This window comes from Dasypus novemcinctus, chromosome 22 (assembly GCF_030445035.2).
Source record: "Dasypus novemcinctus isolate mDasNov1 chromosome 22, mDasNov1.1.hap2, whole genome shotgun sequence".
Classification (NCBI taxonomy): domain Eukaryota; kingdom Metazoa; phylum Chordata; class Mammalia; order Cingulata; family Dasypodidae; genus Dasypus; species Dasypus novemcinctus.
Window position 1 is genome coordinate 67,994,130 of NC_080694.1, and position 265,254 is coordinate 68,259,383.

General features: G+C 44.6%; 2 protein-coding genes and 6 pseudogenes across 3 annotated transcripts; 1 reads left to right on the top strand and 7 right to left on the bottom strand.

Moving 5' to 3' along the window:
- Window positions 1-28,794: 28,794 nt before the first annotated feature.
- On the bottom strand, window positions 28,795-43,730 carry LOC101428777 (protein RUFY3 pseudogene; annotated as a pseudogene).
- A 9,171-nt stretch (window positions 43,731-52,901) lies between these two features.
- On the bottom strand, window positions 52,902-57,350 carry LOC101424202 (saoe class I histocompatibility antigen, A alpha chain-like). Its single transcript, XM_058285454.2, has 7 exons — window positions 57,268-57,350; window positions 56,886-57,155; window positions 56,188-56,463; window positions 55,789-56,064; window positions 55,567-55,674; window positions 54,941-54,988; window positions 52,902-54,776 (listed from the first exon to the last, which is right to left on the bottom strand). Exons 1-7 carry the CDS (start codon window positions 57,329-57,331, stop codon window positions 54,772-54,774), a joined length of 1,047 nt encoding a protein of 348 aa, XP_058141437.1. The 5' UTR covers window positions 57,332-57,350; the 3' UTR covers window positions 52,902-54,771.
- Window positions 55,145-204,861, bottom strand: LOC101442654 (class I histocompatibility antigen, Gogo-C*0201 alpha chain-like; annotated as a pseudogene).
- Window positions 86,169-102,103, top strand: LOC131272984 (popy Class I histocompatibility antigen, A-1 alpha chain-like). 2 transcript variants are annotated; one of them, XM_058285452.2, is made up of 6 exons: window positions 86,169-86,269; window positions 86,378-86,647; window positions 86,914-87,189; window positions 87,310-87,585; window positions 87,693-87,800; window positions 101,379-102,103. In XM_058285452.2, exons 1-6 carry the CDS (start codon window positions 86,206-86,208, stop codon window positions 101,453-101,455), a joined length of 1,071 nt encoding a protein of 356 aa, XP_058141435.1. In that variant the 5' UTR covers window positions 86,169-86,205; the 3' UTR covers window positions 101,456-102,103. The 2 variants fall into 2 exon arrangements, with proteins under 2 accessions (XP_058141435.1, XP_058141436.1); XM_058285453.2 differs by lacking the exon at window positions 87,693-87,800.
- On the bottom strand, window positions 128,025-129,727 carry LOC101427905 (protein RUFY3 pseudogene; annotated as a pseudogene).
- LOC101417270 (tripartite motif-containing protein 26-like) lies at window positions 138,519-149,932 on the bottom strand (annotated as a pseudogene).
- A 10,939-nt stretch (window positions 204,862-215,800) lies between the features above and the next one.
- LOC101442532 (protein RUFY3 pseudogene) lies at window positions 215,801-244,100 on the bottom strand (annotated as a pseudogene).
- Window positions 244,101-247,639: 3,539 nt separating this feature from the next.
- On the bottom strand, window positions 247,640-257,921 carry LOC131275295 (protein RUFY3 pseudogene; annotated as a pseudogene).
- Window positions 257,922-265,254: the final 7,333 nt, after the last annotated feature.

Consider the following 265,254-nt stretch of genomic DNA (forward strand, 5'->3'; position numbering starts at 1 on the left):
CTTCAATGATATGTGGTCAGAGAGGTAGATACTGGATGATAAGCTTAAAGGAAAATGGGGGGTAGAGGAAGGATGGAAGCTGACACCTACCTGGGTGAAATCTATGATAAGCTGGAGGTAAGTATTTGTACAAGGAAGGGATTAAATGGGGGAATAGGGTTACCTTTGGGTGGCGCTTTATGGCCTTGAGGGGGGTTAGGGATGGGAGGATTGGTAATATTGCTCAAAAATTGGGGGGAGGGTGTGGCAACATATGAACATAGGAGATTGTCAGGTATTTGGTTGAGAGTATAATGCTGAGAAAACTTTTTCAAAAATATACTGAGGAAGGTTACCTGTTTAAGGTGCTTAAAAGGGATAATCCGATGCAGGACAGGCTCCTAGGGGTATGTTAATGCTCATTTTGCCAGAGTGGGTTATATCATTGGGTAGAGACCCATATAATGAGAGTGAAGGTATACCCACATCCTGGGTATGTGATGTTCTCAAATCATGAGTACTGATGTTCTCAAATAGAGGGAATTGTATCTCTTGAGAAAACTGGTGGCTCCCAGTGTATTAGGGCATAGAGCATGTCAAACCCTCAACATTGTCGCAAGTATCTCTGAACATGGCCTTTCAAGCAATGAAGATTGACTGTCACTGTGGGCCCTAGGGGAGGGGGAATGAGGTATTGAATAGATGGGACCATTATAACTGTGTGGGCAATAGAAGTGTTCCACAAGAGTATGCAAGGATGGATATAAGACATGTTAAATTACACCAAAAAATATATAGGGCCTGATAGGCTAAAATGTAAATCATAATGTAAAACATAAGATAACTAAAAATTTAGAAAATTGTATAGTCTAAAATATAAACCACAATGTATACCCAAATGTTACCTTATTTGAAAGCTATTGTCTCAATATCTGTACATCAGTTTCAGTAAATATAATATGAATATGTAAAAAGATTATTGCTGTGGAAGGGAAAAGGGTTTTATGTTGGATATGTGGGAATACTGTGTATTGTATATATGAATTACTGTTATCTAACACTTTCATGAAGATAACCTTAATAATTAGGAAAAAGAAAAAGAAAAAGATAGGACGTAGACACTGAGGAGAAGACAGAAGTATTTGCCTTACCAATTTGCATACAGGGCAACACTTATTGCAGTGATGGAAAGTAAAATATCAAAAACAAAGCTTTTGCATTTTTTAATTTTTTGATACCCCAAATTATTTTACCTTAATTTTTCTAAATTAATATGTATTCTATATCTAACCTTTAAATTCCTCACTATATTCCATTTTACTATTAATGGAACCTGGCAATATATTGGGCTTCACTTTTGAGGAAGTTTTGTATCACAGAGTGGTTCAACAATGGCAGGGGAGGAATACTGGTGTGGGATGTTATTGACTGTGGACACATGGTTGGCAGGGAGTCCCACAGGGCATATATCCAGGGTACATAAAAATGTTTTGATATTGTCGTAGTGGAAACAATTAAAAACAACAACTGAGGGAGGGTTGAGTTCCTAGCTGAAGGAGCTCTGTCTGTCACATTCCCTAAAGGAATAGCAACAATCCCCCAAGTCCAATGGCAAAGACCAAAAAAGAAGGAAGGTCCAACAATGAGCCCTTGATACTAATAACTATACTTGTAAGCCTGTGCACCTGAAATAAGAACAATGCCTAGAGTTGCAGGGTGCCTAAGAGTTACCTCCTGAGAGCCTCCATGTTGCTCAAATGTGGCCACTCTCGAAGCCAAACTCAGCATGTCAATGTGTTACCTTCCCCCCATTGTGGAACATGACTCCTGGGGATGAGCCTCCCTGGTGCCAAGGGATTACTACCAAGTACCAGCTGATGATGTAACTAGAAAATGACCTTGAATAAAAGGGTCAACTCGGACCAGCAGAATATCTGTCTACATATAATACCAGAAGTTAAAAATGCTTTTTGACCTGAAGAAAAGAGGGAATTGGAAAGGACAAGTGAGTTTATATGGCTATGAGTCTCCAAAAAGAGCTGGGAGGTTATCAGAAGGGTTGCCCTTATGCGCACCTGAGCAGCGTCCCAGAGACAGATAAAGTAGATACAACTCCAGGTATTGGTTCTCCCGAGAGCTACAGAAACCCACAGGTTCTATGGTCATGGCAGATGGAGTTCAGTGCCATCTCTGTTGGCCCTACTTTGGAGTTTGTCTTTCTGTGCTATGGAGCTGGACTTAGATGTGATCCTTGTCCACAAGTCTCTCCTTTTATTTTTACTGAAAGTGTAGTTGGTGCTGGGGTTTAATGTATACCCAGGGAACCTGAATCTCTGGACTGACCATGTGATAGCCACAACCTGAGTCTCAACAGACTTGCAACTCCTACACTCTGGTTTATTGGACTTACCCCACTCATCTAACATGGAGGTGAAGAAGGTCAACCACCACACCAGTGAGCCAAGACTGCCTGGAACTGAAAGCAGGAGATTTGCATCCAGCATCCATCTGTAATCTAAGCCCCCTCTTGATATAGATGTGGAGTGGACACAACCATTCTAAGGTGCACAGGATGGAGGAATAGAATATGGATTAGAGTGGACTTACTGATATTCTATTCATGAACTATTGTGATTAGTAATTGAAGAAAATGTGGCATTGGTGTGGAGAAAGTTGCCGTGGTGGCTGCTGGGGGTAGGGAGAGAGAAGAAGAGATGTGAGGTGGGGGCATTTTCACAACTTGGAGTTGTCCTGGGCGGTGCTGCTGGGACTGTTACTGGACATTGTATGTCCTCCCATGGACCACTGTGTGGAATATGGGAGAGTGTGGGCTATGATGTGGACCATTGACCATGAGGTACACTGGTGCTCAAAGATGTATTCACCAAATGCAATGAATGTCTCATGATGATGATGGAGATTGTTGTTATGGGGGGAGGGGTGGGATAAGGGGGGTGGAGGGTATATGGGGACCTCATATTTTTTTAATGTAATAGTAAAAAAATAAAGAAAAGAATTTTTAAAAAAAGATTTATTTATTTATTTCTCTCCTCTTCCCCTCCACCCCACTGTTGTCTGCTCTCTCTGTCCATTCGCTGTGTTCTTCTGTGACCACTTCTATCCTTATCAGCAGCACTGGGAATCTGTGTTTCTTTTTGTTGCGTCATCTCGTGTGTCAGCTCTCCGTATGTGTGGCGCCATTCCTGGGCAGGCTGCTCTTTCTTTCACGCTGGGTGGCTCTCCTTAAGGGGTGCACTCCTTGCATGTGGGGCTCCCCTACGTGGGGGACACCCCTGCATGGCAAGGCATTCCTTGCGTGCATCAGCACTGCACATGGGCCAGCTCCACATGGGTCAAGGAGGCCCGGGGTTTGAACCACGGACCTCCCATGTGGTAGGCAGATGCCCTATCCATTGGGCCGAGTCTGCTTCCCAAGAAAATAATTTTTAAATTAAAAAATAAATAAAAATAAAAACAAATAAATGTGGATTGATCTTGTGCACCTTGGAGTCCTGCTCACTGCACCCTAAGCCTGCCTACCCACATGGGTTGAGACGGTGGCCAGGGGCCAGTGATGGTAAGAGAGTTTGGAGAGAATGAGTGGATAACAGAAAAAAATGAATCCTACCTCCCTGTTTCCCCAAAGGCTCAAAGAAATACCAAGACCCAGACAACTTAATCAGAGAATACCAGGAGTTGGTGAGGAAACAAAGCTGGAGGCACTGGGGATCGCACCCAGGACATCGTGCATGCACTAGCTCTACTACTGAGCTCTGCCCCTCCCTGCATTATGCATAAAAGAATGATTTCATTTAAAGGGTCTGGAACATTGAAGTTTTGTGGGTCTCTTTTCTCCTGACACCTTTTGTAGACATAGTCCTGAAGTGAGGAACAGGAACTGAGAACACACTCAGCATGTGTGACAGGTGAGCAAACAGGATCACCTACAAAGTGCATCTGCCATGGCCTCAGGCCCACCATACAGGGAAGCTCTATGTGCCAGTTCCACCAAGGCCGGGCTCTGCTTCTGGACTGAGGAGCTCTTCATTCCCAGGCATTAGCGCTGAGATAAGGGAAGGATGCAGGTGATTTTCTGGGTCTCTCCGGGTGGAGGTAAGAAACAATCACACAGTCTGCAGGTCAGCAGGACTAGGATGGTCCCAGGAGCAGAAACATGTCATTCAGGTCACAGTCATCATCTCCTCCTCGGAAGCCTCTGGGTATGTCCCACTTAACCCAGTGGAGTTTCTCAGGCCGATTTTGTGAAGAAAAATAACTGCACAGAGCGCTTCATGTGTAAGAGGTCTTGGGTTCAGGTCCCAGAGCTTTCTTTTCTTTTTGGCTTTTACTAGCCCTGCCCTCACTCCTTTTCTCTCCTCTTTCCTGCTAACACATCCAGTGGATGCTTTTTGCATTATTCTGTTTCTATGCCCTGATGCTTCCTCCTCTTCCAGCCGATCAGCAGAAGGAAGACTGGAGGGAAGGAGAAGAGGAGTCTGCCAGGACCTGCCCCAAGTGAGAAGCCTGTGGCCAAGAATGGCTGTCCAAACTGAGATTCATTTAGGATCTCATAGAAGGGAAGGAGAAGAGGAGGCCATCATCTTGGGGTGACTGAATACGTGGCTGCTTGACAACTCAACCTGACCAAGCTCCTGTCCCCACGTTGTCTGCACACCTCCCTGCTTTCAGGAGGAACAGGGTTAAGGGGTCAGCACTGGACTGGCCAGACCCACCTCCTTGCACAAAAACCACCTTGCAGGTGTCTGGAATGGCAAATAATTGCCACTCAAGGTTCTCTGTGGTGTTAATAATCTTAGTGAAATCTGTCCTGTGGCCCATCTCAAGAACTCTAATCCCAAATCCTTTGTGGTCTACCAATTCTTCTTGCATCTCCAACAACACCGAGAGCGGCAGCTTAGTGGCCCAAAGTTGACCACTGACCTGGGGCATCCCTGGGCTGTGAGTTGGCCCAGGAGGACCGAGGTGGGATGGAGCACGTCTCCAGGCAAGGTGTGAGTCTGCCTCTCCTGCTTCTTGTGGGCTGTTTGTTTGTGTTTGTTTGTTTGTGTTTTTTTTTCATTTTTAAAAAATTTATTGAAGTATATCACTCATACATATACAAAAACAATAAGTGTATAGAAATAGTTGCAAACTTCCAAAACAAACATACATAGCATCATGCAGGACTCTTATAACTCACCCTACCACCAATCCCTTGCATTGTTGTTAAACATTTTAAACTAATGATTAAAGAGCATTGTCAAAATACTACCACTAACCAAAGTATTTTCCCCAATCCACCCTATTATTATTATTTTTACATCATTTATATATGAACATATATAAACAATAAGTGCTTAGTAAAAGTTGTGGACTTACAAAGCAAATATGCATAACATTATACAGGGGTCCCATACATCAACCCTCCACCAACACCTGACATTGCTGTAAGACATTTGTTACAGATTATGAATGGATATTGTCAAAATCTTACTACTAATTATAGTCTTTATCTTACATTTGGTGTATTTCCCCCCAACCCACCCTATTATTTTTAAATATATTTTTTATAACAGAAGTCGTAAACTTATAAAACAATCATGCACATTTGCAGAATTCCCAAACAACATTCATCTATCAACCCACCATACAGTGGTGGAAACATTTGTTACAGATAAGGTAATATCATCTGATTGTTACTACACCCATAGTGAACATTTGGCACACATTCTCCATACCGCCCCATTATCAACACAGTACATCCTTGGCATAGATGCAAGCATATTACATTTTTACCGCTAACCACAGTCCATAGGTCATTCCAGTTGTATTTTTCCATGGTTCTCCACATTCCTACCACCCTACAGTAGTGATGTACATTTTTTCTAGCTCACAAGACACTCTTGCATCTGTACCATCAACCACAATTCTCACTCGCCTATTGGTTTACTGTGTTGTTCAGTTCCTAGATTATTCTCTAGCATTTTGTCAATTGGCATTTACATCCCTAGACTACCATTTTCAGCCACATCCCCATTTATAAACTAGCTATAAATACTCACTATTTGTTACCATTCACTCCATACATTTCCACAATGTATATGTTACAATAAAGCTAGTTAAAACTTTTACATATATTAAACATCAGCAGTCCATCTCAGTCCTCCTCTTATCTCCTTTAAGAATCCACCAGGGCTTGAAGGTATTTTCCTACAATTTCTTCTAGAAGTTTTATTGTTCTTGTTTTAATATTTAGGTTTTTTATCCATCCTGAGCCAATTTTTGGGTAAAGTGTGAGATAAGGGCCCTCTTTCCTTATTTTGGCTATGGATATCTAGTTCTTTCAGCACAATTTGTAGACTGGACTGTTCTGCCTGAGCTGCGTGGGTTTGACAAGCTAGTCAAAAATCACTTGCCTGTTCATGTGAGGTCTGCTTCTGAACCACAAATTTGATTTCATTTGTCTATTTGTCTGTCTTTATGTCAGTACCATGCTGTTTTTACTACTATAGCTAGGTAATATAATTTAAAGCCTGGAGTTGAGAGTTCGCTTTTCCTTTTTAAGATGTTTCTGACTATTCAGGACCTCCTACCCCTTCAAATAAACTTGACAACTATGTTTTCAACTTTAAAAAAAATGCTGGTGGAATTCTCTTTGGGACCTCACCAAATCTGAACATCAATTTGAGTAGAATTGACATATCCATGACAACTAGTCTAATCTGTGAGCATGGAATGTTCCTCTAGCTATCTAGGCCCTTTTTGAATTCTTCTAACATTGAGTTGCTGTTCTCTAAACACAAGTGTCCTACATTGTTGGTTAAGTTCATTCCTAATTGAGTTTTATCTGCCATAATTTATTTTCACCATTCTTTTGACACTTTTGTTTATTTTTATTGATATAATCTTCATTTCTAGACTCTCTTCCAGGCCTTTCTCTCCTGTCTTGTCTTTTCAGGCTCTAGCACACCCTTTAGCATTTCCTGAAAATCTGGTCTCTTGGTTAGAAATTCTCTCAGTCTCTGCTTATTGTGAATATTCTAATCTTGCCCTCATTTTTGAAAGAAAATAAAATCTTGCCCCATATAAATGCTTGGTTTCTGCTGAGAAATCAGCACTTAATCTTATTGGGTATCCCTTATATGTTATCCATTGCTTTTCTCTTGTAATTCTCTTGGCATTTGACATTCTGATTAGTATGTGTCTCAGAACTGGGTCTGTTTGGATTTTTTTCAGATAGAAGTATGTTGTGCTTCTTGGACATGGAAATCTGTGTCCTTCAATAGGGTTGGGAAATTTTCTACCATTATTTCTTCAAATATTCCTTCTGCTCATTTTCCCTTCTCTTCTCCTTCTGGGACACCCATGACATGTATGTTTGCATGCCTATTGCTGTCTTTAAGTCACAGGATGGACAGAAGGGTATGCTTGAGGTTGAGTTTTTACTCCAAGAGCTAAGCCACTGGTATTGGAGAATTGAGAGAGAGCTGAAGTGGAGCCAGGTTACCCAAATGCTATTGGCTGAATGTAGAAGGGGAGCCCCTGTAGACTTTGGCCTTGAGCTTCTCAAATAATGGTGCACCATGCTCATACAGCAAGGCAAATGAAAGGAAGCCAGGTTGGAGAATATCATCTGTGTCAGCTTTAAGTGAGTTCTCAGGGAAATGCTTCCCTGGAGCTGGGTAAGCCTCAGACACTCCCTGTGAGGGTCCACATTTCAATCCTGTTCAGGCTTAGGGTCTCCCTTCTCACACTGCACTCCCCCATCACAACCACAACAGGTATTTTTACCTCTTAGATGTGGGTCTCTGAAGCCCAGCTTTCTTCAGGGACTTGTCCAAGGCTTGGCCTTAGCTCTTAGGGTAGGACTATGAGCCAGTAAACTACTAAAACATTATCCATTATAATGTCAGGAAGAATTACAACTATTTATGCAGGGCAAAATATTGAGTCATGTAAGGTTCACAGACCATTTTCAATAACAGTTTTTTGGAAATCTGTGTGCAGTCTGTGGTTATCACATTCTCAACCAAGAGATAAGCAACCATGAAGGGACTCAGCCCTCAATCTTCTGATCCAGAATCAGATGCCTTATCCACTAGGCCACACAACTGAACACTACTTTTAAGGTTGATGAATATTTCCATTTGCAAATTTGTACTTTTGCAAAACAAGAAAGATTTAACAGTATTCCAAAGAGAAAAAAGAAAAAGGAATACAATGACATCTGAAGACTCTAAAACAATTATTTTAAATTAATAAATGACTAGATGAGCAGAAATGACTTGATTCTTCATTGTAATCTCATTTTTTTCATTTTAAAAACAATTTATTGAAGTATATCATTCACACATAAAATACATAAACAATTAATGTATAGTAAAAGTACATAACATCATACAGGGCCCCCCTTCATCATCCTGATGTGGGCTATGGTTGGGAGGCTCTTTGTCTCTTCAGAGATAATCTTTACCTAAACTGTCTGTCCTGATTTGTGGGTGTGGGGTGGTAAGAGGCTGTAGTCCTGCCCTTGGTGACCATGGCAATGACTCCATTCCCAGGAAACAGTTTAACAATGCAAAGTCTATAAACTTTAAATATTCAGGGAAAATGCAAACCAAATGTGCTAAAAGCTTATCTAGAATGTATTAAGTCCATGCTAAAAGCTTGCCTAGGATGTGGAAGATATATGCTAATTCAAGCCTATTGAGAACTGAAACAAAAGGACCATTTGGTCTTTCCTCTCTGTATAAAAGGGACTCAAAAATCTTGTTCGGGGCTCGCGATTGAAATAGAAAGCTCCCGAACCTTGTAATAGGAAATGGCTTCATGAATATCACACCAAAAGCACGAGCAGCAAAAGAACAAATAGATAAATGGGACTACCTCAAAATTAAAGCCTTCTGCACCTCAAAGGTGTTTGTCAAGAAAGTAAAAAGGGAACCCACACAATGGGAGAAAATATTTGGCAACCATATATCTGATAAGAGACTTATAACTTGCATATATAAAGAACTCATATATCTCGAAAACAAAAAGATAAACAACCCATTTAAAAAATGGGAAAAAGATTTAAACAGACACTTCTCCAAAGAAGAAATACAAATGGCTAAAAAGCACATGAAAAAATGCTCCAAATCTTTAGCTATCAGGGAAATGCAAATCAAAACTACAATGAGATACCATCTTACTCCCATAAGATTGGCAGCCATGAAAAAAACAGTAGAATACAAATGCTGGAGAGGATGTGAAGAAAGGGGAACACTCATCCATTGCTGGTGGGAATGCAGAAGGATCCAACCATTCTGGAGGACAGTTTGGCAGTTTCTCAAAAAATTATCCATAGAGTTGCCATATGACCCAGCAATACCACTGCTGGGTATATACCCATCAGATCTGAAAACAAGGACACAAACCGATATATGTACACCAATGTTCATAGCAGCATTGTTCACCATCGCCAAAAGTTGGAATCAATCCAAAAGTCCATCAACAGATGAGTGGATCAATAAAATGTGGTATATACACACAATGGAATACTACTCAGCTGTAAGAACCAATACACTACAATCGCACGTGATAACATGGATGAACCTTGAGAATCTTATGTTAAGTGAAGCAACCCAGGCATTGAAGGACAAATACTATATGACCTCAATGATATGAAATAAGTTAACTGCCTCAGAGAGCTAGAGTCTGGAAAAGTGGCTTATTGGAAATCGGGGGGTGGAGGAAGGATGTGAGTTAATGTCTGTAGGGGTGGAATCTGTGATGAGCTGGGGGTAAGTATGAGCACAAAGAAGGGACAAAATGGGGGCAAGGGGATACCTTCGGGTGGGGTTTTCTGGGTCTGAGGGGGGCTGGGGATGGGAAGAGGGGTAATATGGTCCAAGAAATAGGTGGGAGGGAGGGGCAACATACAAACATGGGAGAGTGCCAGAAGTTTGTTGAGAACTAAATGTTGAGTAAAACGTATCAAAGTATAAATAGGAGGGTCATCTGGTTAGGACGCTCAGGGGGTATGGTCTGATGCGGGACGGACTCCGGAGGGAATAGCTGAAGGCTCATTTTGCCAAGGTGGGTTCTACCATTGGGTGGGGTGGACCCATATCCTGGGGAAGACTAATGCCGTCGAATAGAGAGAACTGTATCTCTCGTGAGAAAGGACGGCTCCCAGGGCATTAGATTGGCAGGCGTTGTGGGCCCTAAGGGGAGGGGAAAATGGACGTGCAATGGATAGAACAAAGGTAAACAAGGGGGCAAAAGAGGAGTTATGTGAGAGTACACGAGGATGAATATAAAACAGCTAATATTACACCAAAAACATATAGGGGACGACAGACTAATAATGAAAACCATAAGACAAAACATAGGATAACTAAAAAATTTAGAAAACTGTACAACCTAAAGTATGGACCACATAGTAAGCACAAATGTTACCTTGTTTGAAAACTATAGTTTCGGAATCTGTACATCAGTTTCAGGAAATATGATATGAATAAGTTAAAAGATTATTGCTGTGGAAGGGAAAAGGTTTTATGGTGGATCTGGGGAAATACTGTATATTGTATATATGAATTCTGGTGATCTAAGACTCTTCTGAAGCTGACATTATGTTGGGATTCACTTTACGGGAAGTTTTGGATCACAGAGTGGTTCAACAATGGCAGCGGAGGAATACTGATATGGGATGTTATTGACAGGATATATATGGTTGACAGGGAGTTATACAGGGCATATGCCCAGGGTATATGGTAATGTCTATATATACTCATAGTGGAAACAATTAAAAACAACAGCTGGGGGGGTACTGGGCTCCTGGCCGGGGGGTTACTGTTGTGGGCCCTGGGAGAGCAGCGGCAATCCTCCAGGTGCAACGGCAAGAACCAGGAAGGAAGGAGGGCCCAACAGTGGGCTCTTGATACTAATGGCTACACTTTTGAGCCTATGCACCTGCAATAAGAACAAGGCCTAGAGTAGCATTGTGCCTGGGGGTTTCCTCCTGACAGCCTTCATGTTACTCAAATGTGGCCACTCTCACAGCCAAACTCAGCGTGTAGATGTGATGCATTCCCCCCAGCATGGGACACGACACCCGGGGATGAGCCTCCCTGGCACCGAGGGATCACTACCACATACCAGCTGAAGAAGCAACCAGAAAATGACCTTGAATTAAAGATTCAATGCGGAACAGCAGAATATACCTGTCTACATATAATAACATGACTTCGGGAAGTGGTTAGACCTAATGTAAGGGGGAAATGGAAAGGAGAAATGAGATTATAAGGCTGTGAGTCTCTAAAAAAGAGTCTGCAGGTTGTCAGAAGGAATACCCCTATGTACAACTGAACAGAGTCTAAGAGACAGATAAGGTAGATACAACCCCAGGTATTGGTTCTTTTGAGGGATAAAGACACGCACGGGTTCTATGGTCATGGCAGAAGGGGTTCACTGCCATGACAGATGGCCCTTCTTTGGAGCTGGTGTTTCTGTGTGATGGAAATGGACTCAGAGGGGATCTCTTTTCACAAGACTTGCATGCTACTTTATTGGAACTGTAGTCGGTGCTGAGTTTAAGATATATGTAGGGGATTTGAATCTCTGGACTGATAATATGACACCCAGGCCCAGAGCCTCAACAGACTTCAGCTCCTACACTTTGACTTATTGGACTTACTCCACTCAGCTAACATGGAGTTGAAGAAGGTCAACCACCACAACATGGAGCCTAGAGTGTCTACAACTAGAAGCGGGAAGAGTGCATCCAGTACCCATGTGGAATCTAAGCCCTCACTTGACATAGGTGTGCAATGGACACAACCAATCCAATGTCCACAGAGGAAATGTGAAATGGGTGTGGGAACGGTAGCCATGGGGGCTGCTGGGTGTGGGGAACGGGAGGAAGAGATGAGATGTGGAGGCGTTTTCGGGACGTGGAGTTGTCCTGGATAGTGCTTCACGGACAATTACGGGACACTGTAGATCCCCCCAGGGCCCACTGGATGGAACGTGAGAGAGTCTGGGCTATGATGTGGACCATTGACTATGGGGTGCAGTGATGCTCAGAGATGAACTTACCAGGTGCAATGGATGTATCACGATGATGGGAGAGAGTGTTGCTGTGGGGGGAGTGGGGGGCGGGGGCGGTGGGGTTGAATGGGACATCATATATATTTTTTTAATGTAATTAAAAAATAATAATAATAAATAAATATTTAAAAAAAAAAAAAAAAGAAAGCTCCCGAGTCCAGCCGGCCATCAATAAACCATTTTTCCTTCTCAAAATCATTCCTGAGTTCTGGCCTCTCTATACACAAATAATTGAACCTCTCTCAAATTCTCCAACAATCCCACCACAAATGCCTTGCATTGTTGTGAAACATTTATTACAATTTACGAAAGGGCTTCATCAAAGTGTTACTACTAACAGTAGTCCACATTCACCAAATGTAAGATACAGGTATTCTCATTTAATTCACTGATAAGGAGTGCAAGTTTGGATGGAAAAACATGATCCAGGAACTAAAGTCTGCAAGGAAGGGCTGGAGGTGACAGCACACCTAGAGGGAAGGCCAGAAGTTTGTAACTCCGCACCTTTTGAGTCAGAGATAAGATGTTGCTTGCTTCAGGGAGAAAGACCTGTCAATGCAAGTAAGAGCTCCCCCTGTTGGAAAGCCTGTTTATTATAATTTATTCTCACAAGTTTTAACAACTTGATTCTCCACCAACAATTAAAAGAATCCTGTCATTTATGTATCTTTTAAAGATAAATAAAAAACATTAAAAAAAAAAAAAAGAATCCTTCAAAATGGAGGTGGGGGGTAGTGGATCCCAAACCTCTCTGGGAGGGTGGAGAGCTGCATACACATATGCAAATTATTAGTTCTGTTAACCATTTTCAGAATAATTTGCAGGTGTCATCTCTTTTTACTTCTAATAGTTCAGCATGTATTTCCTAAGGAAAAGGTTATTCTCTTGTAAATCACAGTCCAATTATCTAATTCATGTATACTATTAATACAATGCTATTACTTACTGTACAATCCATATGCAAATATCATCAATTATGACAAAAATGTCCTTCACAGCACCTTTTCTCCAACCCAAACCCACTCTAGGACCACATACTGTAGTTACTGTTTTGTTCCTGTACTCTTCTTTAATCAGGTATGGTTTCTGAACTTCTCTTTGTCTTTCAAAACATTAAAAGATTTTGAAGAGTTCAAGCCAGGTTTTGGGTAGAAAGTCCTTTGCATTTGATTTTATGTAATGTTTCCTCATTTTAAGATTCAGGTTACACACTCTTGGTAAGTATATTAGTGATGTCATGTTTTTAGTGCACCACAGAGGAAGCAAATGAAATTTTTCCTTCATCAGTAATATTAAATAAATGTAACAGTATCATTTCCTCCCATTCAATTAGTATGTAACCTAAGGGGAAATATTTGAGGCATTACAAATATTATATTCCTCATAAAAACACTTACTTCTAGTTTTAGGATTGATAAATCTAGCTGGAATAGTCATGACCTTGGTGGTGGCAAAATGGTGGTATTGTACATCTTTACCCTGAAAAATATGAGGCATTGCTCAGAAAAATTGAAGCATACCTACATGACTATATGGCAGGGAAGGGAAGCTCCCATAGTGGGTATTGGGTAGAGAGAGAGCCCTTAACTTGTCCACTGAAAAAAAGCTGGTGCAGGTGGGCTGGTTGGGGCTTGGAGGGAAGTGTGAGAAGGCAAAGATGTCAGTCAGCAAAATGCGGTCATACAGGAAGAGCATGTGGAGAAGTCTATGGGAATCTGCAGCTTCTCTTTAGCTATCACAACTATGTGGTCACAACCAAGCACCTGACTGTGAGTCTAAGGCTACTGTTGACCTTCATTCTCAACTAACCATTGATAAGACTGGCTGGAATGGAGCCAAGGACAAGCTGAAACCCTCTGGACACCCTACACCTGTGTCTGAACATGACAAACAATGAGAGTAATGTCTCCTAACTCTATTCCGTCTTCCAAACTCATTGATCTCTTCACTTGGTCAGCTCTTACCATAAACATTCAGGAAAGGGGATTTTGGAAAATACAGTTCCTAGCTTAATCAGGTTGCTGTAGCAAAAGCCAGCACAAATACATGAATGTCCTTTGAGGAAAGAAACTCTTGTTTCTATTTCAATTAGTCATTTGTGTCTACCTACTTCAACCTGTACAGGAAAGGAAAACTTAGTAAACTCACTAAAGAGTTTAAATTGATCTCCTTGTCATCCCTGGTCTGACCATGTAATTTGAAGATTTTTTAACTCCTGTTTTCTTCTATACCCCAAGTGCTAACATTTTGTTGAACTAGATAATTGTCCTATCACAGAATCATGACACTTCCAAAGGCCTCAGAATTCATGATCTCAATGAAAAATAAATATTTGTTCTTTTTAAATATTAATGAATCTTTCACAGGTTTTATTGGTTATATGCTATGCAAGAATCAAAGGTTCAAAGTTGGATCTTTCAAGCAAGAAGCGGGGATTTTACCCTTTCATCCTACCCATTTCCACTTGTCCTTGGAAGTGCAAACAAGCTTGTACTGATGCCCACTTCATGGTCCTTCCTTTTCTTCTGATCCTGCTATTTCTTGCTGAGCAGGTGCTAGAAACTTGTACTTCACTGCACTGGTGTTGGTGGTGACTCTTTTATGAGAATCCTCAACTGAAAAAGAAAATTCATTCAACATTTCCAGGGAGTGGCTGTTTTCTCTGAGATTTTTTCAACTGAAAAAATATTCACTGAATGTCTATGTTGAGCCTCATCTGAAATGATTAATGACAAACCTGAGTAGATGTTAATCATGGCATTATTCAATTAGCACATTTCTTTGGCATCTAATGTAAGGCCTGATGTAGGAGAAACCACTAAGTGAAGGTGTGAGTATGTACATAGGTTGATATTATGAGAAGAGGACCTCCCTTTCCATACCATACAATGGGGCACAATGACAGATGTGGTGCAAATGAGATCAAATGTAAATGATCTCTGCAAAATGGAGAAAATTATATAAAATATGTTTAACTGTAAACCATATTTCAAGTGAGAAGGTGGGAAATGGAGCTTCTCTGGGACTTCTAAGAAAGATCCAGGACCAGCATCATAACAAATATCCCAGTTCCCTGAATCCCAGGATTCAAGATAAGTCTAAGGCAGCATATTCCTTTGTTTTCTACAAATAAAATTGAGAGTCCAGTTTCCAAATCCCAGCTGTTCCCTTTTCAGGCCTCACTCTATCCACCCTGAAGCTATTTCTCCTTCACAGCTACCTAAGCTATTTGTCCCTTTAGATGCTACAATGGACACGGGAGTTCCTAGCGATGCCCCATGCATGACCTGGGGGCCACACATTGTCCTCCCTGTTCCCATCTCACTGACCAGGGTGATTGGGCACAATCACCTCTACTCCTTCCTCTCCCTGCTGGTCTACTGGCAGGAGGACCCCAAAGGGAATAGTGACGCCAGAGCTCTAGGTTTCAGGGACTCATTTCTGTGCCCTTTGGGAAGCTGGAAGCCTCCTCCCTCTGGGAGCCAGGACTTGTTGAACAGCAGCCACTGTTGAGTGGAGGGAAGCACAAACACCCCACAAGGTTGCGGGAGTGATAGTCAGCAAGGCCATTTTCCTTCTGTTGTGGAATTTAAGAGAAGTTCAATTAATTGAGTATAGAGAGGCCAGGACTCAGGAATGATTTTGAGAAGGAAAAAATGGTTTATTGACGGCCGGCCGGACTCGAGAGCTTTCAGTTTGAATCCCGAGCCCCGAACAAGATTTTCAAACGTCTTTTATACAGAGAGGAAAGGCCAAATGGTCCCTTTGTTTCAGTTCTCAATAGGCTTCAATTAGCACATATCTCTTCCACATCTTAGGTAAGCTTTTAGCAAGGACTCCAGACATTCTAGATAAGCCTTGGTTTTTGCATTTCCCCTAAATACTTAAAGTTTACAGCTCTTGCATTGTTAAACATTTCCTGGGACTGGAGCCTGTTTGCCATTTTCCCTAAGGGTAGGACTGCAGCCTCTTATCTTTCCACACTCACAAGTCAAACAGCTTAGTTATTTCTGAAGAGACAAAGAGCCTTCCACCCATAGCCCACATCATTCCCCCCTTTCTGCCAAAGATTAACTTGCTAAGCTTTGGCATAATTATTGTTGGAGCTATGAGGTGGATGGCTGTTTGTTGTTTTGATTGATTATTTATCAGTCTTTAGTACAGCATCCAGGACTGTTTTTAGAAGTTTAGAGCTTTTCATTCTGGACAGCAGAATCTTGGGCAGGGGCCTCCTGCAGTTATTCTGCTGCCACTGGCACTCATGTGGATTTCCAGTCAGGTTCCAGATCCATCTATTACTTTTATTTTACTCTTAAAGAGTTTACACCTTTAATTTAAAAGGGGTGCTGAAGGGAGACGATCTCTTTTCTGTAACTGCTTCCTGCTGGCCATGGGCTGTAGTCATTGCCTAATGAGGTGTAAAAACTCTTTAATTTATTCTAACTGGAGGAAGATGGATCTGGCATTCTGTACGAAGTTGGATGAAGTTTTCATATGGTTAATAAGATGTTCACTCTGAAAGAAACAAACTTAATTAAAAATTTGGAATACCCGTTTTTAAAAGAGGACACATTGGATTACAGAGATAGACAAGATTAGATGCCTATAAAGATGGCATTCCTTAAAAGCTGGTGGGAACAGCATATATATTCTTTTTTAAGTTATCCATCTTTAGAGAGAAATTGCAACAGACACTTAGCTTTGTCTGAAGACACATTCCAAGCTGTTCAATGATTGACACTCATTCGCTCTGTCAGATGCTCCTGGTGAACTGGCACTCCTTGGGCAACTGGCTTCACTCAGGATTAGAACACTAATTTGGAAATACTCTTAGTTTTCACCTGTGGGAGTGATCAGAACTACAGAATAAAGATTTTTACACCTTGGTTTTCATTGTACAATTTCTAGCAATTTTGACTTGTTCAATAGGTGACTCACCATCAGCAAGCAAGCCTCACTTTTGCTACACAGCAGAGTACAGCAGAATATAGAAGTTGACTGAGACTGGCTGAGACTGCCACCTTATTCTATAGACATGTTATTAACTGTTTAGAAAATGATTTTACCAGGAATTTAACATGTCTAATATACTTCTGCACTTGATCCAAAATAGAAAAGATAACATTACAATTATTAGGCATATATTTAGTACAGGATAAAAGTGCAGCACTTAATATTAACTAATGTATTACTTAATGCATAAGGATTCAGAGTTGCAATTATTAGTTTTGAGTTTCAGGTTTGTAATACTTCACATGTTATCTCTCCATGAGAGCAGGCCATAATGCCAATTGTGTTTAAGTTTTACTTACAGTCTCCTGGTATCATGGCTCCACTTAGCATGTTCTTCAACGCAGTGAGCAAGTTGCAGCATCCTTCCAGTATTCCAGAGATTTTCCAGTATTCTACTAGCCTGGTGCATAGTGCTCTCTGGCACCATGGAACAGTGCCAGTCTGGAGGCGAGATCCATTGTACACTTGGCTGTACCGAGTCATTATTGGCTGCAGGAGCTTGAAACTGCAATATAGTTTCCATCAACTTCAGGAGCAGAACCAGAGACTGATATAGCACATATTTTTAATTGAGGGGTCAGTGACCAGCCTAGCCAATAACTCACATGGAGAGGCCACCTGTAATGTATACAAGGCCTGGTTCGAATGCACAAGAGTTTGACAATGTTAAAGTTTATTCCTTGTTTTATATATATTTTAAACAACTTAACGCAATACATATATCAAATGACTATTTACTTACACAATTTTACTATGAAGATAACAGTAGGTACTTTACTTTAGTAATAGAGGAAAAATACTTTTCATTGTTAGAATGAAAACAGAATATTTCCAATAGAATCAAGACAACTTTTTATTACCATTTACTTAAATGTGTATTTTGCAGTGGGCTTCAGACAGGTTTATTATCATGAAGTTATTTCTGCTACCAATACCAATCTAAGTTTCTTTAGTTAACAATGACTTCTACAACTAGAATTATTTAAACATTTTCAGTTTGGAAGATGTTTTACAAACTCTTTATAATTGACTATAACCGCATTGACTAGACACCTCATGTTTAAATAAACTTACTAAATTACAATTACCAATGAAAGAAATTTACTCTTTAAGAGAGCATATCTACAATCTTTTTCCTTTAGCCTAATTTCACCAATGTGAACTTACAATTTTCATTACTCTAAAGATTTTGTACATATAATGTTAATTTAGTTTATAAATTAACTATGGGAGATTACACTCAAGTTAAATAAAATTGAAACCATAATAGTTTATGCAAGGAATGTTCTCTTTTTCCCTTACAGGAAGCTAAAAACTTCTTTAAGTTATCAAAATTATTAAATTAAAAGCATACTGACTACCAGGTTTTAAAACACATGCATACTGACTACCAGGTTTTAAAACACATTACACAATTACTTAATTTTTTTAAAATCATAACCCAGGAAAGATCTCTCCATAGTTTTTATGGACTTTCCTTTACTTACTGAAATTTGTTAATAGAGCCACTAATTACCTTTATTTCATTGGAAAGAAATCGTCTGGAAGAATTAAGGCTCACCAGATTGTGGAGAAGAAAATAATTTATTCTCAATCTTGCAAGAAGGGGTGCAGAGCCAGATATGGCTGGTGCCACGAACAAAGAAAAATGACACAATTTATACCCCTAAGCCTAGCATGCAAGCTCTTCCTGTTTTTCCATAGATTGGATACTTCAGAAGTTACAGCTTATCTGAGATTTAACTTTCCCACACAAAAGTTTGATTTAACTGCTTCTTCTATCACATTCCAACCATTTTAGTTTTTACCTGCTCCCCCCTTTTTCAAATAAGGAATAGAATTTAGTGCTGAAATGGCACCGACTTAGTTAGCTCCTTCTTGGGCATCCTTCCACTGCCCATAGGACTGGCCTAAACTGGTCTCCTCCACTGCTGTCCAACCCGGGAGTGGGAGACTGAGGCAGCAGGCCGCCAGGTTACATCAACATTTTTCTTATGTGAAAATTAACCTAATCTTTGTGTGTTTTTTTTTTTTTTTTTTTTTTTTGCAATTTATGGCTGACAAAGGTTTAAACTGGGAAATTACCAGGCAAACTGATTCTCAATTCCCTAGCCTAGTAGATAGGTTTAATCTGCCACACCTAGTCTTGCCTTAAAAGCTCTTGCAAAGAGGAGGCCCTTTCCCAATTGTTTCCATAATCAGATTTCTATGACTTTTTCATCCTGCTTAGTTCAATTTGGGCTTTAAGAATATTTATAAATATAACTGCATATTTAATTTTTAACAATTTGAATAGACCTCTTTTAAGAATTTTTATTTGTTAATTTGATATTATCCTGATGTATGAAGACATACATTGAGCTTTTTTTTAAAAATGGACAGACACAAAGAGTTAGACACAAACACAACTCATTGATATTACTTGTAATTTGCATTATTTTATATACTGTTTAACTTAATTAATTAGGGGTCCAGAAATACATATTACTTATATAACTGCATATTTAACCTCAACAATTTGAGCAAATAGGCAGACATGAATAGTTTGACACAACAACATGACTTTAGTTACTTTAAACTTTTCAAAGACTTTTGAAACTCTTCTTAATTTGCACTATGACCATGCAGTTTACCACAAGAATTTTCTTTCTTACTTAATGGATTGTAATAACCAAAATGTTCTCAATGCCTTAGCACCATTTTGTTTTAGAACTTTATATTTTACTTTGAAATTAGCAGAATTTTGGATAAGCAACAAGATTAATTTTATATATATTTACTGAGGCTATTTGAAGCCTCAGGGAGACAGACTGCTTTCTCTCATGAATTGCCACTCTTAGGAACACTGACCGTCAAGGCAGGAGACTTCTCCCCCTCCACCCCCCTTTTTGATTTTGGAGATAATAAAACTCCAGAGATAATAAAACTCCTTAGCACCATTTTGTTTTAGAACTTTATATTTTACTTTGAAATTAGCAGAATTTTGGATAAGCAACAAGATTAATTTTATATATATTTACTGAGGCTATTTGAAGCCTCAGGGAGACAGACTGCTTTCTCTCATGAATTGCCACTCTTAGGAACACTGACCGTCAAGGCAGGAGACTTCTCCCCCTCCACCCCCCTTTTTGATTTTGGAGATAATAAAACTCCAGAGATAATAAAACTCCTTAGCACCATTTTGTTTTAGAACTTTATATTTTACTTTGAAATTAGCAGAATTTTGGATAAGCAACAAGATTAATTTTATATATATTTACTGAGGCTATTTGAAGCCTCAGGGAGACAGACTGCTTTCTCTCATGAATTGCCACTCTTAGGAACACTGACTGTCAAGGCAGGAGACTTCTCCCCATCCACCCCCCTTTTTGATTTTGGAGATAATAAAACTCCAGTGGCCATTTAACCTTATTCTATCAGGCAGCAATTTATTTAGTTTACACTTGAATTCATGAGAGAAAGGGTTACTAATATCAGGAGAGGAGACAGTGATGTCCCAGCTCTTCTCAATTATGAAATAACCATAGGCAAAGGCAAAGGGGGTGAGGTTAGGCTTGAAGTAACCATAAACAAAGGAAAGGTTAGTGTAGAATTTACACTTAAATAATAGTTTCAGGCTAAATTCACCCAGCTATAATCTCAGTTATTGTCTTTCCACTGTTTTATAATATAAATGCATTTATAAATGATTTTAACTCTTAGTTACAGTTTTTATTAATTTTTTTAAAAACCTATTAATTTTATAACACCTTTAAATACCTTTCATTCAACTTATAACATATTAAATGAACTTAACCATTACTTTAATTTTCCTTTAAAGTAAAAGAATAAATCTCTTGCAGTTAGTTTGAAATAAAAGGCTACTTTTCAGGATTTGATTTCTAGAACATAAAATGTTCTTTTAAAAGAGGTAAGACTCTTCTTCAAACATTGAGGATATGATGAGGTTAAAGCACAAGAAGCTATTGATAAAAGATTTTCTTTATATATTGATCTTACTCAATTTAATCATAAAAATTTCCCTTCCACAAACCTTCTACACTTTCAGTATTCATTCAGGTTCTGTCCCACACTCTACTCTTTCCAATAATCAATCATTTTATCTTAGGACAAAATCATCTTCTGTTTCCTTAACAATAAAAACACACTCCATATATCCCACATACTGAGTTACCAGGCAAACTTCTTACAACATATAATTGCCATTAATACTAAACAAGTTTGTTAAAATAATGAACTTTTCTTCACTTTAAATACTTAGTAGCATGTAATACCAGAAACAGTTTTTTTGGAAGTAAGTTGGCAGGGGAGATTGGCTGCCGAATAAGTTTGTTATAAAATTGCCTTTTATTATTATTATTATCAATTCAGTTTTGTTAAATAATGACTTTCTGCAATTAGCCACTTAAATACCTTAAACAATGCTTTGTAAAACCTTTATATTTATACCCTTAAGACAAATTTTACCTTCACAGAACACATTCTCTTACTTAAGGTTACTACAATACCTTCTAAGAACCTGAGCAGAATGCAAACGTATTTTGGCTTTGACACCCTAAGGAGGGAACTTTACTGCATTTATTCTGATTCTGCTTTTCACCCCCTTCACTTCCCCCCCTTCCAGGCAGTCGGGTGCACAACAAACAGGAATGCAGCTTATGAATAGAAGGGTGGACTCACTGGAAAGGGGCAAGCCGCTCCCCCCTTTCCAGCTTTCAGCCAAAATGGGCAGACAGAACCTACTCAAATTTGGCAACTCTCCCAGGGACCCAGCCACCCTGACTGGGACATCCCCAACAAACTTGGGTGCGTGGCGTGGACACAGATGGCCTCCAAGCCCCGGCAAAGGGCCAGACCAGAGACAAGACAGCAGAGCATGCACAAACATCTAGACTCCGCAAACATCCAGACTCCTCAGCTTTTGCCCCAGAATCATTTCACCCCCTTGCCAATGGCAAGGGAGGGCTCCAGCTCAGCTGTAATTCCACTCTACATAAGGACACAACTCCAACACTAGCCTTGAGCTGACACAGACAGAAGCACAAAGGTCACTAATCTGACCCACAAGTTTATATATTTATTTTCACCATGGCTGCCCCCACAGCCATCACAAACCTCAGAACACTTAACATTTGGTATAAAGCAAATTCATTCACAAATTAGCACCATAACAAAAGATTTCAGCTAGACTTTTCCACTGTTTAAACTTTACACCCAGACCAAGCTCCACCAGAAAAGCCGATCCATTTTCCTGTAACCAAGTTTTGTTTTCCTTAATCTAGACCAATTTCCAGGACATTAGGACTTGAACCTATAAATAGCCCTTCCTATTAAAATCGAGACTCCACTCCTTTAGTGGATATAAGACCAGTACCAGATTCTAACATGCAGTTAGACAAACCCAAAACACCAGGGCTTTTCCCCGGTTTCCCCCCTTTTCCCAAGCCTAGAGAGAACAGCTTCCCCCCAGCCTTCTGGGGCTACTAGGGTTCTCTCGGGAGGTGATCAGCCTCCCCTTCCTAGCAATTAAAGCTAGGGCCTTCCAGACTGTGCTCACCCGGGGAGTCTTACCTTCTTCCATGTTTGGAGTTCTTTTTCGTTCCCAGAATCTTTCTCTTCAGACCTTCCATTGCCCCTCGATTTTGTTGGGAAGATTCTGGTGGAGCCCACATCTTTTCTGGATTAAATTTAATCCAGGGGCGCCCAGATTTGGGGTTCACCCGAGTCCTCCCGGCTTCCTCGGGGATTTGGAAGGGGCAGCAAAATGCTACCGTCTCTGACCTTCATTTTTATCCCTTCGTGGTTGCCAAAAATGTTGTGGAATTTAAGAGAAGTTCAATTAATTGAGTATAGAGAGGCCAGGACTCAGGAATGATTTTGAGAAGGAAAAAATGGTTTATTGACGGCCGGCCGGACTCGGGAGCTTTCAGTTTGAATCCCGAGCCCCGAACAAGATTTTCAAACGTCTTTTATACAGAGAGGAAAGGCCAAATGGTCCCTTTGTTTCAGTTCTCAATAGGCTTCAATTAGCATATATCTCTTCCACATCTTAGGTAAGCTTTTAGCAAGGACTCCAGACATTCTAGATAAGCCTTGGTTTTTGCATTTCCCCTAAATACTTAAAGTTTACAGCTCTTGCATTGTTAAACATTTCCTGGGACTGGAGCCTGTTTGCCATTTTCCCTAAGGGTAGGACTGCAGCCTCTTATCTTTCCACACTCACAAGTCAAACAGCTTAGTTATTTCTGAAGAGACACAAGTCAAACAGCTTAGTTATTTCTGAAGAGACAAAGAGCCTTCCACCCATAGCCCACATCACTTCCACCCCTTGTTGGCATACCAACTTATTCTGCCTACTGGAAGCACAGGATCACATAGTGGCTGCTGGTCTAAAATTAGTGTTGACTTCATCCTGTCCCACAGTTCCCCATTCTAGTATGGTGTCATCATCAAGAGGTCATTCTGTTGTGGAATTTAAGAGAAGTTCAATTATTTGAGTATAGAGAGGCCAGGACTCAGCAATGATTTTGAGAAGGAAAAATGGTTTATTGACGGCCGGTCGGACTCGGGAGCTTTCAGTTTGAATCCCGAGCCCTGAACAAGATTTTCAAACCTCTTTTATACAGAGAGGAAAGGCCAAATGGTCCCTTTGTTTCAGTTCTCAATAGGCTTCAATTAGCATATATCTTCCACATCTTAGGTAAGCTTTTAGCATGGACTCCAGACATTCTAGATAAGCCTTTAGCACATTTGGTTTTTGCATTTCCCCTAAATACTTAAAGTTTATAGCCCCCGCATTGTTAAACATTTCCTGGGACTGGAGCCGCTGCCAGTCCCCAAGGGCAGGACTGCAGCCCCCCACCGTTCCACACCCACAAGTCAAACAACTTAGTTATCTCTGAAGAGACAAAGAGCCCTCCACCCATAGCCCACATCAATTCCACTGCTCTATCTGCTGGTGACTTTTGCATGATGTGGTATGGGGTAGACCAGAGGATCTATCTGTCTTTTCTTATTCCAGAATCACAATGTCGTAATAGCTGTAAGTTTTGAAATTGGGAGGCAAGAGACTCTAATATCATTCTTCTTTATCAAGATAATTTTGGATATATGGGACCCCTTTTGATTCCATATAATATTTTCCCTTTTTTGTTTCCATTTTTATTATCTTTTTTAAAAAAGATACATAGATCACAAAAAATGTTACACTAAAAAATACAAGAGGTTCCCATATACCCCACTCCACACCCCATTTCCACTCTTCCCACATGGACAACTTCATTCATTAGTGTGGTATATTCATTGCATCATTTGATGAGTACACTTTGGAACATTGCTACACAGCATGGATTATAGTTTATGTTGTAGTTTATACTCTCCCCCAGTCCATTCAGTGGGTTATGACAGGCTATACAATGTCCTGCATCTATCCTTGCAATATCATTCAGGACAACTAGTGATCTATAATTCTATGTAATCTGTATATAAAAATATCCAGCAGACTTTCTAAAAAAGGAAAAATCACAGAGTTGGCTTTCCATTTCTACTTTTTAAAAAAACTCTGCTGGATATTTTTATATAGATTATGTAGAATTGTTGATCACTTTAAATAGTATTGTCATCTTAATATTACATCTCCAATCCATGTACAAGGCACGTATTTACATTTATTTAGTTGTTTTGTAGTTTTTACTGTACAAATCTTTCACTCACTTGTTAAATTTATTCCAAGATACTTTATTCTTCTAGATTTTATTATAAATGGAATTGTTTTCTTGATTTCTGGTTTTGGTTTTTCATTACTGGTATGTAGAAACAACTGATTTTTTGTGCTCATTTGGTTCCATTCAATTTTGCTCAACTTGTTAACTGGATCTACTTGTTTTCTTGAAGATTCTTTGGGATTTTCTATGTACATACATACATACATTTAAAATTGCTTATATGTTTACAGTTGTCATATTTTCTAAGTAGATTGAAAATTTTATTAATATATAATGCTGTATATTTTATATAATATATCCTTGTTTGTCTCTTGTACCAGGTTTTGATTTAAAGTCTATTTTATTCTGATGTTAGCATAGCCATTCCAGCTCTCTTTGGTTCCAATTTGAATAGAATATTTTTCATCATTTTACTTTCAGGCTATTTTTGTCTTTAGCTCTATGGTGAGTCTCATGTAACAAGCCTATAGTTGAACTATAACTTTTTATCCATTCAGCCAATTTCTCCCTTTTGATTGGAGAGTTTAATCCTTTAAAATCCTCAGGACTAGGAAGGAGCGATAGACTAGAGTAGCCTTACAGCTATTCTACTATAGACTTGTTATTCTAGCAACGGAAGAACTTTTATCATTGATGTGGAGGCAGTGGCCACTGGATGCTCTGAGGGGAAGGAGAGGGGGAAATAGGGGGCATTTTGGGGGCTTTTTAATTGTCTTGATCGACATTGCAATAACAGATACAGGCCATTATATACCTTGTCATAACTTACAAAATTGTGCAGGAGAGAGTGTAACCTACAATATAAACTGTAATCCACACTTAGTGGCTCCAAATGTGTTCATCAATTATAAAAAATGTACCACACTAATGAAGGGTGTTGTTAATGTGAGAAAATGTTGGACATTTTTTATGCAACATTTATATAACCTAAATGTATTTTTAAAAAATATTTATTTATTTATTTATTTATCTCCCCTTCCCCCACCCCCACCCCCACAACCCCGGTTGTCTGTTCTCTGTGTCTATTTGCTGTGTCTTCTTTGTCCACTTCTGTTGTTGTCAGCTGCACAGGAATCTGTGTTTCTTTTTTGTTGCGTCATCTTGTGCGTCAGCTCTACGTGTGTGCGGCGCCATCCCGGGGCAGCTGTAGAGGAACCAGCAGATAAAACGGGAGCTATCCACCCCATAAGAAGGGAGGAAGCAGCTGCAGAGGAACCCGTAGATAAGACGGGACCTTGCGCTCAGGTGGGGGCTGTTCCAAAGGTAGATATGCTCTTTTCAGCTAACCACAGTGTTCCGCTTTGGTGCCTGCTTATTTGCTCACTTACTAGTAACCTCCCCCGCTTCCTAACGGACTATATAAACACCCCTTGCCCTAGACTTGGGGCTGCTCTCTCCTCTGCGCAGGTAGAGGCAGATGCCCCGTGGCTAATAAAGGCTCTCTAATTGGCTTCCAATCCTGAGTTTGAGTGTGATCGATATCGGTGAGTTACAACAAAGAGAGTGTGTAAGCACAGCTGACCAGAATGAGTCAGGATCTAAATTAGTATTTTGAGGAGAGTCTCAGTTAACCTATTCCTGAAGGCAAATGGATTTTCATCAGGTTTCTGTACATCTCTAATTTTATCCTAATTAATTGCCTCAAGGGCAGCCCTCTTCATGCCTTCCACTATGTGGGTTAAGAAATGGGCTGTGCAAGCAAGGTCGGTGGAGCCCTCCATCCTCCGGTGGAAAAACTCCAGTGGTGGGAACTGCAGTGGGGCCTGCCAGTGTCTATTGGGGTCTGGGGTGTGCATGGAATCTGTGAAAGTGGTAGCTGCGACCCAAATGCAGTTTTTTCCTCGAGAGTAGTTGAGGAAGTAATGATAACGAAAGTGTCCTGATAGTGAGGTCACAGGAGTGAGTGGGGTGTTGGAATTCCTAGATGTCTGTGGCAGGGTTCTCAGAAAATATCCTAACCTGCTTTCTATTTGACTCAAACCTGAGACTGAGAAAGGAATGTACACTTTAGCTGTACCTTTGGCTCCTGCTACTACTCGAGGGGGAAGAGAGGTTGAGTCTGCATAGATCTAAGAGGGGGAGAAGGGCCAGGCTTTGCATAGAGGGGGGTAGCAGTGGGGGTAGTAGAAGGGCATAGTCCTCATGAATGAGTGTGAGGGGAGAGAAGGGGGGCAAAGGGTGGTGTGGTAGAAGATGGGGGGGTCGAAAGGCAGTGGTGATGGGGGAGTGGAATTGGGGATTGAAGGTGAGGATGGAGATGAGGGTGAAGGTACATAGGGAGGGGGTGCAGGGGGGACTTGGTCTGCTCATGGAAGTTGAGATGTTCAGAGGTTTTAGAGGAGGAGGAGGAAAGTTTCTGAGAGGGCTTTTGGTGTGAGAGAAGGATTTGAGAAGAGGAACTGGACTCGCAAAGGAAGGGGCAATTATGAAGAAAAAAAAGGTGCAATGGACACAACCAATCCAATATCCACATAGAAGAGGTGGCATTGGATTGGGAAAAGTGGACATGGTGGCTGATGGGTATGGGGAAAGGCAGGAAGAGATGAGAGGTGAAGGTGTCTTTGGGACATGGAGCTGCCCTGGATGGTGCTTCAGGGGCAATCATCGGACATTGTAAATCCTCACAGGGCCCACTGGATGGAATGGAGGAGAGTATGGGCCATGATGTGGACCATTGACCATGAGGTGCAGAGGTGCCCAGAGATGTACTTACCAAATGCAATGGATGTGTCATGATGATGGGAACGAGTGTTGCTGGGGGGGGGGGGGGGGGGAGAGGTGGGGTGGGGGGGTGGGGTTGAATGGGACCTCATATATATATTTTTAATGTAATATTATTACAAAGTCAATAAAAAATAAATTTTAAAAAAAGCCTGAATGTAAGGAATTTCAGACCATCTGCCATTGCATTTGATGAAATTCTCCAAGTCTCAGAGAATTTGGAAATTAAAAGTGTCATTAGCCATTGGCCTTCATTGTCAAGTTGGTATTGTGACCACAGAGAGGTCTAATAGTAAATGGGTTTTTTGGGTCTGATGTCTCCTTTCAGGTACAGCATTTTAAGGCTGTGAAGGAGACAACCCAGAGGCATGGTTTTTGGGGGCAAAATTGAATTCCCCATTTTAGGTGGTGTGGGTGAGGCTAAGGGTCTCTAGGACAGGGCGATTCTGAGTGAGACAGGCAAACCCGAAGCAGTGAGAAATCACCCAAGGAAACAGGAAACTACTCTTGGAGCCAGACGTCTCCCGAGCCAAGGTCTCTCTTCCCACGAGGATGCAGGGTTTTTGCCCATCGTGGTTCCCTGGGGACAGCAGTGAGGATCCTGACCCAACACTAGGTTTTTTCAGTGGGTTGTCCTGGACAACAGAAAAAGGAGTGTGCGTGTGAGAGAACAGGACCCTCTGTCCTTCGGTGGAAAAACCCTTGACTCACACAGCTGTGATTCTCTGTATGGTACTGGGTGGGCTCTCCTGGCAACAGCTGGATGAAAACTCCTCACCAATCCATCAGCCTCAATGTGACCCCAGACTTGAGTTTTTGGTGCCAAATGTTAGAGAAACGGCACTCACAGGGATGTGGAGCCTGATGATTGCAGGCAGGAAATTTATTGGGAAGCTCTCCCCACAGAGGGGATCTGAAGATTAGTCTTCAGCCTGTCCCCAGTGGCGTGATCCAGGTCTGAAGAGAGACTTCCCCCCACCCCTGGAGGGTGGGGGTATGACTTTACATAGCACATCAATAGGCGGGAAACTGAGTATAGACTGCGGCCAAATGGCCAGGAGGGCGTGGGCTAGAAGGCCCAGGAATGTGGGAGGGGTGGGTGTTGCCTGGGCCTGGAGGTGGAGGAGGCCCTTGTCTGCTCCACTATGTTTAATCATGAGAGGGGATAGGCTGCTCCTAGCCACTAGGCTGTGGCTCAGTCAGTTACGGTTGGAGGCTGCCTTCTTCGATTTAAGTCACAGGGAGTGGAGTCAGGGTCCATGAACGGTTAATCCTTGCAAACCTTGTAAGGGGGAACCTCTAACAAATGCTTTCTTGCTTCTCCCTGCGCTTGCCCTTCTGAAGTTCTGTCTTGCTTAGGGCCCTTCTGATTAGATTCTGATACATAGGAGCTTCCTCTTTAATTGCTCCATTTCTTCTTGCAAGGAAATAACCCTATTGCTTGCAACTGCAAGCTCCCCTATCAGTTTAGTGCTGGAGTTTTCTAAAGCATCCACTTTCACCTGAAGGTTGTTTATGGAGCATTTGGATGTCCATGGAGCTCCTCTACCTTGTTATTCTGGTCAGAGTTGCAGGAAACTGACCATCTCCTTCATGCATTCACTTCTTCTACCATCCTCAAGATACACTGAAACACCTGAAACTCCATCTGGAGTCCAAACCTTCTCCTTTCACACAGGTATTGGCATCAATGTCATTAAGGTGGACCAGCATTTATAGCTCCTTCTTCTTCCACCATGAGGGCGTTGGGCTCGTAGGATTCATGAGAAGTTCCTTTTCATTGATTACATTTCATACATTCTGAGAGTTTCTTTTCACTTGATCCTAATGAAGCCAGGCTCTTCCTCTGCCTCCTGGTGTCTTCAGTCCTGGGACACCTTAATACCCATTGTTTCCTCTGCAGCTCCTGGAACAAGCTTTCCTACAGTTCTAGTGCCCCAGAAGGGTTTGTTTTGTCCAAGAAAAGGTCTCTTGTCTTTCAGGCCATGTTCCAGTCCATATTCTGTCACCAGGAAGAACTGCTGGGAGGAGCGTGGTCAGATCAGATCCTCCCCAGATCCAGGGCTGGCTCAGGTGAGCTCTTGCTGCCCAGCTTGGCCCTTTGGTCAGGTAGATGTGTTCAGGAGCCATCAGGGAATCAAGATGTTGCTTCCGCTGCCCGCTGTAGCTATTCTCAGCTCTCCATGCCCGCAGTGGCATTGGGGGTCTCAGCCAGGCTTGGTCCTTCCTCCACCTCCTCGACCTGACTGGGGCTGGACAGGGGAGCAGAGGATATGGGTGTCAGCACCACCACCTTCCCCCTGGGCCACAGCCACCCAGGAGCCTCCCCTTTCCCTCCTCCTCCTCTTCAAAGCCCCTCCTGCTGCAGCCCACCCCCCAGAACTCTGGCCCCTGGGGGCAGCTCATTTGTATTTTTGTTGTTGAGTTTATGATCTCTTTATTTATTCATGATATTAGCCCTATGAGATGTGCAATTTCCAAATATTTCCTTACATTCTGTAGATTGTTTTTTAACTGATGCTAAACCCCTTTGATGCACAAAAGCTTTAAATTTGTCTGTTTTTTTTTGTTGTTGTTGTTGTTTCTCGTGCTTTGAGTGGAAAGTCTAAGAACCAATGCCTAACACAAAGCCCTGAAGATACTTCCCTGTTTTCTATGAGTTTTATAGTTTTTTTTCTTATATTTCTGTCTTTTGAGTAAATACTTATACATAGTGTGAGGTAGGGGTGGACCTTCATTCTCTGACATATAAATATCCAGTTTTCCCAGAACAATTTGATCAAGAGACTATTCTCTCCCAATTGAGTGGATATGGCAGCCTTGTCAAAAATTAATTGGGGAAGCGGATGTGGCTCAACTGATAGAGGGTCCATCTACCATATGGAGGGTTCAGGGTTCAATCCCCAGGTCCTCCTGACCCATGTGGTAAATTGGCCCACACACAGTGCTGCCACATGCAAGGAGTGACATGCACAAGGAGTGTGCCCTGCAAGGAGAGCTGCCCCACATGAAAAAGCCACAGACTGTCCAGTAGTGGCACCATGCACACAGAGACCTGACGCAGCAAGATGACACAACAAAAAAGAGACACAGTTCCCCAGTGCCACTGGATAATGCAAGCAGACACAGAAGAACATACAGCAAATGGACACAGAGAGTAGACAATGGAGGGCAAGGGGAGAGAAATAAATAAAATAAATCTTTAAAAAAAATTAATTGGCCATAGACAGGAAGGTTTCTTTCTGAATTCTCAATTCTGTTCCATTGGTCTATATGTCTGTTCTTGTGCAAGGATTGCACTGATTTGATAATTGTAGCTTTAGTAGTAAGTTTAAAATCAGGAAATGTGAGTCCTCCAATTTCATTCTTTTTTTTCAAGATGTTTTGGCTATTTGGGTCCTCTTATCCTTCCATATAAACTTGATGATTGGCTTTTCCATTTCTGCAAAGAAGACCATTAGAATTTTTATTGGGATTGTGTTGAAAGTGTAAATTGTTTTGGATAGAATTGTCATCTTAATAGTATTTGGTCTTGCAGTCATTAACAGGGAATATTCTTCCATTTATTTATATCTTCTTTGGTTTCTTTCAGTAATGTTTGTAGGTTTGTGTGTATGTTCAATTTCACTATGTACTTGGTTAAATTCATTTATGGATATTGGATTCTTTTACTTGCTATTGTAAATGAAATTTTTTCTTGATTTTCTTTTTATATTGTTCAGTGCTAGTGTATAGAAACTACAGATATTTTTTGTGTTGATCTTTAACCCTGCCACTTTGCTGAATTCATTTATTAGGTCTAACAGCTGTTGTAGATTTTTCAGTATTTTCTCTATATAGGATCTTGTCATCTACAAATAGGGAACATTTTGCATCTTCCTTTACAATTTAGAGGCCTTTTATTTCTTCCTCTTTTTTAATTGTTCCAGCTAGAACTTCCAGCACAATATTGAATAAGAATGGTGGCAGTGGTTGTTTTAATTTTCCAATGGGCTACCAATGCAAACTACCAGAAAAGTCTTGCCTTGTAAGACTTTTGCTTTTGGGGTAAAAGCTCACAGTTCCAAGGTCATGAAAAGTCCAACTCAAGGGGCCATAATGTTACCAGATTTTATTTAGGTTCTTTGACTATGCTGCAGAAATGAATTTCAAGAACACATTAAGTGAGTTTGGTCAGTAATTTATTTAGGTAGGAAGGGAAGAGAAATGGGAGAAAATAACAGATCAGGAGTCCCAGGTAGAGGGGAAGGGGCTGAAAAGTGATAAAGAGGGCTGATTTACAGGCTACAATTCTCATTATAGGTTAAAAATCCCCAGGTTTAGTTGCATGGTGATCCAAGGGGGCGAGAAGGCAGCCAGAGTCGGTGTACAGGGGCAAGTGAGTCGACTCAGGCCTGGCACCACTCTTTGAACTGTTAATTATCCCACCCCATTGGTAATGGAAGGGGAGGAGCTCCAGCTGTTCACCGTTCTGATTGCTTATTTCTCCCATCAATCTCCCAGGAGGGCCCAATGATAAAGTCCTTGGGGAATATCTAGGGCTTCTCCTGGCTTCCAGAGGATGTCTACTTCTGAGGCAGAACCTTGGGGAGGGTCTTCCAGCAGCCATTTTGGGGGTTATTGATATCATGTGAACTCTTTGCCAGGTTCCAGATCCATCTATTGTTTCCCTATCTTACTACCCTGCTTCATTATCCCTTCAGAGACTTTACACCTTTAATCTTAAAGGGTTGCTGAAGGGAGATGATCGTTCTTCTGTAGCTAGTTCCTGCTGATTCGGGGCAGTAGGCCCTACCTGACAAGGTGTAAAACACTCCTGCTATTCTTTCTTAGAGGAAGATGGATCTGGCATCCTGGGTGAAGCTGGATTAGGTCCTCATATGGCTAACAAGATGTTGATTCTGGAAGAAATAGACTTAATTGGAATTTTGAGGATATATGGTCCCACTAAGAGGATACTGGACCACAGAAGTAGAAAAGGCCAGGTGCCTGCAAAGGCTGCATTTACCCAAAGTTGGTGGGAAACAGTATTCTTCCTTGAGTTATTTTATGTTGTTGATTAACTCTGGAGAGAAATTGCAATAGACAATGGGGTTAGGTATAAATTGCCAATTTCAGTTCTTATGGTAGGAGAGAAGAATGGGAAGAGGCATTGCCCTTTTAGTTAAGTTAAAGGAGTTGAAAACAGACAAGGTCTGGTTAGCCTTCCCCCTAGAAATAGGCATTTGGGTTAGGATTAGAGGGAACAGCTGACTTTGACACAGACACTACTTAGCTTTTTCTCTTGAAGAGGTATTTCAGGCCATCCAATGACTGGCATTTCTACATCCTGCCAGGCACTTCTGATGAGCAGGCACTTTCTGGGGTAACTGGCTTCTCTTAGGATTTGTGCACTAAGCTGGACATTCCTTTAACTTTAATAGCTGTGGGAGTAATCAGAACTACAGAGTAAAGTTCTTTACATTTTGGCTCTAATTGAGCAATCCCAGGATAGCTGCCCTGGTCGGTTTATCCTGGGTATACTGTGGAACTTCAAGTACTGGTACAGGGGCTGTGATAAGGGGTAGGGGGGAAACCTGGGTTTGTGCTGCCATTTTAGCAGCTGCATCAGCTCAAGCATTTCCCTTTGCTATAGCACTGTTTGTCTTCTGATGCCCTGGACAATGCATAACTGCTATTTTTTGAGGTAACACTATGGCTTTTAGAAAGTCTAGGATTTTTTGCCTGTGCTTAATAGGTGACCTACTGTTAGTAAGTAAGCCTCATTCACTGTAAAGCAGAGTGAGCATGAAGGACAAGGAAAGCACACTTAGAATCTGTGTAAATATTAGCCCATTTCCAGGCTGCTAGCTTTAAACTTCAGGCAAGGGCAATCAGTTCTGCCTTCTGGGCTGAAGTTTCAGGGGGATGAACTTTGGTCTCTGTGGTTTCAAATTGAGAAACCACTGGATAACCTGCCTTTTTAATTCCTTCCTTAATAAAACTGCTTCCATCTATGGACCATTCAATGTTTGGGTTCACAAGAGGCTCTCTTTTAAATCTAGCTTAAGTAGTTTTCCTTAAGACTTTCAAGGCAGGAATGGAGAAGGGGCTTCTCAGGATCTGAATTTGGGTCCCTACCAGTAGTAGGGTGGCTGGGTGAGTGTCTGACACACACTTATTTGCACCTCTGTGGTGTCTAGTAATTGAGCCTGGTAGTTATTAACCAGCTACCTGTGAGCCACTGGTGGCCTCTGGCCTCAAGCACATCCTTCATCTGGTGTGGGGTAAAGACTGTCGGAGGTTGCTTCCAAGTTCATTTGGCAGCTTTTTTAATTAAAAGGGCTGTTGCCCCCACTGCTCTCTGTTAAGATGGCCACTCCTTTACCTTGTAGATAGGTTCATTGATTACTTAGAAAATAAAGTTCACAAGGACTTTTAACAAGTTCAGTGTCCCTCTGCACATGATCTAGAATAGAAAAGATATCACTATAATCAGGCATATATCTAGAGTAGGATATAGATACAGCACTTAATACTAATTAATGTACTACTCAATGCCTACGTTTCTCTTTGAGTTGCCATTAATAGATTTAAGTTCCAGATTTGCAATACCATGCATGTTACTTCTCCATGGGAGCAGGCCATAATGCCAATTATGTTTAACTTCTACTCACAGCACTCTGGTGATCATTGCTTCACTTGGTATGTTTTTTCAACACAGCCAGCAAGCTGCAGCAGTGTTAACCCTAGAGAGAAGCTAGGAAGGTAGGTTTCAGTATTCCACTGGCCTGGTGTATAGCACCCTTCAGCACTATAAAACAGTGCCAGTCTGGAGGCAATATCATTTGTACATTTGGCTCTATTGAGCCATTGTTGACTGCTGCAGGCATTTGAAACTGCAATGTAGTTTCCATTGACTTCAGGTGCACAACCAGAGACATAGTAGATAGCTTTGTTGTTTTAGGGGTCAGTGACCAATGTAGCCAATAACTCAAATGGAGAGGCAACCTGCAGTGTATTGTAGGCCTGGTTTGAATGCACAAGGGAGTTTGACAGTGCTGAAGTCTGTCTCTTGACTTTTATACACTTTCTAAACATTCCCAGTGCAAGGTGTTACTTATCAAATGAACTTAACTTTTTAGTACTTTACTTCTTACTTTTACATTTTTACCATGAAGATATTAATTAGCAGGTATTTTACTTTAGCAGTAGAGGAAAAACTACTTTTTCCATTTTTTTAAAATGAAAACTGAAGAATCTCAATGGAATCAACATAACTTTTCATTACCACCACTTGAAGATGCGCATTGAGGTGATTTCCAGAAAGGTTTCACTGCTATGAAGTTACTTTTTGCCATTATCAATTTAGGTTTCTAGTTAATAATGCCTTCTTAGAACTAGTCATTTAAATACTTCAGTTTGGAAGGTGCTCTTACAAACTCTTTAAAATTAACCAGAAACACATAGACTGGTTAATTTACCTTAGATTACAATTAACAAACAATGGAATTTACTTCATGCCTCTGAAAGAGGGCAGATCGAGAGCAGGGCAAGATGGAGTCTAAGTGACTGATGGTCTCTCCTGCAAAGAGGCAGCTGAGTGGGGTTGGAGTCTTGCTGGAGCAGGCTGTCTTGGGGGCTTGCAGGGTGGAGGGTGCATGGATGTCAATTTGAAGAGACAGTGATGGAGGTGTTACCTGCTAAAGGTAGAATTTCAGCTTACAAGTACAGAGGTCAGACTCTGTGGGCTGGTGGGAACCTTCTCCCCTGGGGCTGGCAGCCATGGTGTTCCATGAGAACTGTCGGTTGTGTGGTGGCATTCCTGGGCCCCATGGTCCCAGATGCGTGGTCCCCAGGCCTGTGTCCCCTGATCCCCCATAGCCCATGTTCCACAGACCTATGTACCCTGGGTTTGCAGTGTCCTGGACTTCCCTTTCCCGAGTCCAGTGCTCCCAGAGGTCCAGGATTGCCCTAGCCCTCCAGTTATGAACTGATTCAGTGAGTGGGAGGGATTCAGTGGGGGGTGCTCCCCTGGGTAATACGGGTTCAATTTTCTGGTGTTCCCCACCCTCCCCCCTTTTTTTTTTCCACTTGGAAGCGCATACTAGCTGACTTGGGGAGACACTGGGAAGAAAGGAGTGGTGAATCTGCTAAGAAAGCCCAATTTACCTAAATACCCTGGGATAGGAAACTTAGTCTGAGAGAAGGTGGAGTCAGAAAATCAACTAGCCCTCTCATAGCACACATAAAGGAGAGGGACTGTAGGAGGTGCTTTCTAAGCTTCCAATAGCATAATTGGGGTTCCTGGTGAGGTGTGGGTGCTCTCTCTCTGGAAATTAAGTGATTGTTTTCTGTGCCGAGCTGGTTCAATAAGTGCCCACTTGAATCTCCTACCAGACCTCTGAGGCAGCTTTTCTGCTGTCCTGGGAGAGAGAGAAGTGAGGAAGGGAGAAAGGGGGAATGTCAGACCCCTAAGCATTTTATTTAACTGCAAAGAGGATTTCTTGCTTGAAACTTTGTCTGGTATTCTGTTGGTTTGTGTTCTTGTTTTAACTTCCTCTTTGTCCCCCTAGGCCCCCCCTTTTTTTTTTCTTTTTTTCTTTTTTTCTTTTTCTTTTTCTTGCTTGCTTCCCTCCTCCCTTTTGTCCCCTTTTGTCCTTTTCTTTCTTTCTTTCTCTCCTTTTTAATTCTTTTTTATATTAGGTGTTGCAGGGAGCACTTCACATTTGCTGTATTTCCTCATCCTCCATTTCCTCTTTTCTGTGTATATTCATTTTGGCCACCAACATTATGCCCTTTCTTCTACATCTTTCTATCCTCCACCAATTTTTGTTTCTCTTACATTACACCTCTCTTTGTTTGCCCCCAATTTTTCTGACATTTTATTTCTAATACCTTTGTTCTGTTTCCTGTCTTACATTCACTCTATATAGTATTGTCCTTTCTTTTCTTTTTCCCTCTCTCCTGAACACCTTTTAATTCACACTATATTCTCCCCATATTCAGTTTACTGTCTCATTATACATACTCTACTTTCCTTACTGTTATAATGCTACATAACTTACATGAGTCTAATATCCATTCTCCTAGATCTCACATGGTTCCTCTGTTAATATTTAATATCACTACTATTATTCATTTTCTTTCCATACTCCTTTTGCTTTCTCTGGCCCTAGTATTTTCCTTCAAGTGAACTTAGGCAATACAAGGAAATAGAATAAAAAGAACAAAGTGACAAAGAGAATACTTAACATGCATGCAAAAACAAGTAATTAAACCCCAAACTAGACAAAGAAGCTAAGCAACTGATTAAACCTGTCGAGATAAAATGAGTACAAGATAGCAATAAAAAACTAAAAACCAAACCAATAATCAGGAAAACATGCCCTAATCTAAACTAAAAACCAGGAAGAGGAGCAGAACATCAAACAAGTAATTAAAGCTCTCAAAACATATATTAGGGATCAATTTGGTGAAGTGAAGGAAGAGATTAAGAATATGAAGAAAACACTTGGAGAGAATGCAGAAGAAATTGTGATCATACACAAAAAGATAATGGATATGATGGTGATGAACAGCACAATTTAAGAAATCAAAACTACACTCTCAGCAAATAAGAGCAGACTCAAAAAGGCAGAGAAGAGAATTACTGATGTGGAAGATAGTACATCTGAAATCAAACAGATAGAAGAACTGATTGATAAAAAGATAGAAAAAATCCAGCAGGAACTTAGGGACCTGAATGACAATGCAAAACATGAAAACATATGCATTATAGGCATCCCAGAAGGAGAAGACAAGGGAAAGGGGACAGAAGGTGTGTTGGAGGAAACAATGGCTGAAAACCTCCCAAACCTATTGAGGGAGATGGATGTACATGTCCAGGAAGCACAACACATCTGAAACAGCATAAATCCCAGCAGGCCTACCTCAAGATATATACTGGTCAAATTATCCAAAGCTCAAGACAAAGAGAAAATACTAAAAGCAGCAAGAGAAAAGAGAAGCATCATATACAAAGGAGGCTCCATAAGATTAAATGCTGATTTCTCATCTGAAACCATGGAGGCAAGAAGACAGTGGTATGACATAGTCAAGGTAATAAAAGAAAAAAAATTCCAACCAAGAATACTCTATTCAGCAAAGTTAACATTCAAAAATGATGGAGAGGGCGGCGGACTTGGCCCAGTGGTTAGGGCGTCCGTCTACCACATGGGAGGTCCATGGTTCAAACCCTGGGCCTCCTTGACCCGTGTGCAGCTGGCCCATGCACAGTGCTGATGTGCACAAGGAGTGCCCTGCCACGTAGGGGTGTCCCCCACATACGGGAGCCCCACGCGCAAGGAGTGTGCCCCATAAGGAGAGCCGCCCAGCATGAAAGAAAGTGCAGCCTGTCCAGGAATGGCACCGCAAACACGGAGAGTGGACACAAGATGACACAACAAGATTAAGCAACAAGAAGAAACACAGATTCCTGTGCCACTGATAACAACAGAAGCAGACAAAGAAAACACAGCAAATAGACACAGAACAGACAACCGGGGTGGGGGGGGGAAGGGTAGAGAAATAAATAAATAAATAAATCTTTAAAAAAAAATGATGGAGAGTTCAAAATATTCACAGACAAACAGAAACTAAGAGAATATGCCTAAAAGGACTCTGCCCTTCAAGTAATACTAAAGGGAGTTCTGCAGGAAGAAAGAAAAAAGCAAGAGAGACAGGGTTGGACTAGAGTGTAAGAGCAACTAAAAAGACAAAAACAGAAAAGGAAAATCAAACAAAATATGACAAACACAAATCCAAAGAAAATATGGCTAATATGACTAATTCCTTGAAAGTAATAACACTGAATGTCAATGGATTCAACTCACCTGTCAAGAGACTCAGACTGAAAGATTGCATAAGGAAATATGACCCATCTATAAGCTGTCTACAAGAAACTCATCTTAGACTCAGGGATTCAAGGAAGTTGAAAGTGAGTGGCTGGAAAACAATCTTACAAGTAAACAATACCAAAAACAGGCAGGAGGAGCTATATTAATATCAGACAAAATAGACTTTAAATGCAAAATGATTGTGACAGACAAATGGACACTACATATTAGTGAAAGGGATAATCTTTCAAGAAGAAAGAACAATCACAAATATTTATGCTCCTAAGAAGGGTGCCTCCAAATGCATGAGGCAAACACTGGAAAAACTAAGTGAAGGAATAGATGCCTCTATAATTATAGTGAGGAACTTTAATACACCACTATCAACTTTAGACAGAACATCTCAAAACAGAATCAATAAAGAAACAAAGACTTTGAACAATATATTAGAGGAGCTGGACCTAATAGACGTATACAGAACATGACACCCAAATACAGCACACTATACATTCTTCTCAAGTGCACAAGGGTCATTCTCCAAGATAGACCACACCTAGGCCACAGAAAATCCTCAGTGAATTCAAAAAGATAGAAATCATACAAAATAATTTCTCTGACCACAGTGGAATGAAGATGGAAATCTGCAAGGGCCTGAAACCCAGATTTGGCACCAAGATTTGGAAGTTAAGCAGCACACTCTTAGAAAAACAGTGGGTCAAGGAGAAAATCTCAAAAGAAATTAATACCTATCTTGAAACCAATGAAAATGATAACACAACATATCCCAACTTATGGGTTGCAGCAAAAGCAGTACTGAGAGGGAAATTTAAAGCCATAAATTCATACATCAAAAAATAGGAAAGAGCTAAAATTGAAGAACTAACTTCACACTTGGAGGAATTAGTAAAAAAAAAAAGAACAAAACACAACAAACTAACCCCAAAGGAAGAAGAAAGAAAAGAAATAACAAAGATCAGGACAGAACTAAATGAAATAGAAAATAAGAAAGCACTTGAAAAAATAGACAAAACTGAGAGCTGGTTCTTTGAGAAGATCAATAAAATTGACAAACCCTTAGCTAGACTAAGGGAAAAAAAGAGAGAAGATGCAAATACACAAAATAAGAAAGGAGATATCATTACTGACCCCACAGAAATAAAGATTATCATAAGAGGATACCTTGCAAAACTATATTCCAACAAGAAGGACAATTTAGAGGAAATGGACAAATTCCTAGAAACACATAAGCAGCCTACATTGACAAAAGATGAAATTGACAATCTCAACAAAACAATCACAAGTAAAGAGATAGAATCAGTCATTAAAACCCTCCCATCTAAGAAGAGCCCTGGGCCAGATGGCTTCACAGGTGAATTCTACCAAACATTCTGGAAAGAACTAACACCAATCTTGCTTAAACTCTCCCAAAAAATCAAAACAGAAGGAACATTGCCTAACTCGTTATATGATGCCAACATTACTCTAGTACCAAAGCCAAACAAAGACACCACAAGAAAGGAAAATTACAGACCAATCTCTCTAATGAACCTAGATGCAAAAATCCTCAAGAAAATACTTGCTAATAGTATTCAACAAAACATTAAGCAAATTATACACCATAACCAAGTGGGATTCATTGCTGGTATGCAAGAATGGTTCAACATAAGAAAATCAATTAATGTAATAAACCACATAAACAGATTGAAGGAGAAAAAATCACATGATCATATCTATAGCTGCAGAAAAAGCATTTGACAAAACACAGCACCCTTTCTTCACAAAAAACACTGCAAAAGATCAGAATAGAAGGATACTTTCTGAACATCATAAAGAGTACACATGAAAAACCCACAGCTTACATCATTTACAATGGTGAAATCCTAAATCTTTCCTTCTAAGATCAGGAACAAGACAAGGATGCCCATTATCACCCTTTCTATTTAACATAGTCTTAGAAGTACTGCTCAAGTGCTGAGGCAAGAACAAGACATAAAAGGCATCCAAATTGGAAAAGATGAAGTCAAAATTTCACTACTTGCAGATGATATGATCCTATACATAGAAAACCCTGAGGCGGCTACAACAAAGCTTCTAGAACTTATAAATGAGTTCAGTAAAGTCACAGGTTACAAGATCAATGCACAAAAATCGGTGGCATTTCTATACACCAATAACAAGCAATCTGAGGAGGAAATCAGGAATAAAATACCACTTACAATAGTAAATTAAAAAATCAAATACATAGGAATAAATTTAACTAAAGATGTAAAAGACTTATACACAGAAAACTACACAATTTTCAAGGAAATCAAAGACCTAAATAAATGGAAGAATATTCCCTGTTCATGGATAGGAAACTAAATATTATTAAGATGTCTATCCTACCAAAACTGATTTACAGATTCAATGCAATTCCAATAAAAATCAACACAGAATTCTTTAATGAACTAGAGAAACTATGAGATTTATTATCAAGCCTCAACACTGTTGCAAGTATCTCTGAACATGGCCCTTCCAGCAATGAAGATTGACTGTCACTGTGGGCCCTAAGGAGAGGGGGAAAGAGATATTGAATAGATGGAAGCAATGTAACTGTGTGGACAATAGATGTGTTCCACAAGATTACACAAGGATGGATATAAGACATGTTAAATTATACCAAAAATATATAGGAGCTGATAAGCTAAAATGTAAATCATAATGTAAAACATAAGATAACTAAAAATATAGAAAATTGTATATCTAAAATATAAGCCACAATGTAAACCCAAATGTTACCTTGTTTGAAAACTATTGTCTCAATATCTGTACATCAGTTTCAGGAAATGAAGTATGAATATGTAAAAAGATTATTGCTGGAAGGGAAAAGGGTTTTATGTTTGATATGTGGGAGTACTGTATATTGTATATATGAATTACTGTGATCTAAAACTTTTCTGAAGATAAGCATAATAATTAGGAAAAAAGAAAAAGATAGGATGTAGACACTGAGGAAAAGATGGAAGTAGTTGCCTTGCCAATTTGCATACAGGGCAACATTTATTGCAGTGATGGAAAGCAAACATCAAAAATAAAGCTTTTGTATTTTTTAACTTTTTGATACCCCAATTTATTTTTACCTTAATTTTTATGAATTAATATGTATTCTATATCTAACCTTTAAACTCACCACTATATTCCATTTTACTATTAATGGAACTTGGCAATATATTGGGCTTCACTTCTGAAGAAGTTTTGGATCATACAGAGGTTCAACAATGGCAGGGGAGGAATAGTGGTGTGGGATGTTATTGACAGGGGACACATGGTTGGCAGGCAATTCTCCAGGGCATATATCCAGGGTACATAAAAATGTTTGGATATTATCATAGTGGTTACAATTAAAAACAACAACTGAGGAAGTGCTGAGTTCCTAGCCAGGGGACCTCTATCAGAGTCCCCAAAGGAAGAGCAACAGCAAAGACCAAAAAAGAAGGAAGGTGCAACAATGAGCCCTTGATAGTAATGACTATGCTTGTGAGCCTGTGCACCTGAAATAAGAACAAGGCCTAGAGCTGCAGGGTGCCTAAGAGTTACCTCCTGAGAGCCTCTGTGTTGCTCAAATGTGACCAGTCTCAAAGCCAAACTCAGCATGTAAATGTGTTGCCTTCCCCCCAGCGTGGAACATGACTGCCAGGGATGAGCCTCGCTGGCACCAAGGGATTACTACCAAGTACCAGCTGATGATGGAACTAGAAAATGACCTTGAATAAAAAGGTCAACTCGGACCAGCAGAATACCTCAATCTACATATAATATAATCTACATATAATACCAGGAGTTAAAAATGCTTCTTGACCTGAACAAAAGGGGGAAATGGAAAGAACAAATGAGTTTATATGGCTATGAGTCTCCAAAAAGAGCCAGGAGGTTATCAGAGGGGTTGCCCTTATGCACACCTCAGCAGAATCCCAGAGACAGATAAAGTAGATACAACCCCAGGTATTGGTTCTTCTGAGGGCTACAGAGATCCACAGGTTCTATGGTCATGGCAGATGGAGTTCAGTGCCATGTCAGTTGGCCCTACTTTGGAGTTTTTGTTTCTGTGTGATGGAGCTGGATTCAGATGTGATCTTTGTCCACAAGTCTCTCCTGTTACTTTTACTGGAACTGTAGTTGTTGCTGGGGTTTAATGTATACCCAGAGGACCTGAATCTCTGGACTGACCATGTGATAGCCAGGCCCTGAGCCTCAAGAGACTTGCAACTCCTACACTCTGGTTTATTGGACTTACCCCACTCATCTAAGATGGAGGTGAAGAAGGTCAACCACCACACCAGGGAGCCAAGACTGCCTGCTACTGAAAGCAGGAGATTTGCATCCAGCATCCATGTGGAATCTAAGTCCCCTCTTGATATAGATGTGGAGTGGACACAATCATTCTAAGGTCCACAGGATGGAGGACTAGTGTATGGATTAGAGTGGACTTACTGATATTCTACTCATGAACTATTGTGATTAGTAATCAAAGAAAATGAGGCATTTGTGTGGAGAAAATAGTCATGGAGGCTGCTGGGGGTAGGGAGAGGGAAGAAGAGATGTGATGTGGGGGTGTTTTCAGGACTTGGAGTTGTCCTGGGTGGGGCTGCAGGGACAGTTACCAGACATTGTATGACCTCCCATGGTCCACAGGGTGGACTATGGGAGAGTGTATTCTATGAAGTGGACCATTGACCATGAGGTGCACTGGTGCACAGAGCTGTATTCACCAAATGCAATGAATGACTCATGATGATGGAGGAGGTTGTTGTTATGGGGGAAGGAGTGGGGGAGGAGGGTGGGGTGTATATGGGGACCTCATATTTTTTTTAATATAACTTTAAAAAAATTTTTAAAAAGAAAAAAAGAAAAAAGTATGTAATAGAAATAGTACATAAGAAGAGGGCCTGTAATTTTCTAACCAAACTTATGGTATATGTTTTAAAAATACTATTGAAAGTTTTAGATATCTTTGAAAAGATATCTAGAGTGAACTAAAACTTTGTTATTAATATTTAAATTTCTTAGTTACTTTTCAAAATGTCTGCAAATGGTGGACAACCTTTCCCTGTCTGATAAATTACTTTTTGTTCTGCTTTAATTAGGGCACATTTGCTGTTCAGAATTCCATCCTATATATACAGAACACTTCAGGTGGATCCCAATAAAATAAAACATTTTGTGATATATGTGCAAAAATAAATAAAGATGTATGGTCCAACATTGAGCCCTTGATACTGATTGCTTCGATTATCAGCCTGTGTCCCTGAAATATAAACTAGGTCTAGAGCGGCAGGGTGCTTAAGAGTTACCTCCTGAGAGCCTCCATGTTGCTCAAATGTGGCCACTCTCTAAGGAAAACTCAGCATGTAAATGTATTACCTTCCCCCCAGCATGGGACCTGACTCCCAGGGATGAGCCTCCCTGGTCGTGAGGGATTACTACCAAGCACTAGTTGATGATGTAAGTAGAAAAAATGTTGAATAAGAGGGTCAACTCAGACCAGCAGAATATCTCAGCCTACATGTAATATCAGGTGTTAAAAACTGCTTTTTGGCCTTGGATAAAAGGGGTAAATGGAAAGGACAAATGAGTTTATATGGCTATGAGTCTCCAAAAAAGAGTTGAGCTGTCATCAGAGGAGTAATGCTTATGTATGCCTCAGCAGGGTACCAGAGACAGCCAAGGTAGCTAGAAACTCAGGTATTGGTTGTCCTGAGTACTACAGAGACCCACAGGTTCTATGGTCTTGGCAGATGGCTCTGGAGTTCAGGGCCATGTCAGTTGGCCCTACTTTGGAATTTGTGTTCCTGAGTGTTACGGAGTTGGACTCAGATATGACCTTTCTACACATGCCTCTTCTGTTACTTTTACAGGAACTGTGGTTGGTGTTTGGGTTGGTGTATACTCAGGAGACCTGAATCTCTGGACTGTCCATGTGACAGCCATGTCCTAAGCCTCAGCAGACTTGCAACTCCTACCTTCTGGTTTATTGGACTTACCCTGGCCAGCTAACAGGGAAGTGAAGAAGATCAACCACCACACCAGGGAGCCAAGAGTGCCTACAGCTGCAAGCAGGAGAATTACATCCATCATCCATGTGGAATCTAAGCCCCCTTGTGATGTACAGGGGGACTGGACTTAACTATCCCAGGGTCCACAGGATGGAGGAATAGAATATGATTAGAGTAGATTTACTTGTGTTCTGCTTGGGAACTATTGTGATTAGTAAGGGAAGAAATTGTAATACTGATGTGGAGAAAGTGGCCACGGTGGCTGCTGATAGTAGGGAGAGGGAAGACTAGATATGATGTGGGTGCATTCTCAGGATTTGGAGTTGTCCTGGGTGGTGCTACAGGGACAAATGCTGGACATTGTTTGTTCTGCCATGGCCCACTGGGTGGAATGGGGGAGAGTGTAGACTACAATGTACACTGCTGTCCATGTGGTGCAGCACTGCTCCAAAATGTATTCACCAGGGGCAGTGAATGTGCCACGATGATGGAAGAGGTTGTTGATGTGGGAGGAGTGGGGTAGGGGGGTGGGGGGTATACAGGGACCTCATATTTTCTGAATATAAATTTTAAAAGAAAATAAAGAAGGAAAAAAATAAAAGAGGGCATATCTACATTTCTTTAACTTAATTTCATTAGATATGAACTTAGAGTTTTCATTTGCTAATTTGATATTATCATCCTGATGTATGAAGATATACACTGGCAAATAGGCAGACATGAATAGTTGACACAGAAGCAAAACTTAGTTACTTAAAAACTTTCATTCTTTTACAAAACAAGTTCAACTGTAAAACTACATTTGAAAGATTTTCCTGAAGGCTTTTTTTTTCTAATTTGCACTATGACCACATAGTTTTACACAAGAATTTTGTTCCTTGAATAATGGCTTTTAACCAAAATGTCCCCAATGCTTTCTTATAGTTTTCCTTTGCTTCAGAACTTTATATTTAACTTTGGCTATAGCAGACTTTCGATGAGCAAGACTAATTATATGTATATTCACTGAGGCTATCAAAACCTCAGGGAATCTGATTTCTCTCATGAATTGCCACTTTAGGAACCCTGACAGTCAAAGCAGGAGGCCTCCTTCACTTCCCAGCCCTCAGAGATAACAGGACTCCAGCAGCTGCTGGACTGGAACAGTGGGTGCTCAAACCTGAGGGTCAAGAATTCCACCAGGCAGTAACTTAGTCCACACTTGGAGTCATGAGAGAAAGCAGAGTCACTAATACCAGTAGGACAGGAGACACGGATACCTCACATTTGCTTTCCCCTGAGCCATAGGGGCAGAAGCTGTTATGAAATAGCCTTAAGGAAAGGCAAGTGATGAGGCTAGACTTGAAGTGACCATAACCAAAGGTAAGGTCAGTTTAGAATTTATACTTGCAATAGTAGTTTTATGCTAAATCTACCCAAATATAACTTCAGTTATTATCCTTCCGCTGTTTCATAAGATAAAGGCATCTATAAATGATCTTAACTCTTACATTTTCTAGTAAGTTTTTACTTTAAGGTGAATTGGGTACCTTAACTAAGCTACAAGAATTTTATCAGTAACAACTTTGATAAGTTTCTCTGCTTTTCTATCAATTAAATAAATTCTACTTGTGATTTATACATTAAACCTACTTGCAAGACAGTGTTGACATTTTAAAAACTCATTTATTTTTGCTGTTTAAAAAACATTTTTTTATTTTGTAATAATTTCAAACTTATAGGAAGTTGTAAAAAATAACACAAAGTTGATACATAGAATTCCAGCTCACTCCCCCCAGATAATTTTTCACATTTGTTATACTGTTCTCTATTGGTAGATCTATTGATCGATCATCTATTGAACTATATCTTTTCTAAGCATTTGGGAGTAGGTTAAAAACTCATTTTTAGGTTACCTTTCACTGTTATCCAATTTGTAACAGGTGAACCCCAAATCTGATTTCCTAGGCACATACAAACTGACAAAGTTAAACACAGATTTTAAAATTGAACACGTAGTTGACCATAGATTAAAACAGGAGAGAATTTTATATCTTTAGCATTTATAGGAACTCTGATCTTAACTGATGGTACATGAGGTTTTTATAATCTTGATTACTATTCCCACCTTTTATAGGCACAATTGAGGTTAAACTCAGAAGGCTGTTTCTAAAAGGGAGTTAGTTGGAGTTTGAGGTTTATTTTCTCATTTCTTTAAGGAGACATGGCATGAGGTTTCTGGGCCTCAGATCTACCTGTTCTCTTTTCTTACACTGGTTTAACTGGAATTCAGGGTCCTAGCTCTACTGTGGCCACGTGGACCAGCAGTAGGTAGAATTTCCTGATTCCTGAGAAGAGACTCCTGTGGGGAGTTTACTGGTGGGCTAGAGACCATGCCCATTATTCTAGGAAGAATGAAGAAGCACCTTTTTAGTTGACTTACCTGGCATCCCAGAACCCTAGTCTGACTAAAACATTCACCACGCCACATAATTTGAAGGTGATGCTCTGTCCCAGTATTCTGAGAATTTCAATTTTCAGAGCCTGCTGGCCGACCGGTGTCCCTGTGGGTGACCTAGGTCCTGGGTGGGGATCTGATGCTTCCTCCCATGATCAGATCAGTGCACCAAAGCCAAACTGGTGGGTGACTGAGCAGTGACCTTAAATCAAAGGCCCTGAGATGCCCATCTCTCAGGGGATATTCAGCTGCTGTCTGAGTGGAGGGGCTCAAGGAATGGGGGCCACTCAGTTTCCTGCTTTGAATCTCGGCACCCCTGACCATTTCAGCATCTGAAACTGGCTGTGCTGTTACCCAAACAGGAGTTCCTGAGTTAAATCTCAGGAAACATTTGGCTGCTCTCTGATTCCCACCACCCCAGGGAATAACAGAGGCCCTGCCATCGGGCATTTCCAGGGCTGCATTCTGGACTTGGAAGATGGGCTGAATAGATTTCAACCTGAAGCTGCCAAGCTGAATAGTGCTTCTTCCTCAATATTGCTCCTTCCTTTGAGAAGGGGCAAAAAACTTCTTCCTACTCTTACAGAAGTTCTTAAAGCCACCCTGGTTTTATGACTTTACTGTCTGATGGTTTCCCAGTTAAACCAGCCATCAAGAAGTCATTAAGTGGTTAGAGGTTAATTGTCCTAGCTGACAGCCTTGGGGCCCTGAGGCAATAGCTTCCTTGGTAGCAAAGGTATTTTCTCAGTTTCACAATTTTTAAGACTTAACAAAGCATCCTAACACAAACCTGCAAAGAGAAAATCAGTAGCAAGCAGTAAGAAGGTAAAACACGGATTCAGGTTAGATCATGGGTATCCTGTCCTGTGGCACCCTGGGGAAGGGAACCCCCATGGGATCCATTTTGGCTCTGCCTTCCCACTTCATCCCCCAGAAAGCTGGCTGTGGTTGGACAGGAAAGCTGCTTGCAAAGGTATGGACCTGCTGAGAGGCTTTCTGCCATTGCCACACTGCCCCTGAGGGGAGAGGGCTGGAGAAGGCAGCAAGGCAGGCCCAAGGGCAAAGACCCCAGCTACTAAAAGGGCTTGGAATAGAAGTTTTGCAGGGCCTGACACTATCCCGGGGAACCTCTGTCTTGGCAGGGCTGTGATTTAAGCCACTGCCCTATCACCCAGCCATCCTGGCTGGGGTCAGATCTCACAAGCCTGGGCCCACGGCATGGTCATGGAGAATTCCTGTGCCCTGGCCCCTTCTCTCCCAGAATTACATCCTTTGGGGGCTTGTAGGTGAACCCGTGTAAAATGGAGAACCAAAGGAAAGCATTAAAAGAGCTGTAGGCCATAGTTACACTCACCAAAAAATCTTGGTGGCCAGATATGTTACCAGATTTTTTTTTAGGTTCTTTGACTATGCTGCAGAAATGAATTTCAAGAACACATTGAGTTAGGCCAGGAATTTATTTAGGTAGGGAGGGAAGAGAAATGGGAAAAAATAACAGATCAGGGGTTCCAGGTAGAGAGGAAGGGGTTGAAAAGTGATAAAGAGGGCTGATTTACAGGCTACAACGTCCCATTATAGGTTATAAATCTCCAGGTTTACTTGTGTGGTGATCCAAGGTGGGGAGAAGACAGCCAGAGTCAGGGTCCAGAGGCAAGAGAGTGAACTCAGGCCTGGCACCACCCTTTGAACTGTTAGTTATCCCACCCCTTTGCTAATGGAAGGGGAGGAGTTCCAACTGTTCACCATTTTGGTTGCTTATTTCTCCCATCTATCTCCCAGTAGGGACAATGATAAAGTCCTTGGGGCTTCTCCTGGCTTCCAGAGGAAGTCTTCTGAGTGGCAGAACCTTGGAGAGGATGTTCCAGTAGCCAACTTGGGGGTTATTGATGTCGTGTGGACTCTCTCAGGTTCTGGATCCATCTATTGATTCCCTATCTTATTAGCCTGCTTCAATAAGAGGTACTTTCTCACCAAAGTCAGCTAATGTGGGTCCTGGTGTGTTGCCACATGGAAAAGCAAGATGGCGCCCATCCCTGCCTTCCCTTCCAGAATCTCATTTCCTGGAGCTCAGCTGTGAGCAACCAGGCACAGGGCTTGTCTCCTTCTAGGCCTCCTTTATCATTCTCCACTGTTCTGCTCTCTTCCCAAGTTCAGCTGTGCTCTCAGGCATCCAGCAGGCTCCTCTCCTCCTGAGCTGCTCCCTCGACCAGCCTCTTAGGGACTGGACCAGCCTCTTGGTGGCTTCGTGCTTAAGGAATCCTCACTCTCATGTTGCAGAACCAAATGGCTGCTCCCTTTATCCTCCATGTCTGCCCTTGCATCAGACCCAGCAAGAAGAAGTAGACCCAACACCAATCACATCCCCTGACATAATCCAGTCAAATGGGTCTCACTCCCACAGGATTGGGTTCATTTAGAACCTAATATTTATCTTTTTGGGATTCATAAAATGATTTCCACAGGAATGGTTAGTTTAAAACATAATATTTCTCATTTTGGGATTCATAAAATAACTTCAATCTGCCACAATTTGCACCCCTGTCTTGTGCCTAATCTTAGGAGAAAGTTTTCTATCTCTTGATATTGCATATGATGCTGGCTGTGAGTTTTTCATATTGTGCTCTTAAGCATGTTGAAGAAGTTTCCTTCTATTGCTAGTTCTGTGTACTTTCATTAAGAACAGATGTTGCTCAAGTGATTTGTCTTCTGCCTACCATATGGGAGGCATACAGTGAGCTAGTGCCCATGTAGTGAGCCATGTGCCCATGCAAGTGCCTGTGTGAGTGCCTGCACGGTGAGCCAGTGCCCATGAAAGTGAGTCACACAGTAAGATGATGACACAACAAAGGAGAGATGAAGGAGAGATTCAAGGCAAGGTGCAACAGAGACCAGGAACTGAGATGACACAAGTGACAGGGAACCTCTCTCCACATCAGAGGTCCACAAGATTGAATCCTTGAGAAGAAAAACAGGAAGAGAAGACAAAAAGAGAAATAGATACAGAAAATCACACAGAGAGTGGACACAGACAGCAAAAAACAGCAGGGAGGGGGAAAGGGAGGGAAAGGGGAGGGGGACAGGCATGGAGGGGTGGGAGGGGGGAGGAAAAAACAGCAAAAAAGAAGGGATGCTGGATTTTTAAATTGCCTTTTCTGCATTATTTGTGATGATCCTTGTTCTATTAATGTGACAAAATACTTTCATCAATTGATCCTTATTTTGAACCACCCTTGCATGGTAAGTGGCATTAGATGGTAACTGAGAATTCCAGAAAGAAGAGTTAACAACAGAAATTGTATACAGATAGATAGATGTACATACCACAGACAAACACACTTCCTGTCCATCAAAAAGACTTCTCGAAATTACTTCTAATTCAGTACTGACAACAATGAATTTTCTGTTTTTCTTTATCTAAAACAGGGGTTCTTAACACTTTTTTCCCACAGACTCCTTTGTCAATCAGGGGAAAACCATGGACCCCTTACTCAGTCCACACTATCCTGTGTATTATTTGATAAATATACCACACCTGCATCAATATGTCCCCACAAGAATAATTTTTTTTAAATTTGAGATCATAGACCCCTTTTTAAGAATGCCTCATCTAAAAGATCCTTTACAGTAAAATTTTAGGAATATTGATTTTCCAATCCATGAGCAAGGTCTATTTCTGATATCTTCAGGTCTGCTTTTATTTCCCTTTGCAAAGTGTTGTAAATTTCAGGGTAAAGGATTTTCATCCTTTTCATTAAATTTATTTCCAAATATTCTTTTCCAATTTTAAATAAAGATTTTTAAATATTAGAATAAGTTTTAGTTTACAAAAAAGTTGATGAGATAGTACAGGCATCTGCAGTTATCCTTCACCCAGTTTCCCCTGTAGCTAGTACTTAAACAAGCATTGTAATTTGTTACAACTAAGAAATAATGATTAGTTTATTATAATTGCTGAAGCTACAGGCTTTATTTGTATTTCACCAGTTTTTCCAGAAACGTCCTTTTGTTTTTCTGTTCCAGGATCCAACGCAAGATACCACATGGTGTTAGGTAAGGATTTTACAATATTTGTAAGTATTGATAAATATTTATAAGTGGAAGATTTTTAAAGTTTCATTTTCTGGTTGTCATCACTAGTGTATAGTAATAGAATTAATGTTTATATACTAACCTTCCATCCTGTGGCCTTGATAAATTCATTTCTTTATTCTGATAACTTTGTGGAGATATTTTTATGGTTTTCTCTCATATACAATCATGCTGGTTGCAAATAATGGCAGTTTTACTTCTTCCTTTACTATCTATAGGTCTTGCATTTCATTTCTTGCCTTCTTTCATTGCTTAGTATAGCAGTTTGATATGTTATGAATTCCACAATTAGACATTGGATTATGCTTGTAATCTCATCTGTACCTGGGCATGATTGAGTTATGATTAGGGTGTTGAGTCCCCACCCCACCACTCAGTCCCCGCCCTTGGCTAAAGGCACGTTTCCTCAGAACACTCTTTTTGGAGGATGAGATAGATTTCTTTTGTTCCTCCCTTACTCTGAGGCTATGAACCTTTGGATTCCTAGATTTCAGGGTGGTGGACTGACTCCTGCTTCACTCCCCACATGAACGAGGTTTGGTGTCAGCTCCTGTCTACTTCGGGGTGTGAGCCACAGAAATTAAAGGTACAAGTTTCAGATTTGACACATGATCAAGGGATGAAGATTATTTCTCTATATATGCCTTTCCATATGGATATTTTAGCCTAAATGATTATTCTCTTTTTCTTTAATACTAATTCATGATCTCATATTTTCCCATTATTTTTAGTTCTCTTCAGTGGAAGAGAAAGCCTTAAAAATGGGCCTACCATATTACTGAAAATGGAATCCCCTTAACTACCCATTAATTCCTGCCTGGTACTGGACACCAGGGTAGGTCCTGGAACACGGTCCATCTCCACCAACAGTATTTAGTGTAGTCAGGGGCTAGCACTGCACTGTGGACTGTTTACCAGCCACAGTGAGATCCAGATGGAAACTGAGCCTGAGAGCAATAAGGAGCCTCTACCTTATCGTGTCCCAGACTAGAGACATGCAAGCAATGGAGGAGCATTTACATCGTGTTCCTGGGTCTACTAAAAAACTTGTTGATCAGCTGCTCATGACCAACTTGGAGTAGCACAGTGTCTAACCCTGGGGGGTATATTAGACTCTTATAGAATTACATAAAAACTATAAGGGCTATGGATCCTCTGCACAGAAATATGTGGATGGACACAGAAATATAAAAGTTTTGTGAAATGCCAGTGCTCACATGATCCTCTGAAGTCTTAGAGATCTGGGTTTTTTAAATCCTACTAAGAGAAAAAGACAGTTCTTTTCAGAAATCACTTATCCATCCAGCAATGCCCCTCTTATTATTTGTGAAGATAAACTGACATAGATAAAAGGTGAAACCATAACAGACTATGAGGAAATGAGTTGAAAGATGTCATTTATTAGTCACCCACTTATCCAAACAAATCTGAGTGCAAATGATACACCGGATAAAGTTCCAGGCTGGTTCTGCCTCCGGGAATTGGCCTCTGTCCTCACTTTCCATCCTCCATGCCCATCCTGCAGCACCTGGACCTCTTCCCACACCAGGGAATTCCACACTTAAGAAGACTTGGTAGAGGCAGAGCCACTGCCCACCATGAAGAGGGAAGCTCACCTTCCCAACGTGCTGGAGCTGGACATGGAGGAGCCTTGGCCTCCTCATCAGATGACCACAGCAGACTCTGGCTAAGGATGGGCTGACCAAGAGATGCTGGACTGTGCAGAGTCCAGTGGGCAGGGGCTCATGACTGGGATGGGGTCATCCAGGCAGGAGCAGCATGTCTTACCTGAGACCCCGTGTCCAATGTTAGGCAAGTGCGTGGCCAAGACCCTTGCCCAGCAGCAGTGGACTTGGCTCCAAAAGGACCCAAACTAGGGTGGGTCACGGATTCTGTTTCTGGGTGTGTGGCCTCAAGTTCCTGTTTCTGTGGCTTTCCCCAAATAAAATGAGACCCAGGATCACGTGTATAAACTCTTTATATTGAATTTAGAAAAATCTAAAATCCATTGTTTGCACGAAGAAGTGAGCATGAAATCCATTAAGAAATGGAGTCCCATAGCAAGAAGTCAGAGCTTTAATTTATGGAGAACACTGATTCACTTTATAAATCCCCACCTGGCTATATCCCATCATGAGAAAGCGCATGCATTTCCCAACATCACTCTCATAACTAATGGTAGCTGTCTTTCTTTTCTTTTCCAGAAAGGACTCTTTTACATGGTTTAAGACCCCGTGGGATGCTATGCTCATCACTGGCAGAAAAAGCTTCACCGTCCAGCTGAGCCAGGATGGCCTCAGGGGCTTGTGATGAAACACTCCCACTTCTCCCCAGACCCTCCTTCTCAGGACAGGGGGCGAGAGCCCAGAAGGCACATTCCACCACCTCAGGAAGCTGGAGCACAGGCACGGGGCCTCCCTGGTCTGGGTTCTTGCTCTAAAGATGGACCTGAAATCGAGCAGCTCAGTACCCCCTTGTTATGAACTCAGAACCTCGCGCTCCACCCAGACCTTCTGGATCCTTGTGGGGTGTCAGGAGGTTCCTGCCTCAGAGAAGTTGGGGTTCCCTGGTCTATGTGACTTTCCGATGTGGTGGCAGAGCTGTGTGGTCACTCAAGTGTGGTTCGGGGGTCACTGAGGTCCACTCGGCCTCCTGCCCTTCCCAGAATGACAGGTTGTCCCTGGCCACTGCGATGCACTGCCCAGTTCCCTGACTGGGAAGACTTTCTGAGGCTTCCTCAAGGACACACCCTGATGACCTTCAAGCTGTCTTCAAAGGTCACAGCCTCAGTGAGGCCCGCACTGACCACCTGAGTTCACACAGCACCTTCCCTCTCACCAAGCCAGAGATTTGAGCTGTTTTTAGTTCACAAATGTTCCCCAGAAGCTAAAAAGTGGCATCCTGCACATTTCTCCACAAACACCAGGTGCAAGAGTGGTCAGTTAGGACCACCCCTCACCCAGTGCCTTTCCTAACACAGCTGTGGTCTCCTGGCAGCGATGGCACAACCTTCACTCAGGTGACACTGAGGCCACCAGGACTGTTCACAGAAGTGCTGCTCTCCCCGCTCCCCTTCACCCCCCGTGACTACGGCACAATTTCAACTCCCTCCAAGACAAGAGCAATCCAGGCTAAGACCCTATTGCCCACCTGTGGGTCTACACTAGGGTCTGCTCTACAAATCCATGGGCTTGGGCTGCAGCCAGCATTGGGGTCAGTGGAGCTGGGTAAGGGCAGAGAGGGAGGGCAGGCGGCAGAGAAGGACCAAACCACCAGGAGTTAAATAAAGTCAAAATGTCGATCCTCCTCAGGGTGAAGCCCACATGGATGGAGCACTGACTGGACACAGGTCTGTCCACCCTTGACTCCTCTCAACAACACTCAGCACAGCAGAAACATGGGTTCTGGAAGGTTCTCAGGGCATTTTACTTCCTCCTTCTTGTTTAAGAATCTTCCTCTTCCTCAATTGATTCCTCAATCCCATCTAATAGCAAGAATTTGTAAAAGCGAAATCATACCAGGTTCACATTTTCAAGGGAAGCAGGAAGGGGCAGCTCAGGGCACCATGAAGTAAGACGGGGCTGTGGACACTCCACACCCAGCTCTCCTGAGCAGGACGGTTGGTTGGGGCAAGGAACACAGGTCAGTGTGGGGGATGTGGGGGAAGGATGTGAGCTACCTCCCCATCCTCCAGTATACAGCAGGAATGCAGACACACAGATGCCAACTGAGGAAGGAAAGTCTTCACATTCCAAAGGAAGGAGGTCTTGAAGTCACACGAGGGGCGTGAACAGCTCTGGAATCTCTCCGTCCCCCACGAGGCAGCTTCATCACTCTACAGAAGAAAACAATCAAGAGCACATCCAGGTCACCTCTGTAAATGCTGACGTCATGACCAGCCCTCCACAGTCCTCATGTCCTTGTCCAAGGAATCCCCAGGACCCAGGTGTGTCCTCTCGGCCCAACCCCTCTCCCTTTCCAGGCCCCCCAGAGTCTCACCTCTAGAAGCCACAAGAGACTCATCAGAGCCCTGGGCACTGTTGCTGGCTGGAGAGGAACAAACACAGGGTCTGGTCAGAGCCACAGGGAGATGTGAGTCAAGGAGTGATGGGGTGAGCTGCCCCGTGGGCTCTGTCTATACTCCCCAAAGCCTCAGGTCAGCCTTGACCCTCCACACCACCTCCCCGTCCGTCCCCCACTTATAAGCAGCCTGAGCGTAGCTCCCTCCTTTTCCACCTGTGGGAAAACAACTAGTGAGAACAGGACACGAGGTCCTGGGAACTAGTCCAGGATCCAGGGAAAGTTCCAGAACTGTGACTGCAGACCCGGGGCAGGATCAGGAGACACGAGGTGGGGGATGTGTGGGGCTGGACCTTCTGCCCTCCTGGAGGTCTGTCCTCAGCAGCCCCTTCCCTCTGACTGCTGGGAACAGGGGCCTTCACGTCATCACAGGGGACATTGTCCTACTTCTCTCACAGGTTTATAAAGTAAGTGTAGTAACAGGCCCAGACAGGGTGGGCACGTGTGTGAGGAGGGGCTTCACGGTACCAGGAAGGGCAGGGCACACTGCTACCTGGGCTGGAAACCCCCCTGGACAAGAAACCTCAGACTCGCCCCTCCCCTACCTGAGCTCTTCCTTCTCCAGATCAGAACTCCGGCCACTACAGACACTCCAAGGATGACCAGGACAGCCACGATTCCCACGATGAGGATGGGGGGCTGGGAAGGCGGCTCTGAGAAGGGGGGAAGGTCAGGGGCCCTGACCCCAGGCTCAGCCCTGACCCTGCTGGAGGAGCTCAGAAGGGCTCCTGCTTCCCTAGAAGAGGCCCCGACCTCGTCCCACTTACCCCATCTCAGGGTGAGGGGCTCGGGCAGCCCCTCGTGCTGCACGTGGCATGTGTATCTCTCTTCCTCCCCAGAAGGCACCACCACAGCCGCCCACTTCTGGAAGGTTCCGTCCCCCGCAGGCCTGGTCTCCACAAACTCCATGTCCTGGGTCTGGTCCTCCCCGTCCCGCTGCCAGGTCAGCGTGATCTCCGCCGGGTAGAAGCCCAGGGCCCAGCACCTCAGGGTGACTCCACGGTCAGGGATGGGGTGGCGGGTCACGTGTGTCCTTGGGGGGTCTGAGGGAAGGTCAGAAACGTCAGGAACTTTCCATTTCTCTCCTGGTCATTCTAGCAGTGCTCATGTGACCACCAGGAATTGACAGGACATTTGGGGTTGGGGGCGCCCCGCCCCCCCTGTACCTGCGCGCAGCAGCGTCTCCTTCCCGCTTTGCAGGTGTCTCTGCAGGTCCTCCACGCACCTGCCCTCCAGGTAGGCTCTTTTGTGCTCTGCATCCCCCGCCTCCTCCCACTCTCGCCGGGTGATCTGCGCCGCCGTGTCCGCCGCCGTCCAGTAGCGCAGGTCCTCGTTGAGGGCGAGGTAGTCGGCGTCGTCGTAGGCGTGTTGAAAGTAGCTGCGGAGGAGGCGCCCGTCGGGGCCCAGGTAACAGGCATACATCCTCTGGAGGGTGTGAGACCCTGGCCCCGCCCCCGAGGTCAGTCCCGCCCACAGGCCCCGCCCACGAGTGTCCATCAAGGTGGGCTCCGCGGTTTGCTCAGCCCACTGGCCCTGCCCAGTTTTACCGCGCCCCGCCGTCAGTCTCGCCAGGTAGGCCTCGCCACCAATCCGCTCACCTGTCCCCCACCTGCCCGCCCTCTAGGTCCCGCACTCCTGCCGGCCTACCTGCTCGCCCACCTCCCGCCCCGCCCCCCCGGGCTGACTGCTCGGGGCCCGTCGGGTCTAAACTGAAAACGAAACCCAAGAAAAATCCCTCCCACGCACCCGGGTGGGGATCCCGGGTCTCGAGGTCTCGGGGTGCAGTGGGGACCCGAGACTCGGGGCGACTCCGGCCTGTCCTGGGGATCCCGGTCGTGCGCGGACCCCGGGCCCCGTGGCTCACCCGCCTCGCTCTGGTTGTAGTAGCCGCGCAGGGTCCGCAGGCGAGTGCGTAGACAATGCGCGTGGTCCTTTTCCACCCGCGTCTCCTGCTCCCAGTACTCGGGCCCCTCCTGCTCCACCCACGGCTCCCGCGGCTCCAACCTCGGACTCTCCGCATCGCTGTCGAACCGCGCGCCCTGCGTGTCGTCCACGCAGCCCACGGCGAGGTAGTGGGTGTCCCCGCGCTCGGGCCAGGACACGGCGGTGCCGAAATACCTGAGGGAGTGGGGGCCTGGGGGGGACAGGAAAGGGGGAGTTCGGCGTGGGGGAACGCGGCTTCCGGGGTCCTGACCCCCAGGTCCCCTCGACCCCTCCGGGGCAGCGCCCCCCGATCCCGCACTCACCCGCTTGGGTCTGGGTCAGGGCCAGGGCCCCCGAGAGCAGCAGGAGGAGGGTCCCCGGCGCCATGGACGGATCCCTGGGTCTTGCGGAACCTGAGTCGGGGGGGGGGGGGGGGGGAGGGGGGCGGGGCGGGCTCTGGATGGGCCGCGGGGACCGCGATTGGCTTCTCCGCAACCCGGCCCGTAAAGGGAGGCAACTCTGGGCCCGCGTCACGAGTGTCGGGGCAGAAGGGCCTGACTCGGGTTGGGAGAAGAAGTGAAACTGCGGGGACCGGGGACTCCCCCATCGGCCTCCCGCCCCACACGCCAGCCTCGGGGGGACCCTGAGAGCCGAGACCGGGTCCTGGACTGGCCCCACCCCTCCCCTGCACCGAGCGCTCTATCACCCCCTGTCAGTGGGGCCTGGTCCTGACTCTTAACAGCTTACAAACGAGTGAGGACCCCGAGGGGATGTGGGTGACCTCTACTGGTACTGATGATACTAGAAATTAAAACAATATAAAATATAGATTCCTACAGATGAATACTAATACCAAAACTCATTACACGTTGATAACTAATTCAAAAATTTTAAAGATGTAATAAAAAGAATGGATAAATTTGCTATTTGGTAAATCTTTCTAAGTCTCAATAGAGCACCCCTGGACTTTCATTTCACATTTAATCTGTTATTTGGGTTTGAACCAAAATTCAGCTTTGTATGTAGATGTTGGAAATGAGTATTTTTAATAGCCTTTTCAGGTGAGCATTGACGTTCATCTGCCATACTACACTGAAAGCACATGAGTGTAGTTTCTAAAGGTGAGTTGCAGTCAGTCTGAAATCTAAATGCTGAACATTTCATCTTGTGACATGGAAATCCTCAGGTCTGTCTTTGCACATTAAATGGATTTTGTACTAATGCATGAAGATTTTAGTAGCATATTGGCCCACTGAGTTATGTAGAACTTCCAGTGTTGACACATTTCTTTACATATTTCCAAAAGTCATACTTCTAAAGTGAACACAGATCCCACTGGAAAATGGGTGTATTGGAAAGCTGTGACGCTTAGGGTGATGGATACCAGTTTTCCAAAATTGTAATTTTCTCTTGAGAACTTACATTTTATCATTGGATCAAGCCACAGGGATAAAATACTTCAAATCATATTTCTGATAGAGGATTTCTGCACAGCATGCATAAAGAACCCTTAAAACTCAACAGTCCTCCCACGTGGTAGGCGAGAGATCAGTTGCTTGAGCCACATCTGCTTCCTCTAAGAAGTTCTTTAAATTATTCTCAGCACCCCTTCTCAGGTACCCCTTGGTATTCCCAAAGGGACTCACACAGCAAGTGCTGTAGGTGAAAAGGGCTGTAATTCAGCCAAGACATTGATGGAATTTCATCTTTGCCACCAGAAAGCCTGGGTCCAAGTTTAGGTTCCATCATTTTGGTTTTTGTTTTTGTTTGACTCCATCTATACAAAATGTAAATACAAATGAATTAGATGGAAACCGAGGGAAATGATGTGGCTCAAGTGTTTGGACTTCCGTCTACCATATGGGAGGATGTGGTTCGGTCCCTGGGAACTCCTGGTCAAGGTGTGCCCATGTGGTAAACCAGGTGAGCCACATAGGAAGATGACGATGCGACAAAAGAGAGATGAAGGGGAGACAAGGCAAGACCCAGCAGACCATGAACTGAGGTGGCACGGATGAATCCTGGAGGAGAAAACCAAGAAGAGAAGATAAAAAAAGAAATAGATACAGAAGGTCACACAGTGAGTGGACACAGAGAGCAAAACAGCAGGATCAGGGAAGCAGACTCTGCCCAATGGATAGGGCGTTTCCCTACCACATGGAAGGTCAGTGGGTCAAACCCCGGGCCTCCCTGACCTGTGTGGAACTGGCCCATGTACAGTGCTGATGAGCACAAGGAGTGGCGTGCCACTCAGGGGTGTCCCCCGTGTAGGGGAGCGCCACGAGCAAGGAGTGCACCCCATAGGGAAAGCTGCCCAGCACAAAAGAAAGTGCAGCCTGCCCAAGAATGGCACTGCACACACGGAGAGCTGACACAACAAGATGGCAACAAAAAGAAACACAGATTCCTGGTGCCGCTGATAAGGATAGAAGCAGTCACAGAAGAACACACAGCAAATGGACACAGAGAGCAAACAATGGGGGTGGGGGGAAAGAGAGAGAAATTTTTTTTAAAAATCTTTTTTTTAAAAAAAGAGTTAGGTTTTCTGTTTTTTGTTATTACTAAAGTAATTAAAACCCCCTAATATTTACTGAAGTGATGAATGCACAGCTTTGTGATTATGCCAAGTACCAGTGATTATACGCTTTGGAAAGATGGTTTTATTAATAGGTATCAGTAAAATTGATTTTTAAAATTTTGAAAAAAATCACTTAACAATTATAAAACAATACAATTTTTTAAATGGGCTAGTGTCTGCACAGACACCTCAAAAAGAAGATACACAGGTGGCAAATAAGCACCTAAGAACATGCTCAGCATCACTGTCATTAGGGAAGGTCAGATAAAACCACCATGAGGTGCCCCTGCATGCACCTGTTAGAATGGCTAAATTAAACTAACTAAAATAAACTGTGGGCTAGTTTCCTATTGCCAGTGGAAAAATTTTTACACCTTTGGTGGCTTTATTTTATTTATTTATTTCTCCCCATTTGTTGTTTGCACTTGCTGTCTGCTCTGTGTCTGTTCATTTTGTGCTTCTCTCTCTCTCTCTTTTTTAGGAGTGTATCAGTCAGTCAAAGTGTTGCTGATGCAAAATACCAGAAATTGGTTGTTTTTTTTTAAAGGGTACGTATTTAGGGTAGGAGCTTACAGATACCAGGACGTAAAGCATAAGTTACTTTCCTCACCAAAGTCTATTTGGAGCAAGATGGCTGCCAACGTCTGTAATGGTTCAGGCTTCCTGGGTTCCTATGTTCCTGGGGCTTGCTTTTCTTTGGGTTCAAGGTTCCTTTCTTTCTGGGGCTGACTTCTCTTTCCTCCACATGCTGACTTCCCGGGGCTCCAGCTAAAGTCTTCAGAATCAAACTCCAACTTCAAAACTCCAACATCAAAAATCCTCAACTCTGTTCTTCACCATGCCTTTATCTGTGCCACAATCACGCCATAATCATAAGTCTATCATGCCCAGGTACAGATCAGATTATAAACATAATCCAATATTTCTTTTTGGAATTCATCAATAATATCAAACTGCTACAAGGAGGCACTGGGAACTGAACTCAGGAAATGCCCAATGGCTTGAGCCACCTCAACTCCCCATTTGGTAGCTTTAAACAACAGATATTTATGTTCTCACAATTCTGGAGGCCAGAAATCCAAAATCAATGTTCCTGACTGGAACAGGTGTGGGCTAGGTGTGGCTCCTTCTGGAGGCTCGGGCAGAGAGAACCTGTGTCTTACCTCTTCCAGTTCTGGTGGCTGCCAGCTCTTCTTTGCCTCTGGCTGCATCACTCTAACCTCAAGTACAACATTGTCAGATCTCTGCTCCATCTTCTCATCACCTTCTCTGGGTGTAGTAAAATCTCCCACTTCCCTGTTCTGAGATCCATGTGACCACTCCTAGGGTCCATGGGAATAATCCTGACTAATCCCCCATGTCTGCATCAATTACATAAGCAAAGGCCCCTTTTGCCATATAAGATAATATTCACAGGTTCCAGGGATTAGGATGTAGAGGTCATTGGTGGGTTGGAAGGTGATTTTCAGTCTGTCACGAGTGGTGACACCTGCACTGGCAAGAAGAGGGAGCCCCGAGGAACCCGCACTCCCTGCTGGTAGGAAGGCCAAAGGGTGCAGCACCACGGAAGGCATTTGGCAGGTTCTGAAAAGCTAAGCATGGACTTAACGTACAACCCAGCAATGCCACTCCCAGGTATTTGCTCATCTAATTTAAAAACTTATATTTAGGTAAAAACCTCTAGAGAAATGTTCAAAGCAGCTTAATTAATATTTCCCCCAAACTTGAATCAACCATCTTGTCTTTCTACATGAGTGGATAAAACAGTGGGTGGTTGGGAAACCAGTATTGTTCAGTGCTTCAAGCACCTGCTTCCCATGTATGAGGTTCTGGGTTCAATTTTTTTCAGTAACTCAAAAAAAATTGGTGGTAATCCATCGATCCGTAGTACACAATACTACTCAGCCATCAGAAGGAATGAGCTGTTAATTCACGCAACAAGAAGGATGATTCCCAAATGCATGTTGCTAGTGAAGTAAGACACTCTGGGAAGGCTCCACGTTGTCTGGTTCCATCTGCATGAAATTCTGGAAAGGAAAGACTAGATACAGAAAGCAGATCCCTGGTTGCCATGACCTTGGGGAAGGGGAAAGGTTTTCAGGTGAAACACAAGGCATTTTAGGGCCCTGACCCTACTCCATAAGGTACTGTAGAGTAGATATATGACACTGTCATGTGTCTAAACCCATAAACCTTACAGCACAAAGGGTAAATCTTAAGTGTTCAAACTTTAAAAAACCTTCCCAGCAGACATGGAGTCCCAGGATGTCTGCAGACTAAGGCAGAAGGATCCAGCTGTACTACAGGTGCAGGGCAGGACCTCACTGAAGGAGGGGGAGGAGCTGCTGGACTGAGGACCTTTGGAGCTGGCTGGAAATTGCAAGAGTGAAGACAAAGGAGCTGTGCAAAAGCACTGACTGTAGTTGGCAAAGTTCTTTCTCATGAGGTAGGGGCTAACAATCGTGAAATCACTGTCCATGTGTATGAGGACTGAACAATAAGTAAATATTAAAATATCATAGGTGGAGAGAGCGAAATTTCTGGGAGGTTACAGATTTGCAAAGGGGAAAGCCAGATTGAAATATACGATATGGGATTAGAGTTGAAGACATGGAATACCTCATGTTTAGCATAATGTGGTTTAGTATAAATATTGACATGTGTGTATGTATATGTATTATAGATGTGTAACACATGCATTGATCTACACACTTATTTTCTAATTGTCTCTACTGAGAAGGCCTAGAAGCAACTACACCCCAATAGCAATGAGTAAACCCAGTGCTTAGACCACAGTTTCTAATACCATTACCTCAAAACTGAACCAAGCCTTTTTTGCAAGACTTCCCTTGCAGAAAAGGCTGAATCTAGGACAGGGGTAGGATATACATGAGATGATTCTGGAGCATACGGGAGTGTGAGAAAATGAGTATTGCCCAATACATAAAACCATGGGGCCATGTCAGAAAGACTCATGAGCCAACATAAGGACTCTCTACGACCAAAACTGGAACAATTTGAGCAACAAAATAAATAGCACAGAATTGGATTGTAGCCAAAAGTACAAAATTAATATCCACAAGTCTGTAAATGACTGGATAAATAATTAAAGATGGCAAGAATAGAGAAATCTCTCAAAGACAGGAATTCCCAATGATTTATGTAGATGCTCCCCCCTCACTGAGTTGAGCATAACTCCCCACCCCTTAAGTGTGGACTGCACAGAAGACCTCCTTCCAAAGAGGACAAGGGAAGGGGGGTGTGAAGGTGGAGGATCCTGGGAAATGCTGCCTTAGCCAGGGAACCAGCTCACACCACCAGTGACGACTCAGGGTCACGCCGCAACCTCTTCTTATGATATTGAGATACGGCATCTCTGTGACCTTTCCCTAAAAACTGACAGTCTCCGTCTAACCATGAGAAAAACATCAATCTAACTTGAATTGAGAGGAAATCTACCCATCCTGACCAAGACTCCTCAAAACTGTCAAAGTCATCAAAAACAGGAAAGTCTGAGAAACTGCCACAGCACGGGACAGAGAGATGACACAGGGAAAGCTAATGAAATCCACATGAACTTCAGGTGAGTTACTAATAATGCATCAGTACTGCCTCATTAGCAGAAACAAAGTGCCAGGAATGTAAGATGAAAACAATGTGGGAAGCAGGGCTGTCTGTGAGCTCTCTGAACACATTCATCATTTTTCTGTAAATATAAAACTATTCTAAGATTAAAGTTTATTAGAAAAAAAAAACAGCCCTCTGAAAAGCAATAGGGAGAAAATGAAAAAAACCTACTTTTTGGGGTTCCCAGGTACAGCTTTCAAGCGGGCTGGGTAGGGGCTCTGGGAAGAGATGGAGACCTCAAGGAGGCACAAGGGCTGCTGAGCGCCCTTGTCCTCTCCCACTCCCTGCTCCACCCGGAGTCTGACTCCAGTGGATTCCAGGGATGCTCAGAAGGGAAGTTCACCCCCTTTCCCATCAGGGCTGAGCCCCCAGGTCCCCCAGCTCTGCCCCACTCAAGCCCGACCCCTCCTCACGTCAGAATCCTAGAGAGCGCGGCGGCGCCCCCGCGTGGCCACCGGGCGGAGGACAGAGACCCGCGCCCCCCTTTGCTCTCAGGGGAGCCCTCCCCGGGGTCTTCTTCAGCTCCTGATCAGCTGAGCTGGTGCGACCCGGGCTGGGTGCGGGGAGGCGGCCTCGCAGCTGGAGGCCCCGGAGATGCGGGTCCTGGAGGGCGGAGGGCAGGACGCAGCCTGGGGGCTGGAGACCCTCGTGGACGGCGGGGAGGTGGGCGATAAGACCCGCCCAGGCTCTGCCCACGCACCCCACGAACCCGAGGGCTGACCCTCCCGCCTCCCCAGACCCTGGACCAGGCACCTGCCCACCACCCCCCACACCAAGGTGGACCTTCCCCCAGGCTGAGCACAGGAGCCCGGCGTCCCGGGTCGTTTCTCCTTCGGGGGGCCTTAGCTGTCCAGGTCCCCTCGGCCTCGCCCCCGCCAGCTCCTTGGGTCAAAACCGTATTCGAAATTTTCAATCATTTGTTGACAAGACTGTCCTTTCCCCACTAGATTAGCGGGAGCCGTTTTCATGAGCACGTGCACGTGTGTTTCTATTTATGCTCTTTATTATGTTCATTGACCTACCACTGCCCTGAGGCTGCTACTGGAGCTCATAGTAAGTTTTCAGATCTCCTCCGTGGACCCTCCACATTTCTTTTTAAAAACGTTTTAAGGCATTTAACTAATCTATATCACCTGTGTATCTTTCTGAACAGCAGAGGAACAACTGAGTTAGAAGCTGGAATCTGATGAGATAAAAGTGGCTGAACAGAACTTTTTAGGAGTAATGTTTCCATAACTGGTTGAGCTGCCTGTTCCTCTTATTTTATTTTTTTGAATTTGAAATAAGCATTTTAAAAAACTTTTTGGCTATTCAAAGTCCTTTGTGTTTCCATATAAATTTTACTATCAGCTTGTCAATTTCTTTTAAAAACCTGCCATGATTTTGATTGGAATTCTATTTAAACCATAACCCAATTTGGAGAGAACTAATACCTTAATAATGAATATTCCAATCCTTGACATGGTATTTCTCCACATTTATTTAGGTTTTTGTTACTTTCCCTCAGCAGTACTTGTAGATTTCAGTATAGAGATCTTGCACACATTCTTTAAATTGATACCTACTTTATGATTACAATGCTATTATGAGTTCAATTTCTAATTTTTGTTTCCCTAATTTTACAATGTGTATAGAAATAAAAATCACTTTTGTATATCATCCTTGAACCCTTTAATCTTTCTATACTCACTAGTCTAGGAATATTTTTACTGTAGGGTTTGCTATGTACACGATCCTGTCACCTGCAAAAGAGACACATTCTCTTCTGTTTAATAAACTGTATCTCTGTTCTTTCCTTTGCTTGACAGTATATTGTGTAATAATAGTGGCAAGATTGCAAATCCCTTCCTTGTTCTTGATCTTAGAATGTATTTAGTCTTTCACAGCAAAGTATGCTGATATCCGTAGATTTTTCATATGTGCCGTTTCTCACCTTGCAGAAGTTGCCTTCAATTCCCAGTTTATTGCGGAATTATATTACCAAAGGATGTTGGACTTTTATATGCTTTTTCTATGTGACGTTGATATTATTGTTATTCTACTTTATTCTGTTAAATAATAAATTAGATTAATTTTCATATATTCATCACAACTTGCATCAAGGATAAATCTTTCTTGGTCATGATGTATTATCATTTTTAAATTATTTTGGATTCAATTTGCCGGTCATTTGAAAAGGGTTCCTGAGAGACATTGGTATAACATTTTTGTATTACTAAGCGTTCTCTAAGGAAACAGATTTTTGTAAAGTTGTCTCATGTGACTCTAGGGATGGGCAAGTCCAAATTCTAAATTCAGAAGGGCAGGCTGCTAGCTGGGAACTCCAATGACGGTTTTCCATGAATTCCCCAGGAGAAGCTGGCTGAAGTGGAGATGGAAATTCTCTCTTTTACTGCTGAAACCATCACTTCTCCTTTTAAGGCCTTCAACTGGTTTGATGCGACATCTCTCATTGTTGAAGACAATCTCCTCAGTTTATTTTAGATGTCATCAGCCATAGATGCCATCAATGAATTGATGACTTAAATCCACGAAATGTCCTCACAGTAACAATCAGGCCAGTGCTTGCTTGACCAAACAAGTGGACACCACTGCCTGGCCCGGTTGACCCGTGAACTTAACCACCAGTTTTCTTTTGATGCCTTTCTCTGCCCCACCCCCCTAAGGCCTGTCACCCCACTCTCACTCCAGCCTCTCCCCAAGGCCCTGGCCTGATTCCACTCCAAGACAGGACTGGCAGGGTGAGGGGGTTATTATTTATTTTTACCCTATCTCATCCCAGAGGGAGTCTAAGTAAGAACAACAGCAAAAACCACACAGAAGTAGATTTTCAAAATTAAATCAGGGGCTTAATTGTGCTGAAGTGAAAATAAAGGCAGAAAAGCACAAAGCGAAACCAGGAATATATTTACCGCCCTCGTATGGCCTTAGGCTTCCACCCTCTTAGTCCAGGGGGTCCCTGAACTGGGTTCTGAGTTTCCTGGGAGCCAATTCAAAGAGGAGAGTTAGTGACAGGACCCAAAGCATACATGTTAGACAGTTTTCACAAGAAACCTGGTAAAGCCTTACTGACACTGGAGAGAGGGTTCTTTCCTGGAGGTCACCAAGAGAACCTCATGGTGGTACTGAAATGTCTCCTCAATGTTATCCCTTCCACAGGTACAACAGTACAGGCCTACCTCAGAGAAGAGGTGGGTTCAATTCCAGACCACAGCTCTAAAGCAAATGTCACAATAAAATGAGTGCATCCAGTACCCATATGGAATCTAAGCCCTCACTTGACATAGATGTGCAATGGACACAACCAATCCAATGTCCACAGAGAAAATGTGGAATGGGTGTGGGAACGGTAGCCATGGTGGCTGCTGGGTGTGGGGAACGGGAGGAAGAGATGAGATGTGGAGGCGTTTTCGGGACGTGGAGTTGTCTTGGATAGTGCTTCACGGACAATTACGGGACATTATAGATCCCCCCAGGGCCCACTGGATGGAACGTGAGAGAGTCTGGGCTATGATGTGGACCATTGACTATGGGGTGCAGTGATGCTCAGAGATGAACTTGCCAGGTGCAATGGATGTGTCATGATGATGGGAGAGAGTGTTGCTGTGGGGGGAGTGGAGGGCGGGGGCGGTGGGGTTGAATGGGACCTCATATTTTTCATAATGTAATTAAAAAAAATAATTAAAAAAAAAAATAAAGTAGAATTAACACCAAAAAAAAAAAAATGAGTCACCTGAACTTTTTGGTTTTGACTGCATATGAAACTTATGCTTACCCTATACTGTAGTCTACTAAGGGTATAATTAATAGCTCTGTGTCTAAAAAACAATGTTCATACCTTAATTTAAAATACTTTATTGGCAAAAAATACTAACCCTCCCCTGAGCCTTCTGTGAGTCATAAATCTTTTTCAGTTGGAGGGTCTTGTCTCAATGTTGACAGCTGCTGACTGATAGGTGGGTGACTGCTGAAGGGTGAGGTGACTGTGGCAATTTCTTAAAATGAGGAAGTTGGCCACATCTATTGACTCTTCCTTTCACTAAAGGTATCTCTGTAGCATGTGATGCTGTTTGATAGCACTTTACACAGAGTAGAACTTCTTTCAAAGTTGGATTTATTTTCTCTTACCTGCCACTGCTTTGTCTACTAAGTCTGTGTAATATTCTAAATCTTTGGTGTCATTTCAATAATGTTTGCAGCATGTTTTTAAAATTTATTAATGATTTTATTTCAAATTCACAAAATAAAAGAACAGAAAAAGGCAGCTCAACAAGTCACAGAAAAATAATTCCTAAAAAGTTCTTTTTCAGGCACTTTATCTCACCTAATTACAACAGCTCACTCAGGTGTTTCTCTAGTGTTCAGACAGACACACAGATGAACAGATTAGTTAAGTGACATAGTCAAGGTCTTCTTATTATTAAAGAAAAAAAATAAAAGTATTTAATCATAGGCATATCTCACAAAACCAAACCCCATATTCCTTTTATTACATTTAATAGAATTAATATGGTACCAACTTTGGTTTTGTAACAAAACATTACAATATTGTTAATTATAGCCCATAAATTACGTTAATTATATTTTCCCATATATACCCACATACTTAACACCCTGTTCTATAACATTCCTGTATTTATATTATTAACCACAATCCTCAACTACTTCCAAAATCATTCTTATAAATTCCCAATATTGTCTTCCATCTGTCCTCCAACTAACATGAATCTTCCTAGACTACTAGTTTCACCCACAAACACATCCATAAATCACCAGTGTAACATTCACTGTAATATGTTACCATCAAGTCCAACCATTTCTAATATTTATACTGGACCTTATTAAACAATCTACATACACCCAACATCTTCACTCTTTCTCACCCCACTTTCCATTTCCTACTAATCTGTACGTCAGAGTGCAAATCCATAATTCTAGTCATTATACTTGGCTAATATTAGTGAGACCATACAATATTTGTCCTTTTGTGAATGGCTTATTTCAATCAATATAATATCCTCAAGGTACCTTCATGTTTTCATTGCTTCCCCAGTTGATTTCTTCTTACAGCTGAGAAATATTCCATTGTATGAATACACCACTTGTGTTTTATCCATTTATCAGTTCAGGACACTTAGGTTGTTTCCATCCTTTAGCGATTGTGAATAAAGCTGCTATGAATATCGGAGTGCAAATAGCTGTTCATGTCCTTGCTTACATTCCTAGCGGTGGGATTGCTGGATTATACGAACGTTCTATATTTAGCTTCCTGAGAAACCACCAGATCATCTTCCACAGAGGTTGCACCATTTTACAGTCCCACCAACACTGAAGGAGTGTTGCCATTTCTCCACATCCTCTCCAGTGCTTGACATTTGCTGTTCTTTTAGGAGTGGCCATTCCCTATGGTAAGAGATGATATCTCATGGTGGTTTTGACCTACATTTCCCTAATAGCTAGTTTATGTGAACTTCTTTTCATGTGTCATTTGGCATTTTCTGTTTCCACTTTGGAAAAATGTCTGTTCAAATATTTTGTCCATTTTTTAATAGGCTGGTTGGTCATGTTGTCATTAAGGTGAACAATCTCTTTATATAACATGGAGAGAAATCCCTTATCAGATATATTGTATCCAAAGATTTTTTCCCATTGAGTTAGCTCCCTTTTCACTTTCTTGACAGAGTCTTTTGAAGAACAAAAGTATTTAATTTTGAAGCTGTTCCATTTATCTATTTTTTCTTTTGTTTCTTCTGCTTTGGGAGTAAGGTCCAAGAAACCACCACCAAGAACAGGATCTTGAAGATGTTTCCCTACATTTTCTTCTAAGAGTTTTATGGTTCTACTTTTTACACTTAGGTCCTTGATCTAATTTAAATTAATTTTGAATAAGCTGTGAGACAAGGGTCCTCTTTCTTTCTTTCTTTGGGATATGGATATCAAGTTATCCCAGCACCACTTTTGAACAGGCTATTTTGAACCAGCTGGGTGAGTTGACAGCCTTGTCAAAGATCACTTGACCATAGACGGGAGGGTCTGTTCTGAACTCTAGATTTAGTTCCATTGGTCAGTCTCTCTATCTTTATGCAGAACCATGCTGTTTTTACCCCTGTATCTAAATTATACGCTTTAAAGTCTGGAAGTGAGTGAACTCCAACTTTGTTCTTCTTAAAAAAAAAAATTGGCTATTAGGGGACTCTGACTCTTCTAGATAAATTTGATAATTGGCTTTTCAAATTCTACTAAGAAGGATATTTGAATTTTTATCAGGATTGAATTAAATCTGTAGATCAGTTTGGGTAGAATTGACATCCTAATGATAATTAGGTCTTCTAACCTAAGAACACGGAAATATTCTTGCATTTATTTAGATTGTCATTGGTTTCTTTTACCATTGTTTTATGGGTTTCTGAATACAGGTCCTTTATGTCCTTGACTAAATTTACTGGTATTTCCTATTGTAAATGGAATTTTTTTCTGACTTCCTCCTAAGGTTGTCCATTAGTAATGCATATAAATGCTATTGATTTTTTTTTGCATATTAATTGTGTATCCCATCACATTGCAGAAATTGTCTGTAAGTTCTATTAGGTTTGTTGTGGATTTGGGGGGATTTTCTAAGTATAGTATCATAACATCAGAAAATAATGAAATACTTGATTCTTCCTTTCCTATTTGGGTGCATTTTATTTTATTTTTCTTGCCTTATTACTCTAGCTAGAGCTGCTATCTCCATATTGAATACCAGGCATTCTTGTCTTGTTCCTGATCTTGGGGGGAAAGTTTTCATCTTTCACCATTGAGTACACTGTTAGCTGGAGGGATCCCAGGGGACGTGGCTCCACCTGGCTCTGCTGGAGTTCATTCTTAGGAGTCTTGAGATCCAGCCTCAGAGGACACAGCCAAGCCCATATTCCTGCAAAATGAAAAGCACCCTGGTCCTTGGGATTTCAGGCCATGGCTGCTTGAGCCTGCCTGCCTGAGGGCACCACCTTTGGGGTGGGGCTGAAGGCTCAGCTGGTACCTGGACTCTAGTCCTGGCCATGAGGCCGACTGAGCACCACAGGTTCAGGATGTGGCATGTCTGGACCATTTGCCTCTGGTTTTCAGGCTATGAAGTCATCCAGGAGAAAAATAAAAGTGAAGGGATTCCTGGTACTTGACCAGGGAGATAGTCTTGGGACAGGAAGATCTCCCTAGCTCCCCTCAGTTCCCATCAAAGCTCTCCCTGTAGGGAGACACGTGGCTGAGACAAGCCACACACTCTTCTGGTCAGCTTGTTGACATTAATCCCACCTTCCTTTGGTCTCACTTCCTCTCTAAAAATGACCATAATCAGCCCACTTTCCCCTGCCAAGGTTTTATAGGGTTAGGATGTTATTACCAGACATGGAAGGATTTTTTAGCTCCATATGGTTCTGAGAGCATAATGTGGCATCATTATGGAATCTCTGGATAAGACCACCCTCCTCATGGTAAGCTCATCCTGAGACCAGCTGCTTATACCATGGTGCTTTTTGGGGGAACCCTTGGAACTAGTTACTCCATATCTCCTTCTTGTTCCTTTTCTTTCTTTTTATTAGAACAGTTGTAGGTTTATAGAAAAACCAGACAGAAACCCCATACTCTGCCCCACCCCCGCATGCATCTTTCTGTGTTAATGGTCTGCAGTAGTGAGGTACATCTGGTGTCATTGATGAATCAGCATCTCTATAATGATATCACTAACTATAGTCCATAGTTTACAATAGAGTTCAATCTTTGTGGTCTACAGTTGTATTATTTTTATTTTGTTTTTAAGTTTTTTATCTTGGCAATATTTATATAGCATAAAATTTTCCGGGAAACGGACTTTGGCCCAGTGGTTAGGGCGTCCGTCTACCACATGGGAGGCCCGCGGTTCAAGCCCCGGGCCTCCTTGACCCGTGTGGAGCTGGCCCATGTGCAGTGTTGATGCGCGCAAGGAGTGCGGCGCCATGCAGGGTGTCCCCCGCGTAGGGGAGCCCCACGCGCAAGGAGTGCACCCATAAGGAGAGCCGCCCAGCGCGAAGGAGGGAGCAGCCTGCCGAGGAATGGCGCCGCCCACACTTCCCGTGCCGCTGACGACAACAGAAGTGGACAAAGAAACAAGAAACAAGACGCAGCAAAAAGACACAGAAAACAGACAACCGGGGGAGGGGGGGAATTAAATAAATAAAAATTTAAAAAAAATTAAAAAAAAATTTTCCATTTTATGCACTTTCAAATTGTGGTATTTATTACACCACAAGGTTGTGCTACCATTACTTCCACCCTTTACTAAAGCTCTTCCATCACTCATCACCTTAACTTATAGTAAATTTCTTGGAGCCCAGCGCTGTGAGCCCCTCCCTAACCATGTCTGTCCTTCTACCCCTCACAGGCTCAGATGGAAACCAAGAAGGAACAGGTGGAAGCAGCTGTTGAAAGGCTGCAGGTAGAGGTGGGGGACAGCAGTGCCTCCTGCTGACCAGGTTAAGGGAACTGGAGCAGGTTGAGCAGGAGCACAAGGACTAAGTCCAGAAGGCCCCTGAGGAAGTCACAGGCTTGGGGCCCTGGTCAGGGAGAAGTGTCGGCCGCCGGCACGTGAGCTCCTAAAAGTGAGCTACTCCCCGCCACAAGGGAAAAAAGAGGGAGGCGTAATGCCCTTTGGGGAGATGCTGAAGAGACGGAGGAGGGGCTGGGGATTATTTCTAATGGGGGGACTGAGGGATACCTGACTCCTTCAGCCCAGAGAGGAGACAAGGATGATGATGCAGTGACCACCCTGGTCACTGTGTCTTGTTAGACCACTGGACTGTCTTGGGACTGAGAAGGTCTGTCTAGCTGTGGGTTCCTGGCAAGTTTCTTAGATTCTGTAGGCAATGGAGTATGAAAAGTGCTGTTGCTAAGATTGTAAGAACTAATCCAGTTAAATGCTCAGTGTATTGTAGAGACTAGAAGAACTAATCCAGGTAAACACTCAGCATGTTGCAGAAATTATGAGAACTAATCCAGGTAAATGCTCAGCATGGTCCTGACACCCATGAAGACTGCAGGAGGTGGTGGCTGCTGTGGTATCACCAGCATCATCCTACCCAGTTAGTGGAGCTGGTTTATATCCTGAAGTCCAACTGATAACTCAAGGTCCAGTCCCTGATCTCACACACTCACCTGCTGGAGGCAGAACACTTCCCAGGACGAGGTGGAGACAGGAACCAGCACAGGGGAATGGGCAGCTCCAGGTAGTGAGGAAAGTCAAGGTGAAGGAGCTCCAGGAGCAGGTCCTCCAGCAGGGGGCGCTCTCTCAGGAGGAGCCTTTGAGCTGGTTCTTCAAGGAGGAAAGGATGTGCAGGACCAGGGAAGGGCACGTGGAACCAAGTTCTGCTCTTGTCCTCTTTTGTAGGATGTCAGAGCCACAGGAGCAGGGAGGCCTGTTCCCCAGTCCCACCTCCTTTAAACATGACATTTCCAGGGAAGGGGGCTCTCACTGTCCCCCTTGAGGATGATATGCAGAAAAGCATGGGCTCTCTGATATACCCACCATGTCATTCACTCACACAAACACCCAAGCCCACCACAGGGCTGTGCTCAAGGGTCAGATCACTAAAATAGATTTTTTGGTATTGGGGGACACACACTACTCCAAACATGATTATAAATAATAATCATGTTTTTAGGCCCGTCACGGAACAACTGTTTAATCTATGAAATTTTTAGTCTTGAAGCCAGTATCTAACACAATTTAAAATGTAAGATTCTAAGTGGAACCATCTTCTATAGAATACAATAAATCAGGAACCCAAGAGGACGAGAGATGCCTTCCACACATCTTTCCCAACCAGCTCTCCCTTTTCCTCCAGAACTTTCAAATGCTGTGTGGGAGGGCAGATCCAGGCCCTGGTAGGCTCTGGAATACAGGCGTTTTCCTTCCTCAGTTCTCAAGCATTAGCCATCTGCCCTGGGAGGGGAAGAGAACACTTGCCGTGTGCTGTGTGCCCTCCATGAGTGGAGGGGCTGAGCCAGGTACCACTGAGTCAGGAGGTGCCTCTCACCTGCTTGTCCAGGAGTCTGGAAGGGCCTTGGGGCTCCTGGGGGAACAGCCCCAGAGGATGAAGTGCTTGACAAGGTCACCAGCCAGTGGCTAGCAGGGGCCACACCGGGGGCTTTTTCACTGTAACGTGTATTTCCTTTCCTCTCCACTTTCATCTCCACTTGTCCCCTCCGCCTTGGAAAACACTGCACACAAGTTAGAAAGTTGGTTGAAGGCTGCTTTCTGTCCTGTGCCATACCGCCCTCTGGAGGCGAACAGAGGTAATGCCCACGTCCCCCCACATCCCCACTGGCCCCACTGCCCCTTCCCCTTAGGTCTAACTGAAAGCCTCCTGCCCTGGCAGCTGGGGAGAGAGGTGACACCATCTAATTTTCACCACAGGCCCAAGAGCTTCCTTTCCTGTGAGTTTAGCCTCACTCACTAGGAATTTGGACTTAACTGGCTACCAACTTGCCTGCAGAGGTGAAATGAAGACATTCATGAGTCCAGAGCCCATTTCTCTGACCTTGTCAAAAAGATCCACACCCTCCACAGGAAAACACTCACCTCCCAGAGATGATGGGTACGTTCTCAGGTACAGGGGAAGGGGCTGCAGCTCCCCCTTTCCCGTCAGCTGCCCTTCTGCTCTCCACCATCTCTGAGTTTTCCCTCCTCCCCACCTAGTAAGCTTTCCCTCAGGGACCTCCACTCCTGGGGCAGCCCCTCTGCTCCCCAAGGGCAGGCCCTGTGTGCAGACACTGACCCTGGAGGGGGTGCACCTCTCTCCCCTAGACCCCAGAAGGCTTCTCCATGTCCTTATGCTGCACCCAAGACCCACACCACTAGGGATCCCCATAGAGAACACATCACAGCTCTCTGTATTTCAGCTTCCCTCATGCAACTTGGTGCTCCACCTGCAAAGAGATTCAGGTAAAGAGCTGAGGTGTTGGGAGCTCCATTCCAGCCCATCAGGAACAAGAGCCCAGCTGCTTGGGTTCTCTGTTCTGGCTCTTGGTAGAGCTAAAGAGGCCACGTTATTGAAACTTTTGGCTCCACAACATCTTCACATATCAAGTGGGAGGAATCATAGCACCTACCCCATAGTAGCTCTACATATGGCCACATGCAGAGCTGAGAGCAGTACCTGGCACATAGTAAGTACTCAATAAATATTAGTTACTTGTATAGCTGTTACCATTCAAAAACATCCCTCAGGGAAGTGGATTTGGCTCTACTGATAGAGCATCCACCTACCACACAGGAGGTCCAGGGTTCAAACCCAGGGCCTCTGGACCCATGTGGTGAGCTGGCCCATGCATAATACTGATGCACACAAGGAGTACCATGCCACGTGGGGGTGTCCCCACCTGGGGAAGCCCCATGAACAAGGAGTGCACCCCACAAGGAGAGCTCCCCATGTGAAAAAAGCACAGCCTGCCCAGGAATGGCAATGCACACATTGAGAGCTGACGCAGCAAGATGATGCAACAAAAAGAGACACAGATTCCCAGTGCCACTGACAAGAATACGTCACTCTACATGGACAACTACTGGTTTCAATTTTTTGTGAATCCTGCCAGTTTTGTATACAAGTGTGTGGCTTTATTACGTTTACACAAGTAGAGTCTACAGCCTCACCCGGGACATGGTTAAATGACTTGTCTGGCCAGTTGTCCAGCTGGTCTGTGGCTGCTGGATGTGGTGTCCACAGGCCCCACCCCTGGCCTCAGTCCCAGGCCCTCCCACCATGCTCAGCACTTGCATCCCCACGGGCTCTGCTTCACTTACTGCGTGTTGAACTAGGGTGTAGATAGGCAGGGCTTTCCTGGGTGGGTGTGGAGCGGAACAAACCAACAGCCACTCCCACTGCATCTGCAAGTCCCCCATGTGTCCTTCTCTGTCCAGTTCCCTGAGGGATGTGGGCAGCACGTTTGGAGGTGCTGAGCGGAAAGGATTGCCCTGCAGGATCAAGGACAGAGGAGGTGGCTCTGGCCAACAGCCCCCTGTACGGGCTCTGGACCCCCATCACCCATTGCCCCTGGCCTGCCACCCTCGCCCACAACCCCGGGCTTTCTGGCAGTGGAAGTTGCATCAAGATGGATGAGGATGGTGGTGGTAAGTGGGGCAGGGAGCCTGAGGAGCTCTCATTAGAAGAGGAAAACTTTTAGACATCCAGTGAAGAAAAAAAGGAACTTGTTGATGACCTTGAGAGACTGAAGTACAAAATTGCAGAAGTGATGACATATTGGTTTACTAACTTCCGTAGATGAGAGTAGCACTGCTCAGAGGAGCAAGCAAATAGCTGTGGGAAGAAATTCCAGGTGCATACACAAAGGGGACCCAGTGTCCAGCAGAGAAGGGCCTGCTGCACTTCCCTGGAGCCGCAGCTGCTCCTTGAAACAGGAGAGGCTAAACAAGGCCCAGTGGGGACTCTGGGTGAAGTGACCGGTCTAGCGTGACATCCTCTGCCCTCTGGAGCTCCAGGAGTTTGCAGATCTCAGCCTGGCACAAGGCTTAGCAGTTCTCCAGAGCCTTCAATTTCCAAGGGAGCTTCAGAAAATTAAGCACATCCAGGAGGCCGTGGGGTCCCTGCTGCCTGTGCCACCCTATGTCCTGCAGTCCCCTGGTGTGTGCCCCATGCTGCGCTCCACTGTCCTGCTCCACCAGCCTCCAGCACAACAAGTGGGAGCACTCAGCCCCAGAGCACTCAGGCCCCAGAAGCAGACACCAGGGAGGCGGGAACCTGCCAGGGGCTGCTGCGGGATGTGCATGAAAGTGTCAAGAAGGAACCATTTAAATATGAGGTGCAGAGGTGCCCAAAGATGTACTTACCAAATCCAATGGATGTGTCATGATGATGGGAACGAGTGTTGTTGGGGGGGGAGAGGGGGGGTGGGGGGGTGGGGTTGAATGGGACCTCACATATATATTTTTAATGTAATATTATTACAAAGTCAATAAAAAAAATAAATAAATAAATAACAAAAAAAAAAAACCTAAAAAAAAAAAAAAGAAGGAACCATTTAAAGCCCAAGGGGACGAGTTCAGGACTTGGACACCTGTGTGTGGCCCCACAGTGGGTCTCACAGGGTCGCCTGAGCCCACGGCTGAAGGCTTCTGACCTCGTTCTTCACTATTCAAGTTTTAGACAAAATGAATGCTTTATTTTACCGGCCTAACCATTTGACCAAATTTCTTAATGTAATGAACAAGCTGCTTTCAGAGATTTAATCTCCCACTGTGAGGAAGAAAAGCTAGCTATGGATGGGAAGGTGATGTAAAGTACAAATACCTTTAGACCAAACAGCGGGGCACATAGGACTGCTGGGGACAGTTTAAAACTGAGGACCCTGACCAGGAGGTGGTCAGGCCGCTGCTCCCTGAGGACGGCCACGCAGGGGTCAGCTGGGGGGCTGAGGGCAAGTGCCCGGGGAGGTGGCCGTGGGCCTCCAGGAAGCCTTTTCCACGGGAGCTCATTTCCACCCCAGGACACACATGGACACGTGGGGCCGCTGGCCGTGAGGACCGTTCTGGGACGGGGGCTCTGCTCAGGGGTCTGTTTCCCACAGCACCTGCTGCCCCTGCCCCCTCGTAGACCACCTTGAGTTTGCACCTGGAGAAGCCATTAACTGCTCCTGTGGGAAAGGAAGTCAAAGAAGACCTCGGGCTGCACGGGCCTAAGTTCAGTTCTGAACAGCAGAGGGAATGTCCAGAACGACTCCTGAGCCTTGACCCGCTGCGGCCCTTTGCCAGCGGAGCTGACCTTGGCGTGGCTTTAAGTCACGCTGCTCGGCTGAAGGGTCTGCGCCTGGAGGTCTGCGTCACGGGTCTAATAGGCTTTTCTGGTGCATTCTCCAGGATTTTAGGCTTCATTATTGTGCTGGTGCCCTGAATCCCAGCCTTGGCTTTTGAGAAGGCGCCCGTCGGCTCCGGGGCCCCCTGTCTCTGTACACCAGCTCTGGGCTCTTTGCCGCGAGCAAAGAAATTGCCCCAGAGCTGCCGCCGCGATGCCCCTCCGCAGCCAGGACGCTGCGTCCCCACATAAGTACCTCATGCTCGGGAAAACGGTCTTCTCCCGCCCGACTCTGACCCCTGGTGTGACCCTGGAGCACAGGGCTCCTGTCATGGGCTTGGCCTCAGTGCTGTGCAGGGACAAGGGAGCAGGAAGGAAGCACCTGACCAAGTGCTCCTCTGCTCCATCACAGGTGGGGGAGTCACCACACAGCTGGTTCTCTAGGAGGCTGCAGACATGGGGCTGAGGCTCCAGGCACCTGCTGTCCCCAATTCCAGGCTCTGCAGCATCCACGGGAGGATGGGCCACCCTCAGGCAGGGGCCCAGAAGCCTCCTCAGGTCTGCTTGGCCATGCTGGGGGTGAACAGGTCCCTCCCGCGTGGGGCCTGGGCTGTCACCTGAGCACACACACCCCAAGGTCCATGCTCCCTGCATGAATGGTCGGTCCAGCTGTGGCCAGAGATAAAAATCAGAGTCGGGGAGCAGCAGTGAGCAGGGGCTGGGGGTGGAGAGCACGGCCTTTCTGAGGAGTAATTAGACTGACCATGGACCCCAGACAGGGGCTTCAGGTCACCTGTGTTTTGACCAGTTTATCTTGGTGCCAAAGTAAGTAAAAATGGGAGCTGTTTATAGATGCAGCAGCTCTAGTGCCTCAGGTACAGCAATGTCTGTTTTTCCAACTTGCAAATGCATACCTCTGTGTAAACCTGCACAGATGTGCTGGCAGAGAAGTTAGGTCAATGGCGAGCCAGAAGCCATGACTTGATTTCTCATTTTCTTAGAAAACATTTCTATTTACAGTCAATTTAGTCAACATGTATGTTACACACATAGCTTGATTTCCAGGATGTTTATTAAGTGAATATACTCCCACAACCTGTGTGAAGAAATATTCTCTATCTATTTTCTTATAAAGAGAAGACTTAGTAAAATTGAAGGGTTTTTGGCTGTAAAAGCTCTCTTGCAAATATTGTTTATGCCATGAAAATCAAATTATTGTTTAAAAAAAAAAAACAAGGAAAGAGAAACTTAGTGCCTAAGGGCAAGGTTTGGGCATGCCCAGGAGGCAGGGGTGAGGACTGGGCACTGCCTGGAGGAAAGCAGAGGGGAGACTCCACTAGTGGCCACTGGACGGTCCACAGATGTCTGATGGTGGTGTTGGCGGCGCAAACCTTCCTGTCTCCCCTCGAGTCCCTCGGTGCACTCTACGTTGCTCCTGGCCCTTGAGAGGGGCGCTCGTTCCTGGAGAGTTTGGTTCTGTCCACTCCTGGGCAGCATCCAAAGGAGGCCCCACCAGAGACGGCCAAGCTGCTGGACGTGAAGGGCAGCCATACCTCGAGGTGCCCCAGGAGAGAGGGGTGAGTACAAGGACTGGAGAGGGGTCAGAGTGGGCTATCTGGAGCTGAGAGAGTGACCCACTGGGCGGGATCTCAGGAACTAGAGCCCGGCAGGCAGTCTGTTGTCCAGCTGCTCTGTTCCCTGGAGGCCCAGCCTCCCATCCACATGTGGGCTGCTGGCCTTGCTCAGACCTTCCCTGCTGTCCCATCCTCAGGGCCTGCCTTTCTTGGACTTCAGTGTAGGGAGTTGACTCACTCACATTCCTCAGTTTTTGGCACACAAGGGTCGTTTGTCTTTATTTTTCTCTGCTCCATCAGCAATTCTTATTCCCAATCTTCCCGCCCCCATAGACAGGTACTCTTTAAAGTTTTTCATATGTCCTTGGACACAGGGACCCTCGACTATAGAAACAAGGCAGGATGTGTCCTTCTGGTTCTATTTTATTGTGGCCCAGTACCGTATTGTTAGACCCCATGTTGCGTATAGACTTCACCAGGGCTCCTCACTGCTGAGGAGGGTCCCACAGCACATGCCCACCACGTTCACACCTGCTCTCGGAATGGACACCTGCCTAGGACTGCAAGCAATGCTGCTCACACTCCTGTACGATCCTGTGCAAGAGCCTCTCTGAGCCACACCAGGAGTGCATGGGGGGCTTGCACCCTGAATTTCCTCAAGTATCACCAGATTGCTCCCAGGATAGCAGTGTCAGTTTACACTTCCACCAAAGAGGCGTGGAGATTCTAATATTGAACTTGCTCCTTTTAAAGATCTGATAACTGTAAAGTTTTATCTCAATATTCTTTTATTTTAGCTTTTTCTGATTACCTGTAAAGTTGAGCATCTCTTCTGAACTTTCCTATTTATTCCCTTTGCCCATTTTTAATTTCGTCTTTCTTTTGTTGGTTTGCAGAAATCTATTGTACATTCTAGATATTAATCCTTCTAGACTTGAAAATATCAAGTCATTAACTTTGGCTGTGATGCTCTTCATGAGAAAATTCTTGAATTTTGGTGACTAAATTTTATCAAATTTTTACCTGATGGTTTATGTTTTTAGGGTCTTTTTTAAAGGATTTTTTTTACCACCTTAAGATCATAAATATATTCATATGTGTGTGTAGTTTCCATTAGTTGTATAATTTTACCATTCACAAATTCTTTAACTCACCTAGTACACAGAAGAGCATCACTCTAATTTTCTCTATACCATGAGTCAGTTTTCCCACCTCCATCAACTTAGTAGTTCATCATATTCTCACTGATGGGAATCAAGGTGTCACTTCTAGTAGACCAAATTTCCATGAACACAGATGTTGTTTCTGAGGGTCACAACTGTGGCAGGGGAGGATCACTGGTGTGGGGTGTTGGCAGGGGGGAATGTGAGCGGAGGAGTACACCTGGCACGTGCCTCTATAGCACATGAATATATACAAGTGGTCATGATGCATTTTCTCAGTAGGTGTATATCCACACAATAATCAAAGAATGTTGGTTTCCCATCCTGGGGAGTCCTGCTACCTTCTCTAATAGAGTGGCAAGAATCCCCTGAGTACATTGGCATTGCCTAGTGAAGGAGGACAGAACATTACACCAGGCCCTTGAAATTGATAGTTGTACTTAGGAGCCTTTTCTTGGGAAATTGAAACTTAGCCTAGTATTATATACTGCCTAAGAGTTGCCTGCTGAAAGCCTCCTTATTGCTCAAATGTGACCTCTTTCTAAGCCCAACTCAGCATGTAAATGCACTATCTTACCCCAGCATGGGACATAACTCCTGAGGATGAACCTACTTGGCACCAAGGGAATATTACCAATCACCAACTAGTGATGCATCTGGAAAAAGACCTTGACCAAAAGGGGAAAATATTAAGTAGAAATTAGTTTTTATGGCTAAGAGATTTCAGAGCAAGTCCAGAGGTTATGCTCATGCATGTCTCAGCAGGATCTCATTGAGGCCACAGTACCTCCAACAGTCGGGCTCCTGAGAGCTCTAGAGACATCTAGACACTATAGGTGGGACAGACAATCTCAGGAATTTGGCACCCTGTCAGTGGGCCTTACTTTGGAATATATGTTCCTCAATGTAGCAGAGTTAGACTCATTTATACTTTCTCTATACATGGTTCTTCTTCCCCTTTTACCTGAACCTATAATTAGCACTATACCCAATAAATATATGTCCCAGAGATTTATATCTTTGGTCTTTTTTTTACCTCTCCCCTTCCCTCTCCCCCCCCCCCCCCCCCACCCACTTGTACAGGACAGATTGCAAACTATAGTGTAAATTATAATCCATGCTTAATGGCAATGCTCCAATGTGTGTTCATCAATTTTAGCAAATATGCCACAGTAATGACAGATGTTGTTAGTATGGGAAAATGGGGGAGGAAAGGGAGTGGGGCATATGGGAATCCCCTATTTTTTATGTGACATCTATGTAATCTAAAGCATTTTTTTAAAAAATAAAAAGTATTAATAAAATAAAAGCAAGTCTACTATAAAATTATCAAACTCAAACATATTCCACTTTTCCCCTTCAAACTCCAAGATCTTTCTTGAAATTCTTTGTTGAAGTAATAGGTCAGATTTATTTATGACCTTTAAAACTACTTTCCTTTTTTTCCCCAAATAACAGTTTCAGTTTCAAAGTGTCTATTTTCCATTGACACCATTTAAACATTGTATCAGGAGAAAATATTTTACAATGCTCCAATATCAAAACTGTGTCGAACAGGAGCAGCGTAGCTCAGTGATTGAGTGCTGGCTTGCGTAGAAGAGGTCCTGGGTTCATATAAGAGGTTCCTGGTATTGAAAATTGATACCTAAGTATTATATTAGTTCCATGCTATTTGTGATATTGAACAAAAGTGAGTTCTTTTCTCCCAGGGTGTCTTTAAAGACATTTCCTGAGACACCAGGGTTGCAAAGAGAGAAAGAGTTTATTTGGTTGTGCAAGCAAAGGATACCTGTGAAACTGCCTCCTTGATCTGCAGAAATTCTAATACTTTATAACCTCCTGCCAATAAACAATAGGTGTGGAACATGATGCAGGTTTCTTCCTGAATAAACATTAAGGGTCTGAACAAGCTGGGGGTGGTCCCCAAATGAGGGGAAGTTACAATGTTACAATTAATTTTCAGAGATCAAGTTTCTGAGATTGGGAAATCCAGAGTAGAGGTCAGTCACAAGGTTTTCCATATGGATATTAAAAAGGTTAGCATCCCAATAGTAAGCATTCACAAGTGTGAGCTCAATCTAGAATTACCGTCTCAACAGTGAGGATACACAAGTGTGAACTAAATCTAGAATTATATCACAAAACTAAACCTATGCAAGGGGGAGTTTAAGTCTGGACTGAGGGGGCTGGAGTTCAATTTGCCAAATTGCTCAGGTCAGTGGGGGGTGGGGGGTGGGGAGCATCTACCTAAATCATTGGGAATTCTGGTGTTTGAGAAATTTGTCTATTCCTGTCATCTTTAAATATTTATCCACTCATATACAGGCTTGTGGATATTAATTCTGTACTTTTGGCTATAATCCAATTCTGTGCTATTTATTTTGTTGCTCAAATTGTTCCAGTTTTGGTCATAGAGAGTCCTTCCAGGTAGCTCCTGAGTCCTTCTGACATGTCCAATGGTTTTATGTTTTGGGCAATACTCACTTTCTGGCACTCCCACATGCTCCAGACTCATCTTAAGTATTTTCTCCCCCAGCCCGATTCAGCCTTTAATAAAGGAGCCTTGGTTCAGTTATGAGACAATGGTATTAGAAACTGAGGTCTAGGCACTGGGTTTGCTCATTGCTATTGGGACATCATTGCTTCTAGGCCCTTGGCAGAGAGAACTAGGAAATATGCATGTATACCAGTGCATGTGTAACACATCTATCATACATATATATACACACATACATTAGTATTTATACTAAGCTGTATTACGATAAACATGAGTTGATTCCATGTCTACTACTCTATTCCCGTATCATGTTTCAATCTGCCTTTTCCCTTTGCAAATCTGTAATCTCCCAATTCTACTGTGAGAAATTTGGCTCTTTGCACCGACCATATATTAATATTTACTTATATTATAGTTCAGCCCTCATACACATGGACAGTTATTTCAGGATTGTTAGCCCCTACCTCATGAGAAAGAACTTTACCAAGTACAGTCAGTGCCTACGCATAGTTGCTTTTGTCTTCACTCGTACAGTTTCCAGCCATCTCTAAAGGTCCTCAGTCCAGCTCTCCTTCCCCCTCCTTCAGTGAGGTCCTGCCATGTACCTGTAATACAGCTGGATCCTTCTGCCACAGTCTTTAGCCATCCTGAACTGCTCGCCTGCTGGGAAGATTTTTTAAAGTTTGCACACTTAAGAGTCACTCTTTGTGCTGTAAGGCTTATGGGTTTAGACACATGGGTGGTGTCATGTATCCACCCTACAGTACCACACAGAGAGGGTCGGGGCCCTAAAATCGCTTGTGCTTCACCTAAACAACCCATGCCCTCCCCAAGGTCATGACAACCAGGGATCTGCTTTCAGTATCTATAGTCTTACCTTTCAAGAATTTCATGTAGATGGAACCAGACACCATGGAGCCTTCCCAGAGTGGCTTCCTTCACTAGCAATTTGCATTTCCAATTGATCCATGTACTTGGATGAATTAATAGCTCATTGCTTCTGATGACTGAGTAGTATTGTGTACTGTGGTTCAATGGATTACTACCAATTTTTTCACGAGGTACTTTTGATTGAACCCAGAACCTTGTACATGGGAAGAAGGTGCTCAAAGCACTGAGCAACACCAGTTCCCCAACCACCCGCTGTTTAATCCACTCACATGCAGAAGGACAAAGTGGTTGCTTCAAGTTTGGGGGAATTATTGATGAAGCTGCTTTGAACATTTCTGTGCAGGTTTTTACCTAAATATAAGTCTTTAAATTAGATGAGCAAACACCTGGGAGTGGCATTGCTGGGTTGTAATTTAAGATGGAGCAGAGAGCTGATGATGTTGGTCTTAAGGTTAGAGCGATGTGACCAGAAGCCAAGGAGAGCTGGCAGCCACCAGAAATGGAAGAGGAAAGATACAGATTCTCTGTGCTCGAGCCTCCAGAGGGAGCCAGGCCTGGCCGACACCTTGATTCCAACCAGGGATATGGATTTTGGATTTCTGGCCTCCAGAATTGCAAAAATATAAATTTCTGTTGTTTAAAGCCACAAAATGGGGAGCAGAGGTGGCTCAAGCCATTGGGCACTTCCCTCCTACATGGGAAATCCTGGGTTCAGTGCCTGGTGCCTCCTAAAAAAAAGAAAAAAAAGACAAGCACAAAATGAAAAAACACAGAAAGCAGCAGCAAGCAGAACACCAAACAGGGAGAAATAAATGAAAAAATAAAGCCACCAAAGGTGTGAAACTTTGTTCCACTGGTAATAGGAAATGAACCCACCAGTTTATTTCATTTTAGCCATTCTAACAGGTGTGTGCAAGGGCATCTCGTGATGGTTTTCATCTGCTCTTCCCTAATGACAGTGACGCTGAGCATGTTTTTATGTGCTTATCTACCACCTGTGTATCTTCTTTTCTAAGGTGTCTGTTTAGGCGTTAACCCAGTTTAAATATTGGGTTGTTTTCTTATTGTGTTTTTTTTTTTCAAAGTTTTTAAAATCAATTTTATGGATACATATTAATCAAACAATCTTTCCAAAGCATACAATCAATGGTACGTGGCATAATCACAGAGATGTGCCTTTATCACTTAAGTCAATATTAGGGTGTTTTCATTACTTTAATAAAAATAATAAGTGAAAAACAAAAAACCTACCCCTTCATGATCACCACACAATTTCTCTGTCCATTTCAAGTGAGACCTAGTATCTATTGGTTTCTTTTTTTTCTTTCTTTTTCCTCCCCTGCCCCCTGCCCTGCTCTTTTGGTCTCTGTGATCTTCTGTATCTATTTCTCTTTTTGTCTTCTCTTCTCATTTTCTCCTCTGGGATTCAACAGGACTCAATCCCAGGGACCTCCAATGTGGACAGAGGCTCCCTGTCACTTGTGACACCTCAGTTCCTGGTTGCTGCCGCGTCCCCCCTTCACCCTCCCCTTAGTTACTCTTTTGTTGCATCATCATCTTGCTGCATGGCTCACCTGGTTTACTGCACAGGCACACCTTTCCAGGAGGCCCCAGGGACTGAGCTGGTTCCTCCCATTTGGTACACGGAAGCCCAATCACTTGAGCCACATCCGTTTCCCTTGGTTTCCATCTAATTCATTTGTATTTATATTTTGTATAGATTGAGTCAAGCAAAAACAAAAACAAAAAATGACAATGATGGAACCTAAACTTGGACCCAGGCTTTCTGATGGCAAAGAAGAAATTGCTTCAGTGTCTTGGCTGAATTACAGCCATTTTCACCTACAGCACTTACTGTGTGAGTCCTTATAGTAATACCATGGTGTACTTGAGAAGGGTGCTGAGAATAATTAAGGAACTTCTTAGAGGAAGCAGAAGTGACTCAAGCAACTGAGCTCCTGCCTACCAAAAGGGAGGACTGTTGAAATTTAATAGTTCTTTATGTATTCTGGGAAGAAATCCTCTATCAGAAATGTGACTTGAAATATTTTATCTCTGTGGCTTGAGCCAATGATAAAATGTAAGCTCTCAAGAGAAAATTAGAATTTTGGAAATCTACTATCCATCACCCTAAGCTTGACAGCTTTCCAATACACACACATTTTCTGGTGGGATCTGTGTTCATTTTAGAAGTATGACTTTTGGAAATACGTAAAGAAATGTGTCAGCACAGATCTAATTAACTCAGTGGGCCAATATGCTACTTTAAAATCTTCATGCATTAGTACACAATCCATTTAATGTGCAAAGACAGACCTGAGGATTTCCATGTAACAAGATGAAATATTCAACAAGAAGATTTCAGACTGCAACTCTTTAGAAAGTACTCTCATGTGCTTTTAGTGTAGTATGGAAGATAAATGTCAATGCTCACCTGAAAAGGCTATTAAAAAATACTTCTCTATTTTCCAACATTTATTTCTGAGGCTGAATTTTTGTTCAAACCCAAATAACTGAATATGAAATGAAAGTCCCGGGCTGTTCTACTGAGACTGCTGAGAATTCTAAATTGATACAATCTTTTATTACATTATTTTCTTTTGGAATTACTTATCAACGTCCAATGAATTTTGGGGTGAGTATTAGTCTACAGGAATTAGTATTTTAAATTCCATTTTGATTTCTAGTATGGTCAGTAGCAGAAGAGGTCACCCACATCTCTGTGGGGTCCTCAGTAATCCATAAGCTGTGAAGTCAGGACCAGGCCTCATTGACAGGGGGTGACAGAGTGCTCGGTGCAGGGGAGGGATCGGGCCAGTCCAGGACTCGGTCTCGCTCTCAGGGTCTCGGCTCTCAGGTTCTCGCCCCGAGGCTGGCGTGTGGGGCGGGGAGGCCGAGGCGGGAGTCCCCGGTCCCCGCAGTTTCATTTTTGGTCTCTCAACAGGAATCAGGTCCTTCCGCCCCCCCTCCCCCGACGCTCGTGACGCGGGCCCAGGGCTGCCTCCCACTGCGGGCCCGGTTCTGGAGAAGCCAATCGCCGGCCCCGCGGCCCATCCAGAGCCCGCCCCGACCCGCCGGGACTCAGCTTCCTCCCGACCCCGGGATCCGGCCATGGCGCCGGGGACCCTCCTCCTGCTGCTCTCGGGGGCCCTGACCCTGACCCCGACCCGGGCGGGTGAGTGCGGGGTGGGGGGGCGCTGCCTGGAGTGGGTGAGGGGACCTGGGGGGGCAGGACCCCGGAAGCCGCGTCCTCCCCCGCCGACCCCGCCCCCTGTCCCCCCAGGCCCCCACTCCCTCAGGTATTTCAGCACCATCGTGTCCCGGCCCGAGCGCGGGGACCCCCACTACATGGTCGTGGGCTACGTGGACGACACGCAGGGCGCGCGGTTCGACAGCGACGCGAAGAGTCCGAGGTTGGAGCCGCGGGCGCCGTGGGTGGAGCAGGAGGGGCCCGAGTACTGGGAGCGGGAGACGCGGAGCGCAGAGCTCGGTGCGCAGAATGACCGGGTGAACCTGCGGACCCTCCGCGGCTACTACAACCAGAGCGCGGCCGGTGAGCCACGGGGCCCGGGGTCCGCGCACGACCGGGATCCCCAGGACGGGCCGGGGTCGCCCGAGTCTCGGTCCCCACTGCACCCCGAGGCCGCGGGACCCGGGACCCCCCCGCCTGGGAGGGACTTTCCTCGGTTTTGTTTTCAGTTTAGACCAATCAGCGCGGGGGCGGGGCGGGAAGTGGGCGGGGCTAAACGTGGAGCGGAGCCAAAGATGCTGGTCGTGGGCGGGGCCTGTGGGCGGGGCTGACCTCGGGGGCGGGGCCAGGGTCTCACACCCTACAGAGGATGTCTGGTTGCGACGTGGGCCCCGACGGGCGCCTCCTCGGCGGGTACTTTCAACACGCCTACGACGGCGTCGACTACATCGCCCTCAACGAGGACCTGCGCTCCTGGACGGCGGCGGACACGGCGGCGCAGATCACCCGGCGCAAGTGGGAGGAGGACGGGGATGCAGAGCGCTATAGAGCCTACCTGGAGAGCACGTGCAAGGAGCATCTGCAGAGACACCTGCAGAGTGGGAAGGAGACGTTGCTGCGCACAGGTAGAGGAGGCGGGGCTCCCCAACCCCAAATGTCCTGTCCATTCCTGGTGGTCGCATGAGCGCTGCTAGAATGGCCAGGAGAGAAATGGAAAGTTCCTCAAGTTTCTGACCTTCCCGCAGACCCCCCAAGAACCCACGTGACCCGCCACCCCATCCCTGACCGTGGGGTCACCCTGAGGTGCTGGGCCCTGGGCTTCTACCCCGCGGAGATCACGCTGACCTGGCAGCGGGACGGGGAGGACCAGACCCAGGACACGGAGTTTGTGGAGACCAGGCCTGCGGGGGACGGAACCTTCCAGAAGTGGGCGGCTGTGGTGGTGCCTTCTGGGGAGGAAGAGAGATACACATGCCACGTGCAGCACCAGGGGCTGCCCGAACCCCTCACCCTGAGATGGGGTAAGTGGACGAGTTGGGGGCCTCTTCTAGGGAAGCAGGAGCCCTTCTGAGCTCCTCCAGCAGGGTCAGGGTCAGGGTCAGGTTGCCTGACCTTTTCCCCTTCTCAGAGCCACCTTCCCAGCCCCCCATCCTCATCATGGGAGTCGTGGCTGCCCTGGTCATCCTTGGAGTGTCCGTGGTGGCTGCACTTCTGATCTGGAGGAGGAAGAGCTCAGGTAGGGAATTTTGTTGTCAATTTTGTTGATCTTCTCAAAAAACCAGCTCTTGGTCTTGTTTATTTTTTCAAGTGCTTTCTTATTTTCTATTTCATTTAGTTCTGCTCTTATCTTTGTTATTTCCTTCCTTCTTCTTCCTGTTGGGTTACTTTGTTGTTGTTTTTCTAATTCCTTCAAATGTGCAGTTAATTCTTCAATTTCTGCTCTTTCTTCTTTTTTGATATATGAATTTATGGCTATAAATTTCCCTCTCAGTACCGCTTTTGCTGCATCCCATAAATTTTGGTATGTTGTGTTATCATTATCATTTGTTTCAAGGTAGTCATTGATTTCTTTTGAGATTTCCTCTTTGACCCACTGTTTTTCTAAGAGTGTGCTGTTTAATTTCCAAATTGTCGTGTGAAGTCTGGGTCTCTGTCCCTTGCAAATTTCCAGCTTGACTCCACTGTGGTCAGAGATATTGTTTTGTATGATTTCGATCTTTCTGAATTCATTAAGCCTTTCTTTGTGGCCTAGCATATGGTCAATCTTGGAGAATGTTCCATGTGCATTTGAGAAAAATGTATATCCTGCTGTGTTTGGGTGTAATGATCTATATATGTCTATTAGATCCAGCTCTTCTAATATACTGTTCAAATGTTTTGTTTCTTTAGTGATTCTCTTTTGAGATGTTCTGTCCAGAGTTGATAGTGGTGTATTAAAATCCCCCACTATAATTGTAGATGCATCTATTCTTTCACTTAGTTTTTCCAGCGTTTGCCTCACATATTTAGAGGCGCCCTTGTTAGGAGCATAAATATTTATGATTGTTCGATCTTCTTGACAAATTGTCCCTTTCACTAAAATATAGTATCCTTCTTTGTCTCTCACAATTGTTTCGCATTTAAAGTCTATTTTGTCTGATATTAATATAGCTACTCCTGCCTTTTTTTGGTTGTTGTTTGCTTGTATGATTGTTTTCCAGCCATTCACTTTCAACCTCCATGAGTCTCTGGGTCTAAGATGTGTCTCTTGTAGGCAGCATATAGATGGGTCATATTTCCTTATCCAGTGTCCCAGTCTGAATCTTTTGATAGGTGAGTTTAATCCATTGACATTCAGTGTTATTATGTTTAGAGAGTTATTTATGGTAGCCATATTTTGGTTGGATTTGTGTTTGTTATATTTTGTTTGTATTATTTTATTTTCCCCTTCTATTTTTGTCTTTCTTGTTGCTTTTACACTCTCCTCCATCTCTGACTGTCCTGTTTTTTCCTTTCTTCCTGCAGAATTCCCTTAAGAATTTCTTGAAGGGGAGGTTTCTTGTTGATATACTCTTTCAGTTTCTGTTTATCTGTGAATATTTTGAACTCTCCATCATTTTTGAATGCTAGTTTAGCTGGATAGAGTATTCTTGGTTGGAAATTTTTTTCCTTTAGTACCTTGACTATATCATACCACTGCCTTCTTGCCTCCATCGTTTCAGATGAGAAATCAGCACTTAATCTTATGGAGTTTCCCTTGTATGTGATGGTTTTCTTTTCTCTTGCTGCTTTTAGAATTTTTTCTTTGTCTTGAGCGTTGGATAATTTGACAAGTATATGTCTTGGGGTGGGCCTGTTGGGGTTTATGACCAGTGGAGTGCGCTGTGCTCCTTGGATATGTACATCTGTCTCTTTCAGTAGATTTGGGAAGTTTTCATTCATTATTTCCTGCAACACTCCTTCTGACCCCTTTCCCTTCTCTTCTCCTTCTGGAATGCCTATAATACGTATGTTTGAGCGTTTTGCGTTATCATTCAGGTCCCTAAGTCCTATCTGGATTTTTTCTACCTTTTTATTGACCACTTCTACTATCTGTTTGATTTCCAATGCACTGTCTTCCACATCACTAATTCTCTGCTCTGCCTCTTCTAGTCTGCTGATATTTGCTGCAAGTGTATTTTTGATTTCTTGAATTGTGGTGTTCATTTCCATCATATCTGTTATTTTTTTGCGCATGTCTGCAATTTCCCCTCCAAGTGTTGTCTTCACGCTGTTAACCTCTTTCATTACTTCATCAAATTTGTCGGTGATAAATGTTCTGAGATCTTTCATTGCTTGTGCGAAGTCCTGCCCCCCTTCCTGATTTTCAGTTTGTTGATTGGATTCAGCCATGTTTTCCTGATTACTGGTTTGGTTTGTAGATTTTTGTTGCTGTCTTGTCAACATTTTTTCTTGACGGGTTTAATCAGTTCCTTAGCTTCTTTGTCTAGTCTTGGAGATTAATTAGCTGTTGTTTTTGCGTAAGTGTTATATCTTCTCTTTGTCACTTTGTTCTTCTTATTCCAATTTCTCATTGCTAGTTAAGCTCACTTTAAAGGAAAGTATTAGTGCTGGGGAAAGTCAATTGTGTAAGGAAGGAAAAAGTGTGAAGTAGTATTGGTGATATATGTTTACAAAGCAATAATATGAGTTCTGGGAGGATGGAGGTTAGATCATGTAAATTGTGTAGAGTTATAGTAGTAGGAAAGTACCTATAATGAGGTAGATGACTGAATATGGGAGGAATGTGGTACGTACTAAGAGGCTATTGTTTTCGTGAGAGAGGGAAAGAGAAAAGAAAGGTAATAGTTTCAGGGACGAATACCAGATGGAAAACTAAACAAAGGTATTAGAAATTAAGAGTTAGACACTTTGTGGATCAAAGAAAGGGAGATGGAATATAGGAGAGATAGCAGATGGTGGAGGATATCAAGTTGTAGGGGAAAGGGGATAGTGTAGATAGGCTAAATCTATTCACAGAGAAATGAGGCAGTGGAGGGTGAGGAAACCCAGCAAATGTGAGGTATTTCCTGTAGGACCTATTGTATTGTTAAGGTAAAATAGTATAAGAAGAATATTGGGGACAAGAAAGAGAGGATTGGAAAAAAAAAAAAAAAGAACAACAACAACAACAACAAGAAGGAAAAAAAAAAAAAAACAAACCAAAGAACAGAAATCCCGCCGCCAGGCTTGGCTGGGCTCAGCTGGGCTCCGGTCCCCCGCCCGCCGCCCGCCGCCCGCCGCCCGCCGCAGCTCGGCTGGGCTTGGCTTTCCCGCCTGCCGCCTGGCGCGGCGCAGCGCGGCTCGGCTCTCCCGCTCGCCGCCCGGCGCGGTGCGGCTGGGCTCGGCCGAGCTCAGCTGGGCTCCGCCCCTCCGCCTGCCGCGGCTCAACCGGGCTCGGCGCTACCCTGGCTGCCGCCCGCCGGGGCTCCGCGCGGTGCTAGCTGCCTCGGCTCCACCTACCCAAGGAGGGAATCCTCCACACGTAGCTGGGATCTCCATGTATATTTCACAGATGGATCCTCTCTGTTACCTTCCCTCCAAATCGATGTCCAGACACCTCCGGACCAGGAAAAATCCCGAAACAGCCGGTCCCAAAGAGTCTCCAACGCCTCCCAGCCAATTCCCCCCAGGAGCTAGTAACCGGGAAGTTCACTCAGCCGCCATCTTGCCTCCCCCTCCTGAAAAGTCCCAATTTATATCTTATAGACCAGTCCTTTCCATTACCTTCCCACCAAATCGATGTCCAGACACTTCCTGCCCTGAAAAAATCCTGAAAAAGCCTGGTCCCGGAGAACCTCCAGCGGTGCCCAGCTGCCTCTTCCCAGGAGAGACGGCAAGGCAAGCTCACTCAGCCACCATCTTGCCGGAAGTCCCCTATACAGAGTCTTTAGAAAGTATAAGGACAAGGGAACATGTCAATAGACTTCTCAACCTAGATGAAATGAACAGTTTCCTTGAAAAACACAAATTACAAAAGAAGAAACAAAATTTTGCTCATACCTGTATCAGTTGTAGAAATTGAATTAGTATTTGAAAACCTTCCCATAGAATAAACTCCAGGCCCAGAAAGCCTGATTGCTGAATTGTATCAAACACATAAAGGAGAAATAGTATCATTTCTATGCAAACCCTCTTGCATATTAAAGGAGGAACAATTCCTAATTCCTGTACCAGTCCAGTGTTACCCTCATTCAAAACCCAGGCAAAGACATCACAAGGAAAGAGAAGTACAGAATACTGTCCCTCATGATCCTGGGCATAAAATTCCAAGCAAAACATGAGGGAGCAAACCAAATGCAAAAATACATAGAGTATTGTAGATCATGCCAAATTGGACTAGCTGGGAATGCAAAGGTGGTTTAATATCTGCAACTCATCTCTGTTATCCAAATTAAATAGAATAAAGCACAAACACCATGTCACCAATACTGCAGATGCAGGAAAAACACTTGCCAAAATGCAATTCCTTCTCAAGACAAAATCTCTCAGCAAACTAGGAATAGAAAGCAGATTCCTCTAGTGGATCCAGGCATCAGTGAAAGTCTATGCTAACATCATACTCAGTGATGACAGGCTAAACCCTTTCTTCCTAAGATCAACCAGTTAGAGAGGTCCACTCACACCATTTTTTTAAACCTCATTCTAGACATCCTAAGGGTATTAGCTACCCAAAGAGGTGCTGATGCAAAAAGCAGAAATTGGTTGGATTTTATAAAAGGTTATTTATTTGGGGTAGAAGCTTACAGATACCAGGCCATAAAGCATAAATTACTTCCCTCACTGAAGTCTATTTGGAGTAAGTTGGCTGCCGACGTCTGCGATGGTTCAGGCTTCCTGGGTTCCTCCCTTCATGGGGATTGCTTTTCTTTGAGTTCAAGGTTCCTCTCTTCCTGGGTCTTGCTTCTCTTTCCTCTGTGAGCTTACTTGCCAGGGCTCCAGCTTAAGTCTTCAGGATCAAACTCCAACATCAGAAATCCTCAACTCTGTTCCTTGCCATGCCTTTTATTTGTAAGTCCCCACCTACCAAGGGTGGGGACTCAACACCCTAATCATGACTCAATCAAGCCCAGGTACAGATCAGATTACAAACATAATACAATATCTAATTTTGGAATTCATAACCATAGCAATCTGGTATACTAAACAATGCAAGAAGGCAAGAAATGAAATGCAAGACCTATAGAGAGTAAAGGAAGAAGTAAAACTGCCATTATTTGCAACCAGCATGATTGTATATGAGAGAAAACCACAAAAATATCTCCACAAATTATCAGAATAAAGAAATTAATTTATCAAGGCCACAAGATGGAAGGTTATTATATAAATATTAATGCTATTACTATACAATAATGATGACAACCATAAAATGAAATTTTAAATATCTTCCACTTTAAATATTTATCAACACATACAAATATTGTAAAATCTTTATCTAATACCATGTGGTATCTTGCATTAGATCCTGGAAGAGAAAAAGTAAACGACATTTGTGGAAAAACTGGTGAAATACAAATAGAGCCAGTAGTTTCAGCAATTAAAATAAACTAGTCATTATTTCTTAGTGGTAACAAATTACACTGCTTGTGTAAGTACTAACTACAGGGGAAACTGGGTGAAGGATAACTGCAGCTGCCTGTACTATCTCATCAACTTTTTTATAAACTAAAAATTATCTTAATATTTAAAAATCTTTATTTAAAATTGGAAAAGTATATTTAGAAATAAATTTAATGAAAAGGATGAAAATCCTTTAGCCTGACAATTACAATACATTGCAAAGGGAAATAAAAGCAGACTGAAAATATGAGGGATAGACCTTGCTCATGGATTGGAAAATCATTATTCCTAAAATTATACTGTAAAGGATCTTGTAGATAAGGGGTTCTTAAAAAGGGGTCCATGAGCTTGAATTAAAAAAAAAAAACATTATTCTTGTGGGGATGTGTTGGTGCAGCTGTGGTAAATTTATTAAATAATACACAGGATAGTATGGACTTGTAAGGGGTCCATGGTTTTCCCCTGACTGGCAAAGGGGTCTGTGGGAAAAAAATGGTTAAGAACCCCTGTTTTAGATCAACAAAAACAGAGAAGTCATTGTTGTCAGTACTGAATTAGAAGTAATTTTCAGGAAGTCTTTTGGATGGACAGGAAGTGTGTTTGTATGTGGTATGTACATCTATCTATCTGTATACAATTTCTGTTGTTAATTGTCCCTACTGGAATTCTGATTTACCACCTAATGCCACTTGCCATGCAAGGGTGGTTCAAAATAAGGATCAACTGATGAAAGTATTTTGTCACATTAATAGAACAATGATCATCACAAATAATGCAGAAAAAGCAATTGAAAAAAAATCCAGCATCCCTACTTTTTTTGTTGTTTTCTTTCCCTCCCCCTCCCTCTCCTGCCCCCCTCCCCTCCTGTTCTCCCTTCCCCTCCCCTTCCCACTCCCTGCTGTTTATTGCTGTCTGTGTCATCTTCTGTATCTTCTTCTCTTTCTGTCTTCTCTTCCTGTTTTTCTTCTCAAGGATTCACCAGGATTCGATACTGTGGACCTCTGGTGTGGAGAGAGGTTCCCTGTCACTTGTGTCACCTCAGTTCCTGGTCTCTGTTGCACCTTGCCTTGACTCTCCCCTTCATCTCTTCTTTGTTGTGTCATCATCTTACTGTGTGACTCACTTGTGCAGACACTGGCTGGCTGTGCAGGCACTCACACAGGCGCTTGCATGGGCACTAGCTCACTGCACAGGCACGCTCTTTTCTTTTCACCAGGAGGCCCAGAGATTGAACCTGGGTCCACCCATAAGGTAGGCAGAAGACAAATCACTTGAGCAACATCTGTTCTTAATGAAAGTACACAGAACTAGCAATAGAAGGAAACTTCTTCAACATGACTCACTGTCAGCATCGCATTCAATGTCAAGAGATAGAAAAATTTCCCCTAAGATTAGGCACAAGACAGGGATGCCCACTGTGGCAGTTTGAAATCATTTTATGAATCCCAAAAAGAGAAATATTAGGTTTTAAATGAGCCCATTCCTGTGGGTGTGAGACCCATTTGACTGGATTACATCAGGGGGCGTGATTCATGTTGAGTCTCCGCCCTCTGACTGGGTCTGATATAAAAGGAGATGTGGAGAATAAAGGGAGCAGGCACTTGATTCTGCAATGTGAGAGCGAGGATTCCTTAAGTACAAAGCCCCCAAGAGGCTGGTCCAGGGAGCAGCTCAGGAGGAATGGAGCTGCTGGGTGCCTGAGAGCAGAGCTCAACTTGGGAAGAGGGTGGAAGAGTGGAGAATGATAAAGAAGTCCTGGAAGGAGACAAGCTCTGTGCCTGGTCACTCACAGCTGGGCTCTAGGGGATGGGAGATTCTGGAGCAGAAGGAAGGGATCTCCGCAGAGATGGGCGCCATCTTGCTTCTCCACGTAACAACACACCAGGATCCACATTAGCTGACTTGGTGAGAAAGCACCTCTTATTGAAAGCAGGCTAGTAAGATAGGGAATCAATAGATGGATCTGGAACCTTGCAGAGAGTCCACAAGACATCAATGACCCCCAGGATGTCTGCTGAAAGACCCTCCCCAAGGTTTTGCCACTCAGAAGAAGACGTACTCTGGAAGCCAGGAGAAGCCCCAGATATTCCCCAAGGACTTTATCATTGGGCCCTCCTGGGAGATTGATGGGAGAAATAAGCAATCAAAATAGTGAACAGCTGGAGATCCTCACCTTCCATTAGCAAAGGGGTGGGATAATTAACAGTTCAAAGAGTGGTGCCAGCCCTGAGTTCACTCTCATGCCTCTGGACCCTGACTCTGGCTGTCTTCTCTGCCTCTTTGGATCACCATGCGAGGAAACCTAGGGGTTTATAACCTATAATGGGAAATTGTAGCCTGTAAATCAGCCCTCTTTATCACTTTTCAGCCCCTTCCTCTCTACCTGGAACTCTCTACCTGGAATCTGTTCTTTTCTCCCATTTCTCTGGTAACATATTTGGAAGTCAGCCAGGGCTTTTTGGTGAGTGAAACTATGGCCTACAACTCTTTTAATGCCTTCCTTTGGTTCTCCATTTTACACAGGTTCACCTAAAAGCCCCCAAAGGATGTAATTCTGGGACAGAGGGGCCAGGGCACAGGAATTCTCCACATCCATGCCGTGGGCCCAGGCTTGTGAGATCTGACCCCAGCCAGGATGGCCGGGTGATAGGGCAGTGGCTTAAATCACAGCCCTGCCAAGACGGGGGTTCCCCAGGAGAGCTCCAGGCCCTGCAAACTTCCATTTCAAGCCCTTTTAGCAGCTGGGCTCTTTGCCCTTGGGCCTGCCTGCTGCTGCCTTCTCCAACTCTCTCCCCTCAGGGGCAGTGTGGCAATGGCAGAAAGCCTGTGGGACTTGCCCCTCCCAGCAGGTCCACAACTTTGTAAGCAGCTTTCCTGTCCACCCACAGCCAGCTATCTGGGGGATGAAGTGGAAAGGCAGCAGGTGGAGCCACAGTGGATCCCATGGGAGTTCCCTGCCCCAGGGGCACCACAGGCCAGGATACCCCTGATGTAACCTGAATCCATGCTTTATCTTCCTACTTCTTGCTACTGAATTTCTATTTGCAGGTTTCTGTTAAGATGCTTTGTTAAGTCTTAAAAACTGTGAAACTGGGAAAATACCTTTGCTAGCAAGGAAGCTGTTGCCTCAGGGCCACAGGACAATTAACCTCTAACCACTTAATGACCTCTTGATGGCTGGTTTAACTGGGAAATCATCAGACAGTAAAGTCATAAAACCAGGATGGCTTTAAAAACTCTAAGAATAGGAAGAAGTTTCTTGCCCCTTCTCAAAGGAAGGAGCAATATTGAGGAAGGAGCAATATTTGAGGAAGAAGCACTATTCAGTCTGTCTTCAAGTCCAGAATGCAGCCCTGGGAATGCCTGATGGCAGGACCTCTGTGATTCCCTGTGGTGGTGGGAATCAGAGAACAGCCAAATTTTTCCTGAGATTTAACTCAGGAACTTCTCTTTGGGTAACAGCACAGCCAGTCTCAGATGCTGAAATGGTCAGGGGTGCCGAGATCCAGAGCAGGAAACTGAATGGCTCCCATTCCTTGACCCATCCACTCAGACAGCAGCCAAATATCCCCTGAGAGATGGACATCTCAGGGGCTTTGATTTCAGGCCACTGCTCAGTCTTCCACCAATTTGGCTTTGGTGCACTGATCTGATCACTGGAGGAAGCATGAGATATCCCCCAGGACCGAGGTCACCCAAAGGGATGCCTGTCAGCCAGCAGGGTCTGAAAATTGAAATTCTCAGAACACTGAGACAGAGCATCACCTCCAAATTATGTGGAGGGGTAATGTTTTAGTCAGACTAGGATTCTGGGATGCCAGGTAAGTCAACTAAGAAGGTGCTTCTTCATTCTTCCTAGAATAATGGGCATGGTCTCTAGCCCACCAGTAAACTCCCCACAGGAGTCTCTTCTCAGGAATCAGGAAATTCTACCTACTGCTGGTCCATGTGGCCACAGTAGAGCTGAGAGCAGCCTCTGTATAGGACCCTGAATTCCAGTTAAACCGGTGTAAGAAAAGAGAACAAATAGAACTGAGGCCCAGAAACCTCATGACATGTCTCCTTAAAGAAATGAGAAAATAAATCTCAAACTCCAACTAACTCCTTTTTAGAAACAGCCTTCTGAGTTTAACCTCAGTTGTGCCTATAAAAGGTGTGATTAGTAATCAAGATTATAAAAACCTCATGTGCCATCAGCTAAGATCAAAGAGTTCCTATAAATGCTAAAGATATAAAATTGTCTCCTGTTTTAATCTATGGTCAACTACGTGTTCAACTTTAAAATGTGTGTTCAACTTTGTCAGTTTGCTTGTGCCTAGGAAATCAGATTTGGGGTTCAACTGTTTCAAATTGCATAACAGTGAAAGGTAATCTAAAAATAAGTTTTTAAATGTCAATACTGTCTTGCAGTAGGTTTAATGTATAAATCATAAGTAGAATTTATTTAACTGGTAGAAAAGCAAAGAAACTTAACAAAGTTGTTACTGATAAAATTGTGTGGCTTAGTAAAGGTACCCAATTCACCTTAAAGGAAAAAATTACTAGAAAGTGTAGCTAAGAGTTAAGATCATTTATAGATGCCTTTATATTATAAAATAGCAGAAGGATAATAACTGAAGTCATATTTGGCTAGAATTAACATAAACCTACTATTGTAAGTGTAAATTCTAAACTGACCTTACCTATGGTTATGGTCACTTCAAGTCTAACCTCACCCCTTGCCTTTTCTTATGGGTATTTCATAACAGCTTCTGCCCCTATAACTCAGAGGAAAGCAAACTTGAGACATCCCTGTCTCCTGTTCTACTGGTATTAGTGACCCTGCTTTCTCTCATTGCTCGAAGTGTAGACTAAATTGCTGCCTAGTGGAACTGTTGACCCTTGGGATTGAATGTCCAGTCTTCCAGTACAGCAGCTGCTGGAGTCCTGTTTCTCTGAGGACTGGGAAGTGAAGGAGGCCTCCTGCATTGACTGTCAGGGTTCCTAAAAGTGGCAATTCATGAGATAAACCAGTTTCCCTGAGGTTTTGATAGCCTCAGTGAATATACATATAATTAGTCTTGCTCATCCAAAGTCTGCTATAGTCAAAGCTAAATATAAAGTTCTGAAGCAAAGGAAAATTGTAAGAAAGCATCGGGAACATTTTGGTTATAAGCCATTAATCAAGGAACAAAATTCTTGTGCAAAACTGCATGGCCATAGTACAAATTGGAGAAAAAAGCCTTCAGGGAGATCTTTCAAGTGTTGTTTTACAGTTGAACTTGTTTTGTAAAGGAATGAAAATTTTAAGTAACTGTGCTTCCGTGTCAAACTATTCATGTCTGCCTATTTGCTCAGTGTATATCTTCATACATTGGGATGATAATATCAAATTAACAAATGAAAACTCTAAGTCCATATTTAATGAAATTAAATTAAAGAAATGTAGATCTGCCCTCTTTCAAATGCATGAAGTAAATTCCATTGGTTCCTAATTGTAATCTAAGGTAAATTAACCAGTCTATGTGGTTGTGGTTAATTTTAAAGAGTTTGTAAGAGCACCTTCCAAACTGAAGCATTTAAATGGCTAGTTCTAAGAAACCATTATTAACTAGAAACCTAAATTGATATTAATGGCAAAAAGTAACTTCATAGTAGTGAAACCTTTCTGGAAGTCACCTCAATGTGCATTTTCAAGTGGTGGTAATGAAAAGTAACCTTGATTCCATTAGGATTCTTCAGATTTTATTTTAAAAAGTGTAAAAGGTAGTTTTCCTCATCTACTAAAGTAAAATAGCTGCTAATTAATGTCCTCATGGTAAAAATGTAAAAGTAAGAAGTATTAAAAAGTTAAGTTCACTTGATATGTAACACATTGCATTGGAAATGTTTAAAAAGTGTATAAAAGTCAAGAGACAGACTTCAGCACTGTCAAACCCTCTTGTGCATTCAAACCAGGCCTACAATACACTGCAGGTTGCCTCTCCATTTGAGTTATTGGTTACATTAGTCACTGACCCCTAAAACAATAATGATATCTACTACGTCTCTGGTTGGGCTCCTCAAGTCAATGGAAACTACATTGCAGTTTCAAGCTCCTGCAGCAGCCAACAATGGCTCAATATAGCCAAAGGTACAAATGAAATTGCCTCCAGTCTGGCACTGTTTCATAGTGCTAAAGGGCACTATGCACCAGGTCAGTGGAATACTGGAACCTACCTTCCTAGCTTCTCTCTATGGTCAACAGTGCTGCAGCTTGCTGGCTGTGTTGAAAAAACATAACAAGTGGAGCAATGATCACCAGAGTGCTATGAGTAGAAATTAAACATATTTCACATTATGGTCTGCTCCCATGAAGAAGTAATATGTAAGGTATTGCAAATCTGGAACTTAACTCTATTAATTGCAACTCAAAGAGAAACTGATGCATTGAGTAGTACATTAATAACTTTTAAGTGCTGTACCTATATCCTACTCTAGATATATGCCTGATATTATAGTGATATATTCTTTATTCTAGATCATGTGCAGAAGGACATTGAACTTGTTAAAAGTCCTTGTGAACTTTATTTTCTAAGTAATCAATGAATATATCTATAAGATAAAGAAATGGCCACCTTCCTGAGAGCAGTGGGGGCAACAGCCCTTTTAGTTAAAAAAAGCCACCAAACTAACTTGGGAGCAACCTCTCACAGTCTTTGCTCCACACCACATGAAGGATGTGCTTGAGGCCAGGGGCCACCAATGGCTCACAGGTAGCTGATTAATAACTACCAGGCTCCATTACTAGACACCCCAGAGGTACAGAAAAGTGTGTTTCAGACTCTCAACCCAACCACCCTCCTACCAGTAGAGAGCCCAAATTCAGATCCTGAAAAGCCCCTTCTCCACTCCTGCCTTGAAACTCTTAACCAAAACTACTCAAGCTAGATTTAAAAGAGAGCCTCTTGTGAAGCCAAACTTTGAATAGTTCACAGATGAAAGCAGTTTTATTAAGGAAGGAATTAAAAAGGCAGACTATGCAGGGCTCCTCAATTTGAAACCATAGAGGCCAAAGTTCATTCCCCTGGAACTTCAACCCAGAAGACAGAGCTGATTGCTCTCACCGGAAGTTTAGAGCCAACAGCCTGGAAATGGGCTAATATTTACACAGATTCTAAGTATTCTTTCCTTGTCCTTCATGCTCACTCTGCTGTATAGTGAATGAGGCTTGCTTACTAACAGTAGATCATCTATTAAGCACAGGCAAGAAATCCTAGACTTTCTAAAAGCCATAGTGTTACCTCAAGAAATAGCAGTTACGCATTGTCCAGGGCATCAGAAGACAGACAGTGCTATAGGAAAGGGAAATGCTTGAGTTGACATAGCTCCTAAAATGGCAGCACAAATCCATGTTTCCCCCTACCCCTTATTCCAGCACCTGTACCAGTACTTGAAGTTCCACAGTATACACAGGATAAACCGACCAGGACAGCTATCATGGGACTCACCCTGGAAGCTGATGGATAGCTTGTTAAAGATACTCAAGTCTACCTACCCAGAGTAGTGTAATGAAAAGTTCTTCTTGGACTTCACCAAGCCACTCCTCTACAGAGGATGCCCTAACCAGCTTAACCAAATGAGTTTTCGAACTTTGTCTTTTGAAAACTGAAGACAGTCAAAGAAATTACCAGGAGTTGCTCAATTAGAGCCAAACTGTTAAGAACTTTACTCTGTAGTTCTGATCACTCCCACAGCTATTAAAGTTAAAGGAATGTCCTGCTTAGTGTGCAAATCCTAAGAGAAGTCAGTTGCCCCAGAAAGTGCCTGCTCATCAGAAGTACCTGGCAGGATGTACAAATGCCAGTCATTGGATGGCCTGAAATACCTCTTCAAGAGAAAAAGCTAAGTAGTGTCTGTGTCAAAGTCAGCTGTTCCCTCAAACTCTAACCAAATGCCTATTGCTATGGGGGAAGGCAAACCAGACCTTGTCTGCTTTCAACTCCTTTAACTTAACTAAAAGGACAATGCCCCTTCCCATTCTTCTCTCTTACCATAAGAACTAAAATTGGCAATTTATACCTAACCCCATTGTCTACTGCAATTTCTCTCTAGAGTAACCAACAACATAAAATAACTCAAGGAAGAATACTGTTTCTCACCAACTTTGGGAAAATGCAGCCTGTGCAGGCACCTGACTACTTCAATTTCTGTGGTCCAATATCTTTTTAGTGGGACCATATAGCTTCACAATTCTAATTAAGTCTATTTCTTCTAGAATCAACATCTCGTTTGCCATATGAGGACCTCATCCAGCTTCACCCAGGATGCCAGATCCATCTTCCTCTGAGATAGAAGAACAAGAGGGTTTTACACCTTGTCCTGTAGGGCCTACTGCCCCTAACCAGCAGGAAGTAGCTACAGAAGAATAATCATCTCCCTTCAGCAACCCTTTAAGATTAAATGTATAAAGTCTCTGAAGGGATAAAGAAGCAGGCTGGTAAGATAGGGAATGAATACATGGATCTGGAACGTGGCAGAGAGTCCATGTGACACAAATAATCCCAAAAAGGGCTGCTGGAAACCCTCCCCAAGATTCTGCCACTCAGAAGAAGACTTCCTCTGGAAGCCAGGAGAAGCCCCAGATATTCCCCAAGGACTTTATCATTGGACCTTCCTGGAAGACTGATGGGAGAAATAAGCAATCGAAATGGAGAACATCTGGAGCTCCTCCCCTTCCATTTGCAAAAGGATGGGATAATTAACAGTTCAAAGAGTGGTGCCAGGCCTGAGTTGGCTCTCTTGCTCCTGTACACTGACTCTGGCTGCCTTCTCACCCCCTTGGATCACCATTCAAGTAAACCTGGAGATGGGAAATTGTAGCCTGTAAATCAGCACTCTTTATCACTTTTCAGCCCCTTTCTCTCTACCTGGGACTCCTCATCTGTTCTTTTCTCCCATTTCTCTTCCCTCCCTAACTAAATAAATTACTGACCGAACTCACTCAATGTGTTCTTGAAATACATTTATGCAGCATAGTAAAAGAACCTAAATAAAATGCGGTAACGTTATGGTCCCTTGAGTTGGACGGTCTTGGAACTGTGAGATTTTACCCCAAATAAATACCCTTTACATAAGCCAAGACTTTTCTGGTACTTTGCATCGGCAGCCCATTGGCAAATGAAATCAACCACTGCCACCACTCTTACTCAATATTGTGCTGGAACTTCTAGCTGGAGCAATTAGGCAAGAAGAAGCAATAAAAGGCCTCCAATTGTAAAGGAAGATGCAAAACGTTCCCTATTTGCAGATGACATGATCCTATACAGAGAAAATACTAAAAAATCTACCATAGCCATTAGATCTAATAAATGAATTCAGCAAAGTGGCAGGGTAAAAGATCAACACACAAAATATCTGTAGTCTCTATTCACTAGTACTGAGCAATATAAAGAGAAAATCAAGAAAAAATTCCATTTACAATAGCAAGTAAAAGAATCAAATATCTATAAATGAATTTACCCAGGTATGTAGTGAAATTGTAGACACAAAAAAATCTACAAAACATTGCTGAAAGAAACCAAAGAAGATATAAATAAACGGAAATATATTCCCTGTTAATAACTGGAAGACCAAATGCTGTTAAGATGACAATTCTATCCAAAACAATTTACACTTTCAACACAATCCCAATAAAAATTCTAATGGCCTTCTTTGCAGAAATGGAAAAGCCAATCATCAAGTTTATAAGGAAGGATAAGAAGACCCAAGTAGCCAAAACATCTTGAAAAAGAAGAATGACGTTGGAGGACTCACATTTCCTAATTTTAAACTTATTACAAAGCTACAGTTATCAAATCAGTGCAGTCCTAGTACAAGGACAGAAATATGGACCAATGGAACAGAATTGAGAGTTCAAAAATAAACCCTCCTGTGAAGAAGGTCAACCAGCACACCAGGGAGGCAAGAGTGCCTACAACTGAAAGTAAGAGAATTGCATCCAGCATCCATGTGGAATCTAAGCCCCCTCTTGACATAGATGTGGAATGGACACAACCAAGCCAAGGTCCACAGGAAGGAGGAATACAGTAAGGAATAGAGTGGACTTAATGATATTCTATTCATGAACTATTGTGATTAGTAATCAAAGAAAATGTGGCATTGGTGTGGAGAAAGTGGCCATGGTGGCTGCTGGGGGTAGGGAGTGGGAGGAAGAGATGTGATGTGGGGGTGTTTTCAGGACTGGGAGTTGTCCTGGGTGGTGCTGCAGGGACAGTTACCAGACATTGTATGTCCTCCCATGGCCCACTGGATGGAACATGGGAGAGGGTGGGCTATGATGTGGATCATTGACCATGAGGTACAGTGGTGCTCAGAGATGTATTCACCAAATACAGTGAATGTCTCATGATGATGGAGGAGGTTGTTGTTATGGGGGGAGGAGTAGGGTGAGGGGGACTGGGAGTATATGGGGACCTCAAATTTTTTGAATAAAAAAATAAAGACAAAAAATTAAACCCGCCTATCTATGGACAATTAATTTTTTTAAAGATTTATTTCATTTATTTCTCTCCCCTCCCCCCCATTGTCTGCTCTCTATGTCCATTTGCTGTGTGTTCTTCTGTGTCTACTGCATTATCCAGTGGCACTGGGAAACTGTGTCTCTTTTTTGTTGCATCATCTTGTCGCGTCAGCTCTCCCTGTACAAGGCACCTCTTGTAGTTAATCTGTGGTTTTTTCATGTGGGGCAGCTCTCCTTCTGGGGTACACTCCTTGTGCATGGGCCACCCCTACACAGGGGCACTCCTGCATGGCATGGCACTCCTTCAGTGTGGCAGCACTGCACCTGGGCCAGCTTACCACACAGGTTGAGGCCCTGGTGATGGAACCCTGGACCTTCCATATGGTAGATGGATGCTCTATCAATTGAGCCACATCCACTTCCCCAATTAATTTTTGACAAGGCTGCTGTGTCCACTCAATTGGGAGAGAATAGTCTCTTCATCAAATCGTTCTGGGTAAACTGGATATTTATATGTCAGAAAATGAAGGTCTATCCCTACCTTACACTATATATAAATATTAACTCAAAAGACCTAAATATAAGAAAAAAACTATAAAACTTGTGAAAGAAAACAGGGAATTATCTTTAGGGCTTTGTGTTAGGCATTGGTTTCTTAGACTTTCCACTCATGAGCAACAGAAGAGAAAAATAGACAAATTTAAAGCTTTTATGCATCAAAGGATTTAGCATCAATTAAAAGACAATCTACAGAATGGAAGGAAATATTTGGAAATTGCAAATCTCATAGGGCTAATATCATGATTAAATAAAGAGCTCCTAAGCTCAAAAACAAAAATATAAATGTGTTGCCCCAGGGTCCTGAGTTCCAGGTGGGGGCTGCAGCATGGGGCTGCAGCAGGAGGGGCTTTGAAGAGGAGGAGGAGGGAGAGGGGCTGTGCCTAGGTGGCTGCGGCCCCAGGGGAAGATGGCTGCACCAACGCCCACATGCTCTGCTCCCTTGTCCACCCCCAGCCCAGTCACAGAGGCAGAGGAAGGACCTAGCCTGGTCAAGAACCCCAGTGCACTGCAGGCATCGAGAGTTGAGAAGAGTTACAGTGGGTGGCAGGAAGCAGTGTCCTGATCCCCTGATGGCTACTGCATGCATCCACCTGACCAAAGGGCCAAGCTAGGCAGCAAGGGCTTGGCTGAGCCAGCCGTGGACCTAGGGAGGATCTGATCTGACCACACTCCTCTCCAGCAGTTCTTCCTGGTGATGGAGCCCTACCTGGAACACAGCCCAAAAGACAAGAAAGCTTTTCTTGAGAGAAGGGGCGGGCGGGAGAGGGCGCAGGCTGCGGCTGCTCCGGCTGCTGCCTCTGCTGATCTCAAAAACAGTTTTTTGAGCATTAGAAATTCTTCATGACCAGGCTGTTTTGGGATTTTGCAGGGCAGGAGGTGTCTGGACATCGATTTTGTGGGAAGGTAATAGAGAAAATTCGTGTTAAAGATAAAATTGAGGCTCTCTTACACGGAGGTGGGTGCTGTGCACTGGACGCTCCCTCCTGGGGTGGGCGGAGCCATGACACCGCAGCGCGGCAGTGATTCCTGGAGGCTCTGCAGTACTAGGGAATTCATAAGCCTTGAGCAGGCTATTGGGGGGCTAATAGGGGAGGAGGCCTTCACAGACGGATTTGGAGAGATAGACGGGAGTTTTATTGCAAGGCGGGGAATTTTTGATTGCGGACACAAATAATAGCACTTCCGGCTAGAGCCCCACCCCCAAGGCCGGCTGCTGATCTGCAGTGGCCTGAAATCACTCACAGCAAAGAGACATTGCCAGGAGGCTATTTCGGGGGACAGCAGGGTGGGAGACGGCTGGAAGCTGATTAGGGGAATTTTTTGCTGAGGCATGGGATTTTTTATTTCGGAAACTGATACAGCGCTTCCTGCTAGAGCCCAGCCCCCTGAGCCTAGCTGTGGATCTACAGCGTCCTTAAATTGGCTGTAATATACAGGCGCCCCCAACTGGCTGTTTCGGGGCCTGCTGGGCGGGAGGTGTCCTGAAGTCGAATTGGTGATACAGCCACAGAAGAGACCCTAGTGAAAAGGGGAATTGCAGGTTTCGGAAACATAGATCAGAGTTTGAGGCGGTGACCGCTCCCATAGGGCTGGCACCCAGCTGCAGGGACCCCTGAAGGCTCTGTTGCACTATGGTGCTCCCAGGCTCCCTGTTAACCAGATTTGAGGTTGCCAGGTCTGTGTCCCCTAAACCCTGGTGGCCCATACCCGAGACTCACACCTCTTCAGTCTGCAATATCACAGACTTCCCATTCCTGAACCCACCACGCCCTGAGGTCCATCTGAGGTCCTTGAATGTCCTAGTCCTCAACGTTTGCATTTTTTCTTTTTTCTTTTTTGTTTTGTTTTGTTTTGGTTTTTTTATTTTATTTTTAATTTTTAATTTTTTATTGTCCTGATTGCTAACATTGCATTATCTCCTAGTCTTTTCTCCCATTGTATCCCCCAAGGTCTTTTTTTTTTTTCCAGTTATTTAGGGTTTTTTTTTGTTGTTGTTGCTGTTATTGTTATTCTATATATATATTTTTTTCTTTTCCGTACTTGTTCCCCTCCCTTTTCCCACCCCCCTTTTTCTTTCTTTCTTCTTTTTTTTCTCTCTTGTCCCTCATTTTCTTCTTATTTTATTTTATCTTAATTATACAATAGGTGCTGCAGGGAACACCTCACATTTGCTGGGTTTCCCCATCCTCTGTTGCCTCATTTTTGTGTGATTTTGGCTACTTACACTATCCACTTTCCCCACATCTTGATATCCTCTATCATCTACTGTCTCTCCTATATTTCACCTCCCTTTCTTTGATCCCCAAATTGTCTAACTCTTAATTTCTAATACCTTTGTTTTGCTTTCTGTCTTTTATCCACTCCTGAAACTATTGCCTTTCTTTTCTCTTTCCCTCTCTCATGAAAACACTAGCCTATTAATTCATACCATATTCCCCCATATTCAGTCGACTACCTCATTATAGGTACTCTACTTACTGCTATAACACTACACAACTTACTTGAATCTAATATCCATCCTCTCAGATCTCCTATTGTTGCTCTATTAAAATTTATTACCAATACTACTTTAAACATTTTCCTTTCTTACACAATTGCCTTTCCCTGGACTTAATACTTTCCTTCAAAGTGAACTCAGTCAGCAATAAGAAATTAGAATAAGAAGAACAAAGTGACAAAGAGAAGATATAACACTTATGCAAAAACAACAGCTAATTAATCCCCAAGACTAGACAAAGAAGCTAAGGAACTAATTAAACCTGTCAAGATAAAATGATAACCAGACAGCAACAAAAATCTACAAACCAAACCAGTAATCAGGAAAACATGGCAGAATCCAATGAACAAACTAAAAACCAGGAAGGAGATCAGAACTTCACACAAGTAATTAAAGATCTCAGAACATATATCATAGACAAATTTAATGAAGTAAAGGAAGAAGTTAACAATATGAAGACAACACTTGGAGGGGAAATTGCAGACATATGCAAAAAGATAACAGATATGATGGGAATGAACACCACAATTCAAGAAATAAAAAACACACTCACAGCAAATAGCACCAGATTAGAAGAGGCAGAGCAGAGAATTAGCGATGTGGAAGACAGTACATCTGAAATCAAACAGATAGTAGAATTGATCGATAAAAAGATAGAAAAAATCCAGCTAGGACTTAGGGACCTGAATCACAATGCAAAACATGCAAACATATGTATTACAGGCATCCCAGAAGGAGAAGAGAAGGGAAAGGGGTCAGAAGGAGTGTTGCAGGAAATAATGGCTGAAAACTTCCCAAATCTACTGAAAGAAACAGATGTACATATCCAAGAAGCACAACATACCCCAAATATCATAAACCCCAACAGGCCCACCTGAAAACATATACTGGTCAAATTATCCAACGCTCAAGACAAAGAGAAAATTCTAAAAGCAATAAGAGAGAAGAAAACCATCACATATAAGGGAAGTTCCATAAGATTAAGTGCTAATTTCTCATCTGAAACCATGGAGGCAAGAAGGCAGTGGTATGATATAGTCAAGGCACTAAAAGAAAAAAATTTTCAACCAAGAATACTCTATCCAGCTAAACTAGCATTCAAAAATGATGGAGAGTTCAAAATATTCACATTAAACAGAAACTGAAAGAGTATGCCAACAAGAAACCTCCCCTTCAAGAAATTCTAAAGGGAGTTCTACAGGAAGAAAGGAAAAAATAGGACAGGCAGAGTTGGAGGAGAGTGTAAGAGCAACAAAAAAGACAAAAAGAGAAGGAAAAACAAACAAAATATGACAAACACAAGTCCAATCAAAATTTGGCTAACATAAATAATTCCTTGAAAGTAATAACACTGAATGTCAATGGATTAAACTCACCTATCAAAAGATTCAGACTGGGACACTGGATAAGGAAATATGACCCACCTATATGCTGTCTACAAGAGATACATCTTAGACCCAGAGACTCATGGAGGCTGAAAGTGAATGGCTGGAAAACAATCTTACAAGCAAACAATAACCAAAAAAAGGCAGGAGTAGCTATACTAATATCACACAATAGACTTTAAATGCAAAACAATTGTGAGAGACAAAGAAGGATACTACATATTAGTGAAAGGGACAATCTCTCAAGAAGAATGAAAAATCATAAATATTTATGCTTCTAACAAGGGCACCTCTAAATATGTGAGGCAAATGCTGGAAAAACTAAGTGAAAGAATAGATGCATCTACAATTATAGTGGGGGATTTTAATACACCACTATCAACCCTGGACAGAACATCTCAAAAGAGAATCACTAAAGAAACAAAATATTTGAACAGTATATTAGAAGAGCTGGATCTAATAGACATATACAGATCATTACACCCAAATACAGCAGGATATACATTTTTCTCAAGTGCGCATGGATCATTCTCCAAGACAGACCATATACTAGGCCACAAAGAAAGGCTTAATGAATTCAGAAAGATCAAAATCATACAAAATAATATCTCTGACCACAGTGGAGGGAAGCTGGAAATCTGCAAGGGCCAGAGGCCCAGATTTCACACCAAGATATGGAAATTAAACAACACACTCTTTGAAAAACATTGGGTCAAAGAGGAAATCTCAAAAGAAATCAATGACTACCTTGAAACAAATGATAATGATAACACAACATACCAAAATTTATGGGATGCAGCAAAAGCAGTACGGAGAGGGAAATTTATAGCCATAAATTTCATCAAAAAAGAAGAAAGAGCAAAAATTGAAGAACTAACTGCACATTTGGAGGAATTAGAAAAAACAACAACAAAGTAATCCCACAGAAAGAAGAAGGAAGGAAATAACAAAGATAAGAGCAGAACTAAATGAAATAGAAAATAAGAAAGCACTTGAAAAGATAAACAAGACCAAGAGCTGTTTTTTTGAGAAGATCAATAAAATTGACAAGCCTTTAGTGAGACTAACAAAGAAAAAAAGAGAGAAGATGCAAATACACAAAATAAGAAATGAAAAAGGAGATATCATCACTGACCCCACAGAAATAAAAACTATCATAAGAGGACACTTTGAAAAACTATATTCCAACAAAAACAACAATTCAGAGGAAATGGACAAATTCCTAGACACACATAAACAGCCTATGTTGACGAAAGAAGAAATTGAAGATCTCAACAAAGCAACCACGAGTAAAGAGATAGAATCAGTCATTAAAAACCTCCCAACTAAGAAGAGCCCAAGGCAGACAGCTTCACAGGTGAATTCTACAAAACATTCCGGAAAGAACTAACACCAATCCTGCTGAAACTATTCCAAAAAATCAAAACAGAAGGAACATTGCTTAATTCATTCTATGATGCCAACATTACCCTAATATGAAAACCAAACAAAGACACCACAAGAAAGGAAAATTACAGACCAATTTCTCTAATGAACCTAGATGCAAAAATACTTAACAAAATACTTGCTAATCGTATTCAAGAACACATTAAAAGAATTATACTCCATGACCAAGTGGGATTCATTCCAGGTATGCAAGGATGGTTCAACATAAGAAAATCAATCAATGTAATACACCATTTGAACAGACTGAAGGAAAAAAATCACATGATTATATCTATAGATGCAGAAAAAGCATTTGACAAAATACAGCACAATTTCTTGATAAAAACACTCCAAAAGATCGGAATACAAGATAAATTTTTTGAGCATGATAAAGAGTATATATGAAAAACCCACAGTCAACATCATTTACAATGGAGAAATCCTAAAATCCTTCCCCCTAAAGTCAGGAACAAGACAAGGATGCCCACTGTCTCCCCTTCTATTTAACATTGTCTTAGAAGTACTTGCTCGAGCACTGAGGCAAGAACCAGATATAAAAGGCATTCGAATTGGAAAGGAAGAAGTCAAAATTTCATTATTTGCAGATGACATGATCCTATACATTGAAAACCCTGAGAGGTCTACAACAAAGCTTCTAGAATTCATAAATGAGTTTAGTAAAGTCACAGGTTATAAGATCAATGCGCAAAATCAGTAGCATTTCTGTACAACAATAATAGCAAGATTAGGAGGAAATCAAGAAACAAATAGTATTCACAATAGTAAATTAAAAAATCAAATATTTAGGAATAAATTTAACTAAAGATGTAAAAAACTTATACACCGAGAACTATACAAGACTGTACAAGGAAATCAAAGAAGAACTAAATAAATGGAAGAATATTCCCTGTTCATAGATAGGAAGACTAAATATTATTAAGATGTCTATCCTACCAAAACTGATCTACACATTCAATGCAATCCCAATAAAAATCAACACAGCCTTCTTTAAGGAACTAGAGAAACTAACTATGAAATTTATTTGGAAAGGAAAGAGGCCCCGAATAGCCAAAGACATATTGAAAAAGAAAAACGAAATTGGAGGAATCACACTTCCTGACTTGAAAACATACTACAAAGCTACAGTAGTGAAAACAGCATGGTTTTGGCATAAGGAGAGATACACAGACCAATGGAATCGAATTGAAAGTGCTGATACAGAACCTCATATATATAGCCATATAATATTCGATAAAGCCACCAAATCCTCTCAACAGGGAGAGAATGGCCTATTCCACAAATGGTGCCTGGAAAACTGGATATCCATATGTAGAAGAATGAAAGAGGATTACCATCTCACACCTTAAACAAAGATGAACTCAAGATGGATCAAAGACCTAACTATAAGAGCCAAGACCATAATGACCTTGGGAAGAAGTTTAGGGAAACATCTACAAGACCTTGTAATAGGAAATGGCTTCATGAACTTCACACCAAAAGCACGAGCAGCAAAAGAACAAATAGATAAATGGGACTTCCTCAAAATTAAAGCCTTCTGCAACTCAAAGGAGTTTGTCAAGAAAGTAAAAAGGGAACCTATGCAATGGGAGAAAATATTTGGCAACCATATATCCGATAAGAGACTTATTACTTGCATATATAAAGGACTCCTATACCTTGAAAATAAAAAGATAAACTACCCATTCAAAAAATGGGAAAAAGATTTAAACAAACACTTCTCCAAAGAAAAAATACAAATGGCTAAAAAGCACATGAAAAAATGCTCCAAATCATTAGCTATCAGGGAAATGCAAATCAAAACTACAATGAGATACCATCTTACTCCCATAAGACCGGCAGCTATGAAAAAAACAGAAGAATACAAATGCTGGAGAGGATGTGAAGAAATGGGAACACTCATCCACTGCTGGTGGGAATGCAGAAGGATCCAACCATTCTGGAGGACAGTTTGGTGGTTTCTTAAAAAACAAACCATAGATTTGCCATATGACCCAGCAATTCCACTGCTGGGTATATACCCAGCAGAACTGAAGGCAGGGACACAAACCAATATATGCACACCAATGTTCATAGCAGCATTGTTCACTATCGCCAAAAGTTGGAATCGACCCAAATGCCCATCAACAGATGAGTGAATCAATAAAATGTGGTATATACATACAATGGAATACTACTTGGCTTTGAGAACAAATACCCTAAAAACACACGTGGTAACATGGATGAATCTTGAGAACCTTATGTTGAGTGAAGCAACCCAGGCATTGAAGGACAAATACTACATGACCTCAATGATATGAAATAAGCAAACTGCCTCAGAGAGCTAGAGCCTGGAAGATAGGTTTACAGGAAATCGGGGGGTAGAGGAAGAATGTAAGCTGACATCTACATGAGTGAAGTCTATGATAAGCTGGAGGTAAGTATGTGTACAAGGAAGGGATAAAATGGGGGCATAGGGTTACCTTTGGGTGGGGCTCTGGGGGTTTGAGGGGAGCTAGGGATGGGCAGATGGGTAATATTGCCCAAGAAATTGAGGGGAGGGTGGGGTAACATACGAACATAGGAGATAGTCAGGTGTTGGTTGAGGGTATAATGCTGAGAGAACCTTTTCAAAATATAATTAGGAAAGTTACCTGTTTAAGATACTCAAAGGGGATAACCTGATGCAGGACAGACTCCTAGGGAATATGTGAATGCTCATTTTGCCAGAGTGGGTTATACCATTGGGTAGAGACCCATATAATGAGAGTAAAGGTAGACCCACAACCTGGGGAGGACTAATGCCATCAAATAGAGGGAACTGTATCTCTCAAGAGAAATGGTGGCTCCTAGGGCATTAGGGCAGTTGAGTAGGTCAGGCTCTCAGCACTGTTGCAAGTATCTCTGAACGTGGCTCCTCAGGAAATGAAGATTGACTGTCACTGTGGGCCCCAAGGGGAGGGGGAAATAGATATTGAATAGACGGAACCAGAGTAAATGTGAGGGCAAGGGAAGTGTTTCACAAGAGTACACAAGGATGGATATAAAACATGTAATATTACACCGAAAACATAGAGGGGACGACAGACTAATAATGTAAACCATAATGTAAAACATAGGATAACTAAAAAATTTAGCAAACTGTATAGCCTAGAGTATAAACCACAATGTAAACACAAATGTTACCTTGTTTGAAAGCTATTGTCTCAATATCTGTACATCAGTTCCAGTAAATATGATATGAATAAGTTAAAAAGATTATCGCTGTGGAAGGGAAAAGGTTTTATAATGGATATGTGGGAGTACTGTATATTGTATATATGAATTACTGTGATCTAGGGCTCTTGTGTAGAGAAGCTCAATAATTAAGAAAAAAGAAAAGAAAAAGATAAGATGTAGAATGTTTCCAAATCAATATGTATTCTATATCTAACCTTTAAACTCATCGCTATATTCCATTTTACTATTAAGGGAACCTGGCATTGTATTGGGCTTCACTTTTCAGGAAGTTTTGGATCACAGAGCAGTTCAACAATGGCAGCAGAGGAATACTGGTATGGGATGTTATTGACAGGGGACATATGGTTCACAGGGATTTATACAAGGCATGTGTCCAGGGTCCATGGAAATGTTTGGGTATACTCATAGTGGAAACAATTAAAAACAACAGCTGGGGGGGGGTACTGGTTTCCTTTCCAGGCGGGGGGCTCTGTCATGGTCCCTAGGGCAGCAGCGGCAGTCCCCCAAGTGCAATGGCAAGGACCAGGAAGGAATGAGGGTCCAACAGTGAGCCCCTGATACTAATGACTATGCTTGTGAGCCTATACACCAGAAATAAGAACAAGGCCTAGAGCAGCACTGTGCCTAAGGGTTCCCTCCTGACAGCCTCCATGTTACTCAAATGTGACCAGTCTCAAAGCCAAACTCAGCATGTAAATGCAATGCCTTCCCCCCAGCGTGGGGCATGACACCCGGGATGAGCCTCCCTGGCACCGAGGGATCACTACCAAGTACCAGCTGATGACATAACTAGAAAATGACCTTGAATGAAAGGTTCAACATGGACCAGCAGAATATCCCTGTCTACATATAATAACAGGAGTTAAAAATGCTGTTTGACCTAAAGTAAGGGGGAAATAGAAAGGACAAATGAGTTTATATGGCAATGAGTCTCTAAAAAAGAGTCTGGAGGTTGTCTGAAGGATTGCCCTTATGCACAACTGAGCAGAGTCCCAGAGACAGATAAAGTAGATTCAACCCCAGGTATTGGTCCTTTTGAGGGCTAAAGAGACCTACATGTTCTATGGTCATGGCAGATGGAGTTCACTGCCATGTCGGTTGGCCTTTCTTTGGAGCTGGTGTTTCTGTGTGATGGAGCTGGACTCAGATGGAATCTCTTTTCACAAGCCTTTCATGCTACTTTACTGGAATTGTAGTTGGTGCTGGGGGTTAAGACATATCTAGGGGATTTGAATCTCTGGACTGACAATATGATAGCCAGGCTCTGAGCCTCAACAGACTTCAGCTCCTATACTCCGATTTATTGGACTTATCCCACTCAGCTAACATGGAGTTGAAGATTGTCAACCACCACACCATGGAGCCTAGAGTGCTTATAACTGAAAGCAGGAGAATTGCATCCAGTATCCATGTGGAATCTAAGCCCCCTCTTGACATAGATGTGGAATGGACACAACCAAGCCAAGGTCCACAGGAAGGAGGAATACAGTAAGGAATAGAGTGGACTTAATGATATTCTATTCGTGAACTATTGTGGTTAATAATCGAGAAAATGTGGCATTGGTGTGGAAAAAGTGGCCATGGTGGCTGCTGGGTGCAGGGAATGGGAGGAAGAGATGAGATGTGGAAGCATTTTCGGGACTTAGAGTTGTCCTTAGTGGTGCTGCAGGGACAATTGCCAGACATTCTATGTTCTCCCATTGCCCACTGGATGGAACGTGGTAGAGTGTGGGCTATGGTGTGGACCACAGGCCATGGGGTGCAGCGATGCCCAGAGATGTACTCACCAGATGCAATGGATGTGTCATGATGATGGGGGAGAGTGTTACTGTGGGGGGAGTGGTGGGGTGGGGGAGGTATGGGGACCTCATATTTTTTGAATGTAATATTTTTTTTAAAAATGAATAAATAAAATAATTTTTTTTTAAAAAGAAAGCTTTTCTTGGACAAAACAAACCCTTCTGGGGCTCTAGAACAGTAGGAAAGCTTGTTCCAGGAGCTGCAGAGGAAGCAGTGGGTATTAAGGTCTCCCAGGACTGAAGATGCCAGGAGGCAGAGGAAGAGCCTGGCTTCATTTGGATCAATGCGAAAGAAACTCTCAGAGTGTATGAAAGTTGTGATCAATGAAAAGGAACTTCTCATGAATCCTACGAGCCCAACACCCTCACGGTGGAAGAAGGAGCTATAAATGCTGGTCCATCTTAATGACATTGATGCCAATACCTGTGTGAAAGGAGAAGGTTTGGACTCCCAGATGGAGTTTCAGGGGTTTCTGTGTATCTTAAGGATGGGAGCAGCAGTGAAGGCATGAAGGAGATGGTCAGTTTCCTGCAACTCTGACCAGAGCAACAAGGTAGAGGAGCTCAATGGACATCTGAATGCTCCATAAACAACCTTCAGGTAAAAGTGGATGTTTTAGAACAATCCAGCACTAAACTGTCATGGGAGCTTGCAGTTGCAAGCAATAGGGTTATTACCTTGCAAGAAGAAATGGAATGAGTTAAAGAAGCAGCTCCTACATAGATGAATCCAATTGGAAGCACCCTAAGCAAGACAGAACTTCAGAAGGGCAAGCACTGGGAGAAGCAAGAAAGCATTTGTTAGAGGTTTCCCTTACAAGGTTTGCAAGGATTAACCATTCATGAACCCTAACTCAACTCTCCATGACTTAGATCGAAGAAGGCAGCCTCCAGCCCTAACCCACTGAGCCACAGCCTGTGGGCTAGGAGTAGCCCATTCCCTCCCACCAGTAAGCAGAGTGGAGCAGACAAGGGCCTTCACCCCCTCCAGGCCCAGGCACCACCCACTCCTCCCTCATTCCTAACCCACCCACCCTGGCCATTTGGCCACAGTCGTACTCAGTTTCCCGCCTATTGATGTGCTATGTAAAGTCATACCCCCACCCTCCAGGGGCAGGCAGAAGTCTCTCTTCAGACCCACACCACACCATCGGGGGCAGGCTGAAGTCTAATCTTCATACCCCCTCCATTGGGAGAGCTTCCCAATAAACTTTCTGCCTGCAATCATCTTCAACCTCCAGTGAGCGCCATTTCTCTCCATTTCTCTAACATTTGAGTCTGGGGTTACATTGAGGCTGATCAATTGGTGAGGAATTTCCATCCTGCTGCTGCCAGGACAACCCATACTGCACTGGACACAGAATCACAACTGTGTGAGTCAAGGGTTTTTCCACCGGAGTACGGAGGATCCTTCTCTCTCTCTCTCTCATACTCTCTCTCCTTTTTCCATTGTCCAGGACAACCCACCAAAAAAATCTGGAGCCAGGTCAGGATCCTCACTGCTGTCCCCAGGCGCCACAATGGGCAAAAAGCCTGCGTCCTCATGGAAAGAGACCCCTTGGCTCAGGAGATGTCTGGTTCCCAGTGTGGTTTCCTGTTTCTTTGGGTGATTTCTCACTGAGTCGGGGACACCTGTCTTACTCAGAATCCCCCCAGTCCTAGAGACCTTTAGAATCACCCACACCACCTCAAATGGGGAATTCATTTCTGCCCCCCAAAAACCATACCTTTGGGTTGTCTCCTTCAACTTTAAGATGCTGTACCCAAAAGGAGACCTCAGACCCAAAAAACTCATTTTCTATTTGACCTTCATGTGGCCACAATACCAATTGGACAATGAAGGTCAATGGCTGAACAGCACCTTTGATTTCCAAATTCTCTGAAACTTGGAGAATTTCATCCACTGCAATGGCAGATGGTCTGAAATTCCTTACATTCAGGCATTTTTTTTCTTCATAATTGCCCCTTCCTTTGCCAGTCCAGTTCCTCTTTATCAACTTCTTATCTCACACCAAAACCTCAGAAACTTTCCTCCTCCTCTAAAACCTCAAACATCTCGACTTCTATCAGCAGGCCAAGTCCCTCCCATACTCCCTTCCTGTGCACCTGCACCCTTGTCTCCATCCTCACCCTCCATCCCCACTTCCACGCACCCATCACCACCACCTTCTGAACCCCCATCTTCTGCTGTGTTGCCCTCTGCCCCCTTCTCCCCCCTCACACTCGATCACAAGAACTATGCCCCTCCCCTCCCCCATTGCTAACCCCTAGCTCTATCCATGCAAAGCCTGCCCTTCCCCCCTCTTAGCTCTACAGTCTCAACCCCTTTTACACTTGAGAGGTAACAGGAGCTGGAGGAACAGCTAAGGTACACGCGCCTTTCTTACTCTCAGGTTTGAGTCAAATAGGAAGCAGGTTAGGATCTTTTCTGAGAACCCTGCCACAGATGTTAAGGAATTAACACCTCACTCACTCCTGTGACCTCATGCATCAGGACACTTATGTTACCATTACTTCCTCAACTACTCCAGAGGGAAAAAATGCATTTGGGCTGCAGTTACCACTTTTGCAGATTCCATGCACACCCCAGACCCCAATAGACACCAGCAGGCCCCAATGCAACTCCCACCACTAACCCCTGGGGTGACCAAGCAGGCTGCACTGACCTTGCTCCATGACCCATTTCTTAACCTGCATAGTGGAAGGATGAAGAAGGCTGCCCTTGAGGCAGTTCATTAGGATAAAATTTGAGATCTCCAGGAACCTGATGAAAATCCAGCTGCCTTCAGGAATAAGTTACCAAGTCTCTCCTCAAATATGCTAATTTAGATCCTGAGTCACTCTGGTCAGCTGTGCTTATATACTTGCTTCATCCCTTAATCTTATCCTGATATAAGAAAGAAACTACAGAGGTTAGTGTTACCGGATTTTGTCTAGGTTCTTGGCTATGCTGGAGAAATGAATTTCAAGAGCACGTGGGGTGAGTTAGGCCAGTAATTTATTCAGGTAGGTAGGGAAGAGAAATGGGAGAAAATAACAGAAAATAGCAGAGCAGGGGTCCCAGGAAGTGAGGAAGGGAATGAAAAGGGATGAAGAGGGCTAATTTACAAGCTACAATTCCCCATTATAGATTATAAGTCCCCAGGTTTACTTGTGGCCACATGGCAGAGGGAAAATGGCAACAGCGGTGTGCAGAAGGCAGGACAGGTCCACAGGCAAAAAGAGCAGGGAGAGAGAGAGCGCTCAAGCCTGTGGTTTGCTTTTAAATTGCTAATGATTCCAGCCCCTTGCTAATGGAAGGGGAGGGGGCTCCAGCTGTTGGCTGTTTGGATTGATTACCCCACCCATCAATTCCTTAGTGAAGACCCAATGATAAAGTTTCTAGAGAACATCCAGGACTTTTCCTTGTCCCAGGAAGAAGTCTTTGTTCTGGGTGGCAGAATCCCAGGGGTGAGGCTCCTCCAGCAGCCATCATGGGGTTTCCAGATGCCCACGTGGACTCTGCCAGGTTGCGGATCTGTCTATTCCCATCTTACTAGCCTGCTTCAGTTAGAGACGGCCTCAAACCCCTCAGAAACATCTGACTAAAGCGGCCTTCACATCTTTTTTTTTTTTTTCAAATTCTACTCAATTTATTCACTTTTTAAAAGATATTACATTTAAAAAATATGAGGTCCCCATTCACCCCCACTGCCCCCACCCCACCACTCCCCCAACAGTAACACTCTCCCCCATCATCATGACACATCCATTGTGTCTGGTGAGTACATCTCCGGGTATAGCTGCACCCCATGTCCCGTGTTCCACAGCATAGCCCACACTCTCCCACATTCCATCCAGTGTGCCTTCACATCTTTAACAATAGAGAAGAGGAAGCTAAACAGGAAAAGTGTAAGTGGGATCAGCTAGAGCCTACCCCCAGCTGCTGCCCTCAGGGTCAATTCCAGGAAATCTGTTTCTTCTTCTCTCCAGCCACCCTGGGACCCTATTTCACATGTGGACAGGACGGGCCCTGGGCACACTCCTGACCTGAACCCAGGCCCCTGGGGCCTTGCCCTGTGTGTTGTCGTGAAGGCCAATGGGAGTCAGACTGTCCTGAAAAGCCGTTTCCAGGCAAGCTCCTCCAGTGCACCCCACAGCCCCAGAGCTGAGACCTTCCTTTCCAGACCTTCTTGGACTGAAGAAAGATGACTGACGGGTCCTGGGTTCAGAACGGCCCCACATCTCCATCAGTCAGTCCAAGCAGAGGGTTAGCATCAAGGGTGGAATAAGCCGACCTGCTTTTTCGTTGACACGGGGCCACATATTCAGTCCTCCTAGAACACTCAGGACCTTTGCCCTCTTCCTCCACCTCTATTGTGGGGTTGGCAGCATTCCTTCTTCCCTTTAATTACCAAACCTCTCATGTGCTCAATAGAAGATGTCACTTTCTCTCATCAATTCCTCATAATTCCTACCTGCCCCTCCCCCTCCTAGACCATGGCATATTATCCAAACTCCACTCCTCCATTTCATTCACTCTCCCATCCTCCCCAACCAACTTCCTTCTCCTCTTACCACCCCCATCCCTCTAACACTCCTGACATTCCTCCTGTACTGTGGGCAGGAGTGAGCCCCCAGGTCTGGGAAATAATTCTCCTTCGGTCGCAGCACAGCACCACCTCCCTGTTGATACCCGACATGGACAGGCACTAGTGAAGCAGGCTAGTGAGACAGGGATCAATAGATCTGGAACCTGGCAAGAAGTCCACATGGACGTCCCAAACCCCAAGATGCTGCTGGAAGACCCTCCCCAAGATTCTGCCAATCAGCCATCACTTCCAACCCAAGCCACTGTAATTCCCTGCAAAGGGCACCAAGAATCAAATTCCCCCATATCTGTTGGCAATAACTGAGCCGACACTGAAGCCAAAGCGCAGGCTACCCAGCCCCACTCAGGTTCCCACTCCACCATCACACCCATTCTCCAGCACTTCCATATCCTCCCCCCTTATACACCTGAGGAAACCTCAAAGATCCCCTTTATTGGAGCAATGCAAATTGAGGGGTGGTTCATGAAAAATGGGAAGATTGTTTTACCTAATTCAAAAACCCATGACAGGGAAGTGGACTTGGTCCAATGCATAGGGCATCAGCCTACCACATAGGAGGTCCGTGGTTCAATCCCTGGGCCTCCTTGACCCATGTGGAACAGGCCCATGCGCAGCGCTGATGCACACAAGGAGTGCCCTGCCACGCAGGGGTGTCCCCCACATAGGGGAGCCCCACGCACAAGCAGTGCTCCACATAAGGAGAGCCTCCCAGTGCAGAAGAAAATGCAGCCTGCCCAGGAGTGGCGCCCCACACATGGAGAGCTGACACATAAGATGGTGCAACAAAAAGAAACACAGATTCCCGTGCTGCCGAGCAACAGAAGCAGACAAAGAAGAAGATGCAGCAAATAGACACAGAACAGACAACTGGGGTGGGAGGAGGGGAGAGAAATAAATAAATAAATCTTAAAAAAGAAAAAAACCACAACATTCTCACCTCCCTACACAACCAGTACCACATAGGACCAAGCTGCTTTCACAACTCTTATCTAACTCTACACTGCCCTGAACTCTAAAACATTTAAAAGAAATTACAAAAAGTGGCTCTATTTGTCAATAAACTAATATCCATGGAGGCTCTATACCTCTCCCTTTCACAGCCCACCAATTTAGAGGCTCTGAGCCAGGACAAGCCTGGCAACCAGACTTTACCACCTGCCACCTGTGAGGAGGTTAAATACCTCTTGGTCTTTTGGACACCTTGTCCAGATGGGTTGAAACATTTCCATCACCTCTGAGCAGGCTGATGTTGTAATTAACATCCTGTTAACAGAAATAATTTCCAGACTTGGCCTTCCCTGCTCTGCAGTCAGATAACAGGACAGTCTTTACCTCACATCACAAAAGGGGTTTGCAGTGCCTTAGGAGTTACCTGGAAGATGCCTGTTCCTTCCAGACCTCAGTCCTCTGGAAAAGTCGAGCAGATGAATGGATCCTAAGACAGCACTTAACCAAATTCACAATGAGGGTCAGACTCCAGGGACTGCACTGCCCTTAGCTCTCATGGAATTCCAACCCTTCCTTGAAAACCACACCTCCCAAGCCCCTTTGAAATCCGGTATGGATGCCCTTTCACCCTTGCCAATATACCCCCAATCATCATATTTTGAAAGCAATATAGTTGACCTAACACACATGTGCCCATTCCTGCACCAGCTGACTCCACTCTTCCTGTGCTGGAACCTTCTGTCCCCTTGCTGTCTAGTCTCCCAGGTCCCTGGGTGACCTAAAGGCTTTTCACCCCAACCTTTAACCCCAAAGTGGACGGTCCTTTTCTTGTTCTCCTAACCACTCTCACTGCAGCAAAACTTGTAAATTTTCCTTCCTTCCTTTCCAGATTAAAGCCTGCTCCTCCACCCTCTATAGAAAGCAAATTATGAGATCCTGAGGCTCAAGATGAGTGCACCTGTGAACCTCTCGGACACCTATGCTTGAAAGTCACAAGAAACCAAGGTGACAACGTTCCAGTTACCACTGACCTTGTTTCCCTCTAATCTCTCCCCTTTGCTTCCTGCCATTCAGTGGTAACTACACTTAACTCTGGGGGCACCAATTCATAAGTTGTTACTCAAGGCCACCAGGTTTTGCATCATTCTCTCCTCACACTTGACCGGCTTTGTCACCCTTTTCCCTTTCACTGGAGCAATACCTCGACATCACTCAGGACCTGTGATTATAAGGAGAGCTTTCTGATTTCTACCCTGAAGAAATCCTCTTCTCCTTTGCCACCCTCTTCCTTTTGTTTACTGACTACAGTCTCTCTATGATGACCATCCTATGTTTTACCCTTCACTCTTCTTTGTACTAACCTCTCAAAAGACCCCTCACCATCCCCTTACAGATGCCATCCAAACCTCAGCAACCGCAATTAACCATTCTGACTGCTGGATCTGCCCCGAGCATGCCCACACCAGAACTCCATCCTTACTTGCCTTTGCTCTAAGCCCAGGAACTCTCCTGCATGTCCACCCACAGCACACTGGCTTTGGAGGCCGATGGGTTACAGAACCCCCCAAGTTGACCAGAATATGAAGATATACTTATTCTCCATCAGGCCTTAAACATCTCTCATTTGGGGGAAAATTCAAATTCTATTGGTATGGTCACAGTCCTAATGGAAAAACAATTTTTATGGTTTAAATACCTACCCACATGATCTTATATCCTGGGTACAGGGGTGGAAGGAAATTAGAAAGTGACACGGAAAATAAAAATATCACCTGCAGGAGAATCTCAACACACAAAGTAAAATGAGGGGAAGTTAGACCTAGAGTGTGCTAAACTTCACTCAAGAATAGAAGGAGGGAGGTGAAGGAAGAAGCACTCGCCCACAGAGGAGGATAGAGGTGGGTGGAGAGAAGGCCTGGGGGGGGGGGGGGGACAGAAAGGCAGTGGTCAGTGTGGGGGGGATGCTGTTCGAATATAAAATGGTGCAGCCACTTTGGAGGACAGTTTGCCAGTTTCTCAGAAAGCTAAGAACAGAATTGCCATATGACCCAGCAATCCCACTACTGGGTGAAGACCCAGAAGAACTGAAAGCAGGCACATGAACAGGTACTTGCACTCCCATGTTCATAGCAGCTTTATTTCCCAGTTGCCAAGAGCTGGAAGCAACTCAAGTGTCCATAAAATGATGACTGGATAAACACATAAACAAAATGTGGTCTATACACATTTTGGTATATTATTAAGATGTGAGAGGGAGTGGAGTTTTAACATGTGCAACGACATAGATGTACCTCGAGGACCTGGTGTTGAGCAAATAAGCCAGACTCAAAAGGACAAATATTGATGACCTAACTGATATGAAAAGAGGATCACAAGCAGACTCACAGAGGTAGAGCCTGGAAGGTAGGTTACCAAGAGAGAGAGAAGGGGAGTGGAGAATGCTGACGCAATGCTTAACCTGTGCAGAATTTATAATTTGGTTGCTTATAATGGTTTGGAAATCAATGAAGGTGATGGTGGCACAGTGATGTGAGTATAATTAATAGCACTCAAGTGTGAGTATGAATGTGGCCCATAGGGGAAGTTACAGCCATCCATGATGCTAGAATGAAAGCTGGAGGTTAAATTGGGCAGTTATATACCTTAGTGAATCCTGGGCTGGCCAAGGATTATAGTTGAGAATGCAAATATAAGAATATTCTAAAAAAAAAAGATCATTTCATCATCTATAACAAAGGTATGTCACTAGTACAGGGTGTTGATAGTGAGGTGATATATGGTAGGGAATTCACCTAAAACATACTTTTGTTATGTTTGTGTGTTGTAAGTATGTTTTTTCACTAGATAGAGGTCCACAGAGAAGCAAAGAAAATATTAAATTTCCATCCTGGGGAAGCCCTGCTACTTTCTCAAATAAAATGGCAAAAATCTCTGGAATATGTAAGAGAAGAAAGTGGGACTATGTGCCCAGTCCTCGATCTTTTTTCTTTTTTTTTTGGTTGTAGTGGGGGCTGGGTATAGAACCCAGGACCTCATGTGTGGGAAGTGAGTCCTCAGCCACTGAGCTGCATTGGGTCCCCTGAGTTGATTTTTTTCTGTTTGTTTTTGCTTTTCATTGTTTTTTAAAAATTATTATTATTATCATTATTATTTTTTAGTAAGTACCAGAAACTGAACCCTAGGCCTCTGATGTGGGAAGTAGGCACTCAACTACTTGAGCCACATCCACTCTGAACCCCTCAGGCTTAATACTTGTACATATGACCCTTATTCCTGTTAAAAGGAAACATTGCCTAATTATAATTAATGCCTAAGAATTACCACTAGAAAACTTCCCTGTTACTTGAATATGGCCTCTCTAAGCCAAATTTTGTAAATAAACTCACTACCTTCCCCCCAACATGGGACATGACTCCCAAGAATGAGCCTCCCTGGAACTGAGGGCTTTTTACCACGCATTCATCAGTGATGCATTTTGGAAAAGACCTTGACCAAAAGGGGAAACACTAAATAGAAAAGAGTTTTTATGGCTATGAGATTTTCAAAGTGAGTCAGGAGATCATTCTGGAGGTTACACTTATCCAGGTCTCAGGCAGATTTCACTAACTGTGTCATGTACAAAGCCTCAACAAGAGCACTCCTGAGGTCTCTTGGGACAGTGGGACAGCACAGGCAAGGTACACAGCTTCATGACATCAACACTTCTTTGGTGGGCTCTATCTTGGAATATATATGAATATATATGAAAATCTATTTTCCCAATAATAACACAGTTATATTCATTTACAGTTCCCCTAACTGTGATTCTTCTACTACTTTCATTTGTACCTATAATTTTCCTTTTAACAGTTAAGCATATTTTTCAGAGACTTAATTCTTTGGACTGTTCAAATGTTGATTCAACCCTGAATTTCAGCAGACCAGTGGACAGCTCCTACTGTCCAGTTTTCTGGCTTGCCCTGCACAGCCAACAAAACGAAGACGGACAGGTCCTATTCCCCAAAATGGAGAATGTGTGCAGCTGCGGACAGGAAACTTCCCTCCATCTGCCCCGTGGTATCAGCCTCTCAGCCTGGGGTTGTCGGAGCAGATCTCCAGGGTCCCTCGGGGTTGGGGAATGAATAATCATGGGGGGTGTGGCCATGGACCAAGTAGATTAGTTGTTATTGTGGATGTGGCTGTCACCTTGTGTTGGAGGAAGAATGGGTAACATTGATATAAAGATGGGGGTGTCAAAGTTAAGAAGGGAGGGTGATGAATGGATGGAACAGGGCACTTTTGGGGTGGGGAGATTCTTCAGTTTAATCCTGCAATGATGGACACATAACATTACACATTTGTCAAGGCCTGTGGGACTGTACAGTGCAAAGTGCAAGCCAAAATGTAAACTGTAGGCCATGGTTAGTATCAATGCCTCAGTATTAGTTCATCAACTGTAACAAACTTGCCACAATCATCTAAAATGTCAATAAAGGGGCAACTGAGTATGTGGGTGCTGGGGGAGGCTTATATGGGAATTCCCTAAACTTTCAGTGTAAATTTTCTATAAAGGTAAATCTTAAACTTTTCTAAAAATAGAGTTAAAAAGGGCAGGTTTTCTGGTCAATCAAATTTAGAAAGCTACACATAATACCCACCTCTACATACACACCTTTTAGAGTCACCCAGTGCACTTCCACATGTTAAAGGCTCTGAGATGACCTTCAGCCTACAAGCCCTTAAACTTTCCAAAAGTACTTGGTTATGGGACTTTTTTTTCTCCCTGCAACACATTTTACATCCCATGGCACTTATGTTCTGTAGAGAAGACCAGGGAAATGCTGGACTTCTCATTTTACTAGCTCAGAGCCCTCTTGACATAAAGAGCCCCCTGGAGGGCTGTCCTCCCTTAACTAGTAAACGCTCTTAGCAGACCCCAGTGCCTAGGGCTTGTCCTGGGCATCTCCCGCCTGCCCTGAGTTTGAGTAACACCACGTGCCTGTGAGCCTAGGTTGCCTGAGGAGCGGCCACAAACCACCAGGAGCAGGGAGGAGGCCAGGACCCTGCCAGGCTAGGCTGTGCCAGTCACTGCTCAGGCTCCGTGGTATCCAGAGACCCTCCTGAGCCCACTCACTTGTTTGGTGAAGGGGGAGTCATGGCAGGGCAGAGGCCAAACCTCAGAATCCCCTGACCAGGGCTCGTTCCTTCATGCACAAGAGGCCCCTCCCTGGGCCTAAATGCTTTCACCTGAGCAAGAAAACCGGGTTGTCTCTATGGCCTTCCCAGTGCTCTGATTCTGTTTCCACTGCCTCACCCCAGCTCCTGCAGGCCTCAGTCAGCACAACTCGTCAATTCACATGACAGGGCTCTAAAAGGGAAACTAGCTCTCCATCCCTCTGCCAGAGCGACAGGTGAAAATGAGTTGGTGAACTTCACCAAAGGAAAAGGTGCATATCTGTTAGGGTCTGACTTAAGAACTGCCAAACTGTTTTCCACAGTGGCTGCAGCATTCCACGTTCCACCAACAATGGATGAGGTTCCCCATTTCTCCACATCCTTGTCAACACTAGCTATTTTCCATTTCCTTTTTCATAGCAGTTCTAGTAAGTGTAAAATGGCACCTCATTGCAGTTTTGGTTTGCATTTCTTTAATAGCTAATGATGTTGAACCTTTTTTCAAGTGCTTATTAGTCTGTCTGTGTATATCTTCTGTGGAGAAATGTCTATTCAAATATTTTGCCCTTTTTTTTTTTGTACTGGAAACCTATAAATTTTTTTGAATCCTACAATATGTTACACAATATATTTGGTTCATAGTAATGAAATCATAAGTATTTGTCTTTTTGTGTCTGGCTTGCTTCACTCAACATAATGTCCTCCAGGTTCATCCATGACATCATATGCTTTATGACTTCATTTCTGTTTACAGCTGCACAATATTCCATTGTGTGGATAGTCCACAGTTTGTTTACCCATTCATCTGTTGATGAACACCTGGGTTTTTTTCCATTTGGCAATCATGAATAATGCTGCTATGAACATCAGTGTACAAATGTCTGTTCATGTCACTGTTCTCTGTTCTTTTGGGTATACACCAAGTAGTGGTATTGCAGGGTCACATGGAAACTTTATATTCAAGGCTATAAGCCTTTTCAGGAAACAGTTTATCAAACAGCACAGTTCTGGGATGTTTCACCCCAGATTTCTTACCCAGTCACAGAACTATATCTTAAGTCTTAATTGGAATTTTAAAAGTTGTACACATGTAACAATCAAAACAGTGTGTTCCATCTTTCCTTTCCTGGCTGATGCACTTCCTTCCTTCCCCCAAATGGATTGTTGCTAAGGGATGTCTGAGTTTTGTCCTTTCCAAGAGTCCTGTGCACCAGCAGCTCCATAGTTTGACTGAGAATATAAAGCATTCTTATACAACAAGAAACAATTTAAGAACTATCCTCAGCCATGGATCCATTAAATTTGTTTTAGTCTATACCTGACCTAGCTTTGCTGTCCTCAACATGTCGTATTTGAAGAATTCAACCCTAACTTTACAACTCCTTACAATTTCCATTATTTCTTGAGAGTAGAGTGGGACTAGGGGGAGAAAGTTGACTTGTTTTGTGGTAGGAGATTCTGAGAATGGCAGATATGTATTCCTGAAATCATTAAGGGGGAAAATGGCAAATGTTCCTTCATACTCTGATAATGAAATCATTTGTAGGCAAATACCAAAAACCTTCTGGTCCTGATATAATACAATATTGGGTTTCTTTTTTTCTAAGGTTTATTTTTATTTATTTCTCTCCCCTTCCCCCTCTTTGTTCTCTGAGTCCATTCAGACTCTGATTATTATCTGTATTCTGCATCCACTTGCATTATCTGGCAGCACTGGAAAACTGCGTCTCTTTTTTGTTACATCAGCTCTGTGTGTGCGTCACCATTCATGGACAGGCTGCACTTTTTTCACATGAGACAGCTCTCCTTATGGGGCACACTCCTTGCACATGGATAATCCCTATGCAGGAGCACCCCTGCATGACTGGCACTTCTTGCGTGCAGCAGCTCTGCATGTGGGCCAACTTACCACATGGGTCAGGAGATCCTGGGGATCGAACCCTGGACCCTCCATATGGTAGCTGGACTCTCTGTCAGTTGAGCCACATCTGCTTCCCAATATTGTTTTAAATACACTCATAATGTGGAAGCAGATGTGGCTCAAGAGATTGAGGCCTTGCTTACCACATGGGAGGTCCCAGGTTTAGTTCCCAGTACCTCTTAAAGACAAGAAAGACAGTGTGCCGATGCAACAAAAGGATGCAATGAGAGACACAAGGAAAACATAATGAGAGACACAACAAAGCAGGGAGCAGAGGTGACTCAAGCAATTAGGCACTCTCTCCCACATCTAAGGTCCCCAGTTCAGTTACTGGTGCCACCAAAAAGATGACCAGCACACAACAAACAGACACAGCAAGTACAAACAATGAGGGGGTGAGGAGAAATAAAGAAATAAAAGAAACCTATAAGTAAAGAAATGCACTCATAATTTATATTACTCTTTAATTTCTCTTTCTTTTCCCTGAGTTTCAGTTCAGTTTGGTAGATATAACAAAGAGAGGTCATTTTTATTTCAGTTAATGTTTGTCTTTCCACTGTGAATCTGAACATGTAATGGAGGGAGATGATCATTTTCTTTTTAGTCTTATCTGCTTGGACCACTCTCTCCTAGTATACCACCCCTGTATTATTATCAGTATTCATAAAAATGAGTAATAGCTCTTTACAAAGATATGCTATGCAAGAAATCCTTCAAGGTAGGGTAATAGGCTTAGAGGAGAAAGGCTCAATCGAGTATCTTTTATTCATAGTCATTACAGAAAATGAACAAAACCTTCAGCACCCCCACCTTTTCTCCCTGGGCCTGATATATTTAAATAATTCCTCCCTACAGATTCTAGTTGATTCTGAGGACTGTGATCTTAGGGCCTCCTGACACCCAGTACAGGTAGAGATGGGCCTTGCATGAGTTTTGGTCCAGCTCTTGTCCTCCTGCCTCTTGGTGAGCTGGTGGAATGTTGCTTCATCAGGAGCTTGGGGCAGGGACTGCAGACTCACTCAGGCCTGATGCTGGAAGAGAGAGGCAGGAGTTTGCTGAACCAGCCCTACAGACAGTTTCTCTGCAGGTCTTACACACATTCTCAGTGATGTTGCCTTCTTCTTGGCAGAGATGACACACCTGCGGCCATCAGGTCCCTAGGGCAGATCCTGGTCATCCATGGGTAAGACCAGCCTGTGGCTTTCTTCAAAGGGCATTTTTAGTTTAACATCTTCCTCCTGATTTTGTGCTTCTCAACCATTTTGGGTTCTGGCTTCTGTGAGCCCTTTCCTGGAAGTTCCTGTTGTTTTGGAACCTTCTTTCTCTTTCCTATTTTAGTTAGAACTCAGACTGATTCTGCTGCTTGGTGAACTCCTTCCCATCCAGCTGCAGACTCTTGATCTTGTCTCTGAAGTCCTGCTCAGAAGCTGGTTTTCCAGCTCAGCAGACTCATGGCCTCGACCAGCCTAGCGCCATCTTTGTTGGAGTCATTTAATGGTAGCAGTCAACTGAATAGTCGTCTCTTCCAAGAGACTGTTTAGTTTATGTTTCTGCTTTAATCCTAAGTCTGAACTCTGCAGCTTAAAAGCAAGTTCATGCTCAAGAGCCCTGAGAGCATCCAGCTGCTGCTGTGGAGACACCAAAGCACCTGCTTCTCAGACACCCTTCTCCAGCCTCTTCACAGTCAAGTCCATCTCTTGTCTCATGCAGATCTGTCTCTCCAGTTGCTTTTCAGCATCCAGTCGTAATTGTGTCTGCTCCTTTCAGTGCTTTCTTGCTACACCCAGTGCTTGCCCTTCTGAAGTTCTGTCTTGCTTAGGTCCCTTATGATTGGATTCTGATGTGTAGGAGCTTCCTCTTTAATTGTTCCATTGCTCCTTGCAAGTTGAAAACCTTGTTGTTTGTAACTGCAAGCTCCTCTGTCAGTTTAGTGTTGGATTTTTCTAAAGCATCCACTTTTGCCTGAAGGTTGTTTCTGTAGCATTAGGATGACTGTGGAGCTCCTCTACCTCATTGTTCTGGCCCAGAGTTGCAGGAATATGACCATCTCCTTCATGCCTTCACTGCTGCTCCCATCCTTGAGATAAACTGAAACACCTGAAACTGCATCTAGGAGTCCAAACCTCCTTTCACACAGAAATTGGGATCAATGATTTTAAGACTCACAGACAGAACAGCAAATTTAACTCCTTCTTCCACCATGAGGGAATTGGGCTCTTAGGATTCATGAGAAGTTCCTTTTCATTGATCACAGGTTTTGTACACTCTGAGAGTTCCTTTTGCATTGATCCAAACGAAGCCAGGCTCTTCCTCTGCCTCCTGGCATCTTCAGTCCTGGGAGACCTTAACACCTGTGGTTTCCTCTGCAGTTTCTGGAACAAGCTTTCCTACAGTTTTAGAGCCCCAGAAGGGTTTGTTTTGTCCATGAAAAGTTTTCTTGTCTTTCAAATCATGTTCCAGGAAGTTCTCCAATACCAGGAAGAACTGCTGGAGAGGAGCGTGGTCAGATCAGATCCTCCCCAGGTCCAGAGCTGGCTCAGCTGAGCCCTTGCTGCTCAGTTTGGCCCTTTGGACAGGTGGAAGCATTCAGCAGCCATCAGGGAATCAGGACGCTGATTCTCAACTCTCCATGCCCACGGTGGTGTCAGGGGTCTCGGCCTGGCTTGGTCCTTCCTTCACACTCTTCGATCTGGTAGGGGGTGGGGGAGCAGAGGATGTGAGCATAGGTACTGTGGCCATCCCCCCCAGGCAGAGCCCCATTCCCTCCTCCTCCTCTTCAAAGACCCTCCCCCTGCAGCCTCTACCCAGCGACTCTGGCCCCTGGAACAGGCTGTTTGTCTTTTTGTTGTAGAGTTTAGGACTTTTTAAAATTTATTCGTAACATTAGACCTTAGAGATGTGGATTACCAAATATTTCCTTCCAATCTGTAGGTTGTCTTTTAACTAATCCTAAAGTCCTTTGATGCACAAAAGCTTTAAATTTGTCTATTTTAGGAGGTGGTGGTGGTGCCTCACTCCCACATAGGAGGTCTGCATTCTGTTCTGATATGTCCTAAAAAGAAGACAAGCACACAACGAACAGACACAGTGAGCGCAAGCAATGAGGGCATGGGAAAAGAAAGAAATACATATAAAAAATTATTTTAAAAACGTGTCTATTTTTTCTTTTATTATTGTTGTTTTGAGTGTAAAGTCTCAGAAACCATTGCCTACCACAAAGCCCTAAAGATGCCTCCCCATGTTTTTTCTAGGAGTTCTATAGTTTTTTTTATTATACTTAGGTCTTTTATAGAATTTGAGCAAATATTTATATATACTGTGAAGTAAGGACCTACCTTCATTCTTTGACATATAAATAACCAGTTTTCCCAGAACAATTTGTTGAAGAGACTGTTCTCTCCCAATTGAGTGGACTCGGCAGCCTTGTCAAAAATTAATCAACCATAGATAGGAGGGTTTATTTCTAAACTCTCAATTCTGTTCCATTGGTCTATGTATCTTCCCTTGTGCCAGGACCACATTGGTTTGATAACTGTAGCTTTGTAATAAGTTTAAAATCAGGGAATGTGAATCCTACAACTTCATTTTTCTTTTTCAAGATGTTTTGGCTATTTGGGTACTCGTATCCTTCTATATAAACTCGTATCCTTCCATATAAACTTGATGATTGGCTTTTCCATTTCTTCAACGGAGGTTGTTGGATTTTTTATTGGGATTGTATTGAAAGTGTAAATTGTTTTGGGTAGAACTGTCATCTTAACAGCATTTGGTCTCCAGTCTGTTAACAGGGAATATCCTTCCATTTTATGCCTTCTTTGGTTTCTTTTAGTAACGTTTCATAGTTTTAATGTGTGCAATTTCATCACATACTTTTTTAAATGCATTTTTAGATGTTTGATTCTTTTACTGTTCTATCTTTTGACGTTGATTATGATGTTAGCTGTGGGTTTTTCATATTTTTCCCTTTATCACCTTGAGGAAGTTTCCTTCTATTTCTAGTTCCGAGTGCTTTTATTAAGAAGGGTTGCTGGATTTTATTTCAAGTATCTTTTCTGCATCATTTGTGATGATCATGTGTGTTTTTCCCCCATCCTTATATTAATGTGATGAATTACATCCATTGGTTGACTCTTATTTTGAACCACCCATGCATGGCAAGTGACATTAGGTGGTCATCAGAATTCAGAAAGGACAATTAGCAACAGAATTTGTATACAGATAGATAGATATACACACATACACAGACACACACAAAAAACCTTTGTTGCCAAAATTGGGTTTTAAACTGCCAGGAAAGAGGGCATGCCATTCCCGTTGTTCTATTTTATTTTATTTTATTTTATAATATTTTATTTTATTTATTTTATTTATTTCTCTCCCCTTCCCCCCCCCCCCCCCCATTGTCTGCTCTCTGTGTCCATTCTCTGTGTGTTCTTCTACATCTGCTTGCATTGTCAGGTAGCACTGGAAAACTGCATCTCTTTTTTGCTGTGTCACCTTGATGCGCCAGCACTCTGTGTGTGGTGCCACTCCTGGGCAGGCTGTACTTTTTTTATGTGGGGCAGCTCTCCTTGCGGGGTACACTCCTTGTGCATGAGTGCCCTTGCATGGCATGACACTCCTTGCACACAGCAGCACTGTGCATGGGCCAGCTCACCACATGGGTCAAGAAGACGTGGGAATTGAACACTGGACTTTCCATATGGTAGGCAGATGCTCTGTCAGTTGAGCCACATCTGCTTCCTGCATTGTTCTGTTTTATTCTGGTCACTATCAGAAACAACAGTCCCTAGTGCTAAAGAATCTGAGGACAGATGGAGACCCAAGTTCTAACGGGAGAGTTTTGATTGGAAGCCATTCCATTCTCTAACTCAGCAAGAGAATCCACACCCATAGCAAGCAATATCAGATCACTGTCTCTGGAGAAGCCTTCCCTACTGCACTCAGGAAAGCTATTAACAGGCAATCTGAACAAGCTTCAGCAGGACCACTCCATTCAGACCCGCCTCTAGTTACTCTAGCCTAGAAAATATCTTCAAGCTCTTCACTATTAGAAGGAGCAGGAATATTTGCAGAGAACTGTGGCTGATCTTCGCCACAGTCTTCTCTCTTCAGTAACAGTTTCATCATATTGTCCAAATACTGTTCCTTTAGCAAATGGAGGAAACAATTCTGAATGGTGGAATAAATTTTGTGAATTTGCCCAAGTTCTCTGTGCAGTTTCTTAAAGTCACAGTAGCTCTTCCATATGATTCTCTCCTGGACATCCTCTGGATTTCTTTGTGAGACAACTCAGGGTGATCTTATACAATATGTAGCCCCGGGGATGTCCTTGGGGCTTGGTGACTGTAGAAATGGGGGCGACACCCAAACCCACTCCTGGCAGAGCTCCTGGTCCCACCACCTCTGCCACCCACTGGGACCACCACGGAATGAGGGGACCTCTCTAACAAGCTGATCTTAGGAAGAAAGTATTTAGCCTTTCATCACTGAGTATGATCCTACCACAGACTTTCACTGATGCCTGGAACCACAAGAGGAAGCTGCTTTCTATTCCTAGTTTACTGAGAGACTTTCTCATGAACTGGAGTTGCATTTTGGCAAGTGCTTTTTCTGCAGTAGTGTTGACATGGTGTTTGTACTTTATTCAATTAATTTGGAGAACTAAGATGAGTTGCAGATATTAACCCACCTTTGTGTTCCCAGCTAGTCTTATTTAGCATCATCTATAATATTCTATGTATTTTTGCATTAGGTTGTTCCCTCACATTTTGTATGGATTTTTAAGCCCAGGATCATGAGGGACAGTGTTCTGTATGTACTTCTCTTTCCTTGTGATGTCTTTGCCTGGTTTTGAGTGAGGGTAACTCTGGAGTTGTACATGAATTTGGAATTGTTCTTCCTTTAGTATGTAAGAGGGTTTGGGTAGAAATGATACTATTTCTTTATTATGTGTTTGATATAATTCAGCAATGAGATCTTCTGGGCTTGGAATTTATTCTATGGGAAGGTTTTCAATTACTAATTCAATTTCTATAGTTGATAAAGGGATGAGCAAAATTTTCTAGTTCTCTTTTTGTGATGTGTTTGTCAGAGAAACTATTCATTTCATTACATTGAGAAATTTATTGGCATAGTCCCTTGTCCTTTTACTTTATAAAGAGTCTCTACAGATATCCCTTCTTTCATTCCTGATATAGTTAATCTATGTCTAGCCACAGGTATACAAAATATGTTGATATTTCCCCATCAAACAAGCTTTGTGTTTCATTCTTATTCTCTATGTTCTATCTTATTGATTTTGGGTCTCTTCTTTATTATTTCCCTCCTGCTTTTTGCTTTGGACAACTGTAGAACACACCTCTTTTGCTATCCTCATCTCAGCCACCATAAATCCTTGTCATATTTGTTCTCCAGTGCCTAAAAAATGTTGATTATTATATTTATCTGAATTTGAAGTTGTTTAGGGTAGGTTGCTGTTTCTACATCATGATCCAGAGCACAATTCCAAACTGAGTTTCTAATTCAATTTGTTATATCTTTAAATTTTGAGAAGTATATTTGCATCTTTCACAAATCAGCTGGATCATTTATTGTTTCCCATGTTCTGCAGGAATTTTCAAGCTAAGCATTTTGTTCTTCACACAAAATAATTTCAATTATGGTATATTCTACATCTCATAATTCCAATATTGAAGTTTTATCAGGCTTGCTTTACAAACTATTGTTTCTGATTCTTGATCACGTTGATTTTTTTAATTAGTATTTATGTAGTTCTTGCTTTGAGCTGCACATCTTCCTTATGAAATTGGGTAAAATCTTTGACACACAGGCTAAACTTGGAATTCTCTAGAGGCTCTTGTTTCCTTCTTCCAATTTTCAGATCACCACCAATCCAGAATATTACACACTAAATCCACACCTTGAAGTTATTTTGTTCAGAGGTGTGGCACATTTGGACAACAAACCACAGGAGGGCTGACTGGTGATCACAATTCCTCACAAAGAGTTGCTTTCTCCTTCCCACCACTCAGCTCCCACTCTTGGCTAAAAGGCACTTTTCCTCAGAACACATTCTTTGGGGGATGAGGCAGATTTCTTTTGCTCCTCCCTTACTCTGAGGCTATGAACCTTTGGATTCCTAGATTTCCAGGGTGGTGGACTGACTCCTACTTCACTCCCCATAAGAACAAGGCTTGGAATCAACTCCAGTTTACTTCAGTGTGTGAAACGAGAAGCCAAAGATAATATTTTCAGATTTGACACATGGTCATGGGATGAAAGCAACTTTTCTTTCTAGATTCCCCTTAACTACCCATTAATTCCTGCCTGGTGCTGGACACCAGGGTAGGTGCTGGAACACTGTCCATCTCCACCAACGCTCCTCAGTGGGGTCAGTGGCTAGCATTGCTCTGTGGACTGTTTACCTGCCACAGTGAGATCCAGGTGGAAATTGAGACTGAGAGCAACAAGGAAGCCTCTACCTTATCATGTCCCAGATTGGAGACACTCAAGCAACAGAGGAGCATTTACATCGTGTCTTTGGGTCTACTAAAAAGTTTGCTGACCAGCTGCTCCTGACCAACTTGGAGTGGCAAAGTGTCTAAAGCTGGGGCATGTACTAGACTCTCATGGGGTCACATAAAACTCTTAAGGTTATGGATCCTCTCCACAGAAATGTGTGCAAGGAAATGAGTTGAAAGATGGACAGTGTTCCAGCACCTACCCTGGTGTCCATGTCCAGCTCAAGCGTGTTTGGGAAGGTGAGCTTCCCTCTTCAAGGCAGATGGTGGCTCTGCCTCTACCAAGGCTCCCTGGTGTGGGAAGAGGTCCAGGTGATACAGGATGGGCATGGAGGATGGAAAGTGAGGACATATGCCAATTCCTGAAGCTGGGATCAGCCTGGAACTTTTTCTCGTACATTGATGGCACTTGGGTTTGGTTGGAAAAGTGAGTGACTAATAAATGACATCTTTCAACTCATTTCCTTATAGTCTGTTATGGTTTCACCTTTTTTCTCTGCCAGATTATCTTCGGAAATAAGTAGAGGGGTGTTGCTGGATGGATAAGTGATTTCTGAAAACATCTCTCCCAATCTATTTCTCGTTGTAGGAGTGAAAACCCTAGATCTCTAAGACTTCAAGGATCATGTGAGCCCTGACATTTCATATAACTTTTGTCTTTCCTTGTCCATGCACACATCGTAGTTCCATGGTCGGAGGCGTGTGATGACTTAAAAGCGCACTGTTCTTTCCGTTGTCACAAAATTGTTCTTGCAAATATTATCTTGCAAAGATTCTTTCAAGACTCCTGAACTTCAGATACTGTCACTATGCTCAGTAGGAGGCAGTAAAACTTGTAATTTCTAAAGTGTCTGCTTTGTTAGTGATTTTCTATTAGATAATAACAGCCCTGGTAAAAATATTTGAATAGACATCTGTTTCTATGAGGTGTAAATACTTGTAAGATTTCTTTATGTCAGAAGAGCTTTGAAAGCTACCTCTGACCCTCCATCCAAAAGGGCGTAATGAAGTGTGTCTGAGTGATTATCATCCCATCAATCACGTAGACATTGATTTCTGACAATGTAATATTAAAAGTAAAATAAACAAAGGCCCTTAACGTGTACATTTACAAAATTTAAAAGCACACTTCTAATTATTCATGAGTCAAAGATGAAGTCATAAGGAAAATTTTAAAAATCTGGAATTTAAAGACAATGAAACATCAAGTGTCTGATGCGCTGAAACACCTGTACCAGTTCTTGAAAACTGCACAATAACACCCCCCCCACACACCCTAGTAGCTCAAGACAACAAGCGTCTGCTCTTACAGTTTCTGAGTCAGGGTCGTGCGGCTTGGCTGGGGGTCCTGGCTCAGGTCTCCAGGACATCCCCTTCCAGGGCACTCCCATGGCTGGGGCAGGTTCCAGTCATCATGGCTGCTGGGCTGAAGCCTCAGGGCCCCCCCCACCCTGACCTCTCCAAAGGTTCTGAGGGTCCTCAGACTGACAGCTGACCCCAGAGCAAGGGGGGAGAGAGGGAGGGGTTGAGGGTGGAGAGGAGGTCCAGGGCCTTTTACAACAGGCTCACCCCTCACTCCCCCCTTATTCCTTTAGGTGCCAGTGAGTTACTAAGGCCAGTCCTTACCCAAGGGTGGGATTAAACTCCTCTTGATGGGAAGAGGATCAAAGAATTTGCCACCACAGCATTATATGAACAGAAATTTATCAACTTAAATGCATATATCAGGGGGAAAGACTGAAATGAATTATTTAAATCAGTAAGTTTTAAAAAATCAAGTAAAGCTAAAGAAATATGAGCAAAAATAAATGAAGTGGAAAGCAAAGAAATAAAAATGTTCAGCAACACTCAAAGCTTGTTCTTCGAAAAGAATACTAAAATAGCAAGCCTGTGGGAAGGGTGACCAAGAAAACAAAAATGACAAATAAAAAAGGTTAGAAATGAAAAACAGCAAAAGTAAACTGCAAAGGACCTTATGTCAAATCTTTTATGCTGATAATGGACACTTTTCTATAAAATATGAGTTACCAAAACTGATTCATGATGGCATAGAAAACTTGGATAGATCTATACCCACTTTTTAAATCAAATTATAAATTAATATTCTAATCCCTCTTCCCCACAGAAATAAGTACCCGGTCCACTTGAATTTTACAGGCATAGTCTACCAAACCTTTGAAAACCTCAGATAACCCTCACAGCAAAATACTACAGAAAACAGAGAGAATGCTTCTCAAGCCATTTTAGGGGTCCAGCATAAAGTTGATACTAAAACTGGATGTAAAGAAGGGAAACGTCCAGGCCAGTTTTGCTTCTGAACATAGATATAAAAATCCAAACTAAAATAATACACAGAATAATAGAATTTATCCCAGGAACACAAAAATTTTTAAAATCATGAATGTCATTCCCAGATGAACGAACAGATTAAAGGACAAACACATGATTACTTCAATAGATATTTAAGAAAAGCACTTGATATCATGTAATATTCTTTTAACTAGGAATTGAATTTTCCTGCCCTCTAAAAATATGCTACAATCATACTTCAAACATCAAATTTAACATATTTAATTCTAAATGACAAAATAGAAGCATCACTTTAAAATCAGGAATAAGACAAATATGCCATCATTGCTTCTAACAACCCTACACTATATGTCATAGGCAATTAAACAAAAGAAAGAGAAATGATAAGTATTAATACTGAGATGAAAGAAGAAAAGCTACTGTATTCTCTGTCAGGGTGACAGTTTCATGTTGGATGGACCCCGGAAAATCACATACCTAGAGCTAATACATCCCAGTGAGTGGAACCTATTGTAGGTGGGAACTTTTGATTTGGTCACTTCAGTTAAGGGACTTTTGATTAGGTTAATTCAGTAAGGCATGGGCCAGGGTGGATCTTAATCTTCTTACTGGAGTCCTTTATAAATGAATATGGATGAATAGAGAGAGAGACACAGAGAAACCCCCAGAGGTGAGAGAAAGTCCCGGAAGCCAGAAGCTGAACTCAGTGGACACAGAAGCAGAGAGAAAGCCAGAAAGCAGGAAGCTGAGGGCAAGGAAGCCTGCAAGGAGGGAGAGCCCAGGAGCTGCCTGTGCCTCGATCGCTGGTAGCAGGTCTTCAGGGAGAAAAGCCTCACCTGCCAAAGCCTCAATTTTCATGACCTTGAACTGTAAGCTCTAAGTTAACAGGTCCCCACAGTAAAGTCAACCCATTTCTGGCGTATTGCTTTTGGCAGCTTCTAGCAGACTCAGTCATCATTTAGTCACTCAACATTCTTTCTTAACCACTCCTGGGCCCTCTGAGAAGATTCTTCAGGAACCTCCAGGCTTTCCTCTGTCCACATCCTGGAGTTAGACTGAGGACCTCCCATCATTTCCATGCCACGCACTCAGCAAGCTCTCCACTCCATTTTCTCTTCTCTTCATCCTTCCCCCAAGACTTTCTCCAAGAACTATCACCTTGTTATCTCATCATAGTTAAGCTCCTTATGTTAACCTACAGCTGAGATCAGAAGGGGCAGGGACCACAGAGCCTTAAGTGGAAAGAGGAAGGCTGAACCCTCATAGACCTCGCCCGCCACTTGTGTCAACACATGGCAACAGACTTTGGGTAAGAAAGCACCTCATGGTACCTTGAGTTGGACTCATCAGGGCCTGGCAACTGTAAGCTTCTACCCCAAATAAATATCCTTTATAATAGTCAACAGATTTCTGGTACTTTGCATCAGCATCCCTGTGGCTGGCTAATACACCCTGAGTTAGTATTATCAATGGAAACTGTAGTCCAAACCTTGGTAGGGCTTGTGGTAAGTTATTTTATTATTATAATAAAAACATGCAGTGCATTGGTCAACAAGTTTTTATTGAGTGCCTCTCCTGCCCAGCAGCTGGTACTATGGAGAACACAAGAGAAGTGTAAGATACAATGTCCACCAGTGAGCTGTGGAATAGGATGTCCTTGTGACTCGGGTGGCAGGTGATGTATACAGAGTGGGTGGCTCCAGCCTGGAGGCTCAGAGGCCACTGAGACTTCGGCAGTGTGAAGCCTTAGAGCAGGGGTGGAGGAATTAAAATGTAGGCAAGTAGGGAACTGGCAAAGCAAAGGGGGCTATAAACAGACAACAGGCGAGGATGGAGACTTGAGCTGTCTGGTGCATGGACACGAGGGCACCCAAGCTGTGGGAGTGGGTCCCTGGCCTGGGTGCTCGCTGTGGACCTCTCTGCCTTCCTTTCCTCCTCCCACACAGCCCCACCTTCCTCCCCCTTAGGAAAGTGGAACCTGGATGTTGAAATCGCAGCTGAGTGTGGCGGGGACAGCAGCTCACTGGAGCCCACCAGAGGCGCTGCGCTCCCTGGACATTCCCCCTGGGGCTCAAATGGGCTGGTCCTGGCAGGATCTTCTATTCTCTTAGACTCCCCCTCCAGGGACCACCACGTGATGATGGATCCATCACAGCCACAACGCCTTCCCAACGTCAGGGGGGCCTAAACCCACCCCCAAGGGCCACAGGCGGCTCAAGAATGTCCGCAGCTCCAGAAGCAGCACAGGCCACACTGGACCACCGGAGCTCGTGCACGACAACCCCAGATGGCCTCTCCCAGGCCTGGGAAGGCTCAGAGGCCCCTACTAAGGCTCATTTTAGCATTTCCTGCATGCTGGGCTGAGCTGGGCTGGGGGGTTCTGTAACCGCCACAGAAGGTGGAGAGCAAAGCACACCTGGGCAGGGGGGAGCTGCAGGATCTGAGGAGAGCAGCACGACCTCGGGCGGAGTCAACCCCCCCCCCCCCCCCCCAAGAGCCAGCTGGGCAGGAAAGAGCAGACTGGGGTGTTCACTCAACACGCAGACTGCTGAGCTGGGTCACGGGTGGTCAAGACACAGGCAGTGCCTTTGTGGATGTCACAAGTTCTCACAGCGGCCAGGAAGAGCGGCAGGGGCGGCAGTACTGGAAGTTATGGCTCTGCGACACCTCTGCCAAGGGAGGTGACAGTGGACATGGCCTCTCCTGTCCCTGCACGGGGAGGTGACAGTGGATGGGCCTCTCCTGCCCCTGCACGGGGAGTGGGTGACAGTGGGCGGGGCCTCTCCTCTTAGCTGTCCCAGGTCCAGCGCCCCCCTCCCCCCCGCCCCAGGTCGCAGGGCCGTGGCGTCCTAGAGGACCGAGGCGTGGGCGCGGGCGTCACGGCTGCAGCAGCAGGCGCGTCCCCGGCCACCTGAGCAACAGGAAGGGGACCAGGCGCTGCGTGAAGGTGGCCGAGAAGGTGTAGAGCAGCTCCTGCGACCCCGCGTTGGTGAACGTCACGGTGCCGCCCTCCGCGGCCGCTGCGCAGGAAAGAGCTTGGCCCTGGGGGCGGGTATGGGCCCAGACCCCCCACGGGACAGGCGCAGCGCCCACACCCCGTCCTCCGGCCAGGGGGGAGCATCCCCTTCCTCTCCACGGAGCCCCTGGCCACGCCCACCAGGCGGCTCCCCACCGCCCCCGCCCCCTCGCCTCCCCCAAAGAGTCCTCGTCCTAGTCCCTTAAGCACTGGTCATAACCATCACCATAGCCCACCTCCTCGTCCTCGTCAACCTCGCCCTCCTCCCCCTCCTCCCCGTCCCCCTCTTCCTCCTCCTCCTCCTCCTCTCCTCCCCCTCCTCCTCGCTGTCCCCCTCCCCGTCCCAGGACCAGCCCCCTCTGCACCTCCTCCTCCAGTAGACCCTGCCCCAGGTGAAGCCCTTGCTGCCCAGCACCCCGGGCTCACAGGTGAACTGCTGGGGGTGGGCCCGGCGGCGCAGGCTGCGGTACGACACGCACTTCCAGTCCTGCGACAGCAGCAGGTGGCCGCTGGCCGACTGCGGGCCCAGGGTGATGCTCACTTCGGGACAGGGAGGGGCCGTGTCAGCGGGGCGTGCGGGGTCCCCGGCCCTGGGAGGTGCCGCGCAGGCCTGGGGGCCGGGGGCGGAGCGGGGCTGCGGCGGGGCTGGCCGGGCCCTCGGGGCGCTGCTGGCTGGACGCTGGCGCCAAGGGCCAGGCGCTGAGCTGGGGAAGCCCAGGGAGGTCCGTGAGGCCAGGACAGGCGAACGGGGAGGAGGAGCAGAGCCTCAACGCAGACTCCACAAAGGAGCTGGCAGGCGCAGCAGGGCTCGGGTTTGGCGAGGATCTGGGGTCAGCTGCTCCGACCCTGGGCCCTCACCTGTTGTATACTCCAGGTCCCTCAGCAGCTTCCCTGGGAGAAAAGAAAGGATGCGGTGGACCCCGGGCCAGCAGACGTGCGGCCTTCCCTGAGTAGAGGTGAATATCCTGGGAAAGGTCCATTCCGAGACGCCCAGGAGAGAACAGCCAGGTCCAGGAGCCAAGCCCGACTCTGATGCCCACTGGGCCCACCCCGTTACCTTGGAACTCTCTCAGGCCTTGCTGTAGAGAAAGGAGTTTATCCGAGAATTCACTAGTCCTTTTCTTAATCACCGGAGCAATGGGATTCGCGATCCAGACCTTCCGGGGATACCTGAGGGGACGGCAACAATAAGAACTCGCTTCCCTCCTCTTCCTCAGGACAGCTGTGAGGGGCAGGGCGGGCATGACCCCCCACTTCAGAGGGAAAGCGGGGCTTGGAGACCACGTGAAGTGCCCAAAGCAGGGCTCAAGCCATCAGAGCGCTTCCGTCTGCACCACATCCCACCCTGTCCACCCCCAAGGCGCTTAGTGGCCAGGAGCTGGGCTTAGAGACCTTGCTCGGGTGCAGAGCAGGTCTCCAGCTCCCCAAGGATGCGTTCCTGCTCCCCAGGAGGGAGGGTCCCCGGATGGGCCCTGGGTGAGGGTCCTCTGGAGCCCTTATCACTGCCCTGTCGATTCAAATGGACCATGGAGAGGAGGGGAGGGGGCTCAGTGTGGAGGGTCAAGGGGACCATGGAGAGGAGGGGAGGGGGCTCAGTGTGGAGGGTCAAGTGGACCATGGAGAGGAGGGGAGGGGCTCAGTGTGGAGGGTCAAGTGGACCATGGAGAGGAGGGGAGGGGCTCAGGGTGGAGGGTCAAGGGGACCATGGAGAGGAGGGGAGGGGCTCAGGGTGGAGGGTCAAGTGGACCATGGAGAGGAGGGGAGGGGCTCAGTGTGGAGGGTCAAGTGGACCATGGAGGGGAGGGGAGGGGCTCAGGGTGGAGGGTCAAGTGGACCATGGAGAGGAGGGGAGGGGGCTCAGTGTGGAGGGTCAAGTGGACCATGGAGAGGAGGGGAGGGGCTCAGGGTGGAGGGTCAAGGGGACCATGGAGAGGAGGGGAGGGGCTCAGTGTGGAAGGTCAAGGGGACCATGGAGAGGAGGGGAGGGGCTCAGTGTGGAGGGTCAAGTGGACCATGGAGAGGAGGGGAGGGGCTCAGGGTGGAGGGTCAAGGGGACCATGGAGAGGAGGGGAGGGGCTCAGGGTGGAGGGTCAAGTGGACCATGGAGAGGAGGGGAGGGGCTCAGTGTGGAGGGTCAAGTGGTCCATGGAGAGGAGGGGAGGGGGCTCGCTGGGGAGGAAGCTCCTCACCTGCTTAGGAAGTCCCTGATGTCCTGGAAGGAAAGCACAAGACAAGGTGAGTCACCAGACACCTCACATGTCCCTAGTGCTGCCCTAGAGGCTGGAACATGTCCCTGGACAAGACAAACTTGGTCCCTTCAAGGAAGCTGAGATTCTAGTGGGGGCAATGGATCAAAAGAAGAACAAAAAATAAAACCCAAAATAATCACAATGTCTGAAGCAAACGGAGAGGGGAGAGAACGACAGCAGTGACCACTGGACACACGTGTACTGAGTAGTGACGTTAGAGGTGGCACAGGCTGGTGACATGGGCAGGGGGGCCAGGGAAGGCAGGGCTGACAGTGGCACTCAGGAGGGAGGATTTCATTTTATGTGGAGTGGGATGTCACAAGGGGCTCGGGCGTGTAGGCGTGTTTTACAGTGGCCAACCCCAGGACCCCCTTCCCTCGGTGACAGAACCCAGGGTCAGAGCAGCAGATGCCAGGAGCCCCCAGCACCCCCTTCCCTCGGTGATAGAACGGGGGTTACAGGTGCAGGCGGCCCCCCACCCAGAAGCTATACTCCTGATTCCCTGGCACCTGGGTCTGGTCATGTGACCCAGTCCCACCAATGGAGAGGGATGGAGAAGGAAGCAGCGATCGTCACGTTGGGGTCACGTCCTTTAAAATGGGAACTGCCCTCGACTTCCCCTCTGGGCCTCCTGGCTGCTCTGTGGGGGGGGGGGGGGGACCGCAGTCCCGACTGCGGGTCTGAACCCACAAGGTGGGAAGAAGGCGGAGCCCACCCCAGCCCTGCCCTGCACTGCCCGGTCCTCAGTGCCCCTGCCCCCCGCTGCCGACGGCAGGGACGGCGTTTTCAGGAGCGTCCGGTGTTTCCGCTGCTGAGACAGGCCCGAGCCCCCCGGGCACCTGCCATCCCGGCCCAGGAGGCAGGACAAATATGCCCCGTCCCAAGGTAACCAAGCCCTGCTCAGGCTGTTGCTGCTCAGGGAGGCTGCGGTGTCCGTCCTCCGGCCGTAAAAAGTCGCCGCCTCCAGGGAGCCCTCCCAGAGGCGCCCTCCCTCTCTCCATCTGGTTTCTCCAGTGGTATTTCCAGGATCACCCATCTCTGCTCCGGTCCCCAGTTGCCCGTCCTCTCCTGACCCTCCCAGCGCTTGGGAGAAGCAGCGCTGCAGCCCTCTGGCATCTCAAATCCTCAGAAAGCTTCACTTGAGAAGCACCTGCAGGGACCCAGAGGGGCTCATGGTGGGGTGAGGATGGTGATGAGGTCAGCACCCCCCTCCCATCTCTACGGCACTTCTACGTTTCTAAGTGTTTCCTGAGACAGGGCATCAAGGCAGGTACCCATTTATGCCCACTTGATCCTTAACGGGTGGGGAGGGTCACAGGTGACACCCCATGTCCAGATGAGAAAACGGGGGCCTCAAGCACGTGCAGGGTGGCCCGCAGGGACCCGCTGACCTGCAGGAGCTGTGCGGCTGGCTGCTCAGCCTTGTCCTCCAGCTCGGAGATGGCCGTGGCCAGGTGTGAGAGCTCGCTGGCTGCCCTGGCCTGGACCTTCCCCTGGCCCTCCACGAGCTCCTGCTCCAGCTTCGCCAGCTGCTCCAGCAGGTGCTGCTCCCGCTCCCTCAGGAACTGGTGGCCCTGCTCGAAGGCGGCCACTATGTCCTGCCTCTGCTCCTGGAGCTTCTTCTGCAGGGCGGGAAGGGGGAGAGGTGAGGCCCCCCAAAGCTGAGCCCCTCCAGGCCCCCGCGAGCGGGTGAGGCTGGCTCTTCCTGAGTGGGGGGTTTCGGGGAGCCCCTGGTCCCCCTTCTCTCCTCCCGGCTGCTGTGTGATCAGGACCCGATCCCCCCGGCTGCTCAGCTCAGGGCTCTGGCCACGGAAGCCGGGGCTCTCTGCTGAGCCAGCCAGGGGGCAGGGCTCACGCCTGAGCCGCACACGCGTTCCTCCCTCGGGAGGCTGGCCTGCGCGTCCCTGCTCGGGGACCACGCCCTCCCCTGCCCCGGAGCCCCTGCCGGGTCCAGGCTGCCCTCCACCGGTCTTCAACCCTGCCGCAGGCAGCTGACCCTGCCTCGGTCTTCCTATGGAGAGCCTGACCCTCCGCCTGGCTGCCCCCGCATCCCTCTACTGCGCCCCCCCCCCCCCCCCCCCCCGCCGCCAAAAATGCCCCTAGAGGCCTGGAACCTCCGACCTCCCCACCAGCTCTGAGCAAGCACGCCGCAGGCTGCCTTGGTTCTATTACTTGAGCCCTGGGGCCGGGTCCGAGCGGACCCTGCACGGCGCCACGAGCTGGGGGCCTCGGAGGCTTCCCGCGCTCCCCGCCGGTTCTCAGCCCGCAGCCAGCGCCTTCCTTCCAAGCCCGCGGCTCCTCGCCACAATCAGGGATCATGCCCTGCTTCCTTAACCTTTAATTTTATCACCCCCGTTTGGAGAAGAAAAAGGAAGCAAAGCCCTCAATTCCTTCCGCCTTAGCTCTTTCTGGGAAAACAGGAAGCGGAGGTGGAAGTCAGAGAAGGAAACTTTCATCCGGGAACCGCGCACTTGTCGGCGGAGAACAGCTCAGGCTGCAGGGCCTGCACCAAGGCGGCCCCTCCAGCCCCCTCGGCCCCAGAGCGCCTCCCAGACGCTGCCCCAGGCTCCCTGGCCCGTGCGCCCCTCCGCACTGCCCCGCCAGAAGCGCCTCCCAGCCGCAGTCCCTGGCTCGTGTGCGCCTCTGTACCAGGCTCCTTGGCTCTGCGCCAGCCACCCCTCCACCCCACCTCCGACTCTGGCTCTCTAGCTCATGTGCTCCCCCACACCACACCCCCAGTCCCTGGTTCCCATGTTCCTGCGCCCCGCTGTCCACAGCTCCCTGGCTCATGCACACCCCCTCCCCCCTTCTCCACCCACCCACCCTATCCAGCGCTCCCTGGAATGTGCGCCCCTGCCCCCACCCCTCCCCCATCCCTGCCTGGCTCATACACCCCGCTGTCCCTGGCTCCCTGGCTCCAGCACTCCCCTCCACCCACCCGCCCTGTCCTTGGCTCCCTGGCTCATGCGCCGTCCCCGCCCCCCCCCCCCCCCCCCCCCCGCCCTCCCGCCCAGGCCCCTGGCTCCCTGGCCCTTACCAGCCTCGCCTCGAGGTCAGTGTCTCCTTTCTCCTGGAAGCCCTGAATTCTGTCCCTGTCTCTCCTTAGTGCACTGAGGTGGTTCAGGATTTTCTCCTGTGGAAAGACAAGCAACGGGACGGGTGGGTGGTCCGGGCGGGGCTAGACGCCTTGCGGGCGCAGGCTGAGCACCTCAGGACAGGGCGGGCTCACCCTGTGCAGCTGGGCGGCCTCGTCCACCAGGATGGCCGTGTGCCGCTGGTGCTCCTGCGACTCCCGGCACAGGACACAGAGCAGCTGGCCGTCGTCCTCGCAGAAGTAGTGTAGCTTCTCCTGGTGCCTGGTGCACAGCTTCGCATCCTGCTGCTCCTGGGCAGCTTCTTCCAGCTGCTGGTCCTTGTCCACCCTCAGCCGTTCGATGTTCTCCACCAGGCTGGCCAACTGCCACACGGGCCTGACCTTCTCCTTCTTAAAGGGCATCTTGCAAAGCGGGCAGATGGGGTGGCCCCCTTCTGCGGGGTGGAGGTTGGTGGTGCAGCCACGACAGAAGATGTGGCCACAGTCGATGGTCACGGGGTCCCGCAGGTAATCGAGGCAGATGGAGCAGGTCACCTCCTCCTCAAGGCTCTGCAGGGGGGCTGCCGTGGCCATGGCGCCCGCAGCACAGAGGGGTCTCCGTTCACAAGCGGAGGCTTCTCCTTGGAGACCAGAGTAATGGGTCAAGAGCAGCAGGACAAAGGGGCAGAGCAGGCAGCCCTTGCAGGGCTGCCAGCTCTGGCTGTCCACCCACCCACCCATCCAGCCATCCACCCATCCAGCCAGCCATCCATCCACACATCCATCCATCCATTTGTGCACACATCCACCCTTCCACCCATCCACCCATCCACCCTTCCACCCATCCACCCATCCACCCATCCATCATTCCTTATCACCTCCTGCAAGGCTCACACAGTGTCATTTTCCTGATCATCTAGTCCAACTCCTTATTTTACAGGCAAGGAATCTGAGGCCAGAGAGGCAGCTTGGGGGAGGGCAGGGCTAGAAAGCAAAGCCCTCTCCACCCACCTGCTGGGAAGCTGCTCCAACGCATCCATTCTGATAGAGGAAGACATTAATCACCATCTGCTGAAAATTCATAGTAAAACTCGTGTCTGCAATGTCTGCTGTGTAAGATGCCCCTGCAGGTGTGCAATGCACAGACAAGGAGCACAGCGTTCAGGAGGGCCTCGGTGGAAACAAGAGCCTTCTGCTGGGGCCTCCAGGTCTCCGGCTTCAAGGACAAGGACCGACAGGAGAGGCACCTGGTGTCCCAGCTCTGGTGTCCCGATTTGGGCACTTCCTTGGGCTGGGCTCACTCCCCTAGGATACCGGACCCCACCTGACCTCCAGCAGCCTCAGTGGATGCACTCTCAGCTGATGTCTGACCAGCTGGCCTGGCTGTGCAGAGTGGATCTTTCTGGTGAAACCATGAGGGAAGAAAGTGTGGGAGGAATCCTCTGTGCTGTCAAGAGCCGGCCCTTAGGGGGTGCCCAGAGGACCTAGGAAGCACAGGGCTCAGCACCCAGAGGGCCTAGGGAGCACAGGGCTCAGCCCTCAGACTTCGGAGGCACAGGGCTCAGTGCCCAGAGGACTCAGGGAGCATGGGGCTCAGTGCCCAGAGGACTCAGGGAGCAGGGGGTTCAGTGCCCAGAGGACTCAGGGAGCATGAGCTCAGTGCAGAGGACTGAAGAAGCACAAGCTCATTGCTCAGAGAACTGAGGGAGCACGGAGCTCAGCACCCAGAAGACTCAGGGACCATGGCGCTCAGTGCTGAGAGGATGTAAGAAGCACAGGGCTCAGTACCCAGAGGACCTAGGGAGCACAGGGCTCAGTGCTGACAGGACTTAGGGAGCATAGAGCTCAGCTCTGAGAAGATTTGGGGAGTGCAGGGCTAAGTGCTGAGAGGACCTGGCTCCTGTTTACCCTTGGAGCCAGGCCCAGCTCCTGTCTAGGTTTGAGCCTCAGCACATCCAAATCCACACAGCAGGTGGCACCAGCTCCACTGACAACAGAGTAATTTAAGTGCTCTGAGTCTCAGTTCATCCATTCATGAAGTGCACAGAGCATGATACTTACCTCCAAGAGTTTCTAAGAGGGTTGAATGAAAGAATTACATGAAAGTACTAAGCAGTACATGGAAGGAAGTTCACCTGGGTATACATATAAGGCATATAAATGTATTCAGATATTCATGGGGCATTGTCATGGTGGGTGTAGATTCACACAGTAACCAAAATATCAAATTCTCGTCCAGGGGAGATCTGCCACATTCTCTATTGGAACAAGAAGAATGCCCCAAGTACAGAACAATGAGCTATAAAGGAGAATAGTCCATTGAAGGACTCTTGATATTGATGACTATGCTTATAAACCTTTGCTCTTAAAATTGAAACTTAACCTAGTCACAAAGGGTGCCTAAGAGTTACCTACCGGGAGCCACCTTGTTGCTCAAATGTGGCCTGTCTCTAAGCCAAACTCAGCATATAAAAGCAATAACTTCCCCCAGCATGGGACATGACTCCTGGGAATGAGCCTCCTTGGCACCAAGGGATTGCTACCAAGTACCAACCAGCAATGCATTTGGGGAAAAAAAAAAAGACCTTGACCAAAAGGGGAAAATGCTGAAGACAAATGAGTTAGTGAGTCAGGAGGTCATCCCAGAGGTAATGTTTATGCACATCTCAATAGGATCTCATTGACAGCCAAAGTAGATACTACCCCAAATAGAAAAGCTCCTCAGGGATATGCAGACATTTAAACACTGTAGTCAGGCCAGATAGCTCAGGAAGTTGGCCCCTTGCCAGTGGGCCCTAATCTGGTATTTATGCTCCCCAATGTGGCAGAGTTAGACTCAGCAGTGGTTTCCCTATGCATGACTCTTTTGTCCTTCTATTTGAACCTGTAATTAGTACTAGAGTTGGTAGATATACATCCAAGAGACTTAAATCTTTGGACTGTCCATGTGCCAGCTGAGCCTTGAATCTCAGCAGAGTTGTAACACCTACTTTCCAGTTCAATGAACTCACCCAGGACAACTAATGGGAAGGAAATGATGGACAAAAATACCAAGGAACCGAGAGTGCAAGCAGGAGTCCCATCCATCAGATGTATGTGGTTGAAGCCCTTCTCAATTAATGGTGGAGTGGGCATCACCATCCCAGAGTCCTCAGGATTTGGAAATGAACTATGGACTGAAATAAACTTACTAGTATTCTAGTATAGACTTACTGAGATTCTAGCAAAGGAAAAAGTACCATTGTTGTGAGGGCAGTGACCTCTGGATGTTCTGGGGTTACTGAGAGGGAAAAAACAGATGTAATGGGGGGGTACATTTTTGGGACTTGAGTTGAATGGGAGAGAGTGTTAACTATAATGTAAACTATAATCCATGCTTAGTGGCAATGCTCCAAAATGTGTTCATCGATTGCAATGAATGTACCACACTGATAAAAGATGTTGCTAATGTGGGAAAATAAGGGAAGGGTGAGAAGCGGGACATATGGGAATCCACTATATATTCTCTGTAACATTTATGTAATCAAAATATCTTTTGAAAAATAAGAAACTGGGGGAAAGTATCTTATAGAAAATAAAAAGATCATAAATAAAATGCAGTTTCTTTGTTTACATATTATACTTAATCCACTTTAGGCATTACAACATTATTGTTTAAAATATTTCAGTGATTTTCCTATTATTTTTTAGCACCTCAGACATTTAGATTTTAATTTGTCATATGAGTTTATGCTGTATGTTCAAACATCAAAACCACATACCAACACACATACCCCACAATGACACATGTGCTCATGTGAAAAACTACGTAATACTAACATGCATGGCACACGCACTCCTGAATATTATTCTAAATATTTTATTCAATTGAATTTACTTGTTTGTAGTATGCAGTAGTAGTTAAAAATCATTTTCTTCTTTGTGCATGCCTGTCTATACCAACCCAAATTAACTATATTTACATACATGCTTATGTGTGACTGAATATAAATGCTTCTCATCCTCAATATGATTGTAAAGTGGTGTTCATGCTACAGTTTTGTGTTCATTTGTTTTCCTACTTGTGCCAATACTATGCATTGTATTACTACTATCGGTGACATTAATAAATTTCATAAATGAGACAACTGTTATTTAATTTTATAAATCTTTATAAGCATGAATGCATTTTCTGTTTTGTAATTACTGGTATAAGCATTGGATTAAAGCTAACAAATTTATTTCCAGATAAAGAAGAAAAGAAAAGAAAGTACTAAGCTTTGCCTGGAACAGAGGGGAATCTGGAGGGAACCCAGAACCCGTTTCCCAAATCCAGGAGTGTTCAGACCAGAGAGAGCAGGGGTGGAGGCTGCAGGGGCCAGAGGCGGGGGCAGCCCCGGGCTAAGGGGACCAGCCCCGCGGGCGCGGATGGAGCTGCTTCGCCGAGAGCCCCGGAGGAAGCCGGAGCAGGCGGGAGGACAGCGACCGGGCACAGGGTGTCCAGAGGCTGGGGGAAGCCACGGGACACCGCAGCGACGGGCGTTACTGACGTTATTGGATACGGAGGCAACGTCCTTCCTGCGCAGCCCAATGGCCTCCGCGTTAATGTAACACAGTGTTGTTAATGACTCAGATATAAACCCAGGCTTTTTTTTTTAAGGAAGACTGAACCTGGGACCTCCTGCAGGGCAGGTGCTCAACCGCTGAGCTACACCGGCTCCGCGCCGCCCCCCCCCCCCCATCTTTCTTTTTTCCTTCAAGTTTTGTAAAAAGGAGGCGAGGGAGGAAAACGGGGCGGGGGGGGGGGAACCTTCAAAAACCAAAGGAAAAGAAGGAAAAAATGAAATGAACCAGGTTGACCACAGCCGTGGCCCTCCAAGGAGAAAACAGAGGTGAGAGTTCAAACGCGGCCCATAGCGCACATCTCAGAGGAGGGCGCCCGCCACGCAGCAGCCCCTGCCCCCCCACACACACACACACAAGTGCTGAGATGCCTGCTGGGTCCCGGCTCTGCAGCCCCCAGCCGCGTCCTCCTCTAGTGTAACAGGGGCACCAGGAGGCCTGGTCCAGCCTTCCGCCTCCTCGGCACAGAGCGGAGGTGGAGCGAGTCCGTCTTCTCTTTTCCTCTTTGGTCTCCAGGAGCCTCTGGTGACTGGACAATGGGCGCAGGTTCCTCTAAGCCCCCGGGACCGTCGTGGTGGCAGACGGAGTGTGTCCAGTGTCGAGGGCACTTGAGGCCGCTCCTGGACGACCTGTCGCCTTCAGCGGCAGAAGCGGCGGGTGGCCGAGGGCTGCCGGGGTGCAGGGGCTCACGCTGCCCGCTGGCCAGTAGGGGAGGGGGCGAGGGGCAGGTCTGCTGGCTCTGCCGGATGGCGGCGGTCAGCGGGAGGTCGGCCTCCACTCCCCGCTCCTGGAGGCCGCTGAGCTCTGTCCTGCCCTTGGACACACCAGCTGGGCCTCGGCTCCTTCACGGGGTCCTCCTGGAGGTCCGGCTGGGCCTCGGCTCCTTCACGGGGTGCTCCTGGAGGTCCGGCTGGGCCTCGGCTCCCTCACGGGGTCCTCCTGGAGGTCCGGCTGGGACTCGGCTCCCTCACGGGGTCCTCCTGGAGGTCCGGCTGGGCCTCGGCTCCTTCACGGGGTCCTCCTGGAGGTCCGGCTGGGCCTCGGGTCCTTCACGTGGTCCTCCTGGAGGTCCAGCTGGGCCTCGGCTCCTTCACGGGGTCCTCCTGGAGGTCCCGCTGGGCCTCGGCTCCTTCACGGGGTCCTCCTGGAGGTCCAGCTGGGCCTCGGCTGCTTCACGGGGTCCTCCTGGAGGTCCAGCCGGGCCTCGGCTCCCTCACGGGGTCCTCCTGGAGGTCCAGCCGGGCCTCGGCTCCTTCACGGGGTCCTCCCGGAGGTCCGGCTGGGCCTCGGCTCCTTCACGGGGTCCTCCTGGAGGTCCGGCTGGGCCTCGGCTCCTTCACGGGGTCCTCCTGGAGGTCCGGCTGGGCCTCGGCTCCTTCATGGGGTCCTCCTGGAGGTCCAGCTGGGACCGCAGCCGTGGCGAGGTCCGTGGCCCCGTTGGCTGACACCGCAGCGCCCACTTCTCCCACTCCAGCAGGTCCTCGGCCAGCGCCTTGACCGCGGCCTCACTCTCCCGGGGCTGCTGTAGTTGCGGATGGATCCGGAGCTGCCCCCGCACTCTCCAGGTGTGCACAGCTGCTGGCCGGCTCACCAGGTCTGTCCTCCGGCATTTGGGCCTTCCCCCAGCGTTCCTGGCCTGCAAAGCTCCTTGGGCCCTGGCTGGCTCCTCTCCCTCGGGGCGGCTGGACCCTGAGCTCAGGGCCCGAGAGCGCCTCGAAGGACTTGCCGCCCGTGACTGCTCCAGTCTTCCCTCAACACCTTCACCTGCTGAGAAGGTGGATTCCTGCTGGGCCTGACTCTTCCTCCCGCAGCAGCGCGCGCTGGCCGCGGTCACCGCCCACTGGAATGGGGCCCCAGCGCGGAGCCGATCGTGGGGTCCCGCCGCCTCCTCCCACAGCTCGTAGGCGGCGGCTCACCCTGCTCCGAGAGTGGGCCACCCGCTTGCCGCGTGCCGGGGGCGCTCCCCGCGAGGACCCCCAACTGAGGGGCCGGTCACAGCCCCTTTCCGGGTGCAGCCGCGCGGGGCTCAGGGCGGGACCAGGGCTCTCAGCGCCGCAGGACGCCGGCAGTCCACGGCCACGCACGCGAGGAATTTGCCGTGGAGCCTCCCACGCGGGAACGACCCCGAATATTTTTTCTGCTCTTGTTCTCTTTTTTTATTTTTGTTTTTTATTTGTATGTATCTTATGATTTTCAACTCTTTTTCCCCCAGTCTTGGTAAACCCAAAGAGAGAACAAAACAGGACTATAATAGCTCTTTGAGGAGATAATAGGATATGTAAAAGTGCTTTATCACTTTAGTGAAAATATGGTACCAACTAAGGGCTTATTATATTGCTGAGAATAAAGTCCAGCTGCCAGCACTAATGTATTCAAACACAGAACTAAGAGGCATAAAGGGTCTGAAAGGTACAAAGCTCAAATGATAGGAGCAAGGACTTTTAACTGCAAATGACAATAAACACCTGGTAGACATCCTGGAATTGCCTGGTCCACCTCCCTGCTTTTACTGTGGAGGAAATGAACACAGCCCAGGCTTCTGCCAGCTGGAGCAGCGTGTGTGGAAAGAGGACATAAGAGGTCTACGAGAGACCCAGCGACAGCTCTCCTCCCACACGACACCTGCCATGCCAGGAGCCTCTGCACTTAGAGATGTCCACGTCCCAGGCTCCATGTCCAAGGAGCTTTAAAACCTGCACCAGGAGCACTGGGGGAAGATAGCGATGGACTGACAAGCAGACCTGAGTGCTCTCACAAAAACAACAGAGAAAGAACCAAAAGCTGTCTGGGGGACCTGCTTTGGGGGTCAGCAGATGAGAACAGTGCTCCACAACTCCCATGATGGGGAGGGACAGAGAGACTAAGATGTAGAAAAGACGAACATGAGTTACTGAGCCCCAGAGGCAGCTGGGAAGTGCTCCCATCGCCCACTCCAAGATATTAAGTGTGTAAAGCCCCTTTCTCACTGTAGTTTACTGAGAGTGGCCCAGACATCTTCCTCCCTGACACCTGTTTCAAGGGAAAAGGGACAAGAGGTTGGGGTGCTTTTCTTCAGTGAATTTGGCCAGCAGAGTCTGCTTTGAATCTGGAGACTCAACACAGGACACAGGAATGCTGAGACTGAAACACCTCAGTGGAAAGCTGCGCTGACTATCGCCATCTGCTGCCCCTCTGGAAACTGCATGGGCAAAAACTGCTTTCTGTATTCAACCCCTGGGAGAAAAATCTGCACCCCACTAGTGAGTCCCTGGCCCGATTTTTGGAAACTTAAGCTGGGCAATTTTAAACACTGAGGATAAGTTGAACCAAATACCAAAGACGAGCTATGGTTTTGTGTAATCTATGTATCTTTACAAAAAGATAATAAAAAAAAATAAAAGACAAAAAAAAAAAAGAGCTGTGGAGGAAAAAATAGGCAACAGAGAGAAATTAGCATCAGAGTACACACACCAACATATTCAGATGCCTAGACATCAGCAAAAAATTACAAGCTATGTTAGGAAACAGGAAGAGATGGCCCAGAGAGAACAAACCAAATATTTTAAAGAGATACTGAATTTAATACAGTTAATCAGTGATAATCACACAGCTCTCCGAAATCACTTCAAAGAATTTAAAGAAAATATGACTAAAGAAATAAATGATATTAAGAAGACACTGAGAGACCATAAAGAACAATTTGAAAGCCTGCAAAGAAAAGGAACAAACCTTCTGTGAATGAAAGACATAATGGATGAGATTGAAAATACATTAGAGGCACATAAGAGCAGATGTGAACTGCTTGAAGACAAAAGTAATGATTTCAAGGACAGAACATCTGAACTGAAAAAGACAGGAAAACAAAAAGAAAACAGAATGGAAAAAATGGAATGGAGTCTCAGGGAATTGAATGACAATGCAAAACACACAGGTATTTGCATTACCAGTGTCCCAGAAGGAGAAGAGAATGGAAAAGGGGCAGAAAGAATATTTGCAGAAATAATGACTGAAAACTTCCCAACCCTTATGAAGGACATAAATATGAATAACCAAGAAGGACAGTGCAGCCCAAACAGAATAAATCTCAATAGATCTACCCCAAAGACAGCTACTATTCAGAATGATGAATATCAGGGATAAAGGATTCTGAAAGCAGCAAAAGAAAAGCATCACCTGCAAATCCCCTATATATTTTTATATAACTTTTCTGTAATCTAAAACCTCTTTGAAAATAGATTTTTTAAAAATCACTCCCAAAAAAGCATCACATACAAGGGAAACTCAATAAGATTAAGTGCCAACCTCTTATCAGAAACCACAGAGAGTAGAAAATGGTATGAAATATTTAAGGCACTGTAGCAGTTTTATATAATTGATGAATTCCAAAAAGAAATACTGTATTATACGTGTAATCTGATCTGTATCTGGGCATGATCGAGTTATGATTAGTGCATTGAGTCCCCACCCCTTGGTGGATGGGGACTTACAGATAAAAGGCATGGTGAAGAACAGAGTAGGACTTTTAATGGTGAAGTTTTGGAGTTTGATGCTGAAGACTTAAACTGAAACCTTGGGAAGTCAGCATGCAGAGGAAAGAGAAGCCAGCCTCAGGAAGGTAGGAACCCAGGAAGCCTGAACCCTTGCAGATGTTGGCAGCCATTTTGCTCCAAATAGACTGGTGAGGGAATTAACTTATGCTTCATGGCCTGGTATCTGTAAGCTCCTACCCCAAATAAACACCCTTTATAATGCCCAGCAGATTTCTGGTATTTTGCATCAGCATCCCTTTGGCTGACTAATACAGATACTGAAAGAAAAAAATTGCCAGCCAAAAATTCTGTATCTGCCAAAGTTGTCCTCTAAAAATGAGGGTGAGTTCAAAGTCTTCACTAAAATATCCTGATAGAATATGTTACCAAAAGAGTGGGTTTGCAAGAGATACTAAAGGGGGTGCTATGGCCTGAAAGGAAAAAACAAGGGTGAGAGATTTGGAGAAGAGTTTATCAAAGCCCAATGAAGGAAAACGCACAGCATGAATTATGAATCTGTCTTTTTTTATAATCATTTAAAGTTTTAGACACAGGGACATTTATTTTGGAGAAACAGGGCAAAACTCCTGTTTGTAAGATAAGTCTTTCAGATTAAGCACATAAATGTAAATGGTGCAGTATTTGGACTATGCTTTGATAAATTATGGTTTATCCCTAAGATTAGAATTTTGAGCATGTTTTTTACATATAAGTATAATACAAATATATGGATGGATACATTTTAAAGACAAAACTTGAAAAGCAATTTCTTGAATAGAAAATAACTTGGTCAGTGTTACTAAAATGCTGACTCATTGACCTTCGCTTTATGATAAAGGAAGTGATTGCTTTCTCTCCTAAAAATATACTGATGTTACTATTCACTGTTTTTCCTGCTTCTGTAGAGTAAGTTTGTCAGAAGGACTAAATATTTTTAATATTCATTTTGCTTCAAAGTTCTGTTTTTGTTATATGTGGAATCTTTGAAACTTCAGCCAAAAATGTATACAAATGTGAACATTCTGAAGTTTCTCCTAATTCTGATTTGTGCTTAAGTTTTTGGCTTTAAAGAAGTGATAACAATGGTAGTTGACTCCTTCAGTATTTGTTAGATGTGTGAAGTACTGATAAGTGTCACAATGATGGTTTTATTTTTTAGATTATTATTGTAGGCAGGTTAGTCCTTACCACAAGTGAGTCATTTTTTCAAATGTGCATTTTTTATTTATTTTTTATTATTGTTTAAAAGATACATAGATCACACAAAATGTTACATTAAAAAATATATTAGGTGCCCATATACCCTACTCCCCACACCACTCCTCCCACGTCAACTTCTTTCATTAGTGTGGTGCATTCACTGCAGTTGATGAGTACATTTCAGAGCACTGCTATATGGCAAGAATTATAGTTTACATTGTAGTTTAGACTCTCCCACTCCATTCAGTGGGTTATGGCAGGATATACAATGCCCTGCATCTGTCCCTGCATTATCATTCAGGACAACTCCAAGTCTCAAAAATGTCCCCATATCGCACCTCTTTCCCCCTCCTCCCTTCCTTCAGCAACTCCCAGGGCCACTGTCTCCACATCAATGATACAACTTCTTCCAATGCTAGAGTTCTATAGTAGAATACCAGTAAGTCCACTCTAATCCATATTTTATTCCTCCATCTTGAGGACCCTGGGATGGTGATGCCCACTCCACCTCTAAATTGAGAGGGGGCTTAGATGCCACATGGCTGATGGATGGGATTCTCCTGTTTGCAGTTGTAGACTCTCTCGGTTTCTTGGTACAGTGGTTGACCATCCTCACCTCCTTGTTAGCTGTCCTGGGTAAGTCAAATGAACTGGAGAGTAGCAACTGTGCTGAGGATGAGGGCCTAGCTGGCACATGGACAGTCCAGAGATTCAAGTCTCTTGAGCATCAACTAACCCCAGCACCAAGCACAAGTACAGTAAAAGTGACAGAAGAGGCATGTGTAGATAAGTCACATCTGAGTCCAACTCCATCACACTCAGGAGCACAAATTCCAAAGTAGGACCCACTGGCAAGGCACTGAACTCAAAGTCATCTGCCATAATCGTAGGTCCTAGGTGGCTCTGTAGCCCTCAGGAGCACCACTACCTAGGGTTGTATCTACTTTGGCTGTCTCTGAGATCCTGCTGAGATGTGTGTAAGTGCAACCCCTCTGATGAACTCCTGACTCATTTTGAAGTCTCTTAGCCATATAAACTCATTTGTCTCTACCATTTCCCCCTTTTATTCAAGGTCTTTTTCTAGTTGCATCACCAGCTGGTGTTGGTAGTAATCTCTTAGGGCCAGGGAGGCTCTTCCCCAGAAGTCATGTCCCACACTGGGGGGAAGGTAATGCATTTACTTGCTGAGTTTGGCTTAGAGAGTGGCCACGTTTGAGAAACATGGAGGCTCTCAGGAGGTAACCCTTAGGCACCTTGCAGCTCTAGGCCTAGTTGAAATTTTAAGCACACAGGCTAACAAGCATAGTCACCAGTATCAAGGGGCCATCATTGGACAAATGTGCATTTTTTTAATGAGTGGATTTTACAGATACATCATAATAAATTGTACTGCTACATTTATTTTTTAATGGGATGATGTGGGAGAGGGAGGAGGATCTAGAGGAATCCCTCATAATTTCAATATAACTTTTCTATAATCTAAAACCTCTTTTAAAATGAAGTTTATTATATATTTTTTAAAAATCTACACCAGCAGCCACCTCTGCACTTAGGCAGATGTCCACATCTAAGGCTCCATTTCAAAAGATCTTTAAAACCTGCCACCAGCAGTCACCTCCACAATACAGCAGATATCCACGTCCCAGGCTCCATGTTGAAGGACCTTAAAACTTGCCACCAGCAGCCACCTCTGCATTTAGAGACGTCCACATCCCAGCCTCCGTGCTGGGCTTCGAGGATCTTCAAAACCCCTAAAACTGAATAGAAATGAGTGGATTTGGACTAAATTAGTAAAACTGGGGATTGAAGAATGCCAGTTAGGTGTAGAAGGGACAACAGAATTAGCATCACCATTATATTAAGACAAAGACCCCACTGGATGCTAAGCCATTAGGTGAAAGTGCTGGGACAGTCAGCCCCATGATGCTAAGAGCAGCCCACTCCCCCCAGATCACCTCCTGAGCTCTCTGTGGAGGGTGAGAGCTGGTGGTCTCCAGCTTACAAGGAGCCAAACGCAGCCCTGCCAGCAGAGTGCAAAGCAGCCCACGTTTCCAGTATGATGCCACATGAATCACATGCCCTTATCCTTGAAATATTCTTGCCAAAAATATTTGATCTGATGAATCTATTCAAACCTCTAGACCTGACTTCCAATTTACAGATAATATGAAGGATAAAGAATGACCTAAACTACACTCTGAAGAAAAGTCAGATAAATCCAGAATATGGGACATTCCATAAGACAACTTTTGAAGTCAGTGTCATGAAAAATAAAAAATGGCTGTTCTTGATTTAAAGACTAAACAAAAATAATAACCAACCATGATGTGTGAAGTTTGGATCCTGGTTTTAAAAATTAAAGCAGTAAAAATAGTTTTGCTCCCAGAGACAGCCAAAGTAGATACAACCCCAGGTACTGGTGCTCCTGAGGGCTATGGAGACACACAGGTTCTATGGTCATGGCAGTTGGCTCTGGAGTTCAGTGCCATGTCAGTGGGCCCTACGTTGGAATTTGTGTCCCTGAGTATGACGGAGTTGGACTCAGATGTGCCCTTTCTATACATGCCTCTTCTGTCACTTTTACTGACCTGTTTGGTACTAGGGATGGTGTATGCTCAGCAGAGCTGTACACCTACTCTCTGGTTTGTTGAACTTCCCAGGTCAGATAACAGGGAGGTAAGGATGGTCAACCAGGGGTGCAGCAGGGAATGAAAACAGTCAAGTTCATCCTTCATAGACACTGCAGCTCATCCTCTAAGAGCCGACCTCAGGGCAAGTGAGCCCTGAGACCCTCCAGGGGGCTCCCAACTACTTAAATCCAAGTGCTCCACCACCCTGAGGGCCTCCTGTCTCCTTGCCCTCCACCTCACTGACCGCCTTCAGCCTCACTGACCTCCTCCAGGCTCACTGACCTTCAGCCTCACTGGCCTCCTTCAGCCACACTGACCTCCATTGGCCTCACTGACCAGCACCGGCCTCAGTGACCTCCAGTCTCACTGACCTTCAGCCTCACTGAGATCCATCAGCCCCTCCCACGCTCAGGTCAAGTGTTAAAATGCAGGTTGCAGCCCCTTGAGGGAGAAAGAAGCCTTTCACTGCTCAGCGCTGGACAGCCCAGTCTTCTCCCAGCTCTTTTCCCACCACTGCCCGCCTCGACCCCACAGCTGAAGCCAACCCTCTCCCAGCCTAGAGAGAGCCACGCAGTTTCAGCCCAAGAACTCTGAAAATGCTGTTCCTCTGCCGAGAACACCCTTCCTGTCCTGCTCAGCAAACGCCTTTCCAGCTGGAGGTCTCAGCTGAAAGCCCCTTGCTCTGCAGGTCTTCCCTGAGCTGTTGGGTTGGGTCCTGTGGAGACACCCCAGGGTGCACCAGGACTTCTCTGCAATTATAACAGGCCCGCGTAATTACTCTTTAACATCGCTGGCCCCACTGGACAAGGAGTTCACAGGCCGAGTCCAGCTGACCCCAGAATCAAGCCCGGTGCTGCCAGAGCAGACAGTCAACTGCACAAGGAGCAGCTGTAGCTCAGTGGTTGAGTGCCTGCCTCTCATATACAAAGTCCCGGATTCAATCCCCAGCACCACCTAAAAATAATAACATTAAAGCACAGGCACACAGCTCCTGACACACAGCAGGTGCCTCCAAAGTTCCTGCTGGACGAGGGCAAGCAACCCTAGCCACGTTCTCCTGAAAGATGGGGAGTCCTGGGGAGAGGCGATTTCCTCCAGCTCCTGCAGCAGCACAGCGAGTGCATGCCACCAGCACTCAACTGCAGCTCACAGTGCCTGAGGATTGGCTCCAGGTTTCTGTACAGAAACCAAGAAAAACAGTGAGAGCCTGTGTCTCTGAAAATAAGATGCTCAAGGGATGCATCATAATGGTGAGAATCACTCCCTCCCTGTTCTCAAGCTTTAGATCTAGCTGCAGCCATAAACAACAGTTCATTTTCACTGGTGTTAACTCCATGTAAATGGGGTTTTTAAAAATCAACATTAGGTTTGTGAGGTTCATTGCCTGCAGGACTGTTTGCAGCTGTATGTTCCCAGGAAAAGGAGGCCTTTAGTGAACCCCTCTGGTGGGTGTGGGCCTTTCAGAGGCTGCTTCAGGTAATGGGGCGTGGCCCACCAGAATGGGGGAACCCAGTTCCTGGAGTGAAAGCCAAAGAGAGAAGCCAGAGAGGCAAAAAGCGGGATTTGACAGAACCTGCGGGGAAGGGAGAGCCCAGGAAACTCACTGACATGTGACACAAGGAGCCTCAGTTAGACCACAGGTGCTCCGCAGTGTCCTCTTCTGGGGTGGCCACGCCCATCTCTGGGCTGTTTCCTTCCTCTAGATAAGGGAGAATAGCAACACCCTTGCTAGGCTCACCAGGCCGTCTGAGGTTCACCTGAGAGCCCACAATAAAGGAGTCTGGAACAGCAAAAGGCCCTAGAAACACACAGGAGGGAGCACAGAAGTCAGCCTCAGGAGCTCCCAGTGGCCAAAGTGAGAAGTTTGAACAGAATGAAGTAGTATTGGACTATAACCCCCAAATTAAAATAAATACCCATGAGTCCATGCTGATCTAAATGACTGAATAAATTAATAGATGAGAGACACAGAGACGAATCTCCCATTCGAAGAATCCCAAATAACTGATGTAGAAGCTGTGCGCTCAAGGCGGGGGAGCCTAACTCCCTGCTCCTGGGGTGGGGGCTGCACAGGGACTTCCCTTCCTTTTACAGGGGCTTGTACAGTGGAGCAGCTGGAGAACTGCCCCAGCATGCGGTGAGGCTGCCTCCAGTCATAAGCCAGGCTGGCAGGCAGCACCCTGATGTGATGAGAGCAGACATCCACCTCTGCGGGTTTCCTCCAATAACCCATAACCCCCTTCTTACCATTGGAAAACCATCACAGCCCAACAGTCGGTCATCCTGCAATTCATCTGACCATCCTCCTCAAACCCATCAAAGTCATCAAAAACAAGGAAAATCTGAGAAACTGCTACAGCCAAGAGGAGCCAGAGGAGAGCAGACTATGAAATGCTATGTGGTACCCTGGATGAGATCAACAGACAAAGAAAGGTCCCTGGATAAAAAGGAAGGAAATGTGCACCCACTTTGGGCTTCAGGTAATAACAATGTATCAGCATGGATTCACCAGTTGTAACAATGTATCATCTTAACTTAACCTGTTAAAAATAGGAGAAACTGTGTCTGGGGTAGGGGGGAACTCTGTACTACCTCCCCAACTTTTTTGTAAATCTACAACTGCTCTAAAAAATAACCTCTATTTTTTAAAAAGTGACCCTCTGGAGGATGGGAGTTATGGTTTAGAGGGTACGGAGTTTCTGTTTGGGGTGCTGGGAAAGTTTGGTAATGGCCGGTGGTGATGGAAGCACAACTTTGCAAATATAATTAAGACGGATGAATTGTATATTTGAAAGTAGTTGAAATGGGAAATTTTATGTTGTATATGTTACCACAGTAAAAAAATATTAAAAGTGATCCTCTCAAACGAAAAAAACAAAAACAAAAACAAAAAACACATGTTAGGGATTAAGATTTTAACAAACAATTAACCAGAAGCCTAACACACTGTTGCACGAATGAACGAATTACATTTCCCGTTGTTTTGAAGCAGACACGAAAACCGCTGCGGTGGGAATTTGGAAGTGTTTATCTCACAGTTACCCAAAGATAAATTTACGGAGAAAACGAGCAGGGAGTGTGCCCGGAGTACCAAAGGGCTGGAGGAGGAGTGAGCGCTCCACCCAAGTACAAGTGGCCAAAGAGGTTTAGTTTCAAAAAAAAAAAAAGGGGGGGTGGAGGGAGTGAAGTGCAGGGAGTGAGGGAGCCTGGCTTGGGCGCCTGGCCTGGGGCCATCGAGCACCCGGCTCCCGGACCCCGCTCCCGCACCCCGGCCCCGCTGGCTTCTGCTGTCAGCGAGGAGGGGCTGGGCCGGGGAGGACGCGGGCCGCGCGGGGGACAGGCCTGGGGCGGCCCGCAGCCCCGCAAGCCCCGTGAGCCCCGCCGCCCGACCCCGGCGCTGTGCGAGGCCGTGGCCCCGCCGCGTTCCCCGCCGCTCGCCCCCTGCTCACCACTCGCCCCGGCGCGGGGTCCGTGCGTCCCGCGAAGCGCTCCGCTCCCGGCCCTCGGCGCGCAGCCTCCACCCGCGCGGCCCGGGCAAGACCTCTCCCCGGACAGCCCCGGGATTGGCCGCCGCCGACCCCGCCCCCGAGTGGAACCCGCGCCCCTCCTGTCAAGGGTCACCCGGCGAATCCCCGGGCCGCGGAGGGGCGGGACCGGCGCGCGCGCCCGGCGCTGGGCAGCGGCTGGTTTGCGGGGTTCGCTCGTGGACTGTGGCGGGGACTGGGCTGCCGCAGCCGGGGTCCGCGCGTGGGCTGTGAGTGCAGGCGCCCCCGCCCCTCCGCGCTGGGCGCCGCCCGGGGTACTCAGATGGGCGCCCGCCCCCAGCGCGGCCTCCATCCACCTCCTGGGTCAGGCGGGGCCCTAAGGGCAGGTCCCGGGGCTAGAGCCAAAGTTGGTGGCGTCGGGGCGCCTCCGGGGAGGGGCCTTGCGGGAGGCGCCCGGGCCCGGCCGGCACGACTGGCCCTGCGGCTGGAGGGCGCGGAGGGGCCGGCAGCCTCGCTGCTCCGCTTGGGTCGCCGAGCTGGAAAACCGCACGGCCGGCTCGCTGGTGGGCGTTCAGAAGCCAGTGCCCCGCTGCGGCCCTCCCCGGCCTCGCCTCCCGCTGCCCCGCGCGCCTCGTGCGGCCCCAGCCGCCGCGGGCCACCCCTCACCGCCCACGGGGAGGGCTGCAGGGCCTGGGCTCGGGGTGGTCCCCGCGGGGTCAGCGCTGCGGACCTCCCTCCCCGTGCCTAGGGGTGCTCGCAACCTCCGGCCACGGCTCCTTCTTCTCCAGCTTAAAGCCCCCAAGTCTTCCCTGCACCGAGGACCGCGCCGGAGGCCTGGGGCACCGGCCACGGTGGACGGGCTCTCAGGGGCCCAGCCGCTTCCGCTCAGTCCCGGTGCTCCCCTCTCCACCCCCCAGGGCTTCGGCCTCCGCCGCTTTCACGGCTGAGGGGGCTCCCCCCCCCTGGCCCTCCGAAACCCCGCCACCCAGGCACATCAGGCCTCCCCTGAGCAACTACACCGTGCTGTCGTCTCCATGTCTCCATTGTAGAGCATCTTTCCATTTGTCGTGTGTTTATTTGCCCTCCCCCTCGTGAGAGTGGACATGTTGCCTGCCTCAGTTTCCCAGAGCTGCTGTGACAGAGCCCACACACAGGTGGGCTTAAAAACCCAGGTTTTTTGGTGTTTTTTTTAAAATTTTGAATGGAATATCTTTAATCTGATAGGAAGCGTCTGCCAAAACAACAAAAACAACCATTCTATTTCTGGAAGCTGACTATAGAACCAACTCTCATTCATATAATCACTATGAACTCTAGAAGATATGTCTCAATGGAGACACCGTGGAACTCTTGTAGGATTTGAGAGAGGTTCAATTATTTGCATATAGAAAGGCCAGAACTCAGGAATGATTTTGAGAAGGAAAAATGGATTATTGACGGCCGGCCAGACTCCGGAGCTTTCTATTTCAATCCCGAGCCCCGAACAAGACTTTCAAGTTCTTTTTATAGACAGGAAAGGCCAAATGTGCTCTTGTTTCAGTTCTCAATAGGCTTGAATTAGCATATATCTTCCACATCCTGGGTAAGCTTTTAGCATGGACTTCATACATTCTAGATAAGCTTTTAGCACATTTGGTTTGCATTGATAAACTGTTTCCTGGGACTGGAGTCGTTTCCATGGTTACCAAGGGCAGGGCTGCAGCCTCTCACCATCCCACATCCACAAGACAGGACAGACAGCTTAGGTTAAGGTTATCTCCGAAGAGACAAAGAGCCTCCCACCCATAGCCCACATCATTTACCCCCTTATACTGAAATTTAACTAGCTAAGCTTTGGCATAATTATTGTTGGAGCTATGAGGTGGATGGCTCTTTGTTGTTTTGATTGATTACTTTACTTATCAATTTTTAGTGTAGCATCCAGGACTTTGTTTTTAGAAGTTCAGAAGTTTTTATTCTGGACAGCAGAATCTTGGGGCGGGGGCCCTCTGCAGTCATCCTGAGGCCACCGGCATTCACATGGATTTCTAGTCAGGCTCCAGATCCATCTATTAATTTTGTTTTACCGTTAGAGAGTTTACACCTTTAATCTTAAAGGGGTGCTGAAGGGAGATGATCTCTTTTCTGTAACTGCTTCCTGCTGGCCATGGGCTGTAGTTATTGCCTAACAAAGTGTAAAACTCTTATTTTAACTGGAGGAAGATGGATCTGGCATTCTGTATGAAGTTGGATGAAGTTTTCATATGGTTAATAAGATGTTCACTCTGAAAGAAACAAACTTAATTAAAAATTTGGAATACCCGTTTTTAAAAGAGGACATTGGATTACAAAGGTAGACAATGTTAGGTGCTTATAAAGATGGCACCCCTTTTCAAAAGTTGGTGGGAACAGTATATATATATTTTTCTCTATGGTATTTTTAGAGAGAAACTGCAATAGATACTTAGCTTTGTTTTATTTTTAAAGATTTATTTATTTGTTTCTCTCCCTTGCCCCCACCCCCAGTTGTCTATTCTCTGTTTCTATTTGCTGCATCTTCTTTGTCTCCTTCTGTTGTTTTCAGCAGCACAGGAATCTGTGTTTTCTTTTTGTTGCATCATCTTGCTGTGTCAGCTCTCCGTGTGTGTGGTGCCATTCCTGGGCAGGCTACACTTTCTTTCACACTGGGCAGCTCTCCTTATGGGGCGCACTCCTTGTGCGTGGGGCTCCCCCACGCGGGGGACACCCCTGCATGGCAGGGCACTCCTTGCGCATGTCAGCACTGCACATGGGCCAGCTCCACACGGGACAAGGAGGCCTGGGGTTTGAACCGCGAACCTCCCATGTGGTAGACAGATGCCCTAACCACTGGGCCAAGTCTGCTGCCGTTAGCTTTGTTTTGAAGATGCATTTCAGGCTGTTTAATAATTGGCACTCATGTGTTCTGTTAGATGCTCTGGTGAACTGGCACCTCTTGGACAGCTGGTTTCATTCAGGATTAATGCACCAAGTTGTAAACTTTCTTAGGTTTTAGCTGTGGGAGTGATCAGAACTATAGAATAAAGTTTTTTTACATTTTAGTTTTAATTGTATAATTTCTGGTAATTTTGACTGTTTAATAGGTGGCCTATTATTAGCAAGCAAGCCTCATTTTTGCTACACAATAGAGTACATTAGAATGGTAAGTTGGCTGAGCCTGGCTAAGATTGTTGCTTTATTTTATAGACATGTTTATTACTTATTTAGAAAATAAATTTACCAGGAATTTAACATGTCTAATATACTTTTGTACCTGATCCAGAATAGAAAAGATAATGTTATAATTATTAGGCATATATTTAGTACAGGATAAAAGTATAGCACTTTAATATTAATTAATGTATTAAGATTCTGAGTTGCAGGTAAGGACCCGGAAGGAATGAGGGTACAACAGTGAGCTCCTGATACTAATGACTATGCTTGTGAGCCTATATGCCTGAAATAAGAACAAGGCCTAGAGCAGCACTGTGCCTAGGAGTTTCCTCCTGACAGCCTTCATGTTACTCAAATGTGGCCAGTCTCTAAGCCAAACTCAGCATATAAATGCAATGCATTCCCCTCAGCGTGGGACATGACACCCGGGAATGAGCCTCCCTGGCACTGAGGGATCACTACCAAATACCAGCTGATGATGCAACTAGAAAATTACCTTGAATTAAAGGTTCAACATGGACCAGCAGAATATCCCTGTCTACATATAATAACAGGAGTTTAAAATGCTGTTTGACCTAAAGTAAGGGGGAAATGGAAAGGACAAATGAGTTTACATGGCTGTGAGTCTCTAAAAAAGAGTCCGGAGTTATCAGAAGGATTGCCCTTATGCACATCTGAGCAGAGTCTCAGAGACAGATAAAGTAGATACAACCCCAGGTATTGGTTCTTTTGAGGGCTAAAGAGACCCACAGGTTCTATGGTCATGGCAGATGGAGTTCACTGCCATGTCAGTTGGCTCTTCTTTGGAGCTGGTGTTTCTGCGTGATGGAACTGGACTCAGATGGGATCTCTTTTCACAAGACTTTCATGCTACTTTACTGAAATTGTAATTGGTGCTGGTGTTTAAGACATATCTAGGGGATTTGAATCTCTGGACAATATGATAGCCAGGCCCTGAGCCTCAACAGACTTCAACTCCTACACTCTGATTTATTGGACTTACCCCACTCAGCTAACATGGAGTTGAAGAATGTCAACCACCACATCATGGAGCCTAGAGTGCCTACAACTGAAAGCAGGAGGATTGCATCCAGTATCCATGTGGAATCTTAGCCCCCTCTTGACATAGATGTGCGAAGGACACAACCAAACCAAGGTCCACAGAGAAAATGTGGCATTGGTGTGGGAAAAGTGGCCATGGTGGGTGCTGGGTGCAGGGAGGAAGAGATGAGATGTGGAGGCGTTTTCGGGACTTGGAGTTGTCCTGGGTGGTGCTTCAGGGACAATTACCGGACATTATAGATCCTCCCAGGGCCCACTGGATGGAACATGGGAGAGTATGGGCTATGATGTGGACCATTGACCATGAGGTGCAACGATGCCCAGAGATGTGCTTACCAAATGCAATGGATGTGTCATGATGATGGGAGAGAGTGTTGCTGTGGGGGGAGTGGTGGGGTGGGGGCAGTGGGGTTGAATGGGACCTCATATTTTTTGAAAGTAATATTTTTTAAAAATGAATTAAAAAAAGATTCTGAGTTGCAATTAATAGTTTTAAATTTCAGGATTGTAATATTTTACATGTTATCTCTCCATGGGAGCAGGCCATAATGCCAATCGTGTTTAAGTTTTACTTACAGCATCTTGGTATCATGGCTCTACTTAGCATGTTCTTCACAGTGAGCAAGTCGCAGCATCGTTGATCCTAGAGAGAGTTTCCAGTATTTTACCAGCCTGGTGCATAGTACTCTCTGGCACTATGGACCAGTGCCAGTCTGGAGGCGATATCCATTGTACGCTTGGCTGTATCGAGTCATCATTGGATGCTGCAGGAGCTTGAAACTGCAAAGTAGTTTCCATCAACTTCAGGAGCAGAACCAGAGGCTGATATTGATGTGGGCTATGGGTGGGAGGCTCTTTGTCTCTTCAGAGACAACCTTAACCTAAACCGTCTGTCCTGACTTATGAGTGTGGGATGGTAAGAAGCTGCAGTCCTGCCCTTGGTGACCATGGCAATGACTCCAGTCCCAGGAAACAGTTTATCAATGCAAACTCTATAAACTTTAAATATTCAGGGAAAATGCAAACCAAATGTGCTCAAAGCTTATCTAGAATGTATGAAGTCCATGCTAAAAGCTTACCTAGGATGTGGAAGATATATATGCTAATTCAAGCCTGTTGAGAACTGAAGCAAAAGGACCATTTGGCCTTTCCTCTCTTTATAAAAGAAACTCAAAAATCTTGTTTGGGGCTCGGGATTGAAACAGAAAGCTCCTGAGTCTGGCTGGCTGTCTATAAACCATTTTTCCTTCTCAAAATCATTCCTGAGTCCTGGCCTTTCTATACGCAAATAACTGAACCTCTCTCAAATTCTACAACAATATAGCAAATATTTCTAATTGAGGGGTCAGTGACCAGCCTACCTAATAACTCACATGGAGAGGCAACCTGAAATATATTCAAGGCCTGGTTTGAATGCATAAAAGAGTTTGTCAATGTTAAAGTTTATTCCTTGTTTTTTTAAATATTTTAAACAATTTAATGCAAGACATCATATATCAATTGACTGTTTACTTATACAATTTTACCATTAAGATAATAGTATTTTACTTTAGTAATAGAGGGAAAAACTATATCTCATCATTAATTTGAAATCAGAAGATTCCCAGTAGAATCAAGATAACTTTTTATTACCACTTACTTAAATATGCACTTTACAGTGGCCCTCAGACAGGTTTTATTATCATGAAGTTATTCTTTGCCACTAATACCAATCTGAGCTTTTAGTTAACAATGACTTTTATAACTAGAACTATTTAAATATTTTTAGTTTGGAAGATATTTTACAAATTTTTTATAATTGACTACAACCACATTGACTAGTTACCTTATGTTTAAATAAACTTATTAAATTATAATTACTAACTAAAGAAATTTACTTTATTTATTTAAGAGAGCATATCTACAATTTTTTCTTTAGCTTAATTTTATTAACATGAACTTACAATTTTTATTACTCTAAAGATTTTGTACATATAATGTTAATTTAGTTTATAAGTTAACTATGGGAGATTACACTCAAGCTAAATTGAAACTATTATAGTTTATGCAAGAATGTTCTCTTCTTTCTTTACAGGAAGCTAAAAATGTCTTTTCTTTGTTTAAGTTATGAAAATGAATAATTTTTAAAAGCATATTGACTACTAGGTTTTAAAACACATTACACAATTACCTAATTTGTTTAATCATCATCCAGGAAAGATCTTTCTATAGTTTTTATGGACTTTATTTTACTTACTGAAAGTTGTTAACAGAGTCACTAATTACTTTTATTTTATGGCTGACAAAAGGTTTAAACTGGGAAATTACAGGGTAAATTGATTCTTAATTCGCCAGCCTAGTAGATAAGTTTAATATGCTATGCCTAGTCCTGCCCTCAAAACTCTTGCAAAGACGAAGCCCTTTCCCAATAGTTCCTATAATTAGATTTCTATATGACCTTTCCATCCTGTTTAGTCTACTTTGGGCTCCAAGAATATTTATTCACATATAACTGCATATTTAGTTTTCAATAATTTGAATAGAGCTCTTTTAGGAATTTTCACTTGTTAATTTGATATTATCATCCTGATGTATGAAGACATACACTGAGCAAATGGGCAGGCACAAATAGTTTGACACAGAAACACAACTCATTGATGTTGCTTATAATTCGTATTATTTTATATACTGTTTAGCTTAATTGGGTTCCAGAAATATATATTGCATATATAACTGCATATTTAACCTCAACAATTTGAGCAAATAGGCAGACATGAATAGTTTGACACAAAAACATAACTTTAGTTGCTTAAAACTTCCATTTTTTTACAAAATAAGTGTGACTGCAAAACATTTTAAAGACTCCTGAAACTTTTCTTAATTCGCACTATGACTGTGCAGTTTTGCACAAGAATTTTGTTTCTTAACTAATGGCTTGTAAACAAAATGTTTCCAATGCTTTAGCACCATTTTCTTTTGTTTCAGAACCTTGTATTTTACTTTGAATTTAGCAGAATTTGAATAAGCAACAAGATTAATTCCATGTATATTTACTGAGGCTATTTGAAGCCTCAAGGAGACTGGTCTCTCTCATGAATTGCCACTTTTAGGAACACTGACAGTTAAGGCAGGAGAATTCCTTTTTCCCCCCAGTCCTTGGGAGATAATAAAACTCCAGCGGTCATTTAACCCCAAGGGCTAAGAATCCCACTAGGCAGCAATTTAGTTTACACTTGGAGTCATGAGAGAAAGCAGGGTAACTAATACCAGTAGGACAGGAGCTGTGATGACATAACCATAGGCAAAGGCAAGGGGTGAGGCTAGGCTTGAAGTAACCATAAATGAAGGTAAGGTCAGTTTAGAATTTACACTTACAATAATAGTTTCAGGCTAAATTCACCCAGTTATAATTTCAGTTATTATCTTTCTGCTGTTTTATAATATAAATGCATCTATAAATGATCTTAACTCTTAGTTACAGTTTTTATTAATTGTTTAACCTTAAGGTGAATTAGATACCTTTATTAATTAAGTTATAAGAATTTATTAGTAACAATTCTGTGATGACTTGCTTTTTCTGGTAATGGAACAAATTCTCATCTGCAAGTTATGCATTTAATTCACTAGCAAGAGAGTACTGGCATTTAAAGATTCATTTTAAACTACGTTTTTACCTTTTTACTGTGAATTCTTAGGCACCAGCAACTGACTAAAGCCAAACATAGATTTCAAAGTGGCATTTCATACTTTTTTTTCTTTTCTTTCTGTAGTTTTACACCCTGAAGTTCCCAGCCAAACCATTGAAAAGCCTATCAAGTGTTTAGAAGTCTATTGTTTTAAGTGATAGCTTCCTTTCTTTAGACAAGTTTACAGTTTTAAAACATTTCAAAGTATTTTTACCATCTTACAGGGAGAGAGATTTGGAAAAGTAAAGAAGCTGGGCAGAATGCAAATGTATTTTGGTCTTGACACCCTAGGGAGGGAACTTTACTGCATTTATTTTGATTCTGCTTTTCATCCCTTCACTTTCCCCCTTCCAGGCAGTCGGGTGCACAACAATCAAATAGGAATGCAGTTTATGATTAGAAAGTGTGGACACACTGGAAAGGGACAAGCCCCTCCCCCTCCTTTCCAGCTTTCTGCCAAAATGGGCAGACAGAACCTACTCAAATTCGGTGCCCCTCCCAGGGACCCAGCCTCCCTGACTGGGGCAGCCCCAACAAACCTGTGTGTGTGGAACAGACACAGATGGCCTCCAAGCCCTGGCAAAGGGGCAAACCAGAGACGAGGCAGCAGAGCATGCACAAATATCCAGACTCTGCACTTTTGCCCCATAATCAATTCACCCCCTTGCCAATGGCAAGGGAGGGTTCCAGCTCAACTAAATTCCACCACTTTACATAACCACACAACTCCAACACCAGCATTGAGCTGACACAGAAGCACAAAGGTCACTAATCTGACCCACAAATTCTATATATATGATTTTTTTTTCCAGCATGGCTGCCCCCACAGCCATCACAAACCTTAGAGAGAACAGTTAATATTAACATCTTGTATGAAGACAATTCATTCGCAATTCAGTACCATAACAAAAGATTCCAGCTAGATCATTTTCCACTGTTTAAATTTACACCCAGATCAAGCTTCCCTAGAAAAGCTGATCCATTTTCCTGTAACCAAGTTTTTTTTTTTTAAATCCAGACCAATTTCCAGGATGTTAGGACTTGAACCTATAAACATCCCTTCCTATTATTTTTCTGGCTAATGTTTTGGCTGCAGAGGCAGGGTCAGTCCGCCGAGTCTGGCCGGTCGAAACAAATCAACTTCCTTCTCAGAGTTCTCGTGTCCTGGCCTTTGGTACTACATACACCCAACTTCTCAACAACATTATAATCAGGCCTCCACTCCTTCAGAGGATATAAGACCAGTACCAGATTCTAACATGCAGTTAGACAAACCCAAAACACCAGGCTTTTTCCCTGGTTTTCCCTCCTTTTTTCTAGACCTAGAGAGAATGAATTCCCCCCCAATTTTTCTGGGGCTACTTAGGGTTCTCTCAGGAGGTGATCAGCCTCCCCTCCCCCCCAGCAATTAAAGCTAGGGTTTTCCAGACTGTGTTTACCCAGGGAGTCTTACCTTCTTCCATGTTTGGAGTTCTTTTTTGTTCACAGAATCTTTCTCTTCAGACATTCCATTGCCCTTGATATTTGTTGGGAAGATTCTGGTGGAGCCCACATCTTTTCTGGATTAAATTTAATCCAGGGGCACCCAGATTTGGGGTTCACCCGAGTCCTCCCGACTTCCCCAGGGATTTGGAAGGGGCAGCAAAATGCTACCATCTCTGGCCTTCGTTTGCAATCCCGGGAGAGCCCCCCAAAAATTTTGTAGCAGTTGAGAGAGGTTCAATTATTTGCATCTAGAAAGGCCAGAACTCAGGAATGATTTTGAGAAGGAAAAATGGTTTACTGATGGCCGGCCAAACTCGGGGAGCTTTCTGTTTCAAACCTCAGCCCCCGAACAAGATTTCCAAGTTCCTTTTATACAGGGTGGGGAGTCAAATGGTGCTTTTATCAAAGAAAACTACTTTCTTTGTTAGTTAAATCTTTGCCTGAGTACCAGGTAGTTTTGAATTAACGTATCACTCCACACTTCAGGTGAGCTTGAATTAGCATCTTGCCCACATTCCATCTGGACACAACCTTGAATACACATTCAGTCTTACATCATTTCTGAATATTCAAAGCCCATATCACTTAACTGGATTTCTAGAGACTAGGCACACTTGGGTACAGAATTAGGTGATTTTGAATTTATGCACAGGCTATATTATATTTCCTGTTTGAGGTCAAGTCCAAGTTCCCTTAAGTTTCGGCATCACCACCATCAGTTTCCCTGGACTGACGGGTATGTATATAGAGTTTGCATTGCTAAATTGCCTCCTGGGACTGGAGTCATTGCCATGGTCACCAAGAGCAGGACTGCAGCCTCTTTCCATCCTACACCCACAAGTCAGGACAGACAGTTTAGGTTAAGGTTATCTCTGAAGAGACAAAGAGCCTCCCACCCATAGCCCATATCAGCACAACCAAATAAATTCTTTTTCTCTTTGTAATCCTGGTGTCTCAGGAATTACCTTTAAAGACACCTTGGGAGAAAAGAACACCCCTTTGTTCAGTATCACAAATAGCATGATAATAACATAATACTTAGGTATCAATTTAAAGAAAGTGTTCAAAAGTTCTACACTGAAATCTATTAAACACCACTGAGAGAAAGTAAAGGATGTCTAAATAAATGGAGTGAAATACCATGTCAAGGACTAGAATATTCATGGTTAAGGTATCCTCCCAACATTGGCTGATAGTTTACATGCAATTCATATCAAAATTATGCCAAGGTTTTTAAAAGAAAATGTCAAGCTGACTGTACAATTTATATGGAAACCTAAGGATTTTCAAATAATTTTGAAAGAAGGAATTTGTAGGACACTCACCATATGGTATCAAAACTTATTATCAAGCTCCAGTAACCAAAGCAGAGTTAGTATTGGCTTAAGGATAGCCATATATGAATGGAATTGAATATAAATTTGAAAAATAGAACCACACATAAATGCTTATGAAAAATATTTCATTGTTCATTCATCGTCCTTTCAAACAAGTTGACACCAAAAGGAAAGGAATAAATATGATATACTGATATAGCCGTGCATAAACTCAAAATTGTTTCCAAGTATACCTAGTCCCCAAAATGTCCAAATAAGTAATATAGGCCCTACAGTCTTTGAATGTTCAGAAAGGATGTAAGACTGAAGGTGTATTCAAAGTTGCATCCAGATGGAATGTGGAAGATCTGCTAAATCCAAGCTGTGGAAGATATGCTAAATCCAAGCTGGCTTGGAATGTGGGGAATATGCAACTCACCTGGAGGAAATAACCTATCTGATACTCAGATCAAACACTGAAGAAACTAACCAAAGGTCTGTTTGCATACCATCACCCTTTGTCTCTCTAATCTTAAACCTCTGTATAAAAGGGACTTAAAAATACAATTTGGGGCTTGGTTTTTATTAGGACAAGAGTCCGCCGAGTCCAGCTAGTCAAAATAAACCAAATTCCTTATCAGAGTTATCGTATCCTGGCCTTCAATATTGCACACACCCCACTTATCTACAACATTTTGGGGGCTCCTCCGGGATTGTGCTGAGGTCAGGGGTGGCAACAGTTGTTTGCTCCTCCCAGATGTCTCCAAGTAGGCCAGGAGGGCCCAGGTGAAACCCAGCCCTGGGCAGCCCTGGACACCCCATATGAGTCCAGAAACAGATTGCAGTCTTCGCAGGAGCCTTCCTGGATGAACTAGGGGCACCAGAAGATTTGAAAGTCCCTGAGAACGAAGCAAGGAGCTCCGCATGTCGGACTGGTAAGACCCCCGGGGGCATAGTGCAGGAAAAGCCTAATTCTAAAATTAGGAGGGTGCCTGATCAACTCTCAAAGGGGAGGCCCTAGTACTCCTAAGAATATAGGAGGAAGCCGTCTCCTCTCCAGGTCCAAGGAAAGGAAAGGGGGGTGGTTGTGAGCGTGTGCTTGTGGCAACTAAGTGAGATGCAGAAAAATCACTTCTGCCAGGTGAGTGCAGAGTCCTGATCTGCGGTTCCGTGGTGACCTCATATGATCAAGGGTGGTCTGGGGTGTCCCTGCAAAGGGACCCTGTTCTGTATCGGGGGCTTATACTGATCTGCTAAGGTTCAGAGGCACCAAAAGCTCCCAGGAGGGACGCAGCTGGAGACAGATGAAGTGTAAGGCTTGAGTGACTGTTGTGCACCATTGGCACGGGGTGGAAATGGGAAACACACACAGTAAAACCCCATTAGGTTGTATGCTGAAGAACTTCCACAACGATTCAGTGAAGATGTGTATGGCATAAGGTTCCAGCCAGGAGAGCTTAGGATGCTTTGTCAATTAGAATGGCCAACTTTTGGCATGGGCTGGCCCCAGGAGGGCACTTTGGATCCCCGGATCATCCATAAAGTCCACAATGCAGTAACTGGAAATCCATGGCATCCAGACCAATTCCCCTACATCGATGCTTGGGAAAACGCTGTGAGCCAAAACCCACCTTGGTTAGGGAAGTGCGTGACTAAGGAAGCTAGAATTTGCTTAATACAGAAACCGAGGAGTGCTGTCCCAGGGACCAGACCAAACAATCACTGTGACAAAGCCCCAGAGAAAGTGCATCCCAAGTCCAGTGCCAATCCGCCCATTTTAGAAGGGCCATATGAACATGAATTTCTGCCACCTTATGCGATGACTCCCGCCCCGGCAGTACTAAGGAAATGGAAACGAGCTAGTCTCCCTAAACAGTGCCCCGTTGTCGTCATCCACTTGGGGAAATGCAATGCCCACATCATCCCCGCCGCTGCTTTTATCGCCATCAGAGAGGGCACCCATACCATCCCCACAGTTGCCTTTATCGCCATCTGCACCTGAGAGCCCTACACCATCCCCACAGCAGCTTTTACCATCTCCGCAGCGGTCTTTAGCACCTTCCACAAGGGAAAATGCAGACCAGCTGCTTTTACAACCGGTTGCCCCTGGCAATCCCACTGCAGCACTGCCCATCTGTCAGGAAGGAGATGCTGAGAGGCTGCAACTCAAACCACAGGGAGCCCTGGGGGCAGAGGGAGCAAAGAGAAAGGCTGCCTTCCAGCTACCTCTCCGTGAGGCCAGGACCCCAATCTTTTATGATGCAGATGGCCAGGTTCAGGGGGAGACTCAACATTCATCTACCAGCCCTTTACAACAACGGACCTCTTTAACTGGAAAAGCCACACACCCCCCCCCATTCTTGGAGAAGCCTCAGGCCATGACAGACTTTTTCCAGTCCATCATACAGACCCACAAACCCACCTGGACTGATCGTAAACAACTTATAATGACTTTTTTGAACTTTGAAAGAGAGAATGGGTGTCATGCAGGGAGCACTAACCTGGCTTAGAGAACACTCACCTGAGGGAACTTTGGACAGTGATCAATATGCCCACCTGCAGTTCCCAGAGGAGGACCCCGGCTCAACCAACTAGAAACATTCCATAGGGCCTTAGTGGAAGGATTCAGGGTGGGGAGCCACAAGGCAGTGAATATGGCAAAGACCAGTCAAATTCTACAGGCTCTGGAGGAGAGTCCTGCTCAATTTTATGAGAGACTGTGAGAAGCATTTCATGTATACACGCCCTTTAACCTAGAAGCTCCTGAGAGCCAAACAATGGTCAATGCAGCATTTGCTGCCCAATCACAGACTGACATCTGAAGAAAGCTGCAGAAGTTGGATGGGTTTGCTGGAATGAATATCTTTCAGCTCATGGAAGTAGCTACTAAGGTCTATGTCAACCATGATGTAGAAACAAGAAGGGAAGAATATAGAAAAATGGGGGGAAAAAAGGCAGATCTTCTGGCAGCAGCAATTGTGGAAAAAATCCATTCCTGTGTCAAGGAAGGTAACCTGGCAAGCCCCAGCCCCTGGGAGGGGAAAGGTTCATGACTAGGGCAAAATCAGTGTGCATACCGCAAAGAGGATGGGCATTGGAAGCGAGAGTGTCCCAGCTGGCCACTTGACCCGGCCTCTGCAGCCAAAACATTAGCCAGAAAAGCTGGTGGGGCATCACAACCCAGATGCTGGTTCTGAAGAGGTTCAGAAAAAAAAACCTGTATATCAATCATTGGGCTGGCAGGAATGGAGGACTCTGATAGAGATTATTAGGACAGACCGGGCTCCTATTCTCTTGGCCCCATGGAGCCTATGGTCGGAGTCCAAATTGGGGGCCACACCATACATATGATGGTTGACACTGGGGCTCAACACTCTGTAATGACCAAGCCAGTTGGGCCTCTATCAAAAAGACAAGCCACTATCGTAGGGGCAACTGGCAAAAGTGCCCAACTGCCCTTCCTTCAAGCCAGGACCTACATCATTGGGGGAAAGGAGGACACTCATGAATTCCTTTATCATCCAGAGTTCCCAGTCCCCCTCCTGGGTCAAGACCTGCTGTCTAAACTACAGGCTCAAATTACCTTTAATGCCACAGGGAAATCCACACTGACACCGGGGCCACAAGACCCTCCGAAGGTAGCACTAACTCTTCCTCTGCAGGAGAAATGGAGACTGTTTTGCCTCAGTGAGGTTGGCCAATCCATGGCCATGCAGCTCCCCTTTGAAGATGTGCCTGAAGTAAGGGCAGAGGGTAACCCAATGGGGATGGCACATGACATTCCTCCAATTATTATTGAAATAAAGCCTACAGCCAGTCCAGTGAGCATACGGCAATATCCAGTTCCACGCAAAGCACAAGAAAAGGTCCAGCTACATATTCAGAGATTACTGAATGAGGGTATATTGAAGCCGTGCCAGTCTCTGTGGAACACCCCACTCTTCCAAGTTAAAAAGGCTGATGGGAATTACCGCCCAGTCCAAAACTTATGAGCAGTTAATTCAGCAGTAATAACCCTTCATTCTGCGGTTTCTAATCCATAGACTCTTCTCAGCTTAATATCCTCATTGGCAATCTACCTTTCATGCCTAGATCTTAAGGATGCCTTCTTCTGCATTCGGGTAGCAGCCTGGAGCCAGCTGATTTTTGCCTTTACATGGGAAAATCCAAACTCAGGTGAAAAGCAGCAGCTGCCATGGATGCAATAGCCTCAGGGATTTAAAAATGCACCCACTATTTTTGGACAAGCCCTGGCCAGTGATCTCAAATCCTTTAAAGCAGGAAGCCATAACTGTTTTCTCCTCCAATATGTAGATGACCTCATTCTCAGAAGTCCCACCTATTAAGACTGCGCTGGTGGTACCCATGCTCTTTTAAAGCATCTACAGCAAAAAGTCTATTGGATGTCTAAGAAAAAAGCCCAAATCTGCCTACCTCAGGCCAAATATCTAGGTTATAAAATAACACAGGGGCACCATGAATTGGGACTTGAAAGAAAGAAAATGATCTGTAGTCGCCCTGAATCTAATACACCCGGAAACTGTGAGAGTTCCTTGGGGCAGCTGGAATCTGCCGCAACTGGATCCCCAATTTTGGGGTCCTCACGCGCTCTTTAAATGAAGCCACAAAGGGGGGAGATCATGATCATATGCTCTGGGAAAGCCCACAGAAAAATGCTTTCACTGCTCTCAAACAAGCTGTAATGGAAGCACCAAGCCTCGGACTTCCAGACCTCACTAAGCCGTTCTACCTGTACGGTCACAACTGCCAAAGCATCGCAGTAGGAGTACTCATTCAATACCTGGTTCCTGGGAAAGGCCTGTAGCATATCTATCCAAACGGGACACTCTAGCCCAGGGATGGCCCTATGTTTGCAAGACATAGCAGCTGCAGCCATGCTTACAGTAGAAGCTATAAAATTAACTCTTGGGCAGCCTATAATTGTCGAGGTTCCACATGCAGTAATCACAATCTTAGAAGCCAAAGGAACACATTGGCCTACTAACAGCTGCCTGGTTAAACATCAAACCCTAATATGTGAAAATCCATCCACCCAGCTGGAACTTGTAAAAACCCTAAATCCAGCCACCCTGCTACCCGTGGAGCCAGGGGTTCCAGCCCATAACTGCCTGGAAACATTGCAAGAAGTATATTCCAGCTGGCCAGACCTCCAAGACCAGCCACTGGCAAATCCTGACATGGAGTTCTTCACAGATGGGAGTAGCTTTATGCAGGGCAGCAATTGGTGAGCAGGATATTCTGTAGTAACATCTGAAACCACAGTAGAGGTGCAGCGCCTCCCAGATAAAACATCAGCACAGAAAGCTAAACTCATTGCCCTCACCCAAGCCCTGCAACTTGCAGCTGGAGTCAAAGTTAACATCTACACAGACTCTAAATATGCCTTTCTTACCCTGCATGTGCATGGAGACTTATACAAACAAAAGGGACTCATTAACTCGGGAGGGAAGAGCATTAAACATGGCACACAGATTCTGCAGCTACTAGAAGCAGTTTGGGAGCCTGTCAAGGTGGCTGTAATGCACTGTAAGGGACACCAGACAAGCCACAGCCCCATTGCCCAGGGAAATTGGAAGGCAGACGCTGAAGCAAAAAGAGTGGCACAGGAAGGATCCCTATCTGAAAACCTGGCCACTGCTCTCATTTCTCAAACTCTTAATTATCAGAACCTCCAGTATACACTGCCTGCTCTCATCCTGCAGCGTCTGAGTCACCAAGAGCCACAACATACTCAAGCTGAGAGAGAATGGGTAGTCTCTGAGGGTGGGACCCAAGAAGAAAATGGATGGTGGACATTGCCTGATCACAGAATAGTTGTGCCACAAATACTAGCAGCAACTGTAGTTCAAGACTACCATGAGAACACACACTTGGGAAAAACCCATCTTAAGGAAGTGTTAGAAAGATTCCTCTACATCCCAAGACTAGTGGCTATCACCCATGCTGTATGCCAATGGTGTGTGACATGTACAAGGAATACCCCTTGCCAGGGACCCACAGGAACCCCAGGGGTCCAGAGAACTGGCAGTATGCCTCTTGAAGATCTAGTAGTTGATTTCACTGAAATGACATGATTCGGAGGCTATAAATATCTCCTAGTACTTGTTTGCACATTTTCTGGCTGGGTGGAAGCCCTTCCCACTAGAACAGAAAAAGCTGAAGAAGTAGCTACGGTTCTCCTCAGGGAAATCACTCTTCACTATGAGCTACCCCTCTTGATTTTCTCTGACAACAGATCTGCCTTCGTCTCTGAAATCACTCAAAAGATAGCAAAGGCACTGCGCATCCAATGGAAACTGCACACCACTTACCATCCTCAGAGCCTAGGAAAGATAGAGTGAATGAACCATACAATAAAGACTTATATTGCTAAGATTTGCCAAGAAACTGGGTTAACATGCGTGCAAATACTTCCAAGTGCCCTCCTACAAGTTCGAGGCAGCCCAAGCCAAAAACTAAGCCTAACCCCTTATGAAATCCTCTTTGGGAGGCCTCCTCCCTTACTCAGAAATATAGAAGGGGATCTCAGAGAAAGAGGAAACTTATCAATAGCTCAGTAGATGATCAGCTTAGGAAAAACCCTACATAACCTGCATCACTGGGTCCAAGAAAGGGCCCCCATTAGCTTAAGCAGCACTGTACACCTGTACAAGCTAGGAGATGCAGTTTGGGTCAAGGACTGGAAGTCAGCTCCAGTAACCCCTCGATGGTGAGGACCCTATATTGTCATTTTATCCAACCCCACTGCAGTTAAAGTAGCTGAAATCACCCCATGGATACACCATAGCTGAGTCAAGCGAGCTGCCCCAAAGTCCTGGACCTGTATTCCAGATACCCACAGCTCAACCAAACTCATCTTGCAAAAAAGGGGAAAACCAAGCCCTGCTCCAGTCACACCCTAGAAGCTGACTGGTCCACGCACAGCTGAAGATTGAGGATGGAACACCAAGCTCTGCTCCAATCACACCCTGGAGGCTAATTGGTCTATGCGCAGCCGAAAAATTAGGAATCTGGTTTAATCCATTACAATGCCCCTTCGGCTATTTTTCCTACTTCTAGCCCTAACCCTCCCCTGGTCCCAAGTCGACACCACAGAGTGTGAGCCATGTATTCAAAAGGTGCATACAGGGGCCCATGTCAACACCACATTAATATATCATAGCCATTACACCTGCAAGGGCCAGATAACCACCTGTCAGTTTCAGGGAGTCTCCTATAGTGTCTGTAACACATCTGGCCAAATAACCTGCTATGACCCTAGGCCCCCAACAGTCTCCTGTAAATGGGAAATAAGAGTGCTTGATCAAAATGGGGAGGTACTTTCCTCCACCCCAGTCACTAGCCAGAACCAATGAGTGTCCCTCCTATTCAACACATATCAAGTTATAGACTCCAGTATACCATAGAACACAGATTGTGGAGGGCTCAGCTGGGAGCAAACATATACTCATAACAATAAATATATGTGTGCTCCAGAAGTGGGAAGCGCAGCCCAAAGGGGGGGGGGGGGCTTTTGGTGCAAATACATAGGTGCATACTACTGCCCCTACTGGTCTTGTATCACCCGGGCCACCTGGAACACAGACACAGCTAAACAAACAGCCATCCTCACCAAGGGTTATGGCCCTGGCTAACTGTCCATGTGGTCAATGTAACCCCTTAAACCTCACCATCCTTAAACCTGAATCCTGGCAGCCTCAGGGAGTCCAAATGGGTCTCCACATTTATGGTAAAGGAATAGATCGAGGAGCCTACATCTGGGTTGGGAATCGGGAATACCCACTCACAAGTAAAGCCCATTTTGTGCTCCACTCCTTCTACGAAGAAATGGAAAAGTCCTTTTCCATCCCACAAGCAGAAAGAAACCTCTTTATAAGCCTGGCTGAAGTGGTAGGGGCAGCCTTAAATGTCTCCTCATGCTATGTATGTGGAGGTACTAATATGGGAGACCAATGGCCCTGGGAAACCAGGGAATACAATTACAGCCAACCGTATAATGCAACTGACCTCCTGGCTGTCCCTGGAGTTAGTATGTGGCCCTTACAAACTTCTGTCATAGGAAAATATTGTGCTTCAAGGGCCTGCCTAAGCTCCTCTATAGCTGTTGGAAACCTAACATGTACAGGGGGAAAATTCCAAAATTATACCACAAATACAACAGAGCCTTGGGGAACATGGAATGAATCTGACCTCATTCTCATAAGTCGTACTTTCCCCAAATTAATCACAGTGTGGAACCCACCGCAAAGGGCCCCTTTACCACCCCAAATGGTTTGTACTGGATTTGTGGGAAGGTTGCATTCCGAGAACTTCCACGAAACTGGTGTGGAACTTGTATGCTTGGTACAATAAAACCCTCCTTCTTCCTCATTCCGTTAACAGAAGGGAAAGAGCTAAGCCAGCCACTATATCAAAGCATAAGAGAAAAAAGAGCTGTGACTACCTGGGGAGGTGAAGAATGGCCCCCTGAGCATATAATCCAATACTATGGGCCAGCAACTTGGGCAGAGGATGGCATGTGAGGTTATGGAACCTCTATCTATATGCTAAGCTGAATCATCCACCTACAAGCTGTGGTAGAGATAATAACTAATGAAACTGCCCCTGCACTAAACTTACTAGCCCAACAGCAAACTAAATTCAGAAATACTATCCATCAAAACCATCTTGCCCTAGACTATCTCTTGGCAGCTGAAGGGGGAGTTTGTGGAAAGTTCTAACTGCTGCCTTGAATTAGATAACACTGGAAAGGTTATTGATGAAATTACAAGCAAAATAGTAAAAATTGCTCATGTCCCAGTGCAAACCTGGAATGGTTGGAATTTAAATAATCCCTTTGGAAGCTGGCAGTCAATAGTAAACAATTTCAAGCTTCTACTGGGAATAATTGCCTTCCTCATAGGAGCATGCACCATCCTCCCATGCCTCTTCCCTTTCATCATAAACAGAATGCACACCCTAATAAATGATATAGGAAGAAGGCAAACAGCCGCCCATCTCATGGCTCTATATACATACCAGTCAGTCCAGAGGGCCTCGGGCAGTAGTGATGCTGAAGCTTAACAGTGGCCTCAAAGGGGGCAATATGATATAGCCTGAACATAAATTCAAAATTGTTTCCAAGTGTACCTAGTCCCCAAAATGTCCAAATAAGTAATATAGGCCCTACAGTCTTTGAATGTTCAGAAAGGATGTAAGACTGAAGGTGTATTCAAGGTTGCATCCTGATGGAATGTGGAAGATATGCTAAATCCCAGCTGTGGAAGATATGCTAAATCCAAGCTGGCTTGGAATGTGGGGAATATGCAACTCACCTGGAGGAAATAACCTATCTGATACTCAGATCAAACACTGAAGAAACTAACCAAAGGTCTGTTTGCATACTATCACCCTTTGTCTCTCTAATCTTAAACCTCTATATAAAAGGGACCAAAAAATGCTCTTCAGGGCTCAGTTTTTATTAGGATGAGAGTCCGCCGCGTCCAGCCAGTCAAAATAAACAAACTTCCTCCTCAGAGTTCTCATGTCCTGGCCTTCAATACCACACACACCCCACTTCTCTACAACAATACAAACACTAACTTGAAATGAATCATAGATGTAAACAAGAGAGCTAAAATGCTTAAGTTTCTAGTCCACTGCTGTCTAATAAAAACATAATTATGAGCCACATGGGTAGTCTAAATTTTCTAGTGGCCACAGTAAAAAAGTAAAAAGGTGACAGCAAAACTATATATATTTTTAACAATATATTTTCTTTGGCCCAATATATGCAAAAGTCTCATTTCAGCCTGTGATCAATTTAATTTTACTCCTGAAATAATTTGCATGGTTTATTTCTCAATGCTGAAGCTCAGTTTTCAGCAGTTAAAGTAAAGTGTATTCTTAGCAAACCAATAAAGCTGAGTTTTTCAGTCAAAGCATGTTAGAATTAATAAAATATAGTTGGTTACTTTAAAAAAGCTGAGTTTAAGGGAAAATATGCTATTCCTGTTTTCAAATTGAAGTTAATTAAAATTAAATAAAAATTTAAAATTTCAGTGCTTCAGTCACACATACCCCATATCTAGCTCTCAGTGGACACATGTGTTAGACAGCACAGCTCTAAGCTTATTTATGGACACAAACCATGGCCTGACACAAATGAGACCTCTGTATATATTAGATGGAGGGATGTATGGAAGGATGGATGAATATATAGAGGGATGTATGGTGGGACAAAGGGAAACATGATTGGATGAATGGATGGATGGATGGATGGATGGATGGATGGATGGATGGATGGATGGATGGACAAAGGGAAGCATGATTGGATGAATGGATGGAGGGAGGGAGGGAAATGCTATGTCACTCTCCCCCATCCCAGCTGGCCCGGTTTCCCACTTTCTTTTCCCCACACACCTAGGCCTCCTAGTCCCATCACAGTATCCCCAGATGTCCAGTCCCCCCATACATTCCTGTGGGGTTGGCAGCCTCCACTACTCTACCTCCCTCCTGTCATCAGGTAAGACGTGACTCTGAAGTCTTCCAGGTGCACCTAGAAATCTGGACCTCATGACCAGGATACTGGTGTGCATCTCCTGCTTTCACAGGGCTTCAGCTGACTCCTCCATGAACCATGTCTGTCACTCATTCCTGTCATTCTGTCCAAAATCAATTTTAATTATATGTTTTGGGGAAGCAGCTATAGTCCAAGTGGTTGAGCATCATCTTCCACATGGGAGGTACCTGGTTCGGTTCCTGGTAACTCCTGAAAAAAAAAAAAAACAATAAGCAAAACAAATGAGAAACCAACTCAGGCAGGCTGATCTGGTTCAGTGGTTGAGCACTGTCTTACCACATAGAGGTCGCAGGTTCAATCCCTGGCCCCAGTATCTAAAAACAAAACAAAACAGAGTCTGTTTTGTTAAAACCAATGCTCCCCAAATATAAATTATTTCAGCATTTAGGCAATATAAAACACTATCAATGGGATATTTTACTGGACTTCGATTCATGCTTACCCTTTCTTGAAATTAGAGTTTTGAACTTACGGGGATAGATTTCCTTGATTTTACATCCTACCATGAGACTTGCTCCCAGATCCAAGGAAAATATCTGTATCATGCATCCCTCAGACTTTGAATGGGGGAGAGAAAGCACAGAATCAGGCATGGGGATGGAACCTCTCTCCCCAGTTTCCTCCACATGACAGGCCCTTCACCCACCTGAATCCCCAGGACTTCAGAAAGCCCCAGCACAGATGGGGAGCCATCAGGAGGTACACAAACCAAGATCCCCACAGTTACAAACCAGGCAGTCCTGCCCAATCCCTCAGCCCCATTCTGGCTGCAGAGACAGTGCTTGCCTCGTAGCTCCCATGTGTGTGCAGGTGCTTCTAGCATCAGCCCCTATGGCATGGTCTTAATTTCCTTTATGCTTAGAGCATGCAGTTAATACTGGGTCCCACAATCTAATGAAAGATACTTAACGGAACTGATATAATAAAAATAATCTAATCAAAAGTTCCCTTTAGCAGAATCTAACAAAAAATACCAAGTAGGTTTACATGCACAGGTATGGGTTAGCTTAAGAACATAATTTTCCAGGGTCCACAAACGTTTAAAACCAGGGCAGCTGCCCACATCAGGAGAATGTGAAAGAATCGCTGCTAAATTAGGCAATAAAACACACAATGATAGTATTTGTCCAATCAAATAAACACATCTTCTGAGCTGAGAGGAGCTGGGTGACATACGGAGTAAAGTATGAGTCCCAGGTCCTGTACCTCAGTGTCCCTCCTCTGGCCCTGTTTCTTACTTTGTAGCAATTTTCCTTTTTTTAAGAAGGTGCTGAGGTTTAAACCCAGGACTTCAGACATTTCTTTTTTTTTTTTTTTTTTTTTGGAGGTACAGGGGATTGAACCAAAGACCTTGTACGTGGAAAGCCGATGCTCAACAACTGAGCTACATCTGCTCCCCCAAAAGAAAATTATGATCCCTCATGCCCACAATTTTCAATACCAGGAGCCTCTTATATGAACCCAGGACCTCTGCTATGCAAGCAAGCACTCAACCACTGAGCTACACCTGGTCCCCCTTGACACAATTTTGATATTGGAGCATTGTAGAATATTTTCTCTTGACAATGTTTAAGTGCTGTCAATGGAAAATAGACACTTTGAAACTGAAACAGTTATTTGAGGAAAAAAAAGGGGGGGGAGTAGTTCTAAAGGCCAAAAATAAAACCTGGACTATTACTCCAACAAAGAATTTCAAGAAAGATTTTGGAGTTTGAAGGGAAAAAAATGGAATATGTTTACCTGAATTTGATAACTTTACTGTAGATTTGGTTTTATTCTATTAATACTTTTTATTTTTTAAATACTTTGGATTACATAAATGTTACATAAAAAATATAGGGGATTCCCATATGCCCCAGTCCCCTCCCCTCCCACAATTTCCCCATACTAACAACATCTGTCATTAGTTTGGCATATTTGCTAAAATTGATAAAAACACGTTGGAGCATTGCCATTAAGCATGGATTATAATTTACATTATAGTTTACAATCTGTCCTGTACCAGTTTATAGGTTTTGACAAAGTGTACAATGGCCTGTATCTGTCATTGCAATGTCATTCAGGACAATTCCAGTGTCCCCAGTATGCCCCATGTTATACCTACTCTTCTCTCTCCCTCCTCTCAGAAATTCTGGTGGCCTCTGACTTTAGATCAATGATTCAAGTTCTTTCATTGCTAGAATAAGCCTTCTTTAGTTCATAGTTGCATTCCCCTCTTATGTTTGCTTTTTCTGCAATCTGGGAATTTTGAGAAGGTGATACCCACTCTGTCTCTCATTGAGAGGGGTCTTGGATCCCATGGGGCAGATGGATGGAAATGTCTTGCTTGCAGTTGTAGGTAGTCTTTTTTAAAGCATGGTCTTTATCAATCATCATCCTTTTGGTTGTTTTTCTGGGTGAGTCCAATGAACTGGAAAGTAGGTATTGCAACTCTGCTGAGATTCAACAATTGGTCACAATTGGCATATGAAAGACTAAAGATATAAGTCTCTGAGACATATATTTAACGGGTATAGTGCTAATTATAGGCTCAAGTAAAAGGGGAAGAAGAGCCATGTATAGAGAAATTATAAATGAGTCTAACTCTGCTACATTGGGGAGAATATATTCCAAAGTAAGGCCCACAGACAGGTGCCAAGTTCCTGAGATTATTTGCCCTGCCAATAGTGTCTAGATGTCTCTAAAACCCTCAGGAGCCCCACTGTTGGAGGCACTGTGGCCTCAATGAGATTCTGCTGAGACATACATGAGCATAACCTCTTAGCCATAAAAACTCATTTGTATTTAATATTTTCCCCTTTTGGTCAAGGTCTTTTTCCAGATGCATCTATAGCCAGCGCTTGGTAATATACCCTTGGTGCCAGGGAGGTTCATCCCCAGGAGTCATGTCCCATGCTGGGGGGAAGATAGTGCATTTATATGCTGAGTTTGGCTTAGATAGAGGCCACATTTGAACAATAAAGAGGCTTTCAGAAGGTAACTTTTAGGTAATATATAATACTAGGCTATGTTTTGATTTCACAAGAAAAGGCTCACACATACAACCATCATTATCAAGGGCCTGGTGTAATGGTCTGTCCTCCTTCCCAAGGCACTGCCAACATACTCAGGGGATTCTTGCCACTCTATTAGAGAAGGTAGCAAGACTCCCCAGGGTGGGAATTCAATATTTGATTATTGTGTGGCTACGCACCTACTGAGAAAACGCCTCATGACTACTTAGACATATTCATGTGCTATACAGGCATGCCCCAGGTGCACTCTTCCTCTCACATCCCCCATCATCAACACCCTACACCAGTGATCCTCCCCTGCCACAGTTGTGACCCTCAGAAACAACATCTCTGTTCATGGAAATGTGGTCTACTAGAAATGATACCACTGTATCCCATCAGTGGGAATATGATGAACTGCTAAGTAGATGGAGGTGGGAAAATTGGCTCATGGTATAGAGGAAACTAGAGTAGATTATCTCCTGCACACTAGGTGATTTAAAGACTTTGTGAATGGTAAAATTATAAAACTAATGGAAAATACATACACATATGAATATATTTATGACCTTAAGGTGGTAAAAACAATCCTTTAAAAAAGACCCTAAAAACATAAACCATTAGGTAAAAATTTGATAAAATTTAATCACCAAAAGTCAAGAATTTTCTCATGAAGAGAACCATGGTCAAAGTTAATGAATGATATTTTCAAGTCTAAAAGGATTAATATCTAGAATATACAATAAATTCCTGCAAACCAACAAAAGAAAGACTGGAAATTGAAAATGGGCAAAGGGCATAAGTAGGAAACTCCAGAAGAGATGCTCAACTTTACAGGTAATCAGAAAAAGCCAAAATAAAAGAATATTGAGATAAAACTTTACAGTTATCAGATCTTTAAAAAGTGGCAAGTTTGAGAGTAGAATCTCCACGCCTTTTTGGTGGAAGTGTAGACTGACACCGCCATCTGGGGAGCAATTTGGTGATACTTCAGGAAATTCAGGGTGCAAGCCCCCCATGCACTCCTGGTGTGGCTCAGAGAGGCTCTTGCATAGGATCATGCAGGAGTATGAGCAGCATTGCTTGTAGTCCTAGGCAGGTGTCCATTCTGAGACCAGGTGTGAATGTGGTGGACATGTGCTCTGGGACCCTCCTCACCAGTGAGGAGCCATGGTGGAGTGTATACGCAACATGGGGTCTAACACCATGGTACTGAGCTACAATAAAGTAGAAGCTGAAGGACAAATACTGCCCTGTTTCTATAGCTGAGGGTCCCTGTGTCCAAGTGTTGTAGAATTCTAGAGAGGTTCAATTATTTGCATATAGAAAGGCCAGGACTCAGGAATGATTTTGAGAAGGAAAAATGGTTTAGTGATGGATGGATGCTCAGACTCGGGAGCTTTCTGTTTCAATCCTGAGCCCCGAACAAGACTTTCAAGTTTTTTTTAATAGAGAGGAAAGGCCAAATGGTCCTTTTGTTTCAGTTCTCAATAGGCTCGAATTAGCATATATCTTCAACATCCTAGGCAAGCTTTTAGCATGGACTTCATACATTCTAGATAAGCTTTTAGCACTTTTGGTTTGCATTTTCCCTGAATATTTAAAATTTATAGAGTTTGCATTGATAAACTGTTTCCTGGGACTAGAGTCATTGCCATGGTTACCAAGGGCAGGGCAGCAGTCTCTCACCATCCCACACCCACAAGTCAAGACAGACAGCTTAGGGTAAGGTTATCTCCAAAGAGACAAAGTTCCTCCCACCCATAGCCCACATCACAAGGACATATGAAAAACATTAGAGCATAGCTGCCTATGGGGGTGGGAAGATTGGGAATAAGAATTGCTGATGGAGCAGAGAAAAATAAAGTAAGACAAACGATGCCCGTGTACCAAAAACTGAGGCATGTGAGTGAGCCAAGTTCCTGTGCTGAAGTCCAAAGAAAGGAAGTCCCTGAGGATGGGAGGGCAGGGAAGGACTGAGCAAGGCCAGCAGCCCACGTATGGATGGGAGGCTGGGCCTCCAAAGAACAGAGCAGTTTGACAGACAGACCACACCTGCCAGGCTCTTGTTTCTGACATCCTGTCCAGTGGGGTCACTCTCTCGGCCCCAGACAGCCCACCCTGACCCCTTCCCTGTCCTTGCACTGACCCCTCTCGCCTGGGGCACCTTGAGGTGCAGCTGCCCCTCACATCCAGCAGCCTGGCCATCTCTGGTGGGCCCTCCCTTGGTTGCTGCCCAGGGGTAGACAGAACCAAACACTCAGGAAAGAGCAGCCCTCTCAGGGGTCAGGATAATGCAGAGTGCACTGAGGGTCTCACAGGAGAGACAGGAAGGCTTTGCGTCACCAACACTGCCAGCAGACCTCTGCAGACCATCCAGAGGCCACCAGCAGACCCTCCCCTCTGCTTTCCTCCAGGCAGTGCCCAGTCCACATGCCTGGCTCCTGGGCATGCCCAAACCTTACCCTTAGGCACTACATTTCTCTTTCCTTTTTTTTTTTTAACAATAATTTGATTTTTATGGCATAAGCAATATTTACAAGAGAGCTTTTATAGCCAAAAACCCTCCAATTTTACTAACTCTTCACTTTACAACAAAATAGATACAGAATATTTCTTCACACAAGTTGTGGGAGTATATTCACTTAATAAACATTCTGGAAATCAAGCTATGTATGTTGCATACATGTTAACTACATTTCCCCACTGCTGCCTCAGAACCCCCCACCACCCTGCTTGGTCCTCACTGATTCAAACCGCATCCAAATCACCATTTTTAAGGCAATGGAGGGAAATGTAAACCTGCACTGCGTGTTCGATCGAAATGAAGAGTAATGGTTAATTTTGCCACGTGTGAAAATGCCGTTCTAGAGTGTAAGCGCCCCAAAGACAGGGACTCCTGTCAGTCACCTGGCCCTTAATCACCTGCTGAACCCCACCTGTGAGTGGAGACGGTGTTTCCTCTCCCGAGGTTTTGGCCACCCCTTTCCACAGCAGTGCCCTGAGCTTCCACCATAACGGCCACACAACTGTATTTTGATCACATCTGCCCATTTTTGTTTTTTTATTTTTTATTTTTCAATATTACATTAAAAAAATATGAGGTCCCCATATACCCCCCATTCCTCCCCCCATAGCAACAATCTCCTCCATCATCATGAGACATTCATTGCATTTGGTGAATACATCTCTGAGCACCGCTGCACCTCATGGTCAATGGTCCACACCATAGCCCACACCCTGCCACAGTCCACCCAGTGGACCATGGGAGGACATACAATGTCCTGTAACTGTCCCTGCAGCACGACCCAGGACAACTCCAACCCTCAAAAATGCCCCCACATCACATCTCTTCCTCCCACTTCCTACCCCCAGCAGCCACCATGACCACTTTCTCCATGCCAATGCCACACTTTCTTCAATTACTAATCACAATAGTTCATGAATAGAATATCAGTAAGTCCCCTCTAATCCATACTCTATTCCTCTATCCTGTGGACCCTGGAATGGTTGTGTCCACTCCACATCTATATCAGGAGGGGGCTTAGATTCCATATGGATGTTGGATGCAATTCTCCTGCTTTCTGTTGTATGCACTCTTGGCTCCCTGGTGTGGTGGCTGACCTTCTTCATCTCCATGTTAGCTGAGTGGGGTGAGTCCAATAAACCAGAGTGTAGGAGTTGCAAGTCTGTTGAGACTCAGGGCCTGGCTATCACATGGTGAGTCCAGAGATTCAAGTCCCCTGTGTATACACTAAGCCCCAGCGCCAACTACAGACCCGGTAAAAGTAACAGGAGAGGCTTGTGAACAAAGATCACATCTGAGTCCAGCTCCATCACACAGAAACACAAACTCCAAAGTAGGGCCAACTGAGATGGCACTGAACTCCATCTGCCAAGACCATAGAACCTGTGGGTCTCTGTAGCCCTCAGAACAACAAATACCTGGGGTTGCATCTACTTTATCTGTCTCTGGGACTCTGCTCAGGTGTGCATAAGGGCAACCCCTCTGATAACCTCCCATCTCTTTTTGGAGACACATGAGATATTCTGCTGTTCTGAGTTGACCCTTTTATTCAAGGTCATGTTCTCGTTACATCATCAGATAGTACTTGGTAGTAATCCCTTGGCGCCAGGGAGGCTCATCCCTGGGAGTCATGTCCCATGCTGGGGGAAAGGCAACACATTTACATGCTGAGATTGGCTTTGAGACGGGCCACATTCGAGCAACACGGAGGCTCTCAGAAGGTAACTCTTAGGCACCCTGCTGCTCTAGGCCTTGTTCTTACTTCAGGTGCACAGGCTTATAAGCCTAGTCATTAGTATCAAGGGCTCATTGTTGGGCCTTCCTTCTTTTTTGGTCTGTGCCATTGTATTTGGGGATTGTTGCTGTTCAGTTAGGGACTGTGATAGAGCTCCCCTGGCTAGGAACTCAGTACTCCCTCAGTTGTTGTTTTTATTTGTAACCACTATGAAAATATCCAGACATTTTTATGTACTCTGGATATATGCCCTGTGGGACTCCCTGCCAACCATGTGTTCCCTGTCAAAAACATCCCACACCAGTATTCCTCCCCTGCGATTGTTGAACCTCTCTGTGAGCCAAAACTTCTTCAAAAATGAAGCCCAATATATTGCCAGGCTCCATTAATAGTAAAATGCAATATAGTGGTGAGTTTAAAGGTTAGATATAGAATACATATTAATTTAGAAAAATTAAGGTAAAAATGAATTGGGGTATCAAAAAATTTAAAACTGCAAAAGCTTTGTTTTTGATGTTTTGCCTTCCATCACTGCAATAAGTGTTGCCCTCTATGCAAATTGGCAAGGCAACTTCTTCCATCTTTTCCTCACTGTCTATGTCCTTTCTTTTTCTGTTTCTTTTTCCTAATTAATAAGCTTATCTTCACAAAAGTTTTAGATCACAGTAATTCATATATACAATATACAGTACTCCCACATATCCAACATAAAACCATTTTCCCTTCCAGAGCAATAATCTTTTTACATGTTCATACTATATTTACTGAAACTCATGTACAGATGTTGAGACAATAGCTTTCAAACAAGGTAACATTTGGGTTTACATTGTGGTTTATATTTTAGACTATACAATTTTCTAAATTTTTATTTATCTTATGTTTTACATTATGATTTACATTTTAGCCTATCAGCCCCTATACATTTTTGGTGTACTTTAACAGGTCTTATATCCATCCTTGTGTAATCTTGTGGAACACTTCTATTTCACACACAGTTACATTGATTCCATCTATTCAATACCTCTTTCCCCCTCCCCTCAGGGCCCACAGTAACAGTCAATCTTCATTGCTTAAAGGGCCATGTTCAGAGATACTGGCAACAATGTTGAGGGCTTGACATGCTCAACTGCCCTAATGCATTGGGAGCCACGATTTCTCTCAAGAGATACAATTCCCTCTATTTGAGAACATCAGTCCTCCCCAGGATGTGGGTATACCTTCACTCTCATTATATGGGTCTCTATCCAATGATATAACCCACTATGGCAAAATGAGCACTCACACACTCCCTAGGAGACTGTCCTGTGTCAGATTATCCCCTTTAAGCATCTTAAACGGGTAACTTTCCTTATGATATTTTTGAAAAAGTTTTCTCAGCATTATACTCTCAACCCAATACAAACTTGATTATTGGCTTTTCCATTTCTGCAAGGTCTTTGGAAATTTTATTGGGATTGTGTTAAAAATACAAATTCTTTTGTGTAGAATTGTCACCTTAACAGCATGTGGTCTTCCAGTCTTTAACAGACTGATGTCTTCTTTGGTTTCTTTCAGTAATGTTTTGTAGATTTTTTGTGTGTGTACAATTTCATTACATATTTGGTCAAATTCATTTATAGATATTTGATTTTTTTACTTGCTATTGTAAATGGAATTTTTTTCTTGATTTTCTCTTCAGATTGCTCAGTACTTGTGTATAGACACTACAGATATTTTGTGTGTTGATCGTTTACCCTGCCACTTTATTGAATTCGTTCATTAGAGCTAAAGGCTGGGTTGTAAATTTTCCAGCATTTTCTATATATAGGATTATGTCATCTGGAAATAGGGAATATTTTGCATCTTCCTTTAAAATGGGGGGACTTTTATTGCTTCTTTTTGCCTAATTGCTTTAGCTAGAATTTCCAGCACAATATTGAGTAAGAGTGCTGGCAGTGGGTGTTTTAATTTCCCAATGGGCTGCTTACGCAAAGTACCAGAAATGTGTTGACTTTTATAAAGGGTATTTATTTGGGGGTAAAAGCTCACAGTTCCAAGGCCATGCAAAACCCAAACCAAGGTACCATAAGAGGTTCTTTCTCACCAAAGTCAGCTACTGTGGGTCCTGATGTGTTGCCATGTGGAGAAGCAAGATGGCACCCATCTCTGCAGAGGTCCCTGCCTTTCCCTCCAGAATCTCCCATTCCCCAGAACTCAGCTGTGAGCAACCAGGCACAGGGCTTGTCTCTTCCAGGCCTCCTTTATCATTCTCCACTGTTCTGCTCTCTTCCCAAGTTCAACTGTCCTCTCAGGCATCCAGTCGGCTTCTCTCCTTCTGAGCTGCTCCCTGGACCAGCCTCTTGGGGGCTTTGTGCTTAAGGAATCCTTGGTCTCATGTTGCAGAATCAAATACCTGCTCCCTTTGTCCTCTGCCACTCCCTTTTTGTCAGACCCAGTAAGAGAGCAGAGACTCATTCATGCCCCACTGACGTAATCCAGTCAAATGAATCTCATACCCACAGGAATGGGTTAGTTTACAACAGACTCTTTCTCTTTTTGTGATTCATAAAATAATTTCCACAGGAATGGTTAGTTTAAAACATAGTATGTTCCTTTTCAGGCTTCATAAAATGATTTCATACTGCCACAGTGGGCATCCCTGTTTTGCACATAATCTTAGGGAACGTTTTCTATCTTCTGACATTGAATATGATGCCAGCTGAGGGTTTTTCAAATTGTGCCCTTAAGCATGTTGAGGAAGTTTCCTTTATCCCTAAATCTGGGTGCTTTTATTAAGAAGGGATGCTGGATTTGTTCAAGTATATTTTCTGCTTCATTTGTGATAATCATGTGGTTTTTTCCCCATTGTTCTATAAATGTGACAAAATACATTCATCAGTTGATTCTTATTTTGAACCACGCTTGCCTGGCCGGTGACATTAGGTCGTAACTGAGAATGCCAGAACAGACAACTAACAACACAGATTGTATACAGATAGATGTACACACCAAAAAAACCACTTCCCAACCACTTCCTTTTTTTATAATATCTGTGGCTCTTTATTTCTTTATTTTTTCTTATTTTTTTAATGTTACATTCAAAAAATATAAGAGGTTCCCATATACCTCCCACCACCCCTCACCCCACTCTCCCCACATCAACAGTCCGCCTCTATTACAGCACACTCATTGACTTGGTGAACACATCCTGGAGCACCACCACACCAAGGATAACAGTCTGCATTGTAGTTTACACTCTTCCCCCATCCATCCAGTAGGTTATGGCAGGATATATAATGTCCAGCATCTGCCCCTTCAACATCACTCAAGAAAACTCCAAGTCCTAAGCACACTCCCATACCACATCTCTTCTTCCCTCTACCTGCCCACAGCAAATACTGTGGCCACTTTCTCCACATCAATGTTAGAATTTCTTCCATTACTAGTCACAATAGTTCCATAGTAGAATATCAGTACATTCACACTAATACATATTTTATTCCTCCATCCAGCAGACCCTGGGATGGTGATATCCACTCCACCTCTATATCAAAAGGAACTTAAATTCCACATGGATGATAGATGCAATTCTCTTGCTTGCAGTTGTCGGCACTCTTGGTTCCCTGATGTGGTGGCTAACCATCTTCACCTTCCTGTTAGCTGGCCTGGGTAAGTCTAACCAACCAGAGAGTAGGACTTGCAGAGGCTCAGGGCCCAGCTGGCATGTGGGCAGTCCAGAGATTCAAGTGTCCTGAGTATACACCAACCCCAGTGCCAACCATAGGTTCAATAAAAGTGACAGAAGAGGCATGTGTAGAATGGTCACCTCTGAGTCCAATGCCATCATACCCAGCAACACAAATTCCAAAGTAGGGCCAACTGACACAGCACTGAATTCCAGAGCCATTTGCCATGACCATAGAAACTGTGGGTCTCCATAGCCCTCAGGGCAACCAGTACATGGGGTTGTATCTACTTTGGCTGTCTCTGGGGTCCTGCGAAGACGTGTATAAGTGCAACCCCTCTGACGGCCTCCTGATTCTGTTTTGAAGACTCTTAGCCATATAAACTCATTTGTCTTTGCTGTTTCCCCCTTTTATTCAAGGTCTAAAAGCAGTTTTTAACACATGGTCCTACATGTAAGCTGAGATATTCTGCTGGTCTGAGTTGACCCTTTTATTCAAGGTCTTTTTCTAGTTACATTACCAGTTGGTGCTTGGTAGTAATCCCTTGGCACCAGGGAGGCTCATCCCTGGGAGTCTTGTCCCATGCTGGGGGGAAGGTAATGCATTTACATGCTGAGTTTGGCTTAGAGAGTGGCCACATTTGAGTAACATGGAGGCTACCAGGAAGTAACTCTTCAGCACCCTGCAGCTCTAGGCCTAGTTCATATTTCAGGCACACAGGCTCATAGACATAGTCATCAGTATCAAGGGCTCATTGTTGGACCATTCTTCTTTTAAAATTACTTGTAATTCAGTACTGGCAACAATGAATTCTCTGTTTTTGTTTATCTAAAATAAGGGTTCTTAACCTTTTTTTTCCCCACAGAACCTTTGCCAGTCAGGGGAAAACTACAGACCCCTTACTAAGTCCACACTCTCCTGTGTTATTTAATAAATATACTACATGTTCACCAATACATCCCCACAAGAATAATGCCTTTTTTAATTTAAATTCAAGCTCATGGACCCCTTGTTAAGAACCCCAGATCTAAAAGATTCTTTACAATGTATCCTTTTTTTTAATAAACCTTTTTTGTTCTCTCCCAACCCCACACCCCACACCCCACACCCCACCCCAGTTGTCTCTTCTCTGTGTCCATTTGCTGCATGTTCTTCTTTTTGTCCACTTCAGTTGTTGTCAATGGGATGGGAATCTGTGTTCCTTTTTGTTGTGTCATCTTGCTGCATCAATTCTTTGTGTGTGCGGCACCATTCCTGGGCAGGCTGCACTTTCTTTCATGCTGGGCAGCTCTCCTTATGGGGTGCACTCCTTGTGGGCATCAGCACTGCACATGGGCCAGCTCCACATGGGTCAAGGAGGCCTGGGGTTTGAACCGTGGACCTCCCATGTGGCAGACGGATGCCCTATCCACTGGGCCAAGTCCGCTTCCCACAGTATATTCTTTTATTTTTTTTTAATTCGTTTTTTAAAAAAATATTACATTAAAAAAATATGAGGTCCCATTCAACCCCACCGCCCCCACCCCCCAGTCCCCCCACAACAACACTCTCTCTCATCATCATGACACATCCATTGCACCTGGTAAGTACATCTCTGGGCATCGCTGCACCCCATAGTCAATGGTCCACATCATAGCCCACTCTCCCACGTTCCATCCAGTGGGCCCTGGGGGGATCTACAATGTCCCGTAGTTGTCCGTGAAGCACCACCCAGGACAACTCCAAGTCCCGAAAACGCCTCCCCATCTCATTTCTTCCTCCCATTCCCCGCACCCAGCAGCCACCATGGCCACCCTTCCCACACCAATGCCACATTTTCTCTGTGGACATTGGATTGGTCCACAGTATATTCTTAAAAATACTGATTTTCCAATCCATGAGCAAGGATTTTCCCTCCATATCTTTAGGTCTGCTTTTATTTCCCTTTGCAATCTGTTGTAGTTGTCAGGGTAAAGGATTTTCATCCTTTTCATTAAATTTATTTCCAAATATTTTTTTCCTCATTTAAAAGAAGCTTTTAAAATATTAGAATAATTTTTAGTTCATAAAAAGTTGAAGAGTTAGTACAAGCAGTTGCAGTTATCCTCACCCAGTTTCCCTGGCAGTTAGTACTTACAAAAGCATGGTAATTTGTTACAACTAAGAAATAATGGTTCAAATATTATAATGGCTGGATCTATAGACTTTATTTAGATTTCACTACTTTTTTTTCACTAATGTCCTTTTTTTCTCTGTTCCAGTATCCAACTTAAGATACCACATGGTGTTAGATAAGGATTTTACAATATTTGTAACTATTGATAAATATTTATATGTGGAGGATTTTTTAAACTTCATTTTCTAGTTGTCATCACTAGTATATAGGAATAAAATTGATGTTTATGTACTGACTTGTATCCTGTGGACTTGCTAAATAATTTAATAATTTAATAATTTATTAATTCTGATAACTTTTTGGAGATTTTTTTGTGGGTTTCTAACATAGATGATCATGCTATTGTAAATAATGGCGGCCTTACTTCCTCCTTTACTATCTATAGGCCTTGCATTTCATTTCTTGCCTTCTTGCATTGCTCAGGATGTCCAGAATGAGGTTAAATAAAAATGGTGTGCGTACATCTCTTTAATTGCTCCTAGGAAGAATGTACTTACTTTTCATCATTGAGTATGATGCTAGCTTAGAGTTTCATTGATGCCTATATCCATATAGAAGAAAATGCTTTCTCTTCCTAGCTTCCTGAGAGATTTTGTCTTAAAAGGTCTTGCATTTTGGCAAGTGCTTTTTCTGCATCTGCATTTATGGTGATATGGTGTTTGTGCTTTATTCTGTTTAATTTGGAGAACAGAGATGAGTTATAGATATTAAACCACCTTTGCATTCCTAGCTAGTCCAATTTGGCATGATCTAAAATACTGTTTATGTATTTTTGCATGTAGTTTGCTCCCTCACATTTTGTTTGGATTTTGAAGCCCGGGGTCATGAGGGAAAGTGTTCAGTACTTCTCTTTACTTGTGATGTCTTTTTTTTTTTTTAATTTATTTTTATTTATTTAATTCCCCCCCTCCTCCAGTTGTCGGTTCTCTGTGTCCATTTACTGCGTCTTCTTTCTTTGTCCGCTTCTGTTGTCGTCAGCGGCACGGGAAGTGTGTACAGCACCATTCCTGGGCAGGCTGCACTTTCTTTCGCGCTGGGCGGCTCTCCTTATGGGGCACACTCCTTGCGCGTGGGGCTCCCCTACGCGGGGGACACCCCTGTGTGGCAGGGCACTCCTTGCGCGCATCAGCACTGCGCATGGGCCAGCTCCACATGGGTCAAGGAGGCCCGGGGTTTGAACCGCGGGCCTCCCACGTGGTAGACGGATGCCCTAACCACTGGGCCAAGTCCGTTTCCCCTACTTGTGATGTCTTTGCCTGGTTTTTAATGAGAGTAATGCTGGACCCGTACATGAATAGGGAATTGTTCTTCCTTTATTATATAAGCGGGTTTGGGTAGAAATGATACTATTTCTTCATTATGTGATTGATACAATTCAGCAATGAGACCTTCTGGGCCTGGAGGTCTTCTATGGCAAGGTTTTCAAATACTAATTCAATTTCTTCAGCTGATAAAGGCATGAACCAAACATTCTGTTTTTTCTTTTGTAATTTGTATTTTTCAAGGAAACTGTTCATTTCATCTAGGTTGAGAAATTTATTGGCATGTTCCCTTGTCCTTTTACTTTCTAAAGGGTCTGCATAGATAGCCTTTCTTTCATTCCTGATTTTGGTAATTTGTGTTTTGTTTTTTTTTTATCTTCATCAGTCTAGCCACAGGTGTATAAAATGTATTGGTATTTCCCCATCAGACAAGCTTTGTGTTACATTCTTTTTCTCTATGTTCTATCTTATTGATTTTGGGTCCCTTCTTTATTACTTCCCTCCTGCTGTTTGCTTTGCAGAACACACCTCTTTTTTTATCCTCATCTCAATGACCATAAATCCTTGTTGCATGTGTTCTCCAGTGCCTGAAAAATGTTTCTTTTATTTATCTGAATTTAAAGTTGTGTAGGGCAGGTTGCTGTTTCTACATCATGATCCAAAGCACAATTCCAAAATGAGTTTCTTATTCAATTTGTGATATTTTTAACTTCTGAGAAGTATATTTGTTTCTTTCACAAAACAGCTAGGTCATTTTAAGTTTCCCTGTTCTGCAGGAATTTTCAAGCTAAGTATTTTCTTTTTTACACAAAATAATTTGGCTTCCGTTATACTCTACAACTCACAATTTCAATATCGAAGTTTTCTGAGCCTCTCTTTTTGATCTATTTTTTCTGATTCTTGATCATGTTGATTTTTTTCTATTCATTTATATATTTCTTGCTATGAACTGCATTGACACATAGGTTAAATATAGAATTCTCTAGACGCTCTTGTTTCCTTCTTCCAATTTTCAGATGACCGCCAATCTAGGGAACTGTGCACTAAATGCATGTCTTGAAGTTATTTGTTCCACAGGTGAGGCACATGTGGACAACAAACCACAGAAGAGCTGGCTGTTGGTCACAATTCATCAGAAACAGCTGCTTTCTCCTTCCCACCACTCAGCCTCCACCTTAAAGTAAAAGGCACATTTCCTCAGAACACTCTTCTTTGGGGGATGAGACAGATTTCTTTTGTTCCTCCCTTACTCTGAGGCTATGAACTTTTGGATTTCTAGATTTCAGAGATGGACTGACTCCTACTTCACTCCCCATAAGAACAAGGTTTGGTATCAGCTCCTGTCTACTTCAGCGTGTGAGCCCAGGAAATTAAAGATACAATTTTCAGATTTGACACATTACCACGGGATGAATGCAATTTCTCTCTAGATGCCTTTCCATATGGATATTTTGCCCTGAATGATTATTCTCTTTTTCTTTGATACTAATTAGATGCTCTTATATTTTACCTATTATTTTAAGTTCTCTTTAGTGGAAAAGGAGTTCTTAAAAATGTGCCTACCATATTATTGAAAAATGGAATCCCCTTAACTACCCATTAACTCCTTCCTGCCTGGTACTGGACACCAGGGCAGGTGCTGGAACACGGTCCATCTACCCAACGCTCCTCAGTGTGGTCAGGGGCTAGCACTGCTCTGTGGACCGTTTACCAGCCACAGTGAGACCCAGACAGAAACTGAGCCTGAGAGCAACAGGGGAGCCTCTACCTTATCGTTTCCCAGACTGGAGACATGCAAGCAAAGGGGGAGTGTTTACATCGTGTCCTTGGGTCTGCTGAAAAGTGTGTTGACCAGCTGCTCATGACCAACTTAGAGCAGCACAGTGTCTAAACCTGGGGAGTATATTAGACTCTTATAGGGTCATATAAAAATTATAAAGGTTATGGATCCTCTCCACAGAAATGTGTGCATGGACAAGGAATATAAAAGTTATATGAAATGCCAGTGCACACATGATCCTCTGAAGTCTTAGAGAACCAGGGTTTTTAAATCCTACTAAGAGTAAAAGACAGGGAGAGATGTTTTCAGAAATCACTTATCCATCCAGCAATGCCCCTCTACTTGTTAGGATAAACTGACAAAGACAAAAGTTGAAATCATAACAGAATATAAGGGAAAGGGTTGAAAGATGAGGTTTATTAGTCACCCGCTCATCCAACCAAACCCGAGTGCCATCAGTGTACCAGATAAAGTTCCAGGCTGACCCCGGCTCCAGAAACTGACATCTGTCCTCACTTTCCACCCTCCATGACAATCCTGCAGCACCTGGGCCTCTTCCCACATCAGGGAATTCCACACTTAGGAGCCTTGGTGGAGGCAGAGCCACCGCCCGCCATGAAGAGGGAAGCTCACCTTCCCAACATGCTTGAGCTGGACACGGAGGAGCCTTGGCCTCCCCATCAGATGACCACAGCAGAGTCTGGCTCAGGACATGATGACCCAGCAGAGTCTAGTGGGCAGGGACTCGTGACTAGCATGGGGTCATCCAGGCAGGAGCAGTGGATCTTACCTAGGGCCCCATGTCCAACATCATGCCAGTGGGTGGCCAAGCCCCTTCCCAGCATCAGCAAGCTTGGTTCTCACAGGGGACCCCACCTAGCATGGTCATGGATTCTCTCCCTGGCTGTGGGACATAATCCTGGTTCTGTGGCTTTCCCTACATAAAATGAGACCCAGGATCATGTGTATAAACTCCTTATGTTGAAATTAGAAGCATCTAAATTGCATTTAATTGGACCAAATAATTGAGTGGGAAATCTAAGAAATATGTCACATAGCAAGAATTCTAAGCTTTAATTGCTTTAATTTATGGAGAACTTTGAGCCACTTTATAAATCCCCACCTGGCTATACCCCATCGTAGAGAAAGTGCATGCCTTGCCCAACATCACTCTCATAACTGATGATAGATGTCTTCCTTTTCTTTTCCAGAAAGGACTTTTTTATATGGTTTAAGCACCACATGGGGGGCTACACGCATCTCTGGGAGAACAAGCTTCACCATCCAGCTGAGCCAGGACAGCCTGAGGGGCTTGTGATGAAACACTCCGGCTTCTCCCCAGACCCTCCTTCTCGGGACATGGGTGAGAGCCCAGAAGGCATATTCCACCACCCCAGGAAGCTGGAGCACAGACACATGGTCTCTCTGGTCTGGGTTCCTGCTCTAAAGACGGACCTGGAATCCAGCAGCTCAGCACCCCCTTGGTTTGAACACAGAACCTCATGCTCCACCAGACCTTTTGGATACTTGTGAGATTTCCAGGGGTTCCTGTGCACAGAGAAGTTGGGGCTCCCTGGTCTACATGACTTCCAAATGTGGTGCCAGAGCTGAGCAGTCACTCAAATGTGGACCATGGATCACTGGGCTCTGGGAGGTCCAGGGTCAGTCCTTGCTCCCCTCCTTTCTGTAGCTAATCACACTCTAGGGGACCTCCTCCTCTCCTTGGGTCGAGAAGATCACTCACAAGGCCTTACCCCCAAATCTGTGCCTCTAGCCCAGACACTTCTCCTCATCTCCAGATTTACATTTCCAATGGGAATTGACAACCACACTTACATTTCTGATGGACAATTAGATTCCAATTTTCCTAAACAGAATGCCTTAATGACCCTTCAGCTATGCTCCTTCCAGAGATTTCCCCCTTCCACTGACAACTTCACTTTCCTATTTGCAAAACCTTCTTTCCTTTGCATAGAGGAACTTTCTTGTGTCCTCCTGATGCTTATTCTCTCAAAGCCCAAATTTAATCCACTAGGAAAACCCATAATATTTATAAATATACTCTTCTATTTCTCACTGTTTTCCCTGCTCTTTTCCAGGCAAATCAACTCACATCTCAATGTGGAAGACTGCGCTGATTTCATCCTGTTTTCCCTACTCCCTCTCTGACACTTGACCTTTCAATCCTATTCTCAGCACAGCAGCCTGAGAAATTGTTCAGAGAAATCTTAACATGTGTCTCCTTTTCAAAAATGTCCCATTTTATGGAGAAAACTTAAGGCTTCCCGTATTCACAAGCCCCAAGATCTGTCTGACTTCTGCTTGTCTCCATGACGCTGCTGCAGCCATTCAAGCCTCCTGCTCTTCCCAGAACCACAGTGCACCCCCTGCTCACCACAACACGCTGCCCAGTTCTCTTCCCAGACATCCTCATGGATACCCACTTCATGACCTTCAAACTGTCCTCGAAGGTCACGGCCTCAGTGAGGCCCACACTGGCCACCCCAGAGCACCTTCCCTGCACAAAAGCCACTGATTTTTAGTTGTTTTTAGTTCACAAATATTTCCCAGAAGCTAAAAAGGGGCATCCTGCACAGTCCTCCACCAACAGGAGGTGCAGGAGTGGTCAGTGAGGACCCCCCCCCCAATACCTTTCCTAACACAGCTGTGGTCTCCTGGCAGTGATGACACAACCTCCACTCACTTGACACTGAGACAACCAGGACTGTCCTCTGAAGTGCTGCTTCCCTCCCCTCCCCTCCACCCCCTGTGACTACAGCACAATTTCAAATCCCTCCAAGACAAGAGCAATCCAGGCTAAGACCCCATTGCCCACCTGTGGGTCTACACTAGCTAGGGTCTGCTCTACAAATCCATGGGCTTGGGCTGCAGCCAGCATTGGGGGTCAGGGGAGCTGGGTAAGGGCAGAGAGGGAAGGCAAGTGGCAGAAAAGGATCAAACCACCAGGAGTTAAATAAAGTCAAAACGTCGATCCTCCTCAGTGCTAATTCCTGAACTGGTTACTTAGAAAAGATTGGGGAAAGTGTGGCAAGAACAATCAGGCAACAGCCCAGCACAAAGTTAGGAGCTGGATGTTCTGGAAATTAGTCTCTCAGTGTCAGAGATGCTCCTGGGCAGGAGCTGCCCTGGGCTTCGTGGGTCAGGGATGGTCAACATGACGCCTGCTGGAGTCAGAGACAGGGACACAGAGTGGGAGGAGAGCAGACCTCATGGAGAGGAGCAAGAAAAGCCACGTTCCTCCATCATCACAGAACCACCAAGCAAACAAGACTGGCCACATGAGCCCTCCCTGCCCAAGGTTCTGCAGATGGGACAAGGTCAGGTGACATCTGAGACCCTGTGACCTCAGATCCTGAAGGGACAGAATCCTACTGCAGGGACAAGGACACAGGAACAGTGAGCATGGCCCAGCTGAGGGGTGGATGAGTCAAAGCCCATGTGGATGAAGCACTGACTGGACACAGGCCTGTCCACCCTCAGCTCTTCACAGCAGCACTCAGCACAGCAGACATGGGTTCTGGAAGATTCCCAGGACAAGTTACTTCCGCTCTAGTTTAAGAATATTCCTCTCTCAGACTTGATTCCTCAATCCCACCTAATAGCAAGGATTTGTAAAAGCAACATTGTACAGGTTGACATTTTCAAGGGAAGCAGGATGAGGAAACTCAATGCACCATGAAGTAAGACAGGGCTGTGGACGCTCCATACCCAGCTCTCCTGAGCAGGATGGTCAGTTGGAGCGGGGAACACAGGTCAGTGTGGGGGACATTGGGGGCAGGGTAGAGCTACCTTCCCATCCTCCAGTATACAACGGGAATGCAGATAGACAGATGCCAGCTGAGGAAGGAAAGTCTTCACATCCCAAAGGAAGGGGGTCTTGAAATCACACGAGGGCGTGAACAGCTCTTGAATCTCTCCATCCCCCATGAGTCAGCTTTGTCATGCTACAGAAGAAGACAATCAAGAGCACATTCAGGTCATCTCTGTAAATGCTGACGTCATGACCAGGCCTCCACAGTCCTCGTGCCCATGTCCAAGGAATTCCCAGGACCCAGGCATGTCCTCTCGGCCCAACCCCTCTCCCCTTTCAGGCTCCAGGGTCTCACCTCTAGAAGCCTTGAGAGACACGTCAGAGCCCTGGGCACTCTCGCTGGCTGGAGAGGAACAAACACAGCATCTGGTCAGAGCCACAGGGAGATGAGTCAAGGAGTGATGGGGTGAGCTGCCCTGTGGGCTCCATCTACCCTCCCTAAAGCCTCAGGTCAGCCTTGACCCTCCACACCACCTCCCCCTCCGTCCCCCACTTACCAGCAGCCTGAGCGTAGCTCTCTCCTCTTCCACCTGTGGAAAAACAACTAGTGAGAGCAGGACATGAGGTCCTGAGAACTAGTCCAGGATCCAGGGAAGTTTCCAGAACCATGACTGCAGACCCGGGGCAGGATCAGGAAACACGAGGTGGGGGATGTGTGGGCTGGACCTTCTGCCCTCCTGGGGGTCTGTCCTCAGCAGCCCCTTCCCTCTGACTGCTGTGAACAGGGGCCTCCACGCCATCACTGGGGACATTGTCCTACTTCTCTCACAGGTTTATAAAGTAAGTGTAGTAAGAGGCCCAGACTGGATGGCACGTGTGTGAGGAGGGGCTTCACGGTACCAGGAAGGGGCAGGGCACACTGCTACCCGGGCTGGAAACCCCCCTGGACAAGAAACCTCAGACCTGCCCCTTCTTACCTGAGCTCCTCCTCCTCCAGATCAGAACTGCAGCCACCACGGACACTCCAAGGATGACCAGGGCAGCCACGATGCCCACTTGCTTCGGCTGATCTGCGCCGCGGTGTCCGCCGCCGTCCAGGAGCGCAGGTCCTCGTTGAGTGCGAGGGAGTCGGTGCCGTCGTCGGAGAGTTGAAGGTACCCGCGGAGAAGGCGCCGCGGGGGAGGCGCTGCTACGCGTGTAGCAGCCATACTTTCACAGGAAGGTGTGAGAACCTGGCCCCACCCACAAGGTCAAGGCCAGTCCGCCCACCTGCCCGCCCACCTGCTCACTCCGGCCTCGGCGCTGCCTGTCGGGGTCCATCTGGTCTAAACTGAAAACCAAACCGAGGACAAGTCCCTTCCGCGCTCCCGGGTGGGGCTTCTCGGGTCCCGCAGCCTCGGCGTGCGTTGGGGATCCGAGACTCGGAGCGACTCCGGCCCGTCCTGGGGATCCCGGTCTTGCGCAGACCCCGGCCCCGCGTCGCTCACGGTCCTCGCTCTGGTTGTAGGAGCCGCGCAGGGTCCTCAGGCTCTCAGGGAAATTCTGCGCGTTGCCCTTGCGGTTCCGCGTGCTGCGCTCCCAGTACTCGGGCCCCTCCTGCTCCACCCACGGCGCCCGCGGCTCCTTCCTCGGACTCGTCGCGTCGCTGTCGAACCGCACACCCTGCGTGTCGTCCACGTAGCCCACGGCGATGTAGCGGGGGTCCCCGCGCTCGGGCCGGGACACGGCGGTGCTGAAATACCTGAGGGAGCGGGGGCCTGGGGGGGTGGTGGGGAGGGCAAAGTGGGGGGTCAGCGTTCGAGGACGCGGCTTCCTGGGTCTTGCCCCCCACGGAGATCCCCTAGCTCCCTCCGCGGGGCAGACCCCCGACCCCGCACTCACCCGCCCGGGTCGGGGTCAGGGCCAGGGCCCCCGAGAGCTGCAGGAGGGGGGTCCCCGGCGCCATGGCCGGACCCCCGGGTGTGGCGGAACCTGAGTCCGGGCGGGTCGGGGCGGGCTCTGGATGGGCCGCGGGGCCGGCGATTGGCTTCTCCAGAACCGGGCCCGCAGTGGAAGGCAGCCTGGGCCCGCGTCACGAGGGTCGGGGCAGAAGGACCTGACTCGGACTGGGAGAAAAAGTGAAACTGTGGGGACCGGGGGCTCCCCAGCTCAGCCTTCCCGCCCCACACGCCAGCCTCGGGGCTGGACCCTGGGCGCCGAGACCGGGTCCTGTACTAGCTCCGACCCCTCCCCTGCACCGAGCACTCTGTCACCCCCGTCAGTTAGGACTGGTCCTGACTCTTCACAGCTTACAAATTAATGAGGACCCCAAGGAGATTTGGGCGACCTCTACTGGTACTGATCATACGAGAAATTAAAACAGAATTTAAAATACTGATTCCTATAGATTGATACTTATACCAAAACTCATTACACATCGATAACTAATTCCAAAAGAAAACAATGTAATGAAAAGACTGCATAAATTTACAGCTTGGCAAACCTTTCTCAGCAGTCTCAGTAGAGCACCCCTGGACTTTTCATATCACATTCAATCTGTTATTTGGGTTTGAACAAAAATTCAGCCTCGGATATAAATGTTGGAAAAGACAGAAGTACTTTAAATGGCCTTTTCAGGTGAGCATTGACATTCACCTTTGATACTACACTAGAAGCGCACGAGTGTAGTTTCTAAAGGTGAGTTGCAGTCTGAAATCTGATTGTTGAATATTTTCATCTTGTGACATTGAAATACTCAGGTCTGTTTTGCACATTGAAAGGATCATGTACTAATTCATGAGGATTTTAAAGTGGTCTGCTAAGTTTTGTAGATCTTCCAGTGTTGTCCATTTCTTTACATATTCCCCAAAGTCACTCCTCTAAAATGAGCACAGATTCCACCAGAAAGTGTGTGTGTATTCGAAAGCTGTCAAGTTTAGGGTGATGGATAGAAGATTTCCAAAATTGTAATTTTCTCTTGAGAGCTACATTTTATCATTGGCTCAAGCCACAGAGATGAAATATTTCAAATCACATTTCTGATAGAGGATTTCTGCCCAGAATGCATAAAGAACTCTTAAAACTCAACAGTCCTCCTATGTGGTAGGCAGGAGCTCAGTCGCTTGAGCCACATCTGCTTCCTCTAAGAAGTTCTTTAAATTATTCCCAGCACCCCATCTCAGGTACCCCATGGTATTCCCATGGGGGCTCTCACACAGCAAGTGCCGTAGGTGAAAATGTCTGTAATTCAGTCAAGACACTGAAACAATTTCATTTTTGCCACCAGAAAGCCTGGGTCCAAGGTTAGGTTCTATCACTGTGGTTTTTGTTTTTGTTTGACTCAATCTATACAAAATATAAATACAACTGAATTAGATGGAAACTGAGGGAAGCAGATGTGGCTCAAGTGATTGGGCTTCTGTCTACCATATGGGAGGATCCTGTTCAGTCCCTGGGACCTCGTGGTCAAGGTGTGCCAGTGCAGCAAACCACACAGCAAGATGATGATGAAATGAAAGAGAGAACTGAGGTGATACAAGTGACAGGGAGCCTCTCTCCGCATTTGAGGTCCCCGGGATCCAATCCCAGTGAATCCTAGAGGAGAAAAATGAGTGAAGGCAAAAGGATCTATGCATAAGCACTGACTGTAGTTGGCAAACTTTTTTCTCATGGGATAGGGGCTAACAATTCTGAGATCAATGTCCATATGTATGAGGACTGAACAATAAGTAAATATTAATAATATCGTAGGTGGAGAGAGCCAAATTTCTGACCATAGAATTGGGAGTTTATAGATTTGCAAAGGGGAAAACCAGAAGGAAATATACGATATGGGATTAGAGTTGGAGACATGGAATCAACTCATTTGGCTTAATGCAGTTTAGTATAAATATTGATATGTATGTATGTATATGTGTTATAAATGTGTGTTACACATGCACTGGTATAAACAATTATTTTCTAATTCTCTCTACTGAGAAGGTCTAGAAGCAATGACTCCTGACAGAACTAAATGTGTTGTGGGGCCTTGGATGGGATCCTGGGACAGGGAGGGAACATGGGGTGAAGCTAATGAAATCCGCATGAATTTCAGGTTAGTTACTAATAGTGCATCAATATTACTTCATTATCAGGAGCAAAGGACCAGAATGTAAGATGTTAACAATGTGGGAAATGGGGTTGTCTGTGAGCTCTCTGAACACCTTCACCATTTTTCTGTAGATGTAAAACTATTCTTAGATTAAAAGTTTATTATTTAAAAAACCAGCTCTCCGAAAACAAATTGAGAGTAGATAAAAAAACTTTTTACTTTCCACTGCTCCCAGGTGCTGCCTTCAAGCGGGCTGGGGTGGGGGCTCTGGGGAAGAGATGGAAACCTCAAGGAGCACAAGGGCTGCTGAGCTCCCCTCCTCTCCCACTCCCTGCTCTACCCGGAGTCTGACTCCAGTGTGTTCCAGGGATGCTCAGAAGGCAAGTTCACCCCCTTTCCCATCAGTGTTGAGCCCCCAGGTGCCCCAGCTCTGCCCCACTCAAGTCCGACCCCTCCTAAAGTCAGAATCCTAGAGAGCGCGGCGGCGCCCCCGCGTGGCCACCTGGCGGAGGACAGAAGACCCGCCCTCCCATTTGCCCTCAGTGGAGACCTCCCCGGGGTCTCCCTGCGCCCCCACCACCGGGGCAAGTATCTGCACATCATGGGGTGCCCGCCATCCAGGACAGGGTCGGGTGTGTCCACGCTGACGTAGACGTTTCCTCTCTGGGGGTGACCATGGTCTCTGGCCTCAGGGCAGAGCACGATCTCCAGATCATTCCATCTGATTCCCGGGCCCAAGGTGGACCACAAGCTAGGGGTCCCCCAACACCAGTCCCCCCGTCTCCTAGGAGAGGTCCTTGGACGCCCACGCCCCTGACGCTTGTTCCTGCTGCTGCTTCCAGGCATGAGGGCGCCTCCTCCAGGAATCCACCCGTGATTCCCCAACTCTAGGATCTGGGGGGAGAGGGAGGGTGAGCCCCCCTGGCATTGCCCTAGGAACAAGGAGGGCTCCTGAGAGGAGAAGAGAGGGAGGAAATAGGGACGACTGGGGGATGGAGGCGACAACAGTGGATGGGAAGGAGCCAGAGGGAAGGGGCAGCCTCGTGGACACAGTGAGGGGAGGGACAGGGTCTTCTCAGTGAGAGGCAGAGGGGGCTTCTGGCCGGGGCGGGGTGGAGGTCTCTATTTTCACCTGGATGGTAACTATTCAGGTGTTACACTGTGCTTGTAAGTATTAAGTGTCGAGCATTTTTCTGCTTTGCAGGAATGGTATAATCCAGACACACCCAGGAATAGAAGGAGAAGTCAGAGTGAGGGACGGGAAGTGATTGAGGGGTCCCCTCACCAGAGCCTTCCTAAGACTGGGTGGGGAAATCAAGGACCCGAAGGTGGGGCGAGCCGCTGTGTGGCTCCTGGAGGCCGCGGCCCCTGGTTCCAGGAGCCCCAGGGTCTCCCCTCTCACCGCTTTCCCCCCAGCCCTGGGCAGCCTGTGGTCAGAGCCCTTGGCCACCTGCAGGCGCTTCTTCAGCTCCTGATCAGCTGAGCTGGTGCCACCCGGGCTGGGTGCGGGGAGGCGGCCTCGCAGCTGGAGGCCGCGGAGAGGCGGGTCCTGGAGGGTGGAGGGCAGGACGCGGCCTGGGGGCTGGAGACCCTAGTGGATGGCAGGGAGGTGGGCGATAAGACCCGCCCAGGCTCTGCCCACGCTCTCCACAAACCTGAGGGCTGACCCTCCCGCCTCCCCAGACCCCCGGACCAGGCACCTGCCCACCATCCCCCACACCAAGGTGGACCTTCCCCCAGGCTGAGCGCAGGAGCCCGGCGTCCCGGGTCGTTTCTCCTTCGGGGGCCTTAGCTGTCCAGGTCCCCTCGGCCTCGCACCCCCGCCAGCTCCTTGGGTCAAAACCGTATTTGAAACTTTCAACCATTTGTTGAAAAGACTGTCCTTTCCCCACTGGATTAGGGGAAGCCGTTTTCATGAGCACGTGCACGTGTGGTTCTATTTACCCTCTTTATTATTTTCATTGACCTTCCACTGCCCCGAGGCTGCTACTGGAGCTCGTAATAAGTTTTTAGATCTGTTCCGTGGATCCTCCACATTTCTTCTTAAAGGCGCTTTAAGGCATTTAACCAATCTATATTATCTGTGTATCTTTCTAAATACTAGCCTAACAACTGAGTTAGTAGTTGGAATCTGATGAGATAAAAGTGCCTGAACAGAACTTTTTAGGAGTAATCCTTCCATAACTTGTTGAGCTGCCCTTTCCTGTTATTTTAAATTATTTTTCAATTTGAAATAGGTCTTTTAAAAAAAAATGTTTTGGCTATTGGAAGTCCTTTTTGTTTCCATATAAATTGTACTTGTCAATTTCTTTTTAAAAGCCTGCCATGATTTTGATTGGAATTGTATTTAAACAGTAAGCCAATTTGGGGAGAACTGATAATTTAATAATGAATATTCCATTTCTTGACATATTATTTCTCCACATTTTTTTAGGTTTTTGTTACTTTCCTTCCACAGTACTTGTAGATTTCAGTGTAGAAATCTTGCACACTTTTTAAAAATTGATACCTAGTTATTTTATTAATATGATAATATTGCAAATTGAACTTCTAATTTTCATTTTCCTAATTTTACATTGTGTATAGAAATAAAAAGACTTTTGTATATCATCCTCAAACCCAGCAATCTTACTATACTCACTAGTCTAGGAACATTTTTTACTGTAGGATTTACTATGTACTTGATCCTGAAACCTGCAAAATGAGACACTTCTGTTTTATAAACTGTATGTCTGTTCTTTCCTTTGCTTGACAGTATATTGTGTAATAATAGTGGCAAGATTGCAAATCCCTTCCTTATTCTTGATCTTAGAAAGTATTTAGTCTTTTACGATAAAATATGCTGATATCTGTAGATTTTTCATAGGTGTCCTTTATCACCTTGGAGAAGTTGCCTTCTATTCCTAGTTTACTGAGAAATTTTATTATCAAAGGATGTTGAACTTTTAAATGCTTTTTCTACATGGAGTTGGTCTTATTGTTATTCTGTTTTATTCTGTTAAATGATGAATTAGATTACTTTTCATATATTCATCCCAACTTGCATCAGGGATAAAACTTTCTTGGTCATGATGTACTATCATTTAAAAATTATTTTGGATTCAATTTGCTGGTATTTTGAAAAGGGTTCCTGAGAGACATTGGTATAAAGTTTTTGTAGTAGTAAGCGTTCTCCAAGGAACAGATTTTTATGAGTTGTGTCACGTGACTGTAGGGATGGGCAAGTCAAAATTCCAAATTCCAAAGGGCAGGCTGCCAGCTGGGAACTCCAGTGAAGGTTTTCCATGAACTCCCTGGAGAAGCTGGCAGAAGTAGAGACGGAAATTCCCTCTTCTGACTGCTAAAAGGCCTTCTTCTGAAGGCCTTTTAAGGTCTTCAACTGATTTGATGAAGGCAATATCCTCAGCCGATTGTAGATGTCATCAGCCATATATGCCATCAATATACTGATGATGTAAATCCATGAAATGTCCTCATAGTAACAATCATGTCAATGCTTGCTTGACCAAACAAGTGGATTTCCCTAATATCTAGTTATGTTAACTTCATTTCATATGTCTTTTGGCCTTTCGTATTTCCACTTTGGAAAAATGTCTGTTCAAGTATTTTGCCCATTTTTTAATGGGGTGGCTGGTTGTTAAGGTTGTTAAGGTGTAGAATCTTTTTATATAACATGGAAAGCAATGCCTTATCAGATACATGCTATCCAAAGATTTTTCCCATTGAGTTAGCTGCCTTTTTACCTTCTTGACAATGTCTTTTGAAGAACAAAAGTGTTTAAGTTGTCCCATTCATCTATTTTTTCTTTTGTTCCTTCTGCTTTGGGAGTAAGGTCCAAGAAACCACCACTAAGAACAGGATCTTGAAGATGTTTCCCTACATTTTCTTCTAAGAGTTTTATGGTTCTAGTTTTTACATTTAGGTCCTTGATCCACTTTAAATTAATTTTTGAATAAGCCGTGAGATAAGGGTCCTCTCTCTTTCTTGGAGATATGGATATCCAGTTCTCCCAACACCATTTTTGAATAGGCTATTCTGACCCAATTGAGTGGGTTTGACAGCCTTGTCAAAGATCACTTGACCATAGATGGGAGGGTCTGTTCTGAACTCTAGATTTGGTTCCATTGGTCAATACTTCTATGCTTATGCCAGTACCATGCTCTTTTTACCCCTGTAGCTAGTTGATATGCTTTACAGTTGGAAGTGAGTGTCCTCCAACTTTGTTCTTTTAAAAAATTTTGGCTATTCGTGGATCCCAACTCTTCTAGATAAATTTGATAAATGGCTTTTCAAATTCTACTAAGAAGAATATTTGAATTTTTATCAGGAATGTATTAAATCTGTAGATCACTTTGGATAGAATTGACATCTCAATGATATTTAGTCTGCCAACCTATGAACACAGAAATATCCTTCCATTTATTTAGATTTCATTAGTTTCTTTTACCATTGCTTTATGGGTTTCAGAATACAGGTCCTTTATGTCCTTGACTAAATTTATTTCTATTTGATTCTTTTATTGTAAATGGATTTTTTTTTCTGACTTCCTCCTAAGATTGTTCATTAGTAGTGCATAGAAAAGCTATTGACTTTTGCATAATAATTGTGTATTCTGTCACATTACAGAAATTATCTATAAGTTCTATTAGTTTTTTTTTTGTGGAATTGGGGAATTTTCTAAGTATAGGAACATATCATCAGTGAATAATGAATTTTTTATTTCTTCCTTTCTTATTTGGGTGCCTTTTATTTCTTTTTCTTGCCTAGTTGCTCTAGCTAGGTCTTCAATCACAATATTGAATACCAGGGGGAGAGTGGGCATCCTTGTCTCATTCCTGATCTCGGTGGGAAAGCTTTCACCTTTCACCATTAAGTACAATGTTAGCTGGAGGGACCCCAGGGGATGTGGCTCCACCTGGCTCTGTGGGAGTTGTCTCTTTGAAGCCTTGAGCTCCAGCCTCAGGGGACTCTCCACATAGAGCCGACCCGGCAGCTGCCCTATGGAACCCTCAGTGCAGTAAAGAATTGGCCTTGCTACTGGCAGAACCCCACCCGAGGAGGAACTCCCTGCTGGCTGTGGGCAGGTGCACCTGGCCCCCAGGATCCACCTGAGCCATGGACTGAACATGACTCTGAACTGGGGTCCAATGAAGGGAGGGAAGGGAATGGCTCACCCCTTCTTTTTGAGAAAGGGAGGTGTAAAAGAGCCCAGTGCTGCAGGAATGTCCCCTTGGGTCAAGGGTACTGGTGCTGCCTGCCTCTCAGAGCTGGCTCATCCTCTGGTCACCAGGTCTTGAAGAGGCTTCCCCAGAAACATCTTTGGTGTTTAACTCTACCTTGCCTGCAGCCAGGCCTCACCAGCTCTCACCAGACTCGGGGTCCTCTGAGGATGTTCCCTGCCTGAGTTCTCACCCCCTCCATCATCCTCCTCTTCTGAGCCAAAGCTCATCCCACTCTGCTGAGAGTCCCTTCATGGATCTACCTTGCCCAAAGTCAGCCAGGTGTCCCAGGAGCTGCTCACACAGGCATTGCCGGCAGGATGCTGCCTTCCCTTCAGTCCCCTCTCCAGCAGGCAGGATGCTGCCTTCCCTTCAGTCCCCTCTCCAGCCCCTCCCCAAGGCACCTGTGTCCAGGCAGGCTGAGCAGCGAATGCTTTCCTAAACTGTCTTACTCTTCCCTACTTCTAAGGCAGCCTAAAGGCAAGTCCTTCCTCCCGGAATGCTCTCCTCTCCTTCTCTTGTCCAACTGAGATCATCTCTCAAGGCCCAGTTGAAATGCTTTGTGCAGGGAATGTGTAACTCCGTGGTTGAGCACCTGCTTCCTTGTATGAGGTCCCAGATTCAATCCCCGATACCTCCTAAAAATAAATAAATGCTTTGTGCTGCCTAAAACCCTTACCCTCCTGCTTCTGCCTATCTGTGCACAGTTCAGTGTCTACATCTTGATCATGGGGACACCCCCTTCCTAGATGGTGCTCTCTTTAGGGACAATGATTGTCCTTTACATCTTCAAAGCCCCAGTCCCCAGTGTGCTCCACCCATGGCAAATGCCTGTATGTGAGCATTGATGTGCTAATTCCACGTCCTCTCTCTGCCCCTCTGCCTTCCCACAGGAACTTCTCAGGTGTCACTGTAATCTCTGAGCCCGGAGGGAGATGAGATGAGGACGTGGAGTGCCTCAAAGCTCAGGAGCTTCAGGTGCTCTGGAATAGGCTGCTCCTCTGCCCCTCCTTCAGCGTCCTCTCCACGGCCTGGGGAGGGCTGCTCTCTGGTGTCTGTCCAGAGATGGAAAGAAAGGCCAGATGCTCCTCACTCACTCCCTGTCTGTGCAGAGCCATTCAGAATCCAGGTTGTGGAGTCACAGAGTGACAGAACAGAATTGGTTCCGAATCCTCTATTCCAATATCCAAATTTCTGGATCAGCCATTTTTTACAGAGCAGAATACCGAGGTCCAGAGTGTGGCGCTCAGGTCATGGCCAAGCTCACGTTCCTGTGAAATGCCCAGCGCCCAGGTCCTTGGGGACTCAGGCCACAGTCCTACAGCCTGCCTGAGGGCACCAATTTTGGGGGGGCTCAGGTTGAAGGCTCAGCTGGTGCCTGGACTCTAGTCCTGGCCATGAGGCCAACTGAGGACCACAGGCTCAGGACATGGCATGTCTGGACCCTCCGCCTCTGGTTTCCAGGCTACAAAGTCATCCAGGAGAAAAATCAAAGTGAGGGACTCTCTGGTACTTGACCAGGAGAGAGTCTTGGGATAGGAAGATCTCCCCAGCTCCCCTCAGCTCCCATCAAAGCTCACCCCATAGAGGCAGATGTGGCCGAGACCAGCCACATGCTCTTCTGCTCAGCTTTTTGATGCTACTCCCACCTTCCTTTGGCCTCCCTTCCTCTCTAAAAATGATCATTATCAGCCCACTTTACCCTGTGAAGGTTTTATAGGGTTAGGATGTTATTACAAACACGGAAGGATTTTTTTTAGCTCCATATGGCTCTGAGAGCATAATGTGGCATTATTATGGAATCTCTGGATAAGACGCCCTCCTCATGCTAAGCTCATCCTGAGACCATCCAGTTCTGCCATGGTGCTATTTGGGGAAAGCCTTGGAGCTAGTTATTCCATACCCTTTCTTGTTCTGTTTCTTTCTTTGTATTACAGCAGTTGTAGGTTTACAGAAAAACCAGACAGAGTCCCTGTATTAGTCAGTCAAAGGGGTGCTGATGCAAAATACCAGAAATTGGTTGGTTTCTATAAAGGGTATTTATTTGGGGTAAGAACTTACAGATACCAGGCCATAAAGCTTAAGTTCCTTCCCTCACCAAAGTCTATTTGGAGCAAGATGGCTGTTGGTGTCTATGAGGGTTCAGGCTTCCTGGGATCCTACGTTCCTGGGGCTGGCTTTACTCTGGCTTCAAGGTTCCTTTCTTCCTGGGCCTGGCTTCTCTTTCCTCTATGAGCTTACTTCCCGGGTCTCCAGCTTAAGTCTTCAGCATCAAACTCCAGTGTCAAAACTCCAACATCAGAAACCCCCAACTCTGTTCTTCACATGCCTTTTATCTGTGAGTCCCTACCCCTAGGTGGGTGGGTACTCAACACCCTAATCATAACTCAACCATGCCTAGGTACAGATCAGGTTACAAACATAATCCAATATTCTTTTTGGAACTCATCAATCATATCAAACTGCTACAGTTCCCATACACTGCCCCACCTCTGCATGCATCTTTTGCTATTAATGTTCTGCAGTAATGAAGTAGCTTTGGTGTCACTGATGAACCAGCATCTCTATAATTACATCAGTAACTACCGTTCATAGTTTACAATAGAGTTCAATCTTTGTGGTCTAGTTTTATTACAATTTACTTTCTTTTTTTAAGGTTTTATTGCGGCAACATTTATACAGCATAAAAATTTCCATTGTAACCACCTTTAAATCATGGTATTTATAACACCACAAAGTTGTGCTGCCATCACTCCCACCTTTCACTAAAACTCTTCCATCATCCATCACCTAATCAATAGTAAATGTTTAGGTGATCTTCTTGGAGCCCAGGACTGTGAGCCCCTCTAACCATGTCTGTCCTTCTACCCCTCACAGGATCAGATGGAAACCAAGAGGTAACAGGTGGAAGCAGCTGTTGAGAGGCTACAGCTGGAGGCAGGGAGGCACCAGCACCTCCTGCTGGCCAGGTTGAGGGAGCTGGATCAAGTCTAGCAGGAGTGCAGGGACTGAGTCAAGAGGGTCCTTGAGGAAGTCGTCAGCTTGGCACCCTGGTCAAGGAGCTGGAGAAGTGTCAGCAACCAGCACGCAAGCTCCTAAAAGTGAGCAACTCCCCGCCACATGGGATAGAAGAGGGAGGGGAGGAGGATGATGGTGCTGTGACCACCCTGGTCATTGTCTCTTGTTAGGGTGCTATGCTGTCTTGGGACTGAGATGGCCCTTCTAGCTGTGGGGTCCTGGCAAGTTTCTTTGTCTCTGTAGACAACAGAGTATGAATAGCACTTCCTTGCAGGGCTGTTGCTAAGATTATAAGAACTAATCCAGGTAAATGCTCAGTGTGTTGCAGAGATAATGAGAATTTATCCAGGTAAATGCTCAGCATGCTGCAGAGATAATGAGAACTTATCCAGGTAAATGCTCAGCATGCTGCAGAGATTACGAGAACTAATCCAGACAAACGTCAGTGAGGTTCTGACATCCAGGAAGACTGCAGGAAATGATGGCTGCTGTTGTATCATGGGTCATCCTACCCAGTTACTGGAGCTGGTGGCATCCCAAGGCTCAACTGATAACTCAAGGTCCAGTCCCTGATCTCCACACATGAGTCACTTATTGGTAGCAGCCATCTAATGAGTTGTCTCTTCTGAGCAACTGCTTAGTTCACATTTCTGCTTTACTCCTAGGTCTGAACTTTGCAGCTTTAAAGCAAGTTCATGCTCGAGAGCCCTGAGGGCATCCAGCTGCTGCTGTGAAGACACCAAGGCACCTTCTCCTCAGACATCCTTCTCCAGCATCTTCACACCCAAGCCCATCTCTTGTCTCTTGTGGATCTGTCTCTCCAGCTCCTTTACAGCATCCAGTCATAATTGTGTCTCCTCCTTTCAATGCTGTTAAGAAACAGTGCTCACGGAGACATGGAGACTGATGATTGCAGGCAGGAAGTTTATTGGGAAGCTCTCCTAATGGAGAGGGTGTGAAGAACAGACTTCAGCCTGCCCTGGAGGGAAGGACTTTATACAGTGCATCAATAGATGGGGAAACCAAGTACGGCCTGGGGCCAAAAGACCAGGGGGAAGTGAGCTAGGAGGTGTTGGAATGTTGAAGTAGTTGGTGGTGTCTGGGCCCAGAGGGGTAAAGACCCTTATCTGCTCTAGCTATTCTTGGGAGGGGATGGGCTGCTTCCTAGCCTGTAGGCTGTGGCTCAGATGGTTAGGGTTGGAGGCTGCCTTCTTCAAGTTATGTCACAGTGGAGTCCAGTCAGGGTCTTATGACCTGTTAATCCTTGCAAACCTCATAAGGGGAACCTCTAACCTTCCTAACACTTTAATTATACCTATATATGATGAAGGACCTGAGTAATGGGAGTCCTGGGCAGAACAGAATGGTGAGGGATTCAGGACCTCGACTCTGTCTGGCTACTTCCTGCTGCCAGGGGGTGGAGAGGCGTTCCCTTTTGGCTTCCGATCACACAGAGGTTGGTGTTGTTCTTGCAGCAAAAAGACACCATTCACGTACTCCTGAGCTATTGGCTGTACAATTCAGCATGTGAATTGGATGAGAAGCTGTAAGAGACCAGGACCAAAAGCAGCAGCAGCAGCAGTGCTGTCAGTGATGGTGTAATAATGGGTGGAAGGATGGATTTTAGGGTGAGGAGAAGAGAGAAGTGAGGGTAACCATGACTGATTTCATAGCTGTGGTCTCAGTCCCTCTGAATGATTTCTATGCCTTCCTTTAAAATTCTGAGATTTTCTTCTACCTACCCATTCTGTTAATATAGAAATGAAAGTTTCATTTATGACTGCAGGGGTGCCTCCTGTGACAGCGGTGAGGATGCCCAATGCTCTTCTATTGTATATGACAATGGAGGCCAGGCTGTTAATTTCCAGTTGGTGATTGTGGCCTGATGGTTGTATTCCAGGATAGCTGAAATGTGAGGGAGATACTTAGGATTGCTTGTTCTAACACTGGAATTCCTAAAAACCAGAACAGACTGCAAAAGACGGTGTGCCCGATGCCAAGCCTTTCTAGGATTGGGTTATTGTGGGTGTGATATCCAATTTCTGAGTCCCCAAAAAAGTGCCTCTTTTGTCATTCCCTCAGTTGTTGAGGCTGAAGTGAGGTTTCAAGATAAGAACCAAGATTGGGCATTTGTCCAGAAGAGGCCCTATCTTGGGGTTTTAGGATGGTGGCATTAGGAGTAATAGATACTATAGCACACGTTCCCATCCACACTGTGGGGAGTGTTAGGTATGCAGTGTTACCACCAGAAAATAAAAAACTGTGCCCACAAGGTTAGTGCTTTTGAGGGGCCTGAGGGGATGAAATAAGATGTGGGTGATAAGGAATGTTGGGTATTTGGGTCACCCCATATACTACATAACACATAACAGAGAGTAGTGGGATTTGGAAGTATTGTATGTTAGTTTAGTCTGACAGAGGAGATTTCAGAAAAGAGAAGTCAAAAAATTCTTTGGGTTTTTTCTAGGTTCTAACCTGGGTTAAATTGTATAGTTGTCCCAAATTGTATAGTTTGTCTATAAGACCTACTGAAGCACAGTACATTTTTACTATAATTTTTATTGCTTACTCATATAGGTGTTTGAGTGATGCCTGAGTCATCCCAAAATAGGGGTGAATTAAGATGTTTGTTTGGCACTTTGAAATCTGCCTGCCAGTGCAGTGCAGTAGTGTTAAAGAATGAGAATGATTACACGATGTAGAAGGTACATGTCCTACAGTAGTTGCATAAGGTCATGTGGATAAGTATTTAAAGCATGAAAAAGGTCTGCCCATAGGACTGTGACCACAACAATAGAATCTGAATTTCCCCCTGAATGAGAGATGTTTAAGACCTCATGGAGAATAACTATATCTTCATATTCTGGTCCACTTGGGGGGATGGGTTCTGTAGCCCTTCGGCCTCCAAAGCCAGTGTGCTGTGGATGACACCCAGGAGAGTTCCTGAGCATAGAAGAAAGGCAAGTGAGGATATAGGTTCAGCGTGGGCATGGGGGAATATCCAGCAGTCAGAATGGTTAATTGCAGTTGCTGAGGTTTGGATGGTGCCTGTAAGGGGATGGCAAGAGATCTTTTGAGAGGTTAGTACAAGAGGAGAGGAGGGTAAAATATAGGACGTCCATCATAGAGAGATTGTAGTCAGTAAAGAAAAGGAAGAGGGTGGCAAAGGAGAAGAAGAGGATTTCTTCAAGGTAAAATTCAGAAAGCTCTCCTTGTGCCCACAGGTCCTGAGTGATGTCAAGGCACTGCTCGAGTGAAAGGGAAGAGGAGGTGACAAAACCGGTCAAGTGTGAGGAGAGAATGATACAAAACATGTTGGCCTTGTCTAACAACTTATGAATTGGTGCCTCCAGAGTTAAAGTGTAGTTACGACTGAATGGCCAGAAGGAAAGGGAGAGAGATTAGAGGGAAACGGGGTCAGTGGTAATTGGAATCTTGTCACCTTGGTTTCTTGTGAGTTTCAAGTGTAGGTCTCCAAGAGGTTCACAGGTGTACTCATCTTGAGCCTCAGGATCTCATAATTTGCTCTCATCAGAGGGCAGAGGAGCAGGCTTTAACCTGGAAAAGTGTATCCAGGATGGAAAGTTTAAAAGTTTTGCTGCATTGGGAGTGGTCAGGAGAACAAGAAAAGGACTGTCCACTTTGGCATTAAAGGCTGGAGTGTAAGGCCTTTAGGGCACCCAGGGACCTGGATGAAGAGACAGTGAGGGGACAGAAGGTTCCAGCACAGGAAGAATGGAGTCAGTCAGCTGATACAGGAATGAAAGCATGTGTGTTAGGCTGACTATATTCTTTTTGAAATCGAATGATTGGGGGTATATTGGCAAGGGTGAAAGGGCGTCCATACAGGATTTCAAAGGGGCTTGGGAAGTGTGGTTTTCAAGGAAGGGTTCAAATTTTCATGAGAGCTAAGGGCAGAATTTCAGTTCATGGAGTCTGAACCTCATTGTGAATTTGGTTAACTCTTGTCTTAGGATTCCGTTCATAGACGCAACTTAAGGAATATGTAACTTCCAGGTAATTCCTAAGGCCTGCAAACCCCTTTTGTGATGTGAGGTGAAGGCTGTCCCATTGTCTGACTGCAGAGAAGAGGGAGGACCAAGTCTGGGGATTATTTCTGTTAACTGTGGCAAGGGCATGGTTAAATGATTTATAAAAGCTCATCTGTTCTTGCTTCAGAGCAAAAACAGCTCTGTCCTTGTTTATCTCTGCACAAGGTATCTATTTTTGCTTAAAGTTTGAAAATGACTTCTTCTTCTTGTATTTCTGCTGCCAGATAGGATGTGAGTCTAGGGACAAGGTTTCTTATTCAAAGACAAAACATCCCTTGAAAATTTAACTTTAACCACTGCCCTTGGCCAAATCCAAAAATACATGATATATAAGCAAAAGAAATAAAGCAGATGGGTCCTCTCTGCATATGAGTTTTGGTGTCTGAGTCTTTCATTCCCTAGACAGTTAACAGGATTTTAATTATAACATCAGCCTGGTCAGAGGTGATGGAAATGCTTCAACCCATCCAGAAGAGATGTCTACAAAGACCAGGAGGTACTTAACCTCCTTACAGGTGGCACGTGGGTAAAGTCTAGATGCCAGCCTTATCCTGGCTTAGAGCCTCTAAATTGGTGGGCTGTGAAAGAGAGGTGTGACACCTCCATGGGTATTAGTTTGTTGACTAATAGAGTTTTTCTAATTTCTTTTAAATGTTTTAGAGTTTAAGGCAGTGTAGAGTTAGATAAGAGCTGTGAAAATAGCTTGTTCCTATGTGGAACTGGTTGTGCAGGGAGGTGAGAATGTCATGGGTTTTTATTCAGGTAAAAGAATCTTTCCATCCTTCATGAACCACCCCTTGATTTGATTTGCTCCAATAAGAAGGAACCTTGAGGTTTCCTCACGTGTATAAGGGGATAGGATATGGAAGTGCTAGAGAATGGGTGTAACAGTGGAGTGGAAATCTGAGTGGGATTGGGTAGCCTCCACTCTGGTTTCAGTGTCAACTCAGTTCTTGCCAACAGATATGGGGAATTAGATTTTTTGTGCCCTTTGCAGTGAATTATAGTGGCTTGGGTTGGATGTGATGCCCATTTGAAAGACTGTAGATGAGATTTTGCTCACAATGGAGGATCCACTAGAAGTCAGGACCCTCTCTCCTGCCAGACAGGATGCAAGTGTAGGGTGTGGTGGTGTGCATGTTTGGAGTCAGTGTGGATATTTAGGGCATGTCCATACCTCTGACCAGGGCTCTAGGGAGGGCTGTGGGCTCAGCTTGTGAGGTTGTGTCGGGGTGAAGGGACCTGACTCCAGAGGTTCAGTTAAGGTAACGATATTGTATCTGGCCTGCATAGTGGTGGGAAGGTTTGTAGAACATCTATCAACAATTCATGTATGGTAGGATTAGGAAGAGGGGCATCTAGAATATCAGGAAGGGGTTTGGCAAGGAGATCAAGCACTTCACAAGTCATGTATGGAATTAGTGTCAGGCACTTCTGGGCGTGATTGGATTCAGTTGGAAGGTGGTGGCAGGGTTGAGAAGAGGACAGTGGTACAGGGAGACTCTGGGTTTTGTAGAAGGGTTGAGAGGAGGACAGCAGTGCAGGGAGACTCAGGGCTCAGTAGAAGGATTGAGAGGAGGACAGTGGTGTAGGGAAACTCTGGGGCTTTGTAGAAGGGTTGAGAGGAGGATAGCAGTGCAGGGAGACTCTGGGGCTTTGTAGAAGTGTTCCATAGATGATTTGGAGGTGGGTGGAGGAGACAGATGCAGTGGCTCTGTGAGTTAAGAGAGGAAGTAAGGAATGAGGAAAAGCATCGTGATCACTTATTGGAGATACTTTAAACTTTCTTGCACCAGAAGGGAAGCAGTGGTGAGGGTTTTGAGGCTAGTAGGCCAGCTGAGGATTACAGGACCTAACCATCTGGAAAGTAGCAATAACTCGATTATCAGACTGTAGGGTTGTGTTAGAATTCCTGTGCATGTCCATGTCAGGTATTGACATGGAGGGAGAAGGGCTCAGCCGGGTTAGGAAAGGCTAGAGTGGCACAATCACTGAGGCTTCCTTAGGTTCACTGAAGGTGGACTTGAGTGGTAGAGGATGATGAGGGGTTCATGCAGGTGCCAGAAGCAGCTTGGTAGAGGTTTAGATCTAGGCCCAAAGTCTGGAATCCAGAGATGGAAAATGTTGACTGGCCCTAAGATAGAAAAGAGATCTGCCCTGGAATGTGGAGGGGGTGGTCCCTGATAGTTGGATTCATACCAGTCAGATGTTTATGTGATGGAGAGAGGTGGAGACCTAGAGAAGTTAATTCAGTTCTGAAAAATTGTCCTGTGCTTGGGGAGACACAATATCCCTTATCTCTGAGAACATAAAGCAGAGGGATAGTGTGAGTTATGGAGGTTAGTAAGGAGGGTCTGCAGAGGAATGAGTCATCAACATATTGAAGGAGGGTACGGAGGGAAGCTGGAGGTCAGAGAGGTCTTGGTGTACAGCCTGTCTGCAATGTGAGGACAGTCTCTAAAGCTCTGGGGAAGGACCAACCACGTTAACTGTTGGGGGTTTAGAGGGTCTTCAGGGCCCATCCACATGAAAGCAAAAGTGTCTGGGAAGTTCTGTCTAGGGGATAGTAGAGAAGTCTTCCTGAAGACCAGTTAGGTGTAGTGTGCCATGTGCGGGCCTATGTGGATAAGAGGCTGTGTGGATTGGGACTAAAGGAAGTAAGGGCTGTGTGGCTTCGTTGATGGGTCAAGGTCCTGTACAAGGTGACAGCCCTGTTTGGCTTCTTTACTCCAGGATGGGGTGTTAAAGTGGAGGTGGTTGGGGGCAAAAGCCCGGCAGCACAGACTTTGTCAACAGTGGGCTTAAGGCCCTGTGGAGCACTGAGGGACAGGGATACTGAGGAACATTTGTGAGAAAGGAGGGGGTTTCATGACCATCGTAATGGGGGTGGTGTGCTGCAACTGAAGGAGAATTAGTTCCAGACCTGGGGGCTCACTTCTGCCCACAGTACAGGAGGAATGTTAGGAGGGTTAGAGGGATGGGGGTGGATAAGAGGAGAAGGAAGTTTGTTTGAGAGGATGGGAGAGTGAATGACATGGAAGAGTGGAGTTTGGATAATATGTCACCACCCAAGAGGTGGAGGGCCAGGTAAGAATTATGAGGAATTGATGAGAGAATATGAGATCTTCTATTGAGCATACTAGTGGTTTGGTAATTAAAGGGGAAGAAGAAATGCCATCAACCCCCACAACGAGGTTGAGGAAGAGCGCAAAGGTCCTGAATGTTCTAGGAGAACTGAATATTTGGCCCCCGTGTCATTTGAAAAGAAAGTCGGCTTTCTCCAACCTTGATGCTAACCCTCGGCTTGGATTTACTAATGGAGGTGTGGGGCCGTTCCAAACCCAGAACTGTTAGTTGTCTTTCGTCAGTCCAAGAAGGTCTGGAAAGGAAGGTCCTGGCTCCTGCTCTGTGGGGTGCACTGGAGGAGCTTTTCTGGAGATAGGTTTTCAGGACAGTCTGACTTCAGGTGACTTTTGTGATGACACACCGGGCAAGGCCCCGGGGGCCTGGGTTCAGGTCAGGGGTGTGCCCAGTGCCCATCCTGTCTGCACTTCAAACAGGGTCCTGGGGTGGCCAAAGGGAAGAAGAAACAGGTTTCCTGGAATCAACCCTGAGCACAGCAGCTGGAGGAAGGTGTTAGCCTTACCCGTTTATGCTCTTCCAGTTTGGTTTCCTCTTCTCTGTTGTTAAAGACCACGAAGGCTGCTTTAATCAGGTCTTTCTGAGGGGTTTGAGGCCATCTCTAAACTCTTAGTTTCTTTCTAATATCAGGATAAGATTGAGGGATGAAGTTGTAAGGGTAAGGGCCACCTTGGGAAAATAGGAATAGGGCTACAATGGGAAAATAGGAATTGCAAGTGCCTGGGAAAATAGGAATTGCAGGTACCTTCAGATAAAATTTTAAAGCTTCCCACTTAATAAGAAGGGAGAAAGCAGCTGTAGTGGAACCAGCAGATAAAATGGGAGCTGTCCACCTGATAAGAAGGGAGGAAGCAGCTGCAGAGGAACCTTGTGCACAGGAGGGGGCTGTTCCAAAGGCAGATCTGCTCTTTTCAGCTAACCACAGTGTTCCACTTCTGTGCCTGCTTGCTTGCTCGCTTACCAGTAAACCTCCCCCCCACCAAAGGACTATATAAACACCCCTTCCCTAGACTCGGGGCTGCTCTCTCCTCTGCGCAGGTAGAGGCAGACGCTGCACGGCTAACAAAGGCTCTCTAATTGGCTTCCAATCCTGAGTTTGAGTGTGATTGATACCGGTGAGCTACAACAAAGTGAGTGTGTAAGCACAGCTGACCAGAATGAGTCAGGATCTAAATTAGTGTTTTGAGGAGAGTCTAAGTTAACCTATTCCTGAAGGCAAATGGATTTTCATCAGGTTTCTGTACATCTCTAATTTTATCCTAATTAATTGCCTCAAGGGCAGCCCTCTTCATGCCTTCCACTATGTGGGTTAAGAAATGGGCTGTGCAAGCAAGGTCGGTGGAGCCTGCTTGGTAACCCCAGGGGGTTAGTGGTGGGAACTGCAGTGGGGCCTGCCAGTGTCTATTGGGGACTGGGGGGTGCATGGAATCTGCGAAAGTGGTAGCTGCGACCCAAATGAAATTTTTTCCTCTGGAGTAGTTGAGGAAGTAATGACAATGAAAGTGTCCTGATAGTGAGGTCACAGGAGTCAATGGGGTGTAGGAATTCCCAGATGTCTGTGGCAGGGTTCTCAGAAAATATCCTAATCTGCTTTCTATTTGACTCAAACCTGAGACTGAGAAAGGAATGTATACTTTAGCTGTACCTTTGGCTCCTGCTACTTCTTGAGGAGGAAGAGGGGTTGCGTCTGCATAGATCTAAGAGGGGAGAAGGGCCAGGCTTTGCATGGATAGAGGCAGGTAGCAGTGGGGGAGAGGAAGGGCATAGTCCTCATAAACAAGTGTGAGGGGAGAGAAGGGGGCAGAGGGTGGTGTGGTAGAAGATGGGGGGGTCAGAAGGCAGTGGTGATGGGGGAGTGGAATTGGGGGTTGAGGGTGAGGATGGAGATGAGGGTGAAGGTACATAGGGAAGGGGTGCAGGAGGGACTTGTTCTGCTCATGGAAGTCAAGATGTTCAGAGGTTTTAGAGGAGGAGGAGGAAAGTTTCTGAGAGGGCTTTTGGTGTGAGAGAAGGATTTGATAAGAGGACTGGACTAGCAAAGGAAGGGGCAGTTATGAAGGAAAAAAAATGCCTGAATGTAAGGAATTTCAGACCATCTGCCATTGCACTTGATGAAATTCTCCAAGTCTCAGAGAATTTGGAAATTGAAGGTGCCATTAGTCATTGACCTTCATTGTCCAGTTGGTATTTTGACCACAGAAAGGTCAAACAGAAAATGGGTTTTTGGGTCTGATGTGTCCTTTCAGGTACAGTGTTTTAAGGCTGTGAAGGAGACAACCCAGAGGCATGGTTTTTGGTAGCAAAATTGAATTCCCCATTTTAGGTGGTGTGGGTGAGACTAAGGGTCTCTAGGACAGGGCGATTCTGAGTGAGACAGGCAAACCCGAAGCAGTGAGAAATCACCCAAGGAAACAGGAAACTACTCTTGGAGCCAGACGTCTCCTGAGCCAAGGTCTCTCTTCCCATGAGGACGTAGGCTTTTTGCCCATCGTGGTCCCTGGGGACAGCAGTGAGGATCCTGACCCAACACTAGGTTTTTTTCAGTGGGTTGTCCTGGACAACAGAAAAAGGAGCGTGCGTGTGAGAGAACAGGACCCTCTGTCCTCCGGTGGAAAACCCTTAACTCACACAGCTGTGATTCTGTGGCCGGTGCTGGGTGGGCTCTCCTGGCAGCAGGAGGGTGAAAACTCCTCACCAATCCATCAGCCTCAATGTGACCCCAGACTCGAGTTTTTGGTGCCAAATGTTAGAGAAAGGGCTCTCACAGCAGGGAGTTTATTGGGAAGCTCTCCCACCGGAGGGGATCTGAACATTAGACTTCAGCCTGCCCCCAATGGCGTGATCCAGGTCTGAAGAGAGACTTCCCCCCGCCCCTGGAGGGTGGTGGGTATGACTTTACATAGCACATCAATAGGCAGGAAACTGAGTATAGACTGCGGCCAAATGGCCAGGGGGGGGATGGGCTAGAAGGCCTAGGAATGTGGGAGGGGTGGGTGGTGCCTGGGCCTGGAGGGGGTGGACGCCCTTGTCTGCCCCACAGGCTGTGGCTCAGTGGGTTAGGGCTGGAGGCTGCCTTCTTCTATTTAAGTCACAGGGAGTTGGGTCAGGGTCCATGAACGGTTAATCCTTGCAAACCTTGTAAGGGGGAACCTCTAACAAATGCTTTCTTGCTTCTCCCAGCGCTTGCCCTTCTGAAGTTCTGTCTTGTTTAGGGCCCTTCTGATTGGATTCTGATATATAGGAGCTTCCTCTTTAATTGCTCCATTTCTTCTTGCAAGGAAATAACCCTATTGCTTGCAACTGCAAGCTCCCCTGTCAGTTTAGTGCTGGAGTTTTCTAAAGCATCCACTTTCACCTGAAGGTTGTTTATGGAGCATTTGGATGTCCATGGAGCTCCTCTACCTTGTTATTCTGGTCAGAGTTGCAGGAAACTGACCATCTCCTTCATGCATTCACTTCTTCTACCATCCTCAAGATACACTGAAACACCTGAAACTCCATCTGGAGTCCAAACCTTCTCCTTTCACACAGATATTGGCATCAATGTCATTAAGGTGGACCAGAATTTATAGCTCCTTCTTCTTCCACCATGAGGGTGTTGGGCTCATAGGATTCATGAGAAGTTCCTTTTCATTGATTACATTTCATACATTCTGAGAGTTTCTTTTGATGATCCAAATGAAGCCAGGTCCTTCCTCTGCCTCCTGGTGCCTTCAGTCCTGGAAGACCTTAATACCCACTGTTTCCTCTGTAGCTCCTGGAACAAGCTTTCCTACACTTCTAGTGCCCCAGAAGGGTTTGTTTTGTCCAAGAAAAGGTCTCTTGTCTTTCAGGCCATGTTCCAGTCCATATTCTGTCACCAGGAAGAACTGCTGGGAGGAGCGTGGTCAGATAAGACCCACCCCAGGTCCAAGGCTGGCTCAGATGAGCTCTTGCTGTCCAGCTTGGCCCTTTGGTCAGGTGGACATGTTCAGGAGCCACCAGGGAATCAAGGCATTGCTTCCTGCTGTCCACCATAGCTCTTCTCAGTTCTCCATTCCCGCAGTGGCATTGGAGGTCTCAGCCAGGCTTGGTCCTTCCTCCACCTCCTCGACCTGACTGGGGCTGGACAGGGGAGCAGAGGATATGGGTGTCAGCACCACCACCTTCCTCCTGGGCCACAGCCACCCAGGAGCCTCCCCTTTCCCTCCTCCTCCTCTTCAAAGCCCCTCCTGCTGCAGCCCACCCCCCAAGAACTCGGGCCCTGGGGGCAGCACATTTGTATTTTTGTTGTTGAGTTTATGATCTCTTTATTTATTCATGATTTTAGCCCTATGAGATTGTCAATTTCCAAATATTTCCTTACATTCTGTAGATTGTCTTTTAATTGATGCTAAACCCCTTTGATGCTCAAAAACTTTAAATTTGTCTGTTTTGTTGTTGTTGTTGTTGTTGCTTGTGCTTTGAGTGGAAAGTCTAAAAACCAGTGCCTCATACAAAGCCCTGAAGATACTTCCCTGTTTTCTTCTATGAGTTTTATAGTTTTTTTCTTATATTTTGGTCTTTTGCATTAATATTAATATATAGTGTGAGATAGGGATGGACATTCATTATCTGACATATAAATATCCAGTTTTCCCAGAACAATTTGATCAAGAGACTATTCTCTCCCAATTGAGTGGACATGGCAGCCTTGTCAAAAATTAATTGGGGAAGCAGATGTGGATCAACTGATAGAGGGTCCATCTACCATATGGAGGGTCCAGAGTTCGATCCCCAGGGCCTCCTAACCCATGTGGTAAACTGGCCCACACACAGTGCTGCCACATGCAAGGAGTGACATGCACAAGGAGTGTGCCCTGCAAGGAGAGCTGCCCCACATGAAAAAGCCACAGACTGTCCAGGAGTGGCATCATGCACACGGAGACCTGACGCAGCAAGATGACACAACAAAAAAGAGACACAGTTCCCCAGTGCCACCGGATAATGCAAGCAGACACAGAAGAGCACAGAGCAAATGGACACAGAGAGTAGACAATGGGGGGCAAGGGGAGAGAAATAAATAAAATAAATCTTTTTTTAAAATTAATTGGCCATAGACAGGAGAGTTTCTTTCTGAACTCTCAATTCTGTTCCATTGGTCTATATGTCTATTCTTGTGATAGGATTACACTGATTTGATCATTGTAGCTTTGTAATAAGTTTAAAATCAGGAAATGTGAGTCCTACAACTTCATTCTTCTTTTTCAAGATGTTTTGGCTATTTGGGTCCTCTTATCCTTCCATATAAACTTGATGATTGGCTTTTCCATTTCTGCAAAGAAGGCCATTAGAATTGTTATTGGGATTGTGTTGAAAGTGTAAATTGTTTTGGATAGAATTGCTAACTTAACAGCATTTGGTCTTCCAGTCATTAACAGTGAATATTCTTCCATTTATTTATATCTTCTTTGGTTTCTTTCAGTAATGTTTGTAGGTTTGTGTGTGTACAATTTCACTACATAATTGGTTAAATTCATTTATGGATATTGGATTCTTTTACTTGCTATTGTAAATGAAATTTTTTCTTGATTTTTTCTTTTTATATTGCTCAATACTAGTGTATAGAGACTACAGATATTTTTTGTGTTGATCTTTTACCCTGCCACTTTGCTGAATTCATTTATTAGATTTAACAGCTATTGTAGATTTTTCAGTATTTTCTCTATATAGGATCATGTCATCTACAAATTGGGAACATTTTGCATCTTCCTTTACAATTTGGAGGCCTTTTATTCCTTCTTTTCTAATTGTTCCAGCTAGAACTTCCAGCACAATATTAAGTAAGAGTAGTGGCAGTGGTTGTTTTAATTTCCCAATGGGCTGCTGATGCAAAGTACCAGAAAAGTCTTGGCTTATATAAAGGGTATTTATTTGGGGTAAAAAGCTCACAGTTCCAAGGTCATGAAAAGTTCAACTCAAGGGGCCATAATGTTACCAGATTTTATTTAGGTTCTTTGATTATGCTGCAGAAATGAATTTCAAGAACACAATAAGTGAGTTCAGTCAGTAATTTATTTAGGTAGGAAGGGAAGAGAAATGGGAGAAAATAACAGATCAGGGGTCCCAGGTCGAGGGAAGGAGCTGAAAAGTGATAAAGAGGGCTGATTTACAGGCTACAGTTTCTCATTATAGGTTAAAAATCCCCAGGCTTACTTGCATGGTGATCCAAGGAGGGAAGAAGGCAGTCAGAGTCAGTGTACAGGCACAAGAGAGCCAACTCAGGCCTGGCACCACTCTTTGAACTGTTAGTTATCCCACCCCATTGATAATGGAAGGGGAAGAGTTCCAGCTGTTCACCATTTTGATTGCTTATTTCTCCCATCAATCTCCCAGGGGGGCCCAATGATAAAGTCCTTGGGAAATATTTAAGGCTTCTCCTGGCTTCCAGAGGATGTCTATTTCTGAGGCAGAATCTTGGTAGGGTCTTCCAGTAGCCATCTTGGAGTTTATTGGTGTCACGTGGACTCTCTGCCAGGTTCCAGACCCATCTATTGTTTCCCTATGTTACTAGTCTGCTTCTTTACCCCTTCAGAGACTTTACACCTTTAATCTTAAAGGGTTGCTGAAGGGAGATGATAGTTCTTCTGTAGCTACTTCCTTCTGGTTAGGGGCAGTAGGCCCTACCTGACAAGGTGTAAAACACTCCTGCTATTCTATCTCAGAGGAAGATGGATCTGGCATCCTGGGCGAAGCTGGATGAAATCCTCATATGGCTAACAAGATGTCAATTCTGGAAGAAATACACTTAATTAGAATTTTGAGGATATATGGTCCCACTAAGAGGATACTGGATCACAGAAGTAGAAAAGGTCAGGTTCTTGCAAAGGCTGCATTTTCCCAAAGTTGGTGGGAAACAATATTCTTCCTTGAGTTATTTTTTGCTGTTGGTTAACTCTAGAGAGCAATAGCAATAGACAATGGGGTTAGGTATAAATTGCCAATTTCAGTTCTTATGGTAGGAGAGAATGGGAAGGGGCATTGCCCTTTTAGTTAAGCTAAAGGAGTTGAAAACAGACAAGGTCTGGTTTGCCTTCCCACTAGCAATAGGCATTTGGGTTAGGGTTAGAGGGAACAGATGACTTTGACACAAACACTACTTAGCTTTTTCTCTTGAAGAGGTATTTCAGGCCATCCAATGACTGGCATTTCTACATCCTGCCAGGTACTTCTGGTGATCTGGCACTTTCTGGGGCAGCTGGCTTCTCTTAGGATTTGTGCACTAAGATGGACATTCCTTTAACTTTAATAGCTGTGGGAGTGATCAGAACTACAGAGTAAAGTTCTTTACATTTTGGCTCTAATGAAGCAACTCTTGGTAATTTCTTTGACTGTCTTCACCAGGCTTTGTCTTTCAAAAATTCATTTGGTTAAGCTGGCTAAGGCATCCTTCCCTAGATGAGTGGCTTGGTAAAGTCCATGAAGAACTTTCCATTACACTGCTCTGGTCAAGTAGACGTGAGTGTCTTTAACAAGCTACCCATCAGCTTCCAGGGTGAATCTCAGGCTAGCCGCCCTGGTTGGTTTATCCTGGGTATACTGTGGAACTTCAAGTATTGGTACAGATGTTGGAATAAGGAGTAGGAGGGAAGCCTGGGTTTGTGCTGCTGCTTTAGCAGCTACATCAGCTTGAGCATTTCCCTTTGCTATAGCAGTGTCTGTCTTCTGATGCCCTGGACAATACACAACTGTTATTTCTTGAGGTAACACTATGACTTCCAGAAGTCTAGGATTTCTTGCCTGTGCTTAATAGGTGACCTACTGTTAGTAAGCAAGCCTCATTCACTATACAGCAGAGAGAGCATGAAGGGCAAGGAAAGCATATTTAGAATCTGTGTAAATAATAGCCCATTTCACAGCTGCTAGCTTTAAACTTCAGGTAAGGGCAATCAGATCTGCCTAATGGGCTGAAGTTCCAGGGGGATGAACTTTGGTCTCTGTGGTTTCAAATTGAGAAGCCACTGGATAACCTGCCTTTTTAATTCCTTCTTTAATAAAACTGCTTCCATCTGTGGACCATTCAATGTTTGGATTCACAAGGGGCTCTCTTTTAAATCTAGCTTGAGCAGTTTTGGTTAAGAGTTTCAAGGCAGGAGTGGAGAAGGGGCTTCTCAGGATCTGAATTTGGGCCCCTACCAGTAGTAGAGTGGCTGGGTGAGTGTCTGAAACACACTTATTTACACCTATGTGGTGTCTAGTAATTGAGCCTGGTAGTTATTAACTAGCTACCTCTGAGTCATTGGTGGCCTCTGGCCTCAAGCACATCCTTCATCTGGTGTGGGGTAAAGACTGTAAGAGGTTGCTCCCAAGTTAATTTGGCAACTTTTAAAATTAAAAGGTCTGTTGCCCCCACTGCTTTCAGGTAACGTGGCCATTCCTTTATCTTATAGATAGGTTCATTGATTACTTAGAAAATAAAGTTCACAAGGACTTTTAACAAGTTCAGTGTCCCTCCACACATGATCTAGTATAGAAAAGATATCAGTATAATATCAGGCATATATCTAGAGTAGGATATAGATACAGCACTTAATACTAATTCATATACTACTCAATACATAAGTTTCTCTTTGAGTTGCAATTAATAGATTTAAGTTCCAGATTTGCAATGCCATACATGTTACTTCTCCATGGGAACAGCCATAATGTCAATTATGCTTAAGTTCTGCTCACAGCACTCTGGTGATCACTGGTGATCACTTGGTATGTTTTTTTCAACACAGCCAGCAAGCTGCAGTAGTGTTGACCCTAGAGAGAAGCTAGGAAGGTAGATTCCAGTATTCTACTGGCCTGGTGTGTAGCATCCTCCAGCACTATAAAACAGTGCCAGTCTGGAGGCAATATCATTTATACATTTGGCTATATTGAGCCATTGTTGGCTGCTGCAGGCATTTGAAACTGCAATGTAGTTTCCATTGACTTCAGGTGCACAACCAGAGACACAGTAGATATCTTTATTGTTTTAGGGGTCAGTGACCAATGTAGTCAATAACTCAAATGGAGAGGCAACCTGCAGTGTATTGTAGGCCTGGTTTGAATGCACAAGGGAGTTTGACAGTGCTGAAGTCTATCTCTTGACTTTTATACACTTTTTAAACATTTCCAGTGCAAGGTGTTACATATCAAATGAACTTAATGTTTTAGTACTTTACTTCTTACTTTTACATTTTTACCATAAAGATATTAATTAGCAGGTATTTTACTTTAGCAGGTATTTTACTTTTATTTAGTAGAGGGAAAACAACTTTTTCCATTTTGTTTAATGAAAACTGAAGAATCCCAATGGAATCAACATAACTTTTCATTACTACCACTTGAAGATGCACATTGAGGTGATTTCCAGAAAGGTTTCACTGCTATGAAGTTACTTTTTGCCATTAATATCAATTTAGGTTTCAAGTTAATAATGCCTTCTTAAAACTAGCCATTTAAATACTTCAGTTTGGAAGGTGCTCTTACAAAATCTTTAAAATTAACCACAAACACATAGACTGGTTAATTTACCCTAGATTATAATTAACAACCAATGGAATTTACTTCTTGCATTTAAAAGAGGGCAGATCGAGGGCAGGGCAAGATGGAGTGTAAGTGAGTGCACCGATGATCTCTCCAGTAAAGAGGCAGTTGAGGGGGGTTGGAGACTTGCTGGAGCGGTCTGTCATGGGGGATTGCAGGGTGGAGGGTGTATGGGTGTCAATTTGGAGAGACAGTGAAGGAGGTGGTACTTGCTAAAGGTAGAATTGTGACTTACGAGTACAGAGGTCAGAAGCTGTGGGCTGGCATGACCCTTCCCTCTGGGGCTGGCAGCCATGGTGTTCCGTGAGAACTGTCAGTTGTGTGGTGGCATTCCTGGGCCCCATGGTCCCCAGATGCATGGTCTCCAGGTCTGTGTCCCCTGAGCCCCCATAACCCATGTTCCACGAACCTATGTACCCTAGGTCTGCAGTGTCCCAGACTTCCCTTTCCCAAGTCCAGTGCACCCAGAGGTCCAGGGTTGCCCTAGGCCTCTGGTTTTGGACTGATTCAGTGATTGGGAGGGATTCAGTGGGGGGGGGGGTGCAGCAGTGGGGCCTGGCTAATACGGGTTTGATTTTCTGGTGTTCCCCCCCCCCCCCGTTTTTTTTTCCACTTGGAGGGGCATACCAGTTGGCTTGGGGAGAGACTGGGAAGAAAGGAGTGGTGAATCTGTTAAGAAAGCCCAATTCACCTAAATACCCTGGGATAGGAAACTTGGTCTGGGAGAAGGTGGAGTCAGAAAATCAACTAGCCCTCTCATAGCACACCTAAAGGAGAGGGACTGTAGGAGGTGCTTTCCAAGCTTCCAATAGCAAACTTGGGATTCCTGTTGAGGTGTGGGTGCTCTCTCCGTGGAAATTAAGAGTCATTGTTTTCTGTGCAGAGCTGGTTCAACAAGTACCCACTTTAATTCTCCTATTGGACCTCTCAGGCAGCTTTCCTGCTGCCCTGGGAGAGAGAGAAGTGAGGAAGGGAGAAAGGGGGAACATCAGATCCCTAAGCATTTTACTTAACTGCAAAGAGGATTCCTTGCTTGAAACTTTGTCTGGTATTCTGTTGGTTTATCTTCTTCTTTTAACTTCCTCTTTGTCCCTTCAAGGCCCTTTTTTCTTTCTTTTTTTCTCTTTTTCTTTTTCTTGCTTGCTTCCCTCCTCCCTTTTGTCCCCTTTCGTCCTATTCTTTCTTTCTTTCTTTCTCTCCTTTTTAATTCTTTTTATATTAGGTGCTGCAGGGAGCTTCACATTTGCTGTGTTTCCTCATCCTCCATTTCCTTTTTTCTGTGTATATTCATTTTGGGCCACCAACATTATCCCCTTTCTTCTACATCCTTCTATCCTCCACCAATTTTTTTTCTCTTACATTACACCTCTCTTTGTTTGCCCCCTATTTTTCTGACATTTTCTTTCTAATACCTTTGTTCTGTTTTCTTTCTTACATTCACTCTTTATAGTATTGTCCTTCCTTTTCTGTTTCCCTCTCTCCTGAACGCACTGGGCTTTTAATTCACACTATATTCTACCCATATTCAGTTTACTGTCTCATTATACATACTCTATTTTCCTTACTGTTATAATTCTACATATCTTACATGAGTCTAATATCCATTCTCCTAGATCTCACATGGTTCCTCTGTTAATATTTAATATCACTACTATTATTAATTTTCTTTTCTTGCTCCTTTTACTTTCTCTGGCTCTAGTATTTTCCTTCAAGTGAACTTAGGCAACACAAGGAAATAGAATAAAAAGACCAAAGTGACAAAGAGAATACTTAACATGAATGCAAAAACAAGTAATTAAACCCCAAACTAGACAAAGAAGGTAAGCAACTGATTAAACCTGTCAAGATAAAATGAGTAAAAGATGGCAATAAAAAACTACAAACCAAACCAATAATTAGGAAAACATGCCCCAATCTAAACTAAAAACCAGGAAGAGGAGCAGAACATTAAACAAGTAATTAAAGCTTTCAAAACATATATTAAGGATCAATTTGATGAAGTGAAGGAAGAAATTAAGAATATGAAAAAAACTCTTGGAGAGAATGCAGAAGAAATGGTGATCATACACAAACAGATAATGGATATGATGGGGATGAACAGCACAATTCAAGAAATCAAAACTACACTCTCAGCAAATAATAGCAGACTCAAAAAGGCAGAGAAGAGATTTAGTGATGTGAAAGACAGTACATCTGAAACCAAACACATAGTAGAACTGATTGACAAAAAGATAGAAAAACTCGAGCAGGAACTTAGGGACCTGAATGACAATGCAAAACACACAAACATATGCATTATAGGCATCCCAGAAGGAGAAGACAAGGGAAAGGGGACAGAAGGTGTGTTGGAGGAAATAATGGCTGAAAAGTTTCCAAACCTATTGAGGGAGATGGATGTACATGTCCAGGAAGCACAACACACCCCAAACAGCATAAATCCCAGCAGGCCTACCTCAAGATATATACTGGTCAAATTATCCACTGCTTGAGACAAAGAGAAAATACTAAAAGCAGCAAGAGAAAAGAGAACCATCATATACAAAGGAGGCTCCATAAGATTAAATGCTGATTTCTCATCTGAAACCATGGAGGCAAGAATGCAGTGGTATGACATAGTCAAGGTACTAAAAGAAAAAAATTCCAACCAAGAATACTCTGTCCAGCAAAGTTAACATTCAAAAATGATGGAGAGTTCAAAATATTCACAGATAAACAGAAACTAAGAGAATATGCCAAAAAGAACTCTGCCCTTCAAGAAATACTAAAGGGAGTTCTGCAGGAAGAAAGAAAAAAACAAGAGAGACAGAGTTGGACTAGAGTGTAAGAGCAACTAAAAAGACAAAAACAGAAAAGGAAAATCAAACAAAATATGACAAACATAAATCCAAAGAAAATATGGCTAATATGACTAATTCCTTGCAAGTAATAACATTGAATGTCAATAGATTAAACTCATCTGTCAAGAAACTCAGACTGAAAGATTGCATAAGGAAATATGACCCATCTATATGCTGTCTACAACAAACTCATCTTAGACCCAAGGATTCAAGGAAGTTGAAAGTGAATGGCTGGAAAACAATCTTACAAGTAAACAATAACCAAAAACAGGCAGGAGGAGCTATATTAATATCAGACAAAATAGACTTTAAATGCAAAACGATTGTGACAGACAAACATGGACACTACATATTAGTGAAAGGGATAATCTTTCAAGAAGAAAGAACAATCATAAATATTTATGCTCCTAACAAAGGTGCCTCCAAAAGCATGAGGTAAACACTGGAAAAACTAAGTGAAGGAATAGATGCCTCTACAATTATAGTGAGGAACTTTAATACACCACTATCAACTTTGGACAGAACATCTCAAAACAGAATCAATAAAGAAACAAAGACTTTGAACCATGTATAAGAGGAGCTAGACCTAATAGACATATACAGAACATTACACCCAAATACAGCAGGATATACATTCTTCTCAAGTGCACAAGAATCATTCTCCAAGATAGACCACATGCTAGGCCACAGAAAACTCTCAATGAATTCAGAAAGATTGAAATCATACAAAATTATTTCTCTGACCACAGTGGAATGAAGATGGATATCTGCAAGGGCACCAAGATTTGGAGTTAAACAGCACACACTTAGAAAAACAGTGGGTCAAGGAGAAAATCTCAAAAGAAATTAATACCTATCTTGAAATTACTGAAAATGATAACACAACATTTTGCAACTTACGGGCTGCAGCAAAAGCTGTACCGAGAGGGAAATTTATAGCCATAAATTCATACATCAAAAAATAGGAAAGAGCTAAAATTGAAGAACTAAGTGCACACTTGGAGGAATTAGTAAAAAAAAAAAAAAAACAAACAACAAACTAACCCCAAAGGAAGAAGAAAGAAAGAAATAACAAAGATCAGAGCAGAACTAAATGAAATAGAAAATAAGAAAGCACTTGAAAAAATAGACAAAACTGAGAGCTGGTTCTTTGAGAAGATCAATAAAATTGACAAACCTTTAGTGAGACTAACAAAGGAAAAAGAGAGAGAAGATGCAAATACACAAAATAAGAAATGAGAAAGGAGATATCACCACTGACCCCACAGAAATAAAGATTATCATAAGAGGATACTTTGAAAAACTATATTCCAACAAAAATGATATCAGAGGAAATGGACAAATTCCTAGAAACACAAAAGCAGCCTTTATTGATGAAAGAAGAAATTGATGATCTCAACAAACCAATCACAAGTAAAGGGATAGAATCAGTCATTAAAAACCTCCCAACTAAGAAGAGCCCAGGGCCAGACGGCTTCACAGGTGAATTCTACAAAACATTCCGGAAAGAACTAACACCAATCCTGCTGAAACTATTCCAAAAAAACGAAACGGAAGGAACATTGCCTAACTCATTCTATGATGCCAACATTACCCTAGTACCAAAGCCAAACAAAGACACCACAAGAAAGGAAAATTACAGACCAATTTCTCTAATGAACCTAGATGCAAAAATACTTAACAAATATTGCTAATCATATTAAACAACACATTAAACAAATTATACACCACGACCAAGTGGGATTCATTCCAGGTATGCAAGGATGGTTCAGCATAAGAAAATCAATCAATGTAATACACAATATAAATAGATTGAATGAAAAAAATCACATGATCATAGATGCAGAAAAAGCATTTGACAAAATACAGCACACTTTCTTGATAAAAACACTCCAAAAGATTGGAATACAAGGAAATTTTTTGAACATGATAAAGAGTATATATGAAAAACCCACAGCCAACATCGTTTACAATGGAGAAATCCTAAAATCCTTCCCTCTAAAGTCAGGAACAAGACAAGGATGCCCACTCTCTCCCCTTCTATTTAACATTGTCTTAGAAGTACTTGCTGGAGCACTGAGGTAAGAATCAGATATAAAAGGCATTCCAATTGGAAAAGAAGAAGTCAAAATCATTATTTGCAGATGACATGAACCTATACATAGAAAACCCTGAGAGGTCTACAACAAAGCTTCTAGAACTCATAAATGAGTTTAGTAAAGACCATCTCACACTTTATACAAAGATCAACTCAAGATGGATCAAAGACCTAAATATAAGAGCCAAGATCATAAAGACCTTGGAAAGCATGTAGGGAAACATCTACAAGACCTTGTAATAGGAAATGGCTTCATGAATATCACACCAAATGCACGAGCAAAAAAGAACAAATAGATAAATGGGACTTCCTCAAAATTAAAGCCTTCTGCACCTCAAAGGTGTTTGTCAAGAAAGTAAAAAGGGAACCCACACAATGGGAGAAAATATTTGGCAACCATATATCCAATAAGAGACTTACAACTTGCATGTATAAAGAACTCCTATATCTTGAAAATAAAAAGATAAACAACCCATTTAAAAAATGGGAAAAAGATTTAAACAGACACTTCTCCAAAGAAAAAATACAAATGGCTAAAAAGCACATGAAAAAATGCTCCAAATCTTTAGCTATCAGGGAAATGCAAATCAAAACTACAATGAGATACCATCTTACTCCCATAAGATTGGCAGCTATGAAAAAAACAGAAGAATACAAATGCTGGAGAGGATGTGAAGAAATGGGAACCCTCATCCACTGTTGGTGGGAATGCAGAAGGATACAACCATTCTGGAGGACAGTTTGGTGGTTTCTCAAAAAACTAACCATAGATTTGCCATATGACCCAGCAATTCCACTGCTGGGTATATACCCAGCAGAACTGAAGGCAGAGAAACAAACCGATATATGCACACCAATGTTCATAGCAGCATTGTTCACTATCGCCAAAAGTTGGAATCGACCCAAATGCCCATCAACAGATGAGTGGATCAATAAAATGTGGTATATACATACAATGGAATACTACTCGGCTTTGAGAACAAATACCCTAAAAACACACGTGGTAACATGGATGAATCTTGAGAACCTTATGTTGAGTGAAGCAACCCAGGCATTGAAGGACAAATACTACATGACCTCAATGATATGAAATAAGCAAGCTGCCCCAGAGAGCTAGAGACTGGAAGATAGGCTTACAGGAAATCGGGGGGTAGAGGAAGGATGTAAGCTGAGATCTACATGGGTGAAATCTATGATAAGCTGGAGGTAAGTATGTATATAAGGAAGGAAAAAAATGGGGGCATAGGGTTACCTTTGGGTGGGGCTTTGCAGGTCTGAGGGTGGCTAAGGATGGGCAGATGGGTAATATTGCCCAAGAAATTGGGGGGAGGGTGAGGCAACATACGAACATAGGAGATTGTCAGGTGTTGGTTGACAGTATAATGCTGAGAAAACCTTTTCAAAATACAATTAGGAAAGTTACCTGTTTAAGATACTCAAAGGGGATGATCTGATGTAGGACAGACTCCTAGGGAATATCTGAATGCTACTTTTGCCAGAGTGGGTTTTACCATTGGGTAGAGACGCATATAATGAGAGTGAAGGTAGACCCACATCCTGGGGAGGACCAATGCCATCAAATAGAGGGAACTGTATCTCTCAAGAGAAATGGTGTCTCCCAGGGCATTAGGGCAGTTGAGCAAGTCAAGCCCTCAACACTGTTGCAAGTATCTCTGAACATGGCTCCTCAAGAAATGAAGATTGACTGTCACTGTGGGCCCCAAGGGGAGGGAGAAATAGATATTGAATAGATGGAACCAAAGTAACTGTGAGGGCAAAAGAAGTGTTTCACAAGAGTACACAAGGATGGATATAAAACATGTAATATTACACCAAAAACATATAGGGGCCAACAGACTAATAATGTAAACCATAATGTAAAACATAGGATAACTAAAAAATTTAGAAAACTGTACAGCCTAAAGTATAAACCACAATGTAAACACAAATGTTACCTTGTTTGAAAGCTATTGTCTCAATATCTGTACATCAGTTTCAGTAAATATGATATGAATAAGTTAAAAAGATTATCGCTGTGGAAGGGAAAAGGTTTTATAATGGATATGTGGGAGTACTGTATATTGTATATATGAATTACTGTGATCTAGGGCTCTTGTGTAGAGCCCTCAATAATTAGGAAAAAAGAAAAGAAAAAGATAAGATGTAGAATGTTTCCAAATCAATATGTATTCTATATCTAACCTTTAAACTCATCGCTATATTCCATTTTACTATTAAGGGAACCTGGCATTTTATTGGGCTTCACTTTTAAGGAAGTTTTGGATCACAGAATGGTTCAACAATGGCAGCAGAGGAATACTGGTATGGGATGTTATTGACAGGGGACATATGGTTCACAGGGATTTATACAAGGCATGTGTCCAGGGTCCATGGAAATGTTTGGGTATACTCATAGTGGAAACAATTAAAAACAACAGGTGGGGGGGTACTGGGTTCCTGCCCAGGGGGGCTCTGTTTTGGCCCCTAGGGGAGCAGCGGCAGTCCCCCGGGTGCAACGGCAAGGACCAGGAAGGAATGAGGGTCCAACAGTGAGCCCCTGATACTAATGACTATGCTTGTGAGCCTATACACCTGAAATAATAACAAGGCCTAGAGCAACACTGTGCCTAGGAGTTCCCTCCTGACAGCCTCCATGTTACTCAAATGTGGCCAGTCTCGAAGCCAAACTCAACATGTAAATGCAATGCCGTCCCCCCAGTGTGGGACTTGACACCCAGGGATGGGCCTCCCTGGCACTGAGGGATCACTACCAACTACCAGCTGATGACGTAACTAGAAAATGACCTTGAATTAAAGGTTCAACACGGACCAGCAGAATATCCCTGTCTACATATAATAACAGGAGTTAAAAATGCTGTTGGACCTAAAGTAAGGGGGAAATGGAAAGGACAAATGAGTTCATATGGCTATGAGATTCTAAAAAAAGAGTCTCAAGGTTGTCAGAAGGATTGCCCTTATGCACACCTGAGCAGAGTCTCAGAGACAGATAAAGTAGATACAACCCCAGGTATTGGTTCTTTTGAGGGCTAAAGAGACCCACAGGTTCTATGGCCATGGCAGATGGAGTTCACTGCCATGTCAGTTGGCCCTTCTTAGGAGTTGGTGTTTTTGCGTGATGGAGCTGGACTCAGATGTGATCTCTTTTCACAAGCCTTTCATGCTATTTTACCGGAATTGTAGTTGGTGCTGGGATTTAAGATATATCTAGGGGATCTGAATCTCTGGACTGACAATATGATAGCCAGGCCCTGAGCCTCAACAGACTTCAGCTCCTACACTCTGATTTATTAGACTTACCCCACTCAGCTAACATGGAGTTGAGGAATGTCAACCACCATATCATGGAGCCTAGAGTGCCTACAACTGAAAGCAGGAGGATTGCATCCAGTATCCATGTGGAATCTAATCCCCCTCTTGACTTAGATGTGGAATGGACACAACCAAGCCAAGGCCCACAGGAAGGAGGAATACAGTAAGGATTAGAGTGGACTTAATGATATTCTATTCATGAGCTATTGTGCTTAATAATCAAGAAAATGTGGCATTGGTGTGGAAAAAGTGGCTATGGTGGCTGCTGGGTGCGGGGAATGGGAGGAAGAGATGAAATTTGGAGGCATTATCGGAACTTGGAGTTGTCCTGGGTGGTGCTGCAGGGACAATTGCCAGACATTGTATGTCCTCCCATGGCCCACTGGATGGAACGTGGGGGAGTGTGGGTTATGGTGCGGACCACTGGCCATGGTGTACAGCGATACCCAGAGATGTACTCACCAGATGCAATGGATGTGTCATGATGATGGGGGAGAGTGTTACTGTGGGGGGAGTGGTGGGGTGGGGGCGATGGGGGTGAATGGGGACCTCATATTTTTTTAATGTAATATTTTTTTTAAATGAATAAATAAAATAAAATTTAAAAAAAAGAATAGAAGGAGGGAGGTAAAGGGAGAAGTGCCTGCCCACAGAGGAGGACAGAGGTGGGTGGGGAGAAGGCCTGGGGGGGGGCGCTCAGAAAGGCGGTGGTCAGTGGGGGGGGGATGCTGTTGGAATATGAAATGGTGCAGCCACTTTGGAGGATAGTTTGCCAGTTTCTCAAAAAGCTAAGAATAGAATTGTCATATGATCCAGCAATCCTACTACTGGGTGTAGACCCAGAAGAACTGAAAGCAGGCACATGAACAGGTACTTGCACTCCCATGTTCATAGCAGCTTTATTCACAGTTGCCAAAAGCTGGAAGCAAGCCAAGTGTCCATAAAATGATGAATGGATAAACATATAAACAAAATGTGGTCTATACACATTTTGGTATATTATTAAGATGTGAGAAGGAATGGAGTTTTGATATGTGCAACGACACAGATGTACCTCAAGCACCTGACGTTGAGCAAATAAGCCAGACTCAAAAGGATAAATGTTGATGATCTCACTGATATGAACAAAGGATCACAAGCAGACTCACAGGGGTAGAGCCTGGAAGGTAGGTTACCAAGAGGGAGAGAAGGGGAGGGGAGAACGCTGAGGCAATGCTTAACCTGTGCAGAATTTATAATTTGGTTGATTGTAATGGTTTGGAAATCGATGAAGGTGATGGTGGCACAGTGATGTGAGTATAATTAATAGCACTCAAGTGTGAGTATGAAAGTGGCTTACAGGGGAAGTTACGGCCATCCGTGATGCTACAATGAAAGCTGGAGGTTAAATTGGGCAGTTATATACCTCAGTGAATCCTAGGCTGGCCAAGGATTATAGTTGAGAATGCAAATATAAGAATATCCTAAAAAAAAAAGATCATTTCAGCATCTATAACAAAGGTTTGTCACTAGTACAGGGTGTTGATAGTGAGGTGATATATGGTAGGAAATTCACCTAAAACATACTTTTGTTATGTTTTTGTGTTGTAAGTATGTTTTTTCACTAGATAGAGGCCCACAGAGAAGCAAAGAAAATATTAAACTTCCATCCTGGGGAAGCCCTGCTACTTTCTCAAATAAATTGACAAAAATCTCTGGAATATGTAAGAAGAAAATGGGCCTATGTGCCCAGTCCTCGATCTTTTTCTTTTTTTTTTTTTTTTGTGGTGGTGGTGGTACTGGGGGCTGGGTATAGAACTCAGGACCTCAAGTGTGGGAAGTGAGTCCTCAACCACTGAGCTGCATTGGGTCCCCTGAGTTGAATTTTTTCTGTTTGTTTTTGCTTTTCATTGTTTTTTTTAAAATTATTATTATTATCATTATTATTTTTTAGTAAGCACCAGAAACTGAACCCTAGACCTCCCATGTAGGAAGCAGGCACTCAAATACTTGAGCCACGTCCACTCTGAACCCCTCAGGCTTAATACTTGTACATATGACCCTTATTCCTGTTAAAAGAAAACATTGCCTAATTATAATTAATGCCTAAGAATTACCTCTAGAAAACATCCCTGTTACTTGAATGTGGCCTCTCTAAGCCAAATTCTGTAAATAAACTCAATACTTTCCCCCCAACATGGGACATGACTCCCAAGAATGAGCCTCCCTGGAACTGAGGGCTTTCTACCACACATTCATCAGTGATGCATTTCAGAAAAGACCTTGACCAAAAGGGGGAAACACTAAATATAAAAGAGTTTTTATGGCTATGAGATTTCAAAGTGAGTCAGGAGATCATTCTGGAGGTTATACTTACCCAGGTCTCAGGCAGATTTCACTAACTGTGCCGTGTACAAAGCCTCAACAAGAGCACTCCTGAGGTCTCTTGGGACAGTGGGACAGCACAGGCAAGGCACACAGCTTCATGATATCAACACTTCTTTGGTGGGCTCTATCTTGGAATAGATATGAAAATCTATTTTCCCAATATAACACAGTTACACTCATTTACAGTTCCCCTAACCATGATTCTTCTACTACTTTTATTTATACCTATTATTTTCCTTGTACCAGTTAAGCATATTTTTCAGAGACTTAATTCTTTGGACTGTTCAAATGTTGATTCAACCCTGAATTTCAGCAGAGCAGTGGACAGCTCCTACTGTCCGGTTTTCAGCCTTGCCCTGCACAGCCAACAAAACGAAGACGGACAGGTCCTATCCCCCAAAATGGAGAATGTGTGCAGCTGCGGACAGGAAACTTCCCTCCATCTGCCCCACGGTATCACTCTCTCAGCCAGGGGTTGTCAGAGCAGATCTCCAGGGTCCCTCGGGGTTGGGGAATGAATAATCATGGGGGGTGTGGCCATGGACCAAGTAGATTAGTTGTTATTGTGGATGTCACCTTGTGTTGGAGGAAGAATGGGTAACATTGATATAAAGATGGGGGTGTCAGAGTTAAGAAGGGAGGGGGATGAGGGGGTGGAACAGGGCACTTTTGGGGTGGGGAGATTCTTCACTTTAATCCTGCAATGATGGACACATGACATTACACATTTGTCAAGGCCTGTGGAACTGTACAGTGCAAAGTGCAAGCCAAAATGTAAACTGTAGGCCGTGGTTAGTATCAATGCTTCAGTATTACTTCATCAACTGTAACAAACATGCCACAATCATCTAAAATGTCAATAAAGGGGCAAATGGGTATGTGGGTGAAGGGGGAGGTTTATATGGGAATTCCCTATACTTTCAGTGTAAATTTTCTATAAAGATAAATCTTAAACTTTTCTAAAAATAGAGTTAAAAAGGGCAGGTTTTCTGGTCAATCAAGTTTAGAAAGCTACATGTAATAAACACCTCTACATACACATCTTTTAGAGCCCCCCAGTGCACTTTCGCATGTTAAAGGCTCTGAGATGACCTTCAGCCTACAAGCCTTTAAACTTTCCAAAAGTACTTGGTTATGGGACTATTTTTCTCCCTGCGACACATTTTACATCCCATGGCACTTATGTTCTGTAGAGAAGACCAGGGAAATGCTGGACTTCTCATTTTACTAGCTCAGAGCCCTCTTGACATAAAGAGCCCCCCAGGAGGGCTGTCCTCCTTTTACTAGTAAACACTCTTAGCAGACCCCAGTGCTGAGGGCTTGTCCTAGGCATCTCCCACCTCCCCTGAGTTCAAGTAACACAAACGTGCCTGTGAGCATAGGTGGCCCAAGGAGTGGCCACAAGCCCCCAGGAGCAGGGAGGAGGCCAGGACCCAGCCAGGCGAGGTTGTGCCAGTCACTGCTCAGTCTTGGTAGTATCCAGAGACCCTCCTGAGCCCACTCACCTGTTTGGTGAAGGGGGAGTCATGGCAGGGCAGAGGACAAACGTCAGAATCCCCTGACCAAGGCTTGTTCCTTCATCCACGAGATGCCCCTTCCTGGGCCTAAATGCTTTCACCTGAGCAAGAAAACAGGGTTGTCTCCACAGCCTTGCCAGTGCTCTGATTCTGTTTCCACTGCCTCACCCCAGCTCCTGCAGGCCTCAGTCAGCACAACTCGTCAATTCACATGACAGGGCTCTAAAAGGGAAATGAGCTCTCCATCCCTCTGCCAGAGCAACAGGTAAAAATGAGTTGGTGAACTTCATCAAAGGAAAGGGCATATCTGGTAGGGTCTGACTTAAATACAGGCCACATGGCACCCTAGAAATTCACTTTGGGGGTGCAGTTCCTGAAAAAGGCATATCCAGGAGAACATTCCTCTGCCAACATGGCTACAGGCACTGGCTCCTAATATTGCTCCTTCTCACACAGGCAACTCAGTAGCAAGCTTGGGGTGAGTAGCAGCAGGGGTTCATTTCCTTGATGATACTTTAGACTTCCCTAAGTAACCCCGAGGAGGCCAGCTAGTCGGAGTGATGTGGGTTTAGCTATTTATTCTCATTTTCCTTGTAGAATAATTTTGGATTGACAGAAGAGTTGTGTGAGACTACAATAGTAGTTCTTTTGTGTCTGGCTTGTTTCAGGTGATAGGACATCTTCAAGGTTCATCCATGTTGTCACCATGTGGTAGAACTCCATTCTTTTTGTGGCTGAATGATGTTCCACTGTATGTATACACCACATTCTGTTTACCCCTTCATGTGCTCATGGACCCCTGGATTGATTTCATCCTTTGACAACTGTGAATATGAACATCAGTTTGCAAATACCTTTTCAAGTCCCTGCTTTTCATTCTTTGGGGTATATACCCAGAAGTGGGATCGACAGGTCCTATGGTGATTCTGTACTTCACTTTCTGAAGAACTGCCAAACTGTTTTCCACAGTGGCTGCAGCATTCCACATTCCACCACAATGGGTGAGGTTTTCCATTTCTCCACATCCTTGTCAACACTTGCTATTTTCCATTTCCTTTATCATAGCAGTTCTAGTAAGTGAAAATGGCACCTCATTGTAGTTTTGGTTTGCATTTCTTTAATAGCTAATGATGTTGAACTTTTTTTTTCAAGTGCTTATTAGTCTGTCTGTGTATATCTTCTGTGGAGAAATGTCTATTCAAATATTTTGCCCTTTTTTTTTGTACTGGATACCTATAAATTTTTTTGAATCATACAATATGCTACACAATATATTTGCTTCATAGTAATGCAATCATACAGTATTTGTATTTTTGTGTCTGTCTTACATCACTCAACATAATGTCCTCCAGGTTCATCCATGACATCATATGCTTTATGACTTCATTTCTGTTTACAGCTGCACAATATTCCATTGTTTGGATAGTCCATGGTTTGTTTACCCATTCATCTGTTGATGAACACATGGCTTATTTTTTTTTCCATTTGGCAATCATGAATAATGCTGCTATGCACATCAGTGTACAGATGTCTGTTCATGTCACTGTTCTATGTTATTTTGGGTATATACCAAGTAGTGGTATTGCAGGGTCACATGGAAACTTTATATTCAAGGCTATAAGCCTTTTCAGGAAACAGTTTATCAAACAGCACAGTTCCAGGTTGTTTCCACCCCAGAATTCTTACCCAGTCACAGAACTATATCTTAAGTATCTTAAGTCTTAATTGGAATTTTAAAATCTGTACACATGAAACAATCAAAATAGTATGTTCCATTTTTCCTTCCCTGGCTGATGCACTTCCTTCCTACCCCCAAATGGATTGTTGCTAAGGGATGTCTGAGTTTTGTCCTTTCCAAGAGTTCTGTGCACCAGCAGCTCTACAGTTTGGCTGAGAACATAAAGCATTTCTTATATAACAAGAAACAATTTAAGAACTATCCTCAGCCATGGATCCATTAAATTTGTTTTAGTCTATACCTGACCTAGCTTTGCTTTCCTCAACACTTCCTGTCTGAAGAATTCAAACCCTAACTTTACAACTCCTTACAATTTCCATTATTTCTTGGGAGTAGAGTGGGACTGGGGGAGAAAGTTGGCTTGTTTTGTGGTAGGAGATTCTGAGAATGGCAGATATGTATTCCTGAAATCATTAAGGGGAAAAATGACAGATGTTCCTTCATACGCTGATAATGAAATCATTTGTAGGCAAATACCAAAAACCTTCTGGTCCTGACATAATACAATATTGGGTTTCTTTTTTTTTTAAGGTTTATTTTTATTTATATCTCTCTCCTTCCCCCTCATTGTCTGTTTCCTGTGTCCATTCGCTGTGTGTTCTTCTGCATCCACTTGCATTATCTGGCAGTGCTGGAAAACTGCGTCACTTTTTTGTTGCATCAGCTCTCTGTGTGTGCATCACCTTTCATGGGCAGGTTGCACTTTTTTCACATGAGGCAGCTCTCCTTATGGGGCGCACTCCTTGCACATGGAGCAACCCTATGCGGGGGCACCCCTGCATGGCTGGCACTCCTTGCGAGCAGCAGCACTGCACGTGGGCCAACTTACCACGTGGGTCAGGAGATCCTGGGAATTGAACCCTGGACCCTCCATATTATGGTAGCTGGATTCTGTCAGTTGAGCCACATCCGCTTCCCAATATTGTTTTAAATACACTCATAATGTGGAAGCAGATGTGGCTCAAGAGACTGAGGCCTCACCTACCACATGGGAGGTCCCAGGTTCAGTTCCCAGTGCCTCTTAGAGAAGACAAGGAAGACAGTGTGCTGATGCAACAAAATGATGCAATGAGAGACACAAGGAAAACATAATGAGAGACACAACAAAGCAGGGAGCAGAGGTGGCTCAAGCGATTAGGCACTCTCTCCCACATCTGAGGCCCCCAGTTCCATTCCTGGTGCCACCAAAAAGAAGACCAGCACACAACAAACAGACACAGCAAGTACAAACTATGAGGGAGTGGAGAGAAATAAATAAATAAAAGAAACCTATAAGTAAAGAAATGCACTCATAATTTATATTACTCTTTAATTTCTCTTTCTTTTCCCTGAGTTTTGGTTCACAGTTTGGTAGATATAACATAGAGAGGTCATTTTTATTTTAGTTAATGGTTTTCTTTCCACTGTGAATCTGAACATGTAATGGAGGGAGATAATAATTTTCCTTTTAGTCTTATCTGCTTGGACCACTCCCTCCTAGTATATCATCCCCATATTATTACCAGTATTCATAAAAATGAGTAATAGCTCTTTACAAAGATATGCTATGCAAGAAATCCTTCAAGGTAGAGTATTAGGTTTAGAGGAGAAAGGTTCATCTGAGTATCTTTTATTCATAGTCATTACAGAAAATGAAAAAACCCTTCAGCACCCCCACCCACTACCTTTTCTCCCTGGGCCTGATGTATTTAAATACTTCCTCCCTACAGCTTCTAGTTGATTCTCAGGACTGTGGTCTTAGGGCTGCCTGACACCCAGCACAGGTAGAGATGGGCCCTGCATGAGTTTGGGTCCAGCTCTTGTCCTCCTACCTCATGATGGACTGGTGGAATATTGTTTCATCAGGAGCTTGGGCCGGACTGCAGACTTGCTCAGGTCTGACACTTGAAGGAAGAGGCAGGAGTTTGCTGAACCAGCCCTACAGACAGTTCCTCTGCAGGTCTTACACACATTCTTGGTGATGTTGCTATCTTCTTGGCAGAGCTGACACACCTGTGGCTTTCAGGTGCCCAGGGCAGATCCTGCTTATCCATGGGTGAGACCAGCCTGTGGCTTCTTCAAAGGGCATTTTTAGTTTAACATCTTCCTCTTGATTTTGTGCTTCTCAACCATTTCGGGTTCTGGCTTCTGTGAGCCCTTTCCTGGAAGCTCCTGTTGTTTTGGAACCTTCTTTCTCTTTCCTATTTTAGTTAGAACTCAAGCTGATTCCGCTGCCTGGTGAGCTCCTCCACATCCAGCTACAGTCTCTTGGCCTTCTCTCAGAAGTCCTGCTCAGGAGCTGGTTGTCCAGCACAGCAGACTTGTGGCCTTGTCCAGCCTGGAGCTAACTTTGTTGGAGTCATTTAATGGTAGCAGTCAACTGAGTAGTCATCTCTTCCAAGTGTTTAGTTCACATTTCTGCTTTACTCCTAAGTCTCAACTCTGCAGCTTAAAAGCAAATTCCTGCTCAAGAGTCCTGAGAGCTTCCAGCTGTAGCTGTGGAGACACCAAGGCACCTGCTTCTCAGACACCCCTATCCAGCATCTTCACAGTCAAGTCTGTCTCTTGTCTTGTGCAGATCTGTCTCTCCAGCTGCCTTTCAGCATCCTGTCGTAATTGTGTCTGCTCCTTTCAGTGCTTTCTTGCTGCACTCATTGCTTGCCCTTCTGAAGTTCTGTCTTGCTTAGATCCCTTCTGATTGGATTCTGAAGTGTAGGAGCTTCCTCCTTAATTGTTCCATTGCTTCTTGTAAGGTGAAAACCCTGTTGTTTGTAACTGCAAGCTCCTCTGTCAGTTTAGAGTTGGATTTTTCTAAAGCATTCACTTTCGCCTGAAGGGTGTTTATGTAGCATTTGGATGACTGTGGAGCTCCTCTACCTCATTCGTGTTCAGAGTTACAGGAATATGACCATCTCCTTCATGCCTTCACTGTTGCTCCCATCCTCGAGATACTGAAACATGTGAAACTGAATCTGGGAGTCCAAACCTTCTCCTTTCACACAGAAATTGGGACCAATGACTTCAAGACTCACAGTCAGACCAGCAATTCTAACTCCTTCTTCTCCCACCATGAGGTCATTGGGCTCTTAGGATTCATGAGAAGTTCTTTTTTATTGATCACAGGTTTTGTACACTCTGAGAGTTTCTTTTGCATTGATCCAAACAAAGCCAGTCTCTTCCTCTGCGTCCTGGCATCTTCAGTCCTGGGAGACTTTAACACCTGCGGTTTCCTCTGCAGTTTCAGGAACAAGCTTTCCTACAGTTCTAGAGGTTTCCTACAGTTCTAGGGTTCTAGGGTTGTTTTGTCCATATAAACTTGGTGATTGGCTTTTCCATTTCTGCAAAGGAGGTTGTTGGACTTTTTATTGGGATTGTGTTGAAAGCATAAATTGTTTGGGGTAGAATTGTTATCTTAACAGCATTTTGTCTCCAGTCTGTTAATAGGGAATATCCTTCCATTTTATGCCTTCTTTGGTTTCTTTTGGTAATGTTTCATAGTTTTACTGTGTGCAATTTCATCACATACTTTTTAAAATGCATTTTTAGATGTTTGATTCTTTTACTGTTCTATCTTTTGGCATTGAATATGATGGTAGCTGTGGTTTTTCATATTGTGCCCTTTAGCACCTTGAGGAAGTTTCCTTCTACTTCTAGTTTTGAGTGCTTTTATTAAGAAGGGTTGCTGGATTTTATTTCAAGGATCTTTTCTGCATCATTTGTGATGATCTTGTGTGTTTTTTTCCCATCCTTATATTAATGTGATGAATTACATCCATTGCTTGATTCTTATTTGAACCACCCATGCATGGCAAGTGACCCCATTGTCTGCTCTCTGTGCCCATTTCTCTGTGTGTTCTTCTACATCTGCTTGCATTGTCATGTGGCACTGGAAAACTGCATCTCTTTTTCGCTGTGTCATCTTGATGTGCCAGCACTCTGTGTGTGTGGTGCCACTCCTGGGCAGGCTGTGCTTTTTTATGTGGGACAGCTCTCCTTGTGGGGCACACTCCTTGGGCATGAGTGACCCTGCATGGCACAGCACTCTTTCCATGCAGCAGCACTGTGCATGGGCCAACTCACCACATGGGTTAGGAGAGCATGGGAATTGAACACTGGACTCTCCATATGGTAGGTGGATGCTCTGTCAGTTGAGCCACATCTGCTTCCTGCATTGTTCTGTTTTATTCTGGTCACTATCAGAAGCAACAGTCCCTAGTGCTGAAGAATCTGAGGACAGATGGAGAAAGAAGTTCTAATGGGAGAGTTTTGATTGGAAGCCATTCAATTCTCTAACTCAGCAAGAGAATCCACAGCCACAGCAAGCAATATCAGATCACTGTCTCTGGAGAAGCCTTCCCTGCTGCACTCAGGAAAGCTATTAACATTCAATCTGAACAAGCTTCAGCAGGACAAGTCCATTCAGACCTGCCTCTAGTTACTCTAGCCTAGAAAAGATCTTGAATCTGTTCACTAATAGAAGGAGCAGGAATATTTGCAGAGAACTGTGGTTGATCTTCACCACAGTCTTCTCTCTTCAGTAACAGTTTCATCAAATTGTCCAAATACTGTTCCTTTAGCAAATGGAGGAAACAATTCTGAATGGTGGAATAAGTTATTGTGAATTTGTCCAAGATCTCTGTGCAGTTTCTTAAAGTGACAGCAGTCCTTCCATATGATTCTCTCCTGAAATCCTCTGGATTTCTTCGTGAAACAACCCAGCATGATCTTATACACTATGTAGCCCCTGGGATGTCCTTGGGGTTCGGTGACTGTAGAAACAGGTGTGACACCCAAACCCACTCCTGGCAAAGCTCCTGCTCCCACCACATCTGCCACCAGGGAGTGAGGGGACCTCTCTAACAAGCTGATCTTAGGAAGAAAGCATTTAGCCTTTCATCACTGAGTATGATCCTATCATAGACTTTCATTGATGCCTGGGACCACAAGAGGAAACTGCTTTCTATTCCTAGTTTACTGAGAGATTTTTTCTTGAACTGGAGTTGCATTTTGACAAGTGCTTTTTCTGCAATAGTGTTGACATGGTGTTTGTGCTTTATTCTATTAATTTGGAGAACTAAGATGAGTTGCACATATTAACCCACTTTTGTGTTCCCAGCTAGTCTTATTTGGCATGATCTATAATACTCTATGTATTTTTGCATTAGGTTGTTCCCTCACATTTTGTATGGATTTTTAAGCCCAGGATCATGAGGGACTGTGTTTTGTACTTCTCTTTCCTTGTGATGTCTTTGCCTAGTTTTGAATGAGGGTAACCCTGGACTTGTACATGAATTTGGAATTGCTCTTCCTTTAGTATGTAAGAGGGTTTGGGTAGAAATGATACTATTTCTTTATTATGTGTTTGATACAATTCAGCAATGAGATCTTCTGGGCTTGGAATTTATTCTATGGGAAGGTTTTCAATCACTAATTCAATTTCTATAATTGATAAAGGGATGAACAAAATTTTCCATTTCTCTTTTCATGATTTGTGTTTTTCATGGAAACTGTTTATTTCACTTGGTTGAGAAATTTATTGGCATAGTCCCTTGTCCTTTTACTTTATAAAGAGTCTGTACAGATATCCTTTCTTTCATTCCTGTTATAGTTAATTTGTGTCTTTTTTTACCTCAATCAGTCTAGCCACAGGTGTATAAAATGTGTTGGTATTTCCCCATCAAACAAGTTTTGTGTTTCATTCTTATTCTCTATGTTCTATCTTACTGATTTTGGGTCTCTTCTTTATTATTTCCCTCCAGCTGTTTGCTTTGGACAACTGTAGAACAAATCTCCTCTGTTATCCTCATCTTAACCACCATAAATCCTTGTCATATGTGTTCTCTCTCAAGTGCCTGGAAAATGTTGATTATTATATTTATCTGAATTTGAAGTTGTTTAGGGCAGTTTGCTGTTTCTATATCATGATCAAGAGCACAATTCCAAACTGAGTTTCTAATTCAATTTGTTATATCTTTAACTTCTGAGAAGTATATTTGCTTCTTTCACAAATCAGCTAGATCATTTATTGTTTCCCATGTTCTGCAGGAATTTTCAGGCTAAGCATTTTGTTCTTCACACAAAATAATTTGGGTATGGTATATTCTACATCTCATAATTCCAATACTGAAGTTTTATCAGGCTCTCTTTACAAATTATTGTTTCTGATTCTTGATCACATTGATTTTTTTATTAGTATTTATATGTTTCTTGGTTTGAGCTGCACATCACCCTTGTGAAATTGGGTAAAATCTTTGACACAGAGGCTAAACATGGAATTCTCTAGAGGCTCTTTTTTCCTTCTTCCAATTTTCAGATCACCACCAATCCAGAATATTACACACTAAATCCACAGCTTGAAGTTATTTTGTTCAGAGGTAAGGCACATCTGGACAACAAACCACAGGAGGGCTGGCTGGTGGTTACAATTCCTCAAAACAGTTTCTTCCCCCTTCCCACCACTCAGCCCCCACCCTTGGCTAAAAGGAACTTTTCCTCAGAACACATTCTTTGGGGGATGAGGCAGATTTCTTTTGTTCTTCCCTTACTCTGAGGCTATGAACCTTTGGAGTCCTAGATTTCCAGTGTGGTGGATTGATTCCTACTCCACTCCCTGTAAGAACAAGGTTTAGAATCAGCTCCTGTTTACTTCAGTTTGTGAAATGAGAAGCCAAAGATAATATTTTCAGATTTGACACATGGTCATGGGATGAAAGCAACTTTTCTTTCTAGATTCCCCTTAACTACCCATTAATTCCTGCCTGGTGCCAGACATCAGGGTTGGTGCTGGAGCACTGTCCTCTCCACCAACGTTCCTCAGTGTGGTCAGTGGCTAGCACTGCTCTGTGGACCGTTTACCTGCCACAGTGAGATCCAGATGGAAATTTGAGACTGAGAGCAACAAGGGAGCCTCTACCTTATCGTGTCCCAGACTGGAGACACTCAAGCAACAGAGAGACATTTACATCATGTCTTTGGGTCTACTAAACAGTTTGTTGACCAGGTGCTCCTGACCAACTTGGGGTGGCAAAGTGTGTAAATCTGGGGGGGTGTATTAGACTCTCATGGGGTCACATAAAACTATTAAGGTTATGGATCCTCTCCACAGAAATGTGTGCATGGACAAGGAAAGATAAAAGTTATATGAAATGCCAGTGCTTCCATGATCCTCTGAAGTCTTAGAGATCTGGGGTTTTTAATCCTACAATGAGAAAAGGACAGGGAGAGATGTTCTAATTTGGAGGAGGAAGACCTGAGGTAGGGAAGGGGCGAGTCTGAAGTTTCTTTTCCCAGGAGGCTTTCCAGCCAGGGTAGCAGTGTGTCCTGCCCTTTCCTGGTGATTGAAGCCCCTCCTCACACACGTGCCCATCCAGTCTGGGCCTGTTAATAAACTTACTTTATAAACCTGTGAGAGAAGTAGGATAATGTCCCCAGTGATGACGTGAAGGCCCCTGTTCCCAGCAGTCAGAGGGAAGGGGCTGCTGAGGACAGACCCCCAGGATGGCGAAAGGTCCAGCCCACACATCCCCCACCTCGTGTTTCCTGATCCTGTCCCTGGGTCTGCAGTCACGGTTCTGGAATCTTCCCTGGATCCAGGACTAGTTCTCAGGACCTCATGCCCTGGACACACTAGTTATTTTTCCACACAGACACACAGATGAACACAGATTAGTTAAATAACATAGCCAAGGTCTCTTAATTATTCTGAAAAAGAAGAGTAAAATTATTTAATCATATTCATATCTCACAAAACCAAACTCCATATTCCTTTTCTTACCTTTAACAGAATTAATATGATAATAATTTTCTTTTGTTACAAAAATATTACAATGTTATTAATTATAGCCCATAAATTACATTAATTACATTTTCCTTGTATCCCCACATACTTAACACCCCATAATAGAACGTTCCTGTATTTATATTATTAACCACAAACCTCATCTACTTCCAAAATCATTGTTAGATACTCCCCATATTATCTTCCAGCTGTCCTCCAACTAACATGAATCTTCCTAGACTACTAGTTTTAGCCACAATCACATCCCTAAATCAGCAGTGTAACAGTCACTATAATATGTTACCATCAAGTCCAACCATTACCAATATTTATAGTCGACCTTATTAAATAATCTACACACATCCAACATCTTCACCCCTTTTCATGCCACATTTCATCTCCCCCCAGTCTACACTTCAGAGTGCAAATCCATACTTCTAGTCATTGTATTTAGTTAATATTAGTGAGACCATCCAATAGTAATCCTTTTGTGTCTGGCTTATTTCACTCAACATAATATTCTCAAGGTTCCTCCATGTTTTCATTGCTTCCCCAGTTGATTTCTTCTTACAGCTGAGAAATATTCCATTATATGAATACACCACTTGTGTTTTCTCCATTTATCAGTTCAGGACACGTAGGTTGTTTCCATCATTTAGCAATTGTGAATAAAGCTGCCTTGAACATCGGAGTACAAACAGCTGTTCACATCCTTGCTTTCAGTTATCCTGAATATATTCCTAGTAGCAGGATTGCTGAATCATAAGGCAGTTCTCCACTTAGTTTCCTGAGGAACCACCAGATCATCTTCCACAGAGGCTGCACCATTTTACAGTCCCACCAACGCTGAAGGAGTGTTCCTATCTCTCCACATCCTCTCCAGCACTTGACATTTTCTGTTCTTTTAATAGTGGCCATTCTGTATGGTGAGAGATGGTATCTCATGGTATTTCTGATCTGCATTTCCCTAATAGTTATGTGAACTTCTTTTCATGTGTCTTTTGGTCTTTTGTATTTCCACTTTGGGAAAACATCTGTTGAAATATTTTGCCCATTTTTAAATAGGGAGGCTGGTCATGTTGATGTTAAGGTGAACAATCTCTTTATATAACATGGAGAGCAATGCCTTATCAGATATATGCTATCCAAAGATTTTTTCCCATTGAGTTAGCTGCCTTTTTACTTTCTCGAAAAAGTCTTTTGAAGAATAAAAGTATTTAATTTTAGAGCAGTCCCATTTAACAATTTTGTAGTTGCTGCTGCTTCTACTTTGGGAGTAAGATCCAAGAAACCATTGCCAAGCACAAGATCTTGAAGATGTTTCCCTACATTTTCTTCTAAGATATTTAGGGTTCTAGTTTTACATTTAGGTCCTTGATCCACTTTAAATAAATTTTGAATAAACTGTGAGATAGGGATCCTCTTTCTTTCTTTCTTTGAGATATGGATATCCATTTCTCCCGGCACCATTTTTGAACAGGATATCCTGACCCAGCTGAGTGGGTTGACAGCCTTGTCAAAGATCACTTGACCAAAGATGTGAGGGTCTGTTCTGAACTCTAGATATGGTTCCATTTGTCAATCTCTCTGTTTATGCCAGTAACATGCTGTTTTCACCCCTGTAGCTAGACAATATGCTTTAAAGACTATAAGTGAGTGTCCTCCAACTTTATTCTTTCTAAAAAAATGTTTTGGCTATTAGGGGACCCTGACTCTTCCAGATAAATTTGATAATTGGCTTTTCCAACTCTACTAGGAAGGATATTTGAATTTTTATCAGGATAGTATTAAATCTATAGATCAGTATGAGTAGAATTGACATCTTAATGATATTTAGTCTTCCAACCTATGACTAAATAAATATACTTCCATTTATTTAGATTGTCAATGGTTTCTTTTACCATTTTTGTATGGGTTTCTGAAAACAGGTCCTTTATGTCCTTGATTGCATTTATTACTATTTGATTCTTCTTTTTGTTTTCATTTGATTCTTTTAGTTGCTATTGTAAATGTAATTTTTCTCTGATTTCCTCCTGATAGTGCTCATTAGTAGTGCATTGAAACACTATTGATTTTTGCATATTAATTTGTATCCCATCACATTGCAGAAATTGTCTATAAGTTCTATTAGTTTTGTTGTTGATTTGGGGGCATTTTCTAAGTATAGGATCATAACATCCATGAATAATGAAATTTGTACTTCTTCCTTTCCTATTTGGGTGAATCATATTTCTTTTCCTTGCCTAATTGCTCTAGCTAGAGCTTCTATTACAATAATGAATACCAGGGGGAGGGTGGGCATCCTTGTCTTGTTCCCAATCTTAGTGGGAAAGCTTTCATCTTTTACCATTAAGTACAACATTAGCTGGAGGGACCCCAGGGGATGTGGCTCCACCTGGCTCTGTGGGAGCTCACCCTTAGGGGCCTTGAGCTCCAGCCTCAGAGGACTCTCCACATGGAGCTAGCCCTGTGGCTGCCCTATGGACCCCCCAGTGCAGTGAAGAATTGGCCTCACTGCCGGGAGAACCCCACCTGAGAAGGAACCACCCTGCTGGCTACGGACAGGTGCACCTGGGCCCCAGGATCCACCTGAGCCATGGACTGACCAAGACCCTGATCTGGGGTCCAAGGAAGGGAGGGAAGGGAAGCATATCCTGCAGGTGTCCCCTCTTCTTTTTGAGAAAGGGAGGCACAGAGGAGCCCAGCACTGCAGGAATGTCCCCTGGGGTCGAGGGCACTGCTCGCTGCCTGACTCTCAGAGCTGGCCCGTCCTCCAGTCACCAGGTCTTGAAGAGGCTTTCCCAGAAACATCTCAGTGTTTAACTCTGCCTTCCCCACGACCAGGCATCCCCAGCTCTCCGCAGTCTCGGGTGCTCTCGGGATGCTTCCTCCTGCATTCTCACCCCTTCCATCACCCCCTCCTGAGAGGCAGCTCTGCTCAGAGCCCCTTCATGAATTTGCCCTGTCCAAAGGCGTCAGGCGTCCCAGGAGCTGTCCACACAGGCTTTGCAGGTGGGATGCTGCCTTCCCTTCCATCCTCTCTCCAGCCCCCTTCCCAAGGCACCTGGTCTAGCCAGGCTGAACTGCACCTGCTTTCCTGAACTGTCCTACTCTTTCCTCCTTCTGAGGCTGCCCACAGGCAAGCCCTTCCTCGAGAATGCGCTCCTCCCCTTCTCTTGTCCAGCTGAGATTATCTATCAAGGCCCAGGTGAAATGCTTAGTGCAGGGAACATGTAGCTCAGTGGTTGAGCACCTGCTTCATGTATAAGGTCCTGGGTTCAATCCCTGGTACCTCCTAAAAATAAATAAATGCCTTGTGCTGCCTAAAACCCTTGCCCTCCTGCTTCTGTCTCTCTGCGCACAGCTCAGTGTCTGCATCTTGATCACTGGGGATGCCCCTTTCCTAGATGGTGCTCTTTTTAGGCACAATGATCAGCCTTTACACCTTCAAACCCCCAGCTCCTAACAGTGTCCTCGACCCATGGCAGACACCTGTACCTGTGAGTTGAGGTGCTAATTCCTCCACCTCTCTCTGCCCCTCCACCTCCCCACAGGAATGTCTCAGGAGTCGCTGGAATCTCTGAGCATGGAGGGAGATGAGATAAGGACACGGAGTGCCATGAAGCCCAGGAGCTCCAGGTGCTCTGGTGAAGGCCACTCCCCTGCCCCTCCTTTAGCATCCTCTCCATGGCCTGGGTTGGTTGCTCTCTGGTGTCTGCCCATGGCTGGAAGGAAAGGCAGACGCTCCTCACTCACTCCTCTTCTGCACAGAGGCATTCAGAATCCAGGCTGTGGAGTGACTGAGCAACAGAGCAGAAGTGGTTCTGAATCCTCTAATCCAAGATCCAAAGGTCTGGATCAGCCATTTTTACAAAGCAGAGAACCATGGTCAAGAGCATGGTGCTCAGAGAGCACGGCCAAGCCCACGTTTCTGTGAAATGACCAGTGCCCTGGTCCTTGGGGTCTGAGGCCACAGCACTCCAGCCTGCCTGCCTGAGAGCACCACCTTGGTGGGGGGGGGGGGGGGGCCTCAGGCTGAAGGCTCAGCTGGTGCCTGGACTCTGGTCCTGGCCAAGAGGCTGACTGAGCACCGCAGGCTCAGGAGGTGGCATGTCTGGACCCTCCCCCTCTGGTTTTCAGGCTACAAAGTCATCCAGGGAATTCCTGGTACCGGGAGAGAGTCTTGGGACAGGAAGATCTCCCTAGCTCCCCTCAGCTCCCATCAAACTCACCCCATAGGTGGAGATGTGGCCAAGACCAGCCACACGCTCTTCTGCTCAGCTTGTTGACACTAATCCCACCTTCCTTCAGCCGCACTTCCTCTCTAAAAATGACCATTATCAGCCCACTTTATCCTGCCAAGTCTTTATAGGGTTAGGATGTAATTACAGATGTGGAAGGATTTTTTAGCTCCATATGGCTCTGGGAGCATAGTGTGACATCATTATGGAATCTCTGGATAAGACGCCCTCCTCATGGTAAGTCATCCAGAGACCAGCCGCTTCTACCATGGTGCTATTTGGGGGAAGCCTTGGAACTAGTTACTCCCTACACTTTCTTGTTCTTTTTCTTTCTTTTTATTGTTGTATGTTTACAGAAAAACCAGGCAGGATCCTCATACACTGCCCCATCCCTGTACATATCTTTCCATGTTAATGCTCTGCAGTAGTGAGGTAGCTTTGGTGTCACTGATGAACCAGCATCGCTACAATTATATTGCTAACTATAGTCCATAGTTTACAACTGAATTCAATCTTAGTGCTCTATGGTTTATCGTGTTTTATTTTCTTTTTTTAAGGTTTTATTGTGGCAACATTTATACAGAATAAAATCTTCTACTTTAACCACTTCCAAATCATGGTATTTATTATACCACAAGGTTGTACTGCCATCACTTCCACCCTTTACTAAAACTCTTCCATCACCTGTCACCTTAATCAATAGTAAATATTCTGGCACACCTCCTGGAGCCCAGCTCTGTGAGCCCCTCCCTCACCATGTCTGTCCTTCTACTCCTCACAGGTTCACATGGAAACCAAGAAACAACAGGTGGAAGCAGCTGTTGAGAGGCCGCAGGTAGAGGTGGGGGACAGCAGCGCCCCCTGCTGGCCAGGTCGAGGGAGCTGGGGGACAGCAGCGCCCCCTGCCGGCCAGGTCGAGGGAGCTGGAGCAGGTTGAGCAGGAGCGCGAGGACTAAGTCCAGAAGGTCCCTGAGGAAGTCCCCATCTTGGGGCTCTCATCAAGGAGCTCGAGAAGTTTCAGCCACCAGAATGCAAGCTCCTAAAGGTGAGCCACTTCCTGCCACATGAGAAAGAAGAAGGAGGCAGAATGCCCCGTGGAGGGACACTGGAGAGAGGGAGGAGGGGTTGGGGATTATTTCTAATGAGGGGCCTGGGGGGCACCCGACTCCTTCAGCCCAGAAAGGAGATGAGGATGACCGCCCTGGTCACCAGGTCTTGTTAGGGCGCTTGGCAGAGTCTTGGACTGAGGTGGCCCTTCTAGCTGTGGGGTCCTGGCAATTTTCTTAGTCTCTGTAGACAATGGAGTATGAATAGCACTTCAGCACACAGCTGTTGCTAAGATTTTAAGAACTAATCCAGGTAAATTCTCAGCATGTTCCTGAAATTGTAAGAACTAATCCAGGTAAACACTCAGCGTGTTGCAGAGATTATGAGAACTAGCCCAGGTAAATGCTCAGGGCGGTCCTGGCACCCAGGGAGACTGCAGGAGGTGGTGACTGCTGTGGTGTCACCAGCATCATCCTCCCAGTTAGCGGAGCTGGTTTACATCCCGAGGCCCAACTGATAACTCTAGGTCCAGTCCCTGATCTCCACACACTCACCTGCTGGAGGCAGAACACTTCCCAAGGATGAGGTGGAGACAGGAACCAGCACAGAGGAACAGGCAGCTCCATTAGTGAGGGAAGTCAAGGTGAAGGAGCTCCAGGAGCAGGTCATCCAGCAGGAGGACCTCTCTGCAGGAGGAACTTTGAGCTGGTTCTTCAAGGAGGAAAGGATGTGAAGGACCAGGGAAGGACACGTGGAACTAACTTCTGCTCTTTCTGCTTTTGTAGGACGTGGAGTCATCGGAGCAGGGAGGCCCATTCCCCAGCCCCCCCCCCCTTTTAAATGCAGCATTTCCAGGGAAGGGGGCTCTCAACCCCCCGACAAGAACGATTTTGCAGAAAAGCACGGGCGCTCTGACATACACACCATGTCAATCACTCATACAAATACCCAAGCCCACCACAGGATGGGCACAAAGAGTCACATCGTTAAAAATTGATTATTTGATATTGGGGGACACTCTCACCCCCCGTGAAATGATCATAAATAATAATCATGTTTTTAGGCTTGTCGTGGAACACCTGTTTAGTCTATGAAATGATTAGTACTCAAGCCAGTGTCTAACACCACTTTAAATGTAAAATTCACAGGGGAACTGTCTCCTATGGAATATACATGTAAGAAATGAAGATTAGTTTAGTTTTCACATAAAGGAAGAAAATATTGATTAAGGTAACCTGGCAGCCTACTGCCTCAGTCTCCCACTTCCGGGTTAAACAGCAGCAAAGGAAACTAGCTTAAACCAGTCCTATAGGCAGTAAAAAAGATGCCCAAGAAAGAGCTAAGTCAATACCAATTCAGCACTAAATTCTATTCCTTATTTGACAAAGGGGAGCAGGTAAAAACTAAAATGTTGGAATGTGATGGGGGAAGCAGTTAATCACAAACTTTTACACGGGAAAGTTAGATCTTCTCAGATAGGCTCTAACTTCTGAAGTATCCAGTCTATGGAGAAACACAGGAAGGGCTTGCGTGCTAGGCTTACGGATACAAATCATGTCATTTTTCTTTGTTCGGGGCGCCAGCCACGTTTTTTGGTTGTGCACCCCTTCTTGCAAGACTGAGAATAAATTTTTTTCTTCTCCACAATCAGGTGAGCCTTATTTTCTTCAAGAAGAAGCTTTCTTTCTAACACATATAATCTGGAACTGAGAGGACCAGAGATGCCTTCTATTCATCTTTCCCACCCAACTCCCCCTTTTCCTCCAGAACTTTCAAATGCTGTGAGGAAGGGCAGCTCCAGGGTCTGGCAGGCTCTGGAATGCAGGCGTTTTCCTTCCTCAGTGCTCAGGCATTAGCCGTCTGCCCTGGGAGGGAAAGAGAACACTTGCTGTGTGCTGTGTGCCCTTCATGAGCAGAGGGGCTGCACCAGGTACCCCTGAGTCAGGAGGTGCCTCTCACCTGCTTGTCCAGGAGTCTGGAAGGGCCTTGGGGGCTCCTGGAGAAAACAGCGGTTACCTTGGATGGAGAAGGAGGGGAGAAATGGTATTGGAAAAATGTAACTGCAATGCTTTATCTTCTAGGGAAAGACTGAATCCCATTTGTCAAAAGATACGGACTGGATGTATTTGGGTGTTGGGTCCACGGTTATTCACTAGGCCCCTTAGAGCACTTGTAGGCCTGAAATAATTAGAAGAAAAAAACCAAAACGTGTTCTTCATAAGGCTTGCGCTTTTTTCAGAGTCTATTTGATATGTGTGTGGTTTTTATTTTTTTCCATAATTTGTTTCCTTTCCGAAGTCAATTTTGTTTTCAGCAATTTTGTCACCCTCTTAATTCTCCCAATGTATTGATACCATAGGGCTACAATTTTTTTTTTTAAGGGAAGAAAAGCAGTTTATTTCAGGGCGCTCCAGCTGCCCGGCACCCCTGCAGGTGCCTCTCCCCGTCCTCAGCCGAGCGCGGAGGCGGCGGCTCGGGAAAGGCCCACCCAGGTGCAAGCCCGGCGGCGGGAGAGCGGGAGACGGAGCTGAGGAAGGCAGAGCTGCTGCCCGCAGCCCCCGGGCACCTCGAAGGCGGCCCGGGGCCTGGACGGAGCCCGCGAGCCGCTTCCCTCCCCGCGCCGAGCGGCCTCTCCTGGGCCGGACGGGGCGAGGCCCGGGCGTCCCGCTCGCGCAGGCGCAGAGCCCCCGCTGACGCCTCGATGGAGTAAAGCCCGCCTGCGCGCCCAGCGCGGACAATGTCCTTTTCCTATTGGTCCAAATGGGGCCCGCCCCCTCAGTCATTGGTTTTCCTTCCTGTCCGTCACTGAGCCAATCTCCACGGCCGGCCCAGCGGCTTTTTTCAAATAAGCGCGCAAAGGCGGCTTAAACGGTCAAAAGCAGAGAGTTCGTGCGGACCCTCCCTGCTCTGAGAGGACGCGCCCCCTTATTTGACCTCTAACCTCGAGTAAAACAAGCCCCTGGAAGGACCCGCGGGCTGTTCAGTTATGGGGGCGCAGGTCTAGTCCCGCCCGGAATGGCCGTGGCTTGGCCGCTGATTGGCCAACAAGCTCCTCCCAGGCCCTCATTGGCGCATGCTAACGCCTCCTTTGGCATAGAGCCTGGAAGGGGCCGCCCAGGGGAGGAGAGGACTATTTAAGTTTTTTTTTTTATTGTTGTAGTTTGAGTACTAGCTTTTTTTTTTTTTTTTACTTCGATACCTTTTCAAATTGGCAGATATCAAATTGAAATATTTTAATTTTTTTTTGTTAAAAATGTGTGTATATTTTTTACCCTTAAATCCTATTAACTTTACCAAGTGAAACCAAGACATACTGTTTTTGAGCCAATTAAGAAAGCTGCAATATTTTTTTTGTCTTTATTTTTTTAATATTACATGCAATTTTTAAAATGCAGTATTTTGGGGTAGTGAACAAACCTGAAATGACTTAGTGTATTCCAGACTATTGAAAGAAAACCACCTTAAGAATTTTGTGGGAAGTTTTAGCATCTCAAAAGCAAGAGGGAAGGCAAATTGACGATCATACCTTAAAAAAAAAAAAAAAAAAAAAAGACAGGAAATGAGAGTAACTTTGTCTTAAAGTAAAAATGTCTGGTTTTGCCAGAAGGTGAAAGAAGGTAGTCAAAGCTAAACTTGAGGTATATAGTAAGTTGTAGGAGGCTTGAGAGGAAATGGACTTTATTTGTCTTGGTTTATAATGCCTGCAAATAATAAGCTTGAAAAGAAACAATGAAATGTGTTGAAAATTTCACAATATTAAATCAATTTTGGTGGATTAATTGATTAGATGGAAAAAAGACTGGTGAATTTTACCGTAAAATTTCACATGGGCGATTATAGAAAGTGACTTAGAATTTAATTTCTCTGTTGAACGTAACAGCGAGGCCGTCCCCCCAACCTGCCCCCCACTCGCTGGTCTCCAGGCCTCCTGGAGGAGAACTCCCGGGGCTAGTGATTCTCTGCAGGAAGCAGGGCGCCTGCTGTGTCGAAACTGCTGGCTTTGCATGATGGGCTGTCGGGGGTCCGCGGCCCCCCGCGAAGGGCAGGAAAGGGGGTGACAGGGTCCGTTGCCCGCGGGGAAGGGCGTGGTTTGGGACTGGTGCCTCGACCTGGAGGCCAGCGTGTCAGTGATCTATGAAAATGGCTCGCTGTTTCCTTGACCCAAAAAACCCCACAATATCATGTAGATCAAGAGTTTCGAATCTTCGTGTCACTTTAAGAACACCCAAGAAACTGCTCAGGCCATCAAGTTTGTGCATATTGGAAAAGCCACCAAATATCTGAAAAGTGTCACCTTACAGAAGCAGGTGCACCATTCTGTCATTACAATGGTGGCGTTGGGAGGTGCACCCAGGCCAAACAGTGGGCTGGACACAGGGTCGGTGGCTCAAAAAGTGCTGAATGTTTGCTGCACATGCTTCAAAATGCAGAGAGTAATGCTGAACTTAAGGGTTTGGATGTAGATTCTCTGGTCACTGAGCACTTCCAGGTAAACAAAGCCCCCAAGATGCGCCGGCTACTTACAGAGCTCATGGTCAGATTAACCAATACCTGAGCTGCCCCTGCAGCGTGGAGATGATCGGTATTGGAAAGGAACAAATTATTTCTACACCAGAAGAGGAGGCTGCACATAAGAAATAGATATCCAAGAAGAAACTGAAGAAACAAAACTTATGGCTCAGGAATAACTTCACTATACAATAAATGCAAATAAGGTTAAACAGACACACACAGCAAGCTCATAGTCTTTAAAAGGCCTCGACAATGAAGTCCTGAGACCTGGATGTTTAAAATGATGTCAATTCAAGTGAATGCTGACCATTATATGAAATACATTCAGCCAGTGGAAATGAAAATTGGAGAAGACTGTAAATAGATCACTGCAAATGATTTCTCTGTGTAAATGAATTATACAATTTAAAAAAAATGGGAGCAAACAAATAGAATTCATAACTTCCAAATTAGGAAACGAGAAGCAATGGAATAAAGAAAGCTCACGCAATTCAACAAAGATATGAAAAAAAGAGTGAAAGAAACTGAAAAACTGATACAATGAATTCACAAAATAATATGATATAAATTGATATATCAATAGCCCTAATAAATATAAACAGAAAAAAATTATTTGCCAAAAGATAAGCTCCTAGATTAGATTTTTAAATGCAGCTATGCTATTTACAAAAGGACTCAAGTGGTGATACTGAAAGATTTAAAATAAGGGAAACAGATGTGGCTCAAGTGATTGGGCTCACACCTGTCATATAGGAGGCCCAGGGTTCGATTCTGGGAGCCTCCTGGTGAAGGTGAGCTGGCATGTGCAGGAGTGCTGGCTCACACAGAGAGCTGGTGCAGAAAGAGGACACAACTAAAAGAGACACGGAGGACAGACAATAAGAGACACAGCCGGCCAGGGAGCAGAGGTGGCGCAAGAGATTGAGCCCACTACAGAAGGTGCCAGGATCTGTTCCCGGTGCTACTAAAAGAGAAGAGCACACAGAGTAGAGAGCGAGTGGGGGCAGGGGAATGAGTAAATCTTAAAAAAAAAAAAAAAAAAAGATTTAAAATGATACTCCAGGCAATGACAACCAAAGGAAAGTGGAGGTAACTGTATCAATATCAAAGAGGAGCAATATATACTGGTAAATGAACAATTTATCTGGAAACTGTAACAATTCTAAGGTTTAATACATCTAATAATTCATTGCAGAATTACACAGAGACTTTGATAAGGCAACGTAGTAGGAGATTTTAAACACATCTCTCTGTTGTTGATTTTATTTTTACATTTCAGAAAAATCTTTTACTTTTAATATCAATTATGTGAGCAAATTGTTGATATTTAAAGATAAAAAAATAAGGATACAGACTATTTGAACCACAAAATAAGCTCTTCTGTGGGAATGTGGAGAAGAATGGGAAAGATACAATTAATGTGACCTATGGACTATAGTTAACAGCAATACTGCAATATCCTTGCATCAATGGTAAAGATTTACTATGTTAATAATAATAGGAAGTTATGGAAAAAATTCTTCCAACAAAGATATAACATATCTGAAAAACAAAATAAGATTCTTCTACAGGGCATACATGGAATCCTGAACTTAGTGAAAATATACACTTTTTGAGTACTCATGAAACAGGAAAAAAAATGACCAAGATCTGGGTGCAAAAGCAAAACAATGTCACTATCAAAGCAAAACATTCTATTTTATGGAAAAAATGACCAAGATCTGGGTGCAAAAGCAAAACAACATCACTATCAAAGCAAAACATTGTATCACCCAGAAGCGAGCATGGTCTTGCATGGAACTGCGACCATCGTAGTTCCATGGTCGGAGGCGTGTGATGACTTAAAAGCACTGTTCTTTCTGTTGTCACAA

Coding starts and splice junctions, on each gene's coding strand:
- LOC101424202 (XM_058285454.2), bottom strand. CDS start 57,331: ATGGCGCCGGGGACCCTCCTCCTGCTGCTCTCGGGGGCCCTGGCCCTG. Junction 56,065..56,187: donor GGAGACGCTGCTGCGCGCAG/GTACAGGGGGGG, acceptor ACCTTCCCTCAG/ACCCCCCAAGGACACACGTG. Junction 55,675..55,788: donor GCCCCTCACCCTGAGATGGG/GTAAGTGGGACG, acceptor CCCCCTTCTCAG/AGCCGCCTTCCCAGCCCCCC.
- LOC131272984 (XM_058285452.2), top strand. CDS start 86,206: ATGGCGCCGGGGACCCTCCTCCTGCTGCTCTCGGGGGCCCTGACCCTG. Junction 87,190..87,309: donor GGAGACGTTGCTGCGCACAG/GTAGAGGAGGCG, acceptor ACCTTCCCGCAG/ACCCCCCAAGAACCCACGTG. Junction 87,801..101,378: donor CTGGAGGAGGAAGAGCTCAG/GTAGGGAATTTT, acceptor TATTTCTTCTAG/AATCAACATCTCGTTTGCCA.